This window comes from Vigna unguiculata, chromosome 7, assembly GCF_037176805.1.
Source record: "Vigna unguiculata cultivar grain cowpea cultivar isolate G323 ecotype 2 chromosome 7, ASM3717680v1, whole genome shotgun sequence".
NCBI classification, from domain to species: Eukaryota; Viridiplantae; Streptophyta; class Magnoliopsida; order Fabales; family Fabaceae; genus Vigna; species Vigna unguiculata.
In genome coordinates this window covers 42,773,320-43,061,677 of record NC_140798.1, presented here as the reverse complement: position 1 = coordinate 43,061,677, position 288,358 = coordinate 42,773,320, and the positions used below count along the sequence as shown (strand labels likewise).

General features: G+C 30.2%; 23 protein-coding genes, 1 long non-coding RNA gene, 1 other non-coding gene and 5 pseudogenes across 34 annotated transcripts; 19 read left to right on the top strand and 11 right to left on the bottom strand.

Moving 5' to 3' along the window:
* Positions 1–1,221: 1,221 nt before the first annotated feature.
* Positions 1,222–9,366, bottom strand: LOC114192083 (protein argonaute 10-like). Its single transcript, XM_028081662.2, has 22 exons — positions 9,172–9,366; positions 7,643–8,207; positions 7,123–7,331; positions 6,802–6,951; positions 6,571–6,704; positions 6,214–6,323; positions 6,017–6,123; positions 5,784–5,922; positions 5,588–5,704; positions 5,101–5,208; positions 4,927–4,998; positions 4,606–4,728; positions 4,358–4,517; positions 4,096–4,217; positions 3,644–3,781; positions 3,423–3,565; positions 3,171–3,233; positions 2,527–2,590; positions 2,305–2,440; positions 2,143–2,216; positions 1,790–1,916; positions 1,222–1,678 (listed from the first exon to the last, which is right to left on the bottom strand). Exons 2-22 carry the CDS (start codon positions 8,075–8,077, stop codon positions 1,485–1,487), a joined length of 2,925 nt encoding a protein of 974 aa, XP_027937463.1. The 5' UTR covers positions 8,078–8,207; positions 9,172–9,366; the 3' UTR covers positions 1,222–1,484.
* Positions 9,367–28,215: 18,849 nt separating this feature from the next.
* Positions 28,216–31,768, top strand: APS1 (ATP sulfurylase 1). Its single transcript, XM_028080105.2, has 5 exons — positions 28,216–28,900; positions 30,276–30,681; positions 30,869–31,129; positions 31,222–31,308; positions 31,396–31,768. The coding sequence occupies exons 1-5, from the start codon at positions 28,395–28,397 to the stop codon at positions 31,531–31,533; spliced, it is 1,398 nt and encodes a 465-aa protein (XP_027935906.1). The 5' UTR covers positions 28,216–28,394; the 3' UTR covers positions 31,534–31,768.
* A 1,430-nt stretch (positions 31,769–33,198) lies between these two features.
* MED31 (SOH1 family protein) lies at positions 33,199–36,147 on the bottom strand. Its single transcript, XM_028079074.2, has 5 exons — positions 35,895–36,147; positions 35,534–35,631; positions 34,793–34,889; positions 34,457–34,535; positions 33,199–33,771 (listed from the first exon to the last, which is right to left on the bottom strand). Exons 1-5 carry the CDS (start codon positions 35,942–35,944, stop codon positions 33,472–33,474), a joined length of 624 nt encoding a protein of 207 aa, XP_027934875.1. The 5' UTR covers positions 35,945–36,147; the 3' UTR covers positions 33,199–33,471.
* Positions 36,148–37,236: 1,089 nt separating this feature from the next.
* Positions 37,237–38,452, top strand: LOC114192274 (hydroxyproline-rich glycoprotein family protein). The gene is made up of 2 exons (XM_028081943.2): positions 37,237–38,033; positions 38,153–38,452. Exons 1-2 carry the CDS (start codon positions 37,260–37,262, stop codon positions 38,258–38,260), a joined length of 882 nt encoding a protein of 293 aa, XP_027937744.1. The 5' UTR covers positions 37,237–37,259; the 3' UTR covers positions 38,261–38,452.
* Positions 38,453–39,923: 1,471 nt separating this feature from the next.
* Positions 39,924–47,499, bottom strand: ERL1 (ERECTA-like 1). Of its 2 annotated transcripts, none has more exons than XM_028079260.2 (27): positions 47,070–47,499; positions 45,555–45,693; positions 45,365–45,436; positions 45,189–45,260; positions 45,003–45,074; positions 44,844–44,915; positions 44,586–44,657; positions 44,412–44,483; positions 44,234–44,305; positions 44,075–44,143; positions 43,892–43,963; positions 43,683–43,754; positions 43,540–43,611; positions 43,394–43,465; positions 43,243–43,314; positions 43,062–43,133; positions 42,908–42,979; positions 42,753–42,824; positions 42,590–42,661; positions 42,420–42,491; positions 42,258–42,329; positions 42,092–42,163; positions 41,941–42,014; positions 41,724–41,855; positions 41,307–41,645; positions 40,766–41,133; positions 39,924–40,534 (listed from the first exon to the last, which is right to left on the bottom strand). In XM_028079260.2, the coding sequence occupies exons 1-27, from the start codon at positions 47,191–47,193 to the stop codon at positions 40,178–40,180; spliced, it is 2,970 nt and encodes a 989-aa protein (XP_027935061.1). In that variant the 5' UTR covers positions 47,194–47,499; the 3' UTR covers positions 39,924–40,177. The 2 variants fall into 2 exon arrangements, with proteins under 2 accessions (XP_027935061.1, XP_027935063.1); XM_028079262.2 differs by lacking the exon at positions 47,070–47,499 and adding an exon at positions 45,949–46,045.
* Positions 47,500–71,546: 24,047 nt separating this feature from the next.
* Positions 71,547–75,440, bottom strand: PBS2 (cysteine and histidine-rich domain-containing protein RAR1). The gene is made up of 6 exons (XM_028082391.2): positions 75,187–75,440; positions 73,517–73,519; positions 73,333–73,415; positions 72,384–72,535; positions 72,023–72,258; positions 71,547–71,892 (listed from the first exon to the last, which is right to left on the bottom strand). Exons 1-6 carry the CDS (start codon positions 75,286–75,288, stop codon positions 71,797–71,799), a joined length of 672 nt encoding a protein of 223 aa, XP_027938192.1. The 5' UTR covers positions 75,289–75,440; the 3' UTR covers positions 71,547–71,796.
* Positions 75,441–83,964: 8,524 nt separating this feature from the next.
* GT18 (glycosyltransferase 18) lies at positions 83,965–85,789 on the top strand. Its single transcript, XM_028080740.2, has one exon. It carries the CDS (start codon positions 84,127–84,129, stop codon positions 85,585–85,587), a length of 1,461 nt encoding a protein of 486 aa, XP_027936541.1. The 5' UTR covers positions 83,965–84,126; the 3' UTR covers positions 85,588–85,789.
* A 1,238-nt stretch (positions 85,790–87,027) lies between these two features.
* LOC114191527 (uncharacterized) lies at positions 87,028–90,341 on the top strand. Its single transcript, XR_003605958.2, has 3 exons — positions 87,028–87,284; positions 88,048–88,101; positions 90,035–90,341. It is a non-coding gene; the product is annotated as an uncharacterized LOC114191527 (long non-coding RNA).
* A 4,521-nt stretch (positions 90,342–94,862) lies between these two features.
* LOC114191526 (Embryo-specific protein 3, (ATS3)) lies at positions 94,863–96,866 on the top strand. 3 transcript variants are annotated; one of them, XM_028080742.2, is made up of 3 exons: positions 94,863–95,114; positions 95,229–95,342; positions 96,261–96,866. In XM_028080742.2, exons 1-3 carry the CDS (start codon positions 94,989–94,991, stop codon positions 96,582–96,584), a joined length of 564 nt encoding a protein of 187 aa, XP_027936543.1. In that variant the 5' UTR covers positions 94,863–94,988; the 3' UTR covers positions 96,585–96,866. The 3 variants fall into 3 exon arrangements, with proteins under 3 accessions (XP_027936543.1, XP_027936542.1, XP_027936544.1); XM_028080741.2 differs by having other exon boundaries at positions 94,879–95,114; positions 95,205–95,342; XM_028080743.2 differs by having other exon boundaries at positions 94,924–95,114; positions 95,198–95,342.
* A 3,257-nt stretch (positions 96,867–100,123) lies between these two features.
* Positions 100,124–104,940, top strand: PRH75 (DEAD box RNA helicase (PRH75)). Its single transcript, XM_028080739.2, has 14 exons — positions 100,124–100,794; positions 101,264–101,398; positions 101,482–101,622; positions 101,772–101,883; positions 102,459–102,529; positions 102,618–102,772; positions 102,859–102,970; positions 103,105–103,206; positions 103,294–103,354; positions 103,442–103,610; positions 103,686–103,782; positions 103,878–103,972; positions 104,139–104,272; positions 104,407–104,940. The coding sequence occupies exons 1-14, from the start codon at positions 100,264–100,266 to the stop codon at positions 104,628–104,630; spliced, it is 2,139 nt and encodes a 712-aa protein (XP_027936540.1). The 5' UTR covers positions 100,124–100,263; the 3' UTR covers positions 104,631–104,940.
* A 1,329-nt stretch (positions 104,941–106,269) lies between these two features.
* On the top strand, positions 106,270–109,379 carry LOC114190068 (cytochrome P450 704C1-like). The gene is made up of 6 exons (XM_028078833.2): positions 106,270–106,691; positions 107,462–107,677; positions 107,786–108,076; positions 108,168–108,488; positions 108,578–108,781; positions 108,909–109,379. The coding sequence occupies exons 1-6, from the start codon at positions 106,383–106,385 to the stop codon at positions 109,089–109,091; spliced, it is 1,524 nt and encodes a 507-aa protein (XP_027934634.1). The 5' UTR covers positions 106,270–106,382; the 3' UTR covers positions 109,092–109,379.
* A 117-nt stretch (positions 109,380–109,496) lies between these two features.
* On the bottom strand, positions 109,497–111,050 carry LOC114191413 (DNA N(6)-methyladenine demethylase ALKBH1C-like). Its single transcript, XM_028080585.2, has 3 exons — positions 110,868–111,050; positions 110,245–110,589; positions 109,497–109,909 (listed from the first exon to the last, which is right to left on the bottom strand). The coding sequence occupies exons 1-3, from the start codon at positions 110,904–110,906 to the stop codon at positions 109,700–109,702; spliced, it is 594 nt and encodes a 197-aa protein (XP_027936386.2). The 5' UTR covers positions 110,907–111,050; the 3' UTR covers positions 109,497–109,699.
* Positions 111,051–111,249: 199 nt separating this feature from the next.
* Positions 111,250–111,365, top strand: LOC114192835 (U5 spliceosomal RNA). Its single transcript, XR_003606154.1, has one exon. It is a non-coding gene; the product is annotated as a U5 spliceosomal RNA (small nuclear RNA).
* A 6,548-nt stretch (positions 111,366–117,913) lies between these two features.
* On the bottom strand, positions 117,914–119,947 carry LOC114189904 (alpha-L-fucosidase 1-like). Its single transcript, XM_028078633.2, has 3 exons — positions 119,345–119,947; positions 119,012–119,251; positions 117,914–118,742 (listed from the first exon to the last, which is right to left on the bottom strand). Exons 1-3 carry the CDS (start codon positions 119,899–119,901, stop codon positions 118,064–118,066), a joined length of 1,476 nt encoding a protein of 491 aa, XP_027934434.1. The 5' UTR covers positions 119,902–119,947; the 3' UTR covers positions 117,914–118,063.
* Positions 119,948–124,316: 4,369 nt separating this feature from the next.
* LOC114192473 (3-ketoacyl-CoA synthase 6 pseudogene) lies at positions 124,317–125,996 on the top strand (annotated as a pseudogene).
* A 10,511-nt stretch (positions 125,997–136,507) lies between these two features.
* On the top strand, positions 136,508–139,323 carry LOC114190981 (subtilisin-like protease SBT1.3). The gene has a single exon (XM_028080087.2). It carries the CDS (start codon positions 136,837–136,839, stop codon positions 139,144–139,146), a length of 2,310 nt encoding a protein of 769 aa, XP_027935888.1. The 5' UTR covers positions 136,508–136,836; the 3' UTR covers positions 139,147–139,323.
* A 5,768-nt stretch (positions 139,324–145,091) lies between these two features.
* LOC114192291 (receptor-like serine/threonine-protein kinase At4g25390 pseudogene) lies at positions 145,092–147,682 on the top strand (annotated as a pseudogene).
* A 4,600-nt stretch (positions 147,683–152,282) lies between these two features.
* Positions 152,283–153,596, bottom strand: LOC114190289 (transcription factor bHLH118-like). The gene is made up of 3 exons (XM_028079116.2): positions 153,149–153,596; positions 152,703–153,038; positions 152,283–152,576 (listed from the first exon to the last, which is right to left on the bottom strand). Exons 1-3 carry the CDS (start codon positions 153,464–153,466, stop codon positions 152,493–152,495), a joined length of 738 nt encoding a protein of 245 aa, XP_027934917.1. The 5' UTR covers positions 153,467–153,596; the 3' UTR covers positions 152,283–152,492.
* An 11,685-nt stretch (positions 153,597–165,281) lies between these two features.
* LOC114192242 (transcription factor bHLH36-like) lies at positions 165,282–166,841 on the top strand. The gene is made up of 4 exons (XM_028081901.2): positions 165,282–165,699; positions 165,824–166,168; positions 166,279–166,351; positions 166,512–166,841. The coding sequence occupies exons 1-4, from the start codon at positions 165,367–165,369 to the stop codon at positions 166,547–166,549; spliced, it is 789 nt and encodes a 262-aa protein (XP_027937702.1). The 5' UTR covers positions 165,282–165,366; the 3' UTR covers positions 166,550–166,841.
* Positions 166,842–176,890: 10,049 nt separating this feature from the next.
* On the top strand, positions 176,891–178,712 carry LOC114192145 (PTI1-like tyrosine-protein kinase At3g15890). Of its 2 annotated transcripts, none has more exons than XM_028081763.2 (4): positions 176,891–177,196; positions 177,288–177,435; positions 177,576–177,838; positions 177,938–178,712. In XM_028081763.2, the coding sequence occupies exons 1-4, from the start codon at positions 177,141–177,143 to the stop codon at positions 178,563–178,565; spliced, it is 1,095 nt and encodes a 364-aa protein (XP_027937564.1). In that variant the 5' UTR covers positions 176,891–177,140; the 3' UTR covers positions 178,566–178,712. The 2 variants fall into 2 exon arrangements, with proteins under 2 accessions (XP_027937564.1, XP_027937563.1); XM_028081762.2 differs by having other exon boundaries at positions 177,288–177,441.
* A 2,529-nt stretch (positions 178,713–181,241) lies between these two features.
* On the top strand, positions 181,242–182,619 carry LOC114192364 (carboxylesterase 1 pseudogene; annotated as a pseudogene).
* Positions 182,620–190,549: 7,930 nt separating this feature from the next.
* Positions 190,550–191,730, top strand: LOC114191488 (carboxylesterase 1 pseudogene; annotated as a pseudogene). The gene has a single exon (XR_014996754.1). The product of XR_014996754.1 is annotated as a carboxylesterase 1 pseudogene (transcript).
* Positions 191,731–193,745: 2,015 nt separating this feature from the next.
* LOC114191487 (carboxylesterase 1 pseudogene) lies at positions 193,746–195,415 on the top strand (annotated as a pseudogene).
* A 9,663-nt stretch (positions 195,416–205,078) lies between these two features.
* LOC114192332 (gibberellin 20 oxidase 2-like) lies at positions 205,079–206,805 on the bottom strand. Its single transcript, XM_028082023.2, has 3 exons — positions 206,076–206,805; positions 205,665–205,986; positions 205,079–205,573 (listed from the first exon to the last, which is right to left on the bottom strand). The coding sequence occupies exons 1-3, from the start codon at positions 206,639–206,641 to the stop codon at positions 205,283–205,285; spliced, it is 1,179 nt and encodes a 392-aa protein (XP_027937824.1). The 5' UTR covers positions 206,642–206,805; the 3' UTR covers positions 205,079–205,282.
* Positions 206,806–229,100: 22,295 nt separating this feature from the next.
* PGM (phosphoglucomutase) lies at positions 229,101–237,295 on the bottom strand. The gene is made up of 22 exons (XM_028080584.2): positions 236,905–237,295; positions 236,748–236,813; positions 236,185–236,229; positions 236,007–236,099; positions 235,854–235,906; positions 235,618–235,669; positions 235,445–235,513; positions 235,034–235,102; positions 234,399–234,521; positions 234,209–234,261; positions 233,827–233,905; positions 232,970–233,034; positions 232,822–232,889; positions 231,088–231,203; positions 230,935–231,009; positions 230,721–230,836; positions 230,216–230,357; positions 230,051–230,132; positions 229,922–229,968; positions 229,721–229,798; positions 229,508–229,613; positions 229,101–229,420 (listed from the first exon to the last, which is right to left on the bottom strand). The coding sequence occupies exons 1-22, from the start codon at positions 237,124–237,126 to the stop codon at positions 229,353–229,355; spliced, it is 1,887 nt and encodes a 628-aa protein (XP_027936385.2). The 5' UTR covers positions 237,127–237,295; the 3' UTR covers positions 229,101–229,352.
* Positions 237,296–239,437: 2,142 nt separating this feature from the next.
* Positions 239,438–244,050, bottom strand: LOC146884882 (O-fucosyltransferase family protein). Its single transcript, XM_085675523.1, has 9 exons — positions 243,789–244,050; positions 243,555–243,717; positions 243,314–243,392; positions 243,132–243,202; positions 242,796–242,884; positions 241,615–241,738; positions 241,244–241,527; positions 240,646–240,775; positions 239,438–240,481 (listed from the first exon to the last, which is right to left on the bottom strand). The coding sequence occupies exons 1-9, from the start codon at positions 243,794–243,796 to the stop codon at positions 239,894–239,896; spliced, it is 1,536 nt and encodes a 511-aa protein (XP_085531649.1). The 5' UTR covers positions 243,797–244,050; the 3' UTR covers positions 239,438–239,893.
* A 5,901-nt stretch (positions 244,051–249,951) lies between these two features.
* Positions 249,952–257,312, top strand: LOC114190343 (MADS-box transcription factor 17-like). Of its 2 annotated transcripts, none has more exons than XM_028079186.2 (8): positions 249,952–250,291; positions 254,255–254,339; positions 254,514–254,563; positions 254,671–254,770; positions 255,300–255,341; positions 256,629–256,670; positions 256,778–256,842; positions 257,030–257,312. In XM_028079186.2, the coding sequence occupies exons 1-8, from the start codon at positions 250,110–250,112 to the stop codon at positions 257,118–257,120; spliced, it is 657 nt and encodes a 218-aa protein (XP_027934987.1). In that variant the 5' UTR covers positions 249,952–250,109; the 3' UTR covers positions 257,121–257,312. The 2 variants fall into 2 exon arrangements, with proteins under 2 accessions (XP_027934987.1, XP_027934986.1); XM_028079185.2 differs by having other exon boundaries at positions 249,966–250,291; positions 254,502–254,563.
* Positions 257,313–265,879: 8,567 nt separating this feature from the next.
* LOC114190668 (putative fructokinase-7) lies at positions 265,880–269,168 on the top strand. 3 transcript variants are annotated; one of them, XM_028079644.2, is made up of 8 exons: positions 265,881–266,026; positions 266,929–267,010; positions 267,169–267,377; positions 267,573–267,785; positions 267,874–268,071; positions 268,165–268,305; positions 268,466–268,582; positions 268,900–269,168. In XM_028079644.2, exons 2-8 carry the CDS (start codon positions 266,992–266,994, stop codon positions 269,023–269,025), a joined length of 1,023 nt encoding a protein of 340 aa, XP_027935445.1. In that variant the 5' UTR covers positions 265,881–266,026; positions 266,929–266,991; the 3' UTR covers positions 269,026–269,168. The 3 variants fall into 3 exon arrangements, with proteins under 3 accessions (XP_027935444.1, XP_027935445.1, XP_085531736.1); XM_028079643.2 differs by lacking the exon at positions 266,929–267,010 and having other exon boundaries at positions 265,880–266,026; XM_085675610.1 differs by lacking the exon at positions 265,881–266,026 and having other exon boundaries at positions 266,929–267,033.
* A 5,729-nt stretch (positions 269,169–274,897) lies between these two features.
* Positions 274,898–279,337, top strand: LOC114189751 (junctophilin-like protein). The gene is made up of 7 exons (XM_028078423.2): positions 274,898–275,202; positions 275,281–275,312; positions 277,223–277,320; positions 277,436–277,518; positions 278,252–278,329; positions 278,402–278,497; positions 278,885–279,337. The coding sequence occupies exons 1-7, from the start codon at positions 275,119–275,121 to the stop codon at positions 279,173–279,175; spliced, it is 762 nt and encodes a 253-aa protein (XP_027934224.1). The 5' UTR covers positions 274,898–275,118; the 3' UTR covers positions 279,176–279,337.
* A 3,840-nt stretch (positions 279,338–283,177) lies between these two features.
* LOC114190841 (uncharacterized) lies at positions 283,178–287,151 on the bottom strand. Of its 2 annotated transcripts, none has more exons than XM_085675764.1 (5): positions 287,033–287,151; positions 286,475–286,690; positions 286,238–286,323; positions 285,038–286,066; positions 283,178–284,251 (listed from the first exon to the last, which is right to left on the bottom strand). In XM_085675764.1, exons 1-5 carry the CDS (start codon positions 287,106–287,108, stop codon positions 283,553–283,555), a joined length of 2,106 nt encoding a protein of 701 aa, XP_085531890.1. In that variant the 5' UTR covers positions 287,109–287,151; the 3' UTR covers positions 283,178–283,552. The 2 variants fall into 2 exon arrangements, with proteins under 2 accessions (XP_085531890.1, XP_085531889.1); XM_085675763.1 differs by having other exon boundaries at positions 283,179–284,251; positions 285,038–286,069.
* Between the last annotated feature and the right edge of the window lie 1,207 nt (positions 287,152–288,358).

Below are 288,358 nucleotides of genomic sequence, written 5' to 3'. Positions count from 1 at the left end.
CAAATTTTCTTTTAAGGTATTGAAATCCTTTCTTGTATAAGAAAAGACTAAATATATACGTTTGTTCATGTCTCCCTTGTTCAAGTAGAGAATATTCTTTTAGTTCAAATAAAGTTCATTTTTCAATAATAGAAGAGAAGAAAGAAAGTTAGCATCATTACTATAATTACTGTAAGAGTTGCAATAAGGAGTTTTTTCATCATCACAGGAACAACTTCAAATTTGAGCACCAAATCCACAAACTTCAAATTGGTAATTCGTAGTTTGCAATGTCAGTTATTCTATTCATTTTTCACTAATTTATCTAATTCATTTTGTAATGTTATTGATAAGTAACAAATGATCACGTCAGATAAAATTGACACTATTTACATCAAATGTCCATGAAAAAAAAATCAATTTAGTTAGTAAATATTTATTGGATAAAATGCGTTTTGTTTTCTTCGCAATATTTACAAAATATTAAATATATTTTAAACTAAATTATTTTTGTCGATCTAAAATGTCAATTTTTTTTTAAATTTCTATAAAATTTGAACATATTTTAAAATCTTTGTTAGTAAGAACTAAAAAAAAGAAAAAACTTACATAAATAGCATAATATTAGTTATATATCTAACCAACATCGCTTTTGATAGGAAAATTTGTGTTAAAGATCCAATAACATATTTTATCCTGATAACCACAATACCTCTTTTAAAATTTCATATACCAGTTCGAAATGAAAATAGATCAGAAACTAAAGTTTAATTTTATTTTTCAAAATTTTTCCCAGATATTACTTGTTAATTAGCTCAATTTTGTGTACTTATTTGGAAGTAATTTATACCCTTTTTATGATCATAAAAGAGTTATTGGTCATGGTTCTATCTCACATTCAGTAATTTTTCCGTATTAAATTTCTCTCATTGATTTTGTACTTTGTATTTGTACAATATATTCCGCTATTTTTACTCTTTGCATATTATTGTAAATTAGAGATTGTGTTTATAGAGTGGTTCTGCAATGTCATCAACAAAATATATGCTTAAATAACTCTTCTGTAAATACTTTCAAATTTGGTTTTAATCTCTAAAATTGTTTGTTAGGTTTACATCATTATTATTTTAAAAGTGATTTTTTTTGTTGATGTTCTTAAGTGACTTTTCTAAAATGAAAGGTAACAGTAATAGCCCAATGTGCACGCAGAGATAAAGTAGGAAATTCCTGCTCTTGAAGATCTATGTAAAAGGCCTTATGGCAAAATTTTCTTCAAAGATTGACAGAATTTTTTTACAATGGCAAATTTGACACCTATAAAACCTAAAAATACTTGTAGGAATTCATTCTAAACTAATCCTCAAGAACTGTAATCATGGATCTATCGATGGAAACCTACACGACTAATGTACAAAGTAGTAATTTCTTTCCATGAATTTTTTTCAGTCACCTACCATGTTGATGCCTCCCTATACCCTTCTACCAAGGCCAAGCCACTAAACACTCTAACAGTAAAACATCACTCTCTTCACATTTTCTTTCAGATCTGGCAATGGCTTCACACTATAATCTCCAGCAGCTCGTGTTCCTTTGGAAGCATGACCATTACCCTCACCTGTAGAACCATTCTCTTGCATATCTGGTTCCATGTAGAAACGGGCTCGAAAGGCTGCTAAATGCGCATAATATGCTGGGGGAACTGCACAACGACGATTCCACCCAATTCAGTTCTAATCTATTCATGTCTTAAGGCTAGTAACTGGACAAAAAAAAAGTGAAAAATTTCATAGTAATTGAAATATGGACTTACCAACAGATACTGAGCGTGTACACCTTGCATATGTATAACAAAGATTGTTTGTCAAAGACTGAATTCCATCTGCTGTGAAGTTGTTTTCATCCCACAGAACATGATAATGAGCTGGCCGACTAGTACCCTGAATGTGTTATAGCACAAACACAAGCTTAGATTTTTCCAAGATTTAGCAAAGAATGTCATGAGATTCATTCTGGGTTAATCTGTTGTCCTCCTGTGTTAAAACTTGTTAATCTTAAGTTGGTTAAATTCTGAATGTTAAAACTTGTTATTGAACTTTATTCTCCCTCTAATTTTGACATTTGTAATCATAAACACTGGAAAAGAAGGTAAAAACCATCTTCTACCTGGATGCCAGCATGACTACAGAGATAAAAATCAAATTCTGTTGGATGGCAGATTTTGGAATCAACAACAGTCCCTGAAAGGCAATTTAAAACAAGAAAATGAGAGGAATGATTCAGAAATGGCATCTCTGTGCAGAAGAGTTTAAGGAATGTGCAATATACCAGGCAATATATTCCCACTCCTGTCAGTGCTGCTTCTGTCCCTGTGGTTGTTTGCGAATAGCCGAGTATGATGTCTTTTTTGCACGACTATGAAAGTTACTGGAGGCTGATAATTTGGTTCTAAGGAAGCACATGCCTACACAGAATCGCTTCTCAGAACTCATTTTTTTTTGTTATAAAAAGAGCATAAGTGCTTGATGATAGAAAGCATGTGATACTGACCTTCCGAATCGCATCCAACTCATAAAGCAAGACTTGGTAAAATTGCCCTTCACTGACACCGTCCCTGTTCAAATGTCAATGTTAATATCCTGGTAACACTTCCATCAAACTTTAATGCTGGTACAAAATTTATGGACTTTTAAAATCTGGACATGCTCAAAAATTGAAAGTCGTGAGCAGAGGGTCTACTTGTACATGTTATTCTACGAGATTAGAACTAAATTTTACTGGAGTGCCCCTGAAATATTGTATAAAAGGTAGACCATTTGGGATGTTTTATGCACTTGATTTGGAAATACCAGAGTTTATGTGGACAGGTGAGGAAAAATTGGCCGTGAGTTCAGAAAACATCTGAAGTCCGTTGAGATAAAATCAGTGTAAAAGTGAAAACAATGAAGCTGGAGAGTGAAAATTACATGTATAAAGGAAAAAACAGGGGGTGGAAGCTTAAAAATATAGGAAACTTACTAACAAATTCTACACATTTCATTGGAACTAAGTTTGTAATGTTCAACGTACCAACTAAATGTCCATCTCACAGAAACTCAATGTTCAATGTAATTCTAATAAAATCAGTGGCAAGTACCAACTAAATGTTTATAACATGCATTATAGATCTTTCGTCATAAATTAAACATAATGACCTGTAAAATATAATTCGTAGCGGCTTTTGTCCTGTTGCCTTTCTAAAGGAAACCAGTAAATCTCTGCACAAAAAAAGGACACGTTAAAATAATAAACTTAGTAATTGCGAATGAGTATGAGAAATTACTCGTGCATAGAGTCTTTCAATAAAAAAAAAGTGATAAACTAAGATTTAACATAATCAAAAACCCATCACACAACAGTCTAGAATGATGTTCAGAATTAAAATATAAAATTAATATTATTAGTACCGGATCATGCCTCCACTGACTGTGCCACGAACAGGGTCGTGCCAAGTTTTGTACAAGTCTTGTATAAGTTCCTGCCGATGAGCTTGAGCGCACACTAAACCAGCGTATTTTGTTACTTCAGGCCAGTCCTGAGATGCTACTACCTACAGCATGAGCAATCATTATCAGTGACTATTGCATTACAATAAAACAAATAAAGATAAAGAGATTAAGATTAGTACAGCTGCAATTGAGGGGCTTGAGTCTTCGCCGTTTTCAGGGTGGGTTACATCTGCTCCGAAAATTATGGTTGGTATGTCACTGACCAATGGTATTCTGCAGCTCACAGCATCAAGAAGTACAGTATTTCTACCGCCCATCTGCACCGGGAGGAGGGTAAGTGGCCACTATTTATTTTTTGAATGCATTGATGAGAAGTAACAGCAACGTTAACATGAATACCCAAAAAATAAGGATCATAATTTCTGCAACATAACCAAGCCTAGAATTTGGCTAACAATTTCTAACTAGTGTCTATTTTATTTATTAAAAAGCATGAGGTTATCAAAGCAATTTTGAAGGAAAAACCAGATGGGAAATTGCCTAATAATTAATAGAAAATTGAAGGAGACTTTAAAGTTGAAACAATGGCTTAGTCAGGACAGGTAGTTTTGTGATTAAGAAGTAAACAAACCTTCACATTGATCTTCAGAGACACATTAGCTAAGTACTGTTTAGTGATTTTGAAGACATGCTTTGTCAGACAGCATTGTGAAATTAGCCCAAGGTCAGTTTCACAAATTCGCTTTAGATCACCTGAAAACAAAAAACATTTGAATGAATACTCTGCATTATCACTTGGAACATCTTGTGTATTATGCCAACTCAAGCAAGTAGCACTCTGTGATTGATACCATACAACAATCATAGAGGTATCATCAATTTGAATGGCTTACCGTAAAGCGACCCATTATTGTCTGGCAATATTGCTAACAATAGCTCCAATTCCTTTCCTTTAGTTTTGCTCGCAGAAACATGGTAGACATGTTTCAAAGCTTTCTCTACCTGTTCAGGCTTGGCATTGTATATGGGGATAACAGGCTCTGGATTAAATTCCTAAAAGAAAAAGATATGTTACAGAATATCAGTATATTTCTTCCTATCAAACATAGACAAAATGATAATAAAATAGATTGAGGATTACCATGCCAGATACTTGACACATTTGAGCAAGCTCATTACAAAAAGTGCGAGCAACACTATCTTGCACACTCCGTGAAAAATTTATGCATGCCCACCGGCTAACAGTCATTCCATTAATCATTTTCTGTCAATTCAAGATTTAAGAGACACATATCAATACTCTGAGCTATCACAAGTTGTTGGCCTAAACAAGAATACCAGATATGTTGGAATACATGAAATAAACCAAAGCTATATCAACATAAAATTAAACCAGAGAATTGGTCAAAAACAGCTATAAAACAGCTGAGGAACAGAGGAACGTAATGCCAATATACATTACCTTGTTCATCATATTCCATTGACCAACTTGGGGTAAACAGTTCTTTTCTTTCCCACTTTCGTGATATTTAAGCTGAAATCAAAAGTACTTTAAATCAATGAATAGTAGGGAAAAGGTCAATTAAATTTTCAGAAAATCTGATAAACCAGATCTATAGAAGGGAAAGTACATTACCCAAGGGGCTGGAAGAATTCTTGCTTCAACAGAAGCCAGCTTTTCACTGATTTTAATTCCAAATTCTTTTGCATACGGATCTTGATCATAAGCATTATGTTGAATGGTCTGCTTGTATGCCCCCCACATAAAAATAAAATACACAAATCGTTACTATTTATGAAGGTCCAACATTATCATGTACTTAAGAGAAAAATACATGTGTGTGTGTAAAAAACTAGTTAAATGTATTTATCCTTCATATAATCTAAGGTTTCATTCGTCACATCACATACAAACACAAATTACAAAATTGTCATAAAAACCATGAAGAATAGAAATTTGCTGAGTACTTTTAGAACTAATAATGAAGACATGTTTAAATGATTGTTTTGCAATTAAATAGACTAATTTTTAAAAATAGGCATGGGTGGGAAGTGGCTTTTTTGTGAAAGTTAACATTAAATGAAAGGTTGGATTGTTGTAGTGAAGCTTCCAAATTAAATACCCGTAAAATGTCATTTTCACGATCACGAGGCCTCTGGCAAGTAACTTTCAATAGAGCAGTAATTTGCTTCTCGTTCAATCTTTTTGTATAGCGTTGCCCCTCAACAATTTTGCAAGCCTAGGGAAGCAGAAGCATATAACATTAAACATTGTGAGCATGTTGAGTGAATAATTCAATTACCAGGAACTTTTCCTACCTCCATAGGCAAATAGTTGGCCTTCTTCTGGTTTCCCACTTGGAGGCATGGAAGGTGAGTATATTGAATAGTGAAGCCATACATCTCTTGGAAGTATTCAACTACTGATTTCATAGTTGAGTTCTCATCAACAGGAAACCTAAAAAATACATCATTATTTAGTGAACTAACGGAAAATCACTACAACTTCTACGAATGCTAATAGAAAGAGACCGGGAAGAAAAAAAACTTACACAAGTTCTCTTGTTGGTTGAGAAGTCAACCCTGAAACACGATATTTTCTTCTCACACTCCCTCTATGTGTTACTTCAACTTTTACTCCTCTAAGGGCTTTCTTAATCTGTTAGACGTTAAAAAGAAGCTCCTTAAATTGATCAATAATGACTGAATAACATATGAACTTAGCATCCTCTGTCACAGTATTAATTACCTTAATGCGATCAGCATCTGACAATGGCCTTGACATCACATCTTTCCCTAATAGCTGCCCAACAAATTCCACTACTGGAAGTGGCTCAATAAATGCAGCAGATGCCATATCTACGAAATGCAGGAACACAATTAAGAGAAAAATTAAATTTATCAACTTATTTTATTTGAGCAAACGTTTTTTATTTTCATTTTAAGTTTGTACCTCAAAGTACAAAAATTACACTTTATTTTTATTTTATTTTCTGTTTTCAAAGACGTGTACGAAAGAGAAAACAATTTTTCAAGCAAACAAGCCCTAAATTTTACTGTGATTAGTACTTGTATAATTAATATTTAATCAATATAAGCAATGTACCAATATTGAGGGAGAGTCCCATCTGAGTAGGCCTTATGCTCTGGTAAAATCCACACCATGACTCTAATCCCTCTCCAAGCCGTTGCGGTGTTCTAATATCAGGTGAAAAGAAGGACCTTCCAATTGGGCAATACCTTCAGAAAATGCAGTCATGGTAAGATAAACATGATTTAAGCTTCACTTACTCATTAAGTATATAATTTCTTGAATTTTTAAAGTTTATTATAGTACCTCTTAGTTGCCAGCTCTCTTAGTACAATGTCTAGGATTTGAAGTGCCTCTTGGGGTGCATCAGCACGCTTACCAGCTAGGAACTGGCCCAAGTGATGCAAGTTTGCCCGAGCAACAAATTTGATCACCACCCTGTACTCTCTTTCCCTTCTGAAAAATGGCCAAGGTGTCAGTTGAAATTGAACCTACCCAAACACAAACACTTTTCGGTTTTTTCTGGTTACAGTACAAAAGGGGTGGTTGTGTTTGTTTGTGTGAGTTGATAAGGGAGAGAGAAGAAAAGAAAAATATTGAAAGTGATTATGAGCAATAAATCCTTACTTGGGGCCATTGACTCCTTCTTCTTCATCTACAAGCTTAATCTTAAACTCTCTCCAAGCAAAGGGAAGCTGCCCTGCAGTGTACAGACTTTTTCTGCCATCATATGCTGGAAGTCTCATCCCCAAGTCAGACTCTTTATAGAGCCTCACTAGTTCTGCTATGATAGACCTGTTTACTGTTTTAGAAGACACTTCTGGGGTAATAGCAACCTTCAAAATAAAGGCAAACATAATGACATTAAATTAAAGCAAAAAAGTATAATAATAATAATAATAATAATAATAATAATAATAATAATAATAATAATAATAGGGAACAAAAGCCTCAAAGGAAAATTTAAAGTCTCATTAATAACACTACAAGAAAAGGACTGCAAAAGCAGAACCCCTATAAGAGGAAAATCACAGGATGAACTTAAATGCATGCTGCCATAGAGGGCCCAATAGTTGTGCACTCAGAACATCCAATTTAATTGCCATATCAGTATAGTGATACATGTATACCAAGGAAAGGATCTTACATCATATTGGTTCAAGTCCTTGTCTGGTAACTCTGCAAAGAAGTGGTTAGCCTTCACAATGCATTTTGTCCCAACTTGTCCATATCCAGGCCTACGAGCAAAGCTCAAAGACTTGCTTGAAGTGGGAAAACCCATATCAGAGATGAAATCATTTTCAACATTCCCATTTGCACTACTTGTAAGTGTTGCAGTGCATGGTCTGCATCTAGGCCTCATCATAACATCTCCTTGATCGGGTTTTCTGCCACCTCTCCCCCTTCTTCTTCCCTTGTTCTTTGAATGAGGCAAAGCTTGGCCATCGATTTCAAGTGGCGGTGGACCTTTGCCATTTTGAGCAGCTTTGGTTGTCTTCTTGGCTGGATTCATAGGATTCTGCAAATGGGGTTTGATCACAAGGTGTTGCTCCGAGCTTTCTTTCATCTGCCTCACTGGCATGTTGGCCTGGTTGATGGGTACTTACTCTCACCAGAATATGTACAAACAACAATAGTACAACAAACTTGTCGAAGGTGACAAGCTTCACAGTAAACCAATTTCACACTCTTTTAGCTTTTGCTTGTCATGTCTGCCAAACAGTACCAATTGCTTCAGATAAGAATGCATATACAAAGATGGAAAATGTAATTATTACGTTGGTATAATCAGCAGTAATTACTGTGCATTACCGAGAATGGCTTGATTTGATGTATATAATCAGAGGAAGAAAATTAGTAAGGGTGAAACTGAAAACTGGCATTGTATTGTGTCATTGTATAGCAATACAAGCATTACCATTCTTTTGCAAAACTGAAAATTGATTTTTTCACCCTTACTTCCCAAGCAAATCCAAAAGTGGTCATGGTAGTAGAAACATACAACTATACAGGGCCACATAGCAAAATAAGGCAAAGAAAAGTAAATTTGGACAGCAACATCTTCTCGCCTTTGCTTAAAGTTGAAAAGGCCAGAAGACAAGGAAATCTCAGTGCTAATTAGTAGCATAGAACACGAAATATCACAAAGAGCAAAAGACAAAAGAAAAATAAGCACGATCGTTCAGTAAGTAGAGCCAATGACAACTATCTATGAGCAAGGAATAGAAGAGTCAATAATAAAATGTGATTAGACATGTGAGAAACTCGGAAAATGGAAATAACCAGAAGACAAAACCAGTTCTTACAGACTTGTCCCCTGCCGAAAACTGAAAATTACCAAGACGACGCACATGTGCAGACACGCAACCATACTTTCTTAAAAAAAGACAACATTACAATGCATGGATTGTGAAGACAAAGCTGAAACCTTCACTACACAGGACTACCATGAAATTGAGAAAAAGGAACAGAAACCACCGGCACAAAAACAAAATCACTGTCAAATATTTTCACCAAGAAAATAGATAGAGAGAATGCTGGTAGGGCTTGCTTTAGAGCAAAATGTTTTTCCATTAAAAGGCTTGAAGTTAAACAAACTCAAAAGAAAACTGAAACCCACCAAGCAGAAGTGACAATGAGCATGAAAATGAATAAAAGGACGAAACTTGAACTCACCCTGGTTCAGCAGAAGGGGTTGTGAAACATGGGTGGTAAGGTATGCGTGAAGGGAAGGAAGGAAGGGTAGAAACAGTAGAAGGGTGTGTTGGTAGAAGAAGCAGGAGATTCAGAACTTTGAAAGAGAAGAAAAAGGAAAGGGAAGGTGGGTAAGAAGTAGCGTTGATGATGATTATGATGATCTTATACACGCATGCAAAGCGCTTTTTGTTCTTTCTTTATCACGTGTAAAAGGCTTTCCCTGCCTCTTTGCTTTTAATTCTCTCTCTCCTATCAGTTTCCGCAGCCTCGGGTGGCACCATGCTCATACTCTATCATATCAGTATTTTTTCAATAAATAATTAATTACGTCTGTTAATTAATTTTGAAATTCATAATTATGAAAGAGTTGTCTTTGCAGTTTCAAATTTATTTATTTTTCACATATTAATAACAATAATAAATATGTCATTTATTAAAATGACTTTATTGAAATAATTCATTATCTTAATAAATACTCCATAGGTTTTTTCTTAATTATAGGTTTTTAATTCAAATTTTAATTTTCATTTTATTTATTATTTTTTACCAACTATGAATTCAGATTTTCAACTTATGTATTTGATGTCGTTGTTATGTGTCTTCAAGATATACCACTTCTCTGATATATGGATGATATTTTTAATATATTTTAAAATATTGAAAATTTGAACACAGTAGAACAATAACAAAATTTAAAAAGAAATATAAATTGAGTAATTATATCTTCATTCTTTAAAAATCAAAGAAAAATAATAAAATACTCTTTATATGACAAAGTTATTTTTGTAGAGAAATATTTTAGTCATTATATTTATTTGAATAGAAAAAAATATTATAAATATAGAAGATAAGTTATTTTTATGGAAAGAATGACATTTTATTATAAAAAGAAAAAATATACTATTTTGAATGATTTAAAAAATAAAAAGATCGACAAAATACTTTTACTGGATTGTATATTCAACGACGCTCACTGGAAACTAAAATAAGTTTTTTTTTTTATTTGTTAAAAATATAAACATATATCCTTAGTAAATATAAATATTTGGTATAATTTATTTGAAAGGAATTATAACTAAATATTATTTTTATTAAAAATTATTAAAGTTGGTCGAGTTAAGAAAAAAAAAAGTAACATTTTTATATCAGTCGAGTTGAAAAATATTGTTTAAGTGATAAAATCTGAAGTAAGTTGTATTTTAAAATTTCACATTTTTACCAAACTAAAAATTAATTTATATTTTACACTTGAAAACCAAACGCACTTTTAGTTTATTTGTATAAAAGAAATGACAAAAGAATTGATAAACGTAAAACAAAAGAATAAAAAAGAAAAATATATATATATAAGTAGAGGGGTGGGGTCCATAAGAGTAAGCGAGGATTATAGAAGCGAAGAAGAAGAAGAAGAAGGAGAATTTGAAGTTGCAGTGGTGTTTCTTTCTTTGTTTATTTTTATTTTGGGTTCTCAAAATTATGGTTGTGAAGGTTTTCTCTACTTCCAATGTGGTTGTTTGTGACAAACCAAAACTCATTTTCAGTTTGCTTGGCTTTGTAACGGTCCATTCAATGGTTTGGGTGAATGGGACCCACATTGTGTTGGGTGCTGTTGTGGGGCTGGTCTGATTCAGTACTTGAGGGTCTACCACATTTGCTTGTTGACTAGGGAGGGGCCCAAGAGATCTACATTGATCATGACCTTGCCTTCAGATCATGTCATGATTATCATAGTTGGGGTGCCCACAGCGTACGTGGCATCGCCTAGAGCTAATCATTGAAGTGCATGTGTGATGTGTGAAGATGAGACCATGTTTCTCTCATCTTCACCAAAACATGAGAAAACAAGTACCGTTCTCTCATCAACAACCCACTTTCATTACAATTTAGGATGTGTTTATTTTTCTCATTTTCATAAAATTAGTTTCTACTATCACGATTTTCTCTATTTATATCACGGATTCTTAATAATTTGATATTGAGTTTAAAGTAGTTTTTTAATTACTTTATTATAATATTAAGATAATAAATTTAAATCTAACTAATTCCTGCCAAATGAAATAAAGATAATTTCCACTTAATCTTACATTTATTAGATATGAGAACTTCAAAAAATTTTATTTATCATTTATCTTTTGACTCTTATACCCCATCGTTATATGTGATGATTTGAGAAATATTCTATATACACCATATTATTAGTAGTAGGTGGGTGTGTTAAGGATGAAACTTTGCATTCAATCCACTGAGTTGTTGAGATAAAAAAAAAGGTTAATATATTTTATCTAGATGATAAAATAAATTAATATATTTAAAAATTATTATTTTTTATTATGGTGGAAAGAATTATTTTATCTATTATTAAAATTTTATTAAAACAATAAGTGAAATATACATTCAAAAGTTACGAGGACAAAAGAGGTTGAGAATACATGCGTGAGAAGTGATAAAGTGCAAATTTTATCCTCGATATATACATACACAAAGAAATATGTTTATAAATAAAATAATTTCAACTAAAAACAAAGATTTATTGATGTTTTAATGTCATCTCTTGTTTTGTAAGTAAAAATAAATTTTAATTGGATAAAGAACAAAAACAAACTTAAAAATACGCTACAAACATTTATTTCTTTCATTTATTAGAGATTTTATCTGTAAACAATTTTTCTATCTTTAAAATTTCCATGAGATTATGAAATATTTTGAATGTAATTATGATGTCATAAGTAAACACTTAATAATTTGAATAATATAATCATCTTTCGAAATTCAATACTCAAATTTAAAAATTCATTTCATTATTTATAAACTTTATGTACTTGTCAAATTTTTTGAAAATATTATTCACTTAAGGTACATTAATTCATATTGAAGTGTCAACTAAGAATCCAACTTAAATGTAATTCATATTACAATATCAAGTAAAACACTGAAGTGTCAACTAAGAATCCTACTTAAAAAAAAAAAAATTATTATGACTAAAATTCATTAAAAAACACACTTCAATTAACACTATTTATTAAACCAAATACTAATATAAATTAACTAAATAATTTTTTTTTTGTGGCCTAAAACAAAAGCTTGTATTACCCTGCCTCCATACATTTACAGAAGTAAACACTGTTGCCACGCATGCAACAGTTATCATATATACATAAGTATCAGTCAGGGATAAAAAATGAAATCTTTAAATATAATACCACTTTTTTTTTCTTTTGGAAAAAAGAGGGTTTTTTCATAGACACGTTATAATCAAACATGATAGGCTAGTTGAATTTTAATAAAGGTTAATATGATTTAGACTTTATTGGCCTGAAAGTGAAATCCAATTATGAATTGGAATCAAGGAAAATATGATTTCGAATATTGACTTGCAAATGAAATCCATTATCAAATTTGTCAAAGATTTAATATGATTTCGACTCTGTTTTTTTACCGAATGTCTCAACTCTCTTGAGGTGAAGCTAGTGATCAAATACTCTTTACAAATAGAATTGGAAAGTTCAGACTATAGATTTTCATATTGTACTTATAACATTTTTTACACTAAAAAAACACCCAAATATGTTTCATTTCATTTTCCAATATCACCTACATTTATTTAAAAATGAAAAACATGATAATGAATATTTTTATTTTTATTTTCATACTTTAACGTTTATGTTCCAATACCTACCTATAACTTTTTGGAGTTGATTGAGTGGAGCAAAACGCATTCTTGCATAGGAGAGATTGCAAATTTGACCCCGCATTCCATGAACGAAAAGACTTTTTCTGTTTTGAAATTTTACAACTTAAAAGTTATTTTTATTAATTTATAGATTAAATATTATTTTTTCCTTAATTTTTAGTTTTTTTCAAATTTTAGTTCAATTTAGTCTTTAATTTTAAAAAATACATAAATTTAACCATTTTAATTAATTTATGTTAAATTTTAAAAATAAATTAATTTTTATTTTTATTAAAAGTTAACAGATAAAAATGTATTTAACCCCTAATTTAAAAACTAATTAATTAAATATTTGTTTATATAATTAGTATATTTTTTTAACTTTAATTTTCTTTTCACGTGTCAAGTCAGTATTGTAACATATGATCAACAGAAGCTCATATTGATGATTAAGACACGTGACAATTAACGAAAATTATACTAAATTGAACAAAATTTATAAAATTTGAAATTAAATTGAATATAAGATATGTAACATTGGCACATGACAATGATATTCACTTGACACATGACAGTGTTAAAATGTTTGACACGTAACATTGACAATACCACATGTCACAATATTGACTTGACGTGTATACAACTTTTTTTTAATTAAAAAAATTTAAAATTTAAAAATAAAATTTAAAAATATTAAAAAAATCGCAAAGTGACACGTGAGCGTCATTATTTACCTTTCATTAATAATTTAAACACCATCACAAAAAGTTTTAAATTGATCACAATTTTAAAAAATTATGACCTTTTTTAATATTTTTAAAAAACATAACTAAATTAAACAAAGTATATAAAATTTGGGAGCAATATATTTAAACCTAAACAATAAAAACTAAACATATATTTCTCGTGTCATTAACTATGTCCTATTATGTACATGTATTTTCATTTACCGAATATGTTTTCTTTTTTATGTATTAATTTTAAATCTACGAGTAAAGAGTCAGAATTACATAAATAATTTGTATCAACTCAACTCAATTTTAAAACGTTAAATTTATATATGCTACTAAATTCTTACATTTACAATCAAAGTAAAACTTAGAGGCATGCTTGAATTTCTAACGCAAATAAGCAAAATGAAGGAATACTTATATATATATATTCATAACACAATTCTTATTAGTAGATAAAATATTGTACAATAATTTTTTTGACCATATTATTATCGTTCTTTTCAGACATTGTCGCTCGAGGATAGTGAGCCAACACCTACAATGTAGGGACCACTCATTACATTCTCACACAATCCAACCTGAACATCAAGTCAAAGAATTCAATGTCTAAAACATATATTTAAGTGCAACAACTTTAGCAGAAGAAGACCCTGCGAAGACTGAGTGAAGACCATTCGGACGTCTTTTTACTTCAGATTACGCTAAATTTTGCTCAATTTTGTTTCAAACTCTTGGTATTTTATAATTTCCAAATTTCATTCATTTTTACTTTTCATATTCATTTAAATGTAATAGTTATTATATATTCATGTGTTCTCACTTATAATAGGTTTAATTTTAGGGGAAAGACAGCAATAGTGAATGTTTTGGTTTGTCTGCAGGCTCACAATGTTCCATGACACATTTTATGCATAAAGTAAATGATCCGAGAATTGTTTTTGTTAGGAGGCATGGGCGTGTTTTGTTCCGGCACGTAGAGAAACAAAACACATGGTAAGAAGGAGTGGGCAAGGTAGTGGTTCCTTTTTTGGGCTTTGGGATTTGTTTTTGTGACAATGGACTAAAATAATGTAAGTGTGTTTGGTTTGTGTTCCTGGTTGTGGACAAGGAAGGGGCATGTTTGAGATTGATGATGCTTCCCAGTGGTGGAGACGTGAGTTCCCAAGCAAGCTAAACAAGGCCAATTCAAGTGCGTGTGGTGGGCCCGTTCTTTCCACACACAACACATCCCAATATTCCACATTTTCCACTGTTGCATTGCACCCTTTTCAATCAAAGGGATATAGTGAGTGAGTGAGTGGTGTCCATTGTGTTGTGCTTACATTATTCATGGATATGATATGACCCACCAACACTATGGCCTTCGACTTTCACATAAACAATGCATCTAGGTTACCTATGTATCAACTTTCCATTTTTAACATTTTCTTCCATCACAACACAACACCTTTCCCGGCAAACCACTACTCATTTACCCCTCCTACACTCGCATCACAACCCATTCTTAGACGTTTCGTTTGGTACGCTAAAACTGTCTGCAACTTAAACCCATCATTTACTTCTAAATCTCATGCTACAAAACTTTATTCAATTATGCCACTTTCATGTCATATCCGTCTAAAATTATCACTAAGGAGTTACAAGACAAAACTCAATGCATGTGTTCTTTTATTCCCATCAACATAAGCTTTAAAAACCAAATCAATATTCCACTCCAAGGTTATAATTTCAATTTTTTTACATATATGAGACAAATTTGTTAAGGTATTACCAAAATAGATAAGTCAAAAAAATATTATTGGTTAAGAGAGAAGTTGTAAGGAGTCATAACGACTTTAACTTCATATGTGTCATGACGACTTCAGTTTATATATTAAAGTCGCATGATCCCTGAGTGTATATTTAAAGTTGAAGTCATCATCTGAATCTCGAACACATTATATCACTAGCGTGTTCCGTATTCAACATGTATTGGACACCGACACTCATACATACTCACACACGTAAAGTGTTTAATTTAAAAGATATTTTTTTGTCTTTGACATGATTTTAACATGATTCTAACACAATTTTAATAACCGCAAATTAAATGATTTTCTAAAAAGTCTATAAATTTGTAAACTTGTCACATAAAGTTAATGTTGTCTCAATTTTTGAAAAATATCTCATATATAACTTATTTTTGAAAGTATTATAAAAATGGCAGTCACATTGAACCAGAAATGTACGAGATATGAAATAAGTGTCGCTTTATGTGAAGTGGATTGAAGCAGTGTGACTAACCAAGAATTTTAAAGAATGAGATGGTATGAAAGTGAGAAGTGATATACACGTGAGGGGAAGGATTATGGTAAAAGGAATATAAAAGAGTATGGTAATAGAATGTCAATGAAATCCTCCAATATGATGAAGCAAGGTTGCCATAAATATTAACACCCACCACGTTAGTTAGTTAATTAATTAATTAATTAATTAGCATTAAATTATTAATGTGGAATGTACCACAAAAAGCATCAGTATTTTAATGTGAAATTGAATAGAGGTGTGTTTGCAAATGCACGCCTGCAATTCCATTCATGATGGGTGTGGATAATCGTTTCTGCTTCTAACCTTTCTGCCTGCACTTTGTAGTTGGGATAATAATTGCAGTAACAGTTTGTGGCCTTTTGCCATTAAAATATGCAAATAATTACTTCTAGCATTTCCTATTTATATATATATATATATATATATATATATATATATATATATATATATATCGAAGCATGCCATCGAAACTAGGTACTCCACCTCCTTCTAATTTTTTCTAATTAACATACAGAACTTAAGCATGCTTTCACTGCCTAGGGATAGGTAGGTCTAGGATGTTTTTTTTTTTCATCAACATTTTTAATATGGACAGTGTCATGTCAAATTTTAACATCACGTGATCATATTTTTAAACATTAGGTGGAACATATATTCTTGTTTTCGTGGAAATTAAGAAAAATGGAAGAGAGATCGACCTCAATAAATTACAGTAATTTTCTGAGGTTGAGATTTATTAGGCCACCTTTTTATAATCCATTTTTCTCGTACAGAATTGGCATGTAAAATGTAATTTACATAATTTAAACGGATAAATACGTTTTTGTCCCTTAACTTTCGGTCAATTTTGAAATTAGTCAATTTTGAAATTTTAGATTAATTTAGTCCTTTATCTTTCTAAATACGTGTATTTAGTTATTTTAATCAAATTTTGTTAAATTTATTTGACATTTCAAACGCGTTTTAGGATTATATTTGAGTTGTTTACATTGTTTGATATATTTTTACTTTAATGTTAAGTTGAATACTATTATGAAAAGTGTTTAAAATGTCAAATAAACTTAACAAAATTTGATTAAAATGATTAAATTCACATATTTCGAAATATGAATGACTAAGTTGGTCCAAAGTTTCGAAATAAATTAATTTTAAAATTTACTAAAAATTAAAGAGACTAAAAACGTACTTAACCCTAATTTAAATATGGAAATATTTTAAAAGAATAAAAAAAATCAAATTATGTTCCGGTGCTGAGCATGTCAATTTCAGTGTGATGTATGAAGCAAAGACGAAAGGAAAGACTGTTATGAAAGACTTTTACAGAGTAGGTCATATAAGGTATCAAATAATTTATTTGCCTTTAACTTTATACATAGCTTTGTCACTGGAGAAGTGGATAGACAAAAACAGCAACAAAACAGTTTTTTCTCCTTAAATAATGGATAGAAGCGCAGCCTTGTAAAGAACCTTGTTTCTCCTGGGCGAGAAAGTCTAATGTGACAACGTTAGAATGCTTTTACCAACATCTCAATTTTTTTCAATTTGCTCAATTTGTTGCAGAAAAATGATTCCTGCTTTTTAAGGAGACCCTGGCTTCATAGTCTTTTCCTCAATCAAATTTTGTTTTGTTATCATATAATGTTGTTGAGTGTTGAGGGTTGTGAGTTTTGAGTTGAAGTAAAATGAAGTTAGTATTTGATGTATTTTTATTTAGAGCATGTGTTGGTCCAGAATAGTGAGAATAGTTACACTGATGCCAAGAATATGTGTCTTTTTTTTCTGTTTTGGCAGCAGAAGCAGATGCCATTCCTGCATCTGCATGCCTTCTATCTTTGAACCAAAAACAGCTTATGTCGGTATCAGAAGGCACCAAAAACTTTCATCATTCATTCAAAAGCAAAATGGTCAGAAACCCCAAAACAAGGCCAAGTACTACTTTCACTTTACCTTCCTTTTCATCCTCTTTGTTTAATAATGTTTATTGTTCCTTTCATTATTATCCACAACACAACACAATTCGCAGTGCCCAACAACACTTCACTCACTTTTTTCTTTCTGTGAAACAAAATAGCCAAGGACAATTTTGTCCACAGCTCAGACATACATTTGTTTCTTATGTGTCTTATTTTGGGCCCCACACCAGCCCAAAAAGGTCATGGGCTAATGAATTTCTTCTGCTGGGGCCACGGATTCCGTACACTTGTAATATGGGCTATCCTTCTTAGTATGTTCATGACTAAATGTAGTACTAAAAAACATATGTAGTAAACGTGGAAAAGATAAAATAAATAAATAAGGATAATATTAAAATTTTAATATTATTAATTACCCCACAAAATTTGTTGCTTTTGTTGCAAATGATGTAGTTTGAATTTGACAATGATATTTAAGTGGTAAAATTTAAATGAAAATAGAGAGATTTAGATTGTAAGCATTAAAATATTGAAAACTTGGTGTGTTGTGTGAAAAGTTTGTGGTTGGAAATAATGGAGATGATGTTGATAAAAAGAAAAGAAAAGGAAAAAAAAGATGAAGCAATGGGACTTTATTTGCATTAAAAGTGTGGAAAACTTTTGTAAGTGTTTTAGTTTGCACTTTATACTTTTATTGGAGATGGCAAAAGGTTGTAGATGGTGATGGGACCAATGAGTTGCATAGTTAAAGGTGTGTGAGAGAGAGAGAGTAACATTTAAAACACAACACAGATGATTCTCTAATCTTTTTAAAGAAAAAAGATGATTCTTTATGCTTTACTTTGACTGCAACTGTGCATATAACATGTTCAAGCCAAACATCACCCGTTGAATCAGGAGTTTTGTAGCGTCTATCTTTGAGTTTCGCAAATATTATTACACACTCTTCTTCTCTCTTCTACTCTTCGAATGTCTGTATTTAAGTCCAACTTTATATGTTTTTATTTCGCTGTTTGTTACAAGGTGGAGTTTAAGTTTAGAAATGGATGGTTCATTAACGGTATGATATTGGATAGAGCAAGAAATTTTATTATGATATATTTTTTTTTTTTGATATCATATTATAAAGTGAAGTTTATGTCTAACTCAATCTCATAAAATTAACTTATAACATGAAGTTTGCACTCTATTTATATATTATGAAATTATTATATTTTGAGTCAATACGAGACTTTCAACACCGTTTAAATATAAATAATGTTAAGATGAATATAATTAGGTTAAAAAAACTTATATGACTTAATTTTATTTCAAAAGTTTTAGATCAGGTAAAACACTTATTAAAAAAGTTATCTCGTCATAAAAAACAAAAATAATTATTTTAATAAGTTAAATTTGAATAATTAGCCATTAATGCTAAACATAACACGGCTAAATATTGACATTAAAAGTTCATATATTTCAAATCAGTGAGTATGAATTTCTTCATAAATTATACCTTATTGTTATTTTACATTACTTTCTAATATCAATGTTTTTGTGCAACATTAAACTAGTGCACGGAAAAGTCTGCAAAGAAAATAAAGAAAAAATGGGTAACACACCCGTTTATGATGTTAATATAACAAAATACGTCTTTTTTAATGATTTTTTTTAAAGCTGTCATATATTTTATAAATTAGCAATAATAAGAAATGGGTGATAGTGGACCGTACAGGGGTAATTATTGGATGGACTCCAACCGTACGTGTGATTCGAATATAAGAATGGCCCAAATCCAGCAGCATTGGGCAGTTCAACTTAAAGTCGCCAAGTTAATTAGAACCTACATTTAATTATTAAAAAAAATCACAAAATTACAAAGGTTGGGGTATTACACAAACCTTCTTCTTCTTTTTAAGCAATGCAACTTTCTTTCATCTGAAAAGATACTTTTATCCTTTTCATTTATAAAAATTAAATTTGTCAAATTTTTAACAACTTTTTTTCTAGATGTACCTTTGGGTTTTTACTTAGATAAACTTATTTATAAAAAATATCCAAAATAAGAAAAAAAATATGAAACAAAATTATCCATGAGTTAAAAGTATACATAAATTAAAATCTTCTTGAAGGAAGTTATCATGAATTTTTTACACAGATCACCTTATACATCAATTAAATTTACCCCGTAAAAAAGTTTATTGCACTTTTAATCCTTATTATGTTCTTATTCAACCACAATATTTTTCTATCGCAAAATTTGTTTTATGGATCTCATTTAGCGAATTTTCATCTCGAAAGCTCTCATTCACGCCTTTTAGTTTTTGAGCCATTCGACTATTTGTAATGGAAATTGCTATTGTCGAGACAAGATAGGGTAAATGAAAAAAAAAAGGGAAAGGGAGGTACCAAAGTAAAATAAGGAGGTAAAAACAGAAAGTACCTTTTAAGTCAGGGAATTAGGATAGCCCAACTTAATCGCACCCAATTCAATTCAAGTATGTCGGTGAGGCCCAGTTTGAGAAAAGTGGGTGGCTGGTTCCAATGAATGAACCTATTTTTGAACAAAAAACAAATGAATCAAACTGTTGGCACACCAATCTCAAGTCAAAAAAGTGATGAGAAAAAAAGGACTTTATATTGTTTAATACGAGAAAAATGAAAGAGGATTAAAAGAGAAAATAAATTGAAAAGGGAAAAAAAATAATGTCCTTTTTCAATTTAATAAATACAGGAAAATTATATAGTTTTGCCTTTTTCATGGTTTTTGGGTTTCATTTATTTTCTTGTTTGGAGTGCATAAAGTAAACTATATAAGGCCCATTTGTTTTCTTTCGCTCTCGTGTTATTTGAAAATTTGACAAACTCCTTTGTTTTTATAGCACTCCTTTTTCTTTCATGTCTTCTCAACAAAGCTTTGTGGTGTACGTGATCAATAATTTAATCATCATAGCAACTCAATTATTGTTAATTGGGTGAATCCTTTTTGACTGAATTGACGCATGTTATGTGTGGACAAAGAAAGAAAAGAAAATTAGGGGATGCTACTATAATTGTATTTGAACTTCTCTACCTCTCAATTATATTAAAATGCGAAAAGCTTTTCAAATATTAAAAAAAATATTTGTGAGAACAGTATAAGTGTGAGTTAAAATCATGAATAAAATAGATAAAATTAAATATTATATAAAAATAAAAACTCATAACACCATTTTTTTAAAATTTTGATGTCAAATTAGTGTTAAATTCTTATATGTCCAAGAATATTGTGATATATACATAAACCCATAATCTCTCAAATAAGCATAATCCAAAATATAATCCAACAATAACCGCATAATCATAAAATCACAATCTTTCGATAACCATAAACCATATAAAAAATATATACATAAACCCAACAACTTCAAATATCTTATAAAGACAAAAATTCTTAATAGCTTAAAACTTGATTCCTTAGCCACATAAAGAACCTAATTGCAAGCAACTTCAATAAATACAGTTTTGGAAACCAAATACTTAAAAATATAAACTTGTACGTATATAATTTTATTTTTAGTTATTGTGAACCCTAAAATATTTTTCTTCTGAGTGTTTATGTGGGCATATATTTTTTACTTAGTTTTGGGTTTTTGGAAAATAAGATTAGTTTGTGTTGTAAGTTGTAGTAATAGATTCCCCACTCCACTACCTTTTGTTTTACTGATGGACATTGCTTTTACATTAAATATAGCAGAAGTGTGATTAAATTAATTTTGTGATCAGAATCAAATTGTCACTTCCTGATAGGATATTTATGCTATGCTTGCCCCATATGTGTGTCAGATAAGCATTATTAAGATACCTAATAGACATTCAATCACCATTATTATTTACTTTCTTATTAATTTTGTCGACTAATTAAGCACATCCAAGATAAGATACAAGCAAAGACCCTATTGTGTTTTTTCTTATGTCCTTTGTGAGCTATAACCTGTTCAATTTTTTCACTTTATTATTATTAACTACTAAAAATAGTAATTACATTATTGTATTTTTAAAATTTGGGAGTTTGATTAAACTTTAATTAATTATAGATCACATTAAATAAAACACTCAAATAATAGTACTATAAATTTAACCAAGGCTAATTTTTTTTATATTATTATTTTAATTTCTTATCCAATGACATAACTTCAAAAACCATTTTATTCATTTATTCATTCATAATTTATATCAATTATGCTAGAGATGTGAGATGTGACTAGAACACACTCCAATATGTTAAGACTTAACTCACCTTAATTAATTTAATTCATACATTTTCTTTTGGTGGATTAAATAAATTGACTCACTTAGCCTTTATTTGGTTGAATTGAGAGGAGAGTGAAAAAAAAAAACCAAAAGTGAGATTGTTAAGAAAAGTAAATGAGATAAAATTTTATGTTAAATTTGATTCATATAATAGAATAAATTTATTTTATATTAATTTGTTTTAAAAAATTTATAAAAAGTATTTTTTTAAATAATTTAATATAAGCAAAATTTAGAAAATATAAATTAAATTTTAAATTTATAAAATTATTAGAAAATTTAATATTTAAAAGTTAAACTTAAAATAATAACAATAATAATGTATTAAAATAAATGATTTTATTTAACTTTAAATTAAACTAATTAATTTTATTTATGTATTAATTTTATTATTTATTTATAAAATATAAATATTAAGAAAAATTAATTATATGACAAATATGTGTGTGTGTGTGTCAAAATAATAACCTTTTACTAATTCCTTAATTATAAATCAATATTAAATAACAGTAAAATATTGATAACATAAACATACAATAATTTTGTCACTCTTAGTATTTATTGTATACAAAAAAAAATAAAAAATAATATTTTTTTAAATAAAGGAAAAATCAATTGTTTAAGATGAGGATTAATTATTTTTTTCATATATCTTTTTATATTATGACCACAACACTTTTAAGAAAAAATAAATAAAGAAATGCACATAATAAAACAAAAATCCAAAGAAGGCGAAGAGTTAAGGCTTAGTATTGTTTTTAAAGTAAAATACTTATTTTTTGCAATATGTATTTATTCTTTTTAAATTTGAATTGAATTTTATTAATTTTAGAAGTTATAGAGATGAGTCGTGTATTTTGCATTGTGGATTTATTCATTGTAAGTCCATGAAGTTTTGCTTTACCTTAATTAGTTTCTCCTACCCAGTCAAGCTCAAACATGTGGTTGGTAGAATTATTTGATTAGTTTTATTTGCATTTCTGTATTCCATAAGTATAATTATAGAAAAATAATGATGTGGGTATAAATTATATTGCAAAATTTGATGCCCTCTCATTTAGTGCAAGAGTGTCTCTCTTCTTAATTTTTTTTAGTTTAATGGTGCGTTTTGTTTATACAAACTGAGAGGTAAATGTTGAAATTCTTAACCTTTTTTTTATTATGGGTCTCTTTCTCACTTTGTGTTGAATTATTTAAAAATATTAAATGAAATTTCGGTGATATGAGAATAGAGAAAAATATTTGTTGTATTACATATGAGAATTTTGTAACAAACAATATAGAGTTTTGTTTCTGTTTTTTTTTTTTTTTTTTTTTTCTAAAAAAGTGTGATAGCAAAAAAGATATTTATTTTTAAGTGATTTTTTTATATAGCTAAAAACTAATGTGTTTAGCTTCGTGTTTTTAAAAATGTTCCATTTTTTTTACTGCATTTGTTTTTTGTAAGTTTTTTTTCTAATAGAAGATAAAACCATTTTTTAAAACAAGTTTGCCTAAAAACATGTTCAAGGATTGAAATATGTGATTATTTTATTCAAAACTATTTATCTCTAGAGGAAAAAATAAATAAACAAGCAGACCCATGCAACAAACTGAAAAGTCAACTACTCAAATTGTTAATTAAGGATTAATAATAATCATTAAGTATAGCAACGGACAACCTGTGGGTTCAATGTTTAAAAGATAAAGCTTAACATTTTAAAACTTATTATCATTTCCACTAAAATTAGTTCAGTTCAGAATAATAAGCAGGAAACTCATTACACTTCCTTAAATTTTAATTTACTCATAGATTAAAATTATTGCATACATTTTACTTCAAATCATATATGAAATTAATGAATAACAAAAAGTTTAAAAAATTAAGAATTAGACTATATTTTAAAATAAATGTATAGTTTAAAATTTCATGTTTGTTACTTTATCATTGTTAATTAAACTAATGATGATAAAATTATTAAGTTGTATTAATTAGTAAAATTATATTTTATCATTATTGGTTAACTAAAATTATTTAATCTTTCTATTTTAAAATGTTTCAATTTTGTTTTAATTTTATCTCATGCAGTTTTTTTCGATAAATATGATATATATTTCGTCATGTCTTGTGTTTTTTAGACTATTTTTCGTAATTATCAAATTATCAACTTAATTAGTAAAGTACTATTTCAGTTTTTTTTTTTCGGATAGAATGAATGACCCTAATTGCTTTGAAGATATCCAAAAACAACCATTAACTTGGGGAATTTGTCAAACAATACTCATGGGTTATGATTGCTTTAGTTTGTACAATGATATATCTAATTTGCACATCATTTATATGTGTCTTACCATCATTTTAGTTTCTACAATGACTTGTCTAATTTGCATACCATTTATATGTGTATCCGAATCCACATCTTATATATTTAGAAACTTCCTCCAATAAAAATATACTTTTTTTTATGTGAAATTGTTGTAAGAACCAATCAAGAGTCACAGTTAAGAGATAACAAAACTTAAATTATGTTAATTTGATATGGAACAAATGTTTCAGTGTAATTTATTCTATATTGTTAAAATATAATACCTATGAATTTGACAAAGTGTTAAAAATAGTTTAGTATAAAAACATTGTGAAAGTGCTAAAAATAGTTTAGTATAAAAATATTGTGTTTCGTCTGATAAATTATATTTAATCTTAATAATATATCATGTAACCAAAATTTCACTTTACTCTTTGTTCGAGTTATTGCTAAAGCGAGAATTTCTAGTTCAAGCGTCAAATTGGGTCACTCAAGCGACCGACTTCTCGCTCAAGCGAGAGAAAGTCACTAAAATTCTTTTTGTTTTTACTTAATTTTTAGCTTAAACGATAATTTTTAACTTAAATGGGAGTCTCTGTCGATCAAGCGAGAATCTCTAGTTCATGTGAGAATGCTTCAGAGTTTTAGTTCCTTATTTTTACCTGTGATTGATTGAGTTAGTTTTAAAAATATGATGTATGAAGTTATGCATGAATGATATTGGTTGGTATTTTGAGACCTATCTTTATGTGTTTTGCATAAGATATGAGTTATTATGAGATAACATGTTAAATATGTGAAAATTTTATGGAGAAATTCTTTTGGTTGTAATATAATGTATGTACTAATTTATGGATTCAAGTAAGTTTATATACTGACACTCTAGATGATTATTCAAACTCGTATAGAGTATAATGGTTTATATGATTTGTGTAGCAGGAGGTCTTAGTCTAAGGTAGGATAATGACCATAGGTGATCATGGATTAACCTTGTGTATTGTAAGGTGAAATCTATTGGTAATGACTATCTGCAGATTAGTAGAGCCACTACAACTGCAAGTTTTCAGTAAATTTGATTTCATTACATGTATCAAAATAATTGAGTTAGAGTGTCTACTATTGTTTGGTATTACATGTTATTTGTGTTACAATGACTTGACTGTTATTTGTTAATTTAATTTCGTTAGCATACATTTTTCTATGTGTCGTTGTTTCTTGTTTGTTTTTTTCTTTGCCATGATCTCCATAATTTGGTGTGAGCAGATGAGGAATTTCTGTTGATCTTGATTAGGTAGAGGGAGATGTTATGGTTTAGATTAGACATTTATTTTTCTTCATATTTATTCTTTTTAAATCTCTAATGTTCTCTAGATTATTTTGTGTCCTTAAACATTTTGTATAATTAAATCTTTGGAATAATTATAATAGTCGATCTTGTAAAGTCTTCCTCCTGTATAATATACAGATATTAAAACATTACCCTTTATCCAATGTGTAATATGACATAATTTTGGAAATTGGTAATATTATTTTAAAAGTTGGATAATCAACTAAATACTTTTAATGAACTTATACGAAGGACAAGAGTAATATGAAATAAGTATTTATGTTGTATAACACTCCATATATGTTAATTTTCAAGTATACCTGTTTTAAAGTTTTTTATTTTGTTTAACCGTCATTTTTACATTTATTTTTATTGAATTTTTAGTTCATTCATGTATATATTATAATGGTTAAATGAAGACAGTAAAATATTTTTTTTATAAATATTTGATGAAAATCAATAAAATTTATTACATTTTGTGTCTTAAAAAAATATTAAAATCACGCCTACGCTTAAAAAACATTAGTGGGGGAATATCTATAACCTTGCAAAGGAATCTTATCTTATTCAATTAAAGTGAATGCTTCTGACAGTATTGAATATTATTTAAAACAATAGAGTACATAAGTAGACACATGCCAAATTTTAACGAAAGAAAAAAAATGTGGATATTCAAACTTTGAAACTGGCCTTAGATTTGGAAGAGTTTGTTCTACACACGAACACTTAGGAATGGTGCAATGCATGAATGAGGACGTGAAAGAGGGAACGTTCACTGTGTACCTCTTCGAATGACCCAAGGAATGAGCTCACTTTTTCCTTCTCCACCCTATATTCTATTATACCTACCCCACGCCTTTTTGAATCTCCAATTTCAAATCAAGAAGATTCACGCTAATTTCAAAACACATTTTCTCATTCAATAAAATAACAAGTTTAGGTAAAAAAAAAACATTTAATACACTAAATAACATTCATTCATTATTTGTTAAGTTTATTTACATGTGTATGGGTGAGGCTGCTTCCACCTTTTTAGCCAACTACTTTGGTTTCGCATGCAGCAGCACTATCACACTTTTTTTAACTATTATAAATATAGAATATAGAATGAAGATTTTTTTTTTTGTTTTGGTTTTGAAATGTTAAAAAGGTCCACAAACATGCTAGAGAATGTGTAGTTGGAATTTTCATTATGATGTCCCATTATCATTATTCTCTCTAGCTCATTGAAAAGATGAGAATTGAATTAATTCTAATAAGTTTGACTTTGCTTTTTAATTGGATTGGATTACACTGCTTGTTGTCGCAAAACAGTAGTAGTAATTGATTTGCGAATGTACTTTATATAATTTTAATATTTTTATAAGTTTATTGGACATTTAAAATAGTCGCTAAACGATTTGTGGATTAATTTAAAATGTTTTATTTAATTGAGTGGTTTTTTACTTAATAATTAAAAGTAAATCGGTGTTAATAATTAATTAATTAATTAATATTGATTATTGATAAAGTTATCAAGTTGGGTTTGGCTAACGCTTGCCGCCTTGTTCCTACCACTAATTATCGATAAAGTAAGTCAAGGATTTGTGTACCAACCGCGTCTTCACTGTTTATTTCAAACTGAATCAGATGTTAAAACTATTATTCCAACTTCAAAATCGTCAAATGCTACCTTTTTAAGTCATTTCACTTAATTATCTCTTTCATCATTTAACTACTATTATTATTTTACAAAATTATACATACTATGAATGTATATTATACTATATATTAGTTATTCACAGATAATGATCATCATCAGTATTTTCTTTTTCAAATCAAAATAATATGATTAAAGTTTATATATTTAATTAGCATCATTGATATATTAGTATATAATAAAAAAATCATATATTTAAAGATTGTTTATCATTCTTTCATATTTTTGAAGTAAGTAATCAATAATTGAATTAAAATTAAAAAATGCAGCTATTTTGTTTGAATAATTTTTTTTTATTGTAACTGTAAAAATAAGATAAATTAAACGAGATTATTATATTTTTTCATATGGTTAATAAAGTTGGAAAATTGATAACACCATGATAAGAAATTAAAGATGAAATATACTTTTTTACAGGCCGTTAATAAAGCATAAATTCATAAATTAAGAAGAAAAAAAACTGATTCAATTGCTTATTTAGCATCTGCGAATATAAAAAATCAGTTAGCTGATAACACTCTTAAAATATGGAAAGAATACGAATTATTGATTGATAGATAAAAAACAAAAAAACAAAAACATAACATAAAGAAGAGATACCGAGGTCATGAAACAGATCAGCAATGCACAGAACACAATGATGACAATTAATTAATATATTAATTGGTAAAAGTGAAGGAAATTAAATGCACAGTAAAGACAAAACTATCTCTCTCTAACAATGGTAAAAAAGAAGTGTCTAGGTTCATCCTCTCGAACCAGTCTCTATCAAAGGAACCCCTTTATATATAAAATCCCAAACTCATCGTTTCTGAGCAACCCAGGTTGTCTGTTACGATCAGCATCAATCAGAGTAAGAAAGCAAGTTCACAATTTGGGCCTCCTTCAATTACCCATTTGCCCCTCCTTCTCCACTAACTCGACCTTTTCTATTTTATAAAGCACATTCTCATAAGGGTCCTCAACTCAACACAACAACACAACTCACTTCAATGGCGTCCATGGCCACTTTTTTCACCCAAACCTCCTTTCCCTCCCATTCTCTCTCCAAAACCTTCGAAACCCATTTCGCCACTGCCCCGAAAGTCAACGCCTGTGTGAGTTTCAGGGCGAGGAGGCAAGTGGGGGTGCGTGTTTCGTGCGGGTTGATCGAACCTGACGGAGGGAAGCTGGTTGAGCTCGTGGTGAAGGATTCGGATAGAGATTTGAAGAAGGGTGAGGCGCTGTCGTTGCCGAGGATCAAGCTTTCGCGAATCGACTTGCAGTGGGTTCACGTCCTCAGTGAAGGATGGGCCACACCCCTCAAAGGCTTCATGAAAGAAGCCGAGTTCCTCCAAACGCTTCATTTCAATTCGCTCCGACTCGACGATGGCTCCCTCGTCAACATGTCGGTGCCTATCGTCCTCGCCATCGATGATGAGCAGAAGCATCGGATCGGGGACAACAAAAGGGTAGCTCTTTTCGATTCCAAAGGAGACCCTGTTGCCATTCTCAATGAGTAAGACACTCACATCTGCCCCTCGTTTATGTTTTTTTATATCATGCGTTCATTCCATGTTCAATTAGCATGTTTTTTGTGCCTTGTTCTTTGCAGCTTTCAATTTTTCTTCTTGTGTGTAGTTCATCAATAATCAAGTAGGAGGGGAAGAGTTATTTTTTTTATATGTATATTTTTCATTCATTTAGAATGTACTTACGTCATTTGATATTTTTGATACACTATTATTCGATCAGAAATTGTCATTGTCATGTATGGTATGGAAAGTTTGTTGACTTGTAAATAACTGTCTTATTAGTCCTAATAAGTCGTACTCAGATTTCTTATTGATTATTTGAGTTTATGGGAATCATACCCTTGTTATTAGTTTCTACAATCGTATGAGAAAAATATGAAATTAGGAGTATTAACTGTGAAGAGAGTAGGCACGCTAGTGGTACACAAAATTTGCTGTGACACAATGGTATGTTGTTGTGACACAAAATATGTGCAGTTTAAATATTAACTATTGACAACTGAAGTTTTCGTGTGCAATTGAATTTGATCAATACTGGGATAGGGGGCGATGCGAAAATGGGAAACGAATTTGCTGGGGATTAGGATTTCCGTATATGTTTTTGTTTCTTTGGTGAATTCCTGTTTGTTTTGTATTGTGATGCTATTGGTTGAATAGTCAATCACTTATACAATGTCGTAGTGGAATTTGAGACCGTTTCCACTACTGTCGTTGTCTCCACTTTGTTGATTTTCTCATCATTATTTTTATTCATGTCGATCCAATCTTATGGAGGTTATATTGTTCTGCTTTCAACTTGGTGACTTCTATTGGAAAAGTTAACATAAGAAGATCGAGTCAAGGATGTCAGAATTTCAATACTTTGCCGTAACTATAAATTATTCAATAGATTTTGTGCTTGTACGGACATATGTATATGGATTTGCGGTTTTTTTTTTCCTTTATGTGGTCCCAGAATACACGACAGCAGATTGTATTTTGACCTTCTTGTTCCAAAATACCCCTGGATTAACAGTTTTATCAGGCTTCTTAGGTTTGAAGGCATGTTGGTATAGGTTCCTTGACAATAAAGTTTGCGTGCCTTATCCATTTGATCCGTATTAAGACAGTGCTGTCCAAAAGCTGTCCAAAAGCATATACATGATTCAGATATTCAAGTTAACATTGATACGAAACCTGAGATAATATGGTTTGACAAAGTTCTAGGGACTTGTATTGTGAATATCGTTAGGATTCTTACACGTAGGATGGGTCAAATGTCAATAATATTACAGTTGAGGTTGATGTTTTGAACAGCTTTATTATATGTGTGCATGTTAGTAATTCCTATGACTTACGTTTTTCTTTTGGTTATTTCAGTATTGAGATTTATAAGCACCCTAAAGAAGAAAGAATAGCCCGAACTTGGGGAACCACTGCCCCTGGCCTACCTTATGTTGAACAAACAATAAGCAATGCTGGAAATTGGTTGATTGGGGGTGACCTAGAGGTCATCGAACCCATCAAGTACAATGATGGACTTGATCATTTTCGGCTGTCCCCTGCAGAACTTCGTTCAGAGTTCACAAGGCGCAATGCTGATGCTGTATTTGCCTTCCAGCTCCGGAATCCTGTTCACAATGGCCATGCTTTGCTGATGACCGACACTCGAAGACGGCTTCTTGAGATGGGCTATAAGAACCCTGTCCTCTTGCTTCATCCACTGGGAGGCTATACCAAAGCTGATGATGTCCCCCTTGATTGGAGAATGAAACAACATGAAAAGGTGTGTTTACTAAACCAAATTACTCTCTTTTCACGGTTGAGCTATTTCACTTTGTTCGCCTTTTCTGTTGGATTTTAATAATCCAGTTGGTTTGCAACTTTTCTTGACAGACACACACACATTGACTGTATTAGCATTGTTTCTTTCAACAGAAAAACTGAGTTGTATGAATTTGTTGTTTGTTTAGGTACTGGAGGATGGTGTTCTTGATCCAGAGACAACTGTTGTATCGATATTCCCTTCTCCGATGCACTATGCTGGACCCACAGAGGTGCAGTGGCATGCAAAGGCTAGGATAAATGCAGGGGCTAACTTCTACATTGTTGGTCGTGACCCTGCAGGCATGAGCCATCCAGTTGAGAAAAGAGATCTGTATGATGCTGACCATGGGAAGAAAGTATTGAGCATGGCACCAGGACTAGAACGACTGAACATTCTTCCTTTCAGGGTAATTGAGATTGAGAATTAGCATTCTCACTGATGTTGAGTGAAGTAAAGTTCACTATGTATGTGGTGATGATCATTTTCATTCTTTTGCAGGTTGCTGCATATGACAAGACTCAGGGTAAAATGGCATTCTTTGACCCTTCAAGGCCTCAGGACTTTCTGTTCATCTCAGGCACAAAGGTATGTTTATTCTCTGAATTCCAAACCTTGGAATAGATGTTCTTGATGGTTGAATATTATGTTAACAAGGGTTAGTTGCATTTTCAGATGCGTACACTCGCAAGGAATAAAGAAAGTCCTCCTGATGGATTTATGTGCCCTGGTGGATGGAAGGTGCTGGTTGAATATTATGATAGCTTGGTACCCTCAAGCAATGGCAAAGTGCCGGAAGCTGTTCCAGCTTAATGTTGTATCATAATGTATATCTCATGATTGGGAGAAACCTTAAGCTTACTTATTCTCCTGCTAAAGGCCACATTCCTCAAGGATCCTCTGGTCCAATCTCTAATAATAATAATGAAAAGTTTGGAGAGGCAGCACAGACAAATTGCCTCTCTCTGTATGTATGGCATTTACTGACCTTTTGCACTTGCAGTGCAATGGAGCATGCCAACTTTGTAATATAATCTGGTTGTGCTGATGATGTGGTTTCATAGTTTTCGTTTACTACACTATATTTCATCATTCTTTTAGTCGTGCGGTTCTATTTATCAATTTAAAACTCCACCCAAAAGTTGATATTATTACGCACATAAGATTATTCCATAATAATTATTCCAAAATAATTAGTCCACTATAAGACCGAGTAAAATCATAGTGTATAACGATAATGTTTAATAAATAATTTGTTCCCTCTATTTCCGGTTGTGCTCGCCTCATGATGCGACGAGTACTTAAACATGCAATTTGTGACTCTTGGACAACTGGGATATTTTGCCAGAACAAGACGGAAAAGTTGGTGAGTATTTGTGGTGGGTCAAACGCATTAAATTGTCACAAACAGTTACTACACAAACAAGAATGGGAAAGTAAAGTAACATTTCTGCACAGGAGTGTTATTGTGAAAATGTTGTTATACTTTATATTTGTATATAGGAAGCCCGTCAAGTCACAATTCTAAGCAAGTTGGAATTGCTTTGAAAGAAAGTTTCTGAATAACCCACAAAGGAAATGCAGTAGGATAGGACTAAGTAAAGAATAAAGGAACCCACATTAGTGTAATGTATAAAAAGAATCTGTCGTGTAACCCTTTCACATCACTTTTAAAGCACAGAATATGGATACAATTTCACGGCCTCCTCGAGAAATCTTGATCACAAATCTTATTATTTTTAATAATCCAAAATACAATATCTCACTTTTATTAACACCGCTCATTCTAACCAACTTTCCTTGGTGCTAGTTACAAATGGACAGACAGCTATATTAGTTGACCGTTGAAGAGAATGAACATTAATAGATAATATGCATTACAATTAGCTGCTATGAGTGTAACAATTGATCATGGGGTCTAAGACAAAAAGTGTAAATTTGTAATGATTATTAAAAACAGTTGAGATTTTAAGATATATTTTGACAATCCAAATACTTAACCAATAGTTATACTTCCCACTTCTAAAGTGAAATCATTTTTAAAAAGTTAAACAGTAAGAATGTCACAAAAACTTTAATAGTGTTTCGAAGGAATGAGGAAATAAGAGCAAAAGGATGCAAAAGCAAGACTTCTCATGTAGACTATAAAGTGAGTAGGTTAGATTAGAAGAAGAGCACACTTGTTCTTTTAAAGAGAAAATTGGTTCTCCCACAAAATTAAGCCCAAACTACGTATGGTGTTTGCAGCTACAAACAGGGGCTTCTAAAATTTCCAACCATACCAATTGAACTCGATTTCCATATTGTACGAAATTTCAACCATTATTGCCCTAGTGCAGCTAGCAAACTCCTTTCCCCGTTCTGATGCCCCCAAAATTTCAAATAAAATACACTAGCTATGGACTAGTCAATCAAAATCCTCAACAAGAGTATAAGGCACTGTCTTTCTATTCCTTTAGATCACCATAACAAAAGAAATTTAAGTAGAAACCATCAAAGGCAGTATGCCAATCGAAAATCATTTCACAAACTATATGTATACAAATTATGAGTTTTGACTAACTGCATATGGATTTTCAATTAGAACTTGTCGGCCCAACTCAATATTAACTAATATTTAAAGATAACAAAAATAATTTGCATAAAAACTTTGCTCTATCATTGTCCACACTTCCATCTCTCAAACAAACTGATTCCTTACCCAACCACATTGAACTATTTTTATAATCAATTTACATGAGGTATTAACAGTCACTTTCTCTTCCTTCTATTGTCCACTGTAGGATTCCTCATGTCATTTTTAGCTAGACCAGAGCCAGGGGGCATACCGAACGACATAGGAGAAGGAGCTTGAGTAGGTGCTGCTGTGACAGCAACGCTTGTAGCAGGTACTGGTGGTAGTGCAGATGCAGGTGCCTGAGCTGGAGTTGAAACGGGCGCAGGAACTGCAGATGTGGCACTAGGTTCAGGAAGTGATCTTGGTAAAATGTGTTTCAGCCGATTGTTCCTATAATTCTTCCAGAAGTAGAATTGTTGTCTATGTGCCAGTTCCTAAAATACAGAGACAATGGTGTTTGGACAATCCGTGAGATACAGGTAAAGCAAAGCAACTATTTTCCGTTATTTATTTCAAAGATGTCCAATAATACAGGCCATCTGGTAACTATTAGTGACACATGACATATATAAATATCAGGGTGGCATTAAGCATAATCTTATAAATACCAATCAACTCAGAGTATCACAAATACACTAAAAGATTGTTGATTCCCCCAGAGTTTCAAGAAGAATGACCAAAGGAATTGCCTCCGCCTTTGTTTCATTTTATACAGTAACAAGCAAAATTTGCTATTCTCTTTGGCCTCAAATATAAGGGAAAAAAAGGTAAAGATTAGTGGGAGATAAATATAAACAGATTCCAGCGAACTCAACCTTATTAAATGTTATTTTCTCAAAAATACCCTTATGTTTAAATCCAACACCATCTCCAATGAACATGAATGGGGGTATTTAGAAAATATACCTGTTTATTTTTTGAAATCATGAACTTAACTAACAATCTTATTCAATGTAAAATTAAATTATTTTGCTTATAATTGAGCCCAATTGTAGTACCAAAAGAGGAATGTATTCTACAAGAAAAAGAGAATGGCGTCACTTCAGACAGGAGCAATCTAACATGAATTCCAGGTGAAAGCATGATTTTATACGAGGGCAAACAGATACTGCCATGTACCTTATTGACAGGATGTGCCATTGCATTGCGAAAATTTGCATTCTGAAGCAGCTCAAGAAAATAAAGACAATGAGGATACCTAGCATTCATACAACATGACTAAATCAGGATAGGAATCCAGCTAGGTCAGAGCAAAATAGTTAGGGAGGACACAAAAATAGTATAAGGTGCCAGAACCAATTCATTCTCGTAGTTACATGACTTACATTAACTGTTGATTTCTTCCATGTATTCCTCCTAGACTAAATTTTTTATCCTTTTTTACCCCAATTGAAACAACTGAATGCCTTAAGTAGATTTGCATCACATAATCCCTTATTTGAAGATAATTCTTACATAATAAATTTAATATATTCAGGGCGCTGCCAATATTGAAGATACTTTAAGTATCCAATGAATGCTTCGTCCTCAAAATATCGATTCTGAGCCAAATCTGTTTAAAAATGAAATAGATACAAGAATAAGGTAAAATAAAAACTGCAAAAGTAAATCACACATTCAAAATTCCACTTTCTAAAAATGTAAAAAAGAAATTTGATAAAGACAGTAGAAATTACAGGGTAAGGAAAATAAGGAATCCTCCCCAGATAAAGGCAAAACAAAAAAACAAAGATAAAAGAAAAGATCAATGGAGAAAGCTCTCAAATCCTCAAACATATTTCTGTCAGATTTTAAAAAGGAATGGCAACCACAATTTTGGGCACAACATAAAGGATTTTAGGTACCACAATTGTGGCTCCATCAACTGCCTCTGTATGCAAGTTTCCCCAATATCAAGAATCACAATGAAACCCAACAATAACAACAATTCCCAACAAATTATTTTAAGCAGAGTAGAAGGCAAATTGCCTAATCTTGTCCTTAATAAGCTGGTTGTATCAAAGAATCCCAATTACTTGCAAAACCCATTTTTCACAACTTATTGCTAGCTTTCCAACTAAATAATTTGTTCATCTGTAGAAATTAAACACGTGTTTGGATTTACACAACTCACTAACTAGCTAGACCCCCTTGAACTATTGCTCAATGAAGTTCACACTATCCAAGCATACAAATGAAGTGAAGTGAAAATCATACAGTGGATGTAGGTAGGATTGGCAAGGCACTGAACAAACTCCAATTCAAGCAAAAACCGTTGCCGCCCATCATCTGGATCTTTGTATATGTTCTTCGGCCTGAATTAAACACAACCACCAATAGCCATTATTAGCCGACCACATGCCACTGAACCCAAAATCACACCTTTTTTCCGCAAAAGGAGAAATTCACCAAAACCCAAAAAAAAAAAAAAGATTTTGGAGACTAAGCAAAGCCCTTAGAATAGGGTACACATCAAATAAACCAGAGGACAACAGCCCTTTGAATATCATCAACGCAAACATGTTAGGCTAAGATAATGTGGTATAAAGCAAGCAAATAGACGGAAAATTTAGCTTACGATGATGGAGAAGTATGGGTTGAATCGTCGCTTTCGTTTTTAGTGGCCATGGAATCGGTACTCTCTTAGCTGCAAGAACAACAGAGAGTTTCAAACACGAAATTTAGTGAGGTTAGGACTGCTACACGACCTTGCTCTCGCCTTTGAATCAGAAACACACCCAAATCTATGAATTCGATGTATCAACGTGAGTGAATTACAACCACCCTCCAATTTAAGTGTTTGTTTTTTGGGCACCTATTTTCTATATTTTGAAATAGCCTTTCCTTCACCGAATATATTTATGGGGGTGCCGAAAGGAGAAATCGTTCGTTTTTTTAATGGGCTTCAGAGCGGCCCAATTTTAAAGCGACAAAACTGTCTCGTAAGATTTTGCTCAGGTGCAGCAAGAAATACTGACGTGCAGGAAGCAATAACCTTAAGAACTCCATGAAATTGGACCATTAACATATTATGGGCCTCCACTACCAGCCCAGTGTCATCTACGATTTTAGTTGAAAAGGAAAATTGATGTAGAAATAACAGCTAAGTTAATAGAACTACCAAAATAAAGAAAATAAATTCAATTTGTTAACCGACTAAAAAAATGGATTAGATTGGACCCATTTTAATGTTGGACTGAATTACCTGATTCCGTGGATTGGATTGACCTGCTAAAATTTTAAAATAATAAAAATAAACAACTACTAAAAAATGAATAATTCATTAGTAAATCACAAAATAGACAAGTAGAGTCTACAAACCAACATGTTAAATGAGAGGCATGAGTAAAAAGGATTAGGGCATCGATTCAAGTCATGCTAAGTATTTTAATCCTTATTTGTTCTATCTAACTCCGTGAATTTAGTGTTGTATATTTTGATATATTTAAAAAAAATTAATTAAATTACTTTAAGATCTAGTTTCATCTTATCTCTTAAGACAATTTTAAGATTTTTTTTTATTATTATTATAAATGCTCATATTAGAGAAGATTTTGTATAGATCATTTTCACTCCCAGGTTCTCCTTTTTATGTTGGAATTTAGGATTAATCTTGCTGATTTGTGAGTTTTGTCCCATCATTGAATTTTTTTTCTCAATAAAAACATTATTGAGTATTGAGAGTTATCATCATGTAATTTAACAAAAAAAAAAAGTTTTCAATGAAAATTAAGATATAATATAACCATTTGCCATGGCAAGTAACATTCCAATTCAACTTGCTCCATAGTGAGAAGGTTTTGAATAGAGGGTTGGTATGCCTAATCTCTTAGAAAACAAAATGGTACAGTTAAAAAAAGTTGGTACTAAACCACTCCTATGGATTCACAGAGACAAGCACTATAAAAAGGACTTCACTGAAAATGCATCAAAGCAATGAAAAATGAATGAAACAGCAAAGAAAAAGCATATCAGGGAACCACCTTCAGTTCCTTTCATATGGGAAGTGAAGCCAGGCATTCCTAAGAAATATTGGAAGCCAGAAACTGAGGTTTCTTCAGTTAGCCACTTCCCTCAAACTCCTCTGAAGCTAATTGCCTCAGTTCCATTTGTTTGGGAAGAAAAACCAGGAAAACCCCTTCCTAATTTCTCAGATGTATCACTTGATCCTGTGCTTCCGAAACCCGAGAAAATCCTCATTCATGTAGCATCATCTTCAGGTTTTTCTGTTGCATGCAACTTTGGTCACGATGGCAAAGGCAAAGGAACCTGCAATTATGACAGTGAAAGCATAACTAGCTTAGACCTTGAAGCTTTTACATTTGATGCAGACGAGTCATTTGCAAACTGTGTTGTGCCATCGGAAAAAGTTTCCACCGCCATTCCACCGGCCGAAACACCTTCCTCTCCGGCCTCCTCGGAGACAGATAGTAGCATAAGCAGCTATGCAACTGGCAGGTCAAGTCCAATCGGTGCTACTTTCCTTGAGAGCCTTTTTCCTCTGTATGCACCTCAGTTTAGTTTCCTTGCAAGGGATGAGAACAAGGAAAAAGAAACTTCAAGAACACAAGAAGTAGGAATCAAAGATTTTGATGATGAAGATGTTGGCAGTGACATGATAAGGAGGCCACCAACACTCGGAGAGCTAATTATGATGAGCCGGAGAAGCAGCTGCAGAAGAAAAGCGGTTCAAATGAAAAAATGGGATCAACCGAAGGTGATAACACAAATCACATTAATTGTATAATGCATGTGTAGATTTGATTTTGCCTTTCAAATCGATATTGCAAAGAAGTTTAAGTTAAACAGTTTTCTTTGCATGTCAATGTTGTGCAGAAAATGACGAGACAACAAGCTTTTGGATGTTTCCCGATTGTGACTAATGGCAAAATGATGGAGGGGCTGCTGAAGAGAAAGTACTTTCCCAGACTTAAACTGATATAGACAGAATAAATTATGCAGAAGGAAATATGAAGAAGAGTGCCAAAAGACTGCTCCAGAACAAAATGCACATCTGCTAATTGATTTTGAATCAGACTCTTTTCATTTACCATGTCAAGTCTCTTGCAATTTATGATTTTGTATGTTAAGAATGTGGAAAGTGGATTGTGGAAGAATATTGTTTTGCACTGTGTACGTTCTTCTTCGACAAAATACTTTTTGTGTTACTCTCAAATTAAAATTGAATCTCCATACTTTGATAATCTCTCCAAATTAAGGTTTATATTTAAAAACAACACATGTGTTTTAATACAGGTAGTAGAAAAACTGCACAAGTTAGAGATATGAAATTCTAATTTCAATTTGAAAACAACATAAAAACACTTGAAGAATTGTATGTAAACTGTATCCCATGATTTTGAAAATGGCCCTAAAAACAACGCGAGTTAATTTACATGAAAATAATTAAGTTTCAAAAGCAAAGTCTACTGTTTTCAACAATTCTTTTGGTACTATTCAATACAAACTAGAGAAATACTGTAGAAAAATGACGAGGGTAGACAAAAGAGAAAGAATTCATTTTCTTAAAAATTGAGAAAGTGTAGGATATTGATGCAATGAAATAAAAAGTGAAAAAACCATGAAGAGAAAGTAAAATTATGGCATGTTCATCTACTTGTATATGACGAATTAGAATACCCAGCTTGGAAGTAAAGTTACCACTTTAGTCACATTTCCAAATAAATTTTTTTGATATTCTTTCTGTCTGATCATTTAGATATATATTTCAAACACCAATTCCACTTGATATTAGTATATTCCTTTTAATCTATCATATCGTTTCCCTGCCTTTAAATTAAATTCAATCAATTTTTTAAGTGTTTAGCATAGACCTGAGATTCCATATTTAAAAATGTCTATTCATTATATATTTCATAATAAGATAATTTATGTTTTATAAACATTTATTTAGTATAAATTATACTACTACAAAGAATATGTTTATCCTAAACGACACGCATATTAAAATACTTAAAAGTGAAAGTATGACGAAACAACATGCATATACATATGTAGCACATAGCAGACTCTGTCATGAAAATTAAGTGACGAAAACAAGATGCAGTTTTCTAACGGAGACGTTAGCTCTGAAATAGTAAAATGTCTCATTATTCTTCTCTTCTTCAGCCATTAATAGTATGCATGCGCAGTGAATTTATGGAAGACATTGGTACGCGTAACTATTCATTGCTCATCACAAATTTATGATCAGTAATAATTTTTCTGTCTTAAAAGCCCTGAGCCTCGCAGAGGACAGGAGTGCTGGGGCAACCTTCTGCTCTAAGGCTGTAACATCAAATACAGGGTCTTCTGCCTCTATTTTTTCTTACAAAAGTTACAATACTTGATTTAAATTTACAGAACTTGAAAACTTAATGCTACACCATCCACGCAAACTTTACAACTTAAACTGCTAACTTCACCATTCAATTCAGAAGAATTATGCCGAAGGCAACATGTCAAACAAATGTACCCGTAATTTTGTTGTCTTAAATGACCAAAAAAAAAATAACTCGTTCTTTTCAGGTAAAGGATTATTTCATGGACAGATGAACTATTTATAATATAGCCATAACTTGTTTGCGAAATCAAAGTAAAAGCATAATAAATAGAAGTAGCATGATTTGCCATTCATTTGACAGATAGTAATATGCGAAAACAAGTGCTTGTATACAGTAGTAGAAACTTGCATATGCTTATAATATAGTCAAGTGTTTTGTCCCCTATCGATATGCTCCACCATCTATTTGTTAAATGCTGTAAACGATTATATCTAAACCACAAAAAGAAACTAGTTTCATCCAGTGTGAATCTCATGAATCCTTCAGCAGGTACATATGTAGAAACTAGGAGTCGTGATCAAGTGCTCTTGGATATAACATCCCCAAAGCGAACAAACCATTGAGCATTGGTTGAGTTGTTATCTTCTTGGTGAGGTTGTCCTTCCACTTTTCGAGGTTGTCCCTTCTCGATCACAAAATTGGCATAGTCAAACTTCTTCGCAGGTGGAGCAAGAATCTTACTTGGAGGTGAAGGAAGTAGCGATACCAGAACCCTTGCTACTTCATGCATGGTAGGCCTCTCAGAAGGGTTCTTTTTCGTGCAAAGCAAAGCAAGCTGAAAGGTCTTCTTAACATGAGCTAGATCAATGCAGGTTATAGACACCTCTGCATCCACAGCCTCCATCACAGTGTTGTTATCTGTCTTCGCCAATATCTGAATTCATGCAAAAATCAGTCCACAAATCGAGATGAATGGAGCTAATAATTTAAATATATTAGCATTGCTCTGTAAATGGCCCTCCCCAAATGAAAAAACGGCTGAATGCGAACACCACCTTTTGTTAACCCCTATATAATGCACTAAACAAATGGTTGCCATATATAACAAGAACAATGAATATGAACCAAAAACAGATCAAGAGCAGGCAAACATTAATACACGTACCAGTTGATGCAAATTACACTCGTTGTCCACTGCCTTCTTTCCAGTTAGTAGCTCCAAAAGAACTATGCCAAAGCTATACACATCTGATTTTTCATTCAGCCTAGATGTTCGGGCATACTCAGGGTCAATATAGCCTATGGTTCCAAGGACATAGGTCGATGCATGAGTTCTCGTGGTCGAGATGCATTTTGCAGTACCAAAATCAGATAGATGAGCCTGAAAGTTCTCATCCAGCAAAATATTCGAAGATTTTATGTCCCTATGAACTATACGCGGGTTACAGTCATGATGGAGATAAGCTAGTCCTTCGGCTGCTCCAACAGCAATCCTCAGGCGTGTGTCCCAATCAAGTTTTACCTTCGAGGGACCTGCATCAGATGAAACATCTAAGGTACCAAAGCCAAAACAGCAACGGAGCTAAAAATAGAAGAACAGAGTTTAAAAATCGAAAGCATGAGTTGAGAGAACACTTGGAACGAATAATTTCAAAAGCTTCCACCAAATTCGGTCAAGACATTTCTAGACTGTTAGGTAACATTACCATGTAGAAGATCCCACAACGAGCCATTCGCCATATAGTCATAGAAAAGAAGATTTCCATCGGGAGTGAGTGCATATCCATGCAAGGTGACAAGGTTCCTATGTCTGATGCTACCAACTGTCTCAAGTTCGGTCTCAAACTCCTTTAAATTGTGTGGTTGTTGATTATACAGTCGCTTAATTGCAATTGGTCGGGAATTCTTCAAAACACATTTGTATACAGTACTAGAGGCACCATAACCTATGATATATTTCTCATTGAGATTCTCAGTGCTTCTCATTATATCATCCAAGGTGTGGATAGCCATATCCATGTGAAGAATAACTAGTCTTGGAGGACCTGAAATGAAGCAAGCTCAACACAACAAAGGCAGCATTAAACAGATATCACGAGTAAATGTAGATCCTTTCAACATACCTTCTCCAGTTCTGCTAGATCCCTTCATCAATTGTTTAGATTGGCTGGATCTATAGAAGGCTACAATGACCATAGCTAACAATATCATAATTCCCAGCGTGAGACATAAAACAGCAACTCTGGAGAAAATCACTGAAAAACAATGTACAGAATTAACCTCAATGTATTAAAAGAATTACTTTTAAAAAAGCATTTTAATAGGGAATCGGCATTACACCTCTTGATTTTGGAATGTAAGGACGACATATCGATCCCAACCAATCTCCACATAATAATGAATTTCCAAAGAAGCTGCCAAAGTTTACATTATATGTCATTGATACAAAAAAGATAAGAAGCTGTTGAAACTAATAGACCTCTCTACAAACCTGTCAGCTGAAAACCTTGAAAAGTTCTTCATTGAAGGAATTAAACCGGAAAGGTTGTTATAGGACAAATTTCTAAAATTAAAAAAATAAATTATAAGAACAGAAAACGGTCGAAAGATAGAAAAAATGGAACGTAGAGACAAAGCTTGCTGTCAGGGATACTCACAATACTGTAAGACTAAAACAATTAGTCATCTGATCAGGAATTTTCCCACGCAGATCGTTGTTGTTCATAATCCTACAATATAGTTGAAGTAAAAAAAAGTTGATGCTATTATCCACTAATGGATCAACACAATACAATATAAAATACTTAAGTTACGCATACAAAGACATAAGGTTCTGCAGCTGTCCAATTTCCGGAGGTATGCTACCAGAGAGATTGTTGAATGACATGTCACTAGAAGGAGAATAAATTACATGTTAATAAATTAACTGAAGTGAAAATGTTAACAGGACACTGAAGTTTACACTTCCACAGAAGTATATAAAACTCACAGAATTTGAATGCTTCTGAGATTCCCAAATTCAGCTGGCAAGGAACCTCCAAGATGGTTGTGACTCAAGTTGCTGCATTTATAACATGAAAATATTATTCACGAAAGCAATAATTGAAAATTAAAAAAAATGATAGCATTTTTAATTACAATTTCTTTCTTACAGGGTCAAGAGATGTTCCAGATAACCAACAGATGCTGGAACATTTCCTGAAAATTTATTGCATGATAGATCCCTGAAACAGGGTATAAAATAAAGGTCATTTTCCAAACACATTGACTTCCATCAGGTTATATATGTTTTTCTGAGGAAACATACAATGTATCTAGATTAATAATATGCCCCAACTCGACGGGTATGGTCCCCTTGAAGTTGTTTGCAGATAGATTTCTGGACATAAAAATTTACTGTTAAATTAGTAAAAACAGAGAAATCTGGTAGGCATATAATGAAACAAGTTTTAGAAACATACAAGTATGTCAAACTACCAAGGTTGCGGAAGCTCAATGGAATGGAACCACTTAACTTATTACCTTGCACATTACTGAAAGAAAAATTAACCAAATCATTCAAAAATCATGCTACGGTATTGAAAACAACATGATATTCTAACTAGCTCAACAGAACTTGCGGGTAGCAATGGGAATTCTTACAACTGATTTAAGGCTGTGCAGGAGCTTATGTTACGTGGAATAGTTCCATCAAAATGATTATTGGCAAGATTCCTGAAAATAGTAAATGAAGCTACTTTACACAAGACAAAGCAACAACTTTTGACAGTGTAACCAATTGACTATAACTTACAATTCAAAAAGATGTTCTAGCTTCCCTAACTCATTTGGAATTTCACCAGTTAGGTGGTTGTCATTCAATATCCTGGAGAAAACATCAACCGTAAGTACATTCACAAAAAACATAGACTTTAGATGCAAATATTATAGGCGACTCACAAGTAGCTCAGTTTGGACATATTGCCTAGTTCAGGAGGTATCGGGCCAGTAAGCATGTTTCCATTAAGGTACCTGACCAATTAAATTAATCAGACCAAAACCACCATACCTAAAAGTTTACGTCAATGCATAGTTACACTCACAGCTTTCCAGCGAAGGTCAGATTCCCAAGTATCGGGGGAATTGATCCCACTAACTCATTCTCACTCAAATCCCTACAACAATGTCACGTTAAAGCACAAAAGACATGTTTAGCAACAAATCTACAAATATAGAAGTAATTGCATTACTCGGAGAGCCAAATTATTAATATAATCTTCAAATTAGAATAATGCTAAAGAATACTACTTACAATATTGCAAGGGCTTGCATCAAACCAATCACTTCTGGAATCTTCCCAGTTAATCTATTTCCTTGAAGTGACCTGGGCAGAAAACACAGTAATACTTGATTATATACATATCCTTTAAATATGACTTGTCAATTCGCAGCACGGCTAACGATAAAACAATAACCTCACAGTGAGAATACTCACAAAGTAGCAACTTGCAGAAACCCAATACTAAATGGAATCTCTCCAGTAATCTGATTATATGATATGTCACTGAAATTCAATGAAATAATAGGTGGCAACGATGAGACAATTATCGAAAATCAAATATAGAACATACCAAACACCAGTTACTGGGCTTACAAGATTTCAAAACTTGAACAGTTCCCTATGCTGTCAGGTATAGTACCAGTCAAATTGTTGCCTCTCACATCACTTAGAAATCATGGAAAACAACAGAAGAAAAAAGGTAAAAAAACATCTGTAAGATTACAAACAAGATCCAAGTGAAGCTTCATCATGCTTAGGTTGGATTACTCACAAATACAACAATCCAGTTAATTGGCATATATCAGGAGACAGAGTACCACTCAACATGTTCCCTCGTAATCCACTGCATCAATTAACAATCCCAATAAAAACTCTCGCAGTCAAAGAACTACTAACATAGAGCCAGACGTAAAAGTAAAATACACAAACAAAATATAACACCCACAGGTACTGCAAGACTTCATTCCAATAGAGTAATCTTGGGATCTCTCCAGTGAGCATATTTCGAGCAAGATCACTGTAAACATAACAGAACAGTAATTACACTTATTTAGAGGCAGCTAAAGCAACAGATCGTTAAAACACTTGAGTGACAGAAACTTCTGTCCTTTCCTCTTTTCATTAGAATGGATGAGTTTTATTTAAAAAAAAAAAAAATACCAACACAATAAAATGCAGTATTGAGAAGAGAAGAAGAATTTACAGAGTCTTGAGATTTGGAATTTGGGTTAGGGTTGAAGGGATAGGACCAGTTAACTGATTACTCTTTAAATTCCTGCATCCACCAATTCAACTTAAGCGTCATTCTATTAAAGCCACACAACACAACATAATCAAGCGTGAAGTATGCTTTCAAACTCACAAAAACTCAAGTTGCTTTAGCTTTGACAGGGTGAAAGGTATATCACCATAAAGCTGATTATCAGACAAATCCCTTCAATTGAAACAAAAAAAAAATGCAATGAGCAATAATATAAAGAAAATATTTCCCAGTAAAAAAAGATCAGCATGGAAGTAGGTAATACGAGAAGCAAGAATAGAGTCCTACAAAAGAAAAAGTGCCGCACAGTTTCCAATTTCATCTGGGATTTGCCCGGTTAATTTATTCCCTTGCAAGTCTCTGATTGAAAAACATGCAGACATCTCAGAAACAAATCAAAGGACGAACTTAACAAATACATACATTTCAGATGAGAATGATAAATGATTTAAGTGTAAACATACATTGACTGCAAGTTTTTCAAGTCACCAATGGCTGGGGATATCTCCCCGCCGAGGTTCAAGCTGGACAAGTTCCTAGAAGAACAGAACAAAGAACATTAAATCAACACCAACTGTTAATTAACACGAAAGGTTGTAAATGAGAAGATTAATACAAACGAAGCGAATAATCACAACAGGATAATAAGCTCACAGAGAAATCACAGTAAGGCTGCCATTTTCGCAGAAAACTCCACGCCAAGAACAAAAGTCGTCATTGTGGACGTCATCCCAGTCAAGAAGCACGTCTGCCATATTGCTGAAAGTAGCCTTCATCGCCATTAATGCTTGTCCTGCACATTTACAAGGCCGTTCAATACTCAAGCATCTCCAGAGCTCAGTTCCGTACAAATCTATCAATTATCAATTCAATAGTAGTACATAGTGTTCCATCGTCTACGATTAGCAATTATATGGACAGATCATGGAACAAAAAACATTGGAAAACAAACAACAAAATCGCATACACAATACTTCCAAAAAAAAAAACAATTAATTGACCTACGGCAATGGGGGAAAACGTTGTTCAGAAAATAACAAAACATTACATGGGCAGCATAGTTCTTTTGTTAAGCGAGCATCCATTCTCTTTAAGCAAGGGTCAAACAAGTACAGAGATTGAAATATACCAATTTCGTATTCAACAAATTATTTAATGGATGAACACGAGTAAGAGTGTGCCAGTGAAAGAACTAAATTTATCCATGTGCTCTAGTTTTCATAAATTGCAATATTATAATGTCAAAGCTGTAACTGTAATGAATAAAAAATCTAAAAAGGCACTCAAATGCAGAAAGGCGTCCAAATAAAAAAGTAGAACGGGAATACCCTGAAACAGTAGAACAAACAACGGTCCAAGTGCCAAACCCAAAGTAAACAAATTTCGAAACAGATTAGAATATTGCAAAAACTGTTCCACACTATACAATTCATTAGTAATGCATTTACCCAAAAAATTAAAACGATTAGAAATTAAGATTTCCTTAATCTGCATCATTACTCTTACACAAATCACATTGAAGTAATACTACAGTTTCGAATCTATTAAAAAAGTCATTTCCTTTGGCCTGGTATGGCTTGAAATATCCACCGGAAAAGAGAGCTAAAAGGTATAAAAGGAATTGCCATACCAAATTCGGATTCTTTCATGGTTCAAACTAGTAACGTAGCAACCTCAACTATGAAGGAAAATCTCAAGACACGTGAACTTTTCTTAGAACGGAAAAGGCACTTCATTCCAGGACCCCCACCCCTCGTCACTCACAACTAAAATAAAACACACTCAGGGTTGTTCCACTAAATTCAGCATCGTAAATATCTAAAACCCCGACAAAAACACCTTAGAGTCGAATGTCTCTGCAGAGAACGACACAAACGAAATAAAGAGAAGCTAAAACTGCATTAGACTTGCGGCAACATATACAAAGCAACGCAACGAAAAGAATATACTGTTTGAGGAGAGTTTTCATAACCAAACCACAAAGGGGGTGGAAAAGATACCAGGAAATAGAATCACCATAACCGCAACAACTACCCATAGAACAAAAGACAATAATAAAAAATAAAAAAATGACATGCAAAAAGATTTGACGGGTGAAGCAAACGAATAAACCAAAAAAAGAACCAAAGGGGTGAGTCAAAATAGCAATGCACCCACAAAAACGCAAACCTTCTTCGCTGATGGGCAAAGCAAATGGAAAGAGAAGGAAGAGCATGAGCAGAAGAGGAGACATGAGAAGCTTCAACTTGTGGTGGCCAACATAGAACAACGGCGACAGGCCATTATCTTCCATGGTCGCCAACCACAGCACGTAGCGGAAAAGACAGAGTATGAGAGAATGCAGTTAATATTATGACAAAGGTTGTTTCGTAGAGAGAGAAAGAGAGATTGCAGGCGTTTGGCGTGAACCGGAATACAGTGTTATGAAGAGTGAGAGAGAGAACGGGAAACGGCGGTGAAGCGACGTTAGCATAGGAGACTGTCACTGTATATATGGGTGGTAGCCGCCGTCATTCGTACTCGCCGTTTCCCAGCGTATTTGACAGCTATCGCTTTCTCCTCACCTCACGCGCCTCTGTTGGCGTGAGCCTTAATTTCCTTGTGTTTTCTCACTAACGAATCTCAACAGTGGCTAGAAGTAAAAAGACAGTATAACTACGCGCTCTACGAGCCACGGACAGCGTCTTTCGTACACATTTGCATTATGGAGCGCGTGTCCATGGAGCGTGCCAGCGAGGCAGTGATAATAGAAAGTAAGAATACTATCTTTTTTGAAGATAAAAAGTAAGAATATTTAATCCTACTTTTAGTTCTTACATTTTTCCTAGATTATGATAATGTGTTTTTGATGTTTGTTTATACTTCACAAATCTATTACACACACTTAAACACTAGTAGAAAAAAACATGTTTCAAACCTCAAAAATTTGATTAATTTGGCTGTTTACTAGTTAGCTCAACCTCAAAAATTCATGTTAGTTGTTCAATATGCAACCAGAAATGTAGCAAACTATTTACAAATAATAGTGTATTTTAAAGCATTTAATTTAGAGCTAGAAACAAAATGTCCAAAATTAATTCTATGAAGTGCTTTTTTTTATTTTACTTTTATTAAATGCTTACACGGTTATCTTTTGTTGCCATACAAAGTTGTATTGAGTTAGAGTTTATTAAAAAAATTGAGGCAAAAATCATATATACGAAATATCGTATCTTTCTTGGAAACTTATGAATGATCGTCTTCCAAAAAAATATGAAAACATTGCTTTGTTTAAGTAAACAAGAATTAAGATAGGCTTGGTGAATGATGATAAATATGTGTAAGATCACTTTCCGAAGGTTTTGTCCTTATTTGGTAGAAAAGGTTTGGGTGTTGACATTATTTGAGGGGTTTCAATCTATTGCATGAAATGGAAATAAGAAAAATAGAATGAAGGGTTTGTGGAGGGTTTTGTCGCTATGCAAAAAGCGATGCATTGGTTATGTCACGAAAGAGTATCTCTACAAATTGATCTATATCTACAAATTCCAATATATTAAGGAATATTAATATTCACACCCCCATAACTTCATCACAAAAAAAGAAAAGAAAATAGCAACATTTTACCAAATGTATGCTGATAATTACTATTTGCATGTGAACCGAATCAGAAACTTGCAACTTGCCAATTTTTTATTAAAAATGAAAAAAGAAAACACACAAAACAATGAGAGTTGTTTTGGTGGCGAATGGTAGAGAAAGCAGAGTAAACTGTGTCTGAAAGAAGCAGATTGGTGGTGTGTTTGGCGGGACGAGCAATAAAACAGGTTTGCATATAGCAATGTATAAAGCTGACTTCGCTGAGTCCTTTTCCTCTTAAATTATAACTGTCTTCCCTTCATTTGGTAATTATCTCTTTGCTTTCTTTTCTTTTTCTTCTTTTTAATGTTCTGCAAAAGCTTTTGCCTTTTCTTCTTTTTCTTGCATGTAATGTAAGTAATGACAACACTGCTTCCTCCACTGCATACCGTTCATTAGGGTGTTTATTGCTAGGTTTCTTTTATTTCCATTACAAACATTAAAAAAGAAAGCTAATCAAATTAATATTTTACCATTCGATCTAATTAAGGTTAAATATGTTTTTGACCTCTAAGTTTAAGTGAATTTTGAAATTAGTTTGTCTTTAAAATTTTATATTAATTTAGTCTTTTATTTTCAAGAAAGAAAATTATGTTTTGACAAAATTTTATTAACAAACTTTTGACAAAATACACATGGTAATACTTTAATGGATGAAATAAATGTTTGATATAACTAAAGAGAAGAAAAATGTTTTTGCGTTAAAAAGCAAACTTTGTCAAATTTTGTTAAAAGAAAGTTTGTCAAAGGATCATAGTCCAATATTTGAGTCAATATTGACACAAAAATATGTCAAACGACGGAAACAATTCAAATACTATCATGAAATACGCTTGAAACATTAAATAAACTTAACATAATTTGGTTAAAATGACTAAATTCATGTATTTTTAAAGATAAAAAACTAAATTGATCAAAATTTATAAAAAAGAGATTAATTCCAAAATTTACTACAATTGTAAAAAAGAAACATATTTAATAGAATCTAATTAATTTAACATTATGTGATAAGTAAAATATAATTAAATAATAGTCTAACTTTTAAGCAACATTTTTATATATGTTTCTGAGTTATTAATCAAATATCCGAGATAAAATTATCCGATAATCGTCATATCATAATATATTGATTCTATTAAACAATTTAACATACATTGTGAAGTTATTCAAAATGGAGGATAAGAACAAAAAGAAAAATAAAGTTCTGAACTAATGTTTCACAAAAGGTGTCCAAAACCAATTCCTGTTTCATGATCCGTCACCAAACGCTTTCCGTTTTCCCAAATCTTGCAGCAAATAATTAGGGGTGTACTTTTTAAGTTAACAAATTTATGTGAAATTTAAAATCGACATTAATGATCGGTGAGCGATGTGAGTTCTCAACTATCCCAATTAACAAAAAAAATCCGTTTCCATATATACTTAAGTAAACGGTAAAATTTATATTTATAAATGGTTGATTAGTTTATTATTTGAATAGTCCTAAGATTAAATGTATACTTGAAGTTTTCTTCAAATTCGTATTGTTATGGATTAAATTGAGTAATAAAGTGTATTTTTAATTAAGATTTTTGGTAATTTATTTATTTTGTGGGTGAGGGTTGTGATGTTTTATGATAAAATGAATAACATGAGAGGAAGAGCAGAGCAGAAGAGTCAGTGGAGACAGTGCTTCAGAAAGAGATTCTGGAGGCACCATATCCGCCGGTATTCCGCCGTCAGAAGAGTACGGTTGGCCGGCGTGACACCATGATGTGGGTCCCACAGACAGTGAAGACAAAGTTAGATGTATTTCTTCTGGGGACACAGGAACAACAAATTACTTGAAAATGATGATAGATGGTTACTTATCGTTTTTCCTTCCTCTGACACTACCAACATACCATTATTTCTTTATGCATTTAACATAAAAAAAAAAAATCAAAAACCCATCTCTGAACATTGGAGTTAATTATGCTTAAGCCTTCTCTATTTTTCCCACCATGTTGCTGGGACTTGGTTTAATAAAGGTTCAAGTTCCTAGGCAAGTTCGTTACTCTTCTCACTCTTCAACAACACCAACCAAAACTACATTGCAAAGGAACTCTTTTTCTTTTCGAAATACATATTAAATGTGGCTTGTGGGTTTCATTATTCCTCCATTTTAGAGTAATTGTTACCATATTTTAAATTCTAAAACAATTTATTATTTTAAATAGTTAATTTCACGACAAAACGATGACTTGATATATAGTTCATTTATCGCGAACTTCTTAATTTGGATCGACTAAAATATCTATTTTTTGATAAAAATAAATAAATTAACAAGACCGATGATTATTTAAGTTAAAAGAACATTCAAATCATTATTTAACATGACTCTTAATCTATCACTTTAAGCGATAGGTTTATAAGTATTTATTTTTGAAAAGTGTTCAATTTTGTGATTTTTATTCAATGTAAGATTTAAACTCACATTTTAATTTTTCAGAGTGTGAATCCTTTACATTGGCACTTCCTTTTGGAGCTAACTATCGAATACTTCTTTTTTATATCGTCGTTTTTCTTAACAGAACATATTTACCTGACCCACTAATGAGACATAAGTTCAATCCACACATAAGGGATTGACATCGGTCTTAACCCAAAATCTTAAAGCGATGTATTTATGGGTCTTCATCCTTATATTCATTTTTACTCAATGTGGGACTTAGACTCACACTTTGATCCACAACATATATGAACCGTCTAAATGTGTATTACACAAAAATAAATGATGTTACACAAAAAATCTCAACGAAGATAAATGAGACAAATATTAAAAGTTAAATGTTCATATTTTCCTTATAGTTTTATTTTGAAAATACATAAGCATAATATAATTTCTTATAAAGATATTTTTTGTAAAACTTAAAAGTTTAATATAAATATTATGCTAATGTTTATTTATCTTATACTGGTTAGTAGAGATATTTTACATATTTAATTTAAAAGTATATATGTATGTATATGGACCAAGTTCATCCTTACAATTTAGAGGTAAATAATGTATCGACATAGGATAAAAGGACATACACCTAGGTCGTTGTTGTAGTATGGATCTACTTAGACAAGAGGATAAATCATTGTGATTTAGGACAAATAAGTATTTTAAGCAAAATCGTAACATAATCTAATATTGTATAACATAGGCACAACAACTAAGGTCGATCCTACGAATAACATTGTTCACAAGATAAGTGAGATCTCATTCATTGTGCCCTCCCTATTTACTACAGTAACTAAATTTGACGTCAGAGTGTCTTTGCAAACTCTCCGTCGTCGTAATATCTACACTTTCATCGGAAGAGGATATCTCGACAGATGCAATGAAGAATACTAGTGACTTAAAGGATACATAAAAATGTAGACTCAAGTGTAGACTTTAGACATCTTGACCTCGGTAGAAAATTTCTGTACATTTAGTCTCTTAAGAACAATATATTTAAACTAATAATTATATTTTTGTGTAAACTTTTTTTCTTTAATTTTAATCATATATATAATATTAGTATAATAGATCGAGTATTTTATCCGTTAACACAAACTTGGTTTAACATGTAACAAATTTAAAAAATACCACTCATTTGTTTCAAAATGAAGTTATTGAATAATATTTAACAGATATAAAAGATGAATAAAACAATTTTGAAATACTGGGTAGAATAAATAGGTTTTCGAATTTATTATGAAGTAGTGAAATGTGTTGAGGAATAAATTATCTATCATCTCATCACCTTTGGTATGGCTACTCTTAGTCGATTGATTGTACTTGGTAACAGTTTTAGGTAATATTTAAGGAAACTCATTTTTTTTTTGACATTTAAAGAGTCATTTGACAATCTATTTTTAGGAGTAAAATAATTATTTAAAAGAAATTGTATTTAAAAAAAAAACATGTTGAGAGATTCGAGTTTTGTTTTTATGTATGCACGAAAAACAAACACAAATTTTGTTCCATCGGAGACTGACCCACAAAAATAGACGGAGATGGAACGGTAACTGCTACTTCACATAATTAATATCAGATTAAATATTTTTCTTAGAAAAGGTAAACATGTTAGCTATTACTAATTTTAAAAATTGATAAACAAGAAACATAATATAGTGCAGATTTGAATAAAAAGGGCAACATTGAATAGTCAATAAATAATTATTAAAGCGTGCATTTATTATTATGGGGAAATAAATGTTTAGTTCATTTGTATGAACCGGAAAAAGCATGCATTGATAGCTAATAATAAAAAATAATAATTTTAGAGGCAGTAGCCCAATAACTAGTTAAATAGGGCTTTCAAAAAGTTTGAGGGAATTAAAGAAGTTGAAGAGAGAAGCAGTTTGAATAAAAAGACGGAATCGTAGAGTTGAAAAGTAAATGTGATTTTGAATTGCAGACATGAATTCCCAAAATGAGTGGGTTTTAACAGAGTATTTGTTTGGTTTTGTTGGTTTAATTTTAGTTTATAATAACAATGGACAGAAATGTTGGTGAGATATAAAGAGGAGATTCATAAATGACTGTGTACCCATCATAGGACCCGTGAAGCCCATGCCAATCCCAATGCAACTCACTCCCTCTTTTATTATTTATTATTATTATTAGCCCAACCCAATTCATCTTTCAACATTCAACTAATCAACTCATAACTACTTTAAAATATAATCATTAAAACAATTTTTTTTTATATAGATATATAATAAGAAGGAGAAAATTTTAGGAATATTACGTTTATAAATGATAAAATATATTAAAACATTTTTTTTTAATTTATCAATTCAATCAATAAATCATTCATATATTTTCATAAACTTCTTTTTTACTTTTTTTTAATCAAAATAATTCCACTCTCATCCTATTTCTTCTCTAATTCATTTTCTTAAATTCATCATTTAATCTAAACGATAACTAAATTTCAAAGTATCACACTCTTTGGTCATAACAAATTTATTAGTGTGATAATGTATTTATATTTCGTTATTACATTATTTTATTTTATAAAAAAAATTGATATTATATTACTTTAGTTTCATACATTGATAAAATAATAATTATTATTGTTTTATATATTTAACACTTGTAATTTATAATTGAAATGAAAACATATTAAAAAAACATAAATTACGTGGATCGGTAAAAGGTAAAGCTATCAAAATAGGTTGAAACCCACAAGTCAATCCGGTCCATCATGGATTTGAGCAGAGTTGGGTTAATTTTTTTTTACAATTTTCAATAAGGATTGATTTTTTACCTGATCCACCTAGATCCTGACTCATGAGTTGAACATGTGGCGAGTCGATGAGTCAACATGCAAATAAAGGGTCACATAAGTATTTTTTGTTAAGTTATGCTTTGCATTTTGGTCAGGTTAGATTATTTTTGTTAACCAAGATAATTTGTATTTTTGTGATTTTGATTTGTATTTTGATTGTATTGAAGTTTATTTATATTTTAATTAAAATAATTTAGTTTTAACTGAAAAAATAAATAAAAAATTGTATTTTTTTTTAATTAAGTGAGTTCGTGAGTCAACTTGTTTAACCCACCAACCCATCCATGGTGGACCAGACCGGGTTCAAATTTTTTTGACTCGCTAATAAGTAAACTGGTTGAATTGACTCACTGAGTGATCAACTCGCTAATAAGGGTTCAAAATGAACTTTAAATATTTTATTGCTAAAATACAGAGTTTGTAAAAAGGAAAATCACCTATTCAATTTCAATTTGTAAAATTATCATTTATCTAAATATTATTTTATTTATTTTTTATGGATTTATATTTTATTGAGAGATTGTAGTTCTATATATATGACATTGGTCTTAGACATATAAGGCACTTAGGGATGGCAACGGGACAGGCGGGGATGAGTTTCGTTATCCCATAACCATCCCTGTAGAAAACATTCATCGTCATCCCCATCCCCATACTCAAATCCAACGGGTATCAAACTTTTGTCCCATCCTCATTCCCATCGCGTAACGAGTATAATTTCGTACCATACCCGTACCCGTATTCTGACTACTTCGTTATTAATTTTTATAAAATAATAAAAAATTACGGTAAAGGAAATATATTATCAAATATTCAATATTATGAGGATAATTGTTTTTTTATATCAAATACTTTGAAATAAATTATAATCTTTTACACTTTATATTAGAATACAAAATAAAATTTTATGAGAATCAAAACATTTATTAAATTTGCAAAAAATAATAAAATCTAGAGGATAAAATTTAAAAATATTTTTGAAAAAAAATATAAAACGAAAACAGACATTCAAATTAAAATATATTTTAAATGTTTCTTTATTTCAATTTTTTAAATTCTAGTGAATCTCTTTTTTATACACTAATAAAAATTATAATACATCACTTAATCAAAATGACGAAAAGAACAAATAATAAACATAATAAAATTTTGACATAGATCTTGTATCTTTTAAACTCCAATATATGTTGGATGGTGATAAAAAATCATTCATGACAATTACATTATGTATTTATATTATAGTAAATAAAAGTTATTTATACAATTATAGTGAAAAAGTTGGAGTATGATTGATAATTAGTTAGAAAATAAAAAATAATTAGATAAAATATATCGAAATAGTATTCTACATGATAAAAATAAACAACAAATAAAAATATAAAAAATTAACAAATGTGTGTCTTATAAACAATTTGAGAGACTATTGAAAGAAATCGCACAATAAAAAACAAATGCATAATTAAAGATATGATAAGATGAAAAATATCTTAGAGATCTAATAAAACTTTTCAAATATCAACATATATATATATATATATATATATATATATATATATATATATATATATATATATTTAATGGTTGAGAAATAAAAAAAATTGTTTTAGCGAAACAAAATAATTATTCAAATGAAACAAAAATGAATAATAATAAGTATTTTTTTTATATTACCTAGTAAATGAAATGTTTATGCTATTAAACACTTAAATTAAGAGTATTAGACATTCTCATGTGAAAGAAAAATATACAATAAATAAGCATATTAAAAAATAATAGAAATATTTAAATGTGAGACATAATTTTTTTTTAATTGACATACATAATTTTAACATAATTGCATAAAGGTTATGATAAGATGAAAAATATATTGGAGATAAGATGGTGTTATGGCCTAAAACTTAAGGCATTTGACACCACTTCTACCCAAAAACCTTAAGGCAATGGTGTTATGACCTTTATTCTTACATAATGTTTAACTTTGTCTATTCAATTTAATGTGAAACGTTTTTACTCACACTTAAACTATTTTCAACAATTTTTCTCTAACTTCTTTACACGATTCTTACAGATTTTTTCATCACCTTATAGATTTTATAGTAAACTATAACAATCATATCATATCAAATCTTATCAATGAGACATGAGTCAAATTCATATCAAATTTATTCAATACACAAGTCTTCTGGAAGACTAAGTCTATATATTACTCTTTAGTTTGGTAATTGGACCTAGCTAATTTTTTTTTATATACATCTCATTTTTTTATATATTTTGAAAAACAACGATAAACAAATCTTTAATCTATAAATATAAATATGATATAACACATTTTTTTTTTAAATTTCATTTATAGCTATAACACGAAAGATGGAAATAAATTGTTTTAGACAGTGTTCAGATGCACAAATTTTGTAAATCTGTAGATTTACGACGATGAAATGTTTACTTTTCACATGTTCACATAAAAAGATTTGAACAGATGGATTTGCGATTAAATAGTCAAATCTCATTCCTTCACAAATGTAAAGATTTGCAACGATTTCCACTAAATTTACTTTTATGACCTTATTAACATTCAATTACCATTACAAAGTTGCTCTCCGAGTGATAATTCTTTCCTCTATTTATATGATAATAATATCTTCAACTCTCTCTCTCTCTCTCTCTCTCTCTCTCTCTCTCTCTCTCTCTCTCTATATATATATATATATATATATATATATTAACAATAATTAATAATAATTAAAAATTAAAATATTTTTTATATAATAATTATCTTCAACTGATTATTAATATTTTTTATATAATAATTAAAATATTGTTATAAATATTATGATTAATGTATTAATATATAAATTAATAATATACGTATATAATAATCAATAATAATTGAAATATTGTTAAAAATATAATTATGTACATATAATTAATTTTATTATTATTAATATATGTATATAATAATTAAAAATAATAAAAATATATAAATTTTTATAATAATTAAAATATTAATAAATTTTAATAGTTTTAACTGATTTATTAATTATTTTATTTTATTTTTATCATCAAGGGTATTTTAGTAATCTTCAAATTTTATTTATTAAAAGTTTGTTTTAATTTATCTAATCACTCAAATGATTCACTAATTTTCACAAAATTTATCTCTAAATCTACTCACTTTACTCTCTAAATCCACTAAAAAAAACATACATTTTCATCCACTTCAATTAATACAAATTCATCTTCACACTCTTTTCCAAATGTATTTTTATAAACGAATACAGCGTTAAAGCTGGCATGGTTTTATGTGCTTAGCTTATTATGCAGTTCATTTTTTAGGTTTGATTCTTCTCTTTTTCAAAATTGAGAGTGATTTGAAAGGCTATTTAAGAGTCTAATACCTACCTAATGACATTATTATCACGCGTTATAATATTTATGTAAATGAGCTAATCTACCAAACTTGAAAAAAGCTTTTTAAAAGACTCGAAAATAGACCCTCTTTTTTGACTAAATAGTGTTTTTCTGAATCTTGACTCAACCTGTTAGTAAATGGTCTTAGTTTGACCTAATACTATTGTATATACCATGTCATAGGTTTTCCATTTAGCACACTCAAAATTGTTTTCATTTTTCTATCACCCAGAATACACGTCTTCTTCAATATTATAGTTAAAATAAAAACAGCAAATTGTCAATATGTGTTTGGAAGTAGCAGGTAATATATTTGTTGAAATTAAAAATCTATTTGGTTGTTGACAAAAGAAAGTTGTAAAAAAATGTATGTTTATGAAATTATAACTGTTTTCTTAGTAATTTTAAACTTACATTGTTTTTTGCATAGAAAATATTAACATGAAAATAAACTATTGACTAAAATAAAAATAATTTTTTATTAAAGGGAAATGTAATGTCAGAGCGGATAATGCAAAATGTAAAGACGTAGAAAATGATCTATGAATAGAAGTGATTTTATAAATGATACTATTAAACAAAACGATATTTTATTAATAAAACATCAATTTTTAAACATAATTTTCTTAAAAAGAGTTTTATTTTATAAAACATTCATCTCTTTGTAATTTTTGGATATGCTCATACCATTCATATCAAATTTATTTGTGTAGTTAGAATGTATAACTATTAGATTTTATTTGTGGTTTGGATTATAATGCATTTGGCGATATTGTTGACTTGTGATGGCTTCTTCTTGTCTCCATTGAAGCTTGCATGAAGAATGGAGGCTCCATGGATGGTGTTGGATGCGGAAGCATGAAGGAAAGGAGCTTAAGGTGTTTGGTTTGGTGTAGGTGAAAGGATTCTTAAGAGAGGTGAGGCCAACTCCTAAGGAAGAAGACTAGAGTAAACTAGAGAAGAGTTTACTCTAAGGTGAGCTCAAAAGAGATTTGTGTACAAATTTGGGCAGCAATTCATTACTCAATTTCAAGCTGAAAAATACATCTCCTAAGCCTTCTATTTATAGTCTAAAATGAGACCAAGGGGTCTCCAAAAAGTGGAGGGAAAAAGGAGTCTAGAAAGTTGAATTTTGGAGCCAAAAAGGAGCATGTGGGAGGTGTGACTTGCCACCTAAGCAAGTCACACTTGTCTTGCCATGGGAAGCTAACTCTCATCCTTGGAGAGCAAGTTTGAGAAGCTTCTAGGCTTTTCTAGAGTAGACACACTACTCTTGGCCCATTTGGCCCAATTCCCCTTTTTGGTCCAAAATTACTTCTAAAGCCCAATTTCCTCTAAGGCCCAATACATGGCCCAAAGAAAAATCCTATTCTACTGGGCCCAAAATACAAAGCCCAAAATAAAATCCTAATCTAGTATTTACAAACAAAATGTCCTAGGCTAGGTCTTGACATCTTCCTTGGCCCATGTGAAGTTCATCTTGGGCCTTGCATGCGCATTTAAGGCCCATTCCTCTTGTATTCTCCTAGCCATGGCTCTTGTTGTAGGTCCCTTGGCCCGAGGCTTCTCATCATCCCCTCCCTCTTGAGAAGGATTTGTCCTCAAATCTGTATTCTCTGCCTCATCATCTGTACCACCTGCAAAAGGTATTAAGTCAGCAACATTAAAGGTGGCATGCACATCATAGCCTTCAGGCAACTCTAGCCTATACGCATTATCATTTACTCTTTTCAGCACTTTAAAGGGACCATCACCTCGAGGACTAAGTTTAGACTTCCTTTGCTTAGGAAATCTATCTTTTCTAAGGTGTAGCCACACCCAATCCCCTTCTTCAAAAATCATTTCCCTCTTCCCCTTATTGTTGTACTTAGCATACCTCTCTGTTTGTTGCTGGATTTGGCTTTTAATCTTTTCATGCATTTTCTTAACAAAATCAGATTTTGCCACCCCTTCTTTATGAATAAAATCAAAAGATGTAGGAAGTGGTAGCAAGTCCATGGGAGTGAGAGGATTAAAGCCATAAACAGCTTCAAATGGAGAGATTTTAGTAGTCCTATGAACTACTCTATTGTAGGCAAACTCAATATGGGGAAGGCATTCATCCCAAGATTTGTGGTTCCCTTTCAAAATTGCCCTTAACATAGTAGACAGAGACCTATTAACAACTTCAGTTTGCCCATCAGTTTGTGGGTGACATGAAGTAGAGAAATTAAGCTTAGTTCCTAACCTTGACCAAAGTGTTTTCCAAAAGTGGCTAAGGAACTTGGTGTCTCTATCAGAAACTATGGTGCGGGGTATACCATGAAGCTTGACCACATCTCTAAAGAAAAGCCTAGCAATGTTGCTAGCATCATCCACTTTGTGGCAGGGTATAAAGTGTGTCATTTTGCTAAAACGATCTACCACCACAAAAATGGAATCAAAACCCCTTTGTGTTCTTGGGAGTCCTAAGACAAAATCCATACTTATATCTTCCCAAGGGGCTGAAGCAACAGGCAAGGGGGTGTATAATCCATGAGGCATTATTTTAGACTTAGATTGTAAGCATGAAATACATCTATTACAATGCCTTTGGACATCCTTCCTCATATGGGGCCAAAAGAATTTCTCTTTTAAAAGACCTAGGGTTTTTTCTACCCCAAAATGACCCATTAATCCCCCTTCATGTGTTTCTTGAACAAGGAGTTTTCTTTGTGAACATTGGGGAATACAAATTTTTCCTTCTTTAAACAAATACCCCTCATTCACATAGAAACCTCCTTGAGGTCTTTCCATACATTCAGCATAAGTAGAGGAAAACTCAGAATCTTGATTATACATTTCTGGAATGTGATCAAATCCAAGAATTTGGGCTCCCAATTTTGAAAACAATGTGTGCCTTCTAGACAAGGCATCAGCCACCACATTACTTTTGCCCTTCTTGTACTTTATCACATAAGGAAATTGTTCCAAGAATTCCATCCACTTAGCATGTCTTTTATTCAGCTTATGTTGGCCCTTCAAATATTTTAGCGACTCATGGTCACTATGAATGACAAACTCTTTGGACACAAGGTAGTGTTCCCAAGTTTGAAGGGCCCTAACTAAGGCATACAATTCCTTATCATAGGTGGGATAGTTGAGGGAGGCACCATGAAGTTTTTCACTGAAATAAGCAATTGGGTGCCCTCCTTGCAACAACACAGCACCTATTCCTACACCGGATGCATCACACTCTAGCTCAAAGGTTTTTGAAAAGTTTGGTAAAGCTAGAATGGGTGCATTGGTGAGATTTTCCTTGAGTTGTTGAAAAGCAGACTCTTGTTTTTCACCCCAATTAAAAGATACATCTTTCTTGACAAGTTCATTGAGGGGTGAAGCCAAAGTAGAGAAGTTAGGAACAAACCTCCTATAAAAGCTTGCCAAACCATGGAAGCTCCTAACCTCTCCAACATTTTTAGGAGTAGGCCATTCTTGGATGGCCTTTATTTTTGTAGGGTCAACATGGACCCCATTTTTGTTCACAACAAAACCTAAGAAAACTACACTATCTACACAAAAAGTACATTTCTCTTTATTAGCAAACAAACTATTTACCCTAAGGATGGTAAGGACAGACCTTAGATGGTCTATGTGCTCATGCAAGCTCTTGCTATAAATCAAGATATCATCAAAATAGACAACCACAAACTTTCCTATGCACTCTCTAAGAACGTGATTCATTAGTCTCATGAATGTGCTAGGTGCATTAGTAAGCCCAAAGGGCATCACTAACCACTCATATAGTCCAAATTTGGTCTTAAAAGCGGTTTTCCACTCATCACCTTCTTTGATTCTTATTTGGTGATAACCACTCTTTAGATCAATTTTAGAAAACATGAGGGACCCATGCAACTCATCAAGCATGTCATCAAGCCTAGGGATTGGATGCCTATATTTAATGGTGATGTTATTTATGGCTCTACAATCACAGCACATTCTCCATTTCCCATCCTTTTTAGGTACTAACAAAACAGGCACAGCACAAGGGCTAAGGCTCTTTTGAACCCAACCCTTCTCCAACAACTCTTGGACTTGAGACTCTATCTCCTTTGTTTCTTGAGGATTTGTCCTATAGGCTGGTCTATTTGGTAGACTAGCCCCAGGCACTAAATCTATTTGATGTTCAATTCCTCTAAAGGGAGGAAGCCCAATAGGCCCTTCCTTAGGGAATATATCCTCAAACTCTTTCAAAAGATTTTCAATTTTAGGAGGTAGATTCTTACGTTCAAGAGTTGTGGCAGTACATGTGAGTGTTCCTTTACACAACAAGAGGCATGAAGGTTGTTCATCATTGAGAACTTGATTCAAAGATTTTATAGTCAAAATGTTCTCATGTTGAATGACCTTGGGAGAAGGAACACCAATCTCTCCCACCTTAGATTCATCTTTAGTTACTTTTTTTGGGAGAGAGGGAGGACTTTTTTTTTTATCCTCTTTTCTCTCCTTTTCCAACTTCTTTCTCATTTGGATTTGATCCTCTACCACTTGGGATGGTGATAAAGGATGCAAGACAAATTTTCTATCCTTGTGAGTGAAGGTGATTTCATTGGTAAGACCATTATGCATGGTTTTCTTGTCAAATTGCCAAGGTCTTCCCAATAAAACATGGCAAGCTTCCATAGGTACTACATCACATAGCACACTATCTTCATATTTCCCTATGGATAACTTGACCTTCACTTGATGTTGGGCTGTCAAATCCCCACTTTCATTAAGCCAATGCAATTTGTAAGGTTTTGGATGGGGAATGATAGTCAAAGCCAACTTATCAACCAACCTTGTACTACAACAATTGCAACATGAACCACTATCAACAATGAGAGAACAAGTGTTTTCTAAAATTTTACATCTTGTATGAAAGATGTTCTCTCTTTGTGTTGGCTCTTTTGGAATGGGTTGGTTGCTAAGAAGTCTTCTAATCATTAGAAGGTCTCCTTCACAAGGATAGACAATTTCCTTAGCCTCATCATTAGACTCCTCACTAGAAGTCTCACTCTCACTTTCTTGCTCATCTTGGCTACTATAGTGGTCAACACCCCTTAAGATCATGGTCTTTTTGGTGGGGCATTGAGATGCAACATGACCTCTACCAAGACACTTGAAACATTTGATTTCACTAGTGCGAGTGTGTGAAGATGTGCCTTCCCTTGGTTTCTCCTTTTCCTTGAAACTTTTGGAAAACACTTTGGTCAAGGTTAGGAAACTTTTGGAAAACACTTTTGGAAAACATTGAAGCTTGCATGAAGAATGGAGGCTCCATGGATGGTGTTGGATGCGGAAGCATGAAGGAAAGGAGCTTAAGGTGTTTGGTTTGGTGTAGGTGAAAGGATTCTTAAGAGAGGTGAGGCCAACTCCTAAGGAAGAAGACTAGAGTAAACTAGAGAAGAGTTTACTCTAAGGTGAGCTCAAAAGAGATTTGTGCACAAATTTGGGCAGCAATTCATTACTCAATTTCAAGCTGAAAAATACATCTCCTAAGCCTTCTATTTATAGTCTAAAATGAGACCAAGGGGTCTCCAAAAAGTGGAGGGAAAAAGGAGTCTAGAAAGTTGAATTTTGGAGCCAAAAAGGAGCATGTGGGAGGTGTGACTTGCCACCTAAGCAAGTCACACTTGTCTTGCCATGGGAAGCTAACTCTCATCCTTGGAGAGCAAGTTTGAGAAGCTTCTAGGCTTTTCTAGAGTAGACACACTACTCTTGGCCCATTTGGCCCAATTCCCCTTTTTGGTCCAAAATTACTTCTAAAGCCCAATTTCCTCTAAGGCCCAATACATGGCCCAAAGAAAAATCCTATTCTACTGGGCCCAAAATACAAAGCCCAAAATAAAATCCTAATCTAGTATTTACAAACAAAATGTCCTAGGCTAGGTCTTGACATCTTCCTTGGCCCATGTGAAGTTCATCTTGGGCCTTGCATGCGCATTTAAGGCCCATTCCTCTTGTATTCTCCTAGCCATGGCTCTTGTTGTAGGTCCCTTGGCCCGAGGCTTCTCATCAACTTGGGATGATAATTCTTGAAATATTTGGCTAAAAAGAGTAAAAGTAATTTAGATAAGTCAATAAATCAATATGATATACAATTTTTAACCCTACAAATTTGATATGGTGTAACCTCAAAATCATTGGACACAAGGAGAAAATTTAAATCACAGAGAGTTATAGTGATCCAAAATGTTGGTGTCACTAGGAAACCATTGGAGGTACGCTATCTGAAATTAAATTATGGAGAGTTATAATATTCTATTGTACATCAATTAAGTATTGTTGAACATCATATGAAAAATTTAATTCTAAAGCTTCATACGATATGACATTGAGCGCCAGGTAACTATCGTTGCACACCATATGAAAAAATATATATTATTGAAAATTTAAGTGTGAGTTTAAGTTTTATATTGAGTAAAAATGAGAAAATTAAACATCATATAAGGATTAAGGCCCATAAACCCATCACCTTAAGATTTTGGATTGAGAGTGATATCAATCCCTTATGTGTGAGTTAGACTTATATCTCATTAATATTTTATGGTGTTGTACTTGAGAAGAACATTGATCCTAATTTATTATTTTATTAGAGTGAACTCCTTAAAAATATGAAATAGTATGGCAGGTGAATAATATTAACCGATGCACGTGTGTAACTAACAAGTAATATTAAAAATATTATTAACATTCAACTATGTCAATAACATATGAGTCCACTTAATACACCTTATGTGTGAATTTCATTGATGATTTTTTTTTTCTTTTTGTATTTTACTTATATATAAATGGACTTTAAATATTTGATAATATTTCTTATACGGCTTTAAATCTTTGAAATGATTCACCACCAAAATTTGTAGAACTTGTTTTAAACAGTTTATATTATATTGTGTTCTTAGAGACTGAATTGTTTCGTACACATTTTTGTTCATTCTATATACCTGTTTTAAATAGATTTTTCCAGAACAAGTAATTTTTTAATTTTTTAATTTTTTGAAACGTAAAAGAGCTCAATCAAATACAAACACCGGTCTTAAATATCACGAGTTTATTACAATCTTTAACACAATTATAGAAATAGACAACAGAGATTAGGAGAGTTGTAAGACATAAAAGCCCATAGCTATTGGGCTTTTTTGTGATGCACACTTGTTCATAGTCGAGAGAGTGAGTCATTGGAAGTTATCTTTCATGTCCATGGAACAAATTCTAATAGTGTATTAAGGGAATTTCTTCATACACCTCTAAAGTTTTTCCTGCACTTCCAAGAATTTTTTAAAATTCAAAATTACCTTTAAAATCATTTGAGAAAAGATAGATAAATCACACCCCCAACTTATTTTCGGATATGAACTTTCAATAAATATATTTTTGAAAATTGATATCCGATAAAAAATTTAGACTTTCAAATAAAAAAAACATATATCGTAATATATCGTAATATATATATATATATATATGATTAAACACATAAAGATGTCACGTAAATTTAACAAATAAAAAAAGCAATTAAACTGTTTTTCCAAAATATAGCCCCAAGTATTACTAATTTTGCAACATTCCTGTATGCTAACAAGATTATGGACCACAGAAAAAACATTAAGTGTCAAAATTTTGTTGAAATTAACATGAAAGGTGAAATAACTAATCGATCAAGGTGAAATGACAAATAACTTCATTTTAATAGATTAAGTATATTTTTAGTTCCTGAATTTTGATCCAAAATTATAATTTATTTTTCTCTAAAATTTTAATATATTTTGGTCTCTAAACTTTAAAAATGAATGAATATAGTTATTTTAAACCAATTATGTTAACTTTTTTTTTATGTGTCGAACAATTTCCTAATTGATATTAAAGTGGAAATATGTCAAACAACATAAACAAGTCTAATACTAATATGAAACATTTTTGAAATGTCAAAAAAATTTAACATAATTGAATTATAAGGGCTATATCTATTCATTTTTAAAGTTTGATAACTAAAATTAAGGGTGGGCAAAAAATCTAATTTTTATGATCAAATCCATTTTTTCTGTGATCCAATCCATTTAATATCCATTTTATTAAAAATCCAATCCATTTAAAATCCATTTTATTGGATTTGGATATCAATCTAATCTACATTTTATATATTTTATGGATTGAATATCTATTCTCGAAATCTAGATTTTCAAAATGGATAATCCAAAATATCCAATTCAAAATTTCACTTTATATTTTTTGTTAGGTTAGGCTAAAGGTTGAGACGGACTAGTCCAAATTTAGTCGTATTTGATTGAGTTGGCGTGACCCTGTACAAAATTTGGTCGAAATAGGCCAAATTCATTCAAGTCGGTCCCGATCGAAATTTGACCCAGTTGGTCCTGAACAAAATTTGGAAGTATTCGGCCAATCTGTCAAATTCTTTGGTGTCAGCTCTATGGACACAAATTTCGATCCACACCCATTATTTGGATCCAAAATGAATGTGGATTAGATTTTCGATAGGGCTGACACCATAAAATTTGGCAGATTTTTTGTCGAGGCCAACTAGGCCAAATTTCAGCATGAGATGAACTTGGATGACTTTCGAACGAATTTCGATCGAGGACGACGTGACCAAATTTGGGCTAAGGTCGACTCGACAAAATTTCAGTCGAGATAGACTTGACTGGATTCGACTGAATTTCGGCCAGGACAGATTTTGCCTAATACGACCAAATTTTGGCCAGAGCCGACTTGGCCAAATATGGCCACATTTGGGTCAGGGCCTGATCAGTTAAATTTTGGTTAGGGTTGACTCCACTAAATTCGTCGGTCGGGATCGACTTGACTGAATGACAAATTTTCGATCACAGTCGACTAAGTGGAATATAGTCAAATTTCATTCAGGACTTAGTGGACCTAATACGACTAAATTTGGGCAAGTGCCGACTTGACCAAATTTTGGTCATGACTAAATCGACTGAATTTGGCCAAATTTAGGTTAGGACCAACTCGCCTAAATATGACTAAATTTCGGCCGCGATCGACTCTGCCGAATACGACCAAATTCAGGCTAGGACCAACTTCAACTCGGTCAAATTTTGGTCGAGTCCAACACCACCGAATTTTGACCGGAGCCGACTCGACTGAATTCGGCAAAATTTTGGTCGTGGCCGACTCAGTTGAATATAGCCAAATTTCGATCATGACCGACTCATTTGAATAAGACCAAATTTCACCTTATACCGTCTCAGCCAAATACGACTAAATTTGGGTCAGGGCCGACTCGGCTAAATCTCAATTGGGGCACTCTCGATTGAATTCGACCAAATTTTGATTGGAGCCAACTAGGCTGAATATACCCAAATTTTGGTCGCGATTGTCTCGGCCGAATACGGTCAAAATTTGCCTAGGTCGATTCGGGCCAATGCAGTCAAATTTGGGTCGGGGTAAACTCAACTGAATACTTCCAAATTTTGTCCAGGACCAGTTGGGCCAAATTTCGATCGAGACCGACTTGACAGAATTCGGCCAAATTTTGTATAGGGTCACGCCAACTCAATCAAATACGACTAAATTTGGACTAGTCAGTCTCAACTTTTAGTCTAACCTAACCAAAAATATAAACTGAAAATTTGGATTGGATATTTTGGATTATCCATTTTGAAAATCTAGATTTAGATAATGGATATCCAATTCATAAAATATATAAAATATATATCAAATTGATATCCATATCCAATAAAATGGATTTTAAATGGATTGAATTTTTAATAAAATAGATATTAAATGGATTAGATCATAGAAAAAATATATTGGATTATAAAAAATGGATTTTTTGCCTTCCCTTGATTAGAATTTTGTGACACATCTCTTTGCATATTAAATGTCAGAACAGAAAATCAATAAAAAAATATTGTCTATCAACATCTAAACACTTTTCTAAAATCATCCATGTAATGATAACAGACATTTGCAAAAACATCAAATTACTATTCTTACGTAAGGTTAACTTTCCTATTTCCGGTAAAATAATGTCCCTTATCTTTCTTCTTTGGATCAATAAGAAGCTATTATCTGAAGAGGATAAAAAGCAATGAAGAACCTTAACTATATTGCAACCAGTAAACCAAAGCATCATTATTTTACGAAAGAATCAAGAATTTCTGTGCAATAATGTGATACGTGCGACGTGGACGTGAGACGTGCTACGTGGGACGTGAGACGTGCTACGTGGAAGGTGAGACGTGGGACATGGGACGTTTCACGTGCGACGTGAGACATGAGACATGAGACGTGAGACATGAGAGGTAGGACGTGGGACGTGAAACATGAGACGTAAGATGACATGGGACGTGAAACGTGAGATAACGTGGGATGTGAGACGTGAGTGAGACGTAAGACGTGAGACGTGAAACGCGAGACATAAGACGTGGGACATGGGACGTGAGACGTGGGATATGGGACGTGGGTCATGAGACGTGAGACGAGAGACGTGAGACGTGAGACGTGGGTCGTGGAACGTTAAACGTGTGACGTGCGACGTGGGACGTGCGACATGGGACGTGGGACGTGAGATGTGAGACGTAAGACATGAGACGTGGGACGTGGGACGTGAGACGAGAGATGAGAGTTGTAAGACGTGAGACGTAAGACGTAAATTGAAGACGTAAGACGTGGGACGTAGGACATAGGACGTGTGACGAGAGACGTGAGATGTGAGACGTGAAATGTGAGACGTGGGACGTGGGACGTAGGACGTGAGACGTGGGACGTGAGACGTGAGATGTGAAACGTGAGACATAAGACGTGAAACGTAAGACGTGAGACGTGGGATGTGAGACGTGAGACATGAGATGTGAGACGTGAAACGTGGGTCGTGGGACGTGAAACGTGCGACGTGGGACGTAAGACGTGGGACGTGGGACGTGGGATGTGGGACATAGGACGTGAAACGAGAGACGTGAGACGTGGAACGTGGAACGTAGGACGTGGGACGTGGAATGTGGAACGTGAGACGTGGGACGTGAGACGTGGAACGTAGGACGTGACACGTGAGACATGGGAGACGTGAAAGACATGTGACGTGGGACGTGGGCAATGGGACGTGAGAGACGTGAGAGACGTGCGACGTGAGACGTGAGACGTCCGTAAACACTAAACCTTGAAATTTATATTCATAAACTTTAAAACTTACAATTTAATTGAAAATTTTAGAAGTTTAATAAAAGAATTGTTAATGTATCCATAAATTTGTACTAACAAATTTAAATTATACTCTTGTAAAAAAATATATTAATAAAAAGAGATTAAATACATATAAAATTGAAAGAATAAAAATATGAGAGTAAAAGTAATATTTAATGTTTATTTAACACATAAAAAATAAAAATTATGAGGATAACAACAATAATTTATATTTATTGAACTCTGAAATGAGCGAAAGAAAATAGAGGATGATTTGAAAATTTAAACTAAGGATGGGTAAAAAATCTAATTTTCATGATCCAATCCATTTTTGCATTTTGCTATGATCCAATCCATTTAATATTCATTTTATTAAAAATTCAATCCATTTTATTGGATTTGGATATCAATCTGATCTAAATTTTATATATTTTATGGATTGTATATCTATACTCTAAATCTAGATTTTCAAAATGGATAATCCAAAATATTCAATCTAAATTGTTAGTTTATATTTTTCGTTAGGTTAGGCTAAAGGTTGAGACGGACTAGCCCAAATTTAGTCGTATTTGATTGAGTTGACATGACTCTATACAAAATTTGGCTGAATTAGGCCAAATTCTGTCAAGTCGGTCCCGATCGAAATTTGGCCCAACTGGTCCTGGACAAAATTTGGAAGTATTCAGTTGAGTTCATCCCGATCCAAATTTGACTACATTGGACTGAGTCGACCTAGACAAAATTTGGCCGTATTCAACCGAGACAACCGCGACCAAAATTTGGCTGTACTTATCCTAGTTGGCTCCAGTCAAAATTTGGTCGAATTCAATCAAGTTGGCCCCGATTGAGATTTGACCGAGTCGGCCCTGGTCCAAATTTGGTCATATTCGGTTGAGACGACCTAGGATGAAATTTGGTCGTATTCAAATGAGTCGGTCACGATCGAAATTTAGCCGTATTCAACTGAGTTGGCCACGACCGAAATTCGGTCGAATTAAGTCGAGTTGGCTTCGGTCAAAATTTGATCGTGTTGACTTCAACCAAAATTTGACTGAGTTGGTCCTGGCCTGAATTTGGTCGTATTCGGCAGAGTCGATTACGACGTAATTTGGTCATATTTAGGCGAGTTGGTCCTGACCTAAATTTGGCCAAATTCAGTCGAGTTGGTCATGACCAAAATTTGGTTGAGTCGGCATTAGTCCAAATTTAGCCGTATTCGATCGAGTAAATCTCGAACAAAATTTGACTATATTTAACTTAGTCGGTTGTGATAAAAAATTGGCCATGTTGAGTCAAGTCGGTCCCAGCCGACGAATTTAATGGAGTCAACCGTGACCGAAATTTGACTGATCAGGCCTTGGCCCAAATTTGGCTAAATTTGGTCGTATGAGGCAAAATCGGTCCTAGCCGAAATTCAGTCGAATCCAGTCCAGTCGATCTCAACTAAAATTTTGTCAAGTCGACCTTGGTCCAATTTTGGTCACGTCGTCTCCGACCGAAATTCGTTCAAAAGTCATCCAAGTTCATCTTATGCTGAAATTTGGCCTCTTTGGCTCCGACAAAAAATCTGTCAAATTCTATGGTGTCAACCTTATGAACACAAGTTTTAAAAAATTTAATTTGAATTTATTTTATGAAAAATTGATTTTGAATTTTGAACTTGATCCAAATATTTAGATCTAGATTTAAACTTGATCCAAATATTTGGATCTGGATTTTTAAAAAATCCAATCTACTTTTTTTAAAAAAATAGATTTGGATCGAAAATCTAATCCAATTATTTGGATCCAAAATGGATGTGGATTGAATCACTAAAAATTCAATTCATGATCACCCCTAACTAAAATATATCAAAGTTTCAAACATGGACTAATTCTAATTTTACATCAAAATTCAGGAATTAAAAATATAATCAACTTTTTTTTTTTTATTTGAACTTATACTTTCAATCCATACAAAATATTTTAGTGTCGGTTTCTAGACCCCTTTAAAAAATAAAAGACTTAGTCACTTTAAAATGAGTTCATTTTAGTTTTGATCCCAATTATTACTCGTAATCTCTGAAAAGTTTTAAAGTAGTTATTTTTCATTATTAAAATTTATTTTAAAAGTAGATGAATAACTTTATATAAAGAACCCATATTTTTTTCCCACTAAACACAAGTGTAACTAGAGTGTCAACGTGTAAAAACTGTAGAAACCCGTCCATACCTAATTCGCTAAATAAATATTTGTCTCTTATCCGTACCCATATCTTTTGGGTATCTATTATGCAGGTGTCCGCATAATTTTTTAATATCCACAATATCCACAGGTACCATGGATATTTACAAAAAATTTAATATATATTTAACATATTTTAATCGTGAATTCAAATAAAATACAATACATAATAATCATAAATTTTAAACAAAGTCCAAATAACTCATTTAAATAGTGTGACAGTTTACAAAAAAATAATTTTGAAAAAAAACTAATTGATAAAAAAATAACCCATTCAAAATCAATATGTTGATATTTTAATCCTACTTTTTTATTTTTCTTTTTAATTTAATTAGAGTATAGCAGATACAGATATCCACAAATTAATACGAATATTTGTACACATCCCATTAACATACGGGTATTAAAAACACTCGTACCTGTTACCCGCTCGTATCCATTTACAATATTCATTTCCTACCCGTTACGGGTTTTATCGGCAAATATCCACGGATACGAATTTTTTTGACATCCCTAGATGTGACATTGTTGTTTAAAAGAACATAATAATAGGAAATTTCTATTTTTAAAAGAACTAAAATCAAAATTTACCACAAGATATATTTAAGTCGTCTTTTTATTATTACTCCCAATAAATTATACCATTCGTACAACCATTTCAGTACAACCATTTCAGTAACACAACACGTCCTATATCTTTTGTTTCCTTAACTAATTTTAATATATGAACATTTCTCTTCTCATTGTTTTAAAAATAAATATTTCATGCATAAAAGTAAGTTATCTTCTGCCTGAAAATGTGATAGCTAAGTAGCAATGACATCATCAAGATAGCCCAATTCTGTGTTTTAAGCCGAAAAACATATATTTTGGCTCTGAATAAACAAGGCCATTGTGAACGGAACCATAGTTTAACATCTTTCGAGATTAGCCAAGTCCGACACAGTCCAACAAAAGCAAATTACGACATTCGAAGAACTCAGGAAAACAGATTCACATAGTATACTATCACAATAACCATCCAGATGGATTGACTAAGAAAATTAAGAATAGAGGTATGCAAAAAGAGTAGACACTGCTGTTTTTCTCCAATAATTAATCAATGACATCAAAACATCAATCAACATTACCTTTTCCATCTCAATGAAAGTATCAGCTATTGTAAGGAAAAAAAGGTTCTTCAGTGTCTTCCGCGATCAGGACTCTGGATCTGCACTATGCCATCCCTTTGTGCATGGAGGAATGTTCATAAACTCATCAAATTCTTTTACATGAATATCACAGCACTTCCACTACAAAAAAGCGTGACAAAGGAAAAATAAATACAGTTCACATAGAACATGTCTCAACTACAGTACAAGCATTGATTTAAATAGAAATGAGACCAAACGAAGAACATTCAGAGGAATACTTAATACTGACCCCTCTCATCCGGTCATGAAAAACAGCAGGGCCGGGATGGTAGCTGCAAGCAGTGTCATGATTATCCTTTTCCTTGAACGTTTGACCACATCCTTTATTTTTGCATATTTGGGGTTCATTTATATCGACGATCTTCTTAGGTTTTGGAGCCTTAACACTTGAATTGTTAACAGCAGAGACGTCTCCAACAAGATTTGGGGACTTGTCTACAACGTTAACTGGTTTGCTTTGTGAACCTAATGAAGAAGAGAGGGATAGGAGAAAGAAAATTAGCTTTTTGAAAGCACGACATGGGGGGATTGCTGAAAAACAACTAATCGAAGGACTTGAGACAGTGGCATGAGCAAAAGCATGTGAATACCATGGTCTGAGCAAAAGAAACCCTGCCTACATCTGGAACAAGTGTCCTTTGACGAAGCATTGGTTGAAGAAACAGCAGTTGGAGGGGGCGTGGTGTTCTTCTTCACTGGCGCAATTACTTGCTTGACTGCTGTATGTTTTCCAGTCTTACATCTTGACCACAGAGAGAAACTTTGATCAATATATGCAGCCAATATTCAAAGAAATTGTAAAGTAATGGACAAAACCGACTTAATTTTATTGCCGCAAGTAAAAGAAAAATACGCTGTTTCATTGCTAGCACATTTAAGCCAATGAACCATGTTTTCCAAACTCAACATACATATGATCACTACATTATATAAGATCTAATACTATAAAGAATCCCACAGAGATATAATTAAACACAAGCAAAATCATCTACAGGAGATAATGATATTGTCTAGAGGAGCAGCAAATATTTTCAATTGAAAATGTTTTATAAGTTTATACAAGAATAACTGCTAGGTGGAATTCACTTCTAATTTCCATTTCATTAATGTTACATTTAGAAACCATATTTACTCGGTGAGCATTTTCTGCCACCAAAAGCAACTTCGAAGCACGAATTGGTAATGAAGAGCGGACTCATACCAGTGTAAAATAAAGATTGGAGATTCTAAATACAGATCATTGCACATTGAAACAGGAGTAACGTGATGATACTTCCCCATATATGAAGATGAAATCAACCCATGCGGAACTAATAAATGAAATTTAGAGTAAAACATCAATAATCAACTATTTTGACAATACTTCTCTACGATTCTTTTACTTTCTCCATAACAGAAAGTCACCGCTACGACCTATTCATAAATTCTACCCAAAAAGGTTGAACTCTTTCAAATTGACCAGTTGACCGCAGACCAAACATTGTATTCTAAAACAGGAAACTACAGAAAAGGGGAAAAAATTGAATAATGATCTCTCACCCCGGAATTTCCAAAAACAAGCTAAAATCATGACTTCTTTTCTTGCAACAACTCCATTCTTTTGTTCCATCATGAAATATAGGCTGTAAAATAAAAGAAATGTAATCAGTTACAATAAACTGATAACTAATCATAATAGAAAGAATACATTGTGAAGAAATAGATTTATAGACATTGGACTTACCCCCTGAACAATGGAAGATGCCCCAGCAGCATAAAATCCAAATCCCAAACATGCCAGATGGAAAGTGAATCAGTAAGATCTCAAACAGATGCCGCATCATAAATCAACAAAATGATATAACGGAGGGACATAAAATTGTACTAAGTTCACAATCATGAGTATGCATTAATGATGGCATTAGCTAAAATGAAATTACCTAAGCTCATGAAACAACACAAACCAAAAGCCAAAAGAGTTCTTATAGGAACTGAACAGTATGGAAGAAAATACAAGTTTTAGTAACTTTCAATATAGAGTGCTAACCTCTCGGCTACTACCATGCCACTATTGACAAACTAGGTCTAGCTACCAAAGATGAAGAGATATGTTGAAAACTAAAACCAATCCCTAGAAAATAAGTATTAAGCATGATTGCAACAAACTATATTAGATAAAGAAAATGGAAAACACACCGCATAAGGAGAAGGGTCATGCTTATTAGTGTTGAGCACTAGTTAGGGAATTAAAAGGAAAAAGTTCTATTAGAAATCTTATGCAGGCACATTAAAAGAACAGAGGGAAGCACATATCTACACATCCTAATTAAAAAAAAAAAAAAATCTCTTTTAATTCCTTAACCAAAGCCCTAAGAGCTCTGGGTAACATTTGTCAAAAGAAAAATAGAATCAATTATATCATTAATTGAGAAAAAAAAAAAAAGTAGAACGAAATGATAAAGGATTGGCTATTATCTCACATCTAAAAAATTCATAATTGTGGTGTTCTCCCCTAAAGTTTTAATGTGAATTCCCTTTCTAGCCAATCCAGTAATGAAGGGGCTGATTCTCAGGTGCACGGTCCAACTTGTTTCCCAAACCTTGTAAACCCTTGGTAAGATCTCAATTATGACTACCTTAGTTATTAATTTACCTATATCACTCTTAACTTTCAGATATGTAAAAGCAATCAGTTCTAACATTGTTTTAGTACCATACGGTTCCTTGGCCAAAGTGCTAAAGTACTACCATAGATGTGCCACTCGAGCTGAACTGAATCACTACACTACATAGAATAGCTTCCACGGAATGAATTTAACTTTACTAATATGAGTAAACCACTCCGAAAAGAAATGTGAAAGTGGACTATCTCCAGTTCTCAACTCTCCAGTTCTCAACTCTCAACAATTAAAGAGAAAATCAAACGAGTAGAGATAGTAAGCAATTCACAGTTTATTGCACTCCTGCTCGCGCATGCAATATCAGGCGATACCATCTGTAGGTAATATCACGAGTTAATTTCATCATCAGTGATGCAGATTTCTTACTATTTGCTCTAACACGACATTTCGCGCAGCCAAATCCCACAAGAAAAGGCACAAGCTTAAAGAAACCAGGATCTTTAATACACTGCAATAACGAATTACAAAAGAGAAGACGGAAGAACAGGGTTGAACGCAAACCAATTTGCAGGGAGATCAATTAATTGTAGAATAATTGTAGGAAGGCTTAGGAAATTAAATCAAGTGCCCTTGAAGCAAGAACATAAGTTAGGGCTAGGCATTAGGTGAAAAACTAAAGATGGGGAGTTACAGAACAGAATTATACTAAGTGAAAGGGAAAAGTGCATGTTGGTTGTGATAAAGGTGGAAACTTGGACATGAGGGTTATGCGAGAAAGAGAGAGAGAGAGTACCGAATCATGGTATCGACAGGAACCGTCAGGATTGTCGTCCTCGGAGAAGGTGGCGTCGCACCCAATCCTCTGGCATCGAACCATAAGTGTTGTCTTCTCCATTCTGAAAGTAGGCACAATCCCTGTGGTTTTGTGATAACACAACCACAATCAGCTTTCAGGCGCAAGAGAATAACACGAGGACTTTACCTTGTGAGAACTCAGACGGGTTGGGCTTTGACGCTGTTTCAATTCTTGAAAATTGAAATAGAGTAAAGGGAAAAATATATTATATAAAAAGCTGATTCCCCTCAGTTTTCACTCAACTTCTTGCAGGTTCCAGATTTTGAGTTATGTTACCTAGCTAGCTAGATACCTGTAATGATAAATTTGAAATAAAATCCATAAAAGTTAGGGAACATTCTCACTATTTTTGTTTACCAATATCGTGTAATTTGTTTGAAATTACCAAAGTGAATAAAATAAAAAAAAATTAAATAAATCATGTTTGAAAATAATACTTCATTCAATTAAAATAGTGTTTATAAACATGATTTTAATTTTAATTTTTGCATAAAGTAAAATAAAAGAAAAATATATTAAAATCCATTCATAAAATTTAAGTCATATACTCAAAGAAGATTTCACTTTAATTTTTTAATAAAATTAAATATTGAAATCGTCTTACAAATACATATTTTTATAATAACATTATTATTTATTTTATATATAGAGTTGTCAAAACAGATAACTCAATCCGATCCGACTTGATTTATCACGGGTTGATCATTTAGTGAGCCAACTCAATCCAGCTCACTTATTAGCGAGCCAAAAAAAATTTAAACTCGGTCCGACTCATTATGGGTTGGTGGATTTAACAGGTTGATTCACGGGTTTAGTAAATTAAAAATAAATACAATTTTTTATTTTTTTCAGTCAAAACTAAATTAAATTTCTAATTAAAATCTAAATAAATTTTAATATAATCCCAATACAAACCAAAATCAAAAAAATACAAATTATCTATGTGTTGGCTAAAAAAACAACCTAAAATGACCCATATGCAAAGTCCAACTTAATAAAAACACTTATGTGACCCTTTATTTGCGGGTTGGTGAGCCAATTCAGCTCACAACAGATTCAACCCGGATGTACTGGGTTCCAGGTGAGCCGGGTTAAAAATCAACCCGTATTGAAATTTATAAAAAAATTCCAACCTAACCCAATCCAAACCTGAGAATTTTTCTCTACAATAGCAAATAAATCAAAAATAATCACTCAAATAGCACACTTTGTATTTTATTTACCAATTTAGCACACTTTTAAAAATAGGTCAGAATTATGTTCTGGAAAACCAAATTGTGACTTTAATTATTTTCTTAAATTGTCCCAAAACTAATCATAATTCGATTCTCGAGAAACCGAATATTGAGTTAGATATTTTTTCTTTAATTTTCGTTTTCTTTTTCAAAATGGGAGAAAAAGCTAAAATTTATTTATTTTTATTCGTTTAGTTTTATTCTTTTTATGGGGAAAGAGAAAAAAATTAATGTTAAGAATTATAATAAATTAATTTAGTAATTGTTAATGGTAATTGATGTAATTCATTAAAACAATTAAATATTAAAAAAATGTATAATTATATTTTGAAATAAATTAAGTTTTTATTATTTGAAATGCAATGTATAGATTATTAAAAATTATATGTTCAAAACAGAGGAATAAATAATCGATTGAAAAGTTGTTGTTTAAGCAAAAAAATATTTATTGTAAAATTATATTGTAAAATAAATTGATTTTATTATTATTTTGTTGTTGTCGAAAGTTTATAAATTAAGCATTGATGATTTGTAGTTAAAATTTGATATTAAAATTTGATGTGTGAAGTTTTAAATAATTAAGTGTTTTTTAAGTAATTGTTTTTAGTTTGAATTACTGTACAATTAAATATTTTTTTCCTTCAACAAATAATCTTCGATCAATTATTTATTCCTTTATTTTTAAAATATAATTTTTAATTATCTATATATTACATGTCAAATAATAAAAAACACTTAATTTATTTTAAAATATAATTATATATTTTAAAATATTTAATTATTTCAAAATATTAAATCATTTATTACATTTTAAAATATTTTTTCCTTTCCTTTTAATTAAAAATAAACAAATAAAAATTTCATTTTTTTCTTTTAATTTCAAAAAAAAATAATAAAAAAGGAAAATTAAAAATAAAATAATTCAGTTCAAAATTCAATTTTTTGATAACCGAATTCTGACTGATTTCCAAAGTCATTTTCAACATAAATGAAGATTAGGATTTGATTCTCCAAAAACCAAATTCTGAACTAATTTCAAAAGTGTGCTACTGCTGTAAATATTAAGCACAATATGCTAGGTGGGAAAGTAACAAAGGAAACTGTACTATTTTGGAAAAAAAATATCTAAATCGGTGGTGAGCCGGATTGATTTGCGGATTTCAACCCATTTTGACAACTCTAATTTTATATTCTTTTAAATTTATTCACGTAGAAAATTTAAATATATATATATATATATATATATATATATATATATATATATATATATATATATATATATATATATATATATATATATATATATATATATATATATATATATATATATATATATATACTTTTGGTAGGCTATTCTCACTCTCTTTCCCAATATTATGAATACATGATTTTTCTTATAACGTAATTCCGAAGGAAAAATATAAATTTATGATAGATATTGTTTTCTATTAAATTAATAACTTATTTTAATGTCGATAAATTAGATCATTTTAATGAAAGTCTTCCTTCATTCCAACCAAGCTAGCAAGAAACCTGATAAAGAGCTAATATTCATCATTCATATTTGTAGTATAAAGGCACATTAAGCTCAAATGTACTTGTTCACACCACCGATACATCCAAATTAAGCTCAAATGTACTCGTTGACACCACCAAAATGCATCCAAATCTGCATGACCTCGGTTAACGATAAAATCAGTCACTGTTATGAATATTTTTATTTGGTATGAAAAATCAAAGAAGATGATGTCTTAATAAAATTATGGTCGTTAAAGTGGGTCAGATCGGTGAGTTAATTTCGTTCACCAAAGAGTTAGATTAGATTAATTTTTTTTTATAAATTTAGGACAGATTAACTTTTTACCTGATCCACCAAGAATTCAGCTCACTCATATTGAATCCGTGATATGTCAGGTTGGTTCATCAAACTACTCACAGATAACGGGTCACACAATTTTTTTCACACAATTTTTTTATATTTGGGTTGGGTTGGATATTTCTTTTAGCCAATATATTAGTTGACATATACAAACCTAATATTTTTGTAATTTTGATTTGTATTTGTGATTGAACATTATTTTAGATTATATTGAAGTTGATTTATATTTTAATTATAGTTATAATTTATTTATTTTTTGACTGAATTTTTTTTTTTTAATTAAGTGAACCAGTGAGTTAATCCGTTTAACTCACTAACTCGAACCGGGTTAAATTTTTGTTTGACTCGTTTAATGAGTGAGTTGGGTTGAATTGATTTACTAAGTGAGTAATCTATGGTGAATAGATGGAACGGAGTGACCGTGTTGACAGTTCTAAATAAAATAACATTTAATAAATTAAAATTATAGTTCTTTTTAAAAGACAAGCTAACCCCAAAACCTACTTTGGTCCGACGAATTGAACAGATGAAGTAAAATAATTTGGGTTTATCTCAAATCACGTTTTATAAATTTCAACCATACTCTATTTATGTCAATATGCATTAAAAATTTTACAAAATCAGACGGTATTATACGACTGTGAAGATGTAGATTTTTTTTTTTTTTTTGTGAAAACAAGATTTTATTTTTCTTCTGACCAAGATGACGTGGAAGATTATCCCATAGCTTGGACAAAAATGTTTGATACACCAGCCAATGGCAAAGTGCAAATGAGGAGGATTCTATTTTCTTACGACTTTTGTTTATAAGTTTGATAATTTGGATGCAGATACTTTATTATCTCTATCATGCAGGCTCTGCAGGTGTATTGAGGTGTGTTTTTTACCTGGTAGGCTGCTACAATGGAAACGGATTTATTAAAACAAAAAAATATTTTAGATTATTCAAAGTTCGCATTGTGCTTCTTTTCCGTGTACTTTCTCACTTCCAACCAAAACGTCACCGCTTCACACGATCTCCTTTGCCTTTGTTCAACGTCTCCGACACCTATCCCTTAACGGAATCCCTTTTTATGAGAAAAACCTCGTCTTCCTCTCCATACCGTTTTGCCTTTCTCTTCATTGAAATTCCTCTTTGCGTTTTTAGCATTTCTTTCTTAATATATTCATTACTTTTAATATTCTTTTTCAAATTTCAAATAACATCGTCTAAACCGACGATATGCTTAATATTTAAAAAAAAATTGAACGTTGGATATATATATATATATAATATAAAATATTTAACATCATTTTTACACCCAGAACAAAACGCATTCAAACTTCAAAAGCTCTTTCACTCATTATTCAAAGCAAACAAAAAAGCGCGTCTGACAGCTCAAGCTGTGATTAGCCATTTGTTTAGACCCGTAACCTACCATCTACCAAAACCTTGAACTTGGATTTCGAATTTTGACATAACTTTTTACTTTTAAGGAAAAACCTTGTATTGGAATATCGCTGGCTTCAATTTTCGTCAATTCTCTGTAGCAATAAATGATAAATTAAGGTTCACAAATAACCTTATTACTGATGTTAATTAATCGTAGGGTTTTAGTCGAATAAGAGATTTATCATAGAAGTTTGTTGCTGTAGCCAGCACATGAATGAACCACGTTGTCCTCGTCCCAATGTGACGCACGGTTCGGTGGCAATGTCACCGCTGAACCTGTCAATACATGTTGATGGTCACCGCGAGATCTACAAACAACCATGTATTATCCGAAAGATGTCGTTTACAATTGGACACTGTGGTGGATGGTTCATTTATAATGCCTCACGGTGTGTGAGAGAGACACTTGACGCAAACTACCAAAACTCTACTAGGAGAGAAGAATCTCTTCATGCTCCAACAATAAACAACATGGTGCATGCAATATTCTACTGTTTGCCGCCTATTTTTTTTCTTTCTTTAATTATTGCACTTTGTCCGCTTTCATCACAAAACATCATCACATGTAAACTACGTTTTCTTTCCCATACTAACCCAACAATACACTTTAATCCCCCATCATTTTTCCTCTTCATTTTCTTTTATGGAATAATCCATCACTAACACTTCCTTGACGTCTTCCACTCCTATTTACTATATTTATATCTTTAATAATGAAATAAAATTATCTAAAGAAATGCAACTATGATATGTATGCATTGTTTACACTCAAACCTAAAATTGTTACTAAGATTAAATACAAAAAAATCTAAAACCAATGGTGTAACAATTGTTTGTGCGTGCTTAATCTTTGATAAATCATGTACAACAGGCTTTTTCAGCAGTGTCGTAAATAAATAAATAAAAACATGAAAAAGTGGTAATACGAATATAACTATCTGACTAATTAAGCAAAGTTGAATGATAAAAAAAAATGAGGGTGGTTGGGGGATTAAAAAGACATGGTCCAGGATTTCTTATTATTTATTACTCCTTTCCATCATTCATCCCGCATCAATACCTTTCTCTTCCTCGTGCCCAATGGCGTGCACTCCTTTAGCAAAGAATGAAACAAATTAAACATTCATATATATGAGTTAAAATTAATTTGAACAGTTAACTTTTATATAATTTTGATCTTTTTTTTTTCTATAAAACTAGGATATGTACGCTGATTTTGATTTATGTGAAAAATTCAATTCATTTTTTCTTTGTAGCTTCCTTTTTACAGATCTTGAAAGGCTTTATATGTTTGTTCTAAATAATGTAGAGTGGGAGAAAGATACATGAGCAAAGATATTAAATAAACAAACTAAACGAAGTGGGAGAAAAGAGAAAGATATGCCTTAAAGTGTCTATAGGGATAATAATTTTAAGTTACCTTTGGTACGGATTTTTCTTAAAAAGTTATTTTAAATTTAGAGCTCAAAATGGAGCTTTAAAATACAAAAGAAGGGGCTATTGGTTCGTATTTGGTTTTTTAGCTTAAAAATTATTTAAAAGTTGTTTTGATCATTTTTTTTAAAAAAAGGTAGTTTCATTTATAACTAGTAATCTCGTTTATTTGAAAAGTATATTTTAAATAATCATACTGTACGAGCTACTCAAAATAAAAGCATTTTAAGAATATTTTCAAATGAGATATTTTAAGACTAAAAAATTGAATTATTTTTTGGTTAATAAAGTTTTATATAAATGATCAGAAAGATATAATATAAAAAACCATTCTGGTTCATAAAATTTAATATTTTTTAAGTTATTAAATATAAAAGATATTTCTCCCTATCTATCTAACAAAATTAGTTTGATGTTAAAAAAAATACCATATTAAATTATTGTAAACCGACAGAATGTAACATTAGTATTACCTCTTGTGTATCCAACTTAGACACCAACTCTAAAACCACCTTTGTGTCTGAAGAAAAAAACAACAAAAATTCAAAAAGCGACAAAACGTAATACTCATGATTGCAAACCTGTCCTCTGTTAAAAAGTCAACAGAAATATGTGTAAAACTAAAACAAGTTGAAAACTAAAGGTTTTGATTAGTATAAACGAGTATTTGTCTTCTCTCTTTGACAGCTTTCGTACATATATGTTTGGCATAATATATATTCAATCAGAGAGGAAAGAAATTAATAAATAAATCTAAACACAACATTTTAACGCAAAACATTATTTAAATGTATTTATCTAAAAGTGAATATTTAAGTGAAAAAGTTATTTGATTAAATTTAATATATATTCGTTTCTGAAAAGGACAGAAATATTGTTTAATAAATAAAACGCAAAACATTGATTACTTTCAAAATAGCATTTGACTAAGTTTATAAGAATACCTCAACACCATCATTTGATCAAAAAGGATCTCAGCAACACCAAATACCATTTCTAACACAGCACCTATAAAATGATTAAAAAATAAAAAGGAAATCCTTTTACAAATAAGAGACAACAGTGTAAAGGTTTGAATTTAATTCAGATTTACTTCTTTACCCAAAAAAGAGCTATAAATTTTAAATATTTTGTATGAATGTAATGATTTCAAAAAAATATACGATTTTGTAGGTTGGTTTAAAAAGATTCGTAAACTATTAAATCATAAAGTTTGAAAGAATTTTATACACCTACAAGAGCTTGAAAGATTCTATGATTAAAACGATTATTAATACACTTGTAAAAATTGAATTGTATTTTAATTGAATTCATAATTAACCGATCAAATTAGTTATGACTTGTAAAACTAAGGAAAATAGTGGACATATTCAATGTATTGACTAAAATGCACATATATTATTCTATTGTTTTTTTTGTTAAGATTTGCATTTGCTAATTGATTTTATATTTCATGGTTGAAATATGATGTATTACATTTTATTTGCTTTCATATATTACATTTTTTAGTATATGTTGTAAATCTTTAAGTGAAGTTTTAATTTTATAAATATAAGTATAATATTTTATTCTTTTAATATAACTGCTTCTCATATTATAATTCTAAATACTTAATAGTTAAAATGATGATATTTTATTGAAATTGATTTAACTCTGGTTGAAACTTTAAACTCGTGTTTTTATCGGTTTCGATTATTAAAAAGAAATATTTCAAAAACCTAATAAGATAAATAATAGCATCACTAAAAGCCAAGTATGGAAAAAAAAGTTCTTACGAATTGGAAAATCATATTCAATAACAAGAATAAAAAAAAAATTGACACAAAATTCATTAAACTTCTTATAAATAAAATAATTCCACAAACCACGATATGTTTTTGAATATAAGATTATTCATTAAAATTTTACCAATAATATAATCTACTAAAAAGCATATAATTTAAATAAGAGATAGTTTGTTTTAGTATGTTAGCATCTCAATTTAACACCACCAAATTTTATTTTATTTTAAATAATTCTTGAATTTTTAAATATCGTAGATTTTTTTTAATGTTTAAATATTTGGATTGAATATGACGTTATTTATTTATAAAAAAAGATTCGTTAAAATATGCTGAAATCAGATAAATATATTCCTTGAATACAGGTTAATAATATTATTTTATTTCATATTGATATAATCATTTTTAACACAACGAGTGATGTAAAATAAATTAAAATGTGATAAATCTTCAGTGGATTTCATATGTTTTTTTTTAAATTTTAATTTTGTTTTATAAATTTTAATATTCTAAATTTAATTTTTAATAAATTATTTTTATTTGTTAAATATTTAAAACTTTTATATTTCGAATTTAATCATATAAACTTTTTATTAATTGAATAACAATGTTTAATAACGATATTTGTTATAAAAAAAAATAAAAAGTTACATCACTTTGTTTAACCCATAAAAACAAACAAACAAGCGAGATCTCTTAATAAATGCAACCATATCATCCCGTAAATGGAATAATAAAACAGTAAGAACTCCATTAAAAACATAAAAAAGTTAGTGACAGTAATTTAATAAGGTACAAAAGCCTACGGGAGAAATTACATAGAAAATAGAAGAAGCAATAACTGTGACAACAAAGAGAAGAGGCACGTGTTACTTTTTTCCGTGAAACCCTGTCGGTTGCTCTTAGCAGACTGTATAATCCATGGGACACGTGTCACTCTAGAAATAAACCCATTCCCCATCCCTACATACCTTCGTCATCATCATCACCATCATAATAGAACCAAGCTTTTAAACCCAACCACACTTTCCACCCTCACACTCCTCCACGCAACCCCACTTTTCCGGTCTTAATTCGCCGGAATTCCCGTTCTCCACTGTTCTCTCACTCTATCTCATGCTTCCCAAATCAATTCATCCCTCACTGGAACCTCAACCCAAAACACTTCATACAAAACCCACCCTCACTTCTTCCATCACCTCCCTCCTCAAACCCCTTTTCTCCCCCCAAATCCCTCGTTCATGGATATTCTTCACTGTCCTCTTCATCCAGATCCTCCTCCTCTGCAACCTCCGCATCTTCTCCTCCTCAATCCCCTCTCCTCTCCCCGCCCCCATCGTCCACCACTCTTCCCATGCCCTAGACCAATGCGGCTCCGGCAAGGTCTTCGTCTACGACCTCCCCCAAACATTCAACTACGAAATCCTCCAGAATTGCGACAACCTCAACCCCTGGGGCTCCCGCTGCAACTCCCTCTCTAACAACGGATTCGGCCTGAACGCCGCCGCGCTGGCCGGAATCGTTCCTGAGGATCTCCTCCCGGCGTGGCACTGGACCGACCAGTTCGTCACTGAAGTCATCTTCCACAACAGATTATTAAATCACAGGTGCAGGGTTAAGGAGCCGGAATCCGCTACGGCATTCTACATACCGTTCTACGCTGGACTGGCGGTTGGGAAGTACCTGTGGCTCAACTCCACAGCTGATGAACGCGATCGCCACTGCGACATGATGCTGCGCTGGGTCATGGACCAACCATATTTTAAAAGATCAAACGGTTGGGATCATTTTATTACCATGGGGCGCATCACATGGGATTTTCGCCGCTCTACGGACCACGATTGGGGTTCTAGCTGCATCTACAAGCCTGGGATAAGAAACGTCACGCGCCTTCTCATAGAGCGCAATCCTTGGGACTATTTCGACGTCGGCGTTCCCTACCCCACCGGATTCCATCCGCGCTCTAAATCCGACGTCACGCGCTGGCAGAACTTTGTCCAGGAGCGCCAACGCAACGCGCTCTTCTGCTTCGCCGGCGCCCCTCGACGCGCGTTCCGCCAAGACTTCCGCGGGATTCTGCTGAGCCAATGCCGCGACGCGGGCGAGTCGTGCCGCACCGTGAACTGCACTGGGACGCGGTGCTCCAACGGCACGTCGGCGATTCTCGAAACGTTTCTGGACTCTGAATTCTGCTTACAGCCGAGAGGGGACAGCTTCACACGCAGGTCCATTTTCGACTGCATGGTGGCCGGTTCGATTCCGGTTTTCTTCTGGCGGCGAAGCGCGTACCTGCAGTACGAGTTGTTCTTGCCGAATGAACCGGGAAGTTACTCGGTTTACATAGACCGGAACGCAGTAAAGAATGGAACCGTAACCGTGAAAAACGTGCTGGAGAAGTTCAGCAGGGAGGAAGTGCGGCAAATGAGGGAGAAAGTGATTGAGTACATTCCGAGGTTGATTTACGCCAACACGAAAGATGGATTAGAGGATATGAAGGACGCGTTCGATGTTGCCATCGAAGGTGTGCTCAAAAGGTTCAAGGAACAGGAACAACCGGAGTTTCAGAAGTGGAAATAGCGGCAAAACAATACTTCCTTCCTTAGATTTAGAAAAACTATAAATAAATAAAAAATACTGTATGTTTGATTCAGGTGAATTCGGTAGATTAGAGTTATATTTTTTTATAGATGCACACTGCGATGTACTATATTGATATTGCTTTACTCGATGAATTATGTATTTATACGAAGGAAATATATTTACATCTGGAGTTTCGACATGATGGTTGCTAATCCGTACCATATGCTGTTATGTAATTCTCGCAGAACGATCAAATGAAATGCTGCACTGCTTGTTACTGATTCAGGATTGGTGATCATGCTGAAAAATATTACTCTGACCTGGGCCTGCTGCTTCAGGTTTTCTTCTGTTTTTCTGGAGTAATCATGAGGTGGAGGAAACTGACACGATATCGCAGAAAAAAAAAACATTATTAAAACAACTTCGTGGTCTCCATGGATGTATTATTATCTACGTCTCTGTGATTTTTGTGAGCAAGAACATACATGTGCTTGACAATAATAGTAAACTCACCACTCATAAACTTCTGTCTGCTGCGTGCTTTCTGTAAATCATTTAGTATCATCGATTGCAATGATTTTTGTGAGCAAAGAACACTGCATGTGTACATGCGGAACAGTGCACGAACAAGAACAATTTGCGCAGTTGCATCAATTTCACCATGTACAGATGAGCAAATCGTACAAAGAGCTCCAAGGGAAAAAATATGTACATCCGTCGGCCACTCAGTTGATAAGTGCTGGTGTGCTGTGTTGTGTGTGAGTTGAGAGAAACCCACTCATGTTTCCCCCTTTTAACCATTTTACTGTTGTAGTTTGCTTTGATCGTATAGAAGGGATGGATACGGCAACAAATTAGCCACAAAACGTTAAATTTGTACCCTCTTCCGATGCAAAAGTTATTACAAAATTGGGGACAATATTTAATTTCTGCAATGGCCCTGTGGGCCTTCAAAGGGACAACTGAGCATAGAGATGGGTGGACGTGGAAAACTGCTACTTAAGGTGTATGAATAAAGCACTTTTAATGTGAAAAAAAAAAAAAGAATAATGCACAGTTAAATGTTGTACAGGACTCATTTGTTGAAGACCTTTGGGATTTCTAAAGTTCAAAAAAATCAATCAAAAGGAATTTCCAAATTTTTTTCTATTATTTCCGTGTTACCCTTTTAGGACAATGGCGTCGTTACACTGAAAAAAAATAAAAAAACATGGCACATTCAAGCGAAAGCTAAGCAATCGCCGCTTTGAAAGCGACATGTCCTTATTACTGTTTCACTATTTTCCTCCAAACAGACATGGGCTAAGTTTATACTGTCATGATTTCGTTTTCCAGCGAATTAATAGATGATTAAGTCTAATATGAGATTAGTCTTTCCTAATGTAATAAAGGTTTAAATTTCGTAAGATGTGTTTATGTCTAGTGATAAACTCAAATGGATGAAACCTAGGCCCAGCCCAATCCAAAAACACGCTAGCCACGCCCCATGATCTCTCATCACACATTTCAGTAAGTTTCTTTTCCCTAACTCCGTTCTATTTGTTTACTTCATCTTCTTCTCTATGCACGCACGGACACCACGAACCACGACACCAGACGAGCTTCTTCTTCTTCGCCACCATCACGCACACGACTGTGACGGTTATGTCCCCAGACGCGACACGCATATATAGTCTACTTTTCGTAAACCCTAGGTGCGCCGGGGACTATTTTTAACATTTGCCCTTATCTTTTTTTCGAAACTGCATCGATTATTTCGTTTACATCCATTTCCTTATTCCGTAGAACGAATTACTTTTTTTAAAATTGGACCTACCCTGATTTCCTTCGTTATCTGTACTGTAGATTTGTTATGAAGTAATTGTTACAGTTGCAATGCTGATGATTATTAGAATTGGAATTTATGCATTCTTACGAACGTTTTATGAATGATCTTGGTTTCCTTCGAGTACACTTTGGAAAAGAGGAGTTATAGCGCATGGACTTCCCGTTCGATGCGTAATGGTTATTGAAAGTCCATTAAAAATATATAAAGGTGGAAACTCATTATATATAATGGTGAAAATTGAATAAATGACACTGAACCCATAGCTGCTTTAGAGTAAGGGATCATATATTAAAGAAAGAATTAGTCATGCAATGCAATGATTACCTACAAGAAACATCTCATAGTTGAATTCATGATTCGTGTCTTCTGATGCTGATTGTTGCTTCTATTGTATTTGGATTTCTCATGGAAAGGAAAGTAATCTAAATTTGTGAATTTCGTATAAATTATACTGTTTAAAGAAGTGTAATAAGTGATTTAACCTGTGTGATTTGAAAGAAATTGTTTAATTTTGAACTTATCTTGTGTTACAAGTTAACCAAATGCTACGTGTTTATTTCCATTTTTTCTGAATTGAATTTGCTAAAACGACCTTGTTATTTTTTTCATTTTTTAAAACTGATGGGCAGGACTATAAGCTATTATGAAGCATTTGTGCAACGCAGCCTGTGCGGATCTTACAGGTACACACATTCTCACTTCTACAACTCATACTATATAACTAGCAAGGAAAATTGTCTTACAAATTTGAAATGATAATATCAAGCTTCTATGGAATTGATTAGTTTAGTCATGATAGATGTTTCAATCGAGGAGATTTTAGAATCCGATAAAAAAATGATGATAGAGTTCTACTTTTGAAACTTATTTTTCAATGATGACCTAGATGAATAAATTAGAAAACATTTTTATACGGGGTTCGTGAACATAAATTAGATACAAATCACTTAATCATAGTGTCCCAGATGGAAAACCATCTCCTTGATGATATGTTATACCAAGAAGATGTACAGTTGCGCTTCTATCGATTTAATTATATTGTATTATTTTAAAAATCTGACTAACTTTGAACCTTTGAAAATAGTTAAATGAAGTTGAAAAACACTCACATATTATGGAAAAAAGTAAACTATTTAGCCTGAATTAATCCAATAAAAGTAAACAAACATACATAAATGTAAAAATAAAGTTATCCGTCTTAAGAAAGAAACACTCGAGCAAAGTTCTAAAATTAAGTTATAAATCCGTATATATATATATATATATATATATATATATATATATATATATATATATATCTTAATTTTGTTTTTATATAACATATTAAAAAATAAATAAAATTAGAAAGTAAATAAATTTAAAATAAATACAGTTAAAAATAATATAATTAATAAAATAATTAATTAACCTTTAAATAAAATAAAATAAAAACAAAATTAATTTAAAATTATATATATATATATATATATATATCTTCACTTTTTTTAAGTTATTTTATATGTAATTACACCATGGTCGACTTAATTTCTGAATATGGATAAAACATTCCAAAATTTACCTAAAATACATGGCTGAGCATTTGGGACTAAGTCTGTCCTTTTACTGATTGATTGATATTTTATTATTATATAGGAGAATATTTTGTCAGTCAGTTACATTTTTATACTGACTTTAACTAAAAATTAAAGGTTTAACTAGTCGAATGATATTAAAAATGTCTCAATTAGGTTTCTTTTATAAAAAAATTATTAACGACATTAACGACATTGATATTTAAAATGACTTACAAAATTAAGTATTGATATTTATATTAAAATTTACTGGTAAAAATCATAAATTAAGTTAACAGTGCTAATAAATTCTTTCTGAGAGAGACTTAATTGGTACACTTTTTCAAAGGTTGGGACTCGATTGACACATTTTTAAAAGCGGGTATCAAATTGATACATCCAATCAAAAGTAAGTAACATCTGACTGATTAAACCTAAATTAAAGGTTAACGTCTAGGGTAAGGGGGAACGATTTTTCTACTCTCAATGCTCTTTATTTCATTGTAGGTTAGAATAATTCTTTAGATTTTTGTCTTAGGTAAAGAACACTTAGTTTTTTGCCGGAACAATAATATATTAGAAAAAATAAAATTGAAACTAGCATAATAAAAAGAAAAAAAATTAAGAAAATATTTAAAAGTTTTTTTTTATTTTAAAATTTTTTATTTTTCTTCGTACACTATTTAAAAGTAAAATTATATATATATATATATATATATATATTAATTTTATTTTCATATAATATATTAAAAAAATAAAATTATAAAATAAAAAAGATAAAAATAAGCAAATTAATAAAATAAATAACCTTTAAATAAAATATAAAAATTAAATAAAACATAAGAACAAAATTATATATATATATATATATATATATATATATAATGACCGGATTTTAAAGTTTAGTAATTTTTTTAAATGGATTTGAAAATCTCGTATTGCCTTGGATTTCAAAACGTATTTGAGTGGCTGTTAGTAAAACGGGTTTTTTTTTCTTGCACTCCCAATTTTTTTTCCTACACCTCCAACTTTTTTATAATTTCACTGCTACCTTTTTGGTTTGTAGTTACTGACTTTCAGAAGCTGGAGTTATTGGCTTTCAGAAGCCGAGGTTACCGGCTTTCAGAAGCCAGAGTTATTGACTTTCATAAACTGGAGTTATCGGCTTTCAGATCCCAGTGTTACTGACTTCCAAGATAGAAACAATGGTAAAACATGAATATAAATTGTAGGGGTGCCAAATTTAATTTTTTTGTATATAAATTAATTTTCTGGTTAAATAAAAAGTTCTTCATTTTCTTTACTTAGACCATTTTTATATAGTGATGCACATATGCACTTTTCAATTTCTAATATTTCTAAATATCATTGAATTCACGCAACAGAGATATTCTGATTTTTATTTCAAATCAAGGTTATCCAACTAATTCATTATGTGTAGCAGAATTTGTAATGCAACCCAATATATATCCATAAATTTTACCATTTCAACAAAAAACGCAACAACCTTTAAATTTCATAATTTAAGATTATACTAATTTGGGTAAAAATATAATTAAGGTTCATGCCAATTTGATAAAAAAAAATTCTAAAATCATAATTAGGGTTCATACTAATTTGGATAAAACTTAATTTGGAAGAAATATCATAGGAGAATCATAAATTTAAGATACATAAACCATAATAAAATATTAATGATTTATGACATATATTGAGATAATCATTTATCTATTTACTTTAATACTTTATTGATGACTTATTGAGAAATAATTTTATTATGACTAAAGATAGAACCTTAATCGCTTTTATCAACCAACATCCATCAAATTAATTTTTATTTTTAAACAATAAAGATATACAACTAAAAAATATATAAATAAGATTATTATAAATTTTTTAAAACTTAATATAAATAATATAATTATATATAAATATAATTTAAAAATATAAAAAAAAAAAATTAAAAACAAAAATTGGGGTTACCGGCTTTTAGAAACCGGTGTTACCGGCTTTTAGAAATTGGGATACCGAATTTCATTATTGGGGATGCAATGATATTAGATTAGTAGATGATAATAATGTAATATTATTAAGTTAATATATGAAATAAATTTATATTTATTAAAAATAAAATAAGATGAATAGAGAGAATAATTGTTGATGAATAAAAAAAGAAGGAAAAAAGATAAACAGTTTTATAGAAAATAGGTAAAAGTAACCATTAATTTTAAAAAATTTAGTAAATAATTATATTGTAAAAGGTATATTTGGTATTATGAAATGTGGACAGAAAATAGGGAATCCTCTTTATATATTGTTTTAAATAAATAAGATTATTAGAAATTTTTTTTATCTTAATATAAATAAAATAATTATATATAAATATAATTTTAAAATATATAAAAATAAATATAAAAAAAATTAAAAAAAAAATTGGGGTCACGGGCTTTTAGAAACCAGTATTACCGTCTTTCAGAAACCGGTGTTACCAACTTTTAGAAATTGGGATACCAAATTTCATTATTGGGGACAGTGGCGGATCTTGACCAATAATTGTAGGGGAGCCAGTATAATATATTCAAAATTCAAAATTTATATATTTAATTAGTGTCACTAATACAATAAAAATAAAATGAATAAATAATTTATTATAATTGTACATACAAAAGAAATCACATATATGCAAAGGATTGTCCTTCGTTTTTTCAGATTTTTGAACTTATCAATAATTGAATTAAAACTAAAATTGTCAACTATTTATTTTTCAATGTAAATATAAAAACGTTCTAAATAATTATTATAAAACATGTTCCTCTAATTGAACAATATGATCATTTGTATCATGATTCATGATAGGTTAAGATAAAATATTGAATTTGAATTATTTTCATCGTCACGAATAACTTTCTTTTTATCACTTTTAACAAATAAATTCATTCTTTTATTCTTCATCAATATATCTATTTCTTTTTTAAGTTTAAGATTAAAAAATAATTTATCATAATTTAATTAAAAAATGAAAAAATAAGAGTCACTAAAAGAAAAAATCAATGACAACCAAGTTCCAAATAAAAGATAGTTATAAAAAAACACATAGAACAATCATTTTTTTCTCTCATAATCATAAAAAATGAATATAAGACTCATATGGTATAAAATAATGTTAACTATTAAACAAATATTTCATTATCAAGTGATATAAAAAATTTACTTTTTTTTTCTTCACGAATGAAAAAAAAAACAAATGAGAAATGAAAACAAAAATAACAAATTTGTATTTAACTGTTTTTTTTTTCAAAATAAAAACAAAAGATGTGAGAGTGTGAGATCATAATAAGTTGTAAAAAACTTAAAAATACAATTTTATTCTTTATTGCATTTTATTTTATATTTTATTATTTATTAATATTAAATGTTATATTTAGAATTTTATATTTATTTTATATTTTATTCTTTATTACATTTCATTTTTTTATTTATTTTATTTCACTATACATTACATATAATTTAAATTTTTTTAAAATAATTAAAAATAATTTATATATATAATATAAACAAAATGAAAAAAATTAAGGGGGGCCATGGCCCACCCCTGCTCCAATAAAGCTCCGCCATTGATTGGGGATGCCATGATATTAGATTAGTAGATGATAATAATGTAATATTATTAAGTTAATATATGAAATAAATTTATATTTATTAAAAATAGAATGAGATGAATAGAGAGAATAATTGTCGATGAATAAAAAAAGAAGGAAAAAAGATAAACAATTTTATAGAAAATAGGTAAAAGTAACTATTAATTTTAAAAAATTTAATAAATAATTATATTGTAAAGTGTATATTTGATATTATGAGATGTGAACACAAAAGAGAGAATCCTCTTTATATATTGTTATATATTGTTATAGATGCAGACTGCGAAGATATTTAATTTATAATTTATTTTTATTTTTATTTTTTGAAGGTGCAGGAAGAAAAATTGGGGGTTGCAGGAAGAAAAACCCTAGTAAAACAATCAAGAGTTGTTCTAGATATTTTAGAAAAGGTTGGGTTCCAAAAGAAAAGTTGACGGTGCAGGTAGAAACCCCAAACATTTGTTTACAATTGTATACCAACGCCCGTCGAAGCATAATGTCACTGAAACTTTTTGTTTATTGGAAATATCAGTTGAATCCTCGCCCTGTGATTTAAAAATGTGGATGTAAATACTATGTATTGGTTTAATTATTTCAACAGTTTAATTTGTGTCTATTATTAAAGCAAATACTTTTACATTAATTAACTAATTATAATTTTTTGATTTTATATTTATTTTTTCATAAATTTTAATTATTTTTTAACTATTTTTCTATTACGTTCTTAAACTTGTATTTTGTTTTTAATTAGATCCTTCTATCTAATTGTCTTTACCAAAAAAACTAGTTCTATGAGTTTGTCGCAAGTTTATTAGAAGTGTGACAAATATTTTGGATAACCTTGGATATTAAAGAACCCATAAAGAACCCATGTTCTAACGTCTTTATTAAAGAACCCATAAAGACGTGTGACAAATATTTGAATTAGGATAACCTTGGATGTGGAAATAAACCAGCTGAAGAACCCGATTTTAAGAATATTTGGTTCAAAGTATGCAGAAGCAAAAATATGAAGTTGGTGATGTGAAAATAAAATACTTAATGTAGATTTACATACGTGAAAATACTGCAGATAGGTATTCGAGTTTAATTTTCAATAACATAGTCAAACCCAATTAAAAAAATCAGGCTGTTAAAAGGAATTGTGAGTCATTTAAATTCATAAATCATTTTTGTTCTCAAAGCAATATTTTTCATTAAATAATACTTAATTAAATTATTCTCATTAAAAATAACAACTTAAATTTATATAAAATAAAAATGATAAGAAAAAGGCTAAAATTGGTTGACAAAATATAGAATATAGGATTTATGGAAAAAGCAATTATCGGAAGTTTCGATATCCGTAGATACCATAATCTACGAAATTGGAGGTACTGCAGTACGTGGATACCCCAACAATTTATTTCAATGTGACTATTAAATTAACAAAAAAAAAAAAAAAGACACCTTCATTCTTCCATCGCGAGTAGGATACATTATTATTTAATTTGGCCCCCAATATTTCTAAAAAAATATTATTTACCGCACAAGTGTGCAACTCGTGGACATTTAACGTTAGTTGATATATGCCTCGCGATTTACGCCAAGCCCTCTGAAGGAGAAAATCGCGAATTCTGAAAATTGGTAACTATTATTACTGAAAATATTTATTTAAATTTTATTGTAATACAAAATTAATTAATGTGTTGTTTTAATTTATTATCATATTAGATGATTCAATAAAAAAACTGTAGGTTTCATATAAGTCTTCTATTTGAACTTGAAAAAAGTTATAAAATCTAAAAAAACATTTCCAAAAGCTCAATTTCTTGAATTTTTAAAAAATAACCTAAACGTGAAAAACAACATATTTTTTAGATCTTATATTTGTAGGAAGTTAAAGGACCGAATAAGATAAGGATATCGTTAATTGGAATTTTTTGTGATGTGAATCATAAAGGTAAGAATTAAGTTTAATCTAAGGGAACAATATTTATATGATAAAAATTTACCTTAAGAAATCCTAATTTCTTTATAAAACTGCGACGGACACGTTTATCTTATTATCATGAATGATGATATACATATACTTTTATATTATTTAGACTTATTATATCTATATATATATTATCAAATTATATTATTTATAAACTAATTATTTTTACTCTATGTATATTAAATATAGATACACTTTTTTTTTTCATTAATCGTTTTTTATTATCCTATTACCCCCGAGGAGTTTTGCCTTTTGTCTTTAGCATACAACACTAAAAGGTTGAATTTTTGGCAGAGGCAACAAAACCCGTTTTCAGTTCGCATTGCCCCTTCATTTTCTATTCCCCACTATTTATTTTTCTTGTTCCTTTGGCTAAACTTTCAGCTTTCAGAGCAAAAAAAAAAATGTTGAAACAGGTTCGTCTTCTTCTGCTCTTCTTGGCCTCTGGATTGACCCTCTCCGTTTCAGAGTCACAATCTGTTTCTCTTCTTCCTCATGCTGCTGATTCCTTCAATGTCAGCTATATCCAGGTACTTCTTGTTATTTCCTCTCCCGAACCCTTTTGTCACCTCTCTTTCTCTTTTTTCAAAATTTTCTAGTGCTATTTTAATAGGGTGAAGACTTGGCAATATTTTCTTAAACAGCTGAAGAACGCGGCGAGTTGTTCTTACTTGGTGGTTATATCTACCAGTTGTTCGTCTCCTAGGTATACAAGAGATCAGATCAGTATTGCTTTTGGGGATGCTTATGGAAACCAGGTTCTGCTTTCTCTTTCTCGCCAATTTCTTCGTTTATATAGTTTGAGTGAAATTTCCTCATTCGTTTTCATGTGTCTGTTTACGTAGAATTGTTAATAAACCAATTGAAATTCAACTCAGACATATTTGGTTGCTTCATCTTTCCTTTACTTTTAATTTTTTTAGTCGGTGAAATTTATGTTCTTAAGCCACTTTGCTTTACGGTGAATCTTGAGTTTCATTTCTTGATATTTTATCAAGTTCTTCTTGGATTAATTTTTCATGTCCCTTATTGATTTTAAAGTGTAGGAGTTACTTATACATCTGTGTGTAGAAATTGTAACTGTGGAACACAACATATACACAATTCTTCTTCTTGGCAAGCTATTTAATTAAGTTTGAGTGTCTAAATGTCAAAGCTTGTATACTCTAAGTATAGCTTTCCTTTGCTATCAGCAAATCTATTGATCGGTATTACTTTTAGTCAGACGTGTCCTGAGTTTATCAGCAAAATACAAGTTGACTTTAATTGAATGAATGATAGCTTTCTATTTGGGTATGTGTATGACTAAACCACCATAAACATATCAATGACTCTTGAATATATGTTTGTAAATTGCTCACAGCTCATTCAAATTGGAATTTGAAAAAGGCAAGTGCCTCAATATATGCTTACAGATGTAGTTAACAAAGAAGTTTTAATTTCAGTAAGAAGTTAATGAAAATGTATTGGAAGTGTTGAAGTTTTTACATTGCCATCTAATCGTTGTATCTGGTATAAAATTGTTGGTTTTTGTAATGACTGTTTTGAAAGTCATATCTAAAATAATTTCTAATTAATTAATAGTGTAAAAAATGTTATGTTTGAGTATATTAAAATCAAACTCTTTGATTTGAATAACTGGAAATTTATATTTTATTTATTTCACGTATTACCAGATATATGTACCAAGACTGGATGATCCAACTTCAGGTACATTTGAGAGTTGTAGTTCAGATACATTTCAAATAAGTGGTCCATGTGCATATCAGATATGTTATGTGTACCTATATAGACACGGATCAGATGGTTGGAGGCCTGAAAGTGTGAAAATCAATAGTTATAATGGCAGGGCTGTTACTTTCTATTACAACACGTTTATCCCCAGAGATACTTGGTATGGATTTGATTTGTGCAGCGGTGCTTCTTCTTCGAACAAGGTATCCAAGCAGAAATGGCTTATATTTATGGTTCTAGGATTTGTTCTAAGTTTTTGGTTGTAAGTTTGTGTATTTTTCATCTTATAATATTTGATGCACCTTGGTACCCATGAAACTTAGCACCTTATGTTGAAGTATAGACACTAGATGTGTAAAACCTTTGCTTTCTTCTTAATTTTTTATTGTCCTGAGTATGATGTTCTTAATGTTAGCAGAAGTAGTTGGAGGGTGGTGCTGTAAATTAATACCCTCATCATTTTATAACCTTAAACTTGAACATATGATGTGATTCGGGTCATTCTTCTTGGTTTCATTTTGACCAACAATGGTCAAATCTTTCATCAATTCGGTTTTCTTTGTAATTGTTCATGACTTTAAGCATCAAACGAGATAATCCAATTCACTGTTTTTCCTTATTTACTTTACTCTTCATATTAAGCTCCTTGCATACTCTTCTACTTACTCACTGGTCAAGCTAACTTCTGATCAATAGAACATGGGTACGCTTTCAGTTTCCTTCAGGGTCATCCAATATTATAAAAAAAGGGCTTAATTGTGTTTTTGTGAATCAAATTTGGGGGAATCTGACTTGATCTTTCAATTTTTTTAGGAAAATATGGTTTTAGTCTTTTAAACTTAGTACTTGGAGTCTAAAAGTGTTTTTTTTTTTTCAAATTTAGGATTAAAATGATTTTTAATTAGGAGACTAAAACTAGATTTATCTCATCTAAAAATAACAAATAGAGTTATCAATTCTAGTGAAGGATATACCCTGTTGTTCGGTTAACATGATAGTTTGGTGACATCAGTATCAGTACTCTCAGGGTGTTTCTGGATAGAAAAATTATTTTATTCCACTTTTATTTAGGACTTACAATCGTGTGGAACACAACTCATTCATAAATTTGTCAAATGTTTATTATTTTGTAACTATTATCAATTCAATCCAAACTAAGGTTGAGATGTGTCAAGTATAATCTGAACATACTCTCTTGAGCATTTCTCAGTAGGTATGATTATCTTTTTACTTCTTTTTCTACTCTACTGACTGTGACTCTGAAAGGGATGTATGAGAATGCTGAGTGTTGTCACCTTGTGATGGAGTTGTGGTCTGATATGAGGTTAGTTTTTAGGATGAGGGAACAGTCTGCTCGGAACATGCAACTACTGCTATATTAAGAGGAAATGATGGTTGTAAAGTATTATCATAGATATGAACATTAATCCTTATGAACAATTAGATGAAAAATACACAAACTTACAACCAAATAATAACAACTAAGTCGTGTTTTTTTTAATTAACTTAAAATCTTAAACATTTTAAATAAAGTATATATATATATATATATATATATATATATATATATATATATATATATAATATGTAACTTTTTTCTTCTTTACTGTTTTTATTTATTTATTTTATGATGTCATGTTATTTTTAAGATATAATTTTTATAATTCTTATTCCAATATAGAAGTTTATAAGACTCATAATTAATGTTTTATTGGCATGTGAACAGACAAAATATGATTTTAAGACAATTTTATCTTACCTTTATAATTAAGGGTTTTAAATTTGGTGATTCATTGATGTCCTGATAAGGCAGAAATCATTCTTTGATTCTATGCTAATTTTATGGATTATTTTTTGTCTATTTCATTATTACATTATTTTAATATGTAATAGGTAAAGAATATGTAACACATCTTTCAATTGCACAATATTAATATATGTTATAAATACATTTTTCATAAATTGTTTGTTACATAATTATAACTTAAAATTAAAAATATATTTAATTATTTAGTAAAGGGGAGTTATCAAATATATTAAAAAAATGTAGAGTGTGAATGAAAAAACAAAAGAGATAAGCATAAAGAAAAATAATTGCCGGCAATATATGCTTTGAGTTGTTTTCTATTGTCCACAGAGTGTTTTTCTCTTTATACTTATGTGTATAAATGAACTTGAAAAATGTAATATATATGTATTTATATGATGAGTATATTTTACTTTATATGCAGAGAGAACAGAGGAGAGAAAAATATTATATATACATATACTTACATTTCACATATGTTATATTTTTTTATGAAAAATGAAAACAATACACATGATTCATCATAATCAATTTATAAAAATAAAATAAAAGATTCACATAAACATTAACTCATACACAGATACATCTCACAAAAATGTTATATTTTTTTATGAAAAATAAAAACAATACACATATTCATCATAATAATTTGTTACTATAAAAATAAAATAAAAGATTCACATTAACATGATCTCATATAAATCACATACATTTCACAAAAATGTTATATTTTTTCATGAAAAATTAATACAATACACATGATTCGTCCTAATCAATTTGTTACTATAAAACTAAAATAAAAGATTCACATTAACATGAACTCATCCTAACCATTGGAATAAACAGATTTATTATATTTATATAATTTTGATTGAAAAAATATTTTATAAATATTTTATGAATAACAATTTAAAAAATAATACTTTCATCTGATATGCAAATAACTTCCAAATAAGAAGCATGAAAATGAATTTATAATTTATTTACACATATAGAAAACTATAACAATATTATTTTCTGCAGAAGTCCGTTTCATGCTAAACAACACATTCATCAATATCAATATCAATATCAATATCAATATCTATCTATATATATATAAAAGTTGAAACTTTATATGTATGAAGGATATATTTGTTTTATACATAATTTTATAATAAAATTTCACATACACATGTGTCTTAAAATTAAGAAGAAAAGAAAAATAATAAATTTACTTTATCAAAGACAAAGACTTCTTTATCAAGATTTGTGACAGTTTCATCGGTAAGTTAATTAGTTTTTGTTAGAGATTTTAAACCAATATTTAGTTAAGAAATTTTGAAGAAATTTATTTTTTTAATTAAATTATTATTATTGTTTTTATTCATTAAATATTTAAACTTTTTACATTCTTTTTGATTAAGTTTTTATTTTTTATTTTTTTGTTTTAAATTAGTTATAAAATCTTATATATTTTTAATATATAAATACATGTCAGATAATCTAACTAATAAAATATTAATCTAAAAGAATGATAGAATTAGAAATATTTTAATATTTATTATATAAAACAAATGTAATAAAAACCCAATTAAATTTAAGAAAAATATTAAAATTAATTAAACCTTATGTAAATTATTATTTTATTATATATTTTTTAATAACATATTATTTTTAAAAATAAAAGATAATTTTTTTTTATGTTTAACAATTTTTTCAATTAAAAATTATTTTCTCATTTAACGTAGACTCATTACAATATGCATTTATATTTATATATATATTTATACATTTGTTATAATTTGATTGACTATTTATGGTAGATTGGTAATAACTTTTGAATTTATTTATTTTCGCTTTAATACATTTAGTAGAAAAAAAAAAGAATTAGGTTTTGATGCTTGAGGTGACCACACGGTGGTGAAACAAAAAAGAAAAAAATAAAAAAAGAAAAGAAAAAAAGAAAAAGAGAATTAGGTTTTGAGGTTGGGAAGTGTATAAGAATGTTTCCATCCCTAAAACCATAAACCCGAAAACCTCGTTCGCCGCTTACTCCTCTTTCTTCTCCTGCTTCTGCACCTCATAGCCACAACCCCATTCAAGCAGGAGAAAATCTCTCTCTTTCTCTTACTCTTTCTCCTTCAGCCGCCATCACCATGCCTTCAGTCTCTCTCTCTGTCACTGACACCACTCTCCAAGAAAACAAGAAGCTAAGCGCCAAGAAAGCCAAAAACCAATCCCCAATCATTGCAGAGAAGAAGAGCGCCTCTAAACTTCTTTCCGATCCCAATACCCCCGATCCCGACCAAGATGGGGTCTCGGGGAAGCTTCAGAAGAAGGCGAAGAAGCGTAAGGCTTCAGATATAGAGGCTATGGCGGCGACCAACGATGCCGACGAAGACACTGGTTCCGAGCTTGTGGAGCCCGAATCTTCTAGAGAAGACGACCACAAGAAGAAGAAAAAGAAGAAAAAGGCCAAGTCCGAGGAACAGCCTTTGGTGATGGAAGCAGAGGAAAAAGAAGAGAAGAAGGAGGATCCTAATGCGGTCTCCAAATTCAGGATATCTGAACCGTTGAGGCTGAAGTTGAAGGAGAAGGGGATTGAATCGTTGTTTCCGATTCAGGCCATGACTTTCGATTTGGTTCTCGACGGTTCTGATTTGGTTGGTCGGGCTCGCACCGGTCAGGTATCCATCTACTCTTATCACAAACCCTTGTTATCGTCTTTTAATTTCTTTGATTATTGGGGTGTTAAGAAAGATATCGAGTTGTATTTGAAAGTTCTTGATCATATTTTTAACGGTTAAGAGAAAATAATCGAATGTTTGGTTTGAAGGGGTTTAGGTCCATTTCTAATACACATATCATTTTTATGAGGTAATATTTAGATATTCTTCGATCCTGTATCTCTATACTTAAAATTATCCCATTTTAGTCCTTAGTCTGCACTGAACGAACTAAAGAGTTAATAATGGTATTTGTAGGGGTTAGGAAAAGGATTTTTTACTGTAACGAGTTTAAGGAAGCTTTTTTTCCCTTAACAGGATCATATAATTAATTGAACCATTCTTTAATCAGTTGTATTTGAAAGTGCATGCTTTTGAATGGTGTAATGGTTTTATTTGACCTCATTTGCCTCGTATGGGGAAACTGTAGGGTAAAACTCTGGCATTTGTGCTACCCATATTGGAGTCTTTAATAAATGGTCCGGCTAAGTCTTCTAGAAAGACGGGCTACGGGAGAACTCCAAGCGTTCTTGTGCTTCTTCCAACTAGGGAATTGGCTTGTCAGGTATGATTATGTGAATGAGTTCTGGTATTTTTGATTGTATGATGAATTTATTGTCCTTCTTAACAAGTAGTGTTGTGCTTTAGGTGCATGCTGATTTTGAAGTTTATGGTGGGGCGATGGGATTGAGTTCTTGTTGTTTGTATGGTGGAGCTCCGTATAACACTCAAGAAATTAAGCTTAGAAGAGGTGTTGATATTGTTATTGGCACACCAGGTCGTGTAAAGGTAATTGCAGTAATACTAGTTGATATATGTTGCTACTCAGTTATTTCCTTAATATATGTCAATATTTTCAGTACCCTGAAAGTTTTACTGTGTGTTGAAGACGAATGTTAACAATTCTTTTGATTTTCATCTGGCATGTATTGATGCAGGATCATATTGAGAGAGGGAATATAGATCTGAGCCAACTGAAATTTCGTGTGCTTGATGAAGCAGATGAAATGCTGAGGATGGGTTTTGTTGAAGATGTTGAGTTGATTCTAGGTATCTCCTTTTCCCTGATGAATGGACCACTGTTGTTGCTGAGTATCAATTATTGTGTCAAATATATTAAGATTGTGTTTGTGAGACTAATACTATTTATACGTCTTATAAATTATTGATATTGCTTGGTTAGTTGTAGTTAGTTATAGTTTTTACAAGAATGATTTATCTCGTCATCTTTTTGTGATAATATATCCTCATGGTATAGAGTTCACTTTTTTTAACTCGTAAGTTATAATTTGATGGTTTTCTTCATATGCTCAACATCCTAATCTGTCTTGGTTTTGTTGCTTAATTTATTATCTTTTTGTCCTATAGCCTTGACTATGCTTTATTAGTGGCAGGACGACTTTTTTTCTCCAAGTCTCTTTCATTCTGATATATTCAACTGTTTTCAATTCAACAATACTTCTTACACCCAACCCTTAGAACTTCTCAAAATGTCTTTTCATATCTTCTAGTACACAATGCTTTCTAATTTGGATTACCTTAGTTTTGATGTTTATCCAAAATGTTTGATGGTAGGATTTTTCTGTATCACATTTGTCTATTATTTGATATTGATATTTTTGCAGGTAAGGTTGAGAATGTTAATAAAGTTCAGACTCTTCTTTTCAGCGCTACTTTACCAGACTGGGTTAAACATGTATGCTTCTACGTGATGATTTCTTCTTTTTGCTTATGGGACCTTATAATTAAGGTATTTAATGTTATCTGATGTGTATTCATGCCAGATCGCTGCACAATTTCTGAAGCCAGATAAGAAAACTGCTGACCTTGTTGGAAATACAAAAATGAAGGCTAGTACCAATGTGAGGCATATTGTTCTTCCTTGTTCTGCTTCTGCCAGGTCCCAACTTATCCCGGACATTATTCGGTGTTATAGCAGGTGATTTTTATTTTCAAATTTTCAACTTAGGATGTCTTTTATAGTTATACTGAATTTTAATGTTTACTATTATGATTCTGGTTCAGTGGAGGCCGGACAATTATATTTACCGAGACGAAGGAGTCTGCTTCTCAGCTTGCAGGGTTGTTACCTGGAGCCAGAGCTCTCCATGGTGACATACAACAAGCACAACGTGAGGTGAGCTATTACCTGAATTGTGGTTTAGTTGTTGTCTTTTTATCTGTTACGTAGAACTTTTCTTTTTTTCATAACGTGTTCTTATTTCAATTGTTTTTTATATTCTCTATTAAATAGTGTCCTGTCCCCTGCAGGTTACTCTATCTGGCTTCAGGTCTGGGAAATTCATGACATTAGTTGCTACAAATGTGGCAGCTCGAGGTCTTGATATAAATGATGTTCAGTTAATTATCCAGGTACTTTTGATGGATAAACGTGCAATGTATAACATCATTCTTATTTCTGTCACAACCTAGTATGTTGATATTTGTATTTTGATTTAGTGTGAGTTCCCACGGGAGGTAGAGTCCTATATCCATCGTTCTGGACGAACAGGAAGAGCAGGTATATTTACAGGATTTTTCTTTTTCGTGTATTATCAGATAGTGATATTCAATTTTAAGGTTATATTGTGGTTTGTTTTTTATTCAGGTAATACTGGGGTTGCTGTTACCCTTTATGATCCAAAAAGATCTAATATATCTAAAATAGAAAGAGAGTCCGGTGTAAAATTTGAGCACATATCTGCCCCGCGGCCTGATGATATTGCTAAAGCTGTTGGAGGTGAAGCTGCTGAAATGATTACCCAAGTTTCTGATAGGTATGCTTGTTATTTGCAAACTTTGTTAATGTGTTCGGTGCTATATTTTGCTGTTAACATATATAATAAATGCAGTGTGATTCCTGCATTCAAAGAAACCGCTGAAGAGCTTTTGAAGAGTTCTGGTTTAACAGTTGTTGAATTGCTTGCAAAGGCTCTTGCAAAGGCTGTTGTGAGTCAATATTCTTTTCTTGTTTTCTCCGTTTATTTTTCACCTTAATCATTCAATATTTTTCTGACTGGAATTTTTTCTCATATAATATGCAGGGTTATACCGAAATAAAGCAAAGATCACTTCTCACATCCATGGAGAACTATGTTACATTGCTTCTTGAAATTGGGAAACCAATCTTCACTCCTTCGTGAGAACCTTACTATAGCCCCTGATTTACGCATATGGTGTTTACGTGTTGCTTTAAATAACTGTCTAGAATCTTAAGAAATCAACATCATTTATGTTTTGATTATGATGGACTTATGTGAACAATTTGAACTTGTTTGACTTACTATTTCATTGGCTGATAACAGTTTTGCCTATGGAATCTTGAGGAGATTTTTGCCTGAAGAGAAGGTGGAGGCTGTGAAAGGTCTTTCACTCACTGCTGATGGAAATGGTGCAGTTTTTGATGTACCAGCTGAAGATTTAGATACATATCTTAGTGGTAAAGTTTGGCGTAAATGTTGGATGTTAATTTCCACATAACTGTTGACTTTGGGATTTGAGTATGGGAATTCATTTTTGCATATAGCTTTTTGTCTTGGTTATGTTTTTCATTGAAACACATTTGTTCATCAGGTCAGGAAAATGCTGCTAATGTAAGTCTAGAGGTATTGAAGGCTCTGCCACGTTTGCAACAGAGAGATCAATCAAGAGGTGGCAGATTTGGTGATGGTGGCCGAGGTGGTGGGAACAGGTTTGGAAGAGGCGGTGGAGGCAGGAACGGTAGATTTTCAAATGATAGGTTTTCCAATGGTGGTGGAAGAGGTGGTCGTGGAAACTGGGGTGGAAAGAGATGGTGAGTTTTCACTCTGCACTGTCTGGTAGCATTACTGCATGGCTGCCACGTGGAGATGAAATATTTGATGCTGGCTAGGTTAAGGAGGATTCAAGTTAAGATGGATTCAATGTGACCCCCCATTAACACACTCTATGTTTTACTGTTCTGTTATTGATTCCTCTTTTTGTATTTTTTATTCTTTTTTGACGGGGAAGCTTAAGTTTAGGTTTTTAATGTTCTTTGACTTCCACAGGAGAAAGTTGTGTTAGTATTTATATATGCTATATTTTTTACAATATGACCAGGAAAGACATTACCGCGTCTTCTGTTAATGCACCGACTACAAAACATAAAGCATACCATATAATTACATGTGTACCGTAGTATTGCGAAAGAAAATGTAGATAGTAGATAAACCATTTAAACAGAATACTTATATTGTTAAAAATTTATCCTTTAAATGTTTCTTTACAGCAGCTGATCGAGGAAGAATGGAAGATTAGAAGAGGGGATAGAAAGTGGAGGTGAGTGAATAATTAAGACTGAAAGAATGAACATGTAAAATATGAAAGAGAAGATAATTAGTTTTGTTGGCTAAAACCGTTCTCCCAAATTTATTTTCTGTAAAATATTTCTCATTGAATTGGGAAAACATTGTAGAAGTTGGTTAGAAACTTGTGGGCAGTAATCTGCACAATGCATTCCCTACACATTTGTATTCCATGGAAAATACGGGTTGATTAAATGACTGTACATGTCAATTTTATTTTCTCCATCTGACTTTCATTTTTTCATTTGTTTATACTTTTGTGTGGAAGAGAAAAGAATGATATTGGAAAATCTGAAAATGAAGAAACTTTGGTATGCGCCGACAGCTTTGATTGTGGAAAAAAGTTAGGTTCCATATACTTTACTTTATTTTTCTGTTGAAAGTGTTGATGATTCTTTTAATCGAACTTCACATTAGCTAATTTTTATTTAAAGTCTCATGAACAAAAAAAATTAAATATTTAATTTAGTCTTGGAAATTGTGGATTTGTTTCTTTTAAATCGTAGATTTAGTCATTCTTTTCTTCGAGTTAAATGTGAGTTTAAGTACGCTTAAATTCTTCACTGAGGAAAAATATATAAACAGAAAAGATCTCTAAACTTACATTAAAGTATTTTTTATGGATAAAACATTGGAATTAAACAAATAATAACGACAAAAATATGATAAATATTGTAATAGAAAAATATAAAAGTAATAAATAATAAATGTTTATCAAAAAATATAATACATAGCTATGCCGATATATTATAATTGACTAACCTTTAATTTTGTTTTCTTTAATTTTTGAGAGGTATTTTTTCCCTATTTTTAAGTAATCTTATTTCATATTTTGAAGAATTTCAAATTTATTGTAATTCTTTATTTTACATTTAGTTATTTATTTCTAATTAATTTAATTAAATTACTTTTTAAGATGTGAGATCCAAGATTCAATTACACATCAATAAAAAATAAAGACAAACAAAATAAAAGATTAAGCACTTTCTAAAATAAAGTCAAAATGACATAAAAGTAATAAAGAAAAACAAAAACTATGCTTCGAGTCTTTATACTTCAACAATACTACATTGTAATTATTAACTTTGAAACCATGAAAATGACCGATTTGGCAGAAAACCTACTAGTCAAACTTCAGTATGATATCATGGAAATTTGCTTGCATCCACTCTACGTATTTGGATTGAAGTTCCTTCACCCATTTTCAGAAAGAGAGAGAGAGAGATGAAGCTCACAGATTTTCTCCTTGCTCTGAAACCACTCTTTGCAACAGTAATAGCTGTTATCTCAGTTGCTGTTATTGTAAAAATCCTTGGTATTAGATTTTTCGACAAGAAAAGGAAGTACCATCCGGTTGCTGGCACAGTCATACACCAACTTTTCAACTTTACCAGACTCCTGGATTACATGATCGACTGTACAAACCAGAGAAAAACTTACAGGTTGCTTAGCTTCAACAGAAGTGAGGTCTACACTGCAAACCCTGTTAATATTGAGTATTTCCTTGCCACAAATTTCTCAAACTACGGCAAGGTAACTATCATCTTTGCGTATTCCTTCAATTTGGTATCTCATTAACCGCAAATTCTTTGATGCCTCGGATGCAAAAATGTCTAAAGATTCATCGTATTTGTTTAATCCAATAGTTTTTACTTTGTGCTGGCAGAGTTCTAACTTCACCAACCTAACTAATGCCAAATTCTACATCTTACACAGGGAAAAGGGTGAAAAATTGAGAGAAATAGATGTCTTTTACGTTAACCATACAGTAGAAAATTGTGGAATCCAATTACATTGAATTATAAAGCTGCAGCAGTGTATACACACCCGTTTACATATATATAAATAGAAACAAAAATATATCCGAGTTGTTGTTTCATGTTTGAACTAATGGTGCCAACTGAGATTCAAATACAAATTCGAATTGCTGTTTGGACTGATAATGCAGGCTTTAAGATTCAAATATAAACTTGAATTTTTTTTTTTCTGTTTAGGACTGATAAAACCATCACAAAAACCTGGAAGTTTTCTAATTGAATTTGACATGAAACTAGAGATTGCATGACAAAATCATTAGAAGTTTGATTCTTACTGCTCTTATACTCCCATTCTTATCATTAAATATTATATTTCGGTTGAAGATAAAATGTACGAACTGTAGGTAAATATCATTTATCGACACGGGGAGGATAAAATCCTTATTATGATCAAGAACTGTAGGTATACATAAATGAAAGTGAACGAACTTTTTCATATATCCTTGTGTGTGATTCAGCCTCGAAAACTTCTTCATTATGTGGCAGGGTTGGTATCACCATAGTGTCTTGTCAGATTTTCTTGGAGATAGTATATTCACGGTGGATGGGGAGCAGTGGAGACATCAGAGAAAGGCAGCAAGCTATCAATTCTCAACGAAAATGTTGAGAGACTACAGCAATTCAGCGTTCAAGTCTAATGCACTAAAACTTGCAGAGATCGTGTCTGAAGCTGCAATCTCAAATAATATTATTGACATGCAGGTAAGATGTTATTTAATGCAACTGCAGTACACAAATAAAAAATACAACACCTTTCTGTTACTTCACAATCACAAATCACGGTCTCATCCGCTTCTTGCTTATCGGCAGGAATTGTTCATGGAAGCTACTCTAGATTCTGTATGCAAGGTTATGTTGGGTGTTGATCTGGACACCATGCGTGGAACCTATATAGAAGGCAGGGAGTTTTCCATTGCGTTTGATGAAGCAAGTGCTGCTATCATGTACCGGTATTTTAACATTCTCTGGAGAGTTATGCGGTTCTTGAACATTGGATCAGAAGCAGTTCTTAGGAAAAGTTTAAGAGTGATGGATGAATTCGTTTATGAACTAATCAGAAACAAGATAGAGCAAGACCAAAAGCCACAAGATAATTTACCTGTGAGCACATATACTAAAACTATGGCGATTGTTAGTTGTGTGTTTTGTGTAGGAATAGTACTAATTTGTTGACAACCTGAATATTTAACAGGTGGTGAAAGGAGACATGTTGTCAAGGTTTATAGAATTGAAAGAAACTGATCTAAAGTACCTTAGAGACATTTCCTTGAGCTTTATCCTTGCAGGGAAAGATACAACAGCAATTACTCTTTCCTGGTTTTTTTATGAGATTTGCAAGAACTCTCACGTGCAGGAGAAGATTGCACAAGAAATTAGAGAGACAACAAATGTAGCAGCGGGATCAACCATTGATGAACTTGCAGCTAGAGTAACTGAAGAGAACCTGGAAAAGATGCAGTACCTACATGCCTCATTGAATGAAACAGTCAGGCTCCATCCAGCAGTTCCAGTGGTAATAAGGCTACATTACATCGTTAACTTGAATATATGAATCATTGTGAGTGATGAGTTTTGCTAACCAATTTTATGATGCTTTTGTAGCAAGGTAAGTTTTGTTTTTCAGATGACACGTGGCCAGATGGATTTAGCGTGAGGAAAGGTGATCTTGTGTCATTCCAACCGTATGTCATGGGAAGGATGAAGTTCTTGTGGGGTGAAGATGCTGAAAATTTCAGGCCAGAGAGATGGCTTGATGAGAATGGAATTTTGAAGAAGGAAAGCCCTTTTAAGTTCACAGCCTTTCACGTATGATATTAAACCTTTTACTTTTGTTTATGCAATAAAATAAAATAACCAGAACTTTTTTCACTTCATAAGATTTGCGCTCTAGAAGTCTACAGAACTTGAGACTTACTGTGATATTGTGACACAGGCGGGTCCAAGAATTTGCCTGGGGAAGGAGTTTGCATACAGACAGATGAAAATATATTCTACACTCCTCTTAGGTAGTCACAGCTTCAAACTGGCAGACCAAAACAAATCAGTGAAATACAGAACCATGCTTACTCTACAAATTGAAGGTGGCCTGCACGTTTATGCTTCTCGGAGAGAGTAATGAGGGTCTTGCAGGAACTCACCCTTAACAGAGAACAAAGTAAACAGAACATAAATATAAGCTTATACATGCTTCTCTATTCCTTTCAAATGTTTAACGAAACATCAACTTATTTTTAAGTTCATACGAACTTATGTATGTTTGTTTGGTGTAGTTTTCACAAGAATTTACATGTGACAAACATCATGCATTTGACAGTGAAAGGTAATAACAGGATAATTACCTTTCAAAATGATACATCCATCAATACTTAACAAGACCACCGAGTATGGCCTCTTTAGATTGGTATGATTGATATATCCGTTTCCATTCAAATTAAATCATTCATCCTTTATGTGTGTCAACACTCAATTTTATCGGAGCAACTTTGTCTTTTAAAAAATTGATTGAATAAAGGAGTACTAATTTGAAGAAAACAAAAAAGTGACATTCATGCTAGCAATGTAACATTATTCACTTGGACAATGATAACTAGTTAGTATAAAAAATATGTCTATAACAACATAAATAGCAATTCTTTGAAGTAAATAGATTAGACTGCATTAATACTGTCTGAATGTAAGGTTGAGTCGACCAGGAGAAAGTCCAGAATCTCTCGGCAATTCCTTTCAAGCTGAATTTGGTAAAACTGATCGCACGCTATGAAAAACACGTCGAGATTCACCACCAAATATTAGCACATCTCCATATTCTAGTATTACCCTCTCTGCCTTATGTGCATTCCTCACATCTCCATACAAAAAATCTGCTGAATCACCTATAGAGAAAGACACAACAGGCAACCCTTTTCGAAGACTTTCTCTGCTTTCAACACGATCCTGCATCAAGCAGTTTCAATTTAGATGCTTGAGAGAATTTGTGCATATTATAGAATATAAAGTAACTAACATAAAAAAAAAAATGAGATATATTTCACACAAAAACTTGAGTTTGGTAAATGCAAATCATGAGCCACTAAGTAAAGGTATGATTCATTTATACCAAAAGTACAAGATACCACGTAATGCTTTAGCATTTAGAAATCTGAAAATAGATGAATAAGATAATACAGACTAAAACAATTACTATGATGACTAGAATAACCAATAAGAGCCATATATTTTCTTGAGTTTTGAAAATGAAAATGCAAAGTTTAGGAAGTATAGGAGCTAACTTGATGAAGACCAAGCTTTCCATTTTCTGTATAAAAAATGACAACGCAAATATCAGGAGTCATAGAAGGAAGAACGTCCTCCAATTTACATGCTCTATATTTCTTTTTAGTCAGAGACTGAGCTTCATGTATTGCTCTTCTAACTAATTTACTGAAGTGAATGGGAATACTAGGTGGAATGCTGCCATCAAATACTCGTTTATTTCCATACTTATAGGTCCGAGGATTCCAATCCATACCAAGACACATCATCTTCAATTGAAGTTTCGCTGCATTTGCATGTTCTGGTTGATAAAATCCTCCAAGGCCAAGGCCAAGTTCACGACAAACTTTCACTATGTTCACCTAAAAGCAGTAGAATAAATTTTCAGCTGATGGAAGTAAAGTTATGGTGCAACACTACGGATAAATGAGGCAAACTTTTATGAATGGATTGCATTATGCCACAACCCAACAATGAAGAGTAGAAAAAATTGGTTGCATGCAATGTATCATCATCTTACACACAATAAGCCAATTTCAGAATATGCATCATCTTGCCCTACTAGTGCTGTCAAGTGAAGCATTTTATAAGGAATTACAAAATAGTCTTCTGCATACTCAAGCAAATGAAAATGAAGAACCTGTTCATCATGGCTTATGAAATTTTTCAAGAGAACCATCCCAGGTCTCAATACCGACCCTTTTGTCCATTCCTCATGCTTCTCAATTTTACCAATTTCAAACAGTATCTTACCAATTTCAAACAGTATCTTACAATAAAAGCATAAACTTGAACGGCTTTAAGTTCATCACTGGAGAAAGCACTGCAGAAAAAAAATGACATTTTAATTGACTTTGGGTTGAAAGAGGAGAAACCTAAAATAAAAGATACTCTAGACTTAGCCACATGACAGGTACTGTTGTGGTGTTTGCTACTTTTTGAAAGCCCACACCGGTCAATACAGAAAAAGAAAATCCATTATATGTTATAAATGGGAACAGCTTGGAGTGATAAAAGCACGGAGCTGTGTGATAAATACAAAGCGAACTATTCTTTCGCCTTTTACTAAAGAATACCGTGTATTTGTCACATTAAGCGGCATACGCCTATTTTTGTAAAGGGATCTTTATTAGATCCTGCAATTCTAGTTTAAAGTTGAATATCATATTTTTATTGGACATCTCAATATGTAAGCCCTTCAATATTTAATCCTAATAAAGTCCTTCAAATTTTTGTCTTTGGAGTATTGGGTCAATGGTACCAAAAGCACCAGCATGTACTTCATATTTGTGTGGGCTGTCATCATTACTCCCACCTAAGTTCGGATAAAAAAATTTACAGCAGTTGGTATCTGCACCTATCTTACTTTAATGTTAGATTTAAATATTTGGATTAACATAAGTATGTATAAAATGTTAAAACATTATTATCAAAATTATCTATATTTTAGTAAAAGTAATTAAATCTAATATATTTCATTCAATAATTTATCTTTTACCAAAGCAAAGTTTTCATGTGAAACAATTATGATGCATGTGTTTAAATTCATGGAAACAAAATCTGAGTATTGAAAAATTTGTGCAAAATCTTGTTGGTAGATTATGTGAATGAGAAAATAAGTGTTCTCTTATCTTTGGTCCCTAATTTAAAATAAGGGTTAAATTATGGTTAAATTTCATTATTAAATTTGAGATTAACAAGACTTAATTCACACATTTCTAATGTTTGGAAACTAAATTAGGCAAGAGGATCGAAAAGACTAATTCCAACTTTCATGAAAAAATAAAAAATATATTTAACTCAAAAAATAACCACAAAATATATTATATTATCATTGAAAAAAAACTATATTTAATTATCATTTGAAGATTATTGAAGATTTAAGAAATCGTTAAATATTGTTTAAATATTTTTTAATTTTCATTAATTTTTTAAATATAAAAAGTTATTTATTAATTACTTTTTAATAATTTTATCATTAATAATTAAATTATATATTTTACTTAAAATTATTTTAGAAACCGATAATATTATCATATTAAAAAAATGATAGACTAAATTTATAATATATAAAAAGTAGTATAAATTGATATTTGTATAAATGATATTTATTTTATTATTTTTTTTAATATTAAAATTAAAAAAATAAAAAAATAATATATATTTTTTGTAATGTATTGTAATAAATTTTAAGTAGTAATTATGAAAGTTGTTTTCTTTTATTATTAATAATGTTATGGAAGTATTTATGGTGGAATTAGGTCTATAGTATCTGAGATCAGACCTAAGAAGTGTAAAGATCAATATTAAGGTAGGTGAGTTTGGACATAGTTTTTAATAAATTTATTATGAAGTGTGATCAAATCCTTCTCTCGATACTCTTGTCTCGATCCATTACAAGGTCATGAGATTATATCTCTTCTCATGCTCTCGTTTGGGTCTGTCTCAAAGCATGACATTAGAATAAAGGATAATAATATTTTGATCCACTTCTTTTGATCCACTTTTAATCACCATTTGAATCACTCTTCAATTATTTATTTTAATTTTTTTTAGTGTGTGATGTGATGGTAGATAAAGAAAAGTAGATAAAATGGATCAAAAAATAGATAAAATCTATTTTGTTTGGAGTATTAAATTAAAAGTAAATAAAAGAAAAATAGATAAAAATATCATTATTCTATCAAATATACTCCAACAACACAGAATTTAAAAATTACACCATCGCATAAATCATTCTTTTTCTCACTCTCGTATCCCCTTAAACGAATATCCATCTTACCTCCTAATCTATCTTTGCAATTACTTCGAAATAGATAATTCCATCAAACAAACACAACAGACTGTTATGAGTGCCATAGTGCTAATAAAGCTAACCCATGTTATGAGTACAATTAATTGTCTAAAACCTAAATTACCAAAAAACCACTTCTTAAACATTACTGAAAGCAAAGCACAAATTATAAAATATTCTTCTCGGTCATCACTTTCTATTATTTATAAATAAAATCTGTATGAGTGTACTTCCATTAAAAACAAATTTTAAGTCTAATTGAGAATAATATAAATATAAATTAGTTCCATGCCCAGTAAAAATAACAAAGTTAAACTATGCCAAAAGTGGCTTCCAATTTCTAAAATTTGTTGGAATTCATTTTTTTTTCTACTTCCTACTTTAAATCCGAATCAATTAATCAATTCACCAAGGCTTTCACTCCTCTAGGTTTGAACCCCAATGAACCACAAGTACACTTTTGTTTTTGAATCGTAATTCTAAAGTTATTTTTTATTTTTAAAATGTACAATTTTAAAGTTTTTTTTTAAATAATAATTCTAAATTATGCAATCTAAAACATAAAAATGATTTTTAAATTATGCAATCAGAAAGTATTTTTTATTTTTGAAATTACACAATTTGAAGATGGTAGAGTAAGAATTTTTACATTCATAAATGTCCATTTAACAATGGAATGAAAAGATTCATTCCCAGACTAATTTTCTTTTTCTCCGAAACTTAGTGACATTAACTACATCAATCAATATAGTGTAACCTTTAAAATGTTGATGTGTTTGCTTCCATTAATTTTCTGTTTAAGAGGATGAAATTATATGTGACAATCCTGTTTGTTTCGATGAATTTGAAAGCAATTGGAAACGAGTATACGCGGGAGAGTTTCATATCCTGTTTTTGTTGAAATGAACAAATGTGCAATGATTTATTTACTATTGCTCGAATAAGAAATAGCAAAACTGCCCCTCACTTTTTGATTGTGTATATGTTGTCAAAGAGATACTGTAAAACAGGAAAAAGAAGGTCACGTTGACTCATATAATTATTATTATAATTATTATATTAAAAATAATAATAAGTTATATTTTTTACTTTTAAACAATAGCTTCTATTTCATTTTAATAATTAAGTTCTACTATTTACCTTTGAAATTATATTACATTTATCTTTAAGATTAAATTTGTAATAATCAATTTTATCTATTAAAATATTCTTTTAATTTATTATACTCGTCATATCATATACACATCTTTATTTCAAATCCACTCAAATCATATAATCTTTTCCTTACTCCACACAATCTTATATTCACATTCATTTTCTCTCGAATCCATTTTTATTAACTTTTTCAAATTCAATTTCATATTCAAACACACCACTTTAAGACTTTTTTATTTGGGATGGGACAATGTATTAAAGGATAAGGAAGGAATGATTTGCGTGTGATATACATGTTCATTTTGACATATTTGAGAGCAAGAGAAATAAAGGAAAAGCGAGATGCAAAAATTTTTGAATCTCTCTTCAACTGAGGAAATTTGGAGATAATCGAGGTGAAAATATAATTATACCCTTGTTATATATAGAAAAAAAGGATCATTTCAAAAAATGAAATCAATTTCCACGCAAGTTGCAACCTATTCCATGATTAATGCAAAGGACTTGGGATTGATTCTATTAAGATTGTAGCTGATTCCATGTATATGAAGAAAGAGTTGAGGTCCATTCTAACATGTTTTAAATACATATAATAATTTAATTATAATCTCATCAAATAATACATTTACATTTAATACTTATAATCATTAATAATAAATAATAATATATTAAATTTTACTATAAGGATAAAATAGTAATATAATATTTCATCCGCTTACCCTCATTCATGCTCTGTTCGCTTTAGTTCATTTCCTGTTTAAGAAAAAAAGGAAAGATGGATTACAAGATGATTTTGACATTCGATTGCGTTTAGGGATGGCAACGGGGCGGGGCGGGTACGGGTATCATGATCCCATCCCCATCCTCATAATAAAAATTCATCCCCATCCCCATCCCCAAACCCAACGGGTATACAACTTTTGACCCATCCTCATCCCCACCGGGTAACGGGTATTTTCTTATACCCATACCCATACCCATTTTTTTATTGTTCCATATATCAATTAAATATTTTTTATAAAAAAAATTTAAAAATCACACCAACGGAATCATGATACTATCAAAATATTCAATATTAAAATAACATACTCTTTTTGATTTCCATGATGTCAAATATTAAGAAAAATATTATAATAGTATAAATCTCAAATTAAAGTATCAAATAACAACTAAATAAAATTCAAATAATTATATAAAAGCTAAAAAATTACACATTACTAAAATTTTATAATAACCAAAATATTTATTAATTTTACAAATGATCAGTGGTTTCATTTGCATTCGATCCACCTACACATAGAAAAAAAATGAAAAATTAGATATGATATAATAATTGAAATTGAAAATTTTAATTACTAGAATATAATGTACCTTCTTCATCAGATTCATTTTCACTCATGAGAACATCTTTTCCTTTTAATTTTTTAACACCTACAAACACCAAATGTAGAATATTAGATGAGAATTCACAAAAAATACTAACAAAAAATATTAATAAATTTGAGTAACTTACCTAGATGGTTTGAGTTCCATATCTAACTTCTTGTACACATCAAAGCCTCTATAGTAATATGATGAAGTCGACTACGGTGAGAAGTTAATATCTGACCACCAGTACTAAAAGCAGATTCAGAAGCTACAGTTGTTATTGGAATAGCTAAAACATCCCTTGCAATTGCTTGAAGGGTTGGAAACTTTAACCCATTTGTTTTCCACCATGATAGGATATCAAATTCTTGTGTAACCGACAAATTATCTTCTTCCAAGTAATAATCCAACTCTGTTTTCATAACTGTAGTTCTAGATTTTTTCTTTTTTGCCATAAACTCTAAAAATTCATTCGCATCATTATCAACATCCTTTCCCAACTCCAATGATGTAGCTCTATAAGAAGAAGTTTCATTCTTTTTTGATTGATATTCCAAAACCAAATCATAGCACATTTGACGAATCCTACTAAGTTTCAGATCAAAATCATTACCATACAATTTATAAAAATAATATTCTAACATGTCCATCTTGTACCTTGGATCTAAAACTGAAGCAATTGCCAATATGTTATATAACAAAAAATAAAGAGAATGAGAAATATGTTATATATATATATATATTATATTATATTATATTATATATTATATTACTATGTATATATATATAATATGTGTGGATATCTTATGTTTATATATATATATATATAATTATTTATATATATTATATTATATTATATATTATATTATTATTACTATGTATATATATTATATGTGTGGATATCTTATGTTTATATATATATATATATATATATATATATTTTTTTTTTTTTTTATAGATATATATTTATTTTAAGTATATATTATATTATATTATATAATAATATAAATATAATAATATATATTATATTATTATGTATATATATTATATGTATATGCGTAGATATTTTATGCTTTTATATATATATATATATATATATATATATATATATTTCTTTTAAATTTTTATAAATTTGTAATGTTATAAATTTGTTTATAAAAGATCTCACTAGTTAAATGATTAATTTGTTTTATACGTATATATTATATATATTATATTATATTATTATGTATATATATTATATGTATATTATATTATATTATATTACATGTATATGTGTAAATATATATATATATATATATATATATATATATATATATATATATATATATAAAAGTATATTTTATTTATATGTATATATACTATATTATATTATATTATATTATATTATATTATATTATATTATATTTTATGTGTAAATATATTATTTATTTATATATATTTTTTAGATTATTTAATAAATTATAAATAGTTTAGTAATTTAAGCGGGGACGGGTATTTGGGCGGGTATATATATATCCCCATCCCCATCCCCATCCCCAGTTGAAAATTTCGGGTATTACCTATACCCATACCCAGTCAAAGCGGGGATTCCCCGTCAAAACGGGGACGGGTTCGGGTGATACCCACGGGCACGAGTTTATTTGTCATCTCTAATTGCGTTGAATTAAGAAGAAGCGAAAACAACGGCAACGAGATATATCACTTTTGCGATCTGCACAATACAAGTAAATTTGAAAGGAAAAGTGATATAAAGACCATTTTACCCTGAGTTATGCTTTATTCACATGTTACAATGTAGCATGATTAAGAGGATCAATCCGTGGTTGTTGGAACCAATCCCAACATACAAGTTCAGATCCAACATCAGTTTGGAATGAATATAGGTAAAGTTGGAGAGGGATTCAAGCCCTTGTATGCAGATCCAATCCCCTATTTATTACAATATTCTATGAAAAAAATATTATTTTATTATTTTTCATAATTTATTTCTTTCAATTTTAGTTGTAAAAAAATAACAAAATAATTATAACTCATACAAATATTAAATATATACTACTTATTACATAAAGAATAATATAATAATCTATCTTTTACCTCTATTAAAATATTTTTTTAATTTACAAACTTTTATAAATTTTAATTTTATTCACTAACAATCATCTCTAAATCATTTAAAGAAAATAACATACAATTTACTGCGATCCGTGAATTAGAAATTCGAAATTGAATCCAAAGCTATAAATGTATATTTATTAACTACTCTAGAAGGCCTCGATACGATATTAAATAAATAACTATATAGAAATGATAAGATATTAAAAAATTCAATTAAAAAAGGTTCAATTTCCGATAATAACACCAGCATGGGCCACGTAAATCTTAAATTTTTATTAAGTTCCTCGTTATGACAAAACAAAGGAAGAGCAGTGGATGTAGAAATGTTGAAATTAGAAGAAAGTAAATTTGTTTCTGTTCTTTACCGACAGAACAATATTTGAATATGCAGTTATGGTAGTTCAGGTGACGGTAATTTTAGAGTGCCAAAAAGGATCAAAATACAAACCAATAGAAGAAATAAGAGGCACTGCTTTTGATTCTCTGATTTTGATCCTCACAACACGAGCCTGCACCTCACCCTCATCAAGCCTATGAAGCCTCTTGTAACCCACCGTTGTTGCTTTCACCATCAATTTACCATCCGCATAGATTTCATGCCGTTTGATCCTTTGACCAAGTCCAATTGCCTCTTGTATTGAAATCACGTTGAATCTCAAAAAATTCCCATCCCTTGCCCAAATTTCAATCCAATGGTCCTTTTCACCATCATCGTCTTTTGGGGTCCAATAGGACCACAAGTGGTCACTGTCTACCATCTTTTCTGCTCCAAAACCCCCCCTTTGGCTACTAACTTTAACAAAACAATCTTCAGCAAGATTCCGTCGAAAAATAGTATTAATTGCAGTTCTAAACTCTTTCAATCTTTGAGCATCAACATCGGTTATAAGGCCACTTTTATTTGGAGGCACATTGAGAAGTAAAACACAGTTTCTCCCAACTGAGTTGTAATAAATATCAAGCAACTCGCTCAGCTTTTTTGGTGATTCTGACTCATGCCAAAACCATCCCGGTCGAATCGAGACATCACATTCCGCTGGCAGCCAATCTGTCCCTTTTGGATCACCACTGCTCAAATACCTGCAATTCATAACCAAATGCCCTCGTTGCTTAAATCTGTCTTATCATAATTTTAAAATCATTTCAGAATGTTTCAAAGTTTATTCAAATGATATTTGTTAGATGTACATTATTCCACCATTTTCTGATAAAGAAATTAGCCTGCTAGTGAAGCTTGACCTTTCGTACATTATCATTATTATTCTATATCACTATAGAGTTCAGTGCAACAAACAAAGTGAAAAAGTGACACTTTTTCAAAGAGTGCTTTGCTTAGAAGCAGAACTTACGGAGTGATGGTGGAATTTCCAATCGACAACGAGGTTCGATTAATGGTAGACCAACACGTGTATCCTGCAGAACCTGTTTCTTCTCCCACCCACCTCACATCAGGACCGGCATCGGAGAAGATATTGATGGAGCTCTGCAACTCCTTCACCATAGAAAACCAATCTGAAAAATAATAGGACATGTTTTTTGCCTGGGCACCCTTTGCTCCATCGAACCAAATTTCTCTCACATTTTGATACCTAAAAAGGCACGGTCCACCACACACGGTTAATTAAAACCAGCATCAAACAAAGCAATTAGCAAACGCAGTAGTAGAAATTATGGGAACTCACTTCTTGAGCAACTCTTGCAATTGAGCCAAGTAATACTGGTTGTAAAGCAAATCATTACCATATCTAGGGTCATGTCTATCCCAAGGTGAAAGGTAGATCCCTACATCAATTCCTTTTGCAGTGGCTGCATTGACAAAATCTTCAACAACATCACCCTTGCCACCTTCCCAGGGGCTTCTGATGACAGAATGATCAGTGTATTTGGAAGGCCAAAGGCAGAAGCCATCATGGTGTTTAGCAGTTAGTATCATCAACGAAATTTCTGCATCTGCTGCCACAGTGGCCCACTGGGTTGTGTTGAGGCTTGTGGGGTTGAAGATTGCTGGGTTTTCCTGTCCAGTGCCCCATTCTCTATCGGTGAATGTGTTGACACCAAAGTGGAGGAACATTATGATCTCCCTCTGTTGCCATTTAATCTGGGAGTATGTCGGGAGAGGGAGAATTGGCAAAGGGGGTGTTGGGGTTTGCACATTCCAACCACTGCAAAATCTGAGCTCTTGAAATAAGACCGTGAATGTAATCAAGAGAGAACACCACCATAGCCTAAACCTAACCATAATGCTCGTGTTCTTCTCCTACTTCTTTAGGTAGACTTCTATATATACTCTATCTGTAAAGTGCGGTTTTGGGAGCTAACATATGTATATGTTGTGGCAGAGAGAGTTATTCTGATTATTGTTACACTTTTGTTTTTAAATTATTATTATTATTGACTTAATTGATAATTTAATTCTTATAATTAAGTCTACGATTAGCTTATGTGTACTTAATTGAGTTTTTATTTATTTTTTTAAGAGAGATGATGTGATCTTTTTCTTAAATTATATTAACTATTTGTAAGATGACATGTTAAAATTCGAATGATTTTTTATTTTCAGAATCCCTCTGATTTTGTCTGTTTTTTTTTAATGGTACATGCAAAGAGTGTTAATTCCGATTTAACCGAAAAGACAACCTGAATTCTATTTTAAGAAAATACAGATTCAATTAAATAAAAAGAAGTATGAAAGCATAAGTAAATCATAGACAAAATTATAAAAAAACTACACTTATATTGATATTTAATGTATTGAATTATAATAATATTTGGTGAAAACATTTTCTCTCTTGTCATCATAATGTACTTTTATATCATTTTATTTATTTATTACTTAGACAAAAGATAAAATAATAATTTTGTAAGAATATACTAATTTTTCATTATAGTTATTATAGTTAATGTATAACTAGTTTTTTAAATAATATACCTGATTTTTTTAATGTTTTAACTTAAAAAATACTAAAAAAATAAATAAATTGACAAAAAATAGAAAAAAATTATAAAGAAGAACAGAAAACAAAAAGTTTAACGAGTGTCATTATAATTCATGGTGTTAAATAGAAGTATGTTACGGTTTTTATGAGAATGTGGATAAGCTTGTGTTATTAACAATGGAAAGCATTAACAGGGATAAAGGGTTTAAAATAGAATAACGACATACATATATATATATATATATATATATATATATATATATATATATATATATATATATATATATATATATATATATATATATATATATATATATATATATGCAAGGGAAAGTAAAGATTCGATTTTGCTTTGAAGTTTGGTTGGGGTCCCAACTTTTTGTGTAAATTGTGATGGTTGATGACATACATGCATTCCAATTATTCACGGGTTGAAATCGTGGTTCCACAGTAGCACTGACGAGCCAAAAAGTTAGCTTCAACACGCGGCTTTCACTTTATGGCGTGAATTTAGAAGGTGTCATCTAGCGGATAAAGTGGTGCATGTTCAAAACTAGAGCTTATTTGTGAGGAGCACCAACGACACTCGTTTAGGATTCTCTTGTTTTACACAGCAAGATTGATAGGGACCGTGGAAGAGTCCAATAACAAAATAATTATCCAAAATTAATAATTGAATTAACCATCTTCATAGTCTCTCGACTTTTATTCAAAATCAAAATTCGTCTATCTTAAATTTCAATATATTTTGATCCTTAAACTTTAAAAGTTGATGAATATAATTTTTCTAGTTCAATTATGTTAAATTTTTTTAGGTGTCAAATATATTTTTCAATAGAGATGGTAAAGCGGGTCAGCTCAACCAGTTTTGGCCCGCCCCACGTTTTGGTCCGCAAAGTGCAGGCCGAGTTGACCCGCCCCACAGTTTAATATTGGGTTCACTTTTCTGACCCGCATTTATGATGAGCGAAATTTTTTTTTTGTTGAGTAAAATAAAAACTTTTTTATTTTTTCATAATAATTGATACTCATCTTCTATCGAAATAATTCTAATTAGTTTACCTAATAAAAGACAAGAAAAATAACAACGAAAATTATAGCTAAAGTACAATATAAACATGTCACCTTACAAGACATGTACCTAAAAATGAATAAAAAAGATATTCTATATTCAATAACTAAAATCATTATCTTATATACAATGATTATACATAAACATAATAATAATAATAATAACAAATAGAAGGAACTTAAAAAAATAACATGATGAATGATGTGAGAACTACAAAAATGAGAACATATAATTTTGTAAGCAGACTTGCAGGTCAGCTCGTCCGCCTCGTCTTTAGCCCACGCGTGTTATGACTAGCGAGTTCAACATCCCAGCTTGCCCCGCATTTTTTTGTGCAGACCTACGGGCCAGCCGGTCCTGAATTGCCATCCCTACCAATAGATATTGAACTGTGAATGTGTCAAATAATATAAATAACTTCAATACTATCATAAAACACGTATGACAACTAAAACAAAATTAATATAATAGATTAAAGAAATTACATTCATTCATTCTTAAAATTTAGAAACTAAAATATGTTCAGATTTAAAAATAAATGAATTCTTAAACATGAATTGTAATTTTTAATCGAGAACTAAAAACATACTTTTTCCTTAATAATTGACCGAGAGCCGGGCCATTGATAATTATTACAAAACCTAGTTTATTATACAACTGTTTTGTAACTTTTTATTTTTAGAAGAATTGTATTAGACTTAAATATATTTTTTTAAATGTTATTAAAACTGTTTTTATTTTTTATTACACTTTATTATTTGTATATTCGTGGATATTGTATATTTATAATAAAGGTACATTGCAATTTTAAATATTAAATATATAAATAAGACACAGATCTTATTATATAATTAATGATCATTATATTTTACTATAAATTTACGTGTTTATAACTTTGTATAATCAATCAAATATTTTCATTTCGTTTTCTATGTATTTTTAGGTTATTGTGTAAGAAATAAAAATACAATAATTTTAATTTTAATAAGATAATAACTACATAACTTTTTATATTACTCACTTTTTTATCTTAATTATTTAAAAATTATTGTAAGGGTTTAAGATATAATTAAAAAATGCATTATTAAAGCCGTATAAAACTAAGGAAAGAAAAGTTTTCTTTTACAAACATTTTTTATCACATCAATAATTTTATATCGTTTAAAAATCGAAGTAAAAGATATTTTAAATATACTTTTTTCTTTTCATTTTTGTAAATATTTTTAAAATAAAATTAAGAAGGACCACACGCTTTACAATGAACAATGTCTCATATGCAGACTTAGCATGAGAGTACTTATTTTTTTCTTCAGACAAATAACAAAGTGAGGTATCTATTATATGAATTAGATGAGACATATTTATCTTTTTAATCTTTAACATAATTACAATTTTATAAGTGATCAAACATTACCGTCATTTGTATATAATTGTGATGATTGAATAAAAATTTAGTATTAATTAAATATAAGTTGAAAAAGCTGATATGTAATATCGAAATAATGAAGAGAGTTAGTTTTTTTAGAGATAATAAAATATAGGTCGGATTCATGAATCCATCGGAGAAAAAGATGAGTCGTGACATGATCTTGAATCCTAAGTTGGGCTAACCCGTAACCCATAAGCATAACTATGCATCATGCATGCCTTGCCTATGCTTGGCCCGTGTAACCCGTGAGCATCACCATGCATGCGGCAGAGTCATTGAATCATCACATCTAGTATTAATGAGGATGCTGATTTTCCATTTGTTTGATCCAGACTAATTTATTTTTAAAATCCAGACTAATATAATTAAAATATAATATTAGTTAATGATCCCATAGCCATCCTATACCTAATGACACAAAAACAAAATTAAATAAACCTTAATACTATATTAAAAAATAAATTTAAACTAATCTTTTTCTAAGACAAACTCTTTTACAAAAGGAATATTGTCTCCATTGTAAATTTATCTCGAACTTGTATATATTTATGGAATCGGAGGCACGCTTTATGTATAAAATGAATGAAGTCGCATTAACTTCAGCCTCACTCGTTGAAATTTTCGGAACTCTACGGTCATTTATTTGTTTTGGGTGTATATTGTTGACCTGTCCCTGTAAAATGTAGGTCAATTCTTTAATGGACAGATTTTTTTTAAAATACTACTATATTACGTCAACAAAACCGTTTTAAATATTTTTAATTATGCGAGAAAATATAAAAAGTTTAAATTTATTCTATAATTTCTTATAAAATTAAATAATTTAAGTTTATATTAAAGGAAATTATGCACGATGCCATCATCATTGTTAATAGAATTACCTACGATGCGTTTTTCAATATATCTTTAAGTTTAAACATAACAATTTATAATTAGTACATACTTATTTTTTAATTAAAATAATTTCATTATAACTTTGTATGCAATGCTTTTATTTTTAAACAATATATACATATTATTCGGTCTAATGGTTCTTGCACCAAATTTCTAGCCGTTGACAACAAGTTACCATTAGTCACATAAAATGTGGGGTTGTTTCTACATAGTCAATAGTCCTCACCTGTCAAACTGATACACCTAACCATCTGCCACATAACCTTTGCCAGATGTTATTTGCCCTAATTTACACCTTCTATTTATACCTCTACTTTCTCTCCTGATGCAGACCCTGTCACCACTACTTCAATGATCTCATAATGGAAGCCATTTCCAACAAAAACCATGCACTCCACCCTCACCAATTCTCTCTCTTCTCAAACCACCTCCTTTCAAAACTCTCAAATTTTCTTTGGCCCTTCACCTTCTTACTTCAAACATTCTTACTTGTGCAAAACTCCCAACTCATGTTTCATTTTCTGCTACTATTTTTCCTCCTTCTTTGCTTCCTGGTGAAACACTTCCTCTCAAAGCCCTCTCCCATTTACCTTGTGGATTTCTCATGTCTGAAGCCACCAAACCACTGCAGGGTGCCTTTTGCAGCATTTGTTGAAAATGCTTCCTTGTGGGAAGTTTTTGACAGTGAAAGCATAGCTTTCATGGAAAAAATCCTCCATTCCTCAGGGCAGAGTGAAGAAACTTACCTCCCCCCAGCTTTGCACTACATTCCTCCTAAGACTCACCACACTGAATCAATCAAAGAGGTTCAAATGGTTCTGTTCCCCGTAATGGACGATCTTCTTGCAAAAACCAACGTTTCACCGCTTGATATAGACATACTTATTATAAACTGCAGCGGTTTTTGCCCCTCGCCTTCTTTAACCTCCGTTGTCATTGAAAAATACTCGATGAGAAGCGACATCAAGAGCTATAATATCTCTGGCATGGGGTGCAGTGCGAGTGCCCTTTGTATTGATATGGCTAAGAATCTTCTGAGGGTTCACAAGAACTCTAATGCCCTTGTTCTCAGCACAGAGATTTTGTCAACAGGATGGTATTCGGGCAATGAAAAGTCCAAGTTGCTGATCAATTGCCTCTTTCGGATGGGAAGTGCAGCAATCCTTCTCTCAAACAAGAAAGAAGCCAAGAAAACTGCAAAATACAGGTTGGTTACGACACGTAGAACACAAAGAGCCTTTGATGACAAAGCTTATTTTTCTGCCTTTAGGGAAGAAGATTCTGAAGGAAAACTTGGGGTGACACTGAAGAGGGACTTACTTAGTGTGGCTGGTGAAACTCTCCGTGCAAACATCTTCATCTTGGGGTGTGAGATCCTGCCTCTTTCAGAGAAGTTTCGTTGTGGAGTTTCTGTGATCAAGAAGAAGTTCATAAAGTCTGAGGGAACTTACGTGCCAAATTTTAAGACAGTGATACAACACTTCTGCTTGCCATGTTCAGGGAGACCTGTGATAAGAGAAATAGGGAAAGGGTTGAAGCTCTCAGAGAGAGACATTGAACCTGCTTTGATGACACTGCACAGGTTTGGAAACCAATCTTCTTCCTCACTGTGGTATGAACTAGCTTACTTGGAAGCCAAGGAAAGAGTGCAGAAGGGTGACAAGGTTTGGCAGCTTGGAATGGGAAGTGGACCCAAATGTAACAGTGTTGTTTTCAAGTGTATTAGGCCTATAGTTGGAGAGTACAAGAAGGGACCATGGGCAGATTGCATCCATGGCTACCCAATAATAACCATGGACTAAGAATGTTTTTTAACTATGTTATCCTCTGGATTTTAAATGAATACCGCATTTCTTAGTAAGATGTTGTTTTCTTTCTTTAGTCATATTATTTTTTTCTTAGCTTCAATGAGGAGCTTCAAAACTGTTAATATAACACAATGAATTGCAAAGTTTGAATGTTCAGGTTTGCTCCTTTCCTTTGTTTTCGTATTATATATAATGTATCGCTGGTTTTTGTTTTCTAATGTTCTGTCTAATTTGCACAATCTGTAAGTCGCAGTCAGATTCAGACTATATGTACACACACCTAGTTTGATTCTGGTTTTCAGGCGAGTGGTGCAAATTCCAACAAAAATTGTATAACATGTCAAAGAATAAGTATGTCTATAATAATATTCCTGTTCCATTGAGATGAAGTAGAATAGGGTGAACACAGACATTTATGGTGTGAATATCTTTTTCCTATGAAGAGTAAATTGTACTAAGTAGGTTGGTTGCATCATTGATTGTTCTGCAGCATGGAGTGATGGTACCGAGTTTTGGGACTCTCACCACCTCCATTTAACTAGGCGGTGTGAAGTGCAACAGGCAAAATCTCTTTTCACTTCCTGCTACATGTAATGTTACTTACTTTATAATGTGCAGTGTCTTCCCTGAGTGGAAATAGACTCAGAGCTATTACTTTTCTCCGTTTTCATTCAGATTTTTTAATGTTTTTGACACTGTCCGAATCAAACTATTCAAGAAGGATTTGTTTCAGTTTCATTTTCATAAGATATTAGAAAAAAATTCCTCAAGACACGCTGCTTTCACACATTAGCATCATATTTCATTTAGAAATTACGGTGAAGGAATCCACCCTGAATGCCTTGATAAGCCAAATGTATCGACATTTTCGACTAAACCAAATTAACAATATATATTCTAAGAAATTGACGGGAACCAAAGCAAGGAATATAGGGAAAAATCAACAATACTGTTGAAACACTGCTTAATGTATTGGAAAATATTCGTTCACACCGATAACAACGATATCAATAATTACTGTTTTAATAATTATTATTTGATAATATATTATATAGATAAAATGGTTTTAACAATATATTATACAGATAAAATGGTTCTAACAAAAGTATATTTTTGTATAATTTTAAATGAGCGTAAAATATTTTTTTGTGTTAAAGTATGATTGTCCTGTTATATTCGTATGTCTAAGGCTGAAGCACTGTGTTTCTTTTCCTTTAGGCAAATCGAGTTCCATATCACAGTCGTAAAAACTACTACTACTTAATTACCATTTTATAACAAAGATACACTTGACGAGTTCTAGTTGCCGACTATATTTTATATTTGAAGAAACTTTTTCATGGGAAAATATTCGCGAATCACTTATGAAAGATCAGACTGTAATGTCAGCAATAATTTAATTCAAACTTCACAACACTCTTATTAAATATAAAAAATAAGAAGAGTCCATTATATAGTTACTACCACTCATCCTCTTAGTTATTCTAAACGATGTAAAACTTTTCAAAATATATTATTTTCATCATCTCAACACATACTTTTAACAAATAATAAATTAAATAAAGTAACTTTTTACTTATAAATCAAAATTAAATAGTAAAAAAAGAGAGTTAAAAATGTTAAGGAAAAGGTTTTACCATTTAGAGTGTGTATAAATTAATTTTAATTTATAAAAGAAAGTTTTACTTTTTATTTATTTTTTATGAGTTTTATATTTTAATTTGTCCAAATTTATTTTGTAATTTACAACTCATTCATTTAGTTGTTAAGTTCTTAGTAAATTATACTACTGACTAAACTTAACAAAGAGAGATTGACCACTCTACCGAAAACACACAATGATATTTACTTATAAAAATTTATATATAAATACTTATAGAATATATATATATATATATATATATATATATATATATATATATATAATAACAATTTTCTCATTGGTTTATGCATAATATTAAACAATAAAAGTTAGAAGTTAAAAATTTAGAGAGATTATAAGAGCCTTTGTAACTATCTTATCCATAAAAAAATTATTTATGAAAAAATAATCATTTTATTTTATTTTTTGTTAATTTTAGTTTGTGGAAAAAAAAAATCTTCTTTTCTCACATGAGTGCTGATAGAGAAAATTGTCCAAACCTATGTGAGGCACATCTTATTGACAGAAACATAAAATAATAAATTAGAATACCTAATGTATAAATCTTTTAATATATATATATATATATATATATATATATATATATCATACTAAAAATTCTTATATTACATGTAATTTTTTTTGTAAATTTGTTAAAAAAAATTGTAAGAAAAGACTTTTTCATGTTATTTTTATAAGAATTTTAATTGGCAAGTAATTTCTTCGTGGGTAATTATTTTCTACAAAATTATAAAATTCACAGGTATTTCATACAAAATTTGCTGCAAAAATTATTTTATACAAAATATTTTACAAAAATATTGACAGCAATTTCCTGCAATTTTTTTATAACAAAATTTATAAGTATTTTCTATAAAAAAATTGACAACAAAATTGTCAAAAAATGAGTTTTTTAGTATATATATATATATATATATATATATATATATATATATATATATATATATATATATGATAATGATATATTTAATTATACATAACACGGTATTACATGCGAAGAGGTATTTAATTGTGAAATATATTTTTTTTCAATTTTAATTCTTTGATATGTTAGAATAAAAGGAGAAAAAAAAAATACTCAAGAATGTGAAGTTGAAATATCGTTAAAAGAATCCCATTAAAATTGTTGAAAAAGTTGAGGCTGGTCTTCACAGACAACCCACCCACAAGGAAACGAAATAATGAATTTAAAGCACAAGAAATTAGTATAGCCAATTAAAAAAAAAAAGTAAAGAGAACAAAACATCGGATAATTTCATGAAAAGGAACAAAGATATAGAAAGTCAAAAGTAAAAAAGAAAAAATTTAAAAAGTGTAAAATTATCTTTCAAATAACAAAAGTATCATGCTTAAAAGAGATAACATTGAGGAAAAGAGAGAAAAGAAGAAAAGGATAAAGAGAAGAGAAACACATACCTAAATTCAGAGAGGACTCATTGCGAGTATTCATCATGATCTTAAATAATAATAATAATAATAATAATAATAATAATAATAATAATAATAATAATAATAATAATAAATATATTTTGATAGATTGAAAGATAATCACTAAATCAAAGTAAATGTTAGTCTATATATGTGGGAAATGTAATTTAATATGGAATTTAATATTTAATAGGTATGAATTTATGAGACTCAATTAGTGATTTCATTGGTTCATCAGTAATCTATTCCATACCTTGATTATTTTAATTTTGATAACATGGATTTAGTTTAACTAATTTGTTGTGTTAAATCAATATCGTTATTGTTTTTTTTTTTTTTTTTAAATTCACACTGTACGAGGACCAATTTTTAATGTTACGAAATTTTTATATAATAACTAGTGGAAACATGTATGAAGTGGAAACGCCTATGTGTATTTACTTTATTTTTGTAGCAAAAATTTATTAAATTTTGAAATAATTTTTATTAAAAATAATTATAAAAATTTATTTTTATTATATAAATATTTTATTATTATAAGTAATTATTTGAATTTTTAAAATAGTTCTAAAATAATAAAATTGAAAAATATTTTTTATTTTTTATAATAATTAAGTACCCCCATATATATATATATATATTTTCTATTTTTTATTTATTCTAATTATTTGGTTTGTGATGAAACTTATTCGCATTTGCAGTATATTTTTCATCTTATCATAATCTTTATGTAATTATGTTAAAATGATATGTGTTAATTAAAAAAAATTATGTCTCACATTTGAATAATTTTATTTATTGTAAGTTTTCCTTTCACATAAGAATGTTTAATACTCTCAATTTAAGTGTTTAATAGCACAAACCTTTCATTTATCAGGTAATATAAGAACAAAATTTTTTATTTATTATTATTATTTTTTGTTTCATTTGGAAAACTCTTGTTTAGCTAAACCAATTTTTGTTATTCCTCAATCATTGAGTATATATATGTTGATATTTGAAAACTTTTCTTAGATATTTAAGGTATATTTCATTTTATCATACCCTTAATTATACATTTTTTTTCCTTTGTGCAATTTCTTTCAACAGTCTCTTAAATTGTTTTTATACATTTGTTGATTTTTTAATATTTTTATTTTTTGTTTATTTTTATCATGTAGAATACTATTTCGATATATTTTATCTAATTATTTTTTATTTTCTAACTCATTATCAATCATACTGTAATTTTTTCACTGTAATTGTATAAATAATTTTTATTTACTACAATATGAAAATTTAATGTAATTGTCATGAATTTTTTTTATCACCATCCAACATGTATTGGATTTCAAAAGATACAAACTTTATGTTAAAATTTTATTATTATGTTTATCATTTGTTTTTTGCATCATTTTGATCAAGTGATGTATTATAACTTTTATTAGTGTGTAAAAAAAAAAGATTCAATAGAATTTTAAAAATTGAAGTAAACAAACATTTAAAATATATTTTAATTTGAATATTTGTTTTCCTTTTATATTTTTTTAAAAATATTTTTAAATTTTATCAACTGGATTTCATTAATGTTTGCAAATTTAATAAATGTTTTGGTTCTCATAAAATTTTATTTGGTATTCTAATCTAAAATATAAACAATTATAATTTATTTCAAAGTGTTTGATATCGAAGAGACAATCCTCCTTCTAATATTGAATATTTGATTTGATAATATTATGTTTCATTTACCGTAATTTTTAATTATTTTATAAAAATTAGTTAATATTAATATTGAAGTAGTAAGTAAATTGGTACGGATATGGGTACGAGATTGTATCCGTTACCCCGTAGGGATGGGATGAGACAAAAGTTTGATATCTGTTGGGTTTGAGTATATGGATGAGGATGAATTTTTTTTACGGAAATGTGTATGGTATAACGAAACCCGTCCCGCCTCGCCCTATTGCCATCCCTATGTGTGTGTACTTCACACTTTTATTTTTTATTTCTTTTTATTTTTTTTATTATAACTTTTATGCAATTGTATTTAAATGATGTATTTCAATTAAATATTTTTATGTCTCACATTTGAATATATATACTTTTTTTAATATTTTATTTGTTGTACACTTAATTTTCACATGAGAATATTTAACACTCTCCATTTAAGTGTTTAACTTCAACAACATAAATCTCTCATTTACTAGGTAATATAAAAAATATATTTTCTTTATTAAATTATTATTAATCTTTTTTTCATTTCAAAAATTTGTTTGTTTCCTTAAAACAATTTTCGTTATCTCTCAACCATCAATTAGGTTGATATTTCAAAAGTATTTTTAGACCTCTTAGATATTTTTTTTTTATTTTATCAATACCATTAATTATATATTTATTTTTCTTTGTGTGATTTCATTCAATTGTATCTCAAATTTTTAAGATACATTTGATTATTTTTTTAATATTTTTATTTTTTGTTTATTTTTATTATGTAAAAAATTATTTTTATATTTTTTATTAGGTTTAATTTGGGGATGATAATGAATTTTTTTTCCAAAAATGAGTATTGGATAATGAAACTCGTTTCGTCTTATCCCATTGTCATCCCTAATTGTTGTTTACTATATTTATTTATTAAAAATTATGATAAATCATTAATGAATTTTATTCCTCTAAATATTTCAATTCCCATTCTTATTGTAAAATAAATAAATAAAAACTTAATTTATGTGTTTATTTACTTTATGAGTTAATTAATGATTTCAAATCATATGGTGTCTTATTTTCTTTTTCTTTTATATATATAGTGAATCAACTATTCAAACTAATTCGATAAGACATATATATCCACACATGGAGACCTTAGAAGTGAAACCTTAAATATATATTCCACATGCATTGCTGTGTTGATATGAGTGACACCCACCCACACTTCATTTGACAGTAACAAACAAAATAAAGGGTGGAAAAGCCACATTAATCATGTTAAAACGAGGTGAGAAAAATTGATACATATCAATAAAGAAAAAGTATGAAAATTATAACCCAGACATTTAGAGGTAACCTAGCAATCTGTCAAAATCTATCCAACAAATATAAATGTAAAATAAATTAATATTTTATTCTTTTGTATATTGCTTAAATATTAATGGGCATTACTGGTCTCTGTGGTCAGGTTCCCCAAATAGTTTTTCATGTCAACCTTTTTCGGCAGCATCAAGATAATTTCAGAGTCACGATTGCAATACCAAATTTATGTAAATTTCTGCAACATTAATGGTGTTTATGTGGTTACATCACAATTACTGCACTTTTACTTTACTTTATTCAATAATTTTGTTGAGATGTGAGAAGAATCTCCTACAGGCCAACTGTGTCCATTCATTGTTTTCCATTGATGAGTTTATTATATTATATTATATTATATATGCATTATTTCATAAAGTAAAAGGCTAAAGGTTATTTATTTATTTTTTGTTTTTATATGAAAAAAGTGGGGCTTTCATGTGGAATTTGCAATTGGAAAAAAAATGACCTAACTAAGTGCAGAGGGGCCATTACACTACTGTCTTCCTCTAAAGTGATTTTTATTAATATTAATTTGTACGACTTCCAGCAAGGCCTTGCAAGGCTTTTACTTGCTGTTTCGTAATAATATTTGTTTCACTCGAGAAAGAAAAATAAAGAAAATTATATGATTCATTGGTTTATAAATAACCACAAAAAGAATAAATTGAACGATGAAATTATATCCATTCATATATTTTATATTAATCGTTTATGATATTTTGTAAAAATGTAAAACAAAAACTTTTTACCACTTGTATCTCTTTATAGTTAACATAACACAATACTTTTCAAACCCGAATATTCGTATAATGTATTAAAAATACTGATGTAATATTTTAAATAATTAAAAAATATGTAGTTTTACAAACCTTTAGTAGCTGTGATATTTTATTTTATCATTTAACTATTCAATAAAGACGTATCGCAAAGTGAGTAGGGACCCTCCGAGGTACTGTTTCCAAGTACGAAATAAATACGTGCCATTATATTTAATAAATAAAAAATGTAAGAAAATCTTAACAGAATACACACTCGTGCATGTTATACAAGCTTATTTCCGTGCTGTAAAGCATTTTTTAAAGAGAGGAGATAAATTACAATTTTGTTTCTTTTAATTTGACTTGTGATTTAAAACTTTTATCTTTCACAATTTTGACCTATATTTTAATAATATAAAATTTTACTTTACTTTTTGATTTTAGTATGTTTGTGTAACTTCATTTAATTAGAAATTAAAATAAATAATAAATATTCAATCATCACTCATTATACACAGCTACGATACGTGTATCGGATACGACACGTATTTGACACATTGATATGTTTATTTTGAAAATAATAAGATACGATATGTGATAGATACACGATATATGAATATGAATATTGAGAAAGTGTACAATAATTCTTAAAAATATAATAAATATATTATATATGTACTAAAGTTGTCAACATAAAAAAAATATAAATTATTGTCGTTGTAAAAGTATTATTATAAGAAAACTTCTAAATAATGACCAATTTTAGTAACAAAAGATATGTTAGAGACCAATATTCTCATTAGAGACCAATTATTTTGGTAGCCAAAATTTTAGTAACTAATGTTAGTGACTAATTTAGAAACCAATTATTTTGGTAGTCAAAACCTTGGTAGCTAATGTTAGTGACCAATTTAGAAACCAATTCATAATAAAAATTATTTTAATTATCAATTTCAAGACTAATTATAATGTTTTTGAATTGTTTTAGTTGCCAACAAATTTTAATTTTTAAATTGGTCTTTAATTGGTCACTATACTAATTATTTTTTGTTTCTAAAATTGATCATTATTCAAAGATTTTCTTGTACTATACTACGACCTTATAAATTAGATACTTCACTGATAAGTATCGATAAAGTATCCTACAATATAGGACACGGATACATGACCCAAGTTGAAATATCAGTGCATTATAACTCATTAGTATTCAATATTTTCAAGTTAGTAAACTCTCCTTAATGTCAATAAGGATGACAATGCAATAGCAGTGCAAGTTTGACTTTATTATACTAATTTTCAAAATAAAAATATTCATTGACATTGATATTATGTTTAATGAGTATTATAATTTTATTTTATTAGGTAACGAGAATTATCAGAGTGAAGGTTAACTGACTAAAAATAGTGATCAAATATGTCTTGACCCAAAAATATAAGTTTTTTTAATAATTCAATGAACTAAATGTATGAGAAGTGTTAAAGTGAATAATGTTTAGTCACTAAAAAAGTAAAATATTTATATGTTGAATTTGATGGTTGTAAAGACATATTCCGCGAAATCTACAACTTATATACAATCTTGTAATTATATATTAACCACTTTGTTCTTAAAAAAACTAGGAAGCACACTATTGCTGCATGAAAATGCTAACAATTAACTCCCTTTCTCTACTGTATTTAAAACTGAAGGAAATAATTATTATTCAAATCAGTAGTTTGTTGATCACTAGAAACAAAACTGGGAATTGACTAGTTTGTGACTACCTCTCACTGATATGTAATTTTGGATTCTAATTGGGAGTTCAACCAAAATTTTTAATAAAAAATCCTTCATATTCTGAAGTCATAAATTTATTTTTCCCAAATGCACTGAATATTTTTAATCAAATCTTCTCATCTTCTCATTACATACAATTAAATGATTGAATATTGTCTGCATAATTAAAAAAAGTATACTAATAATCGCTAATTATATTGGATCGTTCTACAAATTTTTTAATGTGTGTCATCAAGCTATCTAAACTAAAAAAATTACAAATTTACTGCATTACACGAAAAAGTTTTTGGTGCAGAATTATTTGCAACAAACGTGTTTTACACTAATTATTCGACGTAAATCACGGAGTAGGGATATTATAATTAGATGTGCTAAAGGCCAAAGAAAGGCTCAATTCGGAATGAGCTTTTTTATTCAAAATATAGACTTTTATATAATAACCTTAAATATAAATTAATAGAAAAAAAATTGGCGGTTCATCGAAATCATGGATCAGCCTTAGTTTCTTGGTTTACAAATTCATATCAATCACCATTCTCTTATGCTATAATTTATCAAAATGAAGTTCGTGTCAACATAACTTTTCGAAAACTAAAAAATGGAACCCAAAGAACTGAAAATTTCATTGGTTGAATTACAAACCTCCCTGTCTCCGTAGTTAACAGAACAAACATTGTACCACGAAAGAAACAAATAACGGCATTTATTTGATCGCTACGAATTGAAATGATAAAGCATTAATCAGAGGATAATAGGATATGTTTTGTTTTAAAGTCCAACAAAAGATGTCCTTTCCGTTACTCTGCAAAGTCCGCAATAAAGATGAACTGTCTTTCTGCTTTTGTTACACCATTGGATTCTAGTTTACCACATAATTCATCTATATTAGTACCACTAATCCTCCTTTTCCGGGAAAGACCTTAAAGACAATGATGATTCAAACAATTTTGGACTATTTTTTTTTCACTACATTCTGTCAAATTTATTGTGTGCCAACTACTTCGTATGTAACTAGCATGATAGTGAAGACTGAAGATAACATTTATGTTCTGTAAAATATCTGGGACCAGTACTATTCCAGAATAACTCTTCTAATTTGGTAGGGTTGAAATTAGTGTAAAAGAATGTTATTGTTGATACAACTTATAGCATAAGATAATAATTTTCGTAGTAATTTAAAAAAGTTAATGCTGATGTATTGACAACAACTATTTCGTTTTTGTTATATATGGAGAGAGACTGGATTACCAAAGACTCTCATGAAACCCTTGGCTTACAACACGTTTATAATTGAGAAAAGAATTCATACTTTTTATTCACGAAATGTGATCACATGTGTGGCAAGATCAAGTTTTTCGTCTTTAAACCAAATTACCAAATGTTATTTTATTTGCCAATTTTCGTTCTTTCAACAACTGCATCTCTCCCGCAGATAACAGTGTTAGAGTAAATGTACATTGAGAAAATGGTCAAAACATCTAAAAGGCGATTGAAGAAGACTACACCATTCATCATGAAAATAGAGGTGTATGCATTCTGCAACTCCAAAACAAATAATTGAGGAAGTGGATGAATAATTGGCCACTTAGCCAGGGAATCTGAACTCAGCGGTGCTCAGATATATTACATGCATTCTGTGAAAGTGGGACCCGTACTAAGATTTTTGTGTAAGTAGGACTAAATCTATTGGAAAAATTATCCTCCATTGATCCTTGATTACAAGGTCACTGCTTTAACCGTTCGATGTTCTTAGACCCTTTACTTGGGCGATGCTAGTGCTCATTGCTTTACTCTGTGAGAAAGAGCCTAACCCTTTGTCAGATAAATCTAAAAGTGGATTGAGAAACTTTATGAAGAGGTTAAGTCCTCAACATTTTTTTAAGGCCATGTATACTAAAACATACTTTGTTTTTTTTATTTCTATGTTGGACTGTAAAGTGTTGTCTGGAAGATAAAGGAAACAGCGAGGTCACATGATGCTAGTTGTTGGTAAGTGTGATGTAAAAATTGTGAAATAACACAAGGACCATGATAGAGTTTTTTAGAGTGAGAGGACCATAGCTACATTAACTTCTACCACCAACCACAGAGTAGCCACTATAACTCTCCATTCAACTTGCTTGGCATCCACAAAACAACCAGGCTCTTTTATTACCCGCGCAATGGTGACCGAGTAAATATCACACTCTTCTCCCTTCTCTTAAATATCCGAGGCACAGAGCACACACCACAATACAATAAACCATGAAAACTCATTAATTTCCCTTCACCCCTCTTTCTCCCTTCAAACTCAATGCCTAAAACCCCTTAGTTTCCTTCTTCTTTGCACGTTACACGCGTCCAATCACCCCACCGGAAAACATGAGTATCGTTCTAACAATCTATCTCCTCTTGTGTATACTATCATCTGCAAATGCTGAATTTGCCAAGAAGACGTACATCATTCAAATGGATAAGTCAGCAAAGCCTGATACCTTTTCCAATCACCTTGAATGGTATACCTCAAAAGTGAAATCAGTTCTGTCCAACTCGGTAGAAGCTGAGATGGACAAGGAGGAGAGAATCATTTACACCTACCAAACTGCTTTTCATGGAGTGGCGGCCAAGTTGAGCCAAGAAGAAGCTGAGAAGCTAGAGGCAGAAGAAGGGGTTGTGGCCATATTCCCGGATACTAAGTACCAACTTCACACCACCAGAAGTCCAACTTTCCTTGGGCTTGAACCAACACAGAGCACGAACGTGTGGTCAGAAAAGTTGGCCAACCATGATGTCACAGTGGGAGTGCTCGACACTGGGATTTGGCCCGAGAGTGAGAGCTTCAATGACACTGGCATGGGATCAGTACCTTCTCACTGGAAAGGTGCCTGTGAGACCGGGAGAGGCTTCGAAAAATATCACTGCAACAAGAAGATCGTGGGGGCAAGAATGTTTTACCATGGGTATGAAGCGGCAACAGGTAAAATTGATGAGAAAACAGAATACAAGTCACCAAGAGATCAAGATGGTCACGGCACTCACACTGCAGCTACGGTTGCTGGTTCACCGGTGCATGGTGCTAATCTTCTAGGCTATGCTCATGGCACAGCAAGAGGAATGGCACCAAGAGCGAGACTTGCTGTTTACAAAGTATGCTGGACTGGTGGATGCTTCAGCTCAGATATTCTGTCAGCTGTTGATACATCTGTGGCTGATGGAGTTGATGTTCTATCCATCTCTTTGGGTGGTGGAGTTTCCTCTTACTACCGTGATAGTTTATCTGTGGCTGCTTTTGGGGCAATGGAGAAAGGTGTTTTGGTATCATGTTCTGCTGGAAATGCAGGACCTGACCCTGTTAGCCTCACAAATGTGTCACCTTGGATCACCACGGTTGGAGCCAGCACCATGGATAGAGACTTTCCAGCAGAGGTTAGTCTTGGAAATGGAAGAAGGTTAACCGGAACCTCACTCTATAAAGGGAGAAGCGTGCTCTCAGTGAAGAAACAATACCCTTTAGTATACATGGGAAATATTAACTCAAGCATCCCTGATCCAAGATCTTTGTGCTTGGAAGGTACTTTGGATCGTAGAATGGTTTCAGGGAAGATTGTTATCTGTGACAGAGGCATTAGTCCAAGAGTGCAGAAGGGTCAAGTGGTGAAAAATGCTGGCGGGGTGGGAATGATTCTCACCAACACTGCAGCTAATGGAGAGGAGCTTGTTGCAGACTGTCATCTCCTTCCAGCAGTTGCAATTGGAGAGAAAGAAGGCAAGGAGCTCAAACATTATGCGTTAACAAGCAAAAAAGCCACTGCAACTCTAGGTTTTCTGGCTACAAGGTTAGGTGTTAGACCATCTCCTGTAGTGGCAGCATTTTCTTCGAGAGGGCCCAATTTTCTTACCCTTGAAATTTTGAAGCCTGATGTGGTGGCTCCTGGGGTGAACATTCTTGCTGCTTGGAGTGGAGCCATTGGTCCTTCAAGTTTGGCAACAGACCACAGGAGGGTGAAGTTCAATATACTCTCAGGAACTTCAATGTCATGCCCTCATGTGAGTGGCATTGCTGCTTTGCTGAAGGCTAGGCATCCAGAATGGAGTCCTGCAGCTATAAAATCTGCTCTGATGACCACAGCTTATGTCCATGACAATACCATCAAGCCTCTCAGAGATGCCTCCAGTCCTGATGCCTCAACTCCTTATGATCATGGTGCTGGACACATCAACCCCAGAAGAGCTCTTGACCCAGGTTTGGTTTATGATATTCAGCCACAGGATTACTTTGAATTCCTGTGCACACAGAAACTAACTCCATCTGAACTTGGAGTTTTTGCCAAGTATTCAAACAGAAGTTGCAGACACTCTCTTGCTAGTCCTGGGGACTTGAACTACCCAGCCATATCCGTAGTTTTTCCACAGATAAATTCCTCTTCAGTTTTGACCGTTCACAGAACTGCCACCAACGTTGGCCCTGCTGTTTCCAAGTACCATGTTGTGGTTTCACCTTTCAAAGGTGCTTCTGTTAAAGTTGAGCCACAAACCTTGAGTTTTACCAAAAAATACCAGAAACTATCTTACAGAGTTACATTCACAACACAGTCTCGACAAACAGAACCTGAATTTGGAGGTCTGGTATGGAAGGATGGTGTGCACAAAGTAAGAAGTCCAATTGTTATAACATATTTGTCACCAATATGAAACTTCCCTTGGACTACCTCTAAGTTTAGCAGTATTTCTTCGTTTTTTTTTTTTGTTTTTTTTTGCAATAAGCAAAATTTTCTGTACTACGAAGTGTACGCATTTTTATTACAGGAAAATGCTGGATATTGTCTACTTTCAATAATGATCTTGCGTGCTGAATTGCCAAAAGAAAAATGATGGTGCATGCCTCTCACTGCATCTTAGACCTCAACTAGCATAATTTGCCCCATTCATGATTCATACGCAGATTGAATACAGATTAAAGTAGTCACATGAGATCTTCTGTTTTATCAATGTCGTCGTCTATTAATCACGCAAAAACATTCACGTAATACTTTTCTTTTATCAATAAAAGATAACTAGAAGAATCTGTTACAGGAGAAGCTGGTGCTATTAATATACAGCAATAGCTTAACAGCAAAGTACATGATACCATAATGTCCTACATTTTTATGCATGATAATTATATTTTTCAGATTTTATATAGAATTGTGTCTTGGAACCATGACTTGACTCACCGTTTCATCAGCACATACACTCATTAATTATAACAATTAATTGTTATACTGTAACTCATTACTCGGTATTATGATGGTTGAAACACGAGTCTTGATATTCCCGTTTGACCAAACAGTATTTAATTGATCACATGAGAGAGGAAGGAGAAGAATTTGATTAGCCTTGAGCTGCATGCCCATTTAATTTTTCTTCAATTTTCAGTGTTCTCACATTTGTTTTGATATCGGATGCTGGTGCATTCATTTTGAGCATGACATTTGGTACTCCTTGCATGTGAGCATCAACAGCATAGCTTGATCTGGCAAGAATTTGTGGTCCAAAAATTACAGTCATTTTTTTTACATTACGGATTGTGACTCAAAAGAGTTCATATGCATGCAATGCTCTTATAAATGAATTGTCAGGAAAGTGGTAGCACTGTTGATGAATAGTATTTGACAGTCATGAGAATAATTTAAGCATTTACCACCTACTTTTGTTCAGTTCTCAACTACTCTAGTGGGAGATACAAAAAATATTTCTATAATAATTTTATTTCAGATGAACCACAAGAAGATAAGGGAAGGGGGAACATAACTAATGTGGAAAGCCTTGTCAGAAGATGGGTTTAATTAAGTTTATAATTGATTTAGGACATGTTTAAACCCACATCTTCGTTAAAGATATTTTAGGCTAGAAAAATTATAAAAGAAAAATTAAAACTAATTTATTTTACAATTTTTTAAAAAGGTAACTTATTACATATTTTTTAAAAAGATATTTTATAACACTAATTTGTCTCTTCCTCTATTTATTACATATTTTATTATTCTATAATTTTTTTAAAAATATGAATCCTTTCTTGCCCTTTAAGCAAGCTTATCTCTGCAATGGAAACAAAGAAATGTCTAGTTTATTCTTTCTCCCCCTTGATTGTTGTGCGATAATAACTATTTTGCGACTTTTATTATAAAAATATTTTATCTTATGGACTTGGGAAATTTGCTTCATTGGCATGATTTATGGTGATCTTCTTTTGGGCCTATGTTTTTCAGCGAGATTGGTCTTATATTCTCAAAAAGTGACAGTTTCTTCTATCACCTTCATAACTTTTTTCATCTTTTTTTTTTTTCAAAAATAGTTTCTAGACTGTATAATCGGGAATATTTTTTGGTTTATGAATTGTGAAATACTTAAAAGAATAAAATGGGAAAATATTATGGGGGTGCAGGAAGAAATTTATGGAGATGCAAGAAGGAACTGTACTCAAAACTGCGGGCCTATCACAGGCCCAATTGCTTTTTATAAATGAAGACAAGTGTACAAATATCTCATCCGAAAGGAAGAAAACATCAATCTCACTATATCTTATCTTAAACGAGACCACTTGTACTTATAAATAATAATAATAATAACTATTATTTTAAAATAATTTATAAATTTAAATGTTTTATTAAAAAAATGATTCTATTAAATACTCATTTATTTTATCTACATATTATGTCGGTTTTTTTTTTTTATTTTGTCTTTAAACAAATAGTATGATGATTATCTGTGTCTTCTTATATTTAATTTTCTGATTAACTTTTGTTATTTTTTCTTCATTTTTTTAACTTGTCTGTCACTTCACTCATAATAAACATTTTGTATATTCTAGAACAATTTTTTTTTTTTAATGAGAACCGATAAAGAATCTTCAAGTGAGACAAATTTGAGGACAAATTTTCTTCAAGAAGGAGGAAATGATAGAGGACTATCCCAAGATTCCATACAAGAAGAACTTGAAGATGAATCTATGACAAGGACAAGGAGCAACAGATTGAAAGATCAAAACTATTCAAGACTCCTAATGCTACAAGCAATCTGAAATTCAAAGAATATGAAGATCATGGCTTAAAGCACATTTGAAGATAGTTTTTAAGAAAATTAGGTTATGTTTTTAGACTTTGGGTTTCCTCTTAAGAATTAGTTATGTTTTTTATTTTTGGGCTTTGGACTTTCTTTTATAAATTAGTTTATGTTTTGATATTTTGGACTTGGGCCATCTTGCAAGGTTCTCAGGTTTTCTTAAACTTATATGCCTATATATAGAATTACCAGAAACAATGTAGAGACTTTTAGTTATATATTAAATTTGATTTCATTAAAGAGAAGATTCTCTTTGTTCTTAGTTTAGGCCTCCGATTCTTATCAAAGATTAACATTTTTGTGGCGAATCTTCACTTGACTTATCAATTTGGTAGATTGTGGCGTTCTCCATCTCTGTCTTCTTCCGCGTTCTTCTCTGATTTATTTGTGTCATGCCTCTTGAGGATTCAAATTCAGAAACGATCATACTTTTACCTAAATAGGATCATGTCAAGAACTCAATTATTTAAAACTCAATTTAAGCCTAAAAGGTAAACAATACATATACTTTACCCAACAATTCATACCTTAAGTCAGAAATATATTTTTTATAGACATCTTTTAAACAAATTTCCTAAAAATATGGCCTAAGTATGTTTAAGAATCAATTATGTAACAATTTAGCATTAAGCATTGTGAGAAACAAGGACAGTGTTATTCACACGTCCATAAGAAACAAGCACATATAGTTTGCAATTACAGGGATTTTTTTTTTTTTTTTTTGCGTTTAAGTTTTTCAAGATTCAAAATCAAGAAATAAAAAGTGAATGATAAAAATCACTACGCACATGGTCACTGTTAATATAGTAAAGGTTTTAACAACTTGTATAAATATTTTGAAGAAAAAAATATAAAAAAGGAGCTTTCGATAAATAAAAATTAGTATAGCTACAAATAGAAAAACATATTTTAAAGAAGTTAATTTTGACTTCGCACTTTATTTGGAGTCTTATGATAACAAATATAATTCAATGTTCACCCATTGTTTATAAAATGTTTAGAGGAGTAATTATCGACATGAATTGAAATGTTTTATTATTTAACACGAGCTGAATATTCAACAGCATGCTACCTATATAAACATTGAACAAGCATGCTGAATCACTTTAAAGTTGGGCTTCAGTCCAAAGCAACAAATTATATTTAATGACTTTATATATATAACATAGTGGTCATTTTATATGGATATAAATAAATGAATGAAAATAAGATAAGAAAAATATAATTAATAAAAAAAAAACCTAATACATAAAAGGAAAAAGTTATTTTGACACTACCGTTCCCAAATAACTACCATTTAACATCAATTTATCTTAATAATAGAAGAGTGAGTGTAGAAAGACCATAAACATATTTACATATTTCATCACGTACAAAGTCGGCATTTAAGAGATATTAATGGTTACTTGCAAGTTTGAATAAATTGAAACTTGTACGTTGTTTTACATGGCATGTGCATTAAACTAAAGGAAACACGTTTTTTTTTGGGGGAAGAGAAGGGAACACGTTATTAAGTATACATTTTTTAACCTCCTTTAATTTAAAAACCAAATCTTAGGTTAAGTGAACCATTATACATAGGCCACATTCGTGCAAGCACACGTGGGTCTACAATTATTCAAGCTTTTCGTCTTCAGAATAAGGAAAATATTACTTTTAGAAGAATTTTTCATTATGTATATTGTATGGTAATGAGTAGTCATGTTTATTTATCAAGTACGATTTTGAAGAGCTTTTTTTTTTTCTTTCAAATTCATGTAGATCGTGAGATATAAAAAACAGTAAAAATAATATTTACTAAAACTTATATTTTACTTGATTGTTATTATGAATTTATATTTTAACAGAACTTTAACTCAGTTTACAATTAAAAAGAAATTACATTTCTTCACATTGTAATTAACATACAAAAACTTAGAAAAAGAAAGAAAAGTAAATAACTTTGCAATTAATTGTTTAGAAAAATGTCTACGTTGATAAAACTTAACTATCAACTTAAAAAAATGACTACTTTGATAAAACTATTTTTAATCAATAATTATTAACGTACTTTATTTTCTAAAATTTAACCCTTATATTTTAGAAGAAATAAAGTTATCTGCTTGCAAGTCTCTTAAGTACATAAAAATAGAGTTAACATAACTTCATATTTAATATAAAAATGTGTGAATAAATTTTTAAAATGATGTTAAAAAAGAATTTGTATAAAAAACAAACAATTTCCAGTGTAAGATGATAGCCGAAAGATTGGACTAATTTAAAAAAATTGAAAGGAGGAAAATATTTGGTTATTAAGAATGTGCACGTGTGGTGGCTGTATGGCTAATAATCTGAACAAAAAGATTATTCTTTTGAGATTAGAATTTTCCAAATGATTTTTGTTTGACTAAAACAACAAGAGTCTATATTGGGAGTTTGGTTGACTAATTTTTTTTTTTTTTTTTTTGTAATTAGAAAGTTTGACATATATTTTTAGTGTATGCTTATGCAATCTAAAACTCCCATGCACTGGTGTACCAAGAAATATATTAATGAATACGAAAAGAAAAGCTCCATAGAACGAAACAAAATGACCTTTACAATTATACAAGAAAGAAACTCATACCCTACAATTCAAAACAATTGTTTTTAAGACAGAACTAGGTAGCAAGCTAGTGAAGGGTCAATTCAGGAGAATTGTCGTAGCAATTTCTTAACAAATGCTATCGAGACAAATTAGGACAAACTTATTTATTATTTTATTTTGCAATCCACTACCAACATCACAAACTCAAGGGTTGCGATTCGACATGTGGAGGCTATACTTATATTTTCATTACGGAGCTTAAGCTGACCAAAATTAATAAAAACCAAAATAAATGCAACGTGTCAATGTCTCATACCACAAATTTACAATTACCAAACTACAAAGTGGTTCAATCAAAGAAAACCAGCGATCTCGTGTTCATCACAGTTGAACACAATTTCCCCTTCACCAAACCAGGGAAACTGTCTCAGGTTTCAAACTGGAAGGGTATAACCTCATTTGTTTTTTATTATATATTAGTATTGAAAATATTTAGAGATAATTTGCCAAAAAGATATCGCAACTAGTAATTAAAGTACAATATTTTAATAAAAGTCACATAAAGATAGGTTCATTAGTGTTGTTGGATCCATCTGGTCAAACCTACTATTTGACAAATTTACCTTCAAATTAATACGTGTGTATGTCACAAAAAAAAAATATTTGCAATAATTAGTCTTTTCCCGTTGGCTTTTCTTGCAACCAAAGAAAAGAGGGAACGGAACTTTATGAAAATGAAGAAGAATTATGAAACATAGGCAATCATTTAGTCCTCATAATGTTGATAAGATAAGCATGAATCATAAAAACTCAAAAAGGGACTGCGTTTATAGGTAGCAGTTATTGTGCAGGTAACATACACATATCATAAAGGATAACCTCACTCTTCTTCATTTCCATATTTACATGTGATCTGGTTTCAACTTTTACCTACAAAAACCCTTTTTTTTTCTTTCAAAAAAGAATAAAGACCGGAGTTCAATTGAGAGAAAATCACAAACATAATACAGTAAATGGGTGTTTCATAGTGTCCTGCACCAAACAGGCTGTGAACAATATCACAATTTTGCAGTGAAATTCAACCTAACCCACCCGTTTTGCTTGATTTTGAAACAGCGGCCTTTAACTTTTCACATGAATGGTGTGATTTTTGTTACTCTACCAAATATTAAGAAAAATGATTCTTTTGTCTCTACTTGTCTATGTTCACAGTCTCACAGAACCCAATTTGCAATATATAATTCATTGATATTTAGGTGTACTGGAAAGTTTATAGTGTTGTGGTTGGATGTTTGTGAAAAAAATGAGGGCATGTCTGACAAGAATAGAGATATAGGAGAATGGTTTTGCATGGAGCGAAGGTTGTCTGCACAGAAATAGATCTGTGTCTTGTTGGAGGAGAAGGAAAGAGGGGAAAGAGAAAAAAAGTGGGGGAAAAGAGAATTTCGTGGCGTGTGACGTCCCAATCCCAATCAAAAGAAGGCCAACAAAGTAAGAAACGGTCTGGTCAGAAGTACACACTACCATTATTCATCCCCCATCGCATTCACAAACCACACCAGAGACACTCTCTCCTTCAACTTTTTCATTCATCATTCATCATATAATTCATAATCCAAATACATGATTCATTCCTTCCTATAATTCTCTCTCTCTCTCTCGCCATGCCATCTCGACAACTCTCCACGTCACCACAACCTTCTAACCACCGCATCTTAACCCCTCCGGTAACTTCCACCGCCTCCCTTTGCTCTTTATTCTTTTTACTTTGCCTCTGCTTCCGTAAGCGTAAACGCACAACCCCTTCCTCCGACTCCGATTCCACCCCCCCTCACCCCTTCTCCTACGCCCTCCTCCGCCGCGCCACCAACTCCTTCTCCACGCGCCTCGGCCACGGAGGCTTCGGCCCTGTCTTCGCCGGCACCCTTGCCGGCGATCCCGTTGCCGTCAAGCTCATGGACTCTGCCTCCCAGCAGGGAGAGCGCGAGTTCCACAACGAGCTCTTCTTCGCGTCCAGGCTTCGCTCCCCCTCTCTCGTCCCCGCCATCGGCTTCTCCTCCGACCCCAAACGTCGGCGTTTCCTCCTCGTCTACCACCTCATGCACAACGGCAACCTCCACGACGCCCTCTTGCGCTCCAAAACCCCTCACCTAAAGACCTGGAAAAACCGCTTCTCCATTATCCTCGACATCGCCAAAGGCATCCACTACCTCCACTCGCTCGACCCCCCGGTCATCCACGGTGACATCAAACCCTCCAACATTCTCCTCGACAACACCTTCTCTGCAAAACTCGCCGACTTCGGCCTTGCGCGCCTAAAACCCCATGTCCAAGTCCAAGAGTTCAAAGCAAAGCGCGACGAGAAGAGAAGGGACGAGTCCGAGAGCGACGGTAGGTCGGAGTTAGAAACTCTGAGCGTCAAGACGGAGCAATCGTTTGAAGGTAACACCGGGTCGGATTATGTGATGGATTGGATTGGGAAGGAGTTGAAGAAGGAAAGGCCGACGGCGGTGGAGAAGGTTTCTTCTGGGTCGAGCAGTGGTCTAGCGGAGAAGAAGAAAAGTCGGAAGAAATTGGAGTGGTGGGAGACGATGGATGATAGTGGAGTTCCGAAGAAGGAAAAGAGAAGGGCAGCGAGGGAATGGTGGAAGGAAGAGTATTCAGAAGAGCTTGCGAGGAAGACGAAGAAAAAGAAAAAGAAGGAGAAGAGAAAGAAAAAGGGTGTTAACGATGATGATGATGGTGATTTGGAGATAGATAATGGCGAAGTAAATGTTTACAAGAGGGAGAAGAACCGGAGTAGGAGAAGTGGTGGTAGTGTAGATTCTTGGTTGAGTGGGGAAGTACATGGAGGAGTTGGATGGAACAGCTACGATTCAGGGACTTGTAGCGGTGAAATAGTGGGCAAGAGTGGTGGTGTGAGTAGTACTCCGAGTATGAGGGGAACGGTTTTCTACGTGGCTCCTGAGCATGGTTACAATGGGGATGTTTCCGAGAAGTGCGACGTGTACAGTTTCGGGGTTTTGTTGCTTGTTATTGTTTCAGGGAGGAGGCCGCTTCAGGTGACAGGGTCGCCCATATCGGAGCTTCAACGTGCGAATCTGGTGACTTGGGCGAGGATATGTGGTCGGAGGGGGAAGGTTCTAGAAGTGGTGGATGAGGGTGTTGAGGGGTTGGACAAAGAACAGGCAAGTCTGTGCGTGACGGTTGCGCTGGCTTGTTTGCTAAAGTCACCGACCCGTCGACCTTCCATGAAGGAGGTTCTGGGAATGCTAAGTGGGGAGCTGGAGCCTCCGCAGTTGGCGCGCAATAGTTTCCCCCTCAACTCCAGGAACCAAGGTCGGTGACAGTGACTAACATTTTTTTCATCCACAGTCACCTGTGGTAGTTCTAGAAGGGTGAACACTTGTGTTCTTGCTATTGGAGGAACTCGTTTTTCCTCCACTATTCCCCATCTCCGTCTATTTTTACTTATTTTAACTCTTCCTCATCTTCTTGTAGTTCACATAACTTTTGGGAATGGAAATGTTGAAAAAAGAAGAAAGTTTTGGTGATGAAAAAGCGACTGTCTTTTCCATTACTGTTTGATGCAGTTTGCATACACATATTTTCTTTTGTAGATGTAATTCCCCTACGTGTAATTATCGGAATTTTAACATCCATAGAAGCACTAGAAGTACACCCCCATCCATCTGATACATGGCTTTATTGATGCAAATGTCTGTGCTTTGCTTTCCATGGAGGAAATTATGACTAACGGAAACAATCCAACTTACATGATAAGAGATTGTTCCTGAGTTATTCCATGTCAAGTCAAACTCAAACCGACCCATGGTTCCTCAATCAATGCGGCAACAGGGTTCCTACCAGTTTTAAGCTGTTTTTTGACCTAATAGTTCATAGGTAGTAAAGGCTTTGATTTGAGATCATTTGATTTGAAACCTGTCAAAATCTCCTTTACAACTGTAAATTTTGTTTTCTCCAGAGGCACTATGCTTCCTGGAAAATTTACCAAAACCAGAGGATGTATGATGAATGCCAAAATTCACAAGTAATTTCATATCAAGCAACTTGCTTTTTTTACAGAAATATCCTCTCACATAATTATACTATAAGAAAAACAAATGGATTTGGGATTGAATTGAATCTGCTTGAAAATTCTCATGCGAAAAAATAGTTGTATTCTATTCATAGAGCAGATTGTGAATAGATTTAAGTGGGCAAGTAGTTCAGACAATTTCCATTATCCAATTATTCCCAAGTAATGCACATGATGACAAATGATACATGTTTTATAGTATCAATTTTCATATTACATTTTAAAACAAACATATGAAATAAAGATGAGGTGTTTACTCCTTTCAAATGTACCTAAATTGGTAGCGTGTTAATACTTGCTCATTAAGATTATTGATGAAATTTTTCATAAAATGTATAAATTAAAATTATTAGTAATGAATAGATAAATTCATAATTCATAAATTATGAAATCTAATATAAGAATCGAGAAATTTTAATAAAGATAATTTGTTAAGAAATTTTAAAAAGGTGATTCAATTATCATATATAATTGAAAAATAGCAAATAATACATAAATTATCAGTCAAATATAAAGAGGATTTATTCAGGTCCGTTGGCGTAAAAGTTACTGAAAAACGTGAAACAATCAGAGAGACACAACAGTATTTAATTCCAGAAAAAAAAAATGATAATAAATAAATCTAGAAAATAAGCGGAGTGTAAGACTTGGGATATTTGAAATATTATATATATATATATATCTATAACTATATATAAAGGGGATTCCCTCTTTTGTGTCCACATTTCATAATTCCAACTTTACCCTTTATAATTTAATTATTTATTAAATTTTTAAAAATTAATGGTAATTTGTATAAGTTTTTATAAAATTATTTACTTATCTCCTTTTTCTTTTTTTCTCCTACTATTCATCAACAGTTATTTTTCTCTTATTTTCTCCGTACATTTTATTTTATTTTTTATAAATATACTTTTATTTTATTTATTAACTTAATAACATTACAACATCATCAATTATTAATATAATTCAAAAAAATGTGTACACACAGGCGCGATAGCGCCTGTGTTTACACTAGTATATATATATATATATGACTTTTTAATTGTAATGGATTAATGCATGTTCACACACTTTATGATTTTTTTTTTTTAATTCTTAGTTTATCTTTCTAATTGTATTTTTGTATTTTTACATTCATATTTCTTCTTCTTACTTTTCATCTCCTACACTTCCATTTCCTCCATCAATGGAGGTGTAGAGGAAGAAGTGGCTGTAGACGCGGAGCAGAGGAACACGCAAGAAGAAGTAGGAGATAAAGTGATTTTAGGTTTTTCTATTAAATATTTCATTAAGGGTAATAAGATCATTTCAATACAGCTATGAGGTGTAAGAAGAAAAGAAGGGTGCAGAAAGAAAGGCGGTGGAAATAGATCTCCTTAAAAATCTATAGGCCCAATACTGTTCATTCATCAAAGCCCACTTCATTTTCGGATTCGTAGGAGGCGCCTTCTCCCTGTACCTCCAAGTCTTTTTCAGTACCCCAAATTTATCATTTTATCCCTAATTAAGTTGTAGCTGGTAGTGGGTGAAAATTAGTGGAAGCGCAGTAAATGATATTTACTACGGCAACTTAGTGGAAGCGCAATAAATGATATTAACAAATATAATTATAAAACGGAATTCGAACTCTGTTTCTGGAAGTTGTGACACGGAATGCATAATCCGTTTCATATAAAAAATGAAAAATAAATAAAACAGCTTTCGAAATACGTTTCCTAAAATCATGAAATAGATTTTATAATCCGTTTCATAGAAAAATTAAATAACAGGACGGATCTCGTAATCCGTTATTTACTATTTTTTACTGTTTTCTCTCTCTTCATTTAATGGATAAAATTGGAAATAAGAAAAGTTTTGGAGGTACAGGAGAAATGGTTTGGGGTGTGGGAAGAAGCCCCCTTCGTAGGAACTCAACACTTCAAACTTTTGATTTGTGAGCCCATGGGTCCAAACCGAGCCTTTGCATACATATATGTATATAAAGAGAGAGGTATAGATTATAACACCATATTCCATCGTTAAGGACTTAAGCCACTAATATAAGTTTTTTTTTTGTTTTTTTTTTATATTAATTATACTCATGCCATTAAGGTTTTTTCCCATTTGAGGGGTAAAGTGATTCTTGTTTGGTATTCCTGGGAATGTTTTGCCTTTATTCTTTTACCATTATGTAATTTCACCATTACATTACCCTTAAATGTTTTATTAGGTCTTTAAATTCACTTTTTAGTTAATAAATCTATACAAATATGGAATGCAGGTTTGCCATCCATAATACACCATAAGTTGAATTCAAACCGATGATACAATTCTTGTCACTTTATTCCAGGAATACAAGCTGATAGAAAATGGATACTTTCTTATATTTTTCCAAACTTGTCTCCTCCATCATCTATCATTCCCACATGTATTTTTTCACTTTGAAATCATATTTAAAAAGTAAATTTTAAATCTAAATTAACTCTATAAAACCAATTTATTTTGTATCTGTAAATTAATTTTATGACTTTTAATAAGACTAAATATTAACGGGCAACATAATATTTTAGAAGGTTTATTCTAAAATCAAAACGAAAATTGAATCTTTAAATTAAATATTATGACAATACAATTGTCACGTGGAACTGCCATATTAACAAACTAGCAAGAAAACTATTTTTACATCCTAATATTTGCGTGAATAAGAATTTTGAAGTTTTGGTTCGTTAATTTTTCTTTTTCAAAGCCCACAGGTGTGCTTTTGTAGGATACAAAGTTAACTAATTTACCAACCAAACAGTAGCAAAGCAGTTTAATCTAACTTCAAATCAATGTGGATGAAGAAGACAGATCAAACATAAGTGCTTGAAAATTTTTATTATCTTCGTTTGAAAACCTAACTTGGAAGTTCCGAACAAGATAAATCGGATGTTTTATTCTGCCATATGTGGGAAGGACACAAAATAAAATCTGTTAAAGGAATTAAGAATGAAACCAAACAAAAGTAATGTATGCAGAAACAAATATTAAGATTCTACTTTATACATAATCTTTTAAAGATATCAGACAAGGTCCTTCTGATCATGATAAATTAGGGAAAAGTGGCTAATAAGAGGTATTTACACATCTTCGCATAATTTGCAGAGCATTAACAATGATCTCTTCACACATCTGTCCTATGATTTCTGACATAGTTGTCAAAATATATATTCTAATTAGGATACAGGTACTATACACTCTTCTAATTCAAATGTTTCAAGAAAAAATGTCTAAAGAAATAAGTGAATTCAAAGACAGTATTATAGGTAAGCCATGCACATGCATCATGCTTCATCAGAACCGTTTTTGCCTGTTTTTGTTTTCTCATTGACCGGAGAGAGATAAATGTTAGCTATAAAGTGCATATCAAAAATCTTACGCTACTGAAAAATAGCTTGATCCCTTGAACATATTGATCAGGGTTTTGTTTCATGTCATTTATACAAAAAATCTACTGAAAAAGATAAAGTTTTGTTCAATGTTGTACATCTTAAAAGACAATTTTTCCCTTCTGTCAAGAAAAGTTCTCTTAATACACGCTCAAGTAGATAAGTACAATAGTGGAATAATTGTAATTTTTTATAAAGTTTTATGAGTTATCAAGAAGCAGCTGATTCTTGGGCACTTTTTTTTTTTTGTTTGATAATCATGATGCTGTTATACCTAAAAGCTTTGAGTTTTGAGATAGTTATGGTCACGAAGTCTAAAGATTCTTATTACATATATACCATTCTTTTGTTAAAGGTAAATAATTTTTAATAAAAGACGAATTTAAACATTTTTATGCAGGTCCCCACAGTCTTTGGGCAAATTTTCAACATTCAACCTGAAAATAATTCAAACCTAAGAAACATGTTAAAATCAGAAGGAATACTTCTACCAATTAATTACTCAGTGTGAAATTATGATCAATCAATAAACAGACGAGTCATTATATCTATATATCACGAAATTAATTGTATAATAGTGGCCAACAGATTTCTCAAGGGGTAAGTAATTCTGTCATGTAATTAGAGATCAAATGAGGTTATAAACTCAATGAAACTTTAACTCTCTCCATCATGTTAAATTTCAAATAGCGTATACATTATTAAGAGAAAGAGGACTCAAATTTTATCTACACAAGTTTTGTCCCTTCTCTTCCCAAAACTTAAAGTAGAAGGTTCATTAAAAGAGTGTCCAACATATATGCAGTGTAACACAGTGACAAATTAAGAACAAGTTAGAAAGTGAGCCTAGAAATATCCAAATTTATTCAGAAACTCCAAATGATGGAATTACATCGGAGAATCTTCTTCTCAGTTCAGATAGATCTACACTGTCGGAATTGACAACCTGTGAGTGAACCCATTTCATCAATAATAGAAGGGAAAAATAAAATATTAGTATATGCATAGTTTTTCACAAGAATAACAGCATAACGAGAAGACAAGAATCTAGTCCTGGACTATACGTACATACCTCACACTGCAAACTGTGGAGTAGTCTGCCATTGACTTTAGTTGAAAGACAAGAAACAACTTCAAGTCCCTCTTCTAACACTAGTTCCACCAGTTTAGAAAGTGAAACCACTTCCTCACTCAATCCACTGAATTCAATCCCCACAGTTCCACAACTTTTTTGGTGGACAGTGAAACCACTAGATTCATGCTTCTTCTCACGGCTTTCGAGGCTGTAATTTATGGCAATTTTCTTCTTCAGATTATCCCTCTTCTCATTCAATTCTTTAATATTCTTCTGCAGGTGCTTTATGTAATTCACCGCCACGCTCATTTGATCAGATATCGACCTCTTTCCCTGAAACTCCAATAGAATAAGAATAACACTAATAACCCTAATACCAGAACTAACACAATCAGGAAAAGAAAAAAGAAATGGAAAAGTAGAGCGATAATTAATTGTCTGACCCTGATGAAGGAAAGAGGGAGAAGGGATCTAAGAGAGGCATGAAGGGTTGCCATTTCTTGCCTCCTTTGCCTCTCAATCTCTCTGTGAACCATCTTTTTTGCATGTTCTTCTTCTGCAGAATTAGGTTGACTTGGTTCAGGCGCATAAAAGAGTTTGTTGTGGCGGCTGGTACTCAATTTTTTATCTGAATAAGCGACAAGGGGAGAATTATCGCTGTTGTGATCATCCGGAACGAGATCTTTAGAGATTTTGTGTTGCGGTTGGAGAGCATTAGAAAATTGGATCACCAGCTCATTGCCGCGTTGTAAAGGAAACATCTTGGTCAGCTTGATCAACAGTACTGTTCCAAAGTATTATCCTCAATTTTCGCTAAGGAAACAGAAACATTGTTGTTTGAGGTAATTAATGTGTTGATTTGTTTGAGAGGAGAGGGACCTTATATGCCAAAGATTCCTCCTCCATATATAGCTATCCTTTCACGCAGGGAAGTGATAGTATGACCTCACTATCCCACTAATTATTTGAGGCACTGTTCATAACTCAACCCCACCTTATGACCTTCACATAATAATCCAAATGCTACTTAATTAAGCACCATAACTTCAATTAATACTTTCTTTCAAAGAATTAAAATAGAAGATAAAAGAGAAAAAAAGTGTTTTTTTTTTTCTCTCAAATTTCTATCAGAAGAAAATAAGTCAGTTTTTGTAAAATCTTTCCCGTCAGAGAGAAAGCTTCAGGTAATTAAGGAAACGTTTTTATTTGGAATAGGGATTTATGTTTATCCTCTTATTTATTTATTAAGATTTTTTTATCCATTTAAAAGATGAATTTAGAATGTAGGGGTAGCAGTAGGGGTTGGTGAATTCGGACACCCTACCTCTGTAGGTCTATAAAAATGCAGCAAGTTTCTTTTTTTAATTTGAATAACTCGATAAAATAAGTAGGTTTAGGTTGTTTAATAAAAATTAATCAATGTCTTTTTTTTTTTTTTTTTTGTTTCAAGTAAGCTAGCAAGAAAACGATTCTTCGACAAATTCAGAGGATATGAGTAAACTATCAAAGTTGTCTGTTTTTTCTTTATTTTCTGCTAAAATATGAGTAATTATTTTTAAGAACATATACCCGGATTATTAATTTATTATTAATATTCAATAAATTTTTTTTAATATATTTAATATACAAAACCAGTGGAGATTAATTAATATAATGTTTCATATTACTATACATGTCAAAGGTGTCGATCCCGTCCGACTTATATGAGTTGGCTCATTATAAGTTGAGTTGAAAATGAGTGAACACAATCCGACTTATTTTATGGTGAGTCAGAAAATTTGTAACCCAGTTCAATTCATCATGGATGGTGGATTAAATGAGTTGACTTACCAACTCACATAAAAAAATTATTTATTTATTTATTTTTAAGTATTTAAATATTTAAATAATTTTTTAAGCAATCAATGAGATGACCATCACAGTAAAATCAAGAACTTATGTCCTTATTATGTTCATCACTAATATATGATGAATTGTTCCTAAGGAAGTGTCTATATAGTCCAAGAAAACATGACTAATATTACACATTTTCTGTCATGCTATTTAACAAAATATAAATAAAAAAAACTACAAATTTTTGTCATGTTAATTTAGGAAAAGTTGTTTATAAGACGGCTGCTATAATAATTTATTATAAAGATTATAGTTAAAGATTAAAGTATCAACATATATAATTTGTCAATCAAATTAATTAAACATTCAAACTATTCAAATATTATTGAGTAATATTTTAACATTTAAAAATATGAAATTGTGAATCTATATAAATAGGAGTAATAAATAATTATTAAAAAATTTAAAAAAATTAAAAAATGTTAATAGGTTAAATGGATTAATCCACCTTTTATCCAGTTTAAACTCGTTTAATCTTTAAGTTAAGTATGAGTCAAGTTGAGTTTAACCTACTTTTAAAAAAAATGATTTTTTCTTTCAATTCAATTCAAACTCGTAATGAATCGGGTTTCTTCACAAATTGAAACATATTTTTACAACTATAACATTGACAACCTGTTAGTAATTTCTCTGAAAAAACTGTAATCAATATCGCCACAACTCCCCGTCTTTATGACATTTTATTGATTGGATATCTTTACATTTGATATTAACTTTTATTCCCTCGACCAATTAAAAGCTATAATTTGAATTAAATAAATATAAAGAACATGTTTTAAATAATGCTAATAAACATATTTAAAGTAATTACTTTTTACTTATTTATAAGTTCATCTTTCTAAACTTTTATAGATAATGTATCTTCTTTTTTAAATTATAAATTTACCGGATATCTTTCTGTAATCAAACTACACCCTACACAATAATAAGTAAATCATCAAGATTGGTTATATCAAAATATTAATATAGGTAACTCATAATTTATTTTTAATTGATTTTATCTCTTTTATTTGGGGAAGTTTTATATTTCATCTATGCAAATAATAATATAAAAAAGAAATATCAATTATTGCCAGGGAAAGCATAAATATTGTGTAACACACCATATTCTATCTACTAGAATTACTATGTAAATCTTCATCTCCTATTATTTCTACACATATTTTAGGATAACTCAGATAACTATACATGCATTCATTCAAAAGTAAATCAAACATAACTTATTGGTGTCATTCTCTTTGAAACTCGCAGCTATATCAATTTACTCATGTAAACAATACAATCACAAAATATTATCGTACCATCAACAAATAAATTGAATAAATTATTTGAAATTAAAGAATGATAATTCAGACAAAAAAATCTCATACAAACTTAAGGTAACAACATCATCATAGTTTATATTATTTAATAAATTGTTCATAATTTATATATATATATATATATATATAACATTAAAAAATCACACATTTATATAATAAAATAGATATATTTTAAGGATTATTAAACATGCTAATGGACCTTATATCCTTTGACTATTTTTTTCTCAATAATTTTTCTATTAGCTAATAAAAATTAAAAAAATGAATACGAGGAATTATAAAAAATATTTTTAAATTTGTGGAGTTGGTATTTTTCTTTTTCATATATTTAGTAGATATTAAAAGATATAAAAGATTGAATCTTATATTTTTGTTAGATAAAAAAAATATTTGAAAATGTTATACTTCCAATGATATCAATAGAAATATTCATTATCATCACACAAACAGTATTACTGAAAACTCCCGAAAATTTCTTAAGAAAAAATTTAAGAGAAAGACAGGAACGGGGAAGCATGAACACTTATAACAAATAATATATGTTAAGAGAACATCTATACTATCGAGGGATGTCTAGGTTCATCCCAAAATGTATGTATTATTTAATTAAAATATTTAATTTATTATTATTATATTAAATAATTTATAAGAACAACATGATCTTTAATACTTTAAATTTTTTATTTTAATTATTATAAGTTAAAAATTATCAGTTTCTTCCAATTGAAAAATTGACGAAATATCGTTTTGGAAAACCGTGAGTTTATACGTAATGTTACTTTTTAAAAGGTAAAAGATTTGTATATAATATCGTATACAAGTAATCTCAATTTCTCATAAAACTCAAAAGAACCTTCTTCCAAACTTCTCAATTTAACTTATATTTTGGTGTATCATATTTCATGATGAAAAATAATTTTTTGACTATTAAATTTTAATAATTTTTTTGTAAATTTTAAATGATATTTTTTAAGTGGTTCACTTGTTTTTTATTTTTTTCATTTTCAATCTTTCAAAATCATTTAGAAAACTACACCTGATATTATAAAAAAAATTTATTAAAATTTAGTAGTTAAAATATCATTATTCTTTCATGATTTATTTTTTCAATAAAAATGTTAAATTTTGTGTTGTACCTCAGTCCACGTTATCGCGTGCTAGATATTCACTTGAAGCTGCCACGTCATTTTGTAGCAATATATAATAATGGTTAGGAAAAATAATTTACATGCTTTATGAACTTTTCTTTTCACACAATCACGGGATCTTACATTAATATAATGATAATTAGTGGCTATAATGGTGTTTACGACACAAGAACCTTGCAATGCGTCTTGATCACAAATTCAGGTCAAAAGTTGTGGCTCCTTCCATTAAAATATTTCAACTTCAATTCACTTCTTAGGTAAAGTTGTGACTTTGAAATGAACCCATATTATCATGTTAGAAGATGAAAAGTAACAATGGAAATGGGATTGAAGACAAATTTTTTGAATTAATGGCCCAGGGAAAACCATGATCAGAAAGTTACAAATTACAAAACATATTATCCATTTTTACATTAATAAGGTGAATCATAATCATACATAATGGAAATATTTTCTCCTTAAATTATACTATCGATCTTTAAATTGTTATAAAATAAAATGTGGATGCATCTCTTTTACATTATATAATGATGAAGCTCAACTTGGTGAAGTATGATATTAAAATTGTTTACTAGAAAGAGTCTGAGTGAACAACGTCTAATCTAAATAATATATTAAGAAAATATTAACCTCATAAGCAAGACAAGAATTAAAACATTTTCAAGGGCCTTAGAAAACAAGATATGAAATTAAAGAATAGTGATAATAATTAAACTTGTGCACAGTCTTCTTCTGCTTGAAGTCATGCATGGAGTCATCTTATCCATGTAATCAATGATCTCCTATAACAAACATTAAAATACTCCTAAAATATCTGAAACAACTTACCTGTTTGCAATTGAAACATGCTTAAAACGTGAAATTCTTAATAAAAGATTAACTAAATGATACTAAGAAAATTGGAAGAAAGAAGTGTGATTAGAGGGAAAGTCAACGTCGCTGCTGTAAACCAGTTGTCATATTAAATTTGAAGGCTTGGCTAGAATCATATTTTCTGACAATTACAAGTAACATCAATTGTTTCATAGCAGGAGGTAAATAAGTCATGTCATAATCGAATCGTGATGTTTGGATTGTTACATTCTTAAATAAAAAGAGTTGCGTCTTGATTAATGGCTATAGCTTTTTACTTAACGATAAATGTTCGATCTTAATAATTGATATTAGATTCAAAGTCATGAGTTTGATTCTTGGTGAATAACTGATTTTATTGATAATTTTCTTAAATTGTTTATATTTCTACTTATTTGCAAAATATAAACTAAATATTTATCCGGACAATTGTTGATGAGAGATTGTTTATCTACTTATTTTTCTTATTTATCATTAACATCTTCAAATAGCTTTACATCAGAGAAATGCAACTAAGCATTATTGAATCATGTAAAGCAAAAGCATTTATAGATATGTTTTTCTTGAATATTGATCAGATGTTCTAAAACTTATGTTATGTTTATGATTGTTTGGAAAATCATGAGAAAGAAGATAAAGAAAAACTCAGTGAATATTTAAAATGAAGTAAGAGGACATGGGCTTCAACGCAAATAAACTAATCCGTTAAATAAAAGTTGGTTGGATAGGCCCATTTAAATAAAACATTATAGGAAAGCCTGACAGGTTCCTTACCTAAGTGCTTGCTTTTCTAAACTTTTCTATATTCTCAATTATGTTTGTTGCTTTTCATAATAGATAGCGTTGGATTAAGATTAATCATTTTTTTTTCAGAAAAAAAAAACTACATAATTTTACTTGAAAACTCATATTTTGTGACCGTCAGAAAAATTAAGGTCATATTTTAAAACTTTTGTAATCATAAAAAGATATAACATGCCATTTTTTTTCTTAAAATAACTTATGATTATTAAAAAAATATGAGTCTGGTTATTGAAACTCGCACTTTTAATATAAAAGATTTTAATTTTTATTGCTTTTTTTAATCATAAATATGAATAATATGATATATTTAATTTGATCAATAATATATACATTTATATTATGTGTCAAACTATTTATAAAAGTTGTATTTATTTTCAATTCAGTTTCACATTAATAGGTGTCATTTTGTATTTTGTTATGACAAAATGTACCAAGATGTAGGGAACTGCCACAAATATATATATATATATATATATATATATATATATATATATATATATATATATTGAAAACATTTTTTATAACAAAAAGATAATTAAATTATAATTATTGTAGTTTTAAAAAATGTTTAAATTTTAAAAAATATAGTTGAATTTAAAAAAAAAAGTAATTAAAATTTAAAAATATTATTTAAAATATAAAATTGGTAAACACTTATTCATTCAAGATTAAGCTTTAAAAATAAATTGTGTATACAAAAAAATATATAAAATAAAAACTCTCATTATTAATATTTTAACTTCTAATTAGGTATTGTAAACATTCGCTTAAGTTCGTATTTTGATCTTGAAAGTTTGATGCGGACTTAATTGGGATGCAGACTTATGAAATTTTAAGAATCATATTACAAGATGAAATATTACGAGTCATATAATTCAGTTTGGAATATTATGGGTGTTGTTGGAAATTTGTAGGGATTGTAGAAATATGATATATATATATATATATATATATATATATATATATATATATATATATATATATATATATATATGATAAATATAAGAGATATGTTACATGAAGAACTTGTTATTTTATTTTATTCATATATTTTCTCTATAGATAACAATATGTATATGTAACAAAATATAAAATATAAAGTAGTTGGTCTACACGAAGTTGAAGTTGACCAACACAATATTATCTTCAAATCGTTAGAAAGTGTTAATCTTGATGCCAATGTGTGCCAATGTGAGTGAGTGGAAATATTTTCCTTATTGTTAAATCAAGCTAAGGTGCGCTCTCTTTACCCTTTGTCTCATTTTTCAAAATGGTTAATCAAGTAAATGAATCGAAAATAGTCGTCAAATGACTTTATGTGATTTTTTCTGAAAATAAAGTCACAAAATTATTGATCCGAGAATTTTTTTTCTTTTAAAATGTGGATTTATACGGGATGCAGACTTAAATGAGTGCAGACCTTAAGCGAATGTATACTGTACTTACAAATGAAAAACAAAATATTTAGTATTTGTTTTTCTTCCATAAGTAACCATTGATAATTTTTTTATTTAATATATTTTACCAAAGAATGTGTAAAATGGAAGAAAATTGTAGAAAAACTACATTAATTAGCTCATTCAATTTCGTCTTGCTGAGTTTTTCTATTAATGTTCGGAGTGTAAGATGTGCATATGAACATGCATTTGGAAGGTTATTATAACATAACAGTGCCACAAATCCAGGAATCTTGCAAGTTGCAACAACAAATAAAAAAATAGCTTACGGAAAATGCAGAATATGAAAAAAAAAATTAAGAAATTTGATACGGCATTCTCGACGACAAGTCGTGTTTAAGAAAAAGAAAATGATACGAGAATATTATAGAGCAAGTTCAAAGTTTGAACACGCTGAATATTTTTTTTTAATATTTAATTTAGTTCTATATATATATATATATATATATATATATATATATATATATATATATATATATATATATATATATATCTAAGACTATTAAATCGAGATATGTATAACTAAATTATAACAACTTCCCTATATGTCATATTCTGTCGTTGATTTTCTTTGGCATGTTGGCAAACATAAAATGTTTTATGGAACATTAATCGTTTGGTGCTTGTGTTTGAGATTTTAACACCTAATTAATCTATTTTCCACTTAATCACCTCATTTTGAAATAAATGACACCTTTTAGTCATATATGAAAGTTGAAGAACAAACCTCCAGACAAATTAAAATGAAATATTAAATCAGTGTGAAGATTTCTGATTGAATTTCATTAATTTCTGAAATGAAATTAGCCTATTTCTCCTTCTCCTAATATTTTAAGTTTGTTTGTATGACTTGTTCATAAAGATTTTTGAAGATAAAAATAGGAAGACAAATTAGTTTTCACACGCATACGTTAAAATTAATATATATAGAGAATTTTCACAAATACATTTTTTAAATTTTACTTTTAATAACTGTATGAATTAATTATAATTTATAGAGGAGTTTATTTTTATTTTTTTCTTACAGTCCTTTATAAATCCCAACCTTAAATTGTGAGCGTCCACTTCATTGATTTAAAATGTTCTACTTTCTTTTTTACAAGTTGAATTAATTAAATTCCACATGTTTTAACCAATAACCAAAATAGAAAATCTCAAAAATTCCTCTTTAATTCTAATACCACATTATATAAATTCCTTCAAGATTAATTTTCACTAAACTTCTTACTTTTTTGAACATTTAACAATATGCATATCTTAAATTTATCGTAAACTTCTGACCAATTTGCTAGAAAATACAAATTTAAGTGTAAGTATATTTATACCTTGTAAAGTTCTAAATTCATTTTTTTTAAATTAGACTAATTCAAATTTGAAAGACAAAACTATAAATTAGCAAAAAACTAAAATGACCGATCACAATTGAGTTTTTTTGTATACCAACTGTAGTGGCCTTTTTTATATGCTCCCAAAAGAGATCCTGTACCATTTTGATTACATTCAGGATATCAAAGGTCGTACAGGCCACCAAACAAATATATTTAATTTGTTTAATAGTATAAAAAGACAAAAGTGATATCTAACTATGGAAAAAAAAAGGAGCATACAAATAACATACACCCAGACACAGAAGGGTTAATTATTTAAAAAAAAAAAAAAGGAAAAAGGAAAGATGTAGGAAAGTTGAAGGTTGAGGTTCTAAATCATAGTCATGGTTCAATTGTTTTTCCTAACATATATTTCCTCTTTTTCAAAGATCTTGTACTCAATAAGCTAGAGGATATATTATTGAATAAGATCTGAATTGGGCCAAAGAATCACTTGAGGGGATTGATCCTGGACACAAAATGAACGAAGAGAATCAGCATATAATATTCAGAAGAAGATCATTCGTAGGGAAGTCGAAAAAAAAAAGAGGGCAAGAATGTCTGTTCCAGGTTTATCTCTCCGCTCTTCACTCCCTTTCGAACTCGTCAAGGTTGTCCTTGATTTTATACTATATTTATGTCAGTTCTTTCTATACATATGCTATAGTACACTCAATGAATGTGCGAGGAGGAGAACCATATAATAAGGATTTTCAGTTTACCTTTGTTAAATTCAAATGTTTTATTTTCCTATTGCTTTTATCCTAACTCATTTCAATCTCACCTAGTTGAAACATACCCTATTAAGATTGATGTCTGTATAGTCTTAACTATATCTTACCTTATCAATTTATTATTTAGTTCTATTATGTCATGTTGGACTTTTCAAGGGACGATCATCCTGGAGATACAATACAAATAAGATATTAATCCAACTCAAATAAAAAAGATTGACATCACTCTTAACTCGATTTTAAGACGATCAGTTCATGGATTTTCATCTTTATATGATATTTAACTTATTATTTTTACTCAATATAAAACTTAGACTTACATTTCAATTTCTAATATCATTAAATAAAGTCATTTCATTTTATTTTAGATAAACTATTCAAACTGTTGTAATATTAAGTTAACTTATTGTTAAAATTAATATGAACTTATTTTAGTTATATACTTTGTTTAATATATTTTCATTTTAATATAAATTTAATAGAATTCAGTTAAAAAAACTAATTTTACGCTTTTTCTTTTTATGTTAGGATTAAATTAAACCAAAACTTTAACGAGGAACTGATTACAATTTTCTATGTTAACGAAAAAACATGTTTAATCTGAATAAAAATGATTATCGACACTTTAAAATATTAATATTATTATTCATTTGTGCTTGCTTATCAATGGAAATTAACTTGACACTATTATTATTCTTGGCGTCTTTTTGTGTTTGACATCTTTCTATTTCTATCTACACATAGGCTTTACATTACTACTACGAGGGTTGACCAAACAAGTAGATTAATTTCTATTCGCCGCTAAAGCTACAGTGAAAAGCACGTTTTGCATAACGTGTAATTTAATTTTATTATTGAAACATAAAATGGGTCATATGTAACATCTTATGCAAACTGCTTGTGCGTGAATTGTAGAAATTAAATGTTTAAAAGGGACACGTTGTTAAAAATATTATCTATACCGACAAAAATGTTTGAGTGCGCGGAAATAATTTCTTTTACTAACGGTAATGTGTGAAAGTGTGAAATGTGTATTTAAAATAGAAAAATAAAAACATTGATGATGTTTAATTAGATCAACAAAATTAACCCATATGCATGCATTTTCTAAAACAGGTAATATCTTCAAGAAATCATTAATTATTTTTTAAAATTTATAACTGTTCCGGTCAAAAATTGAATATTTTGTACAGAAGACAAATTTTTTTGAATCTTTTTAACTTAACGTGAAATAAAGACTACACTGAGGTCAGAAAATCTCCCTCCCCTGACCCTGAGGGTTCATATCTTATTTATAGACAAAACAGTTATAAATATCCTAACTGACCAAAATATCTCATATAAAAATATCTTAATAAAATATCAACTAAGCCCATAGACTTTCATGAATCGGGTTGGGCCTTGAACGACCAGGACGGTACAATAACTTATTTCGTGACACTATTTTTAAGTTTATTTTAATATTATGTTATTGTTTTAAAGTTCTCATTTAAATTTCATTTTTTTAAATTAGTTTTTTATATCAAATTAACAAAATGTGTTTAAGAACGTGAGAACCTAAAAATGTGTTATTGATATGTCGGTAACATGATTTAGAGTAAGATATTCACAACACATTTGTTATATACGTAATTACTATTTTTCTTTTTTGTGAATTTGATGCAAAAAAGACTAAATTTATAATTTTAAAAAGAGTAGAATCTAAATAAAATTTTTAAAAATTGTGGAACATATTCAAATCAGTTAAATAGTTTATTCAAGTACACCTAAAATCAGAACAATTGTAAATTGGCCAGATAAAAGATTTCGTCATCAGTTATATAATAGTAACTGCTGGTTAGCTATCCAAAAATCTATATGTAAAAGGTACTTTACTTGGTTAAAATATAGGATAAATAATTTTTTTATCATTCACATTTCGTTGGGTTGGTGTGATTCGGATTTTATAATTTTTCCACCCATTAATCTAAATCAAAAACAATTTATATACAACATGTGTGTAAAGAAGAAAATAAATATCACATTATAAATATTTTAGTTTTAAATATACATTATAGATGTTGTTTAAATACTTGGAGACCAACGGCATCAAATAAAAAAGAAGATAATGAACTAACTAAACTTCAAGCCAGCTTAATTTAGAACTTATTTGGCTTGTGGAGACCTTATATTTAATCAATTATACTCAGTTTAAGAAAAGATAAAACCTTCGCAAGCGTGAGAACTTTAATAATTAAATTAAAAACTAAACAAATTAAAGGATTCATACTGCGCCTACAAGAGAATACCTAAAGATCACAAAGTATCATATTCAGTAAAATATTGTCAAAGCGTGTATGAATCTAGTTAGCTGAACGATGAGAGGTTTAAGTAATACGGATCCTAGAACTGAACCTTAACACTGTTATTGTACAAAAAATTTCCAAACGTAGCTTGTATATGATTGTTTTTAGAATAAAACTTGGATTTGGTGAAATAACAATATTGTACACACGTGCATGTTATTTTAAAGATAGCAATATATATACCAGAAGTTTTATTATAATTGGAGTTGAAATTTTACCTAATGCTCTATTTTTTTTTTTTTTGCATAAATCTTAATGATATTCAATATTAAGAGGAAACTCAAATTAATTTTAAAAACACCTGATCAATAATCTTATACAAGTTTCTTCAATTTCTTTGAATATGTACAATAAATGAGAAAAATTACATTGGCACTTTCTCTTGTTGAAATAAGGATCGGCTAGATTCGATTCACAACGTACCAACCGACAAAGTCAAAGTAGAAAGGGCGAACAAAAATTTGGTATGTAAATGAAACAAGTTTCAAAATAGAGTGTTTAAAATTTGATGATCCATGAAAGTAGTGCAAACACCATGTCCCACAAGATAATATTAACTAATAAGAGAAAGACAAAAGAGCAAAGAAAATAGAAACAAGAACGTTGATATGGCAGGTAAGATGGATTCTTATCTTATGCAGGTGGGGGATTTGAGGATCCTAGGATATATATATTAGTCAAACGGGAATCGATCAGAAACCCTAATTACCAAACCTTTGAGTGCCCCAACCAGATTACGATGAATCCTTTACACCCTACTGATGAGTTGTACTTTGAGATTACAACTGATAATTACTATTCCCTACCAATCCAAACAACCCCTCCAGAAAATCAGATCTTCTACGATCCTGTCATCGATGCTAGTGCTCCCATTCCGAGTACAGCTCAAATGGGCACTACCAAGGGCAAGCAGAGAGAAAAGTTACCAGCTTGGACAAAGGAAGATTATAAGATCACCACCATGGATGAAAACAAGAGGTGGATCCATAGAGAGACCGAGAAACAAAGAAGGCAAGAAATGACGAGGCTTTGCACCGACTTCAGATCTCTTCTGCCTCTTGAATATATTAAGGTAAAACACCATAGCTACACAGTTTTTTACCATTTTTATATCTTTTTCATTTCACTAATATAAGCCATTGAGGGAATTACAATATTATTGAGTAATTAAATTATATCTTGATGACCGTCATCAGGGAAAACGCTCAATTTCTGATCACATGCACGAGGGTACGAAATACATCAAACACCTTGAAAATAAAGTGAAAGAGTTGCAAGCAAAGAGAGACAAGTTGAAGAAGTTGTCCGATTTGAGTCCTGTTGTCTCTGATAGTGAAAGCTTTAGCACTACCCATCTTCCAATATGTGTCATTGTTCATCCTTTTCCAGGAGGTGTTCAGATTAAGTGTAGTTACAGCTTCAGAAAATATGTCTTTCCTTTGTCAAGAGTGATACATATGGTTCTTAAAGAAGGGCTTGATGTGCTCAACTGTACCTCCACCAAAACAGATGACAGCTTCATACACACTATCCGATTAGAGGTTCCATATCGATTAATTATTTTTAAGTTATCAATGAGCATGCATGGCGTATTGTGATGTCTTCAGTTAAAATTTTGATTCTTTCTGTCTTTTCATAATCTTTCTTGAAGGTTCCATATACGATGACTGGGACTGATTACACTGAACTGCAAAGGAAGCTTGTCGCAGCGATATCATCTTCATGTACAAATCTTATATTATGTGCACAAAATTTTCATTTTTTTTTTCGTCTGGTTTTGTCCGAATATTTACATGAGGAAAACTATTTTTTCATACACAGTAGAATCCTTTTATAATAATATACATCTGAATTAATAAATAATAACATTTGTTACAATTGTAGGTTCGGAGGAGATACTATCTGAATCTAAAAACTGCTGATATACTATGAAAGATGTACTGTGTGGTGATATTATTGATCTGGACAATTAGTCGCTGGTTGTCATGATCATTGGAATACTCTGAAGCGAAACCAGTTGAAAGAGTAAAGTTCAGAAATGGTAATGCGGTATTCCATGACCTCGTTTAGTTTCTTTTCTAGTGGAAATCAGAACCATGTCATGCATTGTAGTTGAATGTTTTGCAATCACTTCTGACTAGTAACGTGTTGCATTACTATCTGGTTTTGAATTTAACTGTTTTAAAGGATCATTAGTTCGTAGTATTAAAACTATTTTGGATTTGTGCTGGCTCTAATCAATTTTCTTTATTTATTTTTTTTAATCAGCCAAAGAAGAATGACATATACAAAGATGTATAGAAATTAGAAAGAAACAACCTTGGATATACCCCTAGGATAAAACAGAAAATAGAAATGAATATAAACTCACAATATTATACTAGACCACTCTCAAATACCAGCATTCTGCACTAACAAAAAAATCCGAGAATAATTCGATGTGAACCGTATCTTTTATATCCAACCACATCTATAACCTACGTACCAAGTACCCGTTTGGTTTACCATAATTTGATTAGTTAACACTAGTGACTACAATCATTAGAATTGTATATAACAGCTCAATCAACCGTCAATTAAATAATTTGACTATATATATATATATTAACACTAAACTTTATAATTCTTGCAGCATCTCCTAATTTATCTTTGATTGCAAATGTATGGGAGTTAACTGTGGCATTTGTGTTAAAATTAAGTAAACCCTAATAATTGAGTGGATGTTAATATATCTATAAATAAATTAGTTTCGACATTTTGTTTTGGGTATCCTACACAATTTAAAATGAGTTAAAATGTATTGCATATCAATTGATTGCAATATCTATCAGGGTCCATCATGCATCAAACAACTTGATTTTGATGTATGTGTTAAACTACATGGTATCCCAAATATTATTGAACTATATATTATATTATGTAATGAAATGAATACCCGAAATGGATTTGTAACCACCAAGTATAGACAAAGCAACTTAAATCAGGGAAGCAAAGATATGACAACTAAGGTAATCTTGAGAATGCTTCTTTAAGTACTTCTCCAACAGCATTATTGCAATATTTTATGAACACTGGCTTATTATTAATGAATCTACTTATCTATATTCAATTGAGGAATTAACACATGCTCGGTTAGCATATTAATTTCTGTCATATGATCTTATCCAGACCCCCCTAATCCCAACAACTATAGTATATGCAACATTTTTTTGTTTGGGGACAAGAATACACAAGTTCTTGCCCCGTCAACCCCTATTTTGTTCCCAGATATAATGAACTTATACTTACTTTCCATCATTAAAGTTCGGGATTGCAAAAGTGCCACAAACTTGCATTATTTTCATTATAACTTTTTTTTTAAATTACTAATTTTTCATTTTAAACATTATTATGTTAAGTTTTAGTGAAAATTAAGTATAAAATAATAATAAGCTGAAAGTTAATAAAAACCTAAAGTTATAAATTATTTGAAAATATTTGTATTTATGAAAAGGGCATTAATTTTTGTGACGAAAATACATAAACATCTCATTTTATGTCCTTTGAATAAAAAGTTGTAAGAATCTAAATTTAATTTAAAAAAATATCACTTTACAGTGTATTGCGTGAAAAGGATATAAAATTTATGTAAGAAAAACATAAAAAAGACTTATTGAAATAAATATTTGATAAATTAAAAATAAAAAATTATATGCACTACCTAGATAATGATCGATTTTAGTCATGAAAAAAATAATCACTATAAAAATGAATTTACATATTAATTTATGAACTATTTTTTTTTAACTAAAATAGTTTCAAAAAAATATAATTGGTTTTTAAATTGGTAACTAAAATAGTTTTAAAAAAATATAATTGATTTCTAAATTAATAACTAAAATTATTTCTATTATGAATAGGTCTCTAAATTGATCATTAACATCAGTGACATATCTTCAGCATTCTTGGAAGAGCCAAAATAATATACTAAAAAATTTATATATTTTATTATTATCATTAATATAAAATTTTTGAATATATAGTTTAATATATAGTTATAAAAGAAATCACACATTACAAAAAAAATCTTAAATAATGAAAAAATTTAATGATGAAAAATAAGTAGTCATTATATTGATCAATTTAGATGTCAACTTAGAAACTAAAAATTATTGGTAAGTAAAATAATTTTTATTATGAATAAAAATTTATAATTAATCTCTAAATTTGTAACTAAATAATTTTTATTATGAATTGGTCTCTAATTGGTCACCAAAATTAACTACCAAGGTTTTGACCACCAAAGAAATTGTTCTTTAAACATATTTTTTGTTACTAAATGAGTGGGGAATTGCATATATTACTTTTTGTAGATTTTTTTTTAAAACTTACTAATTAATCTTCTGTTTATTATCCAATGAGATGAACTTCTTATATCCCACGAATTTGTGAGGACTATTTCTCGTACATTTTTTTAAAATTTACTAATCAATTTTTTTCTTTCATCCAATGTGATTTATTTCTTGTGTACATTGAATTTGATATAAGTTACACAAATCAACCTTTATTGGTTGCACTAGGTGACTGACTTGAACAAAAAATAGGTTAAATCATATATGCGATCGATGAACAATGAACAAATGTGTGAGGAACTACATATTACTTTTTGTACATTTTTTTAAACTTACTAATCAATTTCTATTTGTTACCCAATGGAATGTACTTCTTATATACCACAAATGTGTGAGGAAGGAACTGCGTATTACTTTTGGTACAATTTTTAAAAATTTATTAATCAATCTTTTTTTGTCATCATCCAATGGGATGTACTTCTTATGTACATTGGATTTGATTATAAGTTACACAAATCAATCCTTATTGCTTGTACTAGGTGGCTGACTTAAACAAAAATGAGTAAAATCATATCTACGATCTAAGTGGGGAACAATGAATAAATGAGTGAGGAATTGCATATTAGTTTTTGTACATTTTTTTTAAACTTAATAATCAATCTTTTGTTTGTTATTCAATGGGATGTACTTCTTATATATCACGAATTTGTGAGGAGCTGCGTATTTTTTAAAAGTTACTAATCAATCTTTTTATTTTCATCCAATGTGATTTAGTTCTTATGTACATTGAATTTGAATATAAATTACACAAATCAACCCTTATTGCTTGCACTAGGTGGCTGGCTTGAACAAGAAATAAGTTAGATCAGATATGCGATCTAAGTGAGGAACAAGGAACAAGGAACAAATGAATGGGGAACTGCATATTACTTTTTATACATTTTTTTAAACTTACTAATCAATCTTCTGTTTGTTATCTAATGCGATGTACTTCTTTTATCCCACAAATTTATATTTATTGAGGAGATGCGTATTACTTTTCGTATAATTTTTAAAAATTTACTAACTAATATTTTTTTTCATCCAATGGATGTACTTCTTATGTACATTGAATTTGATTATAAGTTACACAAATAACTCTTATTGCTTGCATTAGGTGGCTGACTTGAAAAAAAAAGTTAAATCAGATATACGATCTAAATGGGGAACAATGAACAAATAAGTGAAAAACTGCATATGAGTTTTTTATAAACTTACTAATCAATCTTATTCCATTTGTTTTCCAATGTACTTTTTATATACCATGAATTTGTGAGGAATTGCGTATTACTTCTTGTACAATGTATTAATCAATCTGTTTTTGTCATCCAATAAGATGTACTTCTTATGTAACTTGAATTTGATTATAAATTACACAATCTTTTTGTCCTCCAATGAGATATATTTCTTATTTACCTTGAATTTGATTATAAATTCCAAAAGTTAAACTTTATTAATGCTGGCCTGAAGAAAATAAAAAAGAAGGTAAAAAATGTTTCACGAGGAGAAGGAAGATGAAAGAAAATATATAAAAGAAAACAGTCGTTCTGAAAAGTTTTTTTCAAAATACATTTCTTATGTTTTAGAAAATGCTTTCCCAAACATATTTCATATATATATATATATATATATATATATATATATATATATATATATATATATATATATATATATATATATATATATATATATATTCTGAAAAGGCATTTTGAGTTCTGGAAAAAAAATTAAAAAATCTCATTCTGAAGAATTTATTCAAAACACATTTCACATCATTCAGAAATTTTATTCGAAAAAACATATTCTGAAAATTTCAATGAAATTTTCATTTAAGAAATTTTATTCTGAAAATATTGCTTCGAAAATTCCGAATAGCTTTCAGTATATATAATTTGGAATTCACTTTTCTTTTATGGAAAATGAAATGATCATTTCAAAAATATGAGAAAGTGCACGAGAATATGGTGGGGTGCAGAAGGCAAAAGCTTATATCGGTCATGATACAAACCCATATTACGAGATAGGATCCAAACCTCTTTTATGATAAAACCAAGACCATAAACATCTATTGCCTAAAAATATCAAACGTTTTAATTTGCTGCATTCATCTAACATAATTTTTGTTGATGCAGCTCAACTTAATTTCTTTTTACCTATGTTAGACAGATCAATTTTTTTTCTCAACAATGGAGAACGTAATTATTTTCAATACTCAAGAACTAATCAGTTTTAATTTGTCTTTTACTTCGTATTATCTTTCGTCACTAAAGTTTGTTTATTTCCAAAACTTAATCCGTGTGCTATAAATATAGTTATTAGAAAAAGCTTTTAAAACGTTGATATGGAATACCAAGAAAAAATATAGAATGCTATTCCAATAATTCAATCTTATCCTTGACCTTATAATAAGATACATTTACATATGATGAATGAGAAAATTACCTACTGAATCTATATTGTACAGGTCATAAATTGACATATTACTTACCTTGATTAGCCAATAATAATTAAGATAATCTATGATGTTCGTAATATAGGATATGAAAACAAGAAAATATGAGGAAAAGCACATTTGGAAAAGTCTAAATGTGAAAAATGTATTGAATACATCAACAAAATTGTACTTTTTTTATTCGGAAAAAGAAATAAAATTATCGGGTGCTAAAATATTACAAGAATTCACACAATAATTAACACATCGAGCCAGAGTCCTTGCTTACAAATTTGAATTAATTATAACAAGATAAAATTTAAGAAGTTGACTCAAAATGAAAGATGATAGAGAGGAATAAAATATGAGAAATTATTGACATATTTAGAAAGTAATTTCAAACAAGTTATTTTAATTATGCGTTAATTACTAATTATATTTATAATTTTTTCTAAACATCATTTATTATTTGGATAATGGAAGGATGATAGAGAGGAATAAAATATGAGAAATTATTGACATATTTAGAAATTAATTTCAAACAAGTTATTTTAATTATGCGTTAATTACTAATTATATTTATAATTTTTTCTAAACATAATTTATTATTTGGATAATGGAAGGAAAAAATTATTGATGTCATTACGTGTATACACGAAATTAAAGTATATAAATAGAAAAATCATATTTCTTTTATTTAGTTAAAAATGAGAGAGACATGAAATTTTATTTTAAAACTAAAGAAGTATTTTAATTTTCTCTTTATTTTGTGCTGCATTTTTTTTAACCTTGAAAAAATGAGAAAATTAATGCTAGTATGAAACTATTTCAATCGGACTGTGTGTAGTGGACTGTGTAGTGGACGGAAGTAAAATTAATACAAATAGGACAGAGATATAATAGAAATATTATATTTTATTGTTTCATTCAGAAGAAAAAAAAAAACTTTTAGGGGAAAATTAGAAAATATTAATTTTTTAAATTAAAATGAAATGGGATTTTTTTTGTTTAGAATATAACACAATTTTGAAGAATATAAGGAAGATTATGTTAAGGAAAGTACATATATGAAAAATTACATTTTTAATTAGTATAAATATTTTCAGATAATTTATTTTGTCATTCGTCTAAATAATTCGTCTTCTTTTTGTATAATTACTCGTATAGTACCCAGTTTGGGGCTAATGTGTCAAATAGGTACCCGATTTTAAAAAAAGTGTCAATTACATCTCAACTTTTAAAATTTGCTTCAATTAGGTCCCTTTCAGACAGAGTTGACTAACGCCGTTAGTCAACGTGCCACGTGTCAATATGTGGTTTTTCTATTTTTTTAAAAAAAAATTAATTTTTTTAATTTTTAAAAAAAAAATAAAAATGCCACGTGTCAAGGTCCTGTGTGTGACACGTGGCATTGTCAGTGCCACGTGGCATTGTAATACCACGTGTCTGTGTCACTATCAGATGTCATTATGTTGATTTCGATTTAGTCCCCATATATGTCTTTTTGTTTCAATTTAGTACCTAAGTATGTCTATGTGATTCAATTTTGTCCCAATTTTTTTTAATAATTAAAATATTTTTGTAATCCATTTTTTATAAGATTAAAAATAATTAAGTATAAATATTTTTACAAAATTAAGTACTAATATTTATAATATTTATAATATTTATTAAGTACTCATGTTTTGTTAATTTTTATTTTTTTTCAAAATAGAACAATATTGTCTCTTACTAATTTTAAATCAAAATTTCTATTGGTATGAATGTTATACTATTTTTTTTATTAAAAATGACTTAATAAAATGACTTTTACTACTAAATTTTAATATAAATATCAAATACTTATTTTTTGTAAAACTTTTATACTTAATTACTTTTAATTTTATAAAAAAATATTTTAATTATTAAAAAATATTAGGTCAAAATTGAATCAAATACACATAAGTAGGTACTAAATTGAAACGAAAAAACATAGATGAGGACTAAATCGAAATCAACACAATGACATCTGATAGTGATACTGACATGTGGCATTGCAATGCCACGTGGTACTGATAATGCCACGTGTCACACACAGGGACTTGACACGTGGCATTTTTATTTTTTTTTAAATTAAAAAAAATTTAAATAAAAAAAATACAGATTGACACGTGGTACGTTGACTAACGGCGTTAGTTAACTCTGTTTGAAAGAGACCTAATTGAAACAATATTTAAAAATTGGGATGCAATTGACACTTTTTTAAAACCGGGTACCTGTTTGACACAATAACCCCAAACTGGGTACTATACGAGTAATTAAACCCTTCTTTTTTATATTATATTTTTATCCATTCAAACTAATACACCTTTTCCACTCTATTTGTATCATTTTATTTTATTTTACTTTATATTATTTTCATTGTTAATAAAAAAAATGGAACGGGGTTACATAATTTGTTCGAAACTCGGATTTTTAAAAAATAAAGTGAAAGGATGTTAATAATTTTTAATAGCTGCAATTAATATATTGGTAAAGTATACCACGATGTTTATTTTTTAAGTACTATATACTGCTAAAATATCTTATTAAGGTAAAGATTATATATATTTTCACGTCACATTAAATTCATGCTACTATTACAAGTTCACTCCCACCTACTATTACAAGGTCAATGATAGAGATGACAAATAAATATCTTCTGTGAGTATTATCCGAATTTGTTCTCGTTTTAATGGAGAATTTTCATATTGACTGGATATGGATATGAAAAATCCCCCTGACTTTTTCGATTGGTAGAGTGATGGGTATGAAAATGTACATATCGCTATCATAATACTTGTCCCCACCATTTATTTCTCATTGTTTAAATTATTAAAATATTCACAATTAATTAAGTAACTATATATATATATATATATATACTTTCTATTTTTTTATTTCTCTTAGTTATTTGGTTTGTCATAAAAGTCATTTGCATCTCCAATATATTTTTCTTCTTATCATAACCTTTATATAATTATGTTAAAATGATGTATATCAATTAAAAAATAAAGTTATGTCTCACATTTGAATATTTCTATTATTTTTTAATATGTTTATTTATTGTAGATTTTCTTTTCACATGAGAATGTTTAATATTCTCGATTTCAGTGTTCATAATATAAACCTTTCACTTACTAGGTAATATAAAAAAAATTACTTATTATTATTCATTTTTGTTTCATTTGAATAACTCTTTTGTTTCACTAAAATAATTTTTCGTTATTTCTAAACCATTGAGTATATATTTTGATATTTGAAAAGTTTTCTTATATCTCTAAAATATTTTTCATCTTATCATACCCTTAATTATACATTTATTTTTCTTTGTGCGATTTCTTTCGATAGTCTCTCAAATTGTTTCTAAGACACACATTTGTTAATTTTTTAATATTTTTATTTGTTGTTTTTTTCATCATGTAGAATATTATTTCGATATATTTTATCTAATTACTTTTTATTTTCTAACTCATTATCAATCGTACTCAAATTTTCTCACTATAACTGTATAAATAACTTTTATTTACTACAATATAAAAATTTAATGTAATTGTCATGAATAACTTTTTATCACCATCCAACATATATTGGAGTTCAAAAGATACAAGATCTATGTCAAAATTTTATTATTATGTTTATTAGTTGTTCTTTCGTCATTTTGATCAAATGATGTATTATAACTTTTATTAGTGTATAAAAAAGAGATTCATTAGAATTTAAAAATTTGAAGTAAATAAACATTTAAAATATATTTTAATTTTAATATTTGTTTTCCTTTTATTTTTTTTAAAAATATTTTTAAATTTTATCAACTAAGTTTCATTAATGTTTGCAAATTTAATAAATGTTTTGGTTTTCATGAAATTTTATTTGGTATTCTAATCTAAAATGTAAATAATTATAATTTATTTCAAAGTATTTGATATCGAAGAAACAATCATTCTCTTAATATTGAATATTTGATAATATTATATTTCCTTTACAATAATTTTTTATTATTTTATAAAAATTAATTAAAATTAATATTGAAGTAGTAAGAAAACGGGTACAAGTATGGATACGAAATTATACTGGTTAAGGATATGGATGGGATAAAAATTTGAAACCCGTTAAATTTGAGTATGAGGATGAAGATGAATTTTTTCTAAGGTTAAATATATTTTTGGTCCCTTAACTTTTAGTTTAGTGAAAATTAGAATTAGTCTTTCTTTGATACTTTAGACCAATCTAGTTTCTCATCTTTAATAAATGGGTGAGTTTAGTCATTTTAACCAAATTTTGCTAAGTTTATTTAATATTTTAAATACGTTTTTAAGTAAACATTGAAACGGCCAAAATGAGTTAAATGATGTAAACAACTCAAATACTATCATGAAATGCGTTTAAAACGTCAAATAAACTTGAAAAAATTTGGTTAAAAAAACTAAATACACACATTTCCAAAATTAATGAACTAAATTAGTTTAAAATTTCAATAAAAAAATATTTCTAATTTCCACAAAAAATTAAGAAAACAAAAACATATTTCACCCTTTATAAATTAGCATAACACGTACCGCACCTTGTCGATCCCTGCTCAAAAGGAACAACATTAATGTCATCGGTAATTGTTTTATTATTGTAATAGCTTTAATGCACAACGGTCTTCCTTTTTGCAGTCAAACAGTATATTTATAGGATAGTTTAGTTTTCAAGTAGGGTGGTTTAAATTTAATAGTATCTTTATCAATTTAAATTAAATTACACGCAATGTTTTCTGTGTTAATTTAAACAATTTCTTAAACAAATATTCTCTTTATTTTCGTGCGGCCCAATGCTTATTATAATGAAGATATAATTTGAAGATTAAACCTTAAAAAACAGGTTCAGATAAGAACAACAACGAAACGATCAACTAAAAGCTAATGATAAAACTGTTTTCAGTAATTTTATTTTAGAAAAAATTGTATTGCTTACATCAAACTCCTCATTGGACCCCAATTTTCATAGAACTTGTCCCAAAAGCACAATTATGGACTATTCTTTTCTTATTATGAACGAGCAATTGCTAACCGTCTCTGATTAAGACTTTTTGTCAACTAGTTACAACCCCAACATATTTTACACTTTCATTAGCTTTGTACCACCATTTTTAAATTGTTCTACTAGAAAGAACCAAACAATTACCTATACTTTGATTGCTTGCATCATTATCCTTTTAAATTACCATTAATACAATATATACAGAAGCAATTACATTTTTCTCAAAAAATATATTATCTGAAATAAGATAGTTGATTTATCGAGGAAACATAAAAAAAAAAAGGAGTAAATTAAAAAAGTTGTAAAAATTTAAGGCAAGAATCACATAACTCTTGAATAAAACGTTGAAGAATGTGTTCCTCCGACAGGAATATATATAAAGGTGTGAAATTTTCAATGGAAATTTGGGTTGAGAAAAGCTTGTAAACACTAGCATACACCCATTTGATTATATAATACTCACTGAATTCGGTTCTGTTCAAAGTCCTTGACTTCCAAGGCAGCAGCCATTTGTCGTAATCTTATTACTTCTTAATTCTTATATTGTTTCTTTGCATTTGCCGATATCTTTTGGTTCTTTCCTCTCAAATCTATTTTTTCTCTTCTTCCCACTTTCCCTCGAAATTTTCCGTCAATTTTCCAGTTGTGAATTCCTAGAGAGACAAAGAAATGAAGTTTAAATGTTTCAGCTGTTTTCTTTGTGATAAAGAGCAATCCGAGATGCAGTAAGCATTCATCAAATTAATTCATATCATGTCCACAAATTTGTGATGATAATCGTCCATATTTTGAGTTACGTATTTTATTTTTCTGCAGAAACGGCAGAGAGAAGAAGAAAAGGGACTATCCATGGGAAATATACACCTTGAAGGAATTGCTTCGTGCAACAAATAATTTTCATCAAGATAACAAGATAGGAGAGGGTGGCTTTGGAAGTGTTTATTGGGGTCGAACAAGTAAAGGGGTTGAGGCAATTATATTCATACAGATATATAATATATTTCTTTAAAATTTTGAGTATTTGATTTATTTCCGATAAACCTTGTCTTAATTTGAAGTATGAGATATTTGTTTGTAATGTATTGTAATGAACGAACTTTGCAGATCGCAGTAAAGCGGTTGAAGACGATGACTGCAAAGGCAGAGATGGAGTTTGCGGTGGAAGTGGAAGTACTGGGAAGGGTGAGGCATAAGAATTTGTTGGGGTTGCGTGGATTCTATGCAGGAGGTGATGAAAGGTTGATTGTGTATGATTACATGCCTAATCACAGTTTGCTGAATCATTTGCATGGTCAACTTGCCAAAGATTGTTTGTTAGATTGGCCTAGAAGAATGAACATAGCAATTGGAGCAGCTGAAGGCTTGGTGTATGTGCTCCTTTCACCTCTCATTAATCCTTAAACTTGTTTGTTTGAGATTATATATGACATTGAAATCATTAAACTATGTGTTTTTGTTTGGTTAAGGTATTTGCACCACGAGGCAAATCCTCACATCATTCATAGAGACATAAAGGCAAGCAATGTTCTTTTGGACTCTGAATTTGAAGCGAAGGTTGCTGATTTTGGGTTTGCTAAGCTGATACCAGAGGGTGTGAGCCATCTGACAACAAGGGTTAAAGGCACTCTTGGATATTTGGCTCCAGAATATGCCATGTGGGGGAAGGTTTCTGAGAGCTGTGATGTTTACAGTTTTGGGATTTTGCTTTTGGAGATTGTGAGTGCCAAGAAGCCAATTGAGAAACTCCAAGGAGGAGTGAAAAGGGATATAGTTCAGTGGGTTACACCTCATGTTCAAAAGGGTAACTTCACTCATATTGTTGATTCAAAATTAAAGGGACGATTTGATTTAGAGCAGTTGAAATCTGTGATCATGATAGCTGTAAGGTGCACAGAAAGTAATCCAGAAAAAAGGCCTAGCATGGTAGAGGTGGTGGAGTGGCTCAAGGGTGGCATTGGAAGAAGAAAAGAGATTCTTCCAACTTTAAGTCACACCAATGGAGATGATAAATATGAAGAAAACTACGGAGAGATTAGAAGAACACAGTCCAGGTTGAAAATACCAAGTGATGATGATAAACTTAGAATAAGATAAACTCTTGCTTTGTAACTGAAATTTTTAATAATTCTTCTTATTAATCACGGAATCAGTGATGGATATTCAATATATTTGGTGAAAAGTTGTTAATTTCATAGTGTTGTGTATTTTTACTACCCAGTACTACAATTGTTACAACTCGTATATATATTTTCCCATTTTATTTCTCATAATAACAATTTATTTCACGTTTTTCTTTTCTTTTCTACCAAATTTTGCTATAAAAATTTTAAATAAAAAATATCATCATTTTATCTTATTTACAAATGTTTGTGTATTTACTGGCTGATATGTTCATATCATTATTTTACCATCTCTTATATTCTAAAATGTTGTTTTCATGACTATGTAACACACACACACGCAATGAATATAATAAGCAATAGACAACACATACCTGCTAAAGTATGCTTAATTTATAATATTTTAATGGATCCTTGTGTGAATGGACATAAATTAGTTAGATCTAAAATACTTAATTCCAGACTAGAGTTCCTTATCTTATTTTAATGTATAATAATTTTATTTAGATGGGATTATGAAATGATATAATTTTGTGGTAATAACATTATTTAGATCTTATACAATACTATTTATAATAATAAAGAACCATTTTTAAAGACATTATCTCTTCAAAATGTTTAAGAATACAACTTACAAGCAGAATAAACACAAGAATGTTATTTAGTACCAATTGTTTATATTTGGACAAAATTATTAATGGATTAGCTTTTTTTTGTTTAATGACAATAGAGAGTAGAACAAATCATAGGACGGGGTATAATAAAAAATCCATCATTTATTTTTAAATTTTTTATACTTGAAGAAAAAAAGAAAAAAAGCAAATAATTAATATTTTTACAATAAAAACTAAACTGGCATGAGAGTGCTCGGCAAATGAAATACAGTAGTGGTGTTTACAGGAATGAGCGATTCTTAAATTTGATTTCATTCAAGTCAATATAACAAGTTCGGGTTTCTTTTTATTATTTGGGTCAAATTCAACTATTTTTGTCCAAGTCATTCCGTATATTTTGGGTCACGAACTTGAATTTTAATACCAAATTGTCACGTTCATATATATATATATATATAATATTTATTTAAGTTTGCATATTAATTTAGAAAATTTAATGCAAATTTAATTGGGGTGTAGAATTATGAAATTTTAAAAGATATAAGTTACATGGAGGAACTTATTACTGTATTTTATTCATATTCTCTTTTTCTATATATAACAAAATGTATAAGAATATAAAATATTTACAATATCTCAATTTTTATTTCTTAATTCTAAAATAGTAATTAATTTCTAAAATTGAAAAATATTTTTTAGGAAAATATTTCTTAAAAACTAATTTTAAAAAAATTTATTAAATAAATATTCTCAAAATGAGTCATATAATAAATCCTATAAGAGATCAAGCAAATCATGAATGAGATTGTCTACATGAGCCTATGATTAAATTTGATTATAGCAAATTTGCAATCGGTATGGAAGAAGTTGAAGTTAACAAATGTAATGTCATCTTTAAATCATGAGAAAGTGTTATTAACATTGATATCAATATGAGCAAGCTGAAGAATTCCCCTTAGTTATTACCTAAAATATGTTAAATCAAGTTCAAGGTACGTTATTCACTCTTAATCGCATTTTACATTTTACAAAATGGTTAATAGCAATCACACAACGAATCAAAAATAGTTGTCAAATGATTTTATATGTTTTTTTTTGTTGAAAATAAAGTCGCAAAATTATTGATCCGAGAATTTCGCTTTTCCAAATGCAGATTTAGACAAAATGCGGGCTTAAATAAGTGTAAACTTAAGCGAATGTCTAATATATTTCTCTTTTTTGTATCCACATTTTATAATTCCAATTATATTTTTTATAATATAATTATTTGTTAAATTTTTAAAAATTAATTATTTCTTTTACACGTTTCCTATAAAACTGTTTATTTTTTCTCATTTTTTTTTCTTAATTGTATTATTTTCTCATCTTCTCTCAATTATTTTTTTTATTTTTAATAAATATAAATTTATTTTATATATTAGATTAATAACATTACAATATCATTACCTACTTATATAATAATTTTATGTATACATAAAATGCATACATGCAAGTACGATAATTTATCGCTGGTATATATGAGGTTACTCAATCTTTGAATATATTGTTTTAAACATTTTTTCTCGTCACCAACATCAAATTTTTTGACGGAGAAAAAAATCTTATGAGAGTGATAAAGAAGAATACAAAAAATGACTGAGTGAAATAAATAGTGTTTTTTAAAATAAAATGTGACCGGAGATAATTTTTTGCTCTAGCAATCTTGCAGTCTTCGTGATTATGGTGAGCGTTGTGATATTTTGATCCAACTATTTGTTTATTTTGAATATTAAAACTTATAAAATAATATGTTATTCTAATATTTTTATAATGTTTTATTATTTAATTAATATATTTATTAATCTATGGTCAATTCTACACAATTGAAATCAATAGCCGCGATCTAGTGGTTGGATTTGTGTAACTGGTTTTAGAGTCCAAATCTTACCATCCTTATTCTACGGAGAAAATAAATCAGTCTCAATTTGTCTACGTGGGTGCCAACTTTAAATTAGACTAAAACATTATTTGTGACTTTTTTCTTTTGTCCTGTACCTGGCGTCAACCACAGACGCACCCAGGACCACGTTGCAGAAGCTCCAAGTAGACACCACTTTCCTTCACTTATCTAACATCAGATTCTACTAAAATTAAATAATAGATGTGTACGTACTTTTGCATGTATATACATAAACATCTCATTTTGCGAAACTATAACGTTTTCCTATTATATATATAACACTCCGTTTCAACTTTGAAGCAGACAATCAGGAATTTATATCAGCCATGATACTACTCACAATGGTTACTGCGTTCTCCATATATCTGATTCTCATCCATGCATCAATGCTTGCTAACTCAGCCATGGATCCCTACAAAGCCCTCAACATCATCCTCAACCCAAACGGCACCCTCACACGCTTAAGCATTCCGCCGCAAAGCCCTCCCTCACCAGATCCCTCGCTCCCTACACCGGTTCTCTCCAAAGACCTCCCCATCAACAAATTCAACCACACCTGGGCGCGGATCTACCTACCCCACAAAGCACTCCATCATTCCCCCAGACCCAAACTACCCCTCATCGTCTTCTACCACGGCGGAGGCTTCATCTTCGACAGTCCAGCCTCCATTTACTCCCACGACTTCTGCATCAGAATGACCAACGCCACGCAGTCCGTCGTCGTTTCGGTCGATTACCGCCTCGCCCCGGAGCACCGCCTCCCCGCCGCCTACGAAGACTCCGTGGAGGCGCTGCACTGGATCAAAGCCTCCAACGACGCCTGGTTGCGCCACGCCGATTACTCCCGCTGCTATCTGATGGGGGAGAGCGCCGGGGGGAACATTGCCTACACGGTGGGTCTACGTGCGGCGGCGGAGGTTGATAAGTTGAAACCGTTGAAGATTAAAGGGTTGATATTGATTCAACCGTTTTTTGGTGGGAGGAAGAGGAGTCCATCAGAGATAAGGCTTGCCGAGAAGACCATTATACCTTTGCTCATCACAGATCTGATATGGAAACTGTCGCTGCCCGTTGGCGCTGACCGTGATCACCCGTATTCAAATCCAACTGTTAACGGTGGAGATAAGATTTTGGATAAGTTTAAGGTATATGGGTGGAGGGTTGCGGTGTTTGGGTGTGAAGGGGACGTACTGGTGGACCGCGAGAGAGAGCTGGTGAAATTGCTTGAGCAGAAGGGCGTGCACGTGGTCGGAAAGTTTTATGAAGGGGGTCGACATGGCATCTTTGTCGGTGACCCTTCCATGTCTGTCCAAGTCTTTCGTTTACTTAAAACTCTTCACTGATTACATGACTGATCAGTTACCTTGCCACATTAATAAACCAATGTTTTTCGTGTTTTATGCACCCAATGTTTAGTAAACCAAACAGAAATGTTTCTTTGACACCCAAATTATTTATCTCACTGTTGTCGTCAACACCGCTAGACAATATTTTTAGAAGTAATTTAATTATTAAAATAAATAAATATTTATATTTGTAAAAAAATAAAGAATAAAATAAGTATCAAAATTTGTTAAATGTAAAGTAATAATATTCTATTTACAATTGTTCTTTTTTACAGAATATAGTTAAATAAAATAAAATATTATATTAAATTAATTTGAGACAAAGTTTATCTGACGAGGTGATTAGTTCATAAAAGCATCTAGATATAGTGTGCAAAACTAAAATTCATATTGAGTTTAACAAATCTTAAGTCACTCGTGTGTTTTTTCAAATTACTAAATTATAGTCATATTATGCACCACTTTAGAAGAAAGACAAGTAATAAAACAATTAACAGTATGTTTTAGCATTATAAATCAATAAGTAATTTTGAAAAAAATAACTGAAAAAAGAAAACAAAGCAGCTGTTAAAATAATTCATATTTTAAAGTAAAAAACTAACTAAAATACATTGAACATTTTTATTAGAGTTGTCAAAGTGGGTCAGAACCCGCCAGCCAACTTAGTGCACCACGATTTCAGAGGAAATTGGGTTGAAATTATTTTACAAATTTCGGTACGAATTAATTTTTGATTCGATCCATGAAAAACTTGACTCATCCGGATTGAATTCATAGTGAGTCAGGTTGGTCGCCAACCCACTCATAAATAAAAGGGTCACACGATTTATTTATTTTTATTTGAGTTAGGTTGGACTATTTTTTTAAACTAATATATTGGATTGACAAATACAAACCTAATACTTTTATGATTTTGTTTTATATTTGAGATTAAACATTATGTTGGATTAATTAAAATTTATTTAAATTTTAATTACAATTATAATTTAGTTTTTTTAAATAAAAAAAGAAAATATAATTTTTTTAATTAGGTAAGTCAGTAAATTAACCTATTTAATCTATGATAGAACAGATCAGATTTGATTTTTTGTTTCTCACAAATAAATAAGTTGAAATGGGAAATGGGCTAGTTCGTAACTGATTAATTCATGATGAACGGTCCGATCAAATCAGACAGCGCATTTTAACGACTCTAAATTTTATGCTAATACGGGAAGACTACTCTTCTTTGCCAGAATTTTATCAACGATTCATTAATATATATTCAAAATTATAATTATTAATTTTAACGAATTTGTGTTAATTTAACGTGTCTTTCGTAACTATTAAGAAGCTACGTTTACTGAAATTATTGTTTTCAATCAAGTCAATGATAAAAAGGAGTGATTGAACGTAAGCTAAGAATAGAGTTGATTCATTAAATAAAAAAATTAAGTCAATGATAAAAGAATTGAGAAAAAAATATTCATCAACCCTTGAAACAGTTCAAAAGATTGTTTCAAAAAATAAGTAATTATTATCCAATATTTTATTACTTAAATATACTTGTTGAAATGTAAATTTGTGAAAATTCATACAATTTTCATTGCTTTATGAAAATTATTGTAAAAATTTTCATTACTCAAGATTAAACAATACAGTCATTAATTTAGAATGAGTCTTTCAGTAGGAGTGATGTTATATGTAATTTTTTATACAAATATTTAATTTTGTTTCGATACAATCAATACATTTTATATTATTTAGAAATTAAAGTCAAATATAATTTAAATATTTTTTTCTTTCATCTTTTAAGATAATTTTTTAGGGATAAAATTACAACGGAAGTCAACACTCCAACGATACTTCGAATTGAAAAAACAAGTTTAAAATGGAATAAAGAGGCAATATAAAGTGAAATTTGAATTCTGTTTTCAATTTTTATTTTGTATTATTTCTGTTTTGTGGCTTTAAAATACGTTATAACCACCTTGACGCGGATAAAGTGGCGTAACGGAATGTTTACCCTAGAATCTAACAAGAATTGAAGGGAATATTATTAACCAAGTCTAGCGTTGAAAAACCTAGAAGCTAGCCTTAGTGGAGTCGGTCAACTGTGACGCTAGTTTTAGTCGCATATAACATAGGCCGGCTGACGTAAATAAATAAAGAAATATAAAAGTTATAGAGGTAGCTTTGGCTAGTTGGCTAGCGGATGCTATGAATAAATATAAGGCTTTTGATTCTTTACCAAATAATTCACCATAACCACAAACCAACCAATTGCACTGTGTAGGATGAGATTGAATGTGAAGATAGTAAAATCGGAGAGGCGAATGAGGAAGAAGTTTAAGGAGACTCAGAAAAGTGAAAAAAGGAAGGAGGGAAATGAGACTCATCCAAAGTCAAAACATATATTTCATATATTTTATGAGATGTCCATCGAATCAATAAAAATGAGACGTTAAAGATAATGTATTGAAGTGAACGGTGGTTACAAAAAGAAAGACTCAGGAAGTTGAGGAAAAACAAATATTTAAAGACTTTGAAAAAAAAAAAAAAAAGTGGAGAGTTTTAAAAGATTGTTGCGCAGTGGAATGGAGTGAATTATTGGGTTTTGGCTGAATGCAAAGTTGTGGGAGCAGCAGTTTAAGTAACGTATGGATTGAAAGAACACTAAACATTAAAGTCAACGATCAAATAGGGGAGAAGCAGAATGTTTGTGTCTGGCCAAGTGGATCCCTTCCACCATCTCAAAATCCTCCCCAACTCGGATGGCACCATCACTCGCCTCCGTGCAGACCCACTCACCCATCCAACTTCCGATGCCACCGTCCCCATCCCCGTTCTCACCCAAGACGCCACCATCAACCAATCAAACAAAACTTTCGCCCGCATATTCCTCCCAGGCCGCGCACTCCATAATTCCTCCAAAAACCTCCTTCTAATGTAACCCCAATTAGACTTATAGCATTGGATCAATGCCTAGATCCATTTTCTTTAATTTCTTTTATTTTTTTAATTTTAATTAAATAAATTTGTTTTAAGTGGTTTGTTTTTCTAAATACAGTCAATTATTGAAATATTTGATATTGGGCCTGCGGCCCAATTCGTATCTATGCTTCCAGCACACCAATTTTTGCTACAGTCCACATCATGCCTAGTTGGCCCATTCTACTTACGCATGATCTGATGTCCATACGCACACCTCCTGCAAGCCAACACTTGATCTTTCTTCGTAGCATCATCTTTATTGGGCTGAGCCCAATTCTTCAACACACATCCAATTTCTTCAGCAATTTTCTTCAGATCTTGCAAGGGGCTTCTTCCTGCACCCAAACCTTCTTCTGTATCTTTTATAATTACTCTTTTGATCCTAATCAACTTTTACCTGTCAAGGTGGTGTTAAGGTGGGTAGGTGAAAGCAAAATTTGCTGTAACCATCGATGCTTTCTTTATATTTCTGCAAAACTGCACCCCCAAATATTTTCATAAGTTCTGTTTCTTCTTTCCGTTCTTCCACCAATTTTTGTGCTGTGCTTTTGAACTCTGGTCCCTCTGGTTTGTGATTCCTGCCTGTATGTGTTTCAAGCTCTGGTCCCGTCTCTGGTTCAAGCTCCGGCAGTTGTCCTTGTTTTATTTTTATTTTTTTCTTTTCATTTGGGTCCCGAATGCAGCGCACAGAGTGGAAACAGTGGCAATGGCCATTTTTGAGAGACCTCTCTCTCTCTGTCTCTTCTTCTCAGGCCTATCTATCCTCTCTTCTTTCCTATCCTTTTCTTTTCTTACTTTTATTTTCACCCAAAACTTATTTTTAAATTGGTTTCACTTTTATTTTTTTTAAACAATAAAAATTGAACAAATGAAAATAAGGCACGCCACACTCTGCACCTCTTTCATTCAAACCTTATACAAAAACAAACAATAAAAAAATATATATGTATTTTTGCGTAATTTGATATTTTTTAGATTTCAAAGTGCTTTCCGAGTGTGTCAGTGATTCCTTTATTTTAATTCTCTTCTTTGTGCTTCATTCTCTTTGAAGGTGGTCCTAGTCCAAGATTCGTGTTAAGTCACGGAGGTCCCTTCATTCTCTCATTGTATTTTTTTTTTTATTCAGTCAAACAGATTTCGTGATCCGTTTCAAGAAAAAGCGAAATGAATTTCAAATCCGTTTGGAATTTTATAATTTTTTTTTTCAGAAACGGAATTCATGATCCGTTTTAGAAAAATATGAACTAGATCTCAAAATTCGTTTCAGAAGTTTCCATGTTTTTTGTTATGAAACGGCTTTTCGGATCCGTTTCATACTTTTCTGAAACAGATAATGAATTCCGTTTCAAAAATTTTTAACTTTTTCCCAGAAACGGAATTCGTAATCCGTTCCAGAAAAAAATGAATTCCAAAATCCGTTTCATAAATTTTCATGTTTTTTATCATTTAGTTTAATTTATTTTTATAATTACATTTATTTTTCAAAAAGTTATTTAAAAATTAAATTAAATACATATATATATATATAATTTTATTTTTAGATATATATTAAAAAATGTGAAAACAATAAAATAAAACAAAAATTAATAAATAAAAAAAACATTTAAAATTAAAAAAACATATACTTTAAATAAATTAAAAATAGTTATAATACATTGAATAATTTTTTAATTTACAGATTAAGTATATTTTAGTTTAATTTGTTTTACAATTTTTCTTTTATATACTTAATTAAGAAATAAATTAAATAAAAAATGGATCTCAAAATCCGTTTCTGGAAGTTGTGAAACGGAATGCGTAATCCGTTTCATATAAAAAAAACACAATTTTCACGAAACGACTTTCAAAATTTGTTTCTAAAAATCATGAAACGAATTTTGTAATTTGTTTCATATAAAAAACGGATTTTTTGGCCCTGACACCGAGCAACCACGTCACCGGACCACCAACTTCGCATCACCGCGATCAGATTTTCGCAGGCGCGCAACCCACCACTATCAGTTCGCCAGTCACCACCATCCTCTGTGCACCTGCCATTCACGAACCTTGCTGGAGAAGAAGAAGGAGGTGCAGAACGCATCTTCACGTAACCATTGTCCCTGCACTTCACACTGTCGTCTCCTCCATTTTCGAACCACCATGACACGTCGGAGAAAAGAATGATTGAGGTGCGGAAGGTGAGAGAGAGGGAGGATTTGGTAGAGGAGCTGAGGTATCAGAGGGTTTGGTAGCTTTGAGAAACTGAAGTGGTCGAGGCGCCGTTGGAAGTACCTGGTTTCGTAGTGAAATTGCAGTGGCGCGAAATGGTTTCCATAGAGCTTCAAGCTGTTCGTAAGCCGTTCGTTTTTTACCAAAATGAAAACATGTGATATTTCTTATCCCCTGCATCATCTTCCCGTAATAGTTTTCATTCCAATGATAGTTAGAAAAAGAATTTTTTGTTGCTGTTACGCGAATAAAAGAGACAAGAGGTGGAGAATTGTTGTTGCCACACAAAGGCTAGGTCAAATGGGATTCAATATTGAGGGGTGTAGAAGGTGGAAGTTGTAGGAGGAGAGATAAATTTTACTCTTTAATCTTTATCTTTTACTGTAGAGGGCAAAGTAGGAATTAAAAAAAAGTTTTTGGAGGTACTGAAGAATCCTTTGGAGGTGCAGGGAGAAGCTCCCTCTTGCAATCTGTTTCACGCGTGCAGCATCTTCCAACATGGTCCTCGCGTGCAACCCAGATTGCTTTCCGCATGGCATCACCAATTCCTTCACGTTTCTACAGAATGAACCCAACACATGCTCGTGGAGCGCCGCTAGGGTTTCTCGCGCAACCTCACTTCACATTTCCACTTGCCAGCTAGTGTTCACGAGAGAAAGCTCTCTCTTTCCCTCCATCTGAAAAGCGCCTCCTTTGTTAGGGTTTCAGTAACAACCCAACCCTCACGCGAACCATCAACCTTGAGTTAGGGTTCCTTTCTTCCACCATCACGTTTTTCATCTTAGGGTTACCGTTAGTTTTGTTTGCCGTTAGGAACCATTGTTAGACGGCGTCCATTTCTTTCCTTCCTTTCTCCGGTTGCCTCTCTTCTATAAAGGGGCAAACCATTGTTTGTAAACACTTAGCTTTGATGAATGTTAGTTCGGTTGAGATCACTCCCACCGTTCGTCTTAGCTCCCCTTTCCCTTTAGATAAGGATTTCTGCTCCTAGGATTCCAAATACAGTGTGTGTGTGAGTTCAGTGTCAGAACGAGAGCTAATCCAACCTTTAAGAGTCTTCCGCTGCAATTCCAATCGTTTCCACCGAATAAACGACTATCGGAGGCCGTCTCTGTTGAACAGAGTGCATTTCCGCCAATCAACGGCACCGATGGCCTCATCACCCTCTCATCGTTTACTTCCACGGCGGCGGCTTCGTCCTCTTCAGCGCTGCCACACATTTTTTCCACGACGCCTGCCTATTTATGTGTTTTTAAAAATAAAATGTGACCGGATATCATTTTTTGCTCTAGCAATCTTGCAATCTTCGTGATTCTGGTGAACGTTGTGATATTTTGATCCAAATATTTGTTTATTTTGAATCTTAAAACCTATAAAATAATATGTTATTCTTATATTTTCATATTGTTTTATTAATTAATTAATATACTTATTAGGTTTAATTAATCGTAAGGTACCCAGTTTGGTACTAGTGTGTCAAATTGGTACCTGCTTTTAAAAAAGTGTCAATTGCATCTCAACTTTTGAAAATTGCTTCAATTAGGTCCCTTTCAGACAGAGTTGACTAACGCCGTTAGTCAACGTGCCACGTGTCAATCTGTGATTTTTTTGATATTTTTTTAAATTTTTAATTTTTTTTAATTTAAATTTTTTTAATTTTTTTTTAAAAAAAAATTAAAAATGCCACGTGTCAAGTCCCTATGTGTGACACGTGGCATTGTCAGTGCCACGTGGCATTGTAATGCCACGTGTCAGTGTCAATATTAGATGTCATTGTGTTGATTTCGATTTAGTCCCCACATATGTCTTTTTGTTTCAATTTAGTACCTAAGTATGTGTATCTGATTTAATTTTGTCCCAATTTTTTTTTAATAATTAAAATATTTTTGTAATCCATTTTTTATAAGATTAAAAATAATTAAGTATAAATATTTTTACAAAATTAAGTACTAATATTTATAATGTTTCTCTCAATTTCAGACCAAATTTATTATTTGTATGAATGTTATGCTATTTTTTTTTTTATTAAAAATGACTTAATAAAATGACTTTTACCACTAAATTTTAATATAAATATCAAATACTTAATTTTTTTAAAACTTTTATACTTAATTACTTTTAATTTTATTAAAAAATATTTTAATTATTAGGTCAAAATTGAATCAAATACACATAAGTAGGTACTAAATTGAAACGAAAAAACATAAATGGGGACTAGATCGAAATCATCACAATGGCATCTGATAGTGACACTGACATGTGGCACTGACAATGCCACGTGTCACACACAGGACCTTTACACGTGGCATTTATATATTTTTTTATAAAAAATTTAAAAAAAATAAAAAAAACCACAGATTGACATGTGGCACGTTGACTAACAACGTTAGTCAACTCTATCTGAAAGTGACCTAATTGAAGCAATTTTCAAAAGTTGGAATGCAATTAACACTCTTTTAAAACCGAATACCTATTTAACACACTAGTCCCAAACCAGGTACTATGCGATTAATTAAACCTACTTATTAATCTATGTTCAATTCTACACAATTGAAATCAATAGGGGCGATCTAATGGTTGGATTTGTGTAACTGGTGTTAGAGTCCAAATCTTACCATCCTTATTCTACAGAGAAAAGAAATCAGTCTTAATTTGTCTACTTTTGTGGATGCACGCTAAAACATTATTTGTGACTTTTTCTTTTGTCCTGTACCTATTTGCTAGCTGTTCTCAATTATCTTCAGGCGACAACCACAGACTCACCCAGGACCACGTTGCAGAAGCTCCAAGTAGACACCACTTTCCTTCACTTATCTATCTTCAGATTCTACTAATATTAAATAAATGATAATAGATGTGTACGTATTTTTGTATGTATATACATAAACATCTCATTTTGCGAAACTATAACGTTTTCCTATTATATATATAACACTCCGTTTCAACTTTGAAGCAGGCAATCACAGGAATTTATATCAGCCATGACACTACTCACAGTGGTTACTGCGTTCTCCATATATCTGATTCTCATCCATGCATCAACGGTTGCTAACTCAGCCATGGATCCCTACAAAGCCCTCAACATCATCCTCAACCCAAACGGCACCCTCACACGCTTAAGCATTCCGCCGCAAAGCCCTCCCTCGCCAGATCCCTCGCTCCCTACACCGGTTCTCTCCAAAGACCTCCCCATCAACAAATTCAACCACACCTGGGCGCGGATCTACCTACCCCACAAAGCACTCCATCATTCCCCCAACGCCAAACTACCCCTCATCGTCTTCTACCACGGCGGAGGCTTCGTTTTCGACAGTGCAGCCTCCACTTACTTCCACGACTTCTGCGTCAGAATGACCAACGCCACGCAGTCCGTCGTCGTTTCGGTCGACTACCGCCTCGCCCCGGAGCACCGCCTCCCCGCCGCCTACGAAGACTCCGTGGAGGCGCTGCACTGGATCAAAGCCTCCAACGACGCCTGGTTGCGCCACGCCGATTACTCCCGCTGCTATCTGATGGGGGAGAGCGCCGGGGGGAACATTGCCTACACGGCGGGTCTACGTGCGGCGGCGGAGGTGGATAAGTTGAAACCGCTGAAGATTAAAGGGTTGATATTGATTCAACCGTTTTTTGGTGGGAGGAAGAGGAGTCCATCAGAGATAAGGCTTGCCGAGGACACCACTATACCCTTGCCCATCACAGATCTGATGTGGAACCTGTCGCTGCCCGTTGGCGCTGACCGTGATCACCCGTATTCAAATCCATTTGTTAACGGTGGAGATAAGATTTTGGATGAGTTTAAGGTATATGGGTGGAGGGTTGCGGTGTTTGGGTGTGAAGGGGACCCACTGGTGGACCGCGAGAGAGAGCTGGTGAAATTGCTTGAGCAGAAGGGTGTGCACGTGGTCGGAAAGTTTTATGAAGGGGGTCGACATGGCATCTTTGTCGGTGACCCTTCCATGTCTGTCCAAGTCTTTCGTTTACTTAAAACTCTTCATTGATCACATGACTGATCAGTTACCCAGCTACATTAATAAACCAATGTTTTTCGTGTTTTATGCACCCAATGTTCAGTAAACCAAACAGAAATGTTTCTTTTTGACACCCAAATTATTTATCTCACTGTTGTGGGCAACAGCCATGAAAAAATTAAATAATAATAATATTTTGATTAATAAATTTTGATAATTTTTTTTAATATGAGATGTCATTTTATATTAATTTTAAAATATTTAAAATAAAAAAATAAAAAATCACTTAAAAAATATCATTTAAAAATAAAAAAAAGTTGTTAAAATTTAATAGATAAATTTTTTTTTTCAAAAATAAAAACGAAAAGGAAAACAGTCCGTGAAATATCACCGTTCCACGTCATATTTGCAAGAAAAATGAATCTTTTACACAAAAAAACACCGCTCGACAATATTTTTAGATGTAATTTAATTATTAAAATAAATAAATAAATATTTATATCTGTAAAAAGAAAAGAATAAAATAATAAGTACCAAAATTTGTTAAATGTAAAGTAATAATATTCTATTTACAATTGTCCTTTTTTTACAGAATATCGTTAAATAAAATAAAATAAAATAAAATATTATATTATATTAAATTAATTTGAGACAAAGCTTATCTAAGACGAGGTGATTAGTTCATAAAAGCATCTAGATATGGTGTACAAAATTAAAATTCATATTGAGTTTAACAAATCTTAAGTCACTCGTGTGTTTTTTCAAATTACTATAAATGATAATCATATTATGTATAGTTAAATGAGCTAGTGAACTAATCTATTTAATTTATTGACCCGTAGTAGAATAGATCATGTTTAAATATTTTTGGCTTTCTAATAAATAAATTAGGTTGAATTGATTCAATAAGTGATAACCTGTGATAAATTGGACCAAATCAAATCAGATAACATGTTTTAACAACTTTAATTTTTATGCTACTACAGAAATACCACTCTTGTTTCTTCTTTGCTAAAATTTTATCAACGATTTATTAATATTATTCAAATTATTAATTATTAATTTTAACGAATTGTTTTAATTTAACGTGTCTTTCGTAATTATTAAGAAGCTATGTTTAATGAAATTATTGTTTTCAATAAAGTCAATGATAAAAATGTGGGATTGAATGTAAGCTAAAAATAGAGTTGATTCATTAAATGAAAAAATTAAGTCAATGATAAAAGAATTGAGAAAAAATATTCATCAACCCTTGAAACACTTCAAAAGATTGTTTCAAAAAATAAGTAATTATTATCCAAATATTTTATTACTTAAATCTATTTGTTAAAATGGAAATTTGTAAAAATTCATACAATTTTCATTACTTTATGAAAATTATTGTGAAATTTTTCATTACTCAAGATTAAACAATACAGTCATTAATTTAGAACGAGTCTTTCATTATTAGAGAAGTAATGTTTTGTATAATTTTTTATACAAATATTTAAGTTTGTTTTAGTAATCAATTCTACGTTATATAGAAATTGAGACCAACTATAATTTAAATATATTTTTTTCTTTCATGTCCTAAACGTTTTTCAAGAATAAAATTGTAACAAAATTCCACAACGGACTATATAAAAACATAATCGATATTTAGCATAACAAAATGAAATAAATACGCAATATAAAGTGAAATCTTAATTCTCCGTTAAATTTTTATTTTGTATTATTCCTGTTTTGTGCCTTTAAAATACATTATAACCACCTTGACGCATATAAAGTGGCGGAACGGAATGTTTACCCTAGAATCTAACAAGAATTGAAGGGAATATTATTAGCCAAGTCTAACGTTGAAAAGGAATAGCACAAGAAAAACCTAGAAGCTGGCCTTAGTGGAGTGGATCAACTGTGACGCTAGTTTTAGTCGAATATAACATAGGCCGGCTGACGTAAATAAATAAATAAATATAAAAATTATAGAGGTAGCGTTGGCTAGTTGGCCAGCGCATGCTATGAATAAAAATAGGAGGCTTTTGATTCCTTACCAAATAATTCATCATAACCACAAACAGCAACTAACACTGAGCTACCACAAACAACAACTAACGAACCAACTGCCAAATAGCCTTCAACACTTTATATTGGTGCTCGACTGTGTTCAAATATGGCTTTTCAATCAAATAAGAAAGGGGATTGAATGTGAAGATAGTAAAATCGGAGAGGCGAATGAGGAAGAAGTTTAAGGAGACTCAGAAAAGTGAAAAAAGGAAGGAGGGAAATGAGACTCGTCCAAAGTCAAAACATATATTTCATATATTTTATGAGATGTCCGTCGAATAAATAAAAATGAGACGTTAGAGATAATGTATTGAAGTGAACGGTGGTTACAAAAGAAGACTCAGGAAGTTGAGGAAAAACAAATATTTAAAGACTTTGAAAAAAAAAAAAAAAGTGGAGAGTTTTAAAAGATTGTTGCGCAGTGGAATGGAGTGAATTATTGGGTTTTGGCTGAATGCAAAGTTGTGGGAGCAGCAGTTTAAGTAACGTATGGATTGAAAGAACACTAAACATTAAAGTCAACGATCAAATAGGGGAGAAGCAGAATGTTTGTGTCTGGCCAAGTGGATCCCTTCCACCATCTCAAAATCCTCCCCAACTCGGATGGCACCATCACTCGCCTCCGTGCAGACCCACTCACCCATCCAACTTCCGATGCCACCGTCCCCATCCCCGTTCTCACCCAAGACGCCACCATCAACCAATCAAGCAAAACCTTCGCCCGCATATTCCTCCCACGCCGCGCACTCCACAATTCCTCCAAAAACCTCCCTCTCATCGTTTACTTCCACGGCGGCGGCTTCGTCCTCTTCAGCGCTGCCACACATTTCTTCCACGACGCCTGCCTAAACCTCGCAAAAGACACCAATTCCATCGTCGTTTCCGTCGACTACCGCCTCGCCCCCGAACACCGACTCCCCGCCGCCTACGACGACGCCGTCGAAGCCCTTCACTGGCTCAAATCCAACCCGCACGATTGGTTGAGAAACCACGCCGACTATTCCAACTGTTACCTCGTGGGAAGTAGCGCCGGAGCCAACATCGCGTACCACGCGGCTCTACGCGTGGCTGCCCAAACTAACTCTCACGGGATTAATTACCTGGAGCCACTTAAGATCCGAGGGCTGATATTGAGTCAACCGTTTTTCGGGGCCACACAGAGGGTTCCATCTGAGGTGAGGCTTGCTGAGGATCCGGTTTTGGCGCCGCACGTGTGTGACGTGCTGTGGGAGTTGTCGTTGCCCGTTGGGGTTGACCGCGAGCACGAGTATTGCAATCCTCGTGGTGGCGATGGCGGCGTGATTTTGGAGAGGGTGAGGGAGCTGGGGTGGCGCGTGTTGGTGAGTGGGTGCCATGAGGACCCTCTGGTCGACCATCAGATTGGTCTGGCCACACTGGTGGCGGAGAAGGGCGTTCCCGTTCTCACCAGCTTTAGCCCAACGGGATCTCATGGGGCTGAAGTTCGTGATCCACTCCACCAAAATCGACTCCATCACCTCGTTCAAAATTTCATTGCTCCTCCTCCCTCCATCCACAATTTATCACCTCAAAACTCTGCTTAACAACCCCTTTTCTTTTTCTTAAGATCCTTCATTATGTTTTTACTCTTGCCAAAATGTTTATTTTTCACTATCTTTCTTTCAGGGTATCATGTATTTTTAACTTTTATATGTAACCATGTCACACGGAAATTTTACGTCATTGAAATTTTACTGCATACGATTTCTTATTAACATTATGTTAAGATGTTAAGGTTCTCATATTTAATATTAGATGTATGTCTGTTGCATTTATATAAATCCTACCGTTAGTATCAGAGCTAATATTTTATCTAATAATAAATATTTATACATTTTTACATATGATTTATATGTTAAATTATATTATGTAATAAATTTAATTTTTTTAAAATTATATGAAAATTTGTAGACATTATATGATTGATAAGAATATGAAATTTAATGGTTGAATAAATTTAAATATTATTATGAACGATTAAAGATATAATTTAATAAACTTTTGTGTATCAAGTAACACTTAATATATATTTTTCAAATAAGTTTTAGGATTTGTGAAAGCAATGGGTTTTTTGAATCACAATACTTGAACACAGGCGAAAGGGCCAAACCAATCTTAACGGAAGGGATTTCTGAACGGGATTTTCTTTCTCCACTTCCAAGAATTTTTTCTACACCTCTAAAAAAAATTTAAAATTTCAAAAATATCTTTTAATCATTTAAACGAAACCATATAAATCATATTCTCAAAATTTTATTTTCAGATGTCGACTTTCAATAAAAAAAATTCCAAAAATTAACATCCAATTAAAATTTTAGACTTCCAAATATCAAAATATATATATATATATATATATATATATATATATATTCGAAAGTTGACTTTCAATATATATTTTTTTTACTTTTAAAAGTCTAAATTCTTCACCGAATTTTAACTTTCTTAAATATCTTTATCGAAAGTCGACATCATTAATTTAAGGGTGTGATCTATGTAATTTTTTTAAATGGTCAAAAAGTAGGTTTAGGTTTTAAAAAACTTTTGAAAATGTAAAAGAAATATCGGAGAAGTAAGAAGAAATTCCCTTTCTGAACCAATCCCTTCATTCTAATATCAACACCTTCAAACTTAATATCAAGATAATATATAAGACAAATATTACAAATAGCGTAACGAAATTTAAAAGGAAACAAATAATATAATTGTTTAAATATGAAAAGCTATTTTTTTATTTTTTATTATAAAAGATTACTTACGCAATAAAAGGTAAAAAAACTATTTTATTAAAACAGATAATAAATGTTACCTTACAAGAGCAAAAAAAAATCTTATTCATATAATTAAAAGTAAAAGATAAATTTAATAAAAAATTTAAAAATAAAATAAATATAAAAATCAGAAGTTAATATTTTAAAAGGCACTACTTTAAGTAAAATATTTAAAAGCGTTAAATTGGTAAAAAAAAAACTTACTAATTAGATCAAAGAAATTTATCTCCTACTTAGAAAAATTAGAAACTGGATTAACATCCAAAACCTAGTTGTTGTTGTTGTTGATTGTAGTGTGCAAAAACGCGGGCAGTATTTTTCTAAAAAACAAACTCTTGAAAAAGGTGAGGCTTTAATTACAATTTGGGAGGTGACAATAGTAAATCCTTGAAAAAGATTTAGTGTTCGGACTTTACATTGATGAAAAGGTCCAATATTAGAGAACAGTCATGAACAAGCAACGAGTTTCCCAGGCCCATCCTCCCAAAAACACCTCTTTGTTTTAACCGTTGGTTGTGACGGGTGAAGTTTGTTTGAAGACTTCGTAATTTATAACAAATAAAATCCGGGAGAGATATTGTGTACCAATTGAAATAATTAATTTAATTAGCCTTTAATTTTCTTCAAGAGTTACCTTATTAGATTGCCTCTATTGAATTAAACATTATTATTTGTTCCACGGTAATTGATAATGAAATTAAACATAAATAAATTTCATGCTTCAAACAAACTGAAATACTGCACATTATTTTCGATATGTAATTCTAATTTGTGATTGTAATCTGTTCCACAAACACAGGAAAAGGGGCCTCTACTTTTAAATTCTAAATACGTGCATGTTTCGAGGAGTATATAATTAATGTATGTATGTGTGTATATGTACACGTTCCACGTTTATCATGAGACGGATTTTCATTATTTTTGAACAGTAAAGACGAATACAACGTATGGAACAAAAATGAAGATAATATATTCTGCAAACTCACCCAATTTTTTAGACATATTTTAATAGTGTCTTTAGTTTTTAGTTACGTGGAAAACTCTAAATCTCAAGTTTGAATGAGAGTCTTATGAGGTAAGACGTTAATCAGCAGAGCTCTTTATCACTTAATGAGTCTACAAAAATCCATTAGACTGGAATAAATAATTGAATATGTGTCAAAAACGTTGTCGCTTCTATTAACGAGACATTTCACGATCGATCTGCCATGTTTGTGTCGGAGATCATGGCACGTAATTTGTGGAATGAAATTTGAAGTAAAACATAATAAATTTTTCATTAAACAACATTTTATTTTACACGAGGTATGGACGTTAACCAGCGCGATCTCATCAAGCATTTTTGTCCTCACATGCCCCTAATCCTTCTCTAAAGGCCATCTAATTAGTTATGGCTAGAGTCACCATTCAAGAGTTGCTAAGATGCGATTATCTTTTTTCACCAAAAATGCATTCTCATTTTAAGAGGCTAAATATGTTTTTTATTTTTCAACTTTTAGTGAAAATTAGAAGTAGTCTTTTTTGAAAACTTTAAACTAATTTAGACCCTTAATCTTGTAAATACATAAATTTAATCATTTAAACCAAATTTACTAAGTTGATTTGACGTTTTAAGAACATTTTATTAAAGTATTTTAGTTTGTAAAATATTTTTGTTTGAATGTTTGTTAAAAAACACATTTGAAATATTAAATAAACTTAACAAAATTTAGTTTAAAGAACTAAATTCACACATTTTTAAATATAAGAGACTAACATGGTTCAAAGTTTTCAAGAGGGACTAATTTTAATTGGCACTAAAAGTTGAAGGACAAAAATATATTTAAACCTATTTTAAGTTTGTCAAAATAATTAAGTTATATCAAGCATGCCAAATAAAATTGAGTTCAAATTTTTTGAGCAATGCGGATTTGAACTTTTATAAAATGAAAAAATATTAACTAAATTGATAAATGCTTTGTATTAGGTTAATTTAAAAAAAAATAATCAAATAAAGAACAATAATCAATTAATGAAGAAGGGGAATGAGGTGGGGTTCAGTCCCATTTTATACTCACTAGTGCATTTTACTAGTTGCAAGAGAAAAATTATTGAGATTTTTTGTCTTTTGTAACAATGAAAATTATGAGATAGGACAAAAACATATATTTCAATGAATAGCTGCAGCTACAGCCTATAAAAGTGCAGTATCTGTTGAATTATAGCTAATAGATAGACTTGATCAAGATAAGTTTCTTGAGATTCCATTAAGAGATTGGTGTTATATATTATCATTATGTAATTTATAAGAAGCAGGCAAAATATTTTAATTTCCGTCTTTGGTTTTATCTAAAACTACAAAAATATGCTTATTGCAATACTGCAACCACTTATTACACTGAGCTTATTATATACATCACTCCTGAAACTTCTCACTTTTAAATGGAAATTTAAAATTTTCATTTAAAAGGAAAAATTATTATTAATTTGTTACTGAGTAGATCAGTCTGATAACGTATTTTTTTTTCTATCTTTATTGTGAGAGGAACAATTTAGGTTTCAATATTATTTCATGATTCCACTAGTAATCAATGTCTTGAATGTCGAGATTCCATTACGTCTCGGTGCAGCATTTTCTTCTGCCTAAAAATTTATGAAAATAAAAGAGTGATGTAATAAATTTGATAGATTAAAAAATATTATAATTGATAAAATATGTTATACATTATTATTTACTATAAAATCAAAAATTAATATAAAAAATAATTTTTAAAAGTATAAATTAAAACTATAATATATTGGAAGAAAAATTATTATATTTTTTATTAAAAATAATATTTAAAACCACAAATTAAAATATATTCAATAAATATCAAAATATAAATTATTTTATTATTTTAATTATACATATTTATTACAGTATAAAAATAATATATATATATATATATATATATATATATATATATATATATATATATATATATAGTAAAATACAACTAATACATAATTATATATAGTGTTCACTCTCTGTACAAATCTTCTTATACATGAGAAGAAAGTTTTAGATAACAATTTTTTTCATTTTTCGTGCTTTATTGATATTAACTGTACTGTTTTTTCAAACTTACGTTGGTCATTTTGCTATGTGAGTGTCGGTTCGCTGAAACAAATATAGTTGTTAGAGTTTTACATATATAAATTCAAAGGTAGTATTATTTTGATATCTAACCAATTTTTACAAACTGTATATTTATTATTTTGTTCTTTAATATATTTTTTCTTTGCAAATGCAAAAGTTATTTTTGTAATGATTAAACTACTCCTGCAATTGATATTTATACAAAATGTTGATAAAAAACACATTGTCAATAAAAAATATTATCATCTTTACATCTAAAAATTACTTTATTAACAGAAAAATAAAATTAACATAAAAAATACAATAATATAATGTAGAAACTTTGAATATAGAAAAAAACCTACAATCACATAAAATAATTATTACATGTAAATTTTCTCTTAACCCTTTAATTATAAATACATCAACACTCACTCAGACTCTCCAAGATAAAAAAGTCAATTATTCATAAAAAGTCTATTATATAATTATTAATATTATCTTTAAATTATTTTAGACAATATGAAATTTTTCCAAACGTTTTATTTTAATCAGTTCAATAAAAAATATATTTTCTAAAATTTAACTAGTTCGCTCGTCACCAATGACGATTATCACAATAAATTATATCTATCTCAACAAATATTTTCTATCTAGTTGATTGGTAATTATTAGTTATTAAACAAATCTGATTTGCATGATTTTATTTTACTATTTTCAACGAATATAGATACTCATACTTAAATTAATTTCAAAATATTTCGTGATTCCTATAACCATTCAACAATTAATCTTAAACATTATCCCGTAAACTAAATATTTATTGATCTACTAATATGTACATAACTATTTTATTCGTATGATTCTTTATTCATCTATTAATGAATGAATATTTTTTAACAGATAAATGAACTAGCAAAAAAAGTGTATTAAAAAAAATTGTACATTTCAAGGATAAAATGGCTAATTCTAAAATACATTTATAAATTATTATACGATTCAAATTAATATCTCTCACCTTATACAGACATTTATTTACACTATACTATACTCTTGTTACTAAGTGTAAGTGATTCAGTGACGGATCTTCACACACAAATTTGAAAGGGTTATAATAATTTACTCAAAATTAATATATTTAATTATTGCTATTAATTTAATATATATATATATATATATATATATATATATATAATTGAGTATTGAATTTTTCTTTAAAAAAATGACAAATTTTAAGTTGTATTTGATATATACTCCATTTCAAATAAATTTTTCTAATTTCATCTCTTTCACTTTTTATTCATTGGATACTCTCGTATTTGAGAATGTTTCCTTGTTAAGTTTCAAACAATTAATATAAAATTCCCATCTATAATTTTTTGAATCTTAAAAGATTGTTCCTCTAATCCAACCATTGGATCTTCATGTTTGAAAATATGTAAAGAAGGTAAATAAGTAAATTTGTCTTGTTTCCATATTCACTTATATCTTCCCTTCTCTCACTTAAAAGAAATAAATATTTAATTTTATTTTTCATCAATATACTTATTTAAAAAAAATTAAGACTAAAAATAATTTCAAAATTTAATCAAAAATTGAGAGACGTAATTGCTAAAAAAATTATATGATAATTAAGCAAAAATTAAAAAATGATTATGAATAAACATATATTATATAACTTTTCCTTTTACATTCATAAAAATACAAATATATAAAAAACTTATGAGATGAAAAAAATATTAACTATTAAATTAATATTTCACTGTCAAGAGATAAGAGAAAATTACCTTTTTATTTTAAAAAAATGAAGGAGAACACATAAAAAATGAGAGCAGAAAGAATGAATTTGTGTCTAACTTCTTTTTTAAAAACCAAAAACAAAAGAAAACTTACAAAAGTGAAAGATAACTAGAATATGCGAGAAACTTAAAAGATAATGAGAAATAACATAAAAAATATCCCAATAAATTTGTTCTTCTTTATTATATTTAATTATTTATTTATTTATTAGCATTAAATACTATATTTTATAAAGTAATAAAAGTCTATCCAATTTAATTTTCATATCAATATAATATATTATTTAATTTAATTTTAAAATAATATATTTAAAGAAATTAAAAAATTTGGGATATAATTTTAAAAAATTTTGGGGCCCCTAAACACACACACTAAAATCCACCGCTTATGTGGTTGACATAAAATTAGTAAAGAATACTGGAAAATTTAAGCAATTAAATATATATTTAATTAAATGTAAATGTAATGAAATCCAAAAATCAGACGGATCTTAGAAAGTTCGTAGGGAGATGCTCTCCCAAGATTTTTTAAATATATTTTTAAAATATTTTTAGATTGATTTAAATTTTTTATAAAATATATTATTTAATATTAATAAATAAAAAAAATTAAACATAATAAAGAATAATAAAATTTATTGAGATATTTTTGTTTTTATCTCTTATTTTAAGTTTCTCATGTATTGTATTTATTTATTATTCTTGCATCTCTTCTTTAGTTTTTGTTTCAAAAAAAATTAAAAAATTAGACATAAATTCATTATCTTCGTTCTCAATTTTCATCCGTCATCTTTTAAGATACAAAGGTAACTCTCTCATTTCTCTTATATAGAAAAATATTAGCTTGATATTTTTTTTTCATCTTATGAGATTTTTATATATTTATTTTTGTATGAATATAAAAAGAAAAGTTGTGTTCTATGTTTTTTCATAACCATTTCTTAAATGAGATTTGATTATCATATATATATATATATATATATATATATATATATATATATATATATATATATTTTAGTAATCACGTCTCTCAATTTTTGATTAAATTTTGATAAATTATTTTTTAGTCTTATTTTTTTTAAAATAGGTATATTGATGAAAAATAAAATAATAGATTCATGTTTTTTAAGTGATTAAAGGAATGATACCTGAAAAGATGAAAATAATACAAATTTACTTCTTCACTTATTTTTAAATATAAGACTAAGAATTCAATTATGAAACTAGATAACCATTTCTTAAAATTAAAAAAATATAAGCACGAAGTTTTATATTAATTCTTTTGAATTGTAGGTAGAATATTTTATATTAATTTTTTGAAACTTATTATAAAAAAATATTCTCAAATGAGAATATTAAGGAAAAAAATAAAATTAGAAAAGGTTATTTAAAATAAGTTTTATATCAAATACAATTTTAAAATTATAATTTTTTTAATAAAAAATATACAAAATTTTAATATTAAATTATTTATACTTTTATAATAATAATAATAATAATAATTAAATATATAAAATTTAAATATATTATTTGCTCCTTATTTTTTTTTATCGAGACACCCATGATAATGAACTAAAACTAAGATGTGTGTAACTGGAACACCACCCAGAATTTTGCTCACGTAAGGCAGAAGTGGTAACAGAAATATGATGTGGCTTACATTATTATGTTTCTTTCCAAACCAAAAGAAAGATAAGGAAGAAGCAAACAGTAACTTGAGTGAGATAAAATAATTAATTAAATGAAAGTCAACTATAACATCTAAGTATAGCATTTCAATTTCTTTCTCAGACTGATGACAAGAAAGTTTCAGCATCTAAAAGGACCACTTCAATCAAAATGGCCGTTAATGCTCTCAATTAGAGCAGCCTCCAACTTCTTTCGGAAATCATAATTTTACACTTTCAATCAATCATGAGGACAGATATGACATAAGTGAAAAAAAAAACACTTAATTAAATTTTAAATAATTTTAATCAATTTTTTTATGAAAGTATTTCAATTTATTAAATATTTTTATATTTTAAAGTGAATATTTTATGGTTAATTTTGTTATTGATAAGATAATTAAGTTGTTATTTCAAGTTTTTTTATCTTTAATTTTTCAATTCATTTGTATTTTAGTTATTATTTTTTTTACCTTTCAATCAACTCATTAAAAAAAGAAAAAACAAATTAATCAATAAATTGGTACTAATTAAAGAAAAAATTAGCAAAAGTAATCAATATGTTGTAAAAAATCATAAAACTAATAATCTTATAAACCAGTTAACATAAAAATAAAACAACTTAAATGAATATAGTAATTATAAATTAATTAAGAGCGTTCAAATTTATGAAGTAATTAAAATTTAAATTAAAAAATCATAAATTAAAAAAAGTGTTAGAATGTTATAAAAGATTGAGGTCTGAAAATTCAATATTAATTTTTAAGGGTGTGTTTAAAAATTAGGCAAAAGGTAAAAGAGGATCAACTAAAATTGTATAAACAAGAGAGTGGAAAAGGTTCATATTAACCATCTCTTCATTCAAATTAAAGAATTTGCTTCAAACAGGCCAACACTAATAACAGTGTAAATGTTTGTTACGTTGTTATTCAGTAAGACATTATCATGCATAATAAATATGTTGACTATTATAATTTTAACATAAAATTTATTCTTTGTGAGTACAAAACTTTTTATATTGATAGTATATATAAAAAAATATAAAATATTTTGATTAGTCGAATCAATTTTGTGTTGTTTTATCATATATTTATGACTAATTATTATAAATAAAATTTTCATAAATATACAATTCCATTTTATACATATTTTATTTAAGTCAATTTTAAAAATATTTAATTAAATAAAAGCTAAGTTTTATTTGGACATAGAAAATATGTAATTTAAAAATGGTTGACTTGTACACTTAACTATCCTATTTATTCCAAATATTTGACGCCATTCACATGTTTTTTTTTTTTTTTTTTTTTTTTATAGTTTGGATGAAGTTAAATAGATTGCTATTGTATTCAATATATGATAATGATATTGATATATTATTTTTTTTACATTTTCATATAACTTGTTATTATCAAATTAAGGAGAAAAATATATATTCTAATACATTCTGTACGATTACTTTGACACAAAAAAAAGTTGTTGAAATAATTATTTGTGAATATCAAAGTTCACTACGTCTATTATACTTTCTATTCTTGTCTATATAATAAGTTTTAAAATATTGTACTATTTTTTCTCAAATAATTAAATATTAAACAATTAGTACTATGCAAGAAACATTTAAGTAAAATCTATTATTTCTGACAACATTTTTCTGTTTTCTTTGTTCTAGTTTTCTCTCCAATTAAACTAATTGTCAATTGTGATTATGTAAATATTACATTTTAGAATCTTGTCTAGCTTTCTGGAAACTTACAATTTTCTTTCCCATATAAAAATTATGTTCTTGGTTTTGATGCAACGAACAACGAGTGAGGTGAGGGTCATTAAATTAAGAATAAGGTGTACACAATTTTACAATACTCAATAAATTATAGTTACTAATAAAAAATATATTAAAAATAAAGTATTAGAAAATGGCATGCTAGCATTTCACTTAATTTAATCCATTGGAATTAATTTATCCGTAATTCGATCTGACCCTTATTGTCGTTATAGGACACAAGTTCATTCCTTTTTTTCTTTTTAATTAAAGGTGACATTTCCCTTAAGAAAAGTTGCTTCAATTACCAAATCACATATGCACATTACATGAAGAACTCTTCTTCTATAACGTGAAACGAAAATTTGAAATTTGGAAAATCACAAAATTACCCGAAGAATTTAGTTTATTGATTCCCTTTGAACTATTTTATCTTCCACATTGGGTTGGTAGCTTCTGTTTTCCATGCGTGGAACAGGTGTGGACGTGTCACTTGATGTGGCTGTCGAAGTTTGAGTGAGTTGATTTCCGTTGAAGCCAGTTGGTAAATGCCTCAAGGGTTTTCATGTCAGCTCTGTAATGCTTTTGAGTGAACTCAAGGAGCATGGGCCATGTAAAATCTGGGTAGAGTCTTGGGCTCAAATGGTCCACTAATTCACATGGTGGACTCACCACCTTGTCACTTCTCGGACACAAAAAGAAAGCAAGAGATTTTCTTGTTGTCTCGCTGTTCACCACTGCCCTGTGCAAACAGCTCTTGTATCTTCCATTTGAAAGAGCCTATCATCATCATCATCATCATCATCATCAACACACACACATGGTAAGACAAATGCATGAAAGTGAAGAGTAATTAAGATAGTGACATTACCATGAAGGTATCGCCAACATTGACAACAAAAGCATTGAAAACAGGTTTAATGGAATGCCACTCATTGTCAACACAAACTTGCAGGCCTCCAACCTGGTCTTGGTGAAGAATGGTCAAAGAGGTTGGATCACAATGAGGTCCAGTGCCTAAAGTCAGGTCTGGTTTTTGACAGGGAGGGTAGTAATTCAGCCTCATTATGGAGCTATTCTCTTCAAAGAACTCCCTGAAATAAGCTCTACCAACCCCAAGGCTCATTCCTAGAAGCTCCATTATACCTAAAGAAAGATTGCTCATGGCTTCACAGTAGTCCTGGTAAACATTCCTGCATAAATATGCAGAAAATATATGAGTCCAAACATACATATATTTTGCATAAGATCTCTGAAATTTTAAATCTCATAGTTTGATTACCCAAATTGGTGAAACTCTTTGCCCATTTTATCGCACAAGTAGTCCTTGACAAGGGTTGGTGAGTTATTGCGTGCGGAGTACTGAAAGGAAAGGGTCTCTTTCCAAGGGAGCTTAGAGGAGAACCTGCCGGTGAAGCTACTGGCGTAGCCGCAGTGCTCCCCCGGCATCCTCTGAGCCCTCTGTTTGTGAGACAGGGGAAGGGCAAAGAAGTGGTCCATGTAAAGATGAGCGTCAGATATCAACTGCTGCTGAATCCCATGGTTGACAACCAGAAAGAAGCCGTGCTTTTGGCATGCTTCACCGACGAGTCTGGAGGCTTCCGCCGCAGCAAGAGGGTCACCGGAGAGGAAGCCTCCCAAGTCAATGAACGGAACCTGTAACTCAGGCTCATCCAAGCATGCTTTCTCCTCATCAGGCCAGATGAACTGAGAGGGTATGTGAAGTTGGTGTCTGAGGACGGAGGCATCAAAGACAAGAGGGTGTTGATCTTGTTCTTTGATTTCTTGGTTGGATGGTTGAGGCATGATGGGGATGGGGTGCATGCTTGTTATGCAGTCTATTGCCATTGCAATATTAATTATTAATAATGAGTAATACAAGGTTGTTGTTGGTTTGGTTTATGTTGTGTTGTGTGTTGTGAGGGGAGGAAGAGAAGAGGGAGAGAAATAAGTTGGTAGAAGAGATGAAAGAAAAGCCAAGGCCGCTTGTTGGGGAAATGGTGGAACAAATATTGGAATCTTATATAAGCTCCCAGTCTCCGACACACGCACACACGCACACTCTCTCTCCCACCCCACTTTGATCCATTCACCAACACCTCCTCCCATCACTTTCACAATTTCTCTACTCACTCTTCAATTTCTTTCTATTTCCTCCAGATTCTTCTCATAACTCATTTTGTAAAATCAATCATTTTATTATATATATTGCCTTATTTATAATATATGTTACTATACCTTTTTATTTTTTTCCTTATAGTTCACATATTAATACACCCGCTCATAAATTATTTATCATACTTCATCTTTTAAAACCAGTGTCACTTTAGTTTGAGAAGATAATTTCATTTTCTAATTTTACAAATTAATGTTAAATTGTTAATGCCATTCTAGAGGAGGTAAATTAGGTTAGTTGTGTGTACTCAACCTCTTTAATTTGTCTTATTTAGTGGATTGCATTGAGATCTTTAGTCTTCTAACTCGTATTAACTCTTCCTTTTTAGAGATCTACTTCCTTTTAACTTTACTTAATTTCTTAAGAAAATGAATTTAGATTACACAAAACACGTTAAATTGTTGGATTTTTCTTTATAACCTTTCAAAATCATGGATAAATGCCAACACTTTCTTCGATATCATATTGGTTATCGAGAAACTGGAAATAGAATGATGTCACCTAGGGATATAATTTCAGAATGGAAAATATTTTGTAAAAAAAACTGATGATAAATTATTTCAAATTGTTGTAGTATTTGGTGATCCTGCTTAACCTATTTTTTTTAAAGTCATAGATTAATAGTATTATTTGGGTTAATAATTTCTTTGTTCTACTATTATGATAGAATTTTCTATTTATTTTACTACTTTGAACATTTTTTATTTTAATTTCATTTTCTTAGAAAATAAGTTAACGCAATGTCTTTCGTCACATTGACAGTGACATCTATAACTATATATAAAGGGGATTTCCTCTTTTGTATCCACATTTCATAATTCCAACTTTACCCTTTACAATTTAATTATTTATTAAATTTTTAAAATTAATGGTTACTTTTACTTATCTCCTTCTTCTTTTTTCTCCTACTATTCATCAATAGTTATTTTTCTCATATTTTCTCCATACATTTCACTTTAATTTTTATAAATATACTTTTATTTTGTTCATTAACTTAATAACATTACAATATCATCAATTATTAATATAATTCAAAAAATGCGTACACACAGGTGCGATAGCGCCTGTGTTTAAGCTAGTGTAATACAATGATACAAGTTCGTTAAAAAGAGTTATTAAGCCAATTTTTTTTCTATTAAGGACATATTTGTTATTAATTGAAAATATTGAAAACCGTAAAGACATGATAGATTACTTAAATATTAGGTGAAAATAGTCAATTTATAAGTCTCAATGAAAAAAAAAATGTATCTAAAATATTTTGTTAGAATTATGTGTTAAAGCATTTTTTTTAAAGAAAAAATTAAAAAAATGAAAACAAAAAATTGGTAGGGCATTATGTCATTTTTGACAGGCTGAACTAGGTTTTGGGGAGGTCCTGCAAAAGAGCTTTTTAGGGGAGACAATCGTAGGAAGTTGATGGAAAATTGTGAAAGGCAAAAGCAGAATTGTAACTACTCCAAGTGAGTATTCCACTATGGCATGTCGTTGGCAAAAAATCTAGAAAATTGGATGAATTCAAGATCATCTTTAAAGTGATTCATGGAAACGATGAAAAAGGTGAAGAAAAAATAAAAGGAAAGAAGGAAAAAGTGTATGAATAAGGACACAGAGAAGTACATATAAACTAGTGTGACCAGTCCTCTAAAAAAGCATCTCTATGATAACTGGTAAGTAACTAAACGATGGATACAGACAAGTTTCTGTTCATAATACAATTGCTACATAGAGAGATAGATAGAGAGAGAGAGAGAGAGTTAATTTCACAAGCACCACTTGCTAATAATATCACCAAATCACTTACTTACTATAAACATTATTTATCAATTTTCCCTCGGTATAAAACTTAAAATTAATGTTTAACTAATTAATGATATTTAATAATACACAAAAAACAACTGCATAAAAATCCATGAATTCTTTTGTAAGCAATATCATCACTATAATTTGACTAGGATATAGTCGTAATAACTGCACAAGGTTGGGATTCCTAAAGGTTCTTTTAAATACTGTGTAATAGGGGAGAGAAAGAAGGTGGAGCATTAGTGATTTTCCCCTCTCTTAGTAATGTAAGGTCCAAATTTTGCCAAATCCAAAGCTACTATCTCAAGTGATAATATCCTAGCAAAAGTTACCTTTTTTTATGAGAGTTTTTATTTATTTTTTCTATTGGAGAAAGATGAGAAAAAAAAAAGACTAAAATTAGGAATGACAATCAAAGTTAGATAAGTATGAATTTTACTCTTTTTATCTCATCTCAAAGTAAAAATTTATATTTTTTAAATAAAAATTCATTGTCATATTGAAATAAAAGTTTATTTTCATTCTAAAATAAAAAAAATTAACTCCATTGTCATTCTCAGGCTCAAGTATTACATTTTTTTAGTATTCATTCTCATAAGTAATTAATATATCCATATCTATCCATTTAGGTATGTTTGGACTGAGAGATGGATTTGGACGAGTGAAAATAAATATATTTGAGAAGAAATAGAAATAAATTATAAGGTTGTTTAAATAAAAAGAAAGATGATAAGAAATAAAGAGAAAGTTTATAAAAGTGTGATTGATGGATTAATGTGAATACTTTTCTTTAATATACAATACACAGTAAAATAAAATAAAATATTATTTTGATTATTCTTTTAATTATAATAAAATAATAATAATAATAATAATAAAATATATTTATAAATATTTAAATGTTACTTATTATGTTTGAATAAAAAAATAATAATATTTTATTTAATTTTAATTGATTATTATGTATAACATAATATAAAATTGTTTTATAAATAAAATTTAATATAAAATGTATATCATTCACTTTTTTTGCATTTCTTAGCTTCTCTGCAAGGAAAGTTTAGCATATCTTTTTCTCTCGATTTTTGTGAAATTTTGCATTGTTTTATGCAAAATCATCACATTTCTGTGTAGCGGCGGAGCATCATGGTAGCGGAGAGATCATAGTCCCCAAATATTTTTTATCTTTTTTTTTAAATTATATACATATATTTGAAAGTTTTAAAATTTTTAAATTTTTAAAATTATAGATTGTATATTTTAAAAATTGAAAGAAATAAAATTATATTTTTTTATTTTTTTATAAAATACAACATTTAATGTTAATAAGTAATAAAAACATAAAATCAAAGATAATAAAAAATAAAAATATTTAGGTTTAATTACTCTTTTGATCTCTTTTTGCGTATAAAAATATCAATTTGTGATTAAAAAATTGGAACTAAATTGAAACTCATCTTTGAAAACAGTAACTAAAAGAGTAATTAAACTAAACATTTATTAAGATATTTTTTATTTTCTTATGTCATTACCTTTTTTATTTTTCACAAATTTGTACTCATCCCTCATTCTCATATATTATTTTTTTTGAAGACAAAAAATAAGTTAGACACATACTCGTTATTTTTGTTCTCATTTCTCATTTGTTTCCTTCGTTTCTCGAAAAAAAAAATATGTAACTCTCTCTTGTCTTACTTGATGATGAAATATTAGTTTAATAGTTATTAAAATTATTTTTTATAACCTTTTGTATACTCATTTTTATGATTATAGAAGTAAAAAACAATGTATTATGTGTTTTTTACTGCCGATTTTTAATTATAAATTGATTGTAATATATTTTTCTTCTAATAATGATGTCTCTCAATCTTTTATTAAATTATGATAAATCATTTTTTAATATATTTAAAAAAAGCATATTGATGAACATTAACATAATAAATTCATTTTGTAAAAGTGATAAAAGAAAAGTTATACGTAAAGATGAAAACAAGATAAATTATATTTTTTCTTATCCTTCTTCACATCTTTCAAAGCATTTAAAGCATTATACTAATTATCAAATTTAAGGATCCAATTATTTTATAAAAGAGTCATTATTTAAAGCGTTATACTAATGATCCAATCAAATTATTAAAGAATTATATTATTTTGACTCTTTCAAAACTATGGGTCAAAATCCGCCATTATTTTTGGAAAGGCTATGTTTCCGTCACTAGAAACAAACATAGCCTTAATGTTTTAAATATTCATTAAATATAATTTTTTTCAAAATATAAAAATTGTAAGAAAGTAAACATGATATTATTAAAGAATTAATATTTAAAGTATACATATATTACATTGACAAGTAATAATTGTAAATATAAAATTACAATATTATATTGACAGGATAAAGGTAAAATGATTATATAAAAGAATAAACATCTCATATGCGTTGGTCTGATGAAATTGAAAATTGTATTTAACAAAAACAAAGGAAAAAAGAGAGAGGTTATGATAAGAGAAATTATACATTCGAGATCAAAGTAGGTTTGATAGATATCAAACAAATCAAAATATTGATAGAAAATGAAAATATTTTAGCAAAGCAAAGATTCTACAAATAAAATGGAACTCTAGGTCAAAGAGAATATATAAAATAAATTTTTAATGTTACTAATAAATGAACACTTAAAATTATCAAACTTTTTTGTTGTGAAAAAAAAAATTAAAAAAGAATAAAAATAATCAAATAAGTGTTCTATAAATTATTTGATTCTTAATTAAGGTTTGTGTTTTCTAAAATGTAATATTTCAATAAAACCAGATAAAAAAACCCTAGTTAATCAATATTGTGCTAATAATGAAAGTAGATAGAGGATTGGAGTGAACTTTATGAATTTTGAACAAATCGAATAATTGAAAATGAATAAAAATAATCATGTAAAAAAAATAAAGAATAAATACAAAACTAAAGATTAAAGACAATAAAAAATATAAGTATTATAGGTTACTAAATAAATCATGTAACAAAAAAATAAAGAATAAATACAAAACTAAAGACTAAAGACAATAATAAATATAAGTATTATAGGTTACTAAATAAATCATAAATGTTTTAGTAATTTAAAATGAAGACAAGTGGACAAATAACGATGAATATAAGAATAGAGTTGAGAAGTATTACATATTTGTATTTGTATTCTATGTAGTCAATGCGAAGATCTTTTAACAAATTCAAGATAAATTCAGATAATATTCATAAAAACAAATTTAAACAATATCCACAAAAATAAATTGTTATGTCACTAGAATTAGATTTTGAAATAATGATAATCAAATATCAAAATTACTTTAATTTTATGCATATGATTGAATTTTTAATTCGTTTAGTTAGTAATTCATAAATACATATTTTAGTTTTTTTTTCTTAAGACATCCTAAACTTTTAATTTATTTTTTTAACCGTATTGAAACTTAATTATATTTATTATGGTACATTGATTAACTCTTTCTTGAGTGGTCCCCTTAGTAGGCATTACGTCATCCTATGTTAAGGACACAAGGCTTCCATAAATTAAACATGTTTTGTTTATTCGTATATTCTTAAAGAAACTAAAATGCGGTAAGTACGAAGATAGTTTTGAATCGGTACAATTTATTGGACCACATTTTACTCTTTCAAATCCAAATTTCAATTATATGTATTTCTTTGGGTTAAACCTACAAACAATTGTATGCAAGATTTTCAATTCAATGTGCATACGAACAAAAAGTAGCTTCTTCATATGTTTGTGGAACAAGAAGGTGCCCTTGGAAGGTGATCATTTCAGCAAGAAAAAAAAAAAAAACAACTTGGCAGAGAAAGGACTCCAATACGATTATAACTTTTGCTCGTGGGTTAATGGAGAACATTAAATACCACTCCCTTCCGTGCAAGAGTACACGAATATTTGTAGAGAGTGGTTCCGAGTTTCATCAATATGTTGCCCATAAGCACCGACTACTAAAGTTTAATCTTCATCTTTTTTTATGACAAACTGGATAGTGTTTGTGTTAAGAAGTGAACTTTAAGCTTAATTCAATTTTACAAAACTAAAACTGGCTTGTAAAGTATGGTTTGCACTCACTTACATATTATGAAATCACTAAAATTAATGAGTGATTCAATAGCAGTCTGACAGCGGGTGAAACAACATGTTTAACGAATAACAAACTTCCCGATAGCAGGTGACACAATTGGTTGAACAAATGACAACTTTCGTTATGATAGGCTTTAACCCATGACTATGATATCATGTTAAAGAGTGAATTCAATCTCGTTAGGGATAGAACATGATTTATTAGTAATCTTAAGACTCTTATTGCATGATATTGTTGATGATCCACGGGATTGGACTTTGATGTGTTATCATAGGCTCAAAGTCACTAGAAATAGGATTTTAGTAAACTAATGAGTTGATTTTAACTTGATTATGAAATTGAGATGTTTGTAAATGCATGAGAATGAAGTAAATGAAATCTAATATCGACAATTGTATATACTCTATGTTAAATTTCTTCTTGCACACCAACTGTTTGATAAAATACCAAAAAAAGTTTCTTTGTGTTTTGTGAACTTTGTTGCCTATTTGAGTTGAGAATTGCGAGATTCGTCACATATTGCACAAGTCCATGTGGAGAGAACGATATTTATTATGATATTTATTATTTGCTACGTGCGACTAGTGCACTTGCCATTTTTCACTAATAGTTCTAATAATTTTTTTCCTAAACTTGAATTATCTTTTTACATAAAGTCCAATTTTGAATTATGCTCCATTAATCTATTATACACCAAAAGACTAAACCCTAATATAATTAGTAGTTTTATGAGAAATTCCAAGTTCCTCGTTTTGACATATGCAAAGAAACTCTCAAAACTCATAAACTGAGAAGTACCGAAAAACAAAATTGGACAGAAGAAATGTATTTCTAATTCTAATACAAATTCAAAACAGAATAACAACAACAATGTTCCTGCAGAAACAACAATAAAATTTTAGGAGGCACAAATCACGTCTTACCTGGAGAAAAGACTCCAAGAATCAAGTCACTGATAGCTCTCTGAAGTTAAATCTCAGTTTTAGTATTAATGAATTACTTACCTTTAAGTGTTGGGGTCCACATGTATTTATAATATTAATCACAAATTACCTGGCTCATGGGTGAGGCCTTTATTGGACTCGTTGGGTCTCCTTTGGGCTCGTGTGGGCCTTATTAGGGCCCAAGCATCAGACTTATGACTTGATTCTGTTACTTTAGTCGTTATTTCCCAAGTTTGGAGTAGGCGGCTTTTATTGGCATGTATACTTAGTTGCTATGTATGCATTATCTTTCTATATAGTTTGATTAGTGGTCCATTGTGACCAAGACTATAATACAGTACAGCGGCTAAAGTCGGGTACTAAGTTCGTGTCGGTCCTTGCTGCCAACATATAGTACGAACAACAACACAAATAAAAAGAAAAAATATACTAACTAGAGATAAATATGAAAAAATTGGTACACACGGACTATGTGAGATTCAAGGAATGTAATCTACCAAAATCCTAAAGATATGACTCTTAGAAGAGAATAAACTAAGGAGAGGTGAGAGAAGTCACAAAGAAATAAAAGAAGAAGAAAATATACTATAATAGAATAAAAATAATTAATCATTCTCTTTTTCATAAACAAAATTATAATTTATTAAATAAATGTTTTAACTAATTAATTATAATTTTTAATATCTATAAAAATTAACATATATAATAATAATTTAATTAAATTTAAATTTCAAACATAAATTTATAATTAATCTAATAACATATATCAGTAATAAAATATATTTTTGAGACTTTTTTTTCTTAAACATAATTTTATAATTAATTTAATAAAGATATATTAGTAAAAAAAATTTAAACATTTTTTCTTATACATAATTTTATAATTAATTTAGTAAAAAAATATTAATAATAAAAAACAAAAGTTTTAAATATCTTCTTTAATCGAAGGTATAAAGGGAATGCTTTACTTGTGTTACTCTAAACCAACTCTTGTATTTTTTCGTAACTTATATCAAATTGTTAACAGAGGTATATTAGTACAAAAAAAATATTTTTTTTTCTTAAACATAATTTTAAAATTAATTTAATAGAGAATATTAATAATAATAAAAAATTGAAGTATTTTTTCATTGGAAGTCTAAAAGAGTGCTTAATGTGTTTTTGAGTAACTTATATCACACTGTTTTTTATGTTTTTCTCTTGCCTTTATATTGTTCTCTCATTTCTTTCAAAAAATAAGGAAAGATGTTATTGTATCTCTGTTTCCGTTTATCGTTTATGCATGCGTGTTTACACATAGTCATTCTCCTCGCGCTTCATCCTCTACCATATGGAAAATATTCCTCATTAATTGCATTGCATACACTGATAATCAAAATCCATTATTCTTCTTCTTCCGGCAAGAATCCTGTTAGATAAAAACACAACCTATAGCTAGTAAAATTTTTATATTTTTTATCAGCTAGGCAAAATTTTAGTAAAGAACACATACTTTTAATAAGTTACAACTCTTCCATCCAACAAATTAGTGGCTTTATGCTACATTTTGTCCACTATTCTATACTAAGTTTATATACTGTGTTTATATTAATAGTCCTACTATAGTGTTTCTTTTGATTGAAGAATATACCACTCGAGTTAAAAGAGTTGAAGTGTTTGATTGAAATATTTTAATTACTCTCCTAATAATATAAAAGCAGTGTCGATACTAATAAATACAATAAATCTAAACAATAAACAAAAAAAATATTAAATTGAAAATAAGTTCTAAATATTAGTATTAGGTTAAATAAGAGGATAATGCAAACAAGAAGTAGAACGTTTTAACTCCACACTCCCCTTGACCACAATATAATTATTTTAGAATCATTAATTTTTAAATATTATTATTACTTCTTCTATATTATCAATTATAATAAATTTTAGTTATAACAATTATATATAACTTCCACTATATTATGTTGAAAGTCTACTTGACTAAAGATAATACAATTTTATAGTATATAAAGTGGGATTGAGTTAGGCCTTAAAGTCTACTATTCTCAAATGGTATCATAATCATTGTTTAAAAAATCAGATTATTTTTTGGACATTCTGTTTCATCCGTTATTGGACCACGTACTTCAACCTCAGTTAGACTTAAAACACACTTTTCTAACATATTAAATAATAATATTAAATTGTTATCAATATTGATTAAAATGTTATTCTATAAAATAAAAAAAAAAACTTGGGTAATATAATAATCCCGACAGTATTGATCCAAAAACTCATGTGATGATGCAGTGATATCAAATTCTGTAGAACTGATCTTGTTATATCAGCATTGTCTGCCTGAGCCTTATCCATATAACAAGAACTGATCGACAATGTCACCAATGGTTGCTCCTCGTCGCCAACTTTCACCCACAGACAGACCTATCGCAGGATCAGTTGAATATGGGAGAGGACAACATTGTCTAAGTCCTCTATATCTTCTAAATGTTGAGGTAACCTCGTGGATCAACACCCAAGTTGTTGCTGCATGATATAAAAAATACACATAATTAAAAACGAACACAAATACTTTTAACTCTGCAATGGGATTCATTTTTTTAACACAAGACAGTTAATTACTTCTGTGAGCATCTGAAGAAAAACTGAAGTTTCATAGAGTATTATTGCTTTGAAGAATCGAGGGAAGCAAAGGATAAAACTTATCTGGATACAATTCTGTAGTTTTTTTTTAATTAGTTTAATACCTAATAAATTACGCAATAAATAAGTATCGCAGATTTATTTATATTACTGAGATTAAACATGAATATTAATTTAAAATAACGCTGACAACACTAAGAGCCACGCCTAAGTTTTGCTGATAAACAAACTGTGTTGAACTTGGGTCTAAAAAAACTGGGATCAATGTCTACCCCCTCAAAGAAAAGTTTTTTTTTTTTTTTTTAAATGAAAGATGAAAGATGATTGATACTGAATCTCTCCAAATAAAAAAATCCTATTTTTGTTTGTATATATTGATGTATTTGAAAAAATAATAGATTAAAAAACGTGGAAATGTGAGTTTGAAAGTGATGCATTGAGTGGAGTAATTTGTTAGGGTTAGGGTATGATGCAGAAGAAAAGCTATAAAAAGTGAGAGATAATGAGAGTTGGATGGTGATGATGGAAGTGACACTTTTGGTTGCAATTATAGAGGAACAGAAGTTTTGGTTAATTAATTAGTTGTTTGTAAGGGGAGGAAGCAAGTTGGCCAACAAGCAGAACCGATCATGTTGGGCCTAACTATTACAAGTAGAAAGTGGGTTCCATTTAATTTTAACACAACACCATAGCCTTCATATTCTTACATTTTCCACTAAAACATGCCTTCCTTTATTACAATCACTTGGTGGTGGGTCATATCATGTTTTTCGATTTTATAAAACAACAACAAACAACTTGGAATAGTGCCATCATATCCCAAATACCGTTTACTCCTCCATCTTTATTTTATTAATAATTATAATTATATGTTTGCAAGGAAATTTTAATTAAATTAAATAATTTACTTTCTATGCATGTTATTTTCAATACTTTATATCCTCCATCTCTTTTAAATCCTTCTAAATATGGCTTTTGCAGTAGTTGATACAAATCTTATTCCTTTTCATGTATATACTTTTTAAAATTATATAGTATGCAAAATTAAAATTTGTCCTTCTCTTAAAATTCATATACAAGTCATTTTTATATTTTTGAAATGCGTAAAATACATCTCCCATTTTGAACAACTTTAATATTTTGATGAGGTGTATATCACCAATGATGTAGTCACAATATGTTTTACACATGTAATGCATATTTTAAAATAAAAAATCACGTGTAATGTTAAATGAATATTAAATAGAATATAAGCATTTGACTTATATCCCAAAAGAGTTCATGTCTCACTGTGAGAATATTAATATCGAGGATAGTGAAGAGAATAATGAAGATGGTCAGGATAGTGAAGATGGTGATGGTGGTTCCGGTAATGAGTGTAATGAGGTTGATGTATAAATAAATTATAGTTTTTATGTGATAATAATTCATTCATGAGTCGTTAATCTACATAATTAAATCATAATAGGATATTAACCTTGATCCATGAGAGATCTAATGAGAATGCATTGTTTCATCTCTGTTCTTCAACCTCTTTTTTTCAATCTATCTCTTTGTCTTTCTTTTCACATTCTCTTTCTTGATTGTTTACTGTGAAAGAACCTCATGGTCAAATAAAGAATCCTAATCCCCTTTTATAAGCCAATGTCCATTAAGTTGTGCTGAACTTTATTTTATCTTTATTTTATTTTATTACAACTTCTCATAATAATAATAATAATAAGTAGGTCTTTATATTTTATTAAATCACATTTAAGTTCATCATAATATTTTAAGTGAGTCATATGATATAATTAATTCGTCAATTAATTCTAACATTCTACCCATTGAGCCATATGATGTCATTAACATAAATATTATGTGATTTAATACATAAGCATAATGCGCATTAAATGATCTTACATAAATTGATTTAATCATTATTCATAATTAAAGATACATAAATAATAAGATTCATGGCATCACACATCATTCAGTCAACATGGTTCCTTCCATTCACTAATATTAATACACAAACATAATGATGCTAATCACCTAGAATCACCTGCTACCCTTCAGTTATATAAATAAAACTAATGACACATATAAAATCATACTCACTAATTATAAGAACAATTAATCAACCAACCTTTGGACGATCCTGAAAGGTCTTGTAATAATGAATTTCATTTAACCCATAAATCAATTATTCATAATTTAATATTCATATTATGGGTAATTAAAATAAAAAATAATAATATTTTAAAATCAAATAACTTTAAAATTTTGGTCACTTTGGTGACTAACAAAATTTATCATGTTGATTTCAAATAAATAAATACATTAATTGCTATAAACCATACATAACATTTTCATTAATTTTAATTTAACAATAACAAAACATATACATTATTACAAATTAAAATATATTATTCATATAAAAATAAATCAACATTAATTCTTTATTGATAACATAAACCAATAACATTGCACTCAAATTCAAATTATTCACGATTCTATGGGTTACATTTTCCAATCAAACCATCCAATTTACAATCCGCTTAAACTAGAATTGCAATTGACTCACGTAACATTGACAAATAATTTCACCCAATGCCAATTACAATTCAATCAATTAACAAGGTGTAGCGATTCAATTATAATTTCATCATACACGTAACATGATTTCAATTTGAAATCAATTAACGGCGGAAGAAAGTTAAAATCTCAAAATCCAACAATTAGGGTTATTGATAATTGGACAAAAACATAAATTAGGGTTCATACTAATTTCATAAAAATCTCTAAATTCATAATTAATGTTTATCATAATTTGGGAAAAACAAAACATGATTTGAAAAAAAAATCATAATAGGAGAATCATAAATTTAAAACACATGCTCTGATATCACATGTAAATAAATTGTAGTTTTCATGCGATAATAATTCATTATAGAAAACTATTATAGGATCTTAAGATTCATGCGTCTTCAGACATTTATCATAATAGGATACACTAACATTGATCCATTAGAGATCCAATGAGAATGCATTATTCTCAATTTCTGTTCTTCAATCTCCTTTTCCCAGTATATTTCTTTATCTTTCTTTCGTCTCTCACACTCTCTTTCTTGATGACTTATTATGAAAGAATTTCATTTACAAGAGACAAAATCATAATCCCTTTTATAAGCCAACATTCATCAACTTGGGATGAGCTTTATTTTATCTTTATTAGCACTTCTTATAATAATCAACAAATCCTTATATTTTATTAAATCATATTTGAGTCTATCATAATATTTTAAAAGTATCATATGATAGAATTAATTCGTCAACTAATTCTACCATGATAAGGTTAAATAGGATGGGGAGGGTAGTAAAGTGGGTGATGATGGTGGTGACGGTGATCTCTATTATAATGAGGTTGAAAATGTGAAAATGGATGATAGTGAGAAACAACTTCGTAAAGATAGATATAATGGTGGATTTGGGTATCTTTAGCTTACTATTTTGTACCAGAACACAAATTAAATTACTATTTTTAGTAGAAACGAAGAAAAGTACTTATGGACGTTTTTTATTCCGAAAAGAGAGGTTTCAATGGTGACTACGAAAAAGATTAGTTGAGCACTGACATGACAATCTATAGATGGGCATCAAACTGGCCCACTAGTGATGACACAATTCCTGTTAATCAATTTCATAATTGATGTTCGCAAAGAGATGCTACTATTTCAAGTTTCAGCATGGCTTAAGAAAATCCTAAGGTTTTTTTACCCCAATGAAAAATATAATTGATATATTATAATATTCACTAACTTTAATGTTTTACTATTTTCCCCACAAATTATAATAAAAATAATGTTTCTACACTTTCTATCTCGTATCTGTCTAATGTTCCATGGAACGTTAACATCTTTATAGGGTTGTTCCTCTAATTTGAGAGTTATACTTTCAAACATAGAAATCAATTAGTATAGATGATTGGAAATTAACACTGTGATTTGAATATTTATATATAATAAAAGGAATTTTTTTTTAAGATAATCGCTGAAAGAGAATTCACGTCATTCAAAAAATAAGACGAGGTCAAGGATTAAAAAACTATATAATAATTTTAAAAATTAAATTGAAAACTGAAAAAACAAACCTGTGTCTGTGACGGTCTTTCTCCCTTTTGAGTTCCTTCCTCCATCAATGTCCCAAGTTGGCAACGATACTTTTGGCTTTTCAATTATATCATATAATATAATTACACAAATATACTTTTCATGATCGTCCCAAGTGCCTATTGTGTCAATTAGTTCAACTCCAGTAATTGACATTTTCGATCAATTACATTTTCAATTGAAAAATATCAAAATTGCTTCTCAATTGTGTTTTGTTAATTTATTGAAAAAAAAAAATATAAAAGAAAAATACGTTAGAGAACACAGCGCCACTTTTCATTTATCAATTTCAGCGTCTTAAATTGAATATGTTAATTATATTTATAATTGTTGTAAGTCATATCAATTATGTGTGATATATATTAAATGGATTGAATTACAATCGACTTGATGAATTTATATTTAATTTAATCTTCAATATTAACCTCTCAAAAAATTTAAAATTAGAGATTAATTAAAATCAATAATAATAATAATAATAAATAATTAAAATATTGATAAAAAGAATATTAAAATTCAATTTAAACTCTAATTTATAAATTAATTATAATTTTTTATTTATAATAAAAATTATTTTAATTATCAATATTTTTGACTTATAAAACAAATCTAACTAAATATTTTGAACTCGAATATCGATTTTTATTCAAAGATTTTATTTAAGTGAAATATACAAGTTTTCATACACAAACATATTATCATATCAGTATCATTAAGATAAATAGTCACTATAATATATATTTAATTTTTAATCCAATAAAAAATAAACAATTTTAGTGGAAATATAATATTTTTTAAACTTCATCAATAATTAAAATAATTAAACATGTATTTAATTTTTTATAATTGACTTGTGTGATTTTTAAAGAAAAATTAACATATTAAAGAGAATCATCAAATATTCAAAATTGACATAGCACAAAGTGAATATTCAAAACTGATTACACCTTAAATTGGTTTTTTTTAACAAACACACATTACGATTATTAAAGATGAAAAGGTGTTTACTTATTTCAATTATGAGTAAAATTTAAATAAAACTAACTCTTTGTACTAACATTGTTCTTTTTGATTATATTAAAAATAAAATATATTATACTGACATGATTATTTGAAATGTTACAAAATTAATGACAAACCCAAGTTGATTAAATATGAGATATAAAAAATAATAAAAATATACTGAATTTAAAGATCAATTTTAGAAATATGAATAATAGACTTTATTTATTTTCATTTTAGCTTTTGGGTGAAGAATAAACATAATTAATTGGTAATCTATTGAAAGATGATTTTGGTATCCAGCTTAATAAAGATATTGATTCAAACTCTTTTGAATTGTTGATTTTGGGCATAACACATTGCCGACAAGATCTTGGGCAAGATTATTTACTGTGTTGATAAGTAGTAGTGTTGATGCAATGGATTATAATTAACACTGCTTTCTTCCAATAATATTCCATTCCATTGTTAACGACAATGAGAACAATCATTGACTTCTTCAACTTGTAAACACTTCAATTTCAACCAAGTAATGCTACTCCTGCTTTTTACAAACTCCAGTTTAAATAGTTCAACACTGTTTATCATTGCTTTATATAAAGTCAGAACTCATAATCAAGAAATATATTATTTTAAAAACAAATTGATCTTTGACTATTGTTTTATTTAATGTGGTAGTAGAAATGATTTTCTAAAAAACAAGGAAATAAGACTACAAATCTAACTATTTAGTTATTTATTTTTTAGTTTTTTTAATTTGTTTAGTTGATTTTCATCTTTTTTATAACCACATAGTGTATATTGAGATATGGTGAGATGATAATCAATTTTGATCGATTAGAATTTCAACTAAAGTAATTCTTCCTTTTTCTTTAAATTTCAAGTTTTTTTTTCTTTGTTGGTTGTATTTGAAGGATTTTGTTGTCGCATGTGAGATTACAGTAGATTAAATAAATCTATATTAAACTAGATTTATAATAATATGGTCAATTTGTGAATAAGATATCTTAGAAACAAGTTAGACATTTTTGCTTTTACTGTTTTAAATTGTTGGAGTAATTTCTTAAAAAACACAATGATTAGTTTGTAAATTAAATATCTTGGAAGCAATTTAGACCTTTTTTAAATTTATTCTTGTAGTAATTTAGTAAAAAACATAGATGTTAAAGTAGGGGAGTTAATTCATGTTCTTTATTTTCAATTGATTTGATATTGTGGGTGTATAAATTGAGAATTGAGAATATGATAATCTTGTGAATATTGATAGTTGAGTGAAACAAAAAGTACGTTTTACTAACTACAGAGTTGAATCGATTTATGTATTTAAGTATTTTTATTTTGATTTTAAAGTGATTATATTAATATTGAAATTATGATAATCAATTTATAGGTAAACTATCGATAATAAGTTGTGAATGATTGATGATATATTGTGGGATATGATATATTTTATTGATGTTTTATTTGATTTATGTTGAAAATTAATGAAATATTTTGATTTGGTTTTATTTTTTATAATAATGTCAAAGTTATACCAAGAGGTTAAGATGATTTCAAATTAAGATTGAGAAAATATAGTTATTAGAGTTGGGAGGATTATAATTTTAACTATTGATTTTAGAATGATAGTTTGATAAAGTGTATGATTATGACTGCAGTTATAATTGATATTGTAGTTACTTTTATTTGAATTTGTATGAATGTGATCAATGATTATATGTTTAAATTACTCAAGTTATGGCCAGATTATGTGATTTTTTTTAATTTGAGACAGTGATTTTGAGTTGGATTAGTATTACATGAGTTTAAAAAAATTAATATAGTGTTGAATGTTCTTTTAGACTCGTTTAAAATGTTATAATTGCCAAAAAAGATTTTGGCATGTTTTGAATATTTTTGAATTTGTTGTAGGAGAATGTTAACACCTTTAGGCAGTTAATGAACATTAAATTTTATATAATTAATAAATAATTATAATATTAAATAAATTATAATTTTAGAAATTATTAGTATAATTTTACTTTAAAAATATTTATAAATATTACACATATGATAATTTATTTGATGTAAAAAATAATTAAAAAATAAAATAATTATATTTCAATGTTAGTAAAAATTAAATATAAATAAAAAAACCATTAACATAAAATAAAATTTTGTTTTTTTAATATGGATAATATTATGTTAATTATTATTATTTTTATTAGAAAAATAAATATTTTATTTTCTAATAATTTAATTATTTTTATGTTTAATTATATTTTAATTTTTAATAATATTAAAATATAATTATTTTATTATGTAATTGTTTTTTAACTTTTTTGTGTGTAACAAATAAATTATCAATTACATTATAATACCATAAACAATTTTATTTAATATTATAATTATTTATGAATTTTTATAAAATTTAATATTTATTAATTACACTTTAAACATACATTAACAAGACCATTTGTTGTATAATATTTTTTTTTCACTCAATCTACCTGTTTTTCATTAAATAAAAACTAGACCAACACAAAGCTTTTGTCTCAAGGTAACTTTTTTAATAAACAACTAGTTCCTCAAGCCAAAAATCTTAATACAAACCAATTTTCTCTTTTGTTGTTGAATATTACTAAAGCAATATTATATTGCTAAAGTGATTTTAATAGGATAAAATTGACATGTTTTTAAATTGTCAAAATATAAAAAGAATTTAAATATGTTATTTGTTTAATAATGATTGATAGAAACATATATGGATGGTGTGTTAAACCTTACATGCATTTGTGAATTAATATATGACATGACTTCATTGAAATATATTACTTGAGGCACCTCTGAGAGGATGATGTTGAATATCGTACACATATTTTAATGTAATCAAAGAATAAGTCATGGATTTTTTAACCAAATATTTATAAAACGAAAACAAAAAATATGATGCAAAGATATTGGACATGTAATAAAAGTTACACGATATAATTTAATTTATATATAAATATATATTAAAAACAGCTAAACATTTAAATAAATATTTTAAAAAATAACGTATATTTGAATTAAAACTAGCAAAATAGCATTTTCTTATGAAAGTAATAATTAAAAGTATCTTTGGACATTGAAATTATAAAAAAAATCAAACTTTAATCCAATAATAACACTTTACAAAATACCAACTTTATTTGCTGGCCCCAGAATTATCTTGCACCTTTCCCACGTGGTTACACCACTTCTCCCTTCACCTTTTATTTTATTTTTCTAATATAAACTCATTAGTAGTACTTTATTTGGAGAAAAATTACTCGGTCAATGCCATTACTGGAATCTCAATATGTTCCTGTCTCAATTCATAGTTAAAGCAAAAAACTGCAATTGATGAAAAACAAAACCCATTATGCACACCAAATCAGACTCAATCACCCCCATTAAATTTATAGTGCTTCCCCACTACCACATCTTCAAATTTAGTTCACTTAACCTTTATGTCCATGAATTTAGAGCGATTGATGTCTACCACAGTATATTCCAAATTCAGCTCTCAACTATATAATTTGAGTAAATATTAAGAGAAGAAGTTTTATTTATTCATAACAATTTCACCGGAGCTAAACAAATTTCTCCATAGCAAACTGATATAATTTATGTTGGAAGTGGCATAGTAACTAAAGATAAAATGATTTCATAATGTATAATAAGTTGATACAAAATTTATTTTATGATTTTGTGAAATTAAATTAGATTTAAAATTTATCTTCTGATCATTTAAATACTATTAATTTTTTAACTTTTTATCATCAAAAAGGCGAGATAAGAAAAAAATAGTTTAGTATTGTAACGTAGACTGTGGATGTGTCCATATAATGTGTGACCATTTGTGAGAACAGGACAAGGGAACAGAGGAAAGACAGCAATCTGGTCCATTTGCAGAGGCAACTAACATGATGCTGTAATTATGAGAGCCTAATGCAGAAAGCAAGTAAGAAGAGTAACCGATGCAAAAAATAAAATAAAATGACATCAAATTGACCTACCCAACAAGGTTGGATTTTAGCAGCAGCAACAACTACTACTTCATTTTCTATAGCCACAGGGTGTGTCACAATTACGACAAACACAGTTACACCCTCTTATTTATCTCCATTATAACATTGCTCACAATTGCTTCTTTCATGTCTGCGCCATTATTTCTTGGTGGGTCTCATTCACCCATCACAAATTGGGGGGCAGAGACAATCCCATTCTGATTTTGGTTTTGGAGTTTCGAAGAAAAACCCTTGCTTCATTTCTGATCATATCCAAACTATGTTCACTAATACTGGCAAATCTGATCGTGACCAACTTGCTTTTCAACCTCCATGCTCAATCTTCATTCCCTATAACACTTAACAAACCAAATTCTTACATGTTATTATTTCTACACAACTCTTGTGATAATCTTTTACTCATTTTCATATGATATATCTCTTATCAAATTACGATGATCTTTATTTTCATTATTGTTAGAACTCTCGTATCAACTAAAGATAAAATAATTTTATAATATATAAATGGATATAAATTTTATCTTACAAATTAATTCTGTGAGATTGAATTAAACTTAAAGTTCAATTCTAACATTTATGACAAAACCAACAATATTTTAATTTACACATTTTGATATCCCTTGAATGGATCTTTAATTAATTTGAGATTTAGACTCCTAGTCCATCATGCTATTTGAACTTATTTTACCTTATTGCATCAGCATTTCAGATACAATCAAAAGTGTTTGGTTGTAACTTGTACCTTTCCTTTTGCAAATTTTTAACTTGTTTCAATAAATTTAACAACTAAAGTTTTGAGCATAAGTTTATGAGATTATCGTGAAACCTGCCGCCCCAAAACTGTAGCAAGGTAATGGAATGCAGCAATGCAAAGCATAACTGTTGTTGGATCAGTTAAATTCAGTGCAATTACTTTAGTCATCAATTCATGAATATATGTAATTTCAATTTTTCTTTTTTGGTTTAAAATGTCAACAGCAAGATCAGCCTCACTCAAGATAGACCAATAAGATTTAAAAGGTCATTTTCTTTTAAAATGCATGGGGATATAATTTATAAAATATTTTTTGACATCACAAATGTTTTTAATATAACTTATACTAGAGTTAAAACGCATAATAAATAAATGTATTTGATTATATAAAGTATATTTAGATTTACAATAAAAATTTAAATTGTGATATAAAGATATTTTAACTATTATTAAAGAAAATATTAAAAATCACTTTAAAGATAATTAGAAAAGAAATATTATTAAAAGAAATTACGAATCAGTTTGATAATTTTTAATGAATTTGAATTTGAAACACAGTAAAAAACATTAGGATAATTGGGTATCAAGAAGAATATTTAATTCATATGATATTAATAAATTTTGCAGAAGAGAATCGCGAGAAATATATAACATTAATAAAATATGAGTTTAATTTACACACGAGGAATTGACATCAACTCCAATTCAATACCTTATATCTTACAGTAATAAATTTATGAATCTTTAACATTATATAATCATTTACTTTCTCATTTTTTTTAATGTTTAACATAGACTCATACTTCATTCCCAACAAAAAAAATATTAATAATTTATTTTTTAAAATACTCTTTTACTTAAATATTTATTAATAGTTAAAATGTTTTGAAAATTGTTCAATTAAATCACAAATTGATACAATAATAGGAAAGTAATAGATTTTATAGGAGAAGAATAAATAGTAATAAATTATTTATAGTATATTGTCATTATTAAAAGAGTGTAATATAATTTTTACTCAGATACCCTTGAGGCAACCTCGAGAAGATAACCACATGAAAATGAAAGTAGAATAACATCTACATGTTCGAGGTTTTGTTCACTGATAGACTGAGTATTTCTTAAAACTAATGATATTACGAAAGAAAAAATTGGCAGCAGAAAATGGAAACTGAAGGAGCATCTAATAATCTGAAAACATTTGAAAAAAGTATATGAAATAATTAAAAAGAAAAAAAAAGGTAAATGGGGTGGAGAGCAAGAACATGATCCCTGTCTCGTCCCATTTGCAAATGGAGAGAAGAAACTATTTGTCCCTATTATCCCATCTTAACAGATAATCATCTCCATGCCCATTACCTGTTCCATCAACAATATGCCACTCTCTTTATCTAATATGTCTCAACAATTTTCCTATGCATCATGCAACTTCCAACACTCCATATTCCTTCAAACTTCAAAATTTTATCATTTACGATATCAACAACTTCAATTTGTCTTTATTCCAGACGGATTTAACAGTCATGTACTCCCAAATCATGATCAAGAGTTACTCAACCCAACTATGTGGCCTATTTCTTGCTACTTCTGTTAACAAACTTTCATAGACCAAATCTGTATTCTCTGGATTCAACAGTTCATATCTGTTTTACAGGTGATTGGTTTGATCTAAAAACAGTTTGAGTGTGATAGCCAAAAAGGTAAATTTAGAGCGGATACATTGAATTTGTTGTATAACTTACAGTTACTGCCTCTGGCTTTGCAAGCATGCTGATGTGAATCTCTTAGTCTTAGGAGTACACTGGGTTCCCACATAACCTCTCATCAAATCAACCATCACCAATGGGATTGCTAGATACACGTGACAACCTTGTCTCATCACATGGCACCACCTCATCATGTCTTTCAAAGTTATAACCACATTATGCGGTCAATGCAATAGCCTTAAACCAAATATAACTTCACTAGGATGATGCTAGGTTGCTGTCCAACGTTGTCTTTATTAATAGGACAAAGTTTAAACACAGTTCTATCAGTATCTTCATGTTATTGTCTAATAATAAGATTTCAACTTTTATTTTAATAACTGTATAATAAAGTATCCATAACATTTCAAAATTGAACGTCAATTCTGATTACCAAAAACACTTCTAAATTTTTGTGTAAGTTTTATCTTTATTATATGCCAATAGAATTCAAAATGCTCCAGAAAACGATCTTGAGGAATCACCTCTGCATTTGACTTTCACTTGAAACGTACTTCAAATCTCACCAAAGTCCATCTGCTCATGAACATATGGTCCAAAAATGCATAGTTTTCTTTTATTTCCTTTTTGCTGGGATTAACAGGGTGAAAAGCAGTGATTTGTCACTGTCAGATGCCACTCAGAACACAAAGCAAATTCATGACCAAGAAAACAGTAATGGACATCTATATCGCTATGGACAACCTTCACATCTTAGGGGGTCTTGTCTCTGCTTTCATCTTAAGTGCTAAAAAATATATTCTTGACAATAACATGCATACTTTTGGGCATCCTATAGACCTAAGGAATCAACGAGGTCACCAATTGTAACAGAAAAAGAAGCTTGGAACATATCTGGTATTGTTATTCTGCTTGAGAAGTAACAAACTCCAGTTTCTCAACTTAGAAATGGGACATAACTTTGAAAAGATTAGCTACTTAGAGCAGAAAACCATTATCATTATTATTGATTTGTCGCACAACGGTGCATCATTTTTTGCACATAAACAGAAGACGTACTATATTTTACAAGGGACCTATCGCTCCAAAATTTTTGAACAACCATATGCTTCTGAACTCGAGCGAGCTCTGATATGGATACGCGTGTAACAAACAACCTGCGTATGAACTCAACTTAGAGCACATCTTGGTACACATCACAACTTGATTAAGTGGTGGTGAAATTGTCCATTATGTGATCACAGTAGGTTGCTCCCTCCCTGTGTAGTCTTTGAGCTTTGACACGGATATTGCCAAATCTGTACAATAATAAGAGAAATTAATTGCATGGAAAATAGAGCGAGTAATTGATATTACTATATTTTATCTTGGTAAATGAAAATAACCTATTAATGGTTTTAAGGCAATTTGAGCATCAGCATCATGTTTAGAAACATCTGGTTCAAACTGTTCGATGTATACTCTAACAGTTGCTCCTGCAGAACCAGTTCCCTGTAAAAGAAAACATTGTGATTAATTTAATTTTACGCATAAATTTCCAATATGGATTCAACTACTTTGAAAGAGACAATGTGGACAAAGAAACAGATGACACGTACCGATAAACGATATATAATCCTTGAGCCATCTGTAAAAACAAACCGAACGCCTTGTTTTGATACCACACTTCCGTCTACCTGCACATGTAAAGAAGATCAGAACCGAACAATTGCAAGGAAATTGTGAATCGTGGTAGCTTGTCCATGAACTAAAAACGAAAAAAATGAATCTGATACAAATGTACACGATGTAAAACTTACAGGATCGGTGTATGTAAAATCATCTGCAAACTGAAGGACATAACTTCCTGAAGATGAATACTTTCAACACTTAAAAAATAGCCAGGAGAGTATTGGAAAAATTTAAAGAAAGTGATTCCTGAAACTTACCATACTTATCACCGGCCTTGCTCTTGGCTATAATATCTCGTAGGTATTCTATCATCTTATTGGCACCTTCAGATTCACATTCCTATACAAGGACCTAGATTTGTTAAAACAAAGAAACATTACACTTAAACAACCTCAGAATGTGTTACAAAATTGAACTCCAACCTCGTAGTCATATCTAGAGAAGAAATTCCTTCCATAAGTTGCCCAGTGCTCCTTCACGACGTCGGATACAGAGACCAATTTCTCCCCTGGCTTCTTGTCTTTGTTACGATGTGCAATAATAGAAAGCCAAGCTAAGACAGCCCTGTAATTGGAAAGCATTTAGATAAGACAGACGATTATGCATAAGACATACCTTAGATCAAGTTTGTTACGTTCTTGTGGTGCTGTTTCTCAATAAAAAATATAACGTGTATTATTTTTTGTCGTATGATCTTAACCTTTTGAGGTTGTCCCAGTTGAAGCATAAAATGTATTACATGTTTTAGGTTTTATAGGGCCACAACATTAGAAACATCTAAGCAATTTGATTAAGTTCTATTCTTGACAAAAATTCGAGGAAAACAATGACGTTGTTGGTCTCAGATGCAGGTGTCTTTCAGAATTCTAATAATTTCAAGATACATCGAAGAAGCTAGTCTAAAAAATAGAATTGTGGAATATCTACCAGATGCCATCTTTCTCACGAATGTGGTCAGACCCTGTTCCAAAACTCTCTTCCCCGCAAACTGACAAATTCCCAGCATCCATAAGATTCCCAAAAAATTTCCAACCAGTGGGGACCTGAATCCAGGGTCCATCTTTTGTTATTTGAGAACAATGTTTAAATATATGTGAAACTTATTTCATAGGAAGAAATTTAAAAAAGAAATAAAACTTGCCTCGAAGAAAGGGAGGTTCAGTTTTTCAGCAACACGATCAAGAGCACCACTTGTCGGCATTGATCGAGCAAGACCCTGCAATTAAAACACAGAATGTCCATACTTGTGCTCTACAATGTCAAATTCATAATAATTTGTGCATAAAATTTCAACCTTCACGCCATTCTTGAAGTATGGAATTGCTTCTGTATTGGCTGCAATAACTGCTACGGAGTCTGAAGGAGTTACAAAGAAACTTCTTCCCAGAATCATATTTCTATCACCATCCCCTGAACAAAGATTGAAATATATGAATCCCATTGAATAAACACACACAAAGACTAGCAAAACATTGTTGCTCAAGCATACGTCAACCACATCTGCAATATGTCTAAAAAGTGGCATGTTATAAACCATGCCAACACTTGAACCACAAATACAACGTTTAGCTTAAAATTTTTGGTTATATTCAACAAAAGATGGAAAGAGAGAGTAAAAGTTGAAATAATGTGGTGATATGTTTACCCAAATATTGCTAATTTCCATTTGTATTTTCCAGACAAAGAGCTTGTTTGAATGAGCTTTTTCACAAGCACTCGGGAAGAAAAATAAGAAAATGAAATGAGTTTCTCCATCAGTTTAAAATTAGCCTATGGAGAAGTTAAAATAAAAAATTAGAGAAGCTAAATGAAAAACTTTTACAAATTTGGTTATGAAAAAACTAATTTCAATTTTTTTTCTTATTTTTCTTTCTGAGAAGTGTTTATGAAAAAACTTTTCCCAATATACTCAAAGGCTAGAATTGGGGTAGTATGTATCAGTACTGATTTATCAGAATGTGTAAGAAATACAATTGAAAATATTTCAATTGCATAGAGGACTTGAGTCAAGGTTATAAAGAGAAGATTGGACTTCCCCAACAATGTAATCTACAATAATTGCATAAGCTAGTATCCCTAGAATGATTTAACATAGTACAAATGAATGCCCTTGTTCAATCATTTCAATCCCCTTTCTATAAGGGCAAAGTAGTTTTACTTCTAAAATGGCCTAAATAACTTGACTATACATAACATCAAACTGGATCATGTCATCCAAGAGAATATTTTCTTCAGATGAATTAGAAATTATGTATTCTTAACAGATTTGGTAAACAGAATTAAGATATTCTTTTTTTGTAACTCTCACCTTCTCATGGGTTTTCTCATAAATCCATCTAGCCTAAAATTACAAATTCACATGTACTGTTCACAACGCCCCCTTAAAACTGATCCAACACAACCATAAAATAAACCTATTAGATCCTAAACAAAGTGGGTATTTTTTTTTATAATAAACTGAACCAAAACGTTAATAAATCTAAGCATTCCCCTGTCCTATGTCCTGTTGCTCCCACCACATTGACACAAACACTGATCGACAAGAATTTGTTGCAAAACTATCATGAATCCAAAACAGAGCAAACATGCAAAGCAGGAAGCATCTTAAAATAGAGACAAAAAGGACACAATGCAACTATAAAAGGATGGCATCAATTTTTTATTTTCAATTCAAGTATAACAGGACACAGAAAAAAAATTCCAAAATAAAGCAAAGCAACTAAGGCAACCTCCACAAACAGTGGTCATTAATAAACCAAATCAACAACAGGCAAGAATTCTTTTACTGAATATCTGCAAACAAACAATTTATTTAAAAAAATAATAATGACAATTAAGAGATTTAATTATTTCCTCTAAGGTGTTAATCAACAATCAGTCTTATAAAATCAAGTACCAAAAACAACCGGCTAGGGTCAGAAGGCAGTAACAATACTTGTTTCCAAGGCTATTTCACAATTGAGACACATATACTAAAAAATGTTTAGCCACTTAATAATAAGCTGGCTACTGCATTGATCTCACATACCATCACTGGCAGCTCCAAAATCAGGTCCATTTTCAGCGTACAGAATGTTTACAAGGTCCTTTGCATATCTGCTCAGGAAACATTACCATCAGAACTAATGTTCTTATGTATGAAAACAAAATGCAAAGAAATAAAGCACTAAACTCACGTTAGATTAGGATCAGGATGGCCGTGTCCAAAATCTTCCAAAGGAATTCCATTTGAAATTGAATCCTACATTACATAATTAACACCCAATATCAATAACTTCATATAAATCTGTACAGACCCTAATAGATGGTGGAAATCAACAATCAAGGAATCTCACTCGTTGGAAGGAGGACAAAGTCCTACTTTTATTTCATTCCTGTAATTTTAAGAATCCAAGTTAACTATGGGAATATCCTATTTATCATTTCGTTTTTCGTTTTCTTTCTTTATAATGTATCTTTACTGAAACTAAGTAATACAAAGATGAAATAATTTTCTCTATACTCTGTTCATATGGGATCAATGTTTGTACTTCACAGGTGAAAACCAGGTGCAGCCCCCTTGCTTAACAGATGCACCACTACAAAAAGGTTGATCAGCCTCTCACACTTCCCAAAAAACTTTAGTTAAAATCAGACATTTACCGTACACTACATTCAAACAAAATTACAGGCAGTAACGTGCTCATAAAGGCTTTGTTAAAATCAAATTTTGAGTCTAATGTTGACAATGTTAGGAATGACTAATACCTATTCCCCAATAGCAAAGGGAGAGTTACAAATTCATCCGAAAATTTTATGGGAATCACGATATCTCATTAATTGGAATGATTACAGTCAACTTATTTCTATTGTCATTTTATTCCTGTAATTTGTAGATTCCTAGTTGATTCAGAAATATGTTATTTATCGTTCTATTTTCCATTTTCATCCTTCTTTCTCTATAATGTATTTCTTCTCATATGAAATAATATAGAGAAATATATTTTTCAGTCTGCTTATAAGAATTTAAAGGAGGAGGAGTGGAGGACCATACCAGAGTTGCACCAAGTTTATCAACGAAGATGGGTTTAGCATAAGCACCAGTAACTGCATGCATGGCATCAAATATAAACCTAAAATAAAACACAATAAATTTAAATACTGCGGGATTCTCATAAAGCCTAAACATTATAACCAGCCATGACTCTTGAGTTGGATTTCCCTACTCTATATTAAGAAAATAAGAAAAATAACATCCATAATTGGGAAAATCTAACTTGTGGGACAAAGCAAACTATGTACAAACCTATTATTTGTAGAATGACTTCACCATCTAAGACCAAGATAAACAAGTACACTGAAAGAAACAAAATTCAAAGCAACATGGAACCCCAAATAACCCAATATTTGCAATATTTAGGGGACAAAATGACTACCTAAAATCTGGACGTGAAAGAAGTCCTTTGATTAGCTGAAAATCAAATACTGTCTGCAAGGAATATAACAAACGAATAAATAAATTAAATAAAAAAACACAAGACTGGGATCTAGTTCAAGTGAAATATTCTATAGATTATAATGGAATGTAACTGAAAGGTTATAATGATGCAAACAAATTATTTTCACCTCCAGTAGCTCCAGATAGTCAGAGACTGGGTCTATTACTTCCACACTGAAGCTTCCAAACTTCGTAACCCCAACTTTGGATAAGTCAACATCAGGAACATCAGCGATCTTTATCTCAGAGATCTGCGTCAACATAAAACATTTAACCCAGTATCTAAAACACTTTATCATTGATAATAGGAAAGGACTCTTCCTCTGGGAGATAGTATTCTTACTAATGTCACTTCCAAATCATTTTATAACTATTAGGAGCATTTACATATAGAGATACACACAATACAGATGATATGCTATGTGCCAGTTGTTAATCATGTAGTAATATCATGCTGCAATGAAGACTATTAGGACTTAAAGAGATTTTACAGAAAACGTACAACAAGACTGACATGTAATGTAACAGCGTTCTAGACACGAGGTGTAAACGACAATTAATCAGGAATTGATATGGTATGTAAAAGCTTTAGACAAATTAATTCTTTATATAAGACATCACTAAATTAGTAATGATACAATATTATAAGATCAAGATTAATTCATCATACAAAAATACAACCTAGGTACAAGTCAAAAATTTTAAAGAACAGAATGTAGGATCAGAATAGTAAGTCTTACTTGAATAATAATGGGACACTTACCGACAGCGTGTTTCCATAAATCTTGTCAGTGATGGATTCTGGTGCAGGTTGTCCACTGCTGTAATTAAACTGGAATAGCAAATCCATTTATTAGACACACAGACTGATAGATTCACACACAGTCTTAGAAATTGGCCACAAACATCTTCTGAAAAAATTACTCTTCCACAAACCTGCAAGAATGCATATGGAATACCAAATTACCAATCCCCAAGCATAATATCCATACACACCCCCACAATAAAGAAAACCAGAGTGACCCCTCTGAATCAAAGGTTTTTCAGAGTATCAACCAATGTCCTCACCAAAGTTTAAAATATAGTAACTTCAGGAGTAGCCATCAGCACTTGTCAATGCACAATTTGATCAATGACAACTTCATGCATTAGAGTAACTATAAAAGAAAGTCACCTTAATACCCCAATCATATTCAGGACCACCGGGATTATGGCTTGCACTCATAATAAATCCACCATTTGCCTGATAAAATTTAAGGAAATCAGAAGAAATGAGCAAATGAGCTAGAAAGGTTATGCTCATTATACGCCAAAATATTCCAGGAGAAAAAAGTTTAACTGGCTTGCCTTTTGCTTTCTTATTACTGCAGAAACAGCTGGTGTTGACAAAACACCTTCCCTGCATTTGGAAGAAAAAGAAATACTCAATTTCTATTAACACCGCCACAGAAGTAATTGTGCATTGAACAATAACTCATACACTGACCCAAAAAAGCTGTTTTAGCCTAATGATTCCATTCACTAATAGAGCTCTTGATTTGGAAGAAAATTAATTGGAAAAATCAACTGATTAAGATTCTTACTTTCCAACCAGAATTTTTCCAACACCATTTCCAGCAGCAATTTTGATTATGATCTGTAATGCACCAAAAACGGGGGTAAAAATAAGAAACAAAATGATTCTTTAAATACAAAGTTTAGATATGATTACTATTGTGACATTCAAAAAGGTTTACCTGTGCAGCTTCCCGGTTAAAGTATCGACCATCACCTCCCAACACTAACAAACCACTCTTGTAATCCTCCGGAGGCAATGAGTTAAACAGGGCCTACAGATGGACAGGATGTTCATTTAAATTCAAAGCAAAATCCATAAATCACAAACAATCATACATTAAATAAAATTCTACAAACCTGGATCCAATTTGCAAGGTAATTTTCTTGCATAAACACTTTCACCTACAAAACAAATATGCATGTAGTTGTAAGAAAAACATTACTCCCACACTCAATGCTTCCTTATAACTGTGTTCCTTTATTAATAGCTTTCCAATTTGCTACAGCCAGTTAATAACCAATTTTCAAACAACGATGAAAAGAAAAATAATCAATACACGGAAAAGGCTATCAAACCAGTGTTTACTAAAGAGAAAAATAACGAGTAACTAATTATGTGTTAATGGAGTAAAGAGAAACAGCAACATAGCATCCTGAAAATATAATTAACAAAAAAAAGGGGACATCCAACATTAAGACTTTGTTTCATATGCTACAAGCTTTCTGATGGAGCATAAGCAAACCAGGAATAAAGAAAATCAAAGAAGGGTCTAATTGATCACTTTGATCCATGCAGCCCAAACAAAGTTACTGTATGCAGAAAATGAGCGATGAGATGCTTCAATTTCACCGCTTTAGATTACTGGTGGTGTTCCATTGCTCAACTAAACAAGGAAACTAAAACCCCACAAGCCAGGTACCTTCTTCCGAAGCCCACTAGTACCAGTCTTTTGCCCCTCAAAGGGTTTGGTTGGAATCGAGTTAATCTTGCAACAACAAAAATATAAAAGAAAATGTTAGATTTTAGAACTTTAGAGCATTAATATGAACACAAGGGACAATGCATAAAGAAAAAACCTTAATGCCTTCAGGTTCGGCAATGGCTGTGGAAGGGGATGAGGGTGCTGACGTGGCTCGGATGGTTGAATCGTAGCGAACTCTGAAGGGAAGCTTTTGAGGCTTCAAGGAAGAAGGACATGGGAGAAATGAGGAAGGTTGAATTTTTGAAAGTGGGGCAGTGGAGTTTTGCGATTTGTAGGCAGAGAGGATGAAGTTGTCAAGTTTAGAAGAGAAAGCCATTGATGGGTGTGAAGGAAATATTGTTCTGAGTTGTTTTCTGAGAGCAAGAGAGACACCGATGCTGTGCTATGTGTGAGTGATTAGTGAAGTGATGATTTATGAGAGAGAGTCTCTTAATTGAGATAGGACACATAGATGCCACATGTACGAAGGAACACTTATCTTGAGATTCAACATGTGAATCTAACTGTGAAGTGCTTTTTTGACCCTTCCCATGATTTTTGCCAAGAAGGTTACTGAACATAGTATTTCGATTGCAGAAAGAACGGCCAAGAATTATTCATCGGACCCCATCTTGATTTTCGCCACGTGGAAAATTAATTGACCGATTTCCCTGCCTGCGTCTTTCCCTTCAACTATTTTAGTTAAATTTTAGTTTAAAATCACCTAATACTGTAATTCAATAAGCTTATAATTACTAATTAAAATACACAGCTTAGATATCAAGACTTTATATTCTGATTAGACATTTTACATACTTTTCTTCTTCTATACTTTGGATGTATATTTTACTCACTACGGCTGTGATTAACTAAAAATAATAATTCAATCATTTTGAATTAGATTTCTTATTCTTGTTTGATTTTCTTGCATGGTATTAATATGTTAACATTTTTATTTTATTTTTATTTATAAGTTAAAATTTCAGAATTTTAAAAAGAAATTGTTAATGGTTAAAAGTACTCATTGTATTATAATTAAAAATATATAGTAAAAATTTAAAACATAATGATAATTAAGTATATTATTCATTATAAGTTTAGTTATAATATATATCATTGGCATGTTAACACTTGTTTGTTATGATTTTTTTTCTTATATAAAATGAACAAGATAAGGCAACACTGAAGTTAAAGTATTAGTTGCAATTGTGAAATGTTGACCAAGTTTACAAAGATATTTTGGCTTAAAAAACAATTTACCTTAAAAAGAATTCACATATAAGAATATAAGATTGACGTGGTAAAACTAGAAGATAATGGAAGATATTTGGACTAGTAAAATTAGAAATGAAAAATAAATTTATCTTTGTAAATATTGTTTCAATTCATTTTAATTTTGACAAAAAAAAAATCTCCAAAAATTGACAGGATATAAAATGGCTATATATATGGATAGTATCTAATTTTTAAAACTAACTATTGAGATGGAGTCGTGAATAAGAATATTTATATCGGTCTCATCTTGTGAAAAAAACGCAGGACAAATTAAGATAGTGAGTTCACAAGCCTACATAAGTCTGCAGGTCGGCCCACAAGCCTGCATAAAAAAAAACTATACTTGTGTATATTAATTACATTTTTTATGGACTCTTGCATTAACGTTTCAAAATCTTGTATAGTTGAAAAAAATAAGTATTATGTATCTTTTAACGTGTTAAAATTTAAAGAATACATTGTGTATGTCGTAATATGAATATGATGAAAATGTTGAATTATCAATTTATCATCCAACCCCCTAAAGTCTTGACTTAATTTTGTGAACTTCTTAAAATTTTCCAATTTTTAAATATTGAAAATTTTATCATAAGAATTAAAAAAAAAACGGGCCAGTCCACATACCCACGGGCCAAGTGATGTGCAGGACGGACCAGTAATTGCAGCCCGCATAAATTATACGAGACGGAACGGACCAACCCGTGATATGCAGGCCTTATGCGGGATAGGCCGACCCGCATTGCCATCCCTACTCATCTTCATCTAAATACTCATTTCTATGCTCATGAGGATTCTTATATCTATTTTTGTCTTAAATTACTAAAATCACTTATAATTCATTAGATAATCTAACAAACTTATATTTATTATTTTCTCTTATTTTATATTTTCATTTCATTTGAATTAGTTTTTTTTTTTTCACATATTTCTATCTTTTTCAACTATTGTTCAATTTGTTAAACATTTACAAAGTTGACTCAAATATACGATGCAGTTTTTTCCATATTTGTAATAATATGATCACATATTTTTCTTAATTTTTTTAAATAATAAGAATAATGTATTAATATAAACCTTAATTTCATTAAGATAAATATTTGAATAATTTTGCTTTAATATTTTTTTTTATTTTTTTCACGTAAAAATATCTCAATTTTAAATGTTTAATTTCATACAAAAAATTCTCAATTCTTTTAACATTAAATAATTTTAATGTGATTTCTATTCTTTTGCACACAAATTATTTAACATTTGAATCCGTAAAGGAACTAGTACATGAATGAGTATTATTATATTTATTACTCCACGAGAATGAAATAAGACAAAATTTCAAACTTATTAAATCTAGTGATAATTGAAATAAGTTAAAAAAATAGATTAAAATATCATTGTCCGATAAATAAATCCATAAATTTAACACATTTTGATTTTTTCAGCACTCCAAATATCTAAATAAATCTGCCAGAGTTTTCATCATTCCCTAGTTAACTTTGGAGTACCTTTCTCAGGCAGAGAAGTGAACAAATACATTTATAATTTGATTTCTTTTCCCTAAGAAGTAAAGCCCGGTAACATAGTCATCTCTTTACCCATCAGTGGGATCTTCTTCCTATAGTCTACAAGAAGCTAAAGAATGTAAATATTCGAATCAGCATATCGAACTCTCTTGTTTAACTACATTCCCTCGGTAGAATAAATAGTACAAGACAAAAATGATCATCTGCAAATCTGGAGTTCCAGTAATAGGAATTCGTTCATGTTCCCCTAGGCCCACAGAAGTTCATTACTTCGGAGTTGAAGAACCATTAGTCTACTGCCACAACCTAGGTTCAAGATATGGTAGAATTAGCGTGTGTCTCTGTTTTCTCTAATTCGTCATTCATAATATTTAAAATGTCATTTGGGGGACATTTGTCTGCAGGGTTCTTTGCAGATGTTTGGCAGAAGCATTCAGGCCAAGAATTAGTATAGAAAGACTCTGGAGAAACACGCTTATGAGGTTCTCCAAAGTTTGTTCTGAGCATGACTTTCCTAACAGCTTCATCAAAACCAGCTGTCCGCCCATTCTCCCTATCGGTGAAGATTGGGGCAAGAGATTTTCTATCAGGTCGGATTGTCGTACGGAAGCCATAATATAGACGATGTCCGAGCAGATTGTTGGCAAAATTGCTAGGGCCATCATAAGTTGGCATGAAAATGTCAGAAAGAAGACAGACCATGTAATCCACAGCAGAACCTGCCAATCCCCTAGTGTTTTCAGCCAGCTCTTCAGAGTGTTCCACAGAAGAATGATTCTCAAGTCGAGGGAACAAACTTCGAAATGGTTTCATAAATCGTTCCCCTCCAAACAATTCACCCGCTGCAAGATATATCCTAGTCGAATTGTCAAAACCCAATGCGCGCAGAATAAGACCAACCTACAATGAGAAACACTCAAGTGTGCGAATTGAAACATTCAAATCATATCATAATTCTAAACAAATTTGAAATTTGTAATCACCAGCATACATGTAAAGGTTAGTTTATTAACAATGACCCTGGGAAAAAATTAAAGAACAACCAAAGCAAAACTAATGTTTACCTCCTCAGGAGTCAACGGGCATTTCCCAATAGCCCTTCTTTCATTATAGACAAGTCTTTTAGGTGCAAAATTTTCTTGTCGATACTTTTTCAAAATCTTTTGCTCCTGGGGTGTAAATATATCAAAGCATCTGCAATCACATCCATATTCAACATAAGTAATTTAGAAGAAGCTTTCTATATGTAGCTTTTGAGAGAGGAGGGATTGAGTTCACTGTGAACCAAAAAACAGATTTTTGGATCATCAATTGCAGTACATATCAGACTAGTAGTATTATAAATATGGATTATTACTGCTCTGTCGTGTGCATTGCATCACATCATATCATTGTTATTACTGTTATGTCCTGTCCTGGGTACCTCGTTTCTGAGAAAGATAACGAGGAAAGTCTCACAGATATTATATATGGTTTTTTTATAAAGCTTTGGCATAAACATCCATTGCTTAAAATCAAACAAAAACATGCATTTAACATTTGATATTGTACAAAACAAAAACAACATTTACACAATATTTATGTCGCATTTAAAGTCAATAAAAACATATAGCCATATAAAGTATGTAAACATAATTGTCCAGTCCAACCCAAATAACTTACCCAGCAAATGCTAACATGTCCATCTCAAACCGAAGATGTATAGACATAAAGGGACCTTGAGTTCGAAGCTTGTCAACAATTGATTGACTTAGCTTCATGATATGTGGCTTGAATCTTAAAGCATGATAGTTGACTCTACACCTCAACCTTTGGTACTCAGGATTGTCAATTTCTTCAGCCAAGCGATGTGAAAAGGGAGTAAGATAGATTGCCCCATGTTCCTTCATCTTCTTCAAAGCATCATTAGTATACCAACTTATAGGAGCATCTCTAGGAGGACGAATCTGTGCCAAAATAACATTTGAACATACATCATCCAGAAAATTGAAATAATTTCAAACTACTTATTGATGACTAAATTATTACCCTACCTGAAAAGCCTTTATTTTCTTTTTTTTGCCATTTTTCTGATTTTCTGGAATGCTTTCCACAATTTTAACATCATACCTCAGTGTTTTGATGAAATGCTCAACATCATAAATACCATAGAAACCACTGCATGTAATAAAAAAAGAAAGGAACCCATTAAGTGCAGTGTGACCATGACCCACAAAAAGTTAAGAATCAATTAAACCATTCTCAATGATATAGTGAGAAGTAGTTCCCCTTTTTCGTATCTTCCACTAAAGGCACATTTATTTCAACTAAACGCATAATTGGGGAAGTTTTTCTGTTAGGATTAGCATATTGAGTATGATGAGCTATTATAAGTGGTACTAACCCTTGAGTCTCTTCCACTTAATGAATTAGACTTTTGGATCAGACTCTCCTCTTGTGCTTAAGTCCTACCAATGGTGCTTAAGTCCTAACAATTGATGGTACCGAAAGGACGACCTACCTATTGGTTGGATTAAAGTGCAAACGAAATACTGAAAGATAAAAAAACATGTCAAAGAGATAAGAACTACCATTGAGTTAGTGTCAATAAAGTGAAAGTCATCGTAGTTTCGGTCCTTAAGGGGTGGCAATGTTAGGAGTCTTATATTGAATAGGATGAGCTACTTGATGTGATACTTAAGCCTTGAGGCTTTTCCACCTCGTGGACTAGTTTTTTCGGTTATGTTCTCCTCTTGTGTTTAAGTTCCAACACACTTCCAAGAAAATAATCACTTGTTTTTCCGAAAATCTCTTACGAAGATGCGACAAATAAGTGATTATTACTTCAAAAGAAAAATGCTAGTAACAAAATCTATTTTTTATCAATTGAAAACATTGAAAATCACAAAAATTTGGGTCTTACTTCTTATTTAAAGAGTTGTACTTGTGATTTTGTAGTTTCCAATAAATTTAACCAATAATGAAGATTTCCTGAGGAGGAATGTATTAAAAATAGTGTTGCTAGCACTCTTCTTCAAAATAAGTAAAACCAAAGATGCACTAAAACAAAAAGGGAGGACAAATTTGACACTACAAATTAGCTAAAAGGCTTCATGTTCAAGGAGTAAAAAGAATGTATCTTTTTTATTCGTCCCAAAAAAAAAATTCCAAATCCAAAAGTAAAGGAATGTAGAAGTTCAGAGACCAGATAAGAATTAAGCGTCAAGACAGTTACCTGTCGTCATGCCAAAAAGAGTTTGCATCCAACTCGGGTAGCACTAGCGTAGCATTCATGATCCGTGCAGCAAGAACAGCATTAGAGATCTACACATTGGAATAATAATGTATCAGTATACCAAAATCAACGAGTATATATACAGAATTCCACCACCATACACATAGGAAGCCTCATCATATCAGAAGCATTAAATTCACCAAGCTTAATAAGAGACGCAATGCAAATAATTTGCAGCTTGAGTGAAAGCACTAAACCAAAAGAAAAAGCAACAGATGATCCCCACAATTCATAAAAGTACACTACAGTTTACAGTAAGAGCAAAAAGGTACAAACCGCACTACGCTGTTGATTCAGTCCACCGTTACATCGAACGCGCAAGTAGCCATTGCTCTCATTCGGAGGAGCTAAGACAAAACATAAAACACAGCGTCAGAAACTTCAAGAACGTTACATCCAGAAAAAAAAAAACACTATTGTATCAGAAATAGTCTGTAACTACAAGATTAGATAGATACGAGGCCAATGAGTTCGCGGAGCAGACGATGGCCGCCAACCGCCAGAATCAGCGTTGCTCCATAGCTCTTCTACATGGATCTGATTAACACCGAACGAAATATGAATAACAAATCGTCTAATAACATCATATAAGTACAAATTTCATTTCACAAAAAGAAAATGTATAAAGATGCTGAACGAATTTTCTTCGATTAATACGTTCAGCGAGTAAATAATATGAACTCAATAATTTGCAAGAACCTCGGAGCGATAGCTGGATTGAACATTCGAAGTTCCTGTTGAGGAGAAAAACAAGGAGAGCGTGCAGATCAAGAGCACTACAGCAGCAAGAGATAACTTCACAATCATTCCTTTCATTCCTGAGCCTCCAGCGTGCCTCCCATGCTGCCTGTGGAAGCCAGCTCTACAAAAAGCAAAAAAATCGACGGTTTAATTCAAAAAGAAACTCAACATAGAAGCGTTATCGAACCGTACCTCCTCATGGTTAAGATTCAACAACTCTGCTCTTGATATCCTGCGGATTCAACGCATCAAGTGTACGCTTCAGCTTCAGTGATGAACTAGGAATTGGAAGGGTGACTTCGGCTGAGGGTGTGCCTAAGGACCCTGCCGGCGATCCGCAAAGTGGTCGTCGCCGTGGATAGCGGTGGTGGGAGAACAAAAATGAAACTTAACCACCGACATTGAAATAATTACAAAAATTGGCTTGCTTTGGGCCAGTATATGGGCTTCATTTGGGCTAAGAGACTTCTGCCTTTCCTAGCTCGTTACGGGAAACTTATTTCTGAAACTCTCATAAATTTTTTTATTTTTGTCATTTACACCATAAATTTTACATTTGAAATATATTATATAATTTAAAATATATTTTATTTTATATTTTAGAATGTATAATTTGAAATATAAAATTGCATTTTGATAAATATAATTCAAAATATAAAAATTGTATTATGAATTATACAATAAAAAGTGATATAAATTTTATATTTTAAAATGCATAATTTAAAATATAATTTTACATATTGAATAAAAAAGATTATGGAGGTGCAAGTTGAAATTATAAAAGTACGGGAAGAAATGACCTTGACCAAAAACAGATGGAAGAATATCAAAAGATTATGCTTCCTGCACCCCCTATAAGGTTGACCCATTTTCCTCGGCATTTTTCTTTGAAAACTTGTCTTTCCTTCTTTGATAGTTTTCTTTCCCTGTGGTTTTTCTCCGTCAAGAATCAAAGTAGAAATATTTCATCGAATTTTGATGATGGTGATGGTAGTGATTTGAAATTGTTGAGCATGAAGTATGTCGAGAAAGCATGAACTACTGCTCGTTTCGTTTTGTTTGGTTTCATATTTTTCGACCTTAGATTTCGGAACAGAGACTTCCAAAAGAATGCATTATGAAAAATAATAAAACAATCATTTTTCCCTGAATATTAACTTCTTTATAAAATATAAAAATTTGTTTTTTTAGAAATTTATGTAAATATTAAACGAATAAATAATTATAAAATATATGATTCCCCACTCCATAGTTCATCTTATAAATGTGTGAGACGTTCCTTTCTAAAATTACTAGAATAAGAAAATAATTTCTGGTAGTTAAATCATTCTATTTTTATTTACAAAAAATAAAGAAGATAAATTTCGTTTTAGTGAAAATATAAAAAATGTTAGTATTTAAAAAATCTAAAGATAAATTTTAAATTTAAAAATATATATAAACATTAGTTTACTAAAAATATAATAAAAATGCGTATTTATTTTATAATTGAGTGTAAGTGTGATTTTAATTAAGTGACCTTATAAAAAGATAGATGCAAATTTCCAAAATATCAAATATTAATTTGAAAATTTGAAAATATATCTTACTATTGAGAGGAAAGAAGGAGATGGCAAAAATATCATGTACACGTGGGTATCAGCGGATAAAATTTGTGATGTGTAGTTAGTATTCGTGGGTAGCTGGTATTTTAATATCTCTTATAACAAGTCGGATGCGGGTATCATACTATCCATAGCTGCGGGTACCCGTTACCTGTAAACAATTAAATTTATGTTTTATTAAGTTAAATTTAATTAAAATTAAAATTAAAATTACATTTTATTAAACTAAATTAAATTTATATTTAATTTTACATTTTTTGTAATTTTATTTAAATTTAATTTTAAATATTTATAAAATATTTTTTTTAATATTTGCGGGTATCCACAGGTACCTGCAGATTTTAAAATACCTGTGGGTATTTTTTAAACAGGTATCCGTGCGGATAGCGAGGCGGGTAACAAGTGAATTTTTGTTGTTGTGAGTGGACATTATCTCTGTCCAACTCAATCCGTTGTCACTCCTAGGATGTTACTTTTAAATTAAAATAAAAAAATAATGAGTAGTGTTGTTTTTAAATTTTGATGACAACATGAAAATACATGTGTTAAAAGATGTAGTTCAATTAAACTAGTCGAGTTTAGTCATATAAGATGGATAGTGAAAACTAAGGTGGTTTGTTATGGGCGAGGAATACATTATTTATCTCAGAATCTAAAAAAAAAAAATCCGATAATTAAAGGGGAGTTGATTTAAAGAATATAATTTTTTCAGAGTGAATAGATATGCGGAATTTAAAAAAAAAAAACAATTTTGGATAGTTTGTTAACTTACAATAAACAAGTTTTTAAACAAAGAAATTGGATATAAATGAGTTTTTAAACTATGAGAACTTCAAAGGCAAAATTAAATCATTTAAAGTGAAACCAATAATTAAGTATATTCAATTACAATATAAAAAAGTATTAAAAGGTAGTGTGAGTATTCAGAAAGATTTTAAAATATTAAATAATAATCTTACTAAATTAAGTAAAACAAATTGCTTAAAAGACAAAAATTCTATTTAATTGAGATTTTAAAAATAGTAGTTATGTTATTGTTGACGTATCAGAGGAAGAGACACATAAATATCTCCTATGGTGTTTGTCATTTCTTATAAAATTTTATTCGTATTTAGTGATTATTGAGAAAGTACAGTTGGGAAAGTCAGCCATACATACTATAATCATGTAGTCTAATTTGAAAAGAATGACAAAAAACTAGAGATATAAACGTTAGATATTTATTGCATGTCTTACGCATATAGCTAAAGATATTTCAAGAAAAAAACATGTATATATGACTTTTTTTTTCTTATTTATAGTACTTCATAATTCCGGTGTTTATTTGTGTTAGGTGTGACAAGGAGACAAAAATAAAAAATAAAACAGTTATACTATCTTTTGGAGGTGTGGACAATGTTATATATCATGGTATATACACATATAAGATACCTTTAAAATAATAAGGTAATCAATCATGTGTTAAACATTGCAATACAATTACAGATTATGTAAGTATATTATAATTATATGTTCATTTTCATTATACAGCTGTGAATGATGTATACACTCTAACTGATATTTATGTAAACAATGTAGGCATATAAATTAGTTAACCTAGACATAAGAAATATTATATCAGTGCAAAAAATTATTTAACTTCATTTAATAAGGTTCAATTTTTGTCAATGAAGCATTTCAAACTTGGTGACATTTTTTAATTTATTTGTACAATTATATGCTTCAGTTCTTTGAAGAACCGAATACTATATCAATTACGCTTCATTTACTTTAAAATTAAAGTTTATAGTTGTGCAAATATTTTCAAAATTGTCACGTGTGTTGAAAGACTATACTTGTGAATTAGGTATAGGTTTTGGTTTAACCAATAATTGAAGCCTATAATCATTGGCACATGATAAGTTTGTGAGATTGTACAAGCCGCGAAATGTCCTGTTGCACAATGTTGCTGCATTCTTCTTATCATCGTTGCAATTTCATGTTTTTTTGCATTATAATATTTGTCGAGGTTCATTTTCGTCTTTATTATTATTATTATTATTTATCTCCCTTCTCATTTATTGTTTATCTTTTTCTTTCGTTCTTATTTTTCTCTTCCTTCTCCCGATGTTGTTTTTCTTCTTGTTTTGGTGTCGTCGTTGTATTGGTAATCATTGTCATCTTTTAGCATTAGGGGATTGTAACATTGTAGGTTCATGTTTTTGATTTGCCATATCATTATTATTGTCCTGATTGGTTGTTCATGTTTGAGTGGTTGGTCTTGGTCTCTCTCGTTCTTACTCTCATCCTTGTTCTTGTTTCTGTTTGGCAAAAACCTATTGTTTTTATTTATATATTTATTAATTATTTTATTTTTCAGTTGTGTGCCAATCGAAATCTATTTATGAACCGGAGGTTTCAATTGAGAATCGAATTTTAAACTTTCCCTTTTTTACCTCATCTATATATACTTCAATTATAGAACCCAACTATAATGATAAAAAAAAATTGATGTCAAATTCCTTCAACGCACTAATGTTAGTTTGTATGAATTATTTAAATTTTGATTTGTAAAAAAAATAGAATAAAATAAAATACGAGACATAAATTCAATTAATGAATCCCAACAAAATATTTAATAACTACTTTACTCTGTGCAAGTACAACTCACTTGGTGTTGTCATTGATCAACATGTCTCATTCATGTCACATTACCAATTAATGGTTATTTTGTCTAAGATAATATTGATATATGATTTTATCCATTGCATAAAAAGTTCAACACTTAAAAATTGTAGTAAAAAAATGGTTTAATTAAAAAATAATGTTTTTTTTTTCACTCATAATAATTATCAATTATTTTTACTTTTATCAATTACATGAACATATGCAATATCTTAGCCAATAAATCAATGTCATCATCACATAATTAAGTTTCATTGAATTTATCCTATGATATTTATCTTTTCATTAAATATTACAATAGCTTTTATTAGTTTTTAAAAGAGTTAAGTTAGTTAAGATTGATCTCTGTAAGTGCAAGTAACAAGAAAATTGAATATCATAACATGCATTAAATGTAGACCATAACTTATATAGTATCAAGGATTCTTAAGAAAAGATAAATACTTTTAAGTTTTCTTAATTAATTATGTCATTACAATTTTAATTTTTCTACAATAAAAGATTGATATATATATATATATATATATATATATATATATATATATATATATATATATATATATATATATATAACCTTTTTACATACGATATAAGCCATTAACCACATGGCACACTGAAAAAATTTGTTACGAGTTTATATTTTGTATATTGGAAAATGTTAGTTATGATGTTTTACTTTTGAGATTTATTAAGCTAAGATGTGTGTGGTTGAACTTTTAGTATTAATTTAACTGAGATGAACCATTAGTTTTGATGGAAATTTAGGAAAATTCAAATGAGATTATTCCACATTATCTAGTTTCTGAAAAAATTATTTATAACAAAAAATACTTAAATCAGAACCTTATTTTTCTAAAAAAAAAAGACACAACATTCTTTATTTATACTTAATTTAAAACTTCGTACTTTACTTCAATCATAATTTTCGAGCTATTTATTCTATATTAATTATATTCTACAACGAATCTAGAATCTAGCAGGGAATCCAAATTTTCGATGTAAAATAACTTTTTAGAATTTAAGGTTTTGATCGATTAATTATGAATATTAAAATCCCCTACTTTATATATTATACATTTACAAATATATCAAGTAACCAATATAAAATCTTTAAAATTATTCATGCAAGTTCTCATTGCAACAACTCACTGTCGCAATAAAACCTGAAACAAAATAAATAACGTGTTACGCTAACATCAATTTAATGTAAAATAACATTTTATGAGAATATTTTATAAAAGTCTTGCCTGTCAAATTAAATTATAACTTTTTCGTCGTGAGCCACGGGTGCAAAACAGTTGTCGAAATCCAAATGATTAAGGCAGACAATTTTTTGTTTTGAAGAATTAAGACGGAGATGGAGTGAAGCAACTAAGGCATATGATTTTAGCATTATGTGGTTAATTAAAATTAAAAAAAAAATGATTTGATTTTGATAAAGTAAAAGATGGTTGTGGGATTAGGGAGGACAAAAATGAGAAAAATAATGTTAGTATTTTAAATTTTGGCCTCGCATGAAGGTGTTCCATCTCTGCAACAGCACTAGACCATGGGCGTGCAACGTGTCGACCCTGGAAAGGGTGGTGGTCTCTTTCACACGACACAAACGAACGGATAATTAAGTTACAAGGTGGAATAGCCACTAGGGTTCTGAAACGTGGCCATCTAACTGTGACTGGACCTACAACTTAAAAACCCTGCTATATATCCTACGCCTATCTAGTGTCTAATATATTATAATCCCAATAACGATAATAATAACAATTTATCTATAAAGAAGAAAGTTGAAAACTTGATTTGATTGAATTGACTCTGTGTCCGCAAAATGGGAATCCACACGACGAACGTAGACTCACTCTACAAGCTCAGTTAATGGGAAGCATGGCCTCAAAAATTTCGATGGCTATGATATTATGTCCTCATGAAAATGAAGCTTATGGTAAAATTCTATGGATGCTGATCGACACGTGTATCGCTGTTTTCTTTTCACCAATATTATCTTCATAGGCACTATAATTGCTTGATGTTGCCCTCGCAACAACCATATACCACTCTATTTTGGATTTGGTGCGGTAAAAATATAAATAGTTGTTAGATAGAGGGAGCATATATTATAGTACTCTATATGTTATGCATGTGCCTTTCTTTACATCCCTTATTAATTAATTTATTGTATGCGACATAGAGAGAGAAAGAGGTGTGAAAAGGGTGAGAGCGAGGTGCAGAGAAAGATCAAGAACGAAGCATGGGAAGAGGGAAGGTGGTTCTGGAGAGAATACAGAACAAGATCAATCGCCAAGTAACCTTCTCCAAGCGCAGAAACGGTTTGCTCAAGAAAGCCTTCGAGTTATCTGTGCTGTGCGATGCTGAAATCGCTCTTATCATCTTCTCCAGTCGTGGCAAGCTTTTTCAGTACAGTAGCACTGAGTAATTTCCCTCTTTCTCTCTCATCTCTCTTTCATATTAATTATCCATTTTTCATTCTCATATTCCATTCCTAGATTTTTCTTTTCCATCATGTTGCTACTTGTGTCCAGGTTTTTTTTTAGTATTCTACAAACTTACGTACTGAATCCCTGAAATTCTGAACCCTGTGAAGGGTTCGGTTGTTTTCTTCTATTAATTGGGGTGCAGGGACCCTTGCTAGGGTTTTTCCAATTCTCCATCCACCCCCTTTCTCTCTTTTTTTTTTATCATTGAAAGAAAAAAAAAATAGCAAACTCTCATTATATAATCATACGAACGCTAATTATATGAATTAAAGAGGTCGGGGTAGGGTAATTTGTTGAAGGGTAATTGTTTTTCAAAATGTTCAAGATTCAGTTTCTTTTCTCATCAAACGAATATTAGTTCCTGCAAATTTCTCTGAAATATGTTCTTAACAAACATCTTTTGTACTACACAATTAAACATTTGTTGTCTTAATTATAATATTTTTTTATTGATTTAAATTCACGATAATTTGAAGAATACTTTTGAAATAGTTCAAAATAATCCTTACTTCTCAATTCTTAGGCATGATGTTGCTGAAGTATTTGTCATATCTGATGAATCATGTTTGCCATATTAAGAATTGCAGAGTGATACTTATTCAGCTGAACAAAACCATCCTTTAATTAGTATTTCAAGAGTAGCATGTAATTGGTCATTTGTAGAAAATATCAACTTTAGATGGATCCCCATGTGTAATTATCATGCAAAAGAAAGCTAGAAATAGTTTTTTCCCCTATTAAAATAAACTTTTTACTCATATATATAAATCTTGGTAGCTGTGCAGGTCTGCTTGTTCCTTTCAATTAACATAAAAGCAATTGTTAAGACCTAGTGTTTCCCTTTCTTTAAGACATATATTTTACTCATAAACCCATTATTAGTATTTAAATGCCATTGTTCCCCACAGTCTGATTTGTTTGTTTGTTAATGAATGAATCTGTGAAAAAAAAATTAAAAGCTAATACCATTAATAGTTAATTCTTAGCTTGGGAGAATTGTCTGTTCGAGATAACTGTGTTGGTTTTGATAGGTTGGATTGTTTCGTTTATAGAGCAGCACTGAAGCCATTTATTCAGTGGACAAATTTTCCCTAAAACCCTTTTGGATAACAGATACTATAGGTCACACATATGAAGGGTAAAGGCTCTTTTGTTTGGAGTGGAGTTACTATAGTTACAACTCCTATATTTTTTTACCCCTTCTTTTTCCTTTTCCTTAAGGCTTGTTTTGTGACTGGCCCGCTCATAATCATAAAGTAATAATGATTTGGACATATTATGTTTATGTTGTTGTTTCAAGATATAGCCAGACAGCCAGAAACAATTGAAAACCCCTAATTTTCGTCACTTAATTACTTTAGGAAAATTGCTATTCTGCACCCAACTGGCCACACCAAAAGTTGATTTCTCTTAAAACTGCAAAAAAGTAAGGCTCCTCCGTCAATGATTGAGAAGTTTTATTCTACTAATAATTACAAAAGAAAAAACATATTTTACTTTTATTTTATTTTCATTAACAAGTATTTATATAATCAATTATGAAAACAATAGAACATTGTTTTTATTATTTTACAGTAAACATGTAAAAATAAGACATAAATTGAAAGGAAAGTGACAATAATTATGAAAACTAAAAAAAAAAAGAAATCTGAAAATGATTTTGTTTATCAAATTGAAAAGCCCTAAACTAATGCATTTGGATGTGGGAAATAGAATATTATTGAAGTTCATCGCTAAATTCTTTTTCCTTTATCGGGCTTAACTTGGGCTACTATGAAGAGTTTGTTAAAAATCACCGATCGCACCGTCTTCAAAACTTGTATTTCTATATTGTTATTAATGAATGGTTAGTCACAGTGTTGTTCTAAACAGAACAGCTTTTGAACTAAGTTAAAGTTGACATGACTCATGCATACATTACATAACATATTTTTCAGAGATTTGTGATAATATACTGTCCCGAGACATGCATATTTTCTTAAAATGCTGCCCCAGGAACTGTAATTTATAGTTCTGATTTTGCCTCCAGCTTTCCCTATTTGAGGTACTTTTTTTTATTCACTATTTATGAAATTAGAAAGTTATTTATTAGGCAACAACTTTTTAAATAGCGTTTGAACTTTTAATCAAACATAACATTACTTTTCGTTTGTTACAGCTAAAAGCGGGCAGGGAAAAATAGGGAAAAAAATAGAGAAAAAAAACCTTGTTTGAAACAGCGGAATATATATATATATATATATATATATATATATATATATATAATATATATATATATATATATATATATATATATATAAATAAGTGAAAAAAGTGGATCTACGTTTATTGATTGTGCAATGAACTTAAACCATTATATTGGGTAAAACATATATGTTTTACTTTTTGTTTTCCCTAAAGTCATTATAACAATAACAATAGTAGAAAATAAATACAAGTATCACTTTCATCTTTTTTTGTCATGTTGAATCAAATTATTTTATTTCTTATCTTTCTTTTTTTTTTCTTTTTAAATAATTTTTCTATTCATTCTCACTTTTTTTTTCTCATTTACTGTTTCTTTTTCTTTGTTTTAGCCCACCTATTAACTCACATTTAATGGTGAATTTATATAATTCTTAAACATTCATTTATAAGAATCAAATTATCTTTTTTCTTTCACACACGACCAATTCTCTATAATATTTGGCTTTAGGAATTCTAATAGTCATTTTAGTCTTTAGGTTATATTAATTCTAATAGACATTCTAATAGAAAAAGAAAAAAAAAGTTTGAAACAAAAGGAAAAGGCAGAAAAATATGAATGAAAAAGGTGGATCCACGTTTATTGATTATACAATGAACTTAAACCATTACATATAGTATATAGAAGTATATATGTTTTGCTTTTTTTTCTTGAGTCATAATCAATTATATAATTGATTTTCTTATTTATTTTTTATTATGTGAATCAAATTATCATTATCTTTCTTTTCTTTTTTATCAATCTAAATAATGTATTTTTATTTATTCACACATTTTTTTCTTTTTCTTTTCTCTTTAACAGTTTTTTTTTTCTTTATTCTTTCTCCCCCAGTAGTCGACTCACAAAGTTGCTATTTAAATGTGAAAATGTTGATTTGATGTTTACATAACTCAAACATCTATTTATAAGAATTGAATGATGTTTATTTTCTTTCACACACAACTATTGTCAATAAAATTTGGCTTAAGGAATTCTAATAGACCTTTTACTCTTTAGCTTTAAATAGTTTTTTATCTCTATATCAGCAAAACAAATATTTTTTTTAAATGGGACTGAAGGGAAACTCCAATGTCAAGTTGCTGTGTGCATGCCATAAGATTCAAACACCAAAAAGAGAATATTAAATCCCCACGTCTTTCTCTCTAATAGATGTACGGTTTTGACTCTCCTTTGTGGTTAAAAACTCAGAAATAATAACCAAACACTAAATTTTCTTTTAATTTGTTTTTCAACTTTCTTTTTTTCTTTCTTTCTTTTATATCTTTTTCCTTCCACTTTCACACATAGACTTGTTACTGTGGTCGAGACTAATGAAGACCAGAGTTTCTAACAGATGAGTCCACTATTGTATTTGTTTTGCTGTATGTGCCTAAAATTATGTGGATTATGTTCTTTGGAGAGATCTCTATCTTGCTAGGTTTAAAAGATTATTTGGATATCTTTAAATTAAAATATGAACATGAATCAATCTTCAGCTGACTTGTAGTAGCAGTCTAGTTAAACTTCATAGGAAAGTATTGAAAAAAATAACGTTTCACATTGATGATTAAGTTCAAAAATAGTTGAAATATAAGAGAAATGAATCCAAGTGTCTTAAGTATTTGAAATATATAAGAGAATTTAGAGTAATAATGTTATGTTCATTCTTATCAGCATTAACAGAATCATTGAAAAGTATCGTCAATGCTGCTTCGACATGTCTCAGATCGGCGACGAAGCTGAACTTCAATCGCAGCAGGTTTTTTTCTTCTTTTCTCCTCCCTGTAATTCCAAAATAATTAAAAAATCGTTGAAGCTAATTTCCATGTTCTCAAGATAGCCATTGATAATGTGCACATGCTCCTTTTATATTTGTTATTGCTGTTCCAAAAAAAAACAACAATAACGTTGCCCCTTACAGTGCTTATATCAGGAGCTTTTGGTATTAAGAGTCAAGCATGAATCGCTCCAACGAACTCAAAGGTAAAAATTCTGACGAACACACAATTATGGAGAAAAAGAGATCTTGTCATATGTCAGAGTTGTAGAGGACATGCACTAACTTATTCTGTTTCTGTTTGTGTTTAAAGGAATCTTATGGGAGAAGAACTTGAGCCACTTAACATGAAAGAATTGCATAGCTTGGAGAAACAACTGGATAAAACGCTTGCACAAGCTCGGAAGCACCTAGTATTAATCACAACTTATTGATTTTTTCCTTCAACTACTTTTATTCAAATGAGGATATAAAAAGTAATTGTTACATGATCCATGATGATAGTAGTCTTAGTAAACTCGTAATTGAATATTCTATTAGTTCTCTTAAATTGAAAAAAAAAAATCATACATGTTATATAGAAATGGTTCAAGACTATAAACGCAGTAGTTAATGATTATCTAATAAGCTTTGGATATAAATAAGTTATACACTAACTCTTTTACTTTATTTACCAATACAATACCTGTGGTTTTCTTTTCTTGTGTTCAATTTAGTTTGAATTCTTCATTTCTAAGCATTCAATTCTCGCAAGAAAAGAATTATATCGGTGGCTCAACTTAAAATCTTATATATCGATATTGGATAAAAAAATTAGGGGATATTTATAGGAATTTGCAAAGCAGATTTTCAGATTTCGATTTCAAACATGATACACAAAATAAAAGATATAATTTGTTCTATTGAAAATAAAAATACTTAAGCTCTCTCTTTCAATTGCAGTCACAGAAGCTGGTGTCAAAAATTGACGAACTACACGGAAAGGTATATTATTTCATCAAATATTGAAGGTTGCTTCCATTGAATTTAGTTTGCTCCATCTGAACCATTCATTGACTTAGTTTCTCATGTTCCCTTATCACCAATAGTCACTTATTTTTGCTATATATTATAGTATTTTTCGGATGAGTTTTTTTTTTTTTCTTCTTACAAGCAAGTATACTTAAAAAATAGAAACAAAATAAAAACTAAAACTATCGTCTAATAAAAAATAATTTATTTTTTGTATGAAGTCAACTTTAACTTATGCATAAATTACTTTATATATATATATATATATATATATATATATATATATATATATATATATGCTATAGAAAATTCACTGATATATATGCCTGTAAACACACATACATATAATCTAGGACTAACTTTCACCAGTTCCAAAAAAGGTTGCATGCATGCTTCTTAACTGTTTCCACTTTTTAAACTGTGGCCAGGAAAGCAAAGCAACTATTATATCAAATTATATTTTCCCTAAAATGAATCTAAATAAAGTCATAAAGAATAAGAAAATAGAAAGAATCATCCTGTGAAGCAAAATTACGTTATGTTAGGTGTTTGAAAATTTATGTTTACACAGAAAATCAAAGGAGAAAGATGTTTAATCATAGAGTAGTAATATTTGAGAAAATTTTATTAAAATAATTTACGAGAAAAAATTTAAAAGATTTTTGTTCATAATCATAAAGTTAATTTATCATAAAAAAATTTATAAAAAAAATTTCATGTTAACTTTATAAAACTCATTTTTAATTATATATGTTTTTATTTTATAGAGAAATATTTTGTATTGTTTAATATCTTGAATATATATATATATATATATATATATATATATACACACACACACAAATAATAGTACATTTTATCTTTCCACTATTGTTATTTTCTAAATTTTATTAATCAAAATTTGCACCTATTTTATTAATATTTTTTAACATACTTTTATCAATTTATTAAATATCTAATAATGTGTTGACATCTTACAAAAAATATTTAAAAATTACAACGGTATCAAATTGATCTTGTTTCACGAAAAAAAAATATAAATAAAATAATGTCCTTTAGTTTTCTTTAAATAAAAAATTGGCATATCAATCCTTTGCCACATTTAATGATTGGTAAAATATATATAAAAAAACAAAAAAAAACGATAGTAAAATGTTAAAAGATATAAATAAGTGCACTTTTTTTTTTCTTTGATTTGACATTTATTTTATTTTCATATTCATAATCAGCCATTAATTTCAATTTTCTACATATTGATAGGTGCGCAACCTGGAGCAGATTAACAGACATTTGGAGTCAAAGGTTTTCCATTAAATAATTAATCATGTGAACATAGCAGTGGAATGCTGTATATTGTATCAGTTATCTGATATGGCTTTATATATTTCTTATGAAAACTTTATGCCCAGGACATAGCTAAATGCACTCAGATTTGTGAAGATTCTACTAATCAGTTTGAAAGTGGAACAGCAAGGTGAGTACTTCATTTTTCCTTACTCTTATTACATTTTACATGCGTAAATCATGATGATAGATAGCAAAATTTGGCAAACATGCATATGCCTTTGTTTTAATTAATTTAGACATAGCAGGAATTAGGGCAAAAGGACATGAAACTTTAAGATTATCAAAACTATACTTTGTTGTTGTTGTTGTTGCAGTTCGTTGCCGCTTCAGCAGGAGCAAATTACTTCAAAGGGAAAAGAAGTAGAAACGAGGTGCCTTAACGAGAATAACGAATTGCAGCTTTGAATAAAAGGGGCAGTTGGTCGTGTGTGTATATCCATCAATATAGTCTCAGAAATCTAGCAAGTTGAGCCTCCATTGATGACAGTTTCATAATTTGATTAGTGTATGCTTGATTGAAAACATGATTTTAAAGGAATAATATTTTTATTTATATCGGATTCTTATAAAGCTTTTAAAATAAATTAAGGTTTTCAACTTATTTAAGCCAGTTAAACATATGTATTAGTGTTTTCATTTACAGTCGCAAACCTGATAATTTTGTTGGTTTGGTCATTGTGGCTCCTTTTGCATGCATTGTAGCGTAGCCTAGGGTAACATACATCCATAATAAATTCTATTTAATCTTCAAAAAAAAATATCTTTCTAACTTAATTTCTATTACTATTCTATTTAATTTACTGATAAATTTTAATGTGTTTTCTTTTCGGCTAGCTTGGAAATTAGTAAAGGGCCTGAAAATCCCATTGGAATTCGCCAACAAATATTAGGGCTGGCATGGTTGTGATCTAAGGATAATCTTGATGGTGAAATAAGATAATCAGTTTTTAGATTATTCACAATATATGATTATTTTATTTTGTTTATATGTCTTATTGTGTCATTAATATTTGTCTTTTATTATAATAAGTATTGATATTTTTGTTCTTATTAGCATGAAAAAGAAATTACAATTTAAGTATAAAAAAATTATTTTGTTAATTTTGTTTGAATTCCTGAATATATATTCCATTTTTAAAAATATAATATATATTTATTAAAGTAAAAAGTAACTTTAATATGCAGTTATTGATCCTATTTTCATACACAATTTAAATAATTATGTATGATTCATACATAGTCACTTAATACAGGAGTTTTTTTTTTGTCAGTATGAGAACGGTTCAAATAATATTTACAAAAGCAGATTTATTTTTCATCCTTAAATATAATTAATTATATTCATCTTTTATGGGTGAAATTTGCAAAATTAATTAAAGAAAATTATGAATTATTGTTTGTATCAATTTAATTTCTAAAACTAATTCAATTAATTTTCCTTCTTATATGTTTTAAGAAAAAATAATAATAACTTTGGTCTTTTTAAAATTAACATTATCGACTTAATGAAATTCTTTCTTCGGAACCTCCTATCTATTGTTTAAGATTCCTATGTAGTAGTGGCTTCAACTCCATCGCAGAAGATGGTGCCACAAATTATATATTTCTACATTCTATTAATGATAATGACAAACATATATAAAGAATTCATTATCTGATCACAACGTCAGTGTAATCTGATCATATTTTGTTTTAGTAGCCATTTTCTGCTATGCTTCCTTTTAGGTCTTTCATCTTTGGATTCAAATCGAATAAGGCATCAATGTACACAGAGAGGTTAGGTAAAAAGTATTAAATTCCAATTCTTATTCCCGGAAAACTACATATATAATATTTGTATATAAAGTATATATAATATTATATGTGATTTAAATTTGTTTATAAATATTTCTTAAAAATATTTTGATTCTCCGTTTATTTTTAAATCATAAATTTTTAATCGAAATAAACCTGTCTTACATGTCTAACTCAAATATCTTTCACAAGTCCATACTAGATAGTTAAAAACTTCATTATTACTGTATAAATTGTTTAAAGTATTTGACCCCTCTAATTTGCATGAATTATAATACTCACAGTAGCTAGACCAGGTGATTCCAAACTTTCAAATATGTTTCACACTTTACACGTGATAAAATTTATCATCATCTACATAATTTTGTTAATGTTTCAATATACCTAATAAATTTAACATCGTTTAAGTTGAGGTCAAATTCTTTTCTTTATCACCTTTCAAGGTGTCTTTTAAAGACAAAACCGTGATGCAATTTCATGCTCTACAACAAACAATATCTTAAGAACACGGTTATCCTTCATAATAATGAGTCCTAAGGATTTGAATTGGGTGTAGCCCAACTTTTACGAACTTCACACCTCTACTTTCTTATTTTATTAACTTTATTACACATAAATTAATATTTTATCTAAAATCAAACCTATGATCTTTGGTTGAATTAAATATAAATAAATTTCAACCATATTTATATTATTATTGTCAAAATATCTTTATTTTAAAACTTTAGTATATTTCACGATAAATATAATTGAGAATCACTTAATAAAATACAAATTATTCTACAAAAATAAGAGTATTAAATCACTTAACCATTCTAAATAAAAATAGTTTTACTTAAAAATAAGTAGGCAACTGTAAGTAAGAGTGTTGGTGCATATTTTTTAGTAAGTGTGACAGAATAATTATAATTTGAATATTAAGTGGAGAAATCAAATCAAATTCGTGTAATGTATGGAACCATATAAGGTGACTCCCTAACATAAATTATAACTCTTTTTATTTTGACTAGATTGCAACAAACCTCAAGTATTAGTCGAACATTGATATATATATATATATATATATATATATTAACAATCTAATACTCATGCTATATTTTACCGACTTAGTATATCCTAATGATAATTACTTTTCAAATCATATCATAATCAATTTATCACCATCAATTATATTTATCGTTGAGAATAATTTAAGTGCGAGTCAAAGTTCTATATTGAGTAAAAAATACAGAATTAAACACTATATCAGACAAAAGACTCGTAACCCCATAAGATTTTTGGTTAAAAGTAGTGTCAACTACCTTATATGTTTAAAATCAATGTCATTTATATAGAAGCACAATCTCTTAATAATTATAAATCACATATAATATATATATATATATATATATATATATATATATATATATATATATATATATATATATATATATATAAACGCAATATTTATATACAATAAATTAACGAAAACAACTCGTTATTCCTTCTGATACAAACGAAGATGAGAAAATTGAAGTTTAGATTACAAAAGAACTTTTCATTTGATCCAATTATCATAATTTAATCATATTCATAACATGACAGAGATGATACAATCTTTATACTCAAACGATGATCCACTACTTGAGTGATAAAAACTCATTACTTAAGCAACTCTTTCTTGAGTGCTTGAACAATGATCTTACATTAGATTATAAATATGTATGTGCTAAATTTAGTAGTTAGAATATAATTGCTTTTTACCAAAGAGAAAAGTATAAATAAGTTTAAAATTTTAAAATTTTGAAAAAAAAATTAAAAAATATGGAAAAAATAATTTTCTGTTTTATAACTTCAAAATATAAGTATTATATAATTATGCCTTTGTTAAATTTAGTTGTTAGAGTACAATTGTTTTTTACTTACTCAAATTTTTTACTTTAATTCTGATATGTTATTGTTAGATGGACCATTTAGTTTTAAATTAAAAACTATGGTTGATAATGATCATATGATTATTTGTATTAAAGAGCACAATAATCTGAAAAATACTATAATATAGAAAATTAAAAGGCTAACATTTTAGAAACAGTTGAAATAGTCTATGCTATGAAAATCATTCTTTAACAAATAGTTTAACAAGTTTTGTAACTAAAACAATTAACGTACTAAACATAATCATAATTTTAATATTTTGTTTTTAAATTTGGTGTAATCTTTACAAATGATCATACCAGTTTAAAGAACTTTTAAGTTTGATCATCCGTATATAAGTATAACTAAACAGTTATTTATTTATTTTCATATAATTTAACTTGGTTAAAAAGTTTACAAAATATTTAATATATTTCTTCGAATGATAAATTGATGTATAAAATAATAGACATATTAATTAAATAATTTTGTTAAAATTTCATTTATATTTAAAATAATGAAATTAAAAAAGTTTGCCACTGTGTGATAATTATAATACGACATTATCAATGATATTAGAAGACTTATAAAATAGTCAATTATATCTAAGAGAAGTCTTCTCACACGGCTATTAATTAAAAATTATTGAAACTTTTAAAGTTACAAGTTAAAATTATTATATAAAAAGTGAAACACAGTAATATTTTACCATTATTAATAAATTTATACTCATAAAAAAAATAAAAGTATGTTGTTATTTTGTTTGGTTCCTCACATAATGAGTCACATTAATGAAAAAATGTTTTAAAAAGTACATTAATTTAAAAAAAAAAAAAAAATATATATATATATATATATATATATATAGAGAGAGAGAGAGAGAGAGAATTTTTATTCCCTGATCACCAAAACCTTATCAGCAGTATAGTTAGGTTACTTTTATTAAAAAGATATTTTGAAACTATCCTCCTTAAGATATAAATTTTGTTTTTTCTCAGATAAAAATCTAACTACTTAAAAAACTATCTGATCATATTATATTTATTAACTTCATGAAAAAAACTTTCTTTTTAAACTTTTATTCAAATTAAAAAATATTTTTCATTTCCTATACCGACAAACAACTCTCTGAAAATATATATATATATATATATATATATATATATATATATATATATATATAAAACAATATATAAAGGGATTTTTCTTTTTTTTTTCATATTTCAAAATACCAAGTTTACCCTTTAAATATAATAATTTATTAAATTTTTAAAAATTGACCATTACTTTTACATGTTTTTTATAAAATTGGTTATCTCTGCTTCTTCTCTTCTTCTTTATTTATCAATGGTTATTTTTTCATCTATTCTGATATACTTCACTTTATTTTTAATAAATATAATTTTAATTTATATATTAACTTAATAACATTTTAGTTTAAAAAATGCATATAGTGCATGTGTTTACGCTGGTATATATATATATATATATATATATATTAATTTTACATTAGCTTGTATTGTTTTTAAATAGGAGGATTGACCCATTGTTTGTATATATAAAAAATTAATTTTTATATAAAATTAGTGAGAATCTAACATGTAATATAAATTATACGAGTATACTTTAATCTCTTATATACTATTAATTAATTGATTGATTTTCATCGATTCCTGTCCCTTCTAAATATTCTTCTGAATTGTTGGCAAGCTTTACGCAGAGAATGTTAGGCCTTAATTGAGTGATTGAGATTTGCATAACCGTAGTTTATTCACTTATCCTAACAATATAAACAATATATATATATTAAATAGTAAAATGAATCTCTTTCTTATAGTTTAATATTTTAGTACAAATCAGTATGCAATCTTCCTCGAGTCATAGGCATATAATATAAACATGATTTCATAATTTTATGAAGAAGTATTTGGATAAACAATACAAATTGAGTTCGAGCACCCTTTTCTCTTTACAAAATTTACTGTTTCATCTTTCAAGTATATAGATTATATATTGTACATTAAACTATTTTACTTTAAATAAACAACGAGAAAAAATATAATAGAATGGTAATATTTTCAAATTTTATCTAGGCAGAACGACATTCATAAAATCTGAAAGTGAAAGCTTTATTAAAAGTTCGATATATTATCCTGCAAATAATTTATTATTATTTCACATATGTAATTTTGAAAACATTGTATATCTTAATTTAGATGGAACTTATATGAAAACTTGATATCATATGACTTTATAAATAAGTAGAGAAAAAAGTAATTTGATTTAAAATTTAGTATTACTGATTATTTCAAATTTTATATTTAAAAAAATCTCTTTAGATTGACATTACTGATAATATTTTTGTAAAACAATATTTTTATTCTAAGAGAAAATAGTTATTTAATTATTTTGGTTTTGGTATTTTTAAAAAGTTGTATGACGTGATTTCATTTGAATATACATTTTAAATAAACAAAGGATAGAAAGCCTATTAATAAAACATTTTATCTTTGTATAACTTCTTTTTTTAAGTTTCTTCAGGTTTAAAAAAGAACTATTATTTTATTGTCAAATTACATCTTTAAAGAGAGTGGGGCACTAACGACCTTCTACACCCAAAATTTGTTTATTTAATTTTTCATATATATATATATATATATATTAGAATTATATTTAAATATTATTTATATTAATTTTTTCAGTTTTTTTAAATCTTATCCATAGGCATTTATTTTATTTTTCTCTTTGGTATTTCTATCTCTTTGTCACAACAATTTTATTTTCTATCTCGATTTTAATCCTCGGTCTCTCTATCTTTTTTAAATAAAATTTCACCATTGTGAAATTAAAGAGTTAAAAAATATTTTAAACCAGTTAATTTATACTTCTGAATAAGTTCATTTTTTACGGTTTTTTTGAGCAATATGTTTTCTTTTGTATATGATAAACTTGTTTACTATTGGATGGTGATAAACTTACTTTTCTATAAATAGCTTAGATGTGATAAATTTATATTAGAAAAATTATGATAAAGAGTGAAAGAATATTTGTTTCAAAAGAAATGTTTGTGACAAATATGGAAAAAATTAATCTATGTCAATTAAAATTGAGAAATTGTATGAGAACCAAAAAATTAAAGACAATGAAAAAAAACTCTATAAAGTTATATATATAATGAATTTAAAAAATAATAATTTGGCACCCTTTAATTTTTTGTTTAAGTTTTGCCACCGAATACCGTATTGATAAGTGTCTAGAATATGTAAAATTTTCATATAAATTTGACACTTATCATGCTTTAATTGGTTATATTTTGTAAGTAAATAACTCGTTTTAGCTTATACTTACAAAATGATGTACTAAAAAGAAGAAAATTAAGAAATTGATGATTTTTTTATGCTTTTGCAACAATTTCTTGAAGTATTAAAAATAATGTGATCAGTGACATATCTTCGGCCAATATTCTGGGGTGCCAAAATTTTGGTTCAATTACCCTTTGGTATAATTTTACTATAATTAATTTTCATTTATAATGAATAAGTTTAAAAAAATAATCAAATAAAAAAATAGTTAAATTAAGCAAATGATCACTTAAAAGATAATATTAATGAAATAATTAATTTTATTTAAAAAATATTAAAAAGGTAAAATTCAAAAATAGGAGTGAAAAAAAAAACTTTTCCTTATATATAGATATAGATGTGTAAAAGATTTCTAGAATATCAAATACATAAAATATATTAAAAATATTTAATTTTTAAAAATACATTTAAAATTATATATTAAATCATGTAAATATTAAAAAAAAAATTGGACTGGATGCGCTGAACCCCAAAATTCACGGTTGAGCTCCAGTAAAATGGTTAAGAAATGACCCAAAATATGACTTTTGGAGCTAAGTCACAACAAAATGGTGTGCTTAGCCTTTAGGCCTTGCATGACGGAGCCACGAGAGATGTGCATGTGCTCAACACTTAAGGCGGTGCATGACTGAGCCACGGGAAAATATGCTCAACACTTAAGGCGGTGCATGATTGAGCCACAACAGAATGTGTTTAGCACTTAAGACAGTGCATGATTGAGCGTCACCAAAAGTTTGGCCGAACATCGCCCAAAAATTTCTATAAATAAAGACCTTAGAATCATTGAGTGGAGACTAAAAATATTGTAGTTGGATAAAATAAAATAGTGTATGTGAGACACAAGGGAGATGCTCTTAGTGTAGATCTTATGTGTAGATTCTGTTGGGATTGCATTGTAATATTTTATGAATAGTTGAAATCTTTCATGATCAGGTTTGATGTTTTTTTCAAGAACCACAAATTGACACGTGACAAAACCTTAATTTGACATGTGTCAATTATTTTTTTAAGAGAAAAAATAAGTTAAAAAAATAATAAAAATAAATCACGAGTTGACATGTATCACACAGTTGACTCATAATGTCCCAACGTAAATAACCAAGAACAAATTTTTAAAAATAAGATATAATTGAAACTACTTAAAATCTAAAAGATCCAATTGAAATTTCTGAAAGAAATGAAAACTTTGAAGATAACATCTTTATTTAATTAAACCATTTCTATTAATGTCATCATTAAAGTTATAATAATAATGATAATAAATAAGTATTTATTTCCAATGTAGAATTTTAATTAATGTGTATATTACAAACTTATTAATTTTAATAATTATTTTAAAAATATTTTGAATGACTTTTGTTAACGTTGCAAGAAAACTAAGCATATGTTAGTAAAATAAAGAATGGCTGTTGTAGTAATTTTTATATTTAATTGTTTTTTATTTCTAAAATTTGGAGTGAATTTGTGATTTTTTTTATTTAACTATAAGAAATTAAAATCCTTTTGAACACGCGGACATGGTTGAGGATATGAACTTATAAAAATTTAATTATTACATTATTTATTAATGAAATAATTGGTAAAATTAGTATTCATAAATTAAATAATCAAATCATTGTAATTTAATAAATTAGTATTTGCAAACTTTAAATATAAAAACTTTAATAAATTTTTATTTCAAGATTATAAATCAAATAATTAAAAAAATTAATTAATTTAATTTTTAAATAATAAATTCCAAAAATATTGATAATAATCAAGGAAGAAAATATAGGGAGAGTTGTTACCTTCTTAATTCCAAAATAACATTGTTATTATGTAATGAAAGTGATGAAAATTTATGACACTTTTATCATTGGACATGTATACATTTGTAAGAGCCATGTCATTAGTCATCTAACTAAGTATATTGTATTTTTATAATTTTGAGCATTAAATGTAAATATGTACTTTTTATTTAAGAAATTAAAAGGATTTATTTTAAATTGTTTCTTAAAAAAAAAAATTGTTTATCGTGGTCGTATTCCACGTTGTCAGGAATCACACTGTAACATTTAACTTTTCTTTTAATCAGAACAATACAAATCTCCATGCTTTTATAAATCCAACCAATTTCCCTCTTCATTGCATTCAGTCGCTTCTCTTCTCTATCTGTATAAGCTATTGAGTTTCTCCAAAACACATTCTCTTCTGCATTTCCAATACTCTGATTCTTGGTTTCCAATTGTTCCATCTCCTTGATGGCCAACGTTACCTCCTCAGGTTTCTAGTCTTTCCTCTCTCACGCATTTTCTTTTCTTGTCTTTTCTTTTATGGGATGTTCTGTTTTAACTTTTCATTACCTGTTATCGTTGTTCAGCCGAGGGCGTTGTTTGTTGTGTGCGTTGAAACTGCGTTTTTGAGTTAAAGATGGCATCTTTGATGTTTTTCTGGCGACGGGTTCCCGTTTTTTTTATTGGATTTGTTTACTGAATCGGATTCGAGATCTTTTTTCTTTTGCTTTTCCGTTGGTGTGCATGTGTTACTATATTTTCTTGTTAATGTACAAGGTGTGATTTACGTTATTGCATGAAGAGAAATAAAATCTGGCATATGGATTCTTTATTTTAAAGGCTGATAAGGTAACACATCAGGCCGTTCCGTAGTTTCTATGCGGTGGTTGATGTGAAGATTTTATTGTTTGGGTGGTTATTTATATTTGCATTTTTTTGGCCTCTGTGTGTCTCTGGGATCTGTCTTTGATATAGACTGGGCCTATTGGGGAGCATAATTCAATGAAAATTTGAAGAGCTTCATACTCAACTAGTTTGTTTCAAATTTGTAATTCAATGAATAATCTTTTACATATATTTGTGTTAGGTACTATTAACAATAAATTCAAGTAATAATGTATATTTAATCAAATCACTACTACTATTATTCTTACAAAATTTACCATGTACTAAGCTAATTCATTGAATTGAATTTGTGAATCATCAAGCTCAGCTCATCTAACAGACGTCTCAAAATTTTTACTCTGAGTTCTTACCAAATTGAGTTAGAGCTAGCTCACAAGATGCCTTGGCTCGTGGCCAATTCTTTGGAGGTTTATTGTTGGTTTATTTCCGAGCAATATTTGAATTCAAAATACTTACACTTTTGTTGTTATGGATTTTGGCTCCAAGGAAACAGAGAGCAGAAGCATAATATCGATTTATCGATTTAGGACGTCATGTTACACATGTGAAATGATTCTTCTCTCTCTTGGTATTAGCATAAGGAAGTTTATGGTATTCCGCATACAAATACACTAATAGAAGTCATCCTATTACGATTATAAATCTTTCTCCTTTTAAAGTATAGAGTGTCTGTATCTTGCATTGCTTACACTTCACGTTGGTACCTCAGCTGCTCCATTTGTGCAGGTAAATCAAACGATCTCACAAATGAAAACGGTAAGGGAAACGGTGGACTCGTTGTTTGCTTTGGTGAAATGTTAATAGATTTTGTGCCAACAGTGGGTGGAGTGTCACTAGCTGAAGCACCTGCTTTCCAGAAAGCTGCTGGTGGTGCACCTGCCAATGTGGCTGTTGGCATCGCTAGGCTTGGTGGTTCATCTGCTTTTGTAGGCAAGGTGTATTTTTCTATCCATGTCATGTGTTATACTGTTTGAAGTTAATTACATTTATTTGAATAAGACTGTTTCAGGACATCTCCTCAAACCCTCCCACCCCTCAAAAGAAAGTATCAGAGAGATAGATAGAATGTTGTTTGCTTGATCTATTTGATGGGAAAATGATAGTTTAATTCTTTGTCATCTACATTTTAGGTTGGAGCAGATGAATTTGGGTATATGTTGGTTGATATTTTAAAGCAGAACAATGTTGACACATCTGGCATAAAGTTTGACCCTAATGCAAGAACTGCTTTAGCTTTTGTTACACTTAGAGCTGATGGCGAGCGTGAGTTTTTGTTTTTCCGAAATCCTAGTGCTGATATGCTTCTTCAAGAGTCAGAGCTTGCTACCGATCTCATAAAGAAGGTGTTTCTTTTTTATTTTTTTTGAATTTCTGTTTGTACTTGTGAAATGTGGTCTAAGAAGGTTCAGATACTCATGATATTGATCGCAGGCTAAAATATTCCATTATGGTTCCATCAGCTTGATTCACGAACCATGCAAGTCAGCTCATCTTGCTGCTATGAAAATTGCTAAAGACTCTGGTTGCATTCTCTCATATGATCCAAATTTGAGATTGGCACTATGGCCCTCTGCTGAGGCTGCTCGGAATGGCATAAAGAGTATATGGGATCAAGCCGATGTCATAAAGGTATATTGTATGTGGCTGGAAGATTTCTGAAAATAAGCATTCTGTCATTTTTCCACTAAGTAAACCGGGTGTGCTATTTATATTTTTGTGCAGATAAGTGAGGACGAGATAACATTTTTGACTTGTGGTGATGATCCTTACGATGATGATGTTGTGTTAAAGAAGCTTTTTCACCCTAATCTTAAGCTTTTAATCGTTACTGAAGGGTCAGGAGGTTGTAGATATTACACCCAGGTAATTTAATTACAGTTCCTTTAATTGGTAGTGTACTATAATTGATTAGTTTAAGTTTGGTCTGTGCTGGTGTGTCTGCGTTGCTTGTTGTATTAACATTTGTGACTCGAATGAGTGGGCTGAATTGATGACTGTGACTTATTAAGAATGTATTGTGCAGGAATTGAAGGGCAGGGTTGCAGGTGTCAAAGTTAATGCTGTTGACACAACTGGTGCTGGTGATGCATTTGTTAGTGGTATTATGTATAACTTAGCTTCTGACCAAAGTATTTTCCAGGTAATTCAGAATTTTCTTACACACTCATCTTGAATCTTGATGCATAGGGGTCCATGAAATACCACTTGTACATAGTCTTGCCCAATATTTATGTAAAACCACTTGATAATTTCTCCTAAAAGATAAAAGCAGAACATATGCTTCTAATCTTAGTTTTGTTGGTCTTTTATTAATCTTGTTTCCCTGTCTCTTTCCTGGTATTCAGTACTATTTAATGGGATAGTACTCTTGAAGTGAATTCTGTATAATATCAAAGAAAAAGAAACTCTAACAGTTAGTTTTAGGCATTAACTTGAACGTTAAAATTTTTGTGGCAGAATGAGGAACGTCTCCGAAAAGCTCTGTATTTTGCGAATGTATGTGGTGCCATCACAGTAACAGGGAGAGGGGCAATTCCTGCACTACCCACAAAAGAAGCTGTTCTGCAATTCGCTGAAACATAACATCTTTCTTTTCTCATCAAATGTTAAGCTATAGCTTAGTTCTTACTAAGCTTCATGTATTGTATTCTCCTTCTTTTGTGCCCTGTATTTTCCTTATATATAATAATAATAATAAATTCAATCTCTAGTTTTGTCTTATAGCAGTTGTTGAGCAGCACACAAATTAACGTTTGGGTTGAAATGAATTCCAAGGTAAAAATGTCCTTATATTTTTGTTTTTCTGAACATATCTGGACTTGAATGTAGAGTTCCTTCTCTTTTCTAAGTTATAACGTTTATGACTTAAGATTCTCAGCTAACCTGTGTTCGTTGGTGGATTGAGTAATTAGTGTTCCCTTAAACCGAAAATTTGGTGAATTTGATACGTCAACAATATTAATATGGCAAAAAATAATGGTTAACTACTCAATCCACCAACAATATTAAGTTGTACGAACTAGTCTAAAACAAGCCAAAGTTTGGGGCAAATAATACGCTCGGTCGTTTTTAATTGCTAACTTTTCAACATTTTTTAGATTTCTTTTTTCCATATGTATAACGGTATTCTTCTTTCTATTACTTTTTAAATATTACGTTCTTTCGAAAAAAGAAATCGAAATGTGAGACAATCATTTATCATACTGCACTTCCAAAACATAGGAATGTTCGTTAACTTTAACATTCATATGATCTTAATAGTAGTAGAGTCAAGATAATGTTATTTTCGGAATTTCCATTCAATACATATTTTAACATTCATATCAATCACATGTACATATCAAATAACGTTCAACATTAGATTTTTGATAAAACGCACAACACGCATCATTAGTAAACACTTAGGTTCTAGTAGATAAAAAATAATCATAATAGATTTTTGTAAACACTTAGGTTCTAGTAGATAAAAAGTAATCATAATAGATTTTTGTAAACACTTAGGTTTTAGTAGATAAAAAATAATCATAATAGATTTTTGTAAAATATCGAGATTCTTCTCGGCCATTTATACTTTCTAGCCTGGCAAGCCACTCTTGCAGCTAACGGCAGATTATTATGGTGGCAGGGGCATGACCCCCCAAAATTTTGAAATTTTTTTATGATAGATATTTTGATTTTTTTTATTATAGATATTAGGTATTTTAATTTTATTTTGTTATAAATATTAAATAAAATATTTTATTTCTTTTATAAATATAATAATTAATACTAATAAAATATAAAATTAAATATAATAAAGAATAAAAATTAGAAAGATTTATCAAAATATTTTTTATTATTTGTTTTCATTATAGGTTATATTTTTTATAAATTGTTCTCATATTTCATTCTCATTTGTTTTCTTTTGTTTATGAAAAGAAAAAGATCTATTATTTTTTCTCTTATTTCTTTTTTATTCTCTTCCATCCTCGAGGAAGAAAAGAAGAAGGTAATTCTTTCGTCTCACTTGATAGTGAAATATTAGTTCAATAATTTATTTAATGAGCCTTTTTTATATGTCTATACCTTGAGTTTCTTACAAATTGTTCTCATATTCCATTCTTACATGTCTTCTTTTGTTTCTGAAGAGAAAAAGATCAATTATTTTTGCTCTCATTTCTCAACTATTCTCTTTCATCCTTGAATAAATAAAGAAGGTAATTCTTTTTTGTCTCACTTGATAGTGAAATATTAGTTTAATAATTTATTAATGAGTCTCTTTTATATTAATTTTTTATTTTATGAACATAGAAGAAAAAATGATTGTAGTGTGTGTTTTTTATAATTGAATTTTAAGTGTAGTTTGATTATCATCGAATTTTCTTTTGGTATTTATGTTTCTCAATTTTTTATTAGATTATGATAAATCATTATTTAGTATTATTTTTCTAAAATAGGTATATTGATGAAGAGTAAAAGAATAGATTCATGTTTTAAATTGAAAAAGAAATAGCTGAAAATTTTAGTTCTGATTCAATTATTGATGAGTTCAGGGATCTGAAGGAACAAAGGGCAATCTTTTAGATATTTGTGATTTCTTTTTTAGTTATCATTATACTAAGTTATGTATTCATTTTTATTGTGTTAGTGATAATAATGAAATGTAATTCTTTGGATGTATTATTTTAATTCCTCTAACAATGTTGGTCAAAATCCGTCACTGCTTACAATTATGCTCACCCAAGAGACAAAATAGCTCACTCAACAACGGTCTCCCTTTTTTAGTTCTCTTGGATTTTAACAAATAATTTTTGCTCAATGAAAGAAATGAGTTGTCAAGTGAGCAAATATAAGAAACAAAACATATAATATTCGTCCAACGAGAACAAAACTTGTCCAACAATCCAACCATCTTAAGCTTATTGGAATTTCAAAAAATATTTCCGTCATGAGTAGTTCACTTGCCTAGTGTGCAAGACCTTTGGGACTTTTTCTTAAAAATTCACTTAGCGAATAAAGCCACTTAAGCTTTCTATAGTCTCAAAAAACACTACCGACTGGCCGACTTGCACTACAAGTGTGCATATTTTCCCAAACTCTACAAATATATCAAATAATCTCTTTAGACTATTTAGGCAACTCTACACTCTTTTTTTCTCCAATTAATTTAGTACAAAAACACCTTAAAACAATTTGACCAAAATTATATATCCAAATCAATTAACAAATTACAATGTCATACAATCATCAAAGATTTCGTTTTAATTTAAATACTCAATATTCAACAATTCAATTATACCACTCTACTCATCAAAATTACATTACTCAGAGCACAATAGTGATCATATTTTCACTACTATTAGATTATTAAATAAAAAAAGCTATAAATTAACTAACTTTTCTTACTTAGATTTTTAAGTTTTTATCTCGACTAAGCTTCATAGACTCTATCACACATGATACTCTACCTTAAAAAAATAAAAAATAAAAAAACAGATTATTTGTACACATTCTAACAATAAGAAATAAAGAGAGATTCATCTTAATCTCAAAAGAGTCTCATGCAAACACTTTTCCTCTCCCATGCAAACATATTTATAAAATGATTTAAGAAAAGAGTAAAGGATAAATTTAGATTTTAATCAGATATAATTATTTTTTCTATTTTATGACGAACAAATCTCTCATAATCTTATAGAGAATTTAAAATAAAATAAATTAGAAAGATAATTATCTTTATAAAATGAAACTTGATTTATTGATTTATTTTTACTTTTTATTATAAACTTAAATTTTTATTAATAAAATAATCAAACTCTATTTTTAAATATCACATTTACTGTCGACCATTTCTAGATGGTTACAATATTAAAAAATTTACTTGATTTATATTTTAAAATTTTTACTTCTATAGCAAAAAATATATATCGTGATAAATAATAAAAAAGTATATGTATAACTATGAACTTTTGCATATTAAGAGTCATAATTAAAACTACAATATCTTCTAGATGCTCATGCACATAGTACACTTATAATAAGTTACAACACAACAATACAAAGGTAAACTATTGAAAAAGATTATCAGTATTCTGATTGTATATAAAAGAATACATCTTATTTAACAAACCACGGCACTGAAGTTCATTTAAATACCAACAAACAACAATCATATAAATTATACATACACTACAAAAAAAAGAATTATTAAAAAGCAATCAAATTTAAAAATAACAAATAATTAGTCATTATATTATATTATTAAACATAATTTTATAAACTAAACATTATTAATATTTACAATAATTTTTATTATTAATAAAAAATTATAATTAATTTGTAAATTAAAATTTAAATTAATCTCTACCGTTAACCAGCTTTTAACTACAGATTCTAAATCATTCTTCATTTACGTCTACCTAGAATTTTTTTAATCTTTGAATCATCTTGATTTTCTCATTGAGATGTTGTATGGAGTCTAACCCAAGCAATACCCTCTTACCATTCTGAGATTAATAGAGATTAATAAATGCATTGCATTTTCTCAAATAGTATACAATATTTTACAAGTAGACATGTTAAAGTCACTCAACCCGGCTCACACAGGTCGGCTCACCACGAGTCGGGTTGAAAATGAGTGAATCCAACCTAACTCACTTTATGGTAAGCCAGAAATTTTATAACCCGACTCAACCCACAACGGGTTGGTGGGTTAAGTGGATTGACTCATCAACCCACCTAAAAAATTATTTATTTATTTATTTTTTAGTATTCAAATATTTAAATAAATTTTTAAGTAACTCATGAGATGACAATCATATTAAAATCAAGAACCTTGATCATGCTCACGTCCAATATATGAATAATTATTTGCAAGAGAGTATTCATATAGTCTAAGAAAGCATGACTAATATTACAACTTTTCTGTCATGCTATTCAATAAAATATAAATAAAAAAACTATACATTGTTTTCATGCTAATTTAGAAAAAAATGTTTATAAGACAGTTACTTGAGTAATTTATTATAAAGATTATAGTTAAAGATTAAAGTATCAACATATATAACTTGACAATCAAATTAATTAAACATTCAAACTATTCAAATATAATTAAGCAACATTCTAGCATTCTAGTAAATAATTATTAAAAAAATAAAAAATTAAAAAAAATATTGGTAGGTTAAGTGAGTCGGGTTGAGTTCAACCCACTTTTAAAGTGAAAAAGTTAAATTTTTCTCAACCCAACCCAACTCGAACCCGTAGTGAACCAGACTCACAAATTGAAATCCATTTTGACTTCTCTATTTATAAGAAATCATTCATTTATTTTGATAAGTGTCGTAAAAGATGAATTCTACCAAAAGTAAAAGAATCCTAACTACCTAAAATATCTATCGAATAAATTATGAACACATTTTTAAAAATATAAAATATTCAATTAATATTCATTATATTAATATATTTAAATAAAATGAAAATAACAATACGAAAATTTTTGATACAAATTTCAAAACTTTAGAAATTTAAAATTATAATTATACAACAATATACCAACTTTTATATTATTTCATACGTATAAAGCAGTTTTTTGGATATTTTTTTATTAATAAATTAATTATCAGCTCAAAACTTATAAATGAACACAATTATTATATAAAAAAAAATACTTTTATCAAAATAAAACCTTAAAATCATTATCAAATTAAAAGAAAAAAAAATCAACCTGACAATAAGAATAATTATCAGCTCAGTATTTGGAGATGAATATTTGATGGGTTTTCTATTATGGAATATGTTGATGGATTAACTATTAACTTATATCTATGAGATTGGAATTATCCCTAAAGATGTACACGCTCTCTTTTTTTCAAGTATACCAAATGATAATTATTAAGCAATCTTGTATTTAACTTATTTAAATAAATTACTTTCTTTTTTAATTTTTTAACTTTTCAGTGCCATTTTCTTTTTAAAGTTTGGTTATCCTACTTTCGCCATATGTTTAATATAACAAATATGACTGGCAGAAAAATAATTTATGTTTTATATTTTTTTTAATCTATAATAATACATAAAGATATATTTTTTTATCCATATTTTATATTTTTATTTTTAATTATTATTTTAAAAATAAATTATTTTATAAATAATTTATCTTTAACCTTTATTTTAAAAAATTCTTCTTACTTGTTATTTTAATTTTTTTTTTATCTTTAACAATTATTTTAAAATTTTCATATATCTTATTCTTTTAATTAACATCAATTAATTATTTTAAATTTTATTTATATATCTTTTATTGATTTTAACTTAAATTTTTATAAAAATTAAAGATACGAATGACAACGTCTGTGTTCGCTAATTAAAACGTGCTGTGTGTTCGTCAGTCAAAACTAATGTAAATTTTAAATTTTAATTTAGTAATTAAAATAAGATAGTGTTATAATAAATAGCTGTGGCGACTCTGGTTAACGTGCTATGCACGTGCATGAGATTTAATCATCCATCCACGCCAACTGAATCTGTAACAGCGCGTTACACAAGCCATCTCCGCTTCCGGTTCTTCAAACCGCTTTTCTCTCGAACCGGACGTCGTTGGATACGGTCCAACCGGGCTGAAGCCGCTGCTTGGAAATCACATACCTGAAGACGGCGGCACACGACGGATTTGTGGAATGCGAGTGATTGGATTCCAAAATGACTTCAAACCCTTCACTTCTCCCTGAGATCGGACCTGACGGTCTCGCTAAAGAAGCCCCTGTCATCAGCTACACGGAGAAGGTTTTCTCCATCGCCATTTTTGTTTCGCTTTGTCATTGCTGGATTGATTTTTCATTGTTTTTCTTCCTGTTGTTGCAGATCATCGAAGCAGAACAGCTTCAATTGCAGAAGTAACCTCTCTCCCTATTTCTCTTTACTGGGATCTGATAATTAATTTGTTCTCCTTTTTGAACTCTTATTATGTCTTTGCACTTACAACATTGTTTGGATTTGTGGAAATCGAATTACTTGACATGGGTTTTTGTGTGTGCTATTTTTATGTGCTTATGAAGACTTTTGGTAGAAATTGAGATTTTAGAATAAATTTGTGTAATCCTGTGACTCTCCGTGCAATATCAAGTAGCCAATGGCTGTGGAAGATGTAGACTTTATTTTGATATCTACTTAGCTATAAGCTAGGAGATGACTAGAATGTTTTTTACTGGGATCCCTGAGCGAATGGTTTTAGGTCAGTGGTTGTATTGTGAGGGATTCAGATGGGTTGATGAAGCAATAGTCTAATAACATTTTATGTGAAATATGGTTTCGTAAACCTTGAAGAGCAGGTAATATGTTGCTAGCAGAAGGAATTAAAGCCGATGGTTTTTGCCGTGAAATATTGGTTGGAATGTTAAGGTGAATGAAATTCATTGGGATGCTGTGGTTGGATTAGATGAGAAATGAGTGTAAATAAATGGAAAATGAGATATATCTATTTGTTATTTTGTAAGAAAGTGGAATTTAACTCTAATTAAACCCTACAAATTTTGCTTGTAAAGTGAGATTTATACCTATTTATGTACGATAATTTAGCTTTATCTATAGTTGATGTTACACTTCTTGTCGAGGACCAAACATCTCTAATGTAGGGTTAAATATTTGTGAGTGGTTTAATAATGGGTGACATGAACAAATTTTGCTAGAATAAACTTTAATGCTATGGTTAGAAATAAACTTTGATGCTATGATTAGAAAAGATTTTAAGTCTAACTCAATTTCACAAAACCAGTTTGTATGGTAAGGTTTGATTTCACTTATATACTAAATGTTGACTTTATATTTGTTGATGTGAGATTTCCAATTGCATATGAGACATTTAGAGTGTGAAACTAGATATTTGTGGTTGGTTTAATAGCAAGTGACTTGACAAGTCTACCAAACTTCACTAAAATAGAGTATGATACTATCTTACAAAATATACTTTAAGCTTAACTTAATCTTATAAAATTTATATTTAGGACGAGATTACATTCATCTATACATATATTTATAATTTGACCTTATCTTTGATATGAGATCGCCAACATTATTAATAGTTTTTTTCATTTATTGTTTTAATATCAATTTTAATTATTTATTAGTATTCTACTAATAAAGAAAATATAAATATTGGTAAAATATTAGGGATATAATTGATTGTCTCAAGGGCGTCTTATTACCTCATTTTTCGATTTTTTATTTTGTTTTTCTTGTTTTCCAGTTCTCCACCCTTTTCGTGGCTTGTATATACTTTTCTCACCTGAAATAAACCGCTCTTAATTCATTTTTATGATGTACCACAAGGATGGTGGTGGCAGGAAACATATATGGAGTTTGAATAGTTTTGTTCTGTGTTTTCACTGTTCTGAACTTGTAATTTAGTGTAAAATATATATAGATAATGAAGTAAGACCTGTGTTTTGTGTTTAAAGCCAATCGATAGGTTGAGATCGAGGAACAGAATCATTGTTAACTTCTCTATTGAGGAACTAATACCTAGTTTGGACATGCAAGACATTTGGGATTTTAGCAATTAATCTTGCGAAATGTGATTAATTGGAAAATAAAATTGCGTCTTGTAGTATTGATAAAAACAGGATCTTGGGTAATTTGATCCCTTTTCAACTTTACTGCATGGTATGATTGATGGTTAACTTTAAAGATTGAAAAGGACTTTATTTATTATCAGTTTTGATTGCGTACTCTATGTAGGCAAACAAGTAACTGGACTCAAATCATCTTTACCTCCTCTTGTTGTTGTTATTGTTATTATTATTTTCAGATACATTCAAGAAAACTATTCTAAAATTCGTGATGTGGAGCGTGAGCTTGCAAATCTTTCACTGGAGATGAAACTTACAGCTGGTCCGAAAAAAGCAGGTTTCTACAAATTATTGTTGGCCTTTCTGGAACCAATTTAAAAAGGTTGTTATTCCCTGATTATTATGGTGAAATGACCTTGCTTTATTTTTTTGTACATGATGCATACTTTAAGCACTTGAACATTTGAGAAAGAAAATTGAGACGTCAACAGAAAGAATCCGTCTGGCCAAGCTAAAGGAAGAGCAGGCACGGAAGGTCTGTTACTCTGTTACTTTACTGATCGTTATTTTTCTCCTGCAATTTTCATAATATCAAATTATTTGTGATATTGATGTTATGTACTGCATCATGCCAGTACCAGTATCAGCTTTCTGTACAATTTCTGATCTCAAGTTCACTATTAGTTAATAAATAGATGACAAGGATATATATGTTAATAAATAGTTAGTTGTGATGATTTTGTATTGTCCATATTGTACAACTGAATAAGCTTCCAGGGTTAAAAGTTAAATCAATCAGTGCATTAGAGATACATTAGTTTCTTACTCAGTATTAATCACATAAATTGCAGATAACATTATTTAAGCACTTTATCCAGAAAATGCAAATAAATTTGTGATAGAAAAAAAACTCATTTATCATAGTAAATGACATAATTTATAGTTCGTTTTACATAAGTAGTTTCCCTCTTTCTATTTATGCCCAATGAAATAGGAAGAATTTATCTTATGAGATCTCTGATGTTTGAACCATTATTTGTGTTAATAACAGAGGAATTGATTGTTGTTCTTGTTACTTTTTCTTTTGCTCTTAGTTCAGTCTAATGATTAAATTAACAAATTGGCGCACTAAAGTAAATACCGTCTAAAAGGTTATTTATATGGATATGGATGAGTGTAGATGATCTGAATACTTTGATCTACAAAATCAATTTGTATGCTAAGTACCTTCGCAAATATAGTTGACATCTTAATTGTTTGTGCTGTAGGCGTGGGAATCTGCCTCACAAGTAGTAAGAGATGAGGAAGCAATGAAACAAAAGCTCTGTGAAGACTTGAGTAATCTGGTAATTAGTGTAAAATGAAGACATAATATGCCCCTGTTTAGCTGGTTGTTTGACTGTGACAATTTTATACAGGTTCAAGAAAGCAGTAACTCTCAGTTTGCTCGGCTGGAGGAATTAAAAAGAAGATTGGAAGCTTTGAATCCAAGTCGTGCATCAACTAATCTTCATGTAAGTATTTTATCACTGTATTCATCATTATTAATTATATAGTGGTGGCCTCTAAGTTATGAACCTAATTTTGGGGTGTATGCTGCATAGTGTCCTTAATCAATAAACTATTTTCAGAACTCCTAACTATATGTCCTCCTAAACTTCATCAACAAGGAGCCCCTTGGAAACTGATAATATGCCATTTGGAATTGAAATTTCTTGAGAATGTGAACGTGTGCTGAGAATGGAAACCTGCTTTTTTTTTTCTGACTTCTCTACGGAAATGTTTTTTTTTTTCACACCATGTTGTTGATGCTACATTTTGTCGGTGGCGAGCACAATACATGCTTTTGCATATGCATCTTCATACTAGAGCATTGAATGTTAAAATCGTGCACATATTAGGATGGGAGATCGGCAGCTTCTTCTCAGGATAGTACACCCCAGGGTTCCTCTGTCCTCAATGCAAAGGAGTCAAATGAGGGATCAACCGAGAGCGTTTCCAACCAAAGTAATGGTCAGAAAGCTACGGTGAGAAATGGACCTAATCAGCAGCCACATAATGAAGGCGAGGGAAGAAGTAAGAAGAAAGTCAACTTGCAATCAAAAGGAAAGGGAATTGGTGTTGTGGCCAAGGGTAGATCTTCAACTCCTGGCTGGACTGGGGCTGGCTTCGATGTAGATGGCAGAACCTGAGAATACTATACTATCGTAAGATATTACTGCACTAAATTCATTTTTGGGTGAGATGTCCATGCTAGGTACATATCCTTCCATCCTATGTTCTTCTTACCCATTAACTTAGAAGTGTAATCTTCTTTCTCCAATTATATTATTTCTGTGACTGTTGGTGAGCCATACTGATCTTATATAAATCTCACATGATCTTTTTGATTGGAAAGAAAGTAAATTATGTGGTATTTATGATCGAGTGCACAACCTGAACGCCTAGTAGTTATAATTATTCATTTTTTTTTTTGTCAAAATAATTGGGAGTTCTTGTCTGATACACTTCATATATATGTGTATGGGATTTATATAGTGAAAAGAGTAAAATCAAAGACACGGAACCATATTTAAGCGAGCTGATACTTAATATTTATTCTTGTTAGTCATATAAATAAAACATGAAAGCAATGACTTTTTTAAATAGTTACATACCAATTATCTTATAACTCTATGTCTAATCGTGTGACATTAGTTTTGTACTCCTTCATATCCTTATAATAAGGTATATTATAGAAGAAACCCTTAATTTTCTTATTAAGCATTTTATAATTTCTATACACTTTATAATTTTATATTTAAAAATTAATAATAATAATTTTGTTAACTACCACAGAGAGAGCGATTACATGTTAATGGTAAGGAACTTGATGTCACAGTTTTTCCAATGCAAACTTAATTTACTTACAATATTTTCTATTGCATGTTAAAAGACGATTTCAGAAAGTAAGCATTTTTGTTTTGTTCTGTCCTAAAAGGAAAAGTGAAAAAAAAAGACAATCATGAGTGATCCAACGTTAAAACCATGAAGTAATAACAAACGTCACTAGATTCATTCTATTATATGCCATATTTGTATATAGAAGGTAAAGAAGGTGCGTTATCGAATGGAAAATTAGATATAGCGTTTGTCACGAAGCTGAAATTGAATGTGGTAAGTTTTTTATGGTTAAGCAGCAAGCATAGCATTATAATTTGACGATGTGAAAGTGTACAGTAAAAAAGAATAAAGAGACGGGAATCGTGCAGAAATAGGTCTGCAGTTGTAGGGAGTACCAAGTAAGTGGTGGGACAAGAACTAGACTAGGGCTTGAATTTTAATATCATCAAATTTTTAGTTGTGAAGAAATTAACTCAAAAATTTCTACTCTGCTTTGTTGCTATTAAGATGGTCTGCGTCTGAATTGGGACTCAGTGTCAGGCTGCACCTGCACCTGCAACCATCATACTCTAATTGCAACAACACAGTCCTTCTGCAATCACTTATTTTATGATGCTACCACTTTTTCTAGAAACACACTCACTCTCTACAAATTCCAACTTATTTCACCTATCTTATGATCTTATCATTACCTTCCATTCATACACCACAATTCAATGCACCCTTCTCTCCTTTTCCTTCGCATTTCATGTTTTTAGTTTTTACTCTTTCAACCTTTACCGGTGTAATAACTCTCTTCTTTCCATAATCTATAAAAAAACAGTTACAGTAATTGAAAATACCGTTCTACAACATCTCTGTGTAAATTTTTGAAAACGTCTCCGAACTTATTCCATGAAAAAGTGTTTAAGTAATTTTTGTTTCATTTTTACATTACTGTCAGTGAGAGGGGGCGAGGAGTCATATGCATATGCTTCTGCGGCTGTGATATTTGTGCACAATAAATAAGGAAAAATTATTATAAGCATTAGTAATTAATTTATCACTGTTATTTGAATTTGTGTGATCCCTAAACAATATTATTGGGTCTAACGAACTCTTCAACAATAATGATTGTTGGAGAACGTAATGTAAGTTTTATTAATCATACATTATCTGAAACTTTGAATACTTTGGCAACTGCAAAACAATACGTGGTGATGTCCTGAAGTATGGTTGCTTAAATTAGGTAACGAAATGAACATTTCGTACACATTTATAAGTTGCAGCATATAACTGAAACAGAAGAAAATGAGATTTAGCATGTGTGGTGTTGCAATTTGTGTTATCGATAAACTTAGAAAGATTCCCTTTACTTTCCTTTCACCGCACACCGGAAACCCTTTTCTTTTTAATTTGTTTCTTGTCAGGGCCAGTGTGATAAAATGTTTAGCACTGATAGTTGAAATGCATTGCCCTAAACAAAAAGTGTGGCCATTGCACTAGGTTTCTTTTTTGGTGTTAAAGTAGTGACAGCTTTTCCTATCTGAGTCTTTGCTTCCAATCAATGACTCATAATTGTTGAAATAAGGTTGATGATGAGAGGAAAGTGGAGTTGATGATGAATGTTAATAATTGATAATGCATGCATAAATGCAAGAGAGAGTAGAAGTAGGAGTATGATGTGAGGGCATGAAAGAGTGAAGAACTTAAATTAGAAAGCGTTGAGAGAGAGAGACAGAAGAAACAGATCTATAAGCGAAGCAATGTGTTGCCTCTCTCAACAGCTGAACATTAAATTGGACAGAGTTCTCAGTCTCCTTTCCTGTTCCCACCATTTACGTTCAGACATATATGGTTAATACCACATGTCACATATTAATTAACTATTTCATCACTTCTCGTTTGAATTTCCCGCTTTTTTTCTTATTATACTTTTACTTTCACCTCCCACACATACTATCTTTTCTTCACAATCTCTTTTTGAATTTAACCATCTTTTAACTTAAAGTTTGATACCAATCTTCACGTACGTTGCAATGAGAAAAGAGAGACCATACAAACAATTGTAAGTATTACTGAAACAGTAAGTTTTTGTATATAATTACTCTAATTATTTTATCTGTCTAATTTTGTTACTTGCTTTTGTACTCTACCTACTTGGTTTTATGTTATTTTTCTTTTCTTTCCTATGTGTCAGAGAAACGTATCTCTATTTTCTCGAGTTTTTGTTTGAAGAAAAGGATCGTTTTCTTTTGGAAGGAAGCTCATTAACTTTGAAAAGAAAAAGAAAAAGTACATTGCGTTGGTTTCCTTTTTCAACATTTAACTTTTTGTTTTCAAGAAAAGAAAGAAAAAAATTGCGTGCATCGAAGTTCCTGAACGTTTTCATGCAAAAATTCCTTTTATTTACTTTTTAAAATAATCGTTAGTGCATGCTAGATTACAATCTCAAAGTTCCAGGAAGTAAGAACCAAACAGAATATGATTCTCTGAGCATATGCCATCTTTATATCTTGTTCAAAAGGTAAGGTAACCTTTTTATAATCTTACCTTTTCTTCTTTGTGGTACGATAACAGTGTTTGTGCACTAATCTATTATTCCATCCATTTTGTATCCAAGGTAAAAAAGATATTATGCTGTCTATGGAGAAATCCATCTTTAGAAAATAAAACAAATTATATTTTTTGCAACATTCTTTTTTTATATGAAGGAAAAATGATAGATATAATATTGGTATGTGACAGTATGGAATTTTCTTTTTTGAAAACTATTATTTAAACTCTTCACCTCTGAGTTTATATTTGATGGGTATAAAATCTTAATTTCTTTATCAACTGCAAAAGAATTTCATATATCTTAGAAAAAGTTACATGGAACAAATTTATGAATGTTTTTTTATCCTTCCCAACGAAGGGAATTCAACTTTGTTTATGTTAATTTATGAAATAGTATATATTAGGATTGCATACATCAGCAGCACATGCATATTGGAGGATGCCCGATTAAATGAATTGTTTTTTGTTATTCAAGAAGAATTTAGTTTAACCATCCCTGTATTATTAAAATTTATTTGTTGAGTTTATTATATTTTTATTCTATAAGATTATGATATATCCACATATATATGCAATTGATATCTTCGAAATTTGAGACAAGAGTTGTGATGCCTTCCTGCATTTCCACACTTTGTTCATTTGAGAAGTAAAATAGAAAGAGAATAAAAAATAAATAAATTGAAATTATTGAATATTTAATAAAAAAAAGTGAATAAAAACTTGTTCAAAGTTATTTGAATTTATAAAATACTTAAAATTTAACTATAATCGTATTAAAACTAATAAAGAACCTTCAGAAAATCAATACCCGTTGATTTACATAATTTGATCACGTCAATCAGCTTCCTCGTACTTTAACCAAAGCAAAATTCATTGACTTTTTAAAAATTTACATTAGCAACCTAGGAGATACAGAGAGAAGGAGTAAAAAACAAAGGACACGGAAACCTCTGCAAGAAAATCATGAGTTTTTTACAGAACAAAGGTGTGAGGCCCTCGCTGTTTTCATGGTTTCACAATGGGACCCACCGCCACGGCTTCCACGGATGAGGGATCCATGCCGTAGCCACAGCAACGGGCTTCTAATTCATCACGTGAATCCTTTCCCATGTGGGCCCCACACTTTCCCTTCCAAACGACGCCGTCCCTTATGTATACACGCCGCCAACCATAACGGTTAACGTTTCATGCACCAACCACTCCACTATGTTCCTCTCTATCTCCTTCACCAACCCTTCTTCTTCCTCTTCTTCCCTCATCTCCTCCATCTCTACCAACCCATCAATGTCCTCCAAAACCTCGCACTTCGCACGTGGCAAACTCCGAACCCTCTCCCACACCGTCTCCAACAGCCTCCCTCTGAAACGCTTCGGCCTAACCAGAATCTCCGACAGCAACTCGTCCACCAAATCGAACAGCAATCTACGGTTGCAGCGCGGACCCAGCCCGTGTTTCCGCTCAAAGACGCAATCTTTGTTGTCTTCAAGGAAAGAGACAAAGGAATGGGATGTTGGGTAGCGCTCCAGACTGTGAAAGAGTGAAGGGTCCAAAGGGTGGGTGGGAGAGAACCACTGAAAATGGAGGTGGGGTATACGCGTGGTGGCGTTGCTGTGGGACCCCGTGGTACGGGACAAGATGGTCGTCACGTAGTGAAACTCTGGTCCTTCGTGGAGTGCGGCGGAGGAGATGGTGGTGAAGGCGCCGTGAGATTTGTCGTGATCGCAGGTTGTTGGTCCTCGGGGTGCGGGTGGTCGTGGCGCTTCTTCTCTGTACGTCTGGCGCGAACAACTAAATAACTGTGTGTTGCGTTTTGCATCTCGACAATCATCATCATCACTCACCCGTGTCTGTGTTTTTTACCGTATGACACAAGCAAGAGTTAAACCGAATGCTCAGAAAACAGGGGCCAAAAAAGATCAATACAACAAATTTGAAACATTTTTCTTTTCTTGTGTTTTATGTTCTCAAAATAGATATTTTTTATGGAAATGAAATTATTAGTAAATTACTATTTCAATAAATGAAAAACTTTTATATTTTCAGTTTTTTATAAAGAAACCTCTAATTTTAAACGACATCAAAATTTTCATAAATTAAAAATTTTCTCAATATCAATATATATATATATATATATATATATATATATATATATATATAAAGTTAAGAAAAAAAGAGAGTTTGATATTATTTGAAAGATCTGTTTTATATTGTAGGACTAGTATGCAAATGCAATTTAAAAGAAAAAATATGGGAAGGAAAAAAAAAAGGAAAAAGTGAACTAAAGTGTGTGTTTTATAAGAATATGTATATAGAGATGGAGTTTATGGGAAGTCGAGGATATTCTAAAGAAACAAGATTATAAATGTAAGCTGGCTGTGTAATTGTACAGTGATGATTAAATTAAAAGTAATGATCATTTTAAAAATTTAATTATAACTATTTAAATATTATACAAGTTATATTATTAAATTTCTGACTTGAGAAGTTGTTGATTAAATATAATATTCATGTAAAGAAACTCAACAATAATGTATTGTTTCTTTTTTTACGAGAATAATGTATTGGTGTTTGTAATGAGAAAAGATAATAGAGAAAGAAAGACTTGTAATTTATAAAATTTATTTAACGGGTACCTGTTTTTGAGGAGAAAGACCTATCTTGACAGGGAGAAGATTTGGAACCGTGTTGTGACCATTAAAAAGATCGCTTGAAAGTGGACGAGTTCTCTTCTTTTTGGTTTTGATGCCATTGAAATTAGTGACTAATGGGTAACGAATAATAAATGGCTCTTCTTGCTTGTTTCTAATTGATGTTTGTGGAGGCTTGTTGACTCTCCTACTCGACTTTCCAAAGGTTGTTTTTTTGCATTTTGTGACTGCTTTTTGGTTCTGCAACTCTTTCCTGGCCAATGTTTGAGGCTTTGGCTGTGAAGAAACTTCTGAAAGCTCAGTTTCAATGTTGATCGCATGTGGAGGTGATGGTGGTTTTAGCACTGAGTGTGTGCTTTGATTTTTTGGAGTTGTGCTTGGTTTTTGTTTGGTGTCAGTAAATCTGCTGAGCCTTGGGGAGTAAGATGAGTTTGAAAGTTTTCCTGGGCTGGATTCATTCACTGGAGTTTTTGAAGTTTTCTTGAATGAGATTTTGGTTACACATTCCTCTTCTCCATGGTCTCTGTTTTTGATAGTGTTGGTGATGTCGCGACCAACCTTTCTGCTCACACTTTCTCTAACCTGTCTGGCAATTTGCTTGGCATAGTGACTCGGACTCCTGCTATTGTTCTCATCATATTTTCCCTTTGAAAAAGAAAACCGAGGAACCTCAAAATCCTCATAAGAAACTGTGTTCTCCTTGTTGATTTGGAGAGAGAGTCTATGCTCAACATCCGATTTTCTTGCAGAGGACATTTTAGGAATCCCAGGCAAGAAGTCACTTCCAGTGCTGTTTCTATGTTTGATTATTTTGATATGTTGTCGTGGTCTATAAAGGTTTGGAGTGGAAAGGCACGGGGAAGAAGGGGAATGTGTATCAGGAAGAAGATCGAGACCCATTAACCTCGCAACCAAAGTTGGTGTCTTGGTCCCTGGAGAGACACTGATTTCTGACGAAAGATCACTAATTTCTGTTTTTGATCTTGTGCTCCCTCTTGTTCTGATCTGAATGTTCTTCTGGTTTTCAAAAATCATTAAACAAGTTAAGTGATTAAACCATCATTATTCTCATCAAACAAACAAACAAACCCACTAAAAACATATGTGAAAGCGAAACACATAAAAATTGGTGAAAAGTTGAAGGTGATGTGAAACTTGTGAAAAGGTGCATGCCAATTAACTTACAGGTATTTTGAAATTTGCTTCTTTTGAGATTGATGACACTGTAGTACCATCTTCTGACTCCAAGCTATGCCTTGGTCCTTCAGCTCCTGAAATATACAAAACCATGAATTATCCATAGTTCCCCAGAATAAGTTGATTTAGGAGTATAAAGAAATTATTTTATGTTGTAGTAAAGAGGTAATTTTAGAGCAAAAGGGTGTTTGAGAGTTGGAGAAAAGTAAGTAAAGTAAAGTGTACCTTTAGGGAGAGTGTGGTGTTCTCGGGTGCGAGACTTGAAAGAGGATGGTTGGTGGTTAATGGAAAAGTGAAATGGATGAAAATCGAAGGCCTGAAAGAGTGCACAGATGCAACCAGAAGGGATTTCCGTTTGAGCTTCTCCACCCCTCTTGGAGGACCTTCCACCCCAATGCCACTCCTTGCCCATAATTCGTAAACTTACGTCTTCGCTCAAGTCTCAAAGTAAGAAAGATGATTCGTTTCAAAGTGACAAAATCAGAATAAAAAAGACATATATAAAAGGAACCAGCCTGCGGTGTATTAGTTTAAGGTATTGGAAAAATAATCTAAAATGGGTGATGATATATATATATATTTATGCAAATGCAGGTGAAGAAGCGAGAAAAACGGATCCGTTTTGAAGCATAAAACGGTCACATTTGATGAAAGGAATTAAAGTACAGTTGAAGATGTGTATTTTGGAATTTGCGAGTACCAAAAAGATGCAGAAACTACCGAGAGATGCAAATCCATTTCTCTAAAGCTTTAGGACCAAACGAGACAAGTCAAAAGCGATACCTGGTTTATTGCACACTTTCATGCTGTCGTAATCTTGAGGGGAAAGACATTTTTTATGTTTAGCTTCGTCTTTCATCTCTATATGTTCACCAAGCCCACGTTTCTACCTTGGATTTCGTTCTGTCAAAAACATGCCTTTTTCTCCTCACATTTCACCTTACAGTCATATAATTTCCAGAAAATCAATTTTTTTAACAGGAAAGAGAAAAACAAAAGAATAAAAATAGTCTACGTAAGGTGTAATTAAAAATTCTTGAACGTAAATTATTTTTACACCCCTTTCATATTACTCTTCATTATCTTTCACTTTCTTTTTTTCTTAAAGAATATAAAAATTATTTTGTGTTAACATCATTTTATCTTTATAAAAATTGTTAAATAATAATAAAATAGTGTCAAATATCTTTTTTTTCAAATAATACTACCCATAATTTCGAATGGTATGCAACAGAAATGGATGCACGCGAAGCAAATCATAGGAGAACGTGCATTAGCGAGAGGGCAGTTAAATGTCAATTTCAACTACATTATCAACCAAGTAAAAGTTTAAATTCAATGCACGTTAATGGTACTGAAGTAAACTAAACTTTATTTGAAGAATAAATATCAAAAGTACTTTAAAAGACTATGTAAACTTTTTTTTAAATCCGAAAGGATTAATTTAAAATATTTCAACTGTCTTATATCAAAGTACATTTTTAAATAAAGTACAAAATTTCGTTTTGGAATATTCAAATTTACAGTAGAAACTGTTAGTACAGTTTTAAATGCCTTTAGAGAAAACTGAAATCTCAATTTATACATACATCTAAAAAAAATCATCGTACACGAAAATTTGACAATTTCAGGAATAAACATATCCCTCTTATACAATAGCATGATTATCTAAGGGGCGGAGGGTCATGGCACCCAAATACTTTTGATTGTTTTAAAAATCATGTATATCTTCTTAAAATTTTTGAAAACTTTTACATTATAAGTAGTATATTTTGAAAAATGAAAATTATATTGTATATTTTTTATTTCTTTTATAAAGCGTGACATTTAATATTAATATATAATAAAATATAAAATCAAATATAATAAAAGAATGAAAGTATTTAGGTTTAATATTTTTTTTTGTCTATGTTTTTGTTTGAAAATATCAAATTATGACTGAAAATTTAGAAGAAATTGAGACTAAAAGAGCTGGAGGACAATTTTTTTAAAATAGAAATCAAAAGATTAATTAAATCAAATATTTATTAAGATATTTTTTATTTTCTTTTTTATTGTCTTTTTAGTTTTTTACACAATTGTACTCGTCTCTCACTCTCATGTATTTTT

Excerpts from the sequence above, each read along its gene's own strand:
- APS1 (XM_028080105.2), top strand. The coding sequence starts at position 28,395 with ATGGCGTCCATGGCCACTTTTTTCACCCAAACCTCCTTTCCCTCCCAT. Across the intron at positions 28,901-30,275 it reads CCTGTTGCCATTCTCAATGA|TATTGAGATTTATAAGCACC; the intron begins GTAAGACACTCA and ends TGGTTATTTCAG. Across the intron at positions 31,309-31,395 it reads TGTTCATCTCAGGCACAAAG|ATGCGTACACTCGCAAGGAA; the intron begins GTATGTTTATTC and ends TTGCATTTTCAG.
- ERL1 (XM_028079260.2), bottom strand. The coding sequence starts at position 47,193 with ATGGAAGATAATGGCCTGTCGCCGTTGTTCTATGTTGGCCACCACAAG. Across the intron at positions 44,916-45,002 it reads CTAAAGCAACTTGAGTTTTT|GAATTTAAAGAGTAATCAGT; the intron begins GTGAGTTTGAAA and ends TGGTGGATGCAG. Across the intron at positions 44,144-44,233 it reads TGTTCAAGTTTTGAAATCTT|TGACATATCATATAATCAGA; the intron begins GTAAGCCCAGTA and ends ATTGAATTTCAG.
- LOC114192242 (XM_028081901.2), top strand. The coding sequence starts at position 165,367 with ATGAATCCTTTACACCCTACTGATGAGTTGTACTTTGAGATTACAACT. Across the intron at positions 166,169-166,278 it reads TACACACTATCCGATTAGAG|GTTCCATATACGATGACTGG; the intron begins GTTCCATATCGA and ends TCTTTCTTGAAG. Across the intron at positions 166,352-166,511 it reads CGCAGCGATATCATCTTCAT|GTTCGGAGGAGATACTATCT; the intron begins GTACAAATCTTA and ends TTACAATTGTAG.
- LOC114190841 (XM_085675763.1), bottom strand. The coding sequence starts at position 287,108 with ATGAAAGACGAAGCTAAACATAAAAAATGTCTTTCCCCTCAAGATTAC. Across the intron at positions 286,691-287,032 it reads GAAAGTGTGCAATAAACCAG|ACTTGAGCGAAGACGTAAGT; the intron begins GTATCGCTTTTG and ends TCTTACTTTGAG. Across the intron at positions 284,252-285,037 it reads GTCTTTCTCCTCAAAAACAG|ACACGGGTGAGTGATGATGA; the intron begins GTACCCGTTAAA and ends TAAAAAACACAG.
- PRH75 (XM_028080739.2), top strand. The coding sequence starts at position 100,264 with ATGCCTTCAGTCTCTCTCTCTGTCACTGACACCACTCTCCAAGAAAAC. Across the intron at positions 101,884-102,458 it reads AGATGTTGAGTTGATTCTAG|GTAAGGTTGAGAATGTTAAT; the intron begins GTATCTCCTTTT and ends ATATTTTTGCAG. Across the intron at positions 103,355-103,441 it reads TGGACGAACAGGAAGAGCAG|GTAATACTGGGGTTGCTGTT; the intron begins GTATATTTACAG and ends TTTTTTATTCAG.
- LOC114192145 (XM_028081762.2), top strand. The coding sequence starts at position 177,141 with ATGAAGTTTAAATGTTTCAGCTGTTTTCTTTGTGATAAAGAGCAATCC. Across the intron at positions 177,197-177,287 it reads AAAGAGCAATCCGAGATGCA|AAACGGCAGAGAGAAGAAGA; the intron begins GTAAGCATTCAT and ends ATTTTTCTGCAG. Across the intron at positions 177,839-177,937 it reads GGAGCAGCTGAAGGCTTGGT|GTATTTGCACCACGAGGCAA; the intron begins GTATGTGCTCCT and ends TGTTTGGTTAAG.
- LOC114191413 (XM_028080585.2), bottom strand. The coding sequence starts at position 110,906 with ATGGTTCTCTTGAAAAATTTCATAAGCCATGATGAACAG. Across the intron at positions 110,590-110,867 it reads TCATAAGCCATGATGAACAG|GTGAACATAGTGAAAGTTTG; the intron begins GTTCTTCATTTT and ends TACTGCTTTTAG. Across the intron at positions 109,910-110,244 it reads GAAAGCTTGGTCTTCATCAA|GATCGTGTTGAAAGCAGAGA; the intron begins GTTAGCTCCTAT and ends TGCTTGATGCAG.
- LOC114192274 (XM_028081943.2), top strand. The coding sequence starts at position 37,260 with ATGAATGAAACAGCAAAGAAAAAGCATATCAGGGAACCACCTTCAGTT. Across the intron at positions 38,034-38,152 it reads AAAAATGGGATCAACCGAAG|AAAATGACGAGACAACAAGC; the intron begins GTGATAACACAA and ends AATGTTGTGCAG.
- PBS2 (XM_028082391.2), bottom strand. The coding sequence starts at position 75,288 with ATGGAGAAGACAACACTTATGGTTCGATGCCAGAGGATTGGGTGCGAC. Across the intron at positions 72,536-73,332 it reads TTGTTTTTGGAAATTCCGGG|ATGTAAGACTGGAAAACATA; the intron begins GTGAGAGATCAT and ends TCTGTGGTCAAG. Across the intron at positions 71,893-72,022 it reads TTCATGACCGGATGAGAGGG|TGGAAGTGCTGTGATATTCA; the intron begins GTCAGTATTAAG and ends GCTTTTTTGTAG.
- LOC146884882 (XM_085675523.1), bottom strand. Across the intron at positions 240,776-241,243 it reads GACATGTTAGCATTTGCTGG|ATGCTTTGATATATTTACAC; the intron begins GTAAGTTATTTG and ends ATGTGATTGCAG. Across the intron at positions 240,482-240,645 it reads GCCCGTTGACTCCTGAGGAG|GTTGGTCTTATTCTGCGCGC; the intron begins GTAAACATTAGT and ends TTCTCATTGTAG.
- LOC114192332 (XM_028082023.2), bottom strand. The coding sequence starts at position 206,641 with ATGGCAATAGACTGCATAACAAGCATGCACCCCATCCCCATCATGCCT. Across the intron at positions 205,987-206,075 it reads AAAGAGTTTCACCAATTTGG|GAATGTTTACCAGGACTACT; the intron begins GTAATCAAACTA and ends ATATTTATGCAG. Across the intron at positions 205,574-205,664 it reads ATGTTGGCGATACCTTCATG|GCTCTTTCAAATGGAAGATA; the intron begins GTAATGTCACTA and ends TGATGATGATAG.
- LOC114190981 (XM_028080087.2), top strand. The coding sequence starts at position 136,837 with ATGAGTATCGTTCTAACAATCTATCTCCTCTTGTGTATACTATCATCT.
- LOC114190668 (XM_028079643.2), top strand. The coding sequence starts at position 266,005 with ATGGCCAACGTTACCTCCTCAG. Across the intron at positions 267,786-267,873 it reads CTACCGATCTCATAAAGAAG|GCTAAAATATTCCATTATGG; the intron begins GTGTTTCTTTTT and ends TATTGATCGCAG. Across the intron at positions 268,306-268,465 it reads GTTGTAGATATTACACCCAG|GAATTGAAGGGCAGGGTTGC; the intron begins GTAATTTAATTA and ends TGTATTGTGCAG.
- LOC114190068 (XM_028078833.2), top strand. The coding sequence starts at position 106,383 with ATGAAGCTCACAGATTTTCTCCTTGCTCTGAAACCACTCTTTGCAACA. Across the intron at positions 107,678-107,785 it reads ATAATATTATTGACATGCAG|GAATTGTTCATGGAAGCTAC; the intron begins GTAAGATGTTAT and ends GCTTATCGGCAG. Across the intron at positions 108,489-108,577 it reads TCCATCCAGCAGTTCCAGTG|CAAGGTAAGTTTTGTTTTTC; the intron begins GTAATAAGGCTA and ends ATGCTTTTGTAG.
- LOC114190289 (XM_028079116.2), bottom strand. The coding sequence starts at position 153,466 with ATGTTTCCTTTACAACGCGGCAATGAGCTGGTGATCCAATTTTCTAAT. Across the intron at positions 153,039-153,148 it reads TCCCTCTTTCCTTCATCAGG|GGAAAGAGGTCGATATCTGA; the intron begins GTCAGACAATTA and ends TTGGAGTTTCAG. Across the intron at positions 152,577-152,702 it reads TCCACAGTTTGCAGTGTGAG|GTTGTCAATTCCGACAGTGT; the intron begins GTATGTACGTAT and ends GTTCACTCACAG.
- GT18 (XM_028080740.2), top strand. The coding sequence starts at position 84,127 with ATGCTTCCCAAATCAATTCATCCCTCACTGGAACCTCAACCCAAAACA.
- LOC114189751 (XM_028078423.2), top strand. The coding sequence starts at position 275,119 with ATGACTTCAAACCCTTCACTTCTCCCTGAGATCGGACCTGACGGTCTC. Across the intron at positions 275,313-277,222 it reads GAACAGCTTCAATTGCAGAA|ATACATTCAAGAAAACTATT; the intron begins GTAACCTCTCTC and ends TATTATTTTCAG. Across the intron at positions 278,498-278,884 it reads GTGCATCAACTAATCTTCAT|GATGGGAGATCGGCAGCTTC; the intron begins GTAAGTATTTTA and ends TGCACATATTAG.
- LOC114191526 (XM_028080741.2), top strand. The coding sequence starts at position 94,989 with ATGTTGAAACAGGTTCGTCTTCTTCTGCTCTTCTTGGCCTCTGGATTG. Across the intron at positions 95,115-95,204 it reads TCAATGTCAGCTATATCCAG|ACTTGGCAATATTTTCTTAA; the intron begins GTACTTCTTGTT and ends AATAGGGTGAAG. Across the intron at positions 95,343-96,260 it reads GGGATGCTTATGGAAACCAG|ATATATGTACCAAGACTGGA; the intron begins GTTCTGCTTTCT and ends ACGTATTACCAG.
- LOC114192083 (XM_028081662.2), bottom strand. The coding sequence starts at position 8,077 with ATGCCAGTGAGGCAGATGAAAGAAAGCTCGGAGCAACACCTTGTGATC. Across the intron at positions 4,729-4,926 it reads AATGGAATATGATGAACAAG|AAAATGATTAATGGAATGAC; the intron begins GTAATGTATATT and ends TTGAATTGACAG. Across the intron at positions 3,782-4,095 it reads CTCTGAAGATCAATGTGAAG|ATGGGCGGTAGAAATACTGT; the intron begins GTTTGTTTACTT and ends CTCCCGGTGCAG.
- PGM (XM_028080584.2), bottom strand. The coding sequence starts at position 237,126 with ATGGCTTTCTCTTCTAAACTTGACAACTTCATCCTCTCTGCCTACAAA. Across the intron at positions 233,035-233,826 it reads ATAAACTTGGTGCAACTCTG|GATTCAATTTCAAATGGAAT; the intron begins GTATGGTCCTCC and ends TATGTAATGTAG. Across the intron at positions 230,133-230,215 it reads TCTCTAGATATGACTACGAG|GAATGTGAATCTGAAGGTGC; the intron begins GTTGGAGTTCAA and ends GTCCTTGTATAG.
- LOC114190343 (XM_028079185.2), top strand. The coding sequence starts at position 250,110 with ATGGGAAGAGGGAAGGTGGTTCTGGAGAGAATACAGAACAAGATCAAT. Across the intron at positions 254,340-254,501 it reads CTGAACTTCAATCGCAGCAG|TGCTTATATCAGGAGCTTTT; the intron begins GTTTTTTTCTTC and ends TGCCCCTTACAG. Across the intron at positions 254,564-254,670 it reads TCGCTCCAACGAACTCAAAG|GAATCTTATGGGAGAAGAAC; the intron begins GTAAAAATTCTG and ends TTGTGTTTAAAG.
- MED31 (XM_028079074.2), bottom strand. The coding sequence starts at position 35,944 with ATGGCCACTAAAAACGAAAGCGACGATTCAACCCATACTTCTCCATCA. Across the intron at positions 35,632-35,894 it reads ACCCATACTTCTCCATCATC|GCCGAAGAACATATACAAAG; the intron begins GTAAGCTAAATT and ends TGTTTAATTCAG. Across the intron at positions 34,536-34,792 it reads GAATATATTAAATTTATTAT|GTATCCTCATTGTCTTTATT; the intron begins GTAAGAATTATC and ends TATGAATGCTAG.
- LOC114189904 (XM_028078633.2), bottom strand. The coding sequence starts at position 119,901 with ATGGTTAGGTTTAGGCTATGGTGGTGTTCTCTCTTGATTACATTCACG. Across the intron at positions 119,252-119,344 it reads TTGCAAGAGTTGCTCAAGAA|GTATCAAAATGTGAGAGAAA; the intron begins GTGAGTTCCCAT and ends GTGCCTTTTTAG. Across the intron at positions 118,743-119,011 it reads GGAAATTCCACCATCACTCC|GTATTTGAGCAGTGGTGATC; the intron begins GTAAGTTCTGCT and ends TATGAATTGCAG.